At 41.2% G+C, this 288,358-nt stretch overlaps 5 protein-coding genes and 1 long non-coding RNA gene across 24 annotated transcripts; 3 read left to right on the forward strand and 3 right to left on the reverse strand.

The window, feature by feature from the left end:
- The first annotated feature begins 13,549 nt into the window (after positions 1-13,549).
- On the forward strand, positions 13,550-35,294 carry Lipm (lipase, family member M). Of its 4 annotated transcripts, none has more exons than NM_023903.1 (10): positions 13,550-13,623; positions 13,710-13,923; positions 22,164-22,281; positions 24,516-24,714; positions 25,492-25,601; positions 28,733-28,869; positions 29,003-29,149; positions 30,472-30,543; positions 31,323-31,394; positions 33,737-35,294. In NM_023903.1, the coding sequence occupies exons 2-10, from the start codon at positions 13,777-13,779 to the stop codon at positions 34,001-34,003; spliced, it is 1,269 nt and encodes a 422-aa protein (NP_076392.1). In that variant the 5' UTR covers positions 13,550-13,623; positions 13,710-13,776; the 3' UTR covers positions 34,004-35,294. The 4 variants fall into 4 exon arrangements, with proteins under 4 accessions (NP_076392.1, XP_006527529.1, XP_006527530.1 ...); XM_006527466.4 differs by having other exon boundaries at positions 13,580-13,623; positions 13,729-13,923; positions 33,737-35,166; XM_006527467.4 differs by lacking the exons at positions 13,550-13,623; positions 13,710-13,923; positions 22,164-22,281 and having other exon boundaries at positions 24,659-24,714; positions 25,547-25,601; positions 33,737-35,166.
- Ankrd22 (ankyrin repeat domain 22) lies at positions 35,156-78,648 on the reverse strand. The gene is made up of 6 exons (NM_024204.6): positions 78,362-78,648; positions 61,823-62,014; positions 41,357-41,464; positions 38,128-38,205; positions 36,670-36,768; positions 35,156-36,145 (listed from the first exon to the last, which is right to left on the reverse strand). Exons 1-6 carry the CDS (start codon positions 78,380-78,382, stop codon positions 36,068-36,070), a joined length of 576 nt encoding a protein of 191 aa, NP_077166.4. The 5' UTR covers positions 78,383-78,648; the 3' UTR covers positions 35,156-36,067.
- Positions 78,649-102,984: 24,336 nt separating this feature from the next.
- Stambpl1 (STAM binding protein like 1) lies at positions 102,985-152,940 on the forward strand. Of its 8 annotated transcripts, NM_001360717.1 has the most exons (12): positions 105,541-106,078; positions 129,831-130,017; positions 132,794-132,873; positions 139,149-139,366; positions 142,700-142,775; positions 144,038-144,133; positions 146,568-146,925; positions 147,817-147,941; positions 148,883-149,020; positions 151,383-151,495; positions 152,110-152,209; positions 152,624-152,940. In NM_001360717.1, the coding sequence occupies exons 3-12, from the start codon at positions 132,844-132,846 to the stop codon at positions 152,678-152,680; spliced, it is 1,311 nt and encodes a 436-aa protein (NP_001347646.1). In that variant the 5' UTR covers positions 105,541-106,078; positions 129,831-130,017; positions 132,794-132,843; the 3' UTR covers positions 152,681-152,940. The 8 variants fall into 8 exon arrangements, with proteins under 8 accessions (XP_006527515.1, XP_006527514.1, NP_083958.3 ...); XM_006527452.4 differs by lacking the exon at positions 129,831-130,017 and having other exon boundaries at positions 102,985-105,550; XM_006527451.4 differs by lacking the exons at positions 105,541-106,078; positions 129,831-130,017 and adding an exon at positions 102,985-105,526.
- Positions 152,941-152,942: 2 nt separating this feature from the next.
- On the reverse strand, positions 152,943-168,192 carry Acta2 (actin, alpha 2, smooth muscle, aorta). Of its 2 annotated transcripts, NM_007392.3 has the most exons (9): positions 167,897-167,980; positions 165,032-165,183; positions 164,337-164,465; positions 161,031-161,141; positions 159,259-159,343; positions 158,685-158,846; positions 157,519-157,710; positions 155,924-156,105; positions 152,943-154,417 (listed from the first exon to the last, which is right to left on the reverse strand). In NM_007392.3, exons 2-9 carry the CDS (start codon positions 165,158-165,160, stop codon positions 154,274-154,276), a joined length of 1,134 nt encoding a protein of 377 aa, NP_031418.1. In that variant the 5' UTR covers positions 165,161-165,183; positions 167,897-167,980; the 3' UTR covers positions 152,943-154,273. The 2 variants fall into 2 exon arrangements, with proteins under 2 accessions (NP_031418.1, XP_006526669.1); XM_006526606.2 differs by lacking the exons at positions 152,943-154,417; positions 155,924-156,105 and adding an exon at positions 157,346-157,395 and having other exon boundaries at positions 167,897-168,192.
- A 1,050-nt stretch (positions 168,193-169,242) lies between these two features.
- Positions 169,243-190,832, reverse strand: Gm31355. The gene is made up of 4 exons (XR_386664.1): positions 190,704-190,832; positions 185,351-185,499; positions 177,429-177,651; positions 169,243-169,393 (listed from the first exon to the last, which is right to left on the reverse strand). It is a non-coding gene; the product is annotated as a predicted gene, 31355 (long non-coding RNA).
- A 12,421-nt stretch (positions 190,833-203,253) lies between these two features.
- On the forward strand, positions 203,254-240,382 carry Fas (Fas (TNF receptor superfamily member 6)). Of its 8 annotated transcripts, none has more exons than XM_030250746.1 (12): positions 203,257-203,351; positions 209,257-209,448; positions 212,629-212,789; positions 219,732-219,885; positions 222,619-222,776; positions 227,786-227,923; positions 229,176-229,284; positions 231,197-231,258; positions 231,390-231,443; positions 231,917-231,996; positions 233,168-233,192; positions 239,600-240,373. In XM_030250746.1, the coding sequence occupies exons 5-12, from the start codon at positions 222,668-222,670 to the stop codon at positions 239,929-239,931; spliced, it is 909 nt and encodes a 302-aa protein (XP_030106606.1). In that variant the 5' UTR covers positions 203,257-203,351; positions 209,257-209,448; positions 212,629-212,789; positions 219,732-219,885; positions 222,619-222,667; the 3' UTR covers positions 239,932-240,373. The 8 variants fall into 8 exon arrangements, with proteins under 8 accessions (XP_030106608.1, XP_030106611.1, XP_030106606.1 ...); XM_030250749.1 differs by having other exon boundaries at positions 203,258-203,351; positions 209,308-209,448; XM_030250748.1 differs by lacking the exon at positions 209,257-209,448 and having other exon boundaries at positions 203,254-203,351.
- The last annotated feature ends 47,976 nt before the right edge of the window (positions 240,383-288,358 follow it).

Here is a 288,358-nt window from a genome sequence, read left to right on the forward strand (position 1 = left end):
GAGAGAGAAGAAAAGATTAAGTTATGCTTGTCTGAACTATTCAGATAAGCAAACAGGCAGAACTATATGAGCCTATATGGCTTCGGGTCCTTAAGTTTCTCCTCTAGAGTTGGAGATTTGGGGAAGGAAAAGCTCTGTATCTTGCTGAAGAACTAATGATTCTGCCCATCTCTTTATCATGGCATCAGGTGAGCACACATCCCTTGCCACCATGATCCAATACTACTGGAATGTTAGGTCTTCACCAGGACAGAGACCTTATTCTCTTGACCAGGAGGTCCTTCAACCAGCTGACTAACAGAGCCATTGAACATCAGTTAACACGTTTTATAGGAACACGGGGGCAAGGGGCAAAGTTAAGACAGAAATCTGATTAAAGAGAGGTAAGTTTGTTGAATTTCTATTAAAGCAGTACAGTGTATCAGGCAAGCACAAATAGTAACTCCAGACTTGCAGTAACAGAGTTCTTTTTCATGTTTACCTGTCTAACTTGTCTGCTTCTGGATGAAATCATGTAGGTTTTTGGCTCAAAGCCATAGGGTAGGTTCAAGCCTATTCCATACATTCCACCCCCTACCCCTTGCTTAGAAGGAACAACCCTTAGGATTCTTCTTCTTGTAACAGATCCCAAAAAATCTGCACCAGCATATTTAAACCTCTGTCTCCCTTATATGAACTAACATTCCTTTGGATAATACAGGTCATATGACCAAGCCTAATCCCATAATCCCACTCTAGGGAGTCAGAGTCGACCTCATCTAACATGAGAGACTGCAAGTCACAGGGCACAAAAATAAATGAAGAAGCCAGGAATGCACAATTAAGGAAAATAATTTACTCTGCCGCACACAGGTACAAAAGATAAAATTACAAATTTGAACTACACTGTCCCCTGTTTATACAGTTTCCTTCTAAGATAGCAACTTTTAGCAATGTGTTTTTGCATACATTTCCATGATTGTGTTATAAATACCCTTAAAACCTAAGTTAGTCACTTAATTTTACCACCCAGTTGTAGCATTTTATAAAGGCTTTTCTTCATCTTACTTTGATCACTAAATTTATCTCTACTAGCTCATCATCAAAGGCACAATTGTGACTTCCCCAAATTCATTACTAACAGAGATTTAAATGGGTTAGAATCCTTTATAATTATAACCAGACCTTTAAAGATTGTTGTGTATGTGTCCATGGAAATGTCATTTGCATCTACAATGTAAATAAACTCTGCAAATATTACTTATATCGATAGACTAAGAACAATGATATAGAAATGTTGATTTAAAGACTGTGTGAAATTTATAGGTTAAGTTCATGCTATAATCATAAGGAGTTTTTATGATTCAATATGGTGTGCCCTTTTTTTATAGAATTTTATATGTTTGCTATTTTGTAAAAACTGGCTAATGAAGGGCTGGAGAGGTGACTCGGTGGTTAAGAGCACTGACTGCTCTTCCAGAGGTCCTGAGTTCAATTCCCACCAACCACATAGTGGCTCATGACTATCTATAATGGGATCTGATGCCATCTTCTGGTGTGTCTGAAGACAGGGACTGTGTACACACATACATAAATTAATAAATAAATCTTTTTAAAAAAAACTGACAGATGAGAACATAGTGAGAAATTAAGCTGGAGATAGGAACATGTGTCCAATTAAGTTTAAAGGTGTGTGTGTGTGTGTGTGTGTGTGTGTGTGTGTGTGTGTGTGTGTGTGTGTGTAAAGGGTTTTCTGCGTTTACTGGCTATCCTGAAATTCACTCAGTAGACCAAGCTTACCTTGAAACTGGAGATCTGCCCACCTCTGAGCATTGACAGTGCCACTCCTACCTGGCTCTTCCTTCCTCTTAAAAGCAAGGGGGAAGGCACTGAAGGGTGCTCTCCAAAGGGGACCTGTTCATTGTACTGCTTTCAAAAGATCACTCTGGTTGCTGCACAGAAAGTGAATAAAATAGACCAGTGACAGATCATGAGCAAACCTATAAAACTGAGACAAACCATCTCTTCCTGGCACAACCTCCAAAAGAAACACGTCTGGAGAAGCCAGAATCAGTTCCATGACCTGTTGGCAAGTCTACAAGCTGTTGGCTGCCGCAGGCACTCTTCCCTCCAAGTCAGTGTTCCAGTTACATGGTTATGAGCACTGAAGGGTGACAGGGATTGAAATCTCATGATGACATGGAACAATGCCTTTTCTATAATGGACACAATGAGACTATTATTTTAATATATAAATATTAAAATATGAATTGATATAATATATACAACAGAAACTGAAGCAATAGAATTCATTGTCCTATGATAATAAATGATATCTAATATATTTTATAGACAAGGTACAGTTATTTCACAAAAAAGGTAAATCAAATGCTCATTTTTAAGCACACATGAAACCAAATGTGACACATGCGGTTTTCCTAACTAAATTGTACATACAGGTCACTTGTTTATAACTAAAATGCTCTTCGATATTCAAGCTCCATCATCATGCTTGGTAGCAAGTGTATTTACCTTCCAAGCATTCTGATGGGCAAAAGAACAACAAAAACAAAATATAAAAAACAAAACACAAACAAAACCCAAGTTTTTATATATGTTACTGTGGCAAAGAAATACTGGTATCTGACTGCCTGAAAGGATTGTTTTACAATTAAAAAACGATCCTGTAATCTGATTTTTTTAAAAAATACAAGGTAATAGCAACTGGTGATTAAAAGTTGTCAACTTTTGCCAAAACATGCAAATCTTGTCTATTGGATCTGGGATCTGAAAACCTGAAAGATTGAGAGAGACTACAGACTCGTGCCGTAGACAAACTTATTTCAGTCTTGGTATATTTTTATACACAGATGTAACAAAAAATAAACAAAAAAACAATAATCCAAAGAAGGTTGTTTGAGTTTAGAAAAACATGATCAGAAAAACATGAATAAACAGCAGTAAGCACATTCTAAATATTAACAGAGTGGCCCTGTTCCAGATCTTTCTTAGGGCAGACCAATTTAAACATAGTTGCCTGGCACTTGCTGTAGATTCTATGTGGGAAAGCATGAAAGTGAGTCAGGAGGACAGTTAGGGTGAGCTGAGGACAGCAGATTGGATTTTATACCTATGATCTGATATCCAGCAAGAACAAACATGCCATATACATTGGATGTAGATGTTTATCACAGGAGGCACAAAATCATATTCAAGAATAGTCCAGGAAACAAAGCACACCTGAGGTAAAAGGCCTTCTGCCTTTTCAGAAGCCTTTCTCACAGTACCCAAGACATTGGCCACCACATGTCAGTCTTCTAACCATTCTTACAAAAGTTAAGTATATACTATGGCTCAAAGGAGAGGTGAGTGTTCTGTCCATAAAATGGTGCGTCTCCATTTTTAAAGGCTGCATATGCTCTTTACCTCATGCCATATGCAAAAATTTAAAGTCTAAATTTGAATATTAAATCAGCACTTCAAAATACAACATGAAAATTATTTCATAACTTGGTAATAAAAATGTCTTATGATTAAAGATCAATTAATTTAATTAACCTGAATCTGTATGCCATCTTCCACCTTGCTCTCATGTTTCCCAAGATGTAATCTATAGCAAGTCTCAGGCATTGTGTCAGGCATTTGAACATCTGTATGTCTGCTTTTTGTTTCTGTCCTTGGATCAGATATGATCAAGGAAATTCAGTTTGCCACATAGTTTTCTAAGCCTATCATTTCCTCTGCCATTGTGTTCTTTCTATGGTTTGATGCTCACATTACTTCTGATGATTGCTGGCATGCAACTATGCAGTCATGTGCTTGTTAGTTTCTAGTGTGTGCTTTCAGCTTTCCTTGTATTTTAGCTTGTTCACCTTCTTTCTCTCCCATGCCATGGCCTTTTTAAAATTACCATTAAATAATTCAAACCTACAAAGCTGTATAGAGAACACTATAACAAATACCTTTGCTAATTATCCTGGTAAATAAAAACAGAGTGTTACAACTGGACTTTCTGTCTCATCAGTTTTAAAATATTTTTCTACATCATTTCCATTGAATTTTTTGTGAATGTTCAATCACAAATGTACCTGCATATTATATATGAAGGTGCATATTGTGTTTACATGTAACAATTTACATGTAAAAGGTACCTTTTGGATAGTTATGGGTCCTGAGGTGGTAAACTCACCCTATTTTGGTTGGGTTGGGTTGGGTTGGGTTGGGTTGGGTTGGGTTGGGTTAGGTTGAGTTGGATTGGGTTGGGTTGGGTTGGGTTGGGTTGGGTTGGGTTGGGTTGGGTTAGGTTGAGTTGGATTGGGTTGGGTTGGGTTGGATTGGTTTGGATTGGGTTGGGTTGAGTTGGATTGGGTTGGGTTGAGTTGGATTGGGTTGGGTTGTGTTGGATTGGGTTGGGTTTGAGGTTATATTGACCCAGTGTAATCACAGAAACCTTAAGAGATGGAGACAAGAACATCAAAGTCAGAAACTGAAAGTTACAGAATTAGGGGTTGGATTTGTGGGCTAGGAGTCAGGCAAAGAAAGCTAGGTCTTAGGAGAGGAAACTGGAAAATGGAAGAAAGTAGTTTCTCCCTTAAAGTTACCACATCCCTCTGACATGTTGATCTTGGAATCACCACCTTCACCATGTAGATGTATGCACATTGAAGCCACATTTGTGGTAATTTGTTATAACAGCAAGAAAAAGTAAGTGCAGAGAAAAATTGTCATGCCATGTGATTTGGTACTGTATAATACCATGCCTATGTTGCAATTTAAATCTTGAATGTCCCATCTTTAACACAGAAGTTCTCTGTGTTAAAGGCTTCGTTACCAGCCTTTGACAGTATAGAGGAAGAACCTTTAAGAGTGGGACCCGACAGAAGGAAGTTAAGTTTTAGAAGCTGTACCTCTGAAGGAGACACTGGATAGCTAGCACCTTCTTCTCTCTGTTTCCCAGATGTGTGAGATAAGAGAATCCTTTACACATTCCTACCATAATATAATTCACAATTCCTACCATAATATAATTCACAATTCCAGAGCCATGAAGTCAACCAATGCTGAAAGTTCCAAAACCTGAGCTTTTATCTTTTTGAAAGTTGATTACCTCGGGCATTTTGTCACAGTATAGGAAAGCTGAGTAATCAGATATCAGTGCAGCCTCGGTGGAACACCCTATACACAAAAATTGAACACTGCTCAGTGAACCCTCTTGGCAGCCACAAATAATAGTACCCATAGATCAAAGCCTGTGGGTAGGAATTTTAGCTTGAGGAAGTGAAGCTGGTTGCTACGGCATGGATGACTAAAAGGAAGCTCTGCACACCCAATGTCCGGCTTCCTCTTCACCTCTCCTTCTGTACTACAGAAGACTCCATTCCTGAGCCAGGCCTTCAGGAGCAGATGGACTCTGTATCAAGGTAGGTTGTGCCTGTACTTCCTCCAGCTCCTAGACCGTACCATCTCTGTGTAACCATTTTCTTCAATTTGGCTATTCGTGAGGTTTTTCAGTTTCTTGCCATTTTCCTTTGACAGTTTTCTGCTAACCATAATGGCTTCTGCAATATGTTTCTTGACTACAAATATGGAAATTTTGTGAGCATATTCCTGAATTAACCATTACAGTTGTAAAATTATATTACAGTGGATATTTTTGATATGAATGAATTACATATATAAGTGGAGGATGTAGTAAAGAAATGGTGGCCTGTTTTAGAAAACTAGAAAAACTATATTTAATTGTTTTTCTATGTGAGATAGGTAGGAAAGACTTCTCATCTCCATCTTGAACTGACTGTGCACCAGAGGGAGAAGAGGGAAGGAACTGGGGCTCTTGAGCTGGCAAAAATTCCTTAAGGGGATGTAAGAGTGATGAATCATTTTTCTAGGGATATTTACATCCATTTAAGGAATTCTTCCATCAGAATGTTCTGGTGTGAGAAAGCTACAGTAGGTAGACATTCCTCAGTAAAGCAAAATATAGCAGGTCTCTTCGGAAACCTTTGCCTTTTCAGAAAGCTGTTTCAGAACACAGCCAACACTGGTCTGGGTGATTTCAACACATACAAGTGATCTGAGAAACCAGCCTTAACTGTCCATATAGATTTTCAACGTGGAGAAACCAGATGCTCGATAGACCAGGCAGCTTTAACTACACCTAACCTAGCAAATACAATTCCTCGGGACCATGCTCTGCTGTTGGGGTCACCTGACCAGGCTGCTTCTTTTTTTTTTTTTTAAATACTTTTTATTAGGTATTTTTCTCATTTACATTTCCAATGCTATCTCAAAAGTCCCCCATACCCTCTCACCCACTCCCCTACCCACCCACTCCCACTTTTTGGCCCTGGCGTTCCCCTGTACTGAGGCATATAAAGTTTACAAGTCCAATGGGCCTCTCTTTCCAGTGATGGCCGACTAGGCCATCTTTTGATACATATGCAGCTAGAGTCAAAAGCTCCGGGGTACTGGTTAGTTCATAATGTTTTTCCACCTATAGGGTTGCAGATCTCTTTAGCTCCTTGGATACTTTCTCTAGCTCCTCCATTGGGGGCCCTGTGATCCATCCAATAGCTGACTGTGAGCATCCACTTCTATGTTTGCTAGGCCCTGGCATAGTCTCACAAGAGACAGCTTTATCTGGGTCCTTTCAGCAAAATCTTGCTAGTGTATGCAATGGTGTGAGCATTTGGAAGCTGATTATGGGATGGATCCCTGGATATGGCAGGCTCTAGATGGTCCATCCTTTCGACACAGCTCCAAACTTTGTCTCTGTAATTCCTCCCATGGGTGTTTTGTTCCCAATTCTAAGAAGGGGCAAAGTGTCCACACTTTGGTCTTCGTTCTTCTTGAGTTTCATGCGTTTAGCAAATTGTATCTTGTATCTTGGGTATCCTAAGTTTCTGGGCTAATATCCACTTATCAGTGAGTACATATTGTGCGAGTTCCTTTGTGAATGTGTTACCTCACTGAGGATGATGCCCTCCAAGTCCATCCATTTGCGAAGGAATTTCATAAATTCATTCTTTTTAATAGCTGAGTAGTACTCCATTGTATAAATGTACCACATTTTCTGTATCCATTCCTCTGTTGACGGGCATAACCAGGCTTCTTATCATAGCTGATCTGAAATGTAAAATAGACTTTCAAGGAAGTAGGTTTTCCCACAAACTGATATTTCTCCTAATGATAATAACAATGAATGGTAACATATTAACCAGCTTCTGTGAGCCAATAACAATGCTATACAACATATATATATATATATATATATATATATATATATATATATATATATATTTTTACAACCATGCTGTAAAGCTGTAGTTATTACCAGTTTATGGGTAAGCACACTGAAAATCAGTATGTTGTCCAAAGAGCCAGAGCTGGGAGAAAGTGTTTCACCCCAGGTTTATTAAATCCCACTGTCCTCTGCTCTCTCTTCCGGGAAGGTTTCTTTGGGGAATCCTGTAGCTTTTGGATTCACTGAGTATTAATATTCCATACCAAACATATACATGCCCCTGCATTTATCCTCATAATGGCCATTTGATTTTTTAAAAGAAATCCAGTGATGAGGTTAGAGCAATAACTCAGTAGGTAAGGTACATGGTGTATAACTACAAAGTCTTTAGCTTGAGAACTGCCATCCACATAAAATACCAGTGATTATAATTCTGGGGGATATTGGTATAGGTGAAATCTCTGGGACTGGCTGCTCACTCAAATCAGTAAGGTCCAGGCCAAAATAGATCCTGTGTCCAAGACAACCCGTTGACATTCTAGAAGTGGGCATACCAGGGCATCAGCTCAAAACTCAGAGCGTGCAGGAAGAAAGGGGCATTCTCTGAAGATACACACATTGCTTAGAGCTCCCAGTGTGAGAAAATGAACTTCGTTTAGAAGTCTCTGGACCCTACTGAGATAAAAGAGCCTCTGATTGCTTCCTATCCATCCTTCTCCTCTTTCTTTCCCTCCTCCTCCTTGCTCACCTCAGTTTTTCTGAAGCTCAAGCTCATCATAAATATTTGGGCAAATGATTTCCCTTTTCTTTGCCCGAGGCTCCTGGCCTGTAAAATAAACAAGCTGCCTGCCAGGTCTTTACCCAGCTCCCACAATTACTGTCCTATAACTTAATCTCTTGCGAAATCTGGGTACGGTGAAGACAGAGCTGAAGAGCATGCACTTCTGCCAGCGAGGAAGATTACAGTGCCAGGTACTTTAGCAATGCCCCCAGCACTTGGCCTTCTTATAAGAGTTTCTGTGCCCTGGTCCACTCTTAAAGTGCTCCTCTGTAGCAACTTTGGAAGCCACCTGAGGCTGGCTCTCTGCCCTCAACTCCAGGAGTAAAATGATTGCCAAACATTTGATGCCCTACCTCAAAATGTCCGAAAGAGCCAAAGTGCCACAAAGAAACCAACGTTTTCTAATTTATCAAAGCACTTAGATATATCAGAGCAGTGGGTTATAGAAACCATATTTCCCATGTCAAACATATTACAAAGCAAATTTTTCAGATAAAAATATTTCACATCTTCCAGCATGCACAGGAAAAATGAGTTGAAAGCAGCTAGTATAAATAAATGTGCCATATGATATTCAAATATGTAACAGCTGCACATTAGGAAATGTAGTGATAGAGAAAAGACTATTTTAGTGGTCTCTACAATTGGAGGTGGGGTTACAAATCACAGCATGCTGATGTAAACCTCCAGGCATAGATATCGACATGACACCATCTGCACATAAGTAGTTGTAGTCACGGTTCTTGTTTTTTCAATATTTATTTTATTTTCAATTTGTGGCATGGGCTGAGCATGGGAGTTAAGTGACAAGTCTTTAAGTATAATTTTGAGTGAGATTATAGGATTTTTTTGTAGATCTGTATACATACACTGAATGCCATGTCTCTGTAACTTCTTAACTTGTTTGACAAAATTAACATGTGGAAGTGAGGGTGGACATACTTGCTGTGCACTTTAAGGTGTTTAGTGGCATCTCTGACCTCTACCACTAGATGCCAGTAACACTCCCCTAATAATGACAGCCAAAATTTTACAGACCTTGCCAAATGTACTCCCTCTGGCAAACAGCTACAGTTGAGAAACACTGTTTCAGGAATCAATCGAGAGATCTTGGCTGAGCTGCAGATCTCTGTTACAGAAAATGAGGACACCCAGGTGACTTCCATCCCAGAGAAATAAATTAAGGCCTAGAATATAATCTCTTTAAAATTAATGCCCAGACAAAAAAAAATAAAATTCAGATTCAACAGCATTCTATATTGAAAAATAAGTGTCAATTGGTCTAGATTCAGATGAAAATGAATGTATCAAAACATTAAAAATTATCAAGAATATAACTCAACCTTCAGATGAAAAAGATAAGTGTGACTAAAACAGAGAACCCTAGAAGGGAGAATTTAACTATGAAACACCTATAATAAAACTCTTATAAAATAACTACGCAGCATAAGTACTCAGCATAAGCCAAAGGTTTGAATGTGCTAACTTGTAACAATATGACGATCAATAACCATGGTAAAGGAAAAGTTCAACCTGATCATTCTTTGAAACATGAAGATGAAACAGGCCAGTCACTCAAAAGGCAATCCACAAAGGCAAACGTTAAAATAAATTACAACATCATAGTCTGACTGTAATTTCATGAGAATGAACACAAAATCACCATGAGCTATCATCACCTTGATCCCATGAGACTGGCAAAAGTCAAAGAATTTTTCAAAATGTTAAGCTATGGAGGGAAGGTGGGTCATGGTCATGGTTCTACCACAGTCTCTTAGGATTTGACAGGCTCCTGCAGGATATAAACTGTGCATACTTTTTGTCCACTGTTCTGCATCTATAAAGCTGTCCTCTGACGATATCCTTACATACACACACACACACACACAATATATATATATATATTGTGTGTATATATATATATATATTGTGTGTGTGTGTGTATATTTATATGTATATATATATATATATATATATATATATATATATACATATCTCCTTGAAAATATACATCAAATTGTTAATGGAAATTAACTTCAGAGGGCAACTGTGAATTTCAATCTATGCACATCATGGTGGTCAAAGTTTTACACAAATAAGTATTGTATAACTTTTACTAAATTACATAAATTCACAGTATATATAAGTAGAGAAATAAAAGCAGGATGCTAAAGGGAAGGACTTCTGAAACCTGTGACTGTGACTTCAGTTCTAAGATACCGTGACTTAGGTCTAGTCTACAAATAAATTGGAAAGGTGACTCACTACCTCCATCTCCATACTGCAGGTTCTTTTAAGGAAAAAGTAGGGAGGGCAAGCCGTCATTCCAGTGCTGCAGGAACTGAGAAAAGAAAATGGGTAGCTCAAGGTCAACCCAGTCCACATGAGACCCTGTGTCAAAACAATAACAATGGCAGAAAAGCTAAAACAAAGAGAGGAGATAGAGAAAGGCAGTCTGTAAATCCTTCTGGATGTGGACTCCTGACTTAGCTGGTCACACTGATCCCATGGCATCTTTTACTGTCAGATGCTCTTTGTTTGGCTATGAAAGGTTGACCAAGTGGTTTGACCAAGATCACTGGCCTAAGACACAGGTCAGGGTAGGCAGTGGGAGCAGAAATCACAATTTAATCAACATATGGGGAAAAACATAATTGCTATTTCTTCATCAGAGATGTGCTAGTATCCCAGGCTGGTGGAGAAATACCGCTTTATCTTAGAAGCATTGGAACGAACAGCAAGAAAACAACCACTTGGCAACACAACCCTTAAAACCTGCATGAAGCAAAAAAAGATCGTTCTAAATCAGGCTCTACACAGGCTGTCCGATGAAACCATCACTGTAGCCCTAGGTGTTGGTACTATTACTGTTGCATCTTGCAAATGAGGACACTGAGGCTCAGGGGTCGTGGGAACATGTCCCAAAGCCACCTAGGTAGTAATCAATGACATTTGCTATATGACTTCATAACCTGTCTTAATTACTGTATGCTCAACAGTGTTTAAATAATAGTGTTTTTAAAAAGCTGGCCTATTAGAAGGAAGAGCTAAGCTAAGGTGCTAGGTACTGAAATGACTCCTGGATAATGCTAGGAGGTAGAGATTAAGCTGCCTGCTTCCTGGTGTGTGAAATGGGTTCTAATACTTCATCACTAGAACAAAGCCTATGAAAAATAATGGCATGCTAATTGATACAGCTGACGGGAGAATGGAGTCTCTTTGGGAACTATGCCTGCGCAGGCATTTCTGACAAAACAGGAGGAAGGTAAGCCGTGCCCGTTTGCCTGAATGCCCCAGAGTCTCCTATGAAATGTCCTGTGTTAACAGGTTGTGAGTGTGAATCAACACAAACACCTTAGTCATTTGATCCTGAAGTCATTCGGATTCAGGTGACACAAGAACACTGACCATGTGTCATTCAAATTCCTTCCATGTCAAAGTCCCAACTAGTTTCAACGTGACTTGTAGCAGCTAAATCACATTACTAAAAGTCAATCCAACACTAACACAAAGGCCTCTCTAGCATGAACTTAAATAGACAGGATGCTGGTTAGAGGACACTTTGAGGACTCACTAAGAAAACCAGAGGGTTGAAGTTTTGTTTTGTTCTGTTTTGTTTTTCAAACACGTATTACCACCATTCATCTCTAAAGAATTTTAGAAACATGTTCATCAAACATAGGAATTGGCCTAGCTGAATATATTGAAGTAAATATGTGTAGCTTGTATGTACTAAACACAATAAATACAAAATACATTGAGCATTATTCTGGAGTTTGAATCCAGAACCTGAAGAAATGACTTATGCTGTCTAACATGCATGAACCCCAGGTTCAATGTCTTCACAGCAGTGAGAAGCACAGCTTGAGTGAGGAAGGAGACATTAAAAGGGCTTTCCACGTGACTGTAATATTAAACAGTGGATTAAGATATTTGCTTTGGTGCTGAAGAGATGGCTCAGCGGTTAAGAGCACTGGCTGATCTTCTAGAGAACCCAGATTCTATTCCCAGCAACCACATGTCAACTTAAAACTGTTTGTCTGTAACTCCAGTTACAGGCTCTGACACCCTTAGACCGCAGACAAAACACCAAATGCACATGAAATTAAAAGTAAATAAATAAAATTGAAAAAAGATAATCTGCTTTTTAAGATTTTTTTATGTTTAAAAGTGTGTGTGTGTGTGTGTGTGTGTGTGTGCGCGCATATGTTCATAGGGACAGGTACTCACTAAGGCCAAAAGATGCCAAATCCCCTAGAGCTGGAGTAGGTGATTATAAGCCACTGGACCTGGGTACTGATAACTTAGCTTAGGGCCTCTATAAGAGCAGTATGTGCTCTTAACCATTGAGGCAAACCCCCAGTCCCAGTAGTTTTATTTCTTGCCTTGCCACAACCTAACTAGGTAATGCTGACAGGATCATTTAATTCTGAAATGAAAATGAAAGCTACCCCCAGCCCTGCTCCCCTCATTTGGGTATTACAGTATTTTAAAATCCTAAACTATCAGCAGTGGGAGGCTCAGTCTCTTCTGAGAGCTCATTTTTGCATAACTTTAGAGTAAAGCTCAGTCTCCCTGAATTCGAAGAGGGGCTTTGTGTAGGTAGTCCTTCCTTCTGGCTTTTTCTAATTGGGTCAATTCACTCCTCTGTAACTCAATAGCAATCAATAATATTGTGAATGAGTGCTCAGCCAAGCCCAGATAAAGACACAGGCTTGCCTCTTCACACCTACCCAGCCAGCAAGGATGGGGATGGCTGAGTCACTCAGGAAGATACATTCCCAGAGACTCACCTTTCCAGCTTTGATTTGGCTTCTTCACCCACCACATTCTCCAAGTCTGCAAGTGGGTGTAGCTGCTGTTAGTGCTGAAGAATTGACGTAGCAGTAGAAAAATTATCTCGTTTTTATTATTATTAACTTGGAAGCACAGTCTTTACTTAAAATAATGAACTTCTTTCTTGCTGATTAACAGGAGGTCAAAGAGCCACTTGCATTGCCTCACTGTCTGCTGAACTGGGACATTTAGTTCATTAAAACAACTAGGCTACCACTCATTATTTGGGTTACTTCTGGTGATTTAATTACTAGGTATCACAGTTAACAATTAACTATTAGCTACAAACCAAATTTAAAATTTGGTATGTACGGATTGAGCTAGAGAAACAAGATAAACCTAGATTGCTTTCTTACAATTTTTTTTTTCTAATCCAGCACTAAGAATGGGGAATTTTCTTAAAACTTTTGACACTCCACATAAAAGTAATTAACACTGAATTTGATCTTCAGCCACAGAACAGAGATGATGGAAGCCATCACATGTAACTATGGAACCGCCAGTGTATTCTGCATGTTCCACCTCTTGCTATTTAATCGAAGAAAGATGAGAACTAAGCATAAGGGGGCTGTGCTTTTTATGGCCTCTACATGGTGACGGGGAACAGGAGTTTGTGGGCTATACTAACATGCATGAAACTCCCATTGCAACAAAGAAAGTTGGACACACCTAGCAGTGGAAGGATTGGTGTTTACAAGATGAATGAGGGAGGAGCAGGAGGAGCTAGGCAGCATTGTGACATTCTAAGCAATGTTTGCAGCCTACACCGTGTTCTTTCATTCCTGTAAGTAAACCTGTTTAATCTGCTTCAGATATATATATATTTTTTTTGCCACTGAAAACCCCACTAAAGATGTTTTAAACCGACAGGTTCTTCTTCTGACTCTAGATGTAGTTGTTACATCCTTAGCAACAAAGCAAATGCCGATGTTGGACCATGTCAGAAATCTTGTCAAGAGTGTGGACTGTTTCGCACAGAGTGGAGATATGGCTTCTGATTCTGGTAGCGTATTTACTCCAAAGAAATGTGAACTCGGGACATTTGCCCACGAAAGCTGCGGATCCAGAAGCATTCATGAATGTTGTAAGTTGGGGATTTCCATGTTTCGGGGAAGTGAGGGCTGTATTAACCTTTGCATTTGTGAAGTGACTGCATGCTGTGTTTTATATACTGAGATGCTTCATGCTAGAACATGCTAGGATAGTATGATGCCAACAACAACACACTGGAGGGAAGCTAAACTGGTTGTCAGTAGATTTCGGGGGGGGGCTGGGGGGACCTCCCCAATCAAATTCAGTTGTTTTGGGTGAATGGCTTAATCTCTTTAGGCTTCAAGAACAATTTAACTCTTCGTTGAACCTTCAGACAAGGAAGTACTTGAAAGCTTTGGGGCCTGTCATAAACCCTGATGATTTTCATTTTGTCTTTTTTATTTTCTTGCTTTGTTCTCTTTGGTAAAAAGCATCACTCCTATGCTCTTGCCATGAGAGCATATACTTCTAGTAGCTCCTGCTCTTATCCTTCTTGGGATGCTGTCAAATAGCAAGGAGAGGTCTGTTTGTGCGAGAGAAGGCGTGTGAGAAAGACTAAGGGTGACACACCTCTTCAGACGTCTTCTGGGGGAATTTTTGTGTTTACTCTCAAACCCCGATTTAAGTTTCAGTTCATGACCACAGTACAGTACCATTTATTCCATAGTAGGCATCGTAATAAAATGTAGTAGAGATACAATTTCCTTTTCGTTGCTCCATCCTGGCGATGTGACTATCTATACTCTTCACATCAAGGCATTGAAATTAAAGAAGCATCTAAACTGGTTAAACAAGCCCCACCACTCTGCTTGGTAGACCTACAATTTAAATTCAGGCCCGCCTAAGCACATGCCTGTAATTATAGCCGCTGTGCAAGAAACCCCACCGGATGACAGGGTGGAGAATCGACTTCCAAATGAGTGACATGATTGTGTTGGACATTCTGCAGTCTCACCTAATATCTCCATCAAAAGAGAAAACAGGTTTTGGTGACTGGAGACCCTTTTTATATTAACTTTTTCCTCTAGGATTTTTTTGCATGGTTTCTAAAACAACAGCTTGTGAAAAATGATTTTTTTTCTGAATCTCTATAGTACTATCAGACTTCCTCTACCATTCTGATGGCTGGCATGGCCTCTAAGACTTTCAGACTGTGGAAATGTCCTGAGTCTACAGAATGCAAATATCTACAGTTTATGGAGGTTTCTTTGACCTGTTCAATGTTTAGTTGATGCTTGTCCTCCTGGTACACTATTGCAGATCCTCAGGAGTCCTGAATGTTCCACACAGATTTCTCAAGTTTTAGGGTACATGAAGTTCGTTTGGCCAAGATTGCTTTCCTAGACCAGTCACAGCACCTGTCCAGCACCTCCAGGCTGTCGGAATTTCTGGAAGGTGCTGGACTCCAGCACTGCAGGTGCCTGAAGTCACTCTATTCACCATGGCCACAGAGAAATCTCAGAAAATCAAAAGCTGGCAACCCAGCACAAAAGACAAACTTTCAATTACTTACCACAGGGCTAAGAGCAAAGGCAAGAAAAACATGAAAAGAGGGGAAACTAATCCAGAATGTAGGAAAATATTTTGTAGCCTGTAGTCAGAAGAATAAATAGGAGGTAGGAAGAGGGTGGTTGACAAAGAGGTCAGCGTGTTGAGGACGTGGGACAGCTGAGAGCATGTCATGTTCAAGATGAAAATAGGTTACAGTTCAGTTGACCTTTAAAAGTTCATACTTGTATTACAATAGCAGTATATAGCCCTTGTAGGAAACCTAAGAACTTCAAATGCCAATAATGTTTATTAATACATTAATACACTGAGCTAACCACCAACATCTTTTTCATGTCCTGCCATTTTCTTCTGAATCTTTCTGTTTTCTAAGAGAAGACTAAGGAGCACCATACACAATTTCCTATTTTCTAATACTTTCTACTAACACGATGTATCACAAAGAATGTCCCAATATTTTAAACAGCTTCCAAGAACATTATTCAACTTTCTGTATCACGTTCTATTTTTTGGTGTGCATGTTTATCCCAGGTTAGACCATCTAGGGAGCAGATATACTTTAAAGCATAATTCATATGCAAGGAGTATATTAAGAATCCTTGTGGCTAGGTATGGAGGTATATACCATATAATCACTATATGTAACATATGTCACATACATACCAATGTTTTCAAAAATGATCAATAACAAAGGGTAAACTTTTATTTCAAAGCAGGGTCCTTTGGCCATCCTAGAACTACTTCTGTAAGATCAGGCTGACCTCAAACTCATAGAGATTACCTGCCTCTGCCTCTGCAGAGCTGGAATTAAAGGTGTGTGCTATCACTGTTGGGCTAACCTTTCTTAAAGTATTGTTTTAATGTACATAACTGATTTTTTTCCTCCAGGTTAAAAAAATTAAATAGATAATCAGGTTGAAAGGTAAATATTAAATATGGTTAGAATTTTTAATTTACACTTAACGATAGCAAAACGTTCCAAGCTCAAGCTCAAGTCCAGTTTGGATGCTACAATGAGGCTCTAACTCAAGAAAAGTGTGTGTGTGTGTGTGTGTGTGTGTGTGTGTGTGTGTGTGGTGTGTTAACATACACATATACGCATATACGTATTTATACAGCGATATATTTGATTATGCAGCTGAGCATGGTGACACATGCTTTTAATCCCAGCATTCAATACGCAGAAGCAGACATGTCTCTGTGAATTCAAGGCTAGCCTAGTCTATATAGCAAGTTCTGATCCAGGACTACATAGGAAAAGAGACCTTGTCTCAAACCACAAGAAAAATAAATGTCTATAAAAACATTTTACTCGATAGAATATGTTAGATCTGTATTTTTATGTAGACAAATCTGTGTCTTAATATTATCCTGTGTGAGCTCTCTTGTCACATATAGCCTGTGAGCACCTGTTGACAATGTTCACTAACATATAATCATTTTCTGAGATACCCGTGCCCCTAACCTCTACCTTCTGTGCTCTGTCAGGTAGTTCCTATTCAGTCTTAGATAGGCTCAAATTTGCCCCCTCCATAAAATTTTTCCTAACTAATCTCGTTCATGGGTCTAGAGCTCCTCTCCTCCTTCCTTCCATCCCACCCTTAAACCATTACTTACACATAACCCCTTGATGACGAATTGCATAAATCTTCTCAGAAGCCCTCTAACATTTCATGTATGTATCTTAGCTATCCAAACTGTCCCTAGCAGTGATTCTTGAAATGATAGTCTCTCTAGAACAGGCAGCTTCAACTATATCTGGAAGCTTATTAGAAACATCAGAGTTTTAGATCCACCCCAGATCTGCCAAAAGTTTGAGAATGGAGTCCAGCAATCTGTGTCTTGATAAATCCTCTAAGTATGCTTGATGCCTGATCAAAACTACCTAAATTAACTGTGTAATGGTGCTAGGTACATGCATGTGCATGCACACACACACATGCACACTAAATTCCATAATATTTTGTTATTTGAGTTTTAATTTTGTACTTATTGAGTTTTAATTGTATATGACGCCTACTGAGTACCCACTGTTGGTGTTAAACACTGTAATTAATGTTCTATGTGTAGTCCTTGCCTTATCCTACCTAGAGTGATCTAGCAGAGGAATAGAAGAAAGAACAGGAGCGAAGGTTTTCAATATTGTAGTGAAAATGTGTGTGTTGGATTAGAGCTCTGAGTGAGACCTTGGCCTTTCTTCTTAGTCACTATGCTTGTTGCTCTGTGTTTAGTGTTTGGCCTTCAGCACGTGATTTCTCTCGTAGTCATTTCTCAGCAGCCCCTGATTGAGATAGTCCATTTCTCTGATGGCAAGCACTGTGAGACAGCTTAGGAGGAAAAGTTTGTGCATGCACTAGTGTCTGAAGTAGAAATGTTTAGCCAGTGATCCAGTGTAGGCAGGAAGGAGTCTGAGACCCTTGAAATTGCATAAAAAAAAAAGTTTATGCATAGCATTTTTATAGTTATCCTCAAATCCACAGAGGGTTTTTCTTTTCAGTCTAATAGCTTAAGAATTATTGTTCTCCCCTTCCACTCCACTCGAGCCCCGGGGTACCTTGCCAGCAGAGTCGCCCGACATCCGCAAGGGCCCACACAGGATTCCCCATGGGACCCTAAGACATCTGGTGAGTGGAACACAGCGCTGGCCCCAATCCAATCGCGCGGAACCTGAGACTGCGGGAAATAGGGAAGCAGACTACCCGGGCCTGACCTGGGGCACAAGCCCCTTCCGCTCCACTCGAGCCCCAGGGTACCTTGCCAGCATAGTCACCTGACACCCGCAAGGGCCCACACAGGATTCCCCACGGGATCCTAAGACCTCTGGTGAGTGGAACACAGTGCCTGCCCCAATCCAATCGCACGGAACCTGAGATTGCGGGAAATAGGGAAGCAGACTACCCGGGCCTGACCTGGGGCACAAGCCCCTTCCGCTCCACTCGAGCCCCGGGGTACCTTGCCAGCAGAGTCACCCGACACCCACAAGGGCTCACACAGGATTCCACACGGGATCCTAAGACCTCTAGCGAGTGGAACACAACTTCTGCCAGGAGGCCTGTTCAAACACCAGATATCTGGGTACCTTCCCTGCAAGAAGAGAGCTTGCCTGCAGAGAATACTCTGCCCACTGAAACTAAGGAGAGAGCTACCTTCCTAGGTCTGCTTATAGAGGCTAACAGAGTCACCTGAAGAACAAGCTCTTAACAGAGACAACTATAAGAGCTAGCTTCAGAGATTACCAGATGGCTAAAGGCAAACGTAAGAATCCTACTAACAGAAATCAAGACCACTCACCATCATCAGAACGCAGCACTCCCACCCCACCTAGTCCTGGGCACCCCAACACAACCGAAAATCTAGACCCAGATTTAAAAGCATTTCTCATGATGATGATAGAGGACATCAAGAAGGACTTTCATAAGTCACTTAAAGAATTACAGGAGAGCACTGCTAAAGAGTTACAGGCCCTTAAAGAAAAGCAGGAAAACAAAACCAAACAGAACTAAAAAGGAAAGTAGACACAATAAAGAAAACCCAAAGTGAGGCAACGCTGGAGATAGAACCCCTGGGAAAGAGATCTGGAACCATAGATGCGAGCATCAGCAACAGAATACAAGAAATGGAAGAGAGAATCTCAGATGCAGAAGATTCCATAGAGAACATCGACACAACAGTCAAAGAAAATACAAAATGCAAAAGGATCCTAACTCAAAACATCCAGGAAATCCAGGACACAATGAGAAGACCAAACCTATGGATAATAGGAATTGATGAGAATGAAGATTTTCAACTTAAAGGGACAGCTAATATCTTCAACAAAATAATAGAAGAAAACTTCCCAAACATAAAGAAAGAGATGCCCATGATCATACAAGAAGCCTACAGAACTCCAAATAGACTGGACCAGAAAAGAAATTCCTCCCGACACATAATAATCAGAACAACAAATGCACTAAATAAAGATAGAATATTAAAAGCAGTAAGGGAGAAAGGTCAAGTAACATATAAAGGAAGGCCTATCAGAATTACACCAGACTTTTCACCAGAGACTATGAAAGCCAGAAGAGCCTGGACAGATGTTATACAGATACTAAGAGAACACAAATGCCAGCCCAGGCTACTATACCCGGCCAAACTCTCAATTACCATAGATGGAGAAACCAAAGTATTCCACGACAAAACCAAATTCACACAATATCTTTCCACGAATCCAGCCCTTCAAAGAATAATAACAGAAAAGAAGCAATACAAGGACAGAAATCACGCCCTAGAACAAACAAGAAAGTAATCCCTCAACAAACCAAAAAGAAGACAGCCACAAGAACAGAATGCCAACTCTAACAACAAAAATAAAAGGAAGCAACAATTACTTTTCCTTAATATCTCTTAATATCAATGGACTCAATTCCCCAATAAAAAGACATAGACTAACAGACTGGCTACACAAACAGGACCCAACATTCTGCTGCTTACAGGAAACCCATCTCAGGGAAAAAGACAGACACTACCTCAGAGTGAAAGGCTGGAAAACAATTTTCCAAGCAAATGGTCTGAAGAAACAAGCTGGAGTAGCCATTCTAATATCGGATAAAATCGACTTCCAACCCAAAGTTATCAAAAAAGACAAGGAGGGACACTTCATACTCATCAAAGGTAAAATCCTCCAAGAGGAACTCTCAATTCTGAATATCTACGCTCCAAATGCAAGGGCAGCCACATTCATTAAAGACACTTTAGTAAAGCTCAAAGCACACATTGCACCTCACACAATAATAGTGGGAGACTTCAACACACCACTTTCATCAATGGACAGATTGTGGAAACAGAAACTAAACAGGGACACAGTGAAACTAACAGAAGTTATGAAACAAATGGACCTGACAGATATCTACAGAACATTTTATCCTAAAACAAAAGGATATACCTTCTTCTCAGCACCTCACGGGACCTTCTCCAAAATTGACCATATAATTGGTCACAAAATAGGCCTCAACAGATACAAAAATATTGAAATTGTCCCATGTATCCTATCAGACCACCATGGACTAAAACTGATCTTCAATAACAACATAAATAATGGAAAGCCAACATTCACGTGGAAACTGAACAACTCTCTTCTCAATGATACCTTGGTCAAGGAAGGAATAAAGAAAGAAATTAAAGACCTTTTAGAGTTTAATGAAAATGAAGCCACAACGTACCCAAACCTATGGGACACAATGAAAGCATTTCTAAGAGGGAAACTCATAGCTCTGAGTGCCTCCAAGAAGAAACGGGAGAGAGCACATACTAGCAGCTTGACAACACATCTAAAAGCTCTAGAAAAAAAGGAAGCAAATTCACCCAAGAGGAGTAGACGGCAGGAAATAATCAAACTCAGGGGTGAAATCAACCAAGTGGAAACAAGAAGAACTATTCAAAGAATTAACCAAACGAGGAGTTGGTTCTTTGAGAAAATCAACAAGATAGATAAACCCTTAGCTAGACTCACTAAAGGGCACAGGGACAAAATCCTAATTAACAAAACCAGAAATGAAAAGGGAGACATAACAACAGATCCTGAAGAAATCCAAAACACCATCAGATCCTTCTACAAAAGGCTATACTCAACAAAACTGGAAAACCTGGACGAAATGGACAAATTTCTGGACAGATACCAGGTACCTAAGTTGAATCAGGATCAAGTTGACCATCTAAACAGTCCCATATCCCCTATAGCTCTCTCTTGTGAGACTATGCCAGGGCCTAGCAAACACAGAAGTGGATGCTCACAGTCAGCTAATGGATGGATCACAGGGCTCCCAATGGAGGAGCTAGAGAAAGTACCCAAGGAGCTAAAGGGATCTGCAACCCTATAGGTTGGACAACATTCTGAACTAACCAGTACCCCGGAGCTCTTGACTCTAGCTGCATATGTATCAAAAGATGGCCTAGTTGGCCATCACTGGAAAGAGAGGCCCACTGGACACGCAAACTTTATATGCCCCAGTACAGGGGAACGCCAGGGCCAAAAAGGGGGAGTAGGTGGGTAGGGGAGTTGGGGTGGGTGGGTATGGGGGACTTTTGGTATAGCATTGGAAATGTAAATGAGCTAAATACCTAATAAAAAGTGGAAAAAAAAGAATTATTGTTCTTCAGGTTTTTAATTTAAAACTAAAGACATCTACAGGACTGTGGGGCTGAAGAAGTCCCAAGTCACCCCAGAACAGGCCCTACAGTACAACAGCCTGGCTTCTTGACCTGACTCCAAGAATTTATATATCTGTTGGTCCTGGATGTCTCTGAGGCACATCTTGGCTTTGGAGTCTGTGTTCTGGCTCGGTGTTTTTCAAGTATCAGAATTCTGTGAAGACCTGAAACACACATTGCTGAGATCTACCTTCAGAGCTCCTAATCCAGTGACTTATTGCCATGCTCTGCCTTCCTAGAAAGTGCCTAGGTAAGGCTGACAGAATTGCCTTCCCAGCTTCTGAAAAACCAGGATCCAGTTTAGTCTCTGTAAGGATAATAAAAAAAGTGAGAGAAATTGGGTATACTTTAGTTGGAGAGCATTTGTTTAACTTGCAAGGCCCCAGGTTTGTTCACCAATACTGCAAAATATAAAAACTAATCACACTTAAATCCAAGGAGAATTAGCTGGTTTGACCTAAGTAGCGTCAGTTAGGGAGAGACCAGGACCTTCTTGCAATGCCAAAGAAGCTACTCCTACCCTTGAGTTGTTGGGATTGTGGCCATGTAGACCTGAAGTCTAAATAAATATTGAGGCTTTTGTTTGTTTTTCCTTAGAGCGAAATCATCAAACACAAGGGTTATCCCAGTGAGGAGTATGAAGTTGCAACGGAAGATGGGTACATCCTTTCTGTGAACAGAATCCCTCGGGGACAGACACGGTTAAAGAAGGAAGGTATGGTTTACTCAGTGTCACTCCAACATGACAGTCTTCTTGCAGCCCAGACTTTCTTGATATTTGGAATTAAGTTTTGGTTCTTAGGACAGACTAAGATCCTTTGGTTAGGGGGAATGATAGAGTCAGTCCCCGAGTAATCCCTATCTACATTGCCAGAGTATATTTCATCCATACTCATAGTAAGCAACTATCTCAGAGGTATGTTTCAAAAATACCTTTGATCTGCTGAAGGATCACAGGGGAAGGACATATAACAAGCATTTTTGGGGACCTGGGTTCAATCACCATCACTACAAACAAAACAAAACATCCATTTTCATGCATTCTGGCACTTCATCCATTTCCAAACCCCTCCTACATAAATACTCTAGAGCATTCCTGGTGATCCCTTGAAAATTCCACAAGGGAGCTTTCGTTCATCATGAGCTCCTATGAACTACCTTTTCGTCAACACTGTACAATGTGTAACCAATCCAAAGAGCACCTTAAATATTCATGATGTTGCCTCATTTTTCGACTAAAGACTAAGAACCAGGCTCTAGGTGCACAAATTTAAATTTTCAGTGTGTTTATGTGGCATTTGCTTAATTTCACTTTTATATGAGGTTCTGGGCTGACACTGTTTTGTAAACATGCATCCTTGTCAACAAAGCTTGCACATACCTGTTTCCACTGTGCTCTCTGCTTTACATATTTGGCTCTGCATATATAACAGCAACTATGTTGTCTGTCATGGGTGCCAAAATGTAACTCCTCGTGTCCTTTCTGAATGCCAGCTATAATGTCAAGTGCTTCACACCCTCAGTTTCACGTAATTTTCTTCTTCACTCTGCCATACACAGCTGTGTGACTAGACCGGAAAGTCCACAGTAATACCTGTTAACATGGCATTCAAATCAAGATATTTATCAGAATATAGTCCATGTTCTTATCTACCACTGGCAAAATGTTACTGGTCTGTGGTATAAAAGTGTCAGAATTCTATTCATCCCAATAGGCACACCTGTAGCCCTTTCAAAATGAATGTGTTTAACTCAGGCTGTGTAGCTGGACCTGCTGTGTGTCTGCTCCATTTCCATGCCAGGGTCTTTTAACTTACACTTTCTTCTTTGAAGTTTTCCCAGACCTTTCTTCTTTCCTGACCACCCTAGGCAGAAGCCAGCCTCGTATTGTCTATTGACACCTGGGGTCACATCTCCTATTTTCCCTTACTATGCCTAAAGACAGATTTTCATGATGGCTTATTGTCTTTTTCTCCTCCACCAGAGTGAAACCTCAATGAGAGCGAGGGCTTCTACCTCTTCATTCATGTGTCTGCAACAGCAAACACTTTGTGGGGAATAGTCATGGGGCTAATAGATGTATCTGTGAGATGAAGGAACGAAGTATGCACATCAATGAGTGCCCTGGGAACAGAGGCTTTTCATTAAGTTCCACAAATCCTACAGGCTTGGGCAAGGTGTCCTTCTTCCTGTCAAGTGTCTGTGCTGATTACTGGGTATAGAGGTAACCAGGGTCAAAAGTTTGTATACACAGGCTGCTGACTGGTCACACGGCATGAGTGTTGACATTTTAAAAAGCCTTTGAGTCCAATTGGTGTGCAATACAGCCCCCATGTGATGATATTCTTACAGCTCTGCTTATTACCTAGTGGGCTGTAATGTATTACCATTACTCATTTATTTAATTTTTATGACCTCTTGCTGTGTAGCCAAGGCTGTTCTCAAACTCATGATCGTCTGAACTAGTCTCCTCAGTTCTAGTGTTATAAGTATGTGCCACCACACCCAGCTTATAACATTTCCCTCAAGTGTGGGTCTTTGCCATTAGACTATTTTTTATATATGTACATATGTATGTGTGTGTTCGTCATTATGGTACCTTCTTCTGAAACAGTTCTAATATTTTCTGAAGACATAATACTAGCAGTTTAATACTAAAAGTTCCTCAAAAACAATAATGGGAACTGAATTCTAGTGCTTTTTTTTTTCCTTTAACAGGCAGTGTGCATCTGTTCCTTGTGTAGTTTGTTTGCAACAAAAATCTTATTTTCTGACGGGGAGGAAATTAAAACTGTAAAACATTAAATAATTGACTATAGAAAATCAAACTAGCAAGCAATAAAAAGAAAGGTTTGCGCGTAGATTTCTCTGGTATGCAAGTCCTTATATTTAGAGAAAGCAAGAAGAGCAGAGAACACTCAACCAGTTGGAATTTTCTCTTGTTTGCAGGATCCAGGCCAGTGGTGTTACTGCAACATGGTCTTCTTGGGGATGCTAGCAACTGGATTTCCAACCTGCCCAACAACAGCCTGGGTTTTATTCTGGCAGATGCAGGTTTTGATGTGTGGATGGGAAACAGCAGAGGAAACACCTGGTCTCGGAAGCACAAGACCCTCTCCATAGATCAAGATGAGTTCTGGGCTTTCAGGTACAAGAACACTTTGAGGGTGGAGGTAGATACCGACATGCCCTGAAGCACTGGGTAAAGAATTGTGACTTGTGGTATTTGGATTGCTGTGTAGTTCCCAACTCAATAACCCCCAAGTTTTCTTATTATCCTGTGCTGATGTGGGTGAGTGTGGGGAAGACTGTGTCTCCCAAGGTCTAGCTAGTGGGTTGAAAACAGTGTCTGGTGTCAGGTGATTGAGAATGGAGTGGGAAAGGTATCCAGTCATTTCCGTGTGAGTGAGTATCTAGGATTAACTCCCTCGTATAGGACAACAGGACTGCCACCCCCAAGACATGAGACCAAGTGTCATTAAATAGGGATTTAACAATCACTGTGTGTCGTCACCTTAAATAATATTTCCCATAGCTTTACTCAAGTTCCTAATGTCCTTACTAACCACTGATGGTCAACCTGTTCTCTATGCATTTGGTCAGATATGAGTTTTGTTACCATTCATCCTGCAAAGAAATCTGCATACCCCTGAGCTGTTTTAGTTGCAGGGTAGGACATGCTTCACATCAGCAGTTGGCTTGTGAGTTTAAAACTTCTCAATAACCATTACTATAGTACAGCATCCAGAGAGAATAGACATTTCTCAGGTTTGAAACAAATCCGTCTCAAGGATTTTGAGGAACACGGTGACAAACTAACAACACTGACACTGGTCGGGAGGACTTGTTAGCAGATCCTGGGGGATTCTGACCATGTTCTGTTTGTTTTATCATTGTCGAATAACTTTGTCTTTTCCCTTTGTAGTTATGATGAAATGGCTAGGTTTGACCTTCCAGCTGTGATAAACTTTATCTTACAGAAAACGGGCCAGAAAAAGGTCTATTATGTCGGCTACTCACAGGGCACCACCATGGGTAGGTTCACAGGAAAGAAGGTTGGTATACACAGAAGTATGAGCCTGTGAGCCTATGACCCAAGCTGTGGCTTGGCACAGTAATTACTCCTCTCACCAGGCCTGCTCCCCTTCAGTGGCTCGAAAAGCTTCAGGGAACAGAGACTGAGGGAAGCCTCGGATGTGGCAGAAAGAAGTGTGGATTCAAACACCATCTCTGCTATTCTTTAGATGATACCCTAAAGCAATTCCTTTATCACACTGGTTTCAGTTTCTTCATCTGCAAAATGTAGATAATAATTCCCTCTTATGGGTATTCTAACTGATTGAACTACATAATACAATCATACATGTTAGCTCTGTAAAGGCAGGTGTTTTGTCTAAAGCACAGTTGAGATAGAAGTTTCTACTCTATGGCATTCCCCCTTCCCCAAATGAATGTGTTCAGCAAATGAAACCTTGGGTTCACAGTTGGCCTCACAGTGAGCAGTAAGAAAGACAGAGAGTATTATTACTGAATGACAAGCAGAAATGGTGGTGCAAACTCAAGTTTTTCTCTTTACCAGTGTCTGGGATCAGGTGCTTACATCCTGCTTTGAGGGAATATTTGAGAGACTTCGATGACAGCCCCTCAAGATAACATCACTTATATGGAAGATGGAAATGGGGCTATTCTGGCCTCATATCAGACCTAAACCAACAGGGAAGCAGTTGCTAGGGTGCAGTAAGATAAAGAACGATCTGTGTAACAGAATGAGGATTCCTGAGACTAATTAGGGCTCTTTGTCTGTGTTTTGAAGCTAAGCCCTGAGTTGAGAGCAGACCAGTTTTCTTAGGAAATCTCTGCACTTTTTAGTAAAGGTAACTTGTCTAGCTCCTAGAACAAGGTTTATACTCATTAGAGAGAGGAAGTTAAGCGGATTCAGTATTGTCTTCGTATCGTTTTTTGCTTTCATAATAACAGCCTTATATGCAGACTTACTAACTACATCATTTTGCTTTATGACAGAAGAAGGACATTTGGAATAAATCTTTATCTCCATTTTACAGATGAATAAAGTGTGACATAATGACTTAAGAAGCCAGTAACTGCACTTGCACATGTCTAATAACCAGTGTAGCATGAGGGAAGCTCATTGCATAGAAATTCTCCAAATACATTCCTCAGCTCCTAAGAGTCTTACTTCCATCTCCACAACCACTGGGGATGAGGAAGCCAAATCTTTCCAAGAGCAACAGACATGGATGCTTCTGACCCTGCTACCATACTGAAGCATTATGACTTCAGGCCAAAACCTTCCATAGGCACTGGGTTAACTCATAGGGTGCTTGCCATTGCCCTAACTCAACAGTACACCACAGTGCCAGCAGACCATGCACTCGCTCTGGCCACGGAGACTCACTCCCCAGGTGGTTTGCTTCTGCAAAAGCTCTCTTTGGTCATTAAACAGTGTCACCAAACTTACCTTTTACTAGCTTTTGTTTCCCGTGGCCATTTACCTCTGTCTGAAATCCCTCCGGTTTAGGCTCTGTCTCAGTCTATTAAAGAAATAAAGGACTTAATGTATTTACTTCGAGAAATTCAAAGGAGGAGGTAGAATGACGAGAAAATCTATTGTATGTGCAAGTGCAACTTTTTATAGGAAAGTTCATGTGTATCAAATCGTCAGCATTTCCCCTCAAATTTACTCATCCCCAGGGGACATGTCATACAGAGTTGCAAAGACTAAACTAGATACACCCAAGCTCTAGACTGCAACTTTTCTCAAGCAGATAGCATAATTTGTACAAAAAAAAAAATTAACCTGACTCTGAAGAACAGCAAGCACAGCAAAGTGACTATTTTTGTCTATCTTTCTCCCTTGCTTTGTATCACTCACAACACAGTCGGGATCTGTGGTTTACTAGGGCTTCTTGGGTTTTACTCATGAAACCAGATAATTTCATATTAAAAAAAAAATTCCAACAATCTCTGAGGATCATTGCTTACATTGTGTGACATCCTGTAAAAATAATGTCATATTGGGAATCAAAAATTCTAATGGCTGCCAGAACTGAGAGCCCAAATTCCATGCACTCATTTTTAAGTGATACTCTAATGAAGGAGAGAAGCCTGGGTTTCCCACTTCCTTATCTGAATTTTGGATAACAGCAATGGGCTGCAGTGTTGCTGGCTCTCATCAAACCACAAATAGAGGAGCTACCGTGTTTCATATCTCTGCAATCCAGAGGGTTTTTTTTTTAATGGTTTTTCTATACTCAATTTGTTCAGCTTAACATCAAGGCAAAGCTGCTGATGGCAGGGCTTGATGCTGTTTTCAGAGGAATGTATGAGTAAGAAATCAAAGATTAGTCTAATGGTAAACCATGGAGCTATTAAAACAAAAACCTTGAACTTGCTTCGCATGAAGAGCAGTCTTCCTGGAAAGGTTACTTATGGTTCTCCAAAATGTGAGTAGAGTTCTAATCTGGTCAGAATTAATCTGGTGAGGACAGGCATGTGTATTCCCATCGTTTCGTACTCACAGTATAGCTGAGAGAGCAAGAGATAGCAAGTCTCCTGTGTGTTTGCCTTTGCATACAACTAGCAAACCCAGTCAGATGCAGAGAACTGTATAGAGGGATTTCGTCTTTTCTTATACCCATTCACCTTCTGAGAATAGAACAGAAGTCATGAGTTGAGGTTTTCTCATCCTTGAACTAGAGATATCATCCTAAACAGAGGATGTGCAAATATGCCTGATTTCAAATGTAAGATCTGTCCTGGCTTCATGGGACAGCTTTTCTCTTCCATAGGTTCTTCTTCACTAAACAAGAGTATATTGGGGAAAATGTTCTCTCTAACCCAGGTGTAAGAGCTGAGCAATTTAACTCAATTTGAACTTCCTACTTGAAAACAAGTGTAAGAGGTAACATATGAAACACAGACATTTTTGCATTGAGTCCCCCACAACACACACACACACACACACACACACACACACACACACACACACACACACACATTATGCCCCTGAAGCCTACAACTGCATTGGAGGAAGGTCAAGACATAATCACACATAATTATTAAGGAATTTTGACAGAAGTAAAATATGCATTTTATAAGTTCTGAACTATTTAGTACCCACGGTGATAAATTTTTCTCTCTTACAGGCTTTATTGCATTTTCCACAATGCCAGAGCTAGCTCATAAAATCAAAATGTATTTTGCCTTAGCTCCTATAGCCACTGTTAAATATGCAAGAAGTCCTGGTACCAAATTTCTGCTGCTGCCAGATATGATGATCAAGGTATGTGATACCCAGGCGCCTCTGTCTGCAAAAAAGTCTTCCAGACCAGTTTCCTATAATAATGCTTTAAATGGAAACCATTTTCTCCCTGAGTATCTTGTCATGGACATTATTTTACCTCTTCTCTTTACAGGTATTATTTGGCAGACAAGAGTTTTTATACCAGACTAGATTTTTCAGACAGCTTTTTATTTACCTTTGTGGCCAGATGATTCTTGACCAAATCTGCAGCAACATCATCTTACTCCTGGGAGGTTTTAACACAAACAATATGAACATGGTGAGTGGGCACATCATCTCCTAAGCAAAGCTGAGAGTTTTGCATCTCAGTACTTGAAAATGAGCTGACACCAGCCAAGGGTCAGAGAAAACGGTGTGCAACCTGTAATTTGCAATTTCCAAATTGTAAGAAAATGTTGGGCAAGCTGCAGGAGGAGATAATGCAACGTTAATGTAAAAGCATTGCCAGACCCTTACTTGACAGATTGTAGGTGAAGTTGGAAACCTACAGGGAAAAAAATAACCAGAAAAATGAACGTCAATCAACCATCACCCATCTCTGTACTCCACGAGGGAACTTTTGATTTGTACTTGATGTTCCTTGATAGAAATGGGTATGTTAGCTTGTTTGGGGTATCGCTACTGATTGCATTACTGGGTGAGTTCCCTAGTATGTATGGGCTGAAGATTAGTGTACAAAATGATGTGGCTGGAGATAATTCCTAGAGAAGGGATGAAATTGGAGTTGGTGAATAAAACGTGGGACTGGGAAACAAACTTCAAAACAAGCTGAATCTGATCCTCTGCCTGGTGGTTCTCAACCTGTGGGTCATGACCCAACCGGGGTAACATGTACTCAGCATATCAGATATTGGGGTCACCACAGCATGAGGAACTGCATGAAAGGGTCACAGCATGAGGAAGGTTGAGAATCGCTGCTCTAGAATTTGTGAAGGTAGACTAACCCAGCAGGGATATTAATGAGGGAGACTTTGGCCAAGGCATGAATTTTCAGACAGGGGTTCATTGAGGACTGACAATGGAGGGCTTCCTGCCTGGACCATTCTCACTGACCAGAGAAATGTCTTTCATTCCCAAGAATTTTTCTTTTTAAAGGAAAAAAATTAATTTATAGCCACCATTTAACAGATATCTGTACTGTACCAGGATAAATTGCTCCTGACAACAAACCCATTAAACAAGTATTATTAATATCTCTACTGCACATGTTAGCATACTGAATTTAAGGGTTAATTAACTTGCCCAGATCTACCCTAAGATTAAGTAATAGAGCTAGGACCAGGACTGGAGTCTTTGTCCTAAATATCTCTGGTAAAGTTACTTATTTATTATTACTTTATCTATTTTTTTTCAGTGTTAGGGTTGAAACTAGCCATTTCTTTTTAATGAGAACCTATTCTTAGATGAGCAATGTTGTTTCAGAGGAAGGCAGTGGTAGTTGATTGGCATGCACATATCCTTTACCATGTAAGATTATGGCTGCTGATTTAATGATGTTTCCATTTCTTAGTCTGGCAACATAGAGGTCTGGTTTTGACAAGTCTGGTGTCTGGTCTCATACGTCATTATGCTTTGTTACAGAGCAGAGCAAATGTGTATGTCGCCCATACACCTGCTGGAACGTCTGTGCAGAACATTCTCCACTGGAGCCAGGTCAGAATGCCCAGCTTGAAGCCCCAGATAAGGATCCTTGCACATTTTGACTGTAACAGTCATGAAGCCTGATGGTTTCTGTTTACCCTGGGTTAAAATCTGGCCACTGATTATTGGATATGAGCTTAGTTGAACTATCCAGAGTGAGGAGGCAAGGGCACAATGGGCCTTAAGTCTGTCTTTGTTGCATCTTGAAAGTAGGATGATTCAAAGAAGATGGTTCTCTGTCTGGAGTCACTGATGAAGCAAAGAAATTATGCTTCAAATTGTCCTTTTCTACTTGTTGAGCATTATGGTCAAGCCAGACTAAAAATGCAAAGATGGGCCAAAGTACAGAAAGGAATCTTCACAGGAGTTCTTGGTGCAAGCTTTGCAGTCTCAGAGAAGTGTGTGTGTGTGTGTGTGTGTGTGTGTGTGTGAGTGAGTGTGTTTGTGTGTGGGTGTGTGTAAAAGAAGGGGTAGGGTCACGGGGAGAGACAGAGGGGTCCAATAGAACAGTTCTTGGCATTGTCTCTGGAATTGTACCAAACACCCACCCACAATGATGCACCAGAGATGCACTTCCTGCAATAGATGGGCATGGTAGAGCTCTGCTGTGCTCCACGGTTTTTTTGCCAAAAGAACCAGATTCACGCTTTGCAGATCTCTAAAGGGACTCCCAGTGTGGAGTGGGAGAATAGCCCAGTGTGATTTGCTCTCTGATGTTTTCACAACTGAAGATGAGTTGAGCATTTAGATAACCCATGTCTCTCTTTCAATATCTTGTTTTCTTTTTCTAGGCCGTGAATTCTGGGGAACTTCGTGCCTTTGACTGGGGAAGTGAGACCAAAAATCAGGAGAAATGTAATCAGGTAAAAGTGTCAACTTACTTTCCCACCCACTAAAAACCCACCAACCTTTGGAAATGGGTGGCAACTTATTCCAGAGATAGGAATAAATTACAGAAATTCAAGCAGGAAAGATGATACTTCAACTTTAACTGCGTCTAAAAATGGGAAAATATACAGCTTAGCCAGCAGACCCTTCATTTCAGCAGGGCATGGGAGGCCTGTTTTACTGACCTTGTCCCAGGAGCAAGACACCGGGGATTCTTGCAAGCAAAGAACAAAACAAGCATACACATAGAAATGCTGTGGTGCTATGACACAGGAAAAAGAGCCAGAAGCAGTCAATGGGGATTACTATGCACCTCAAGCCTGTGGGATTGTAGATTGGCTGCCATGATTCAGGATGTACTGTCTGTAAAATATGAATCATTATATCATGTAACCCTTAAGATGTCTTTGGGGCTGGGGAGATGTCCCATGGGTAAGAGCACTTGCTGTGCAAACATGAGGACCTGAATTCCTCCAGCACTTATGTAACAAGCCAGGCATGACCAAGCATGTCTATGGAGTCAGTGCTGGGGATTGGGTGTGGGAGATAGAAAGATTACTGGGGCTTAGTGACCAGCCAGTTTAGCCAGAAAAACCATAGACTCTAGATTCTATGAGAACCCTGTCTCAAGGGAACAGGGAAAACGATGAGAGATAAGTTGTTCCATTTTCTCCTTTGACCTCCATCCATACACAGACTGCCTCATAGTATATGTACTTGTACACACATATGCACACATAAACCACACCCTACACACACACACACACACACACAGAGAGAGAGAGAGAGAGAGAGAGAGAGAGAGAGAGAGAGAGAGAGAGATGAGTTCTCTCTCTCTGGTCATACTCTTAATGAATATAATTTTCAAGCTAATATCCAAAACAAACCCATGCAAACATTATTACATCATCGAGAGTGTGAAATAGAAACACAGAGAAACAAAACTGAAAAACTGAGTGTGTATGCTCTTTTGAGTATAAAACTCTCACTGAAGATTTTCAGTTGCCATGAAAGTAGATATAGAGATTACTCATAAAATGCAAAGTAGAGGGGAGCCGAATACACACCACCTAATCTTTCTTTGAGGTCTCATATTACACTTAGCGGTCAGTGCAGGAATCCACCTCGGTACAACATGTTGGAACTGTGTGGCTCCCTTACATCTCAAACTCAGTCACCTTTTCTGACTCCTTTGAGATCACCCTTGACCTTCTTCAAAATCATGCCTTTAGAGAAAACATATCAGACTCTAAGACTAGGTGTGAGAAAAATGGTAACGAAGAGAAGAGCAAACAAATGTGTGGGAAGATGCCATTCAATAGTGTCAGCTGGAGCTGGGTGGAGTTTAGCTCAGACTTTTCGTCCAGAAGATGAGAAAGGGCAAGTGTTACTCACACCACAGAGTGTTCTGGCTCTGCATCTAAATTAGGCAAGCACTTTAGTGCTTAGGGAGCCAGGAAGTCAGAGAAGCTATCTGGGTTTGAATCTGTGACTTGTGGTTGATTTTCTGCTAAGAAACTGGTCTCCCTGGTTCTATGGAAATTTCTGAGTGTTGAATGATATCAAAGACTCAGACTGCCAGGAAAATCTAGCAGCATTGCCTGGACAAGTGAAGTCCCCTGGATAAAGAAGACTCCTTTGGATGATGTGGGGGCTGCTAAGTCTGGCTAAGTCTGGCTTCGGGACAAGTATCTAACTTTATCCCCCTTAGTTTAGAGTAGCTCAGTGCCTGAGGCTGACTTGTGGTTCCTCCCAGTTTGGGAAGTGCAGTGAAGCTCAACCTGCATTGTGTATGTGGTGGATACACAGGCTTTCGTAATAGCTTCCCTGTCTTTTCTGTGGAGTGTCTGTAACTAGCAAGAAAATTATTTTAAAAGGATATTTATTTATAAAATGGTTAATAAGAACAATTACAAGTTAATTCAATGTCTAAAATACAAGGTAGGGAGGGACTCAGTAGAGCATAAAGAACATATGTTCAGCATGCATAAGTTAAATCCCTGTCAACACATACAAGCACATATACAAATACACAAACACACACATGCACACACACATACGCCCTAATTTATATGCCTTCTCAAACAACATAGTAAAGATTTAGAGATATTATCTCTATTTCCCAGTAAAGAAACTAAAGTTGAACCCTGTTAAGTTTTCCTTAAATCATGACCTGGACTATAAACTCTTAACAGAGGTCTACATGACTAAAGCCTACAAACCTTTCAATGCATGTACATTATGTTTACTTGAAAGAGAAGTTGGAAATTTGTATATAAAAATATTATGTGAAGTTCAAACTATTCTTTTTACCTAGCCAACTCCTATAAGGTACAAAGTTCGAGATATGATGGTCCCAACAGCAATGTGGACTGGAGGTCAAGACTGGCTTTCAAATCCAGATGATGTGAAAACATTACTTTCTGAAGTAACCAACCTCATCTACCACAAGAACATTCCTGAGTGGGCTCATGTGGATTTCATCTGGGGGCTGGATGCCCCTCAGCGTGTTTACAATGAAATTATACATCTGATGAAGCAGGAGCCCAACCTTCCCCAGGGAACCTGCAGGGTCAAATTGTGAAGCTCCTGCAAGTCTTAGAACAACCCCATGCGGAATGGGCAGGGCCATGGGAGGATGGATGCTCAAAGAAATGTACAGACTTGGAAACCTGCTATATCAGTTAGTCAGAAGGACAGAGGAGATACCCAGATGCCAGAAGACCTCCTGGTCCAAATTAAAGCTTCATTTGTTTCTTCATTTGACACGAAAGCTGATACTTACACTTTTTCCAGTTGGTTAAACTCAGTTGGTGAACACAGGTTTTCTGTGCTTTCTATCTTTGTCATGGTGCAATGTAGTTTTTACTTACCCACAAGATGTATCTAGACTGTTATCATTGCATCATTCAACCTTTCCAACATAATTTTTGTTTTTGAAAGTCGAATTTTTAGAGCATTAAAAGCAATAATTGGGGCAGGGATCAAAATTGTAAATCTTTGGATTGTTGACTTGGATAAAATGAAGTGGACCTTGCCATCACATTGCCATAAAGACAAGACACTTCTTTAAGAAGCCAGGCTATTTGGTCATCAACTGAAAACTGAAATCATTGTGGGTAGGTGGAGTCTAACTAAACAATCAAGTTTTAAAGTTGGATCTCAAAGCTTATTTTGTAGGATATTTATGAGTTTTCCAATAAATTAATTATGTAGCTCCCATGTCATGTCTGTGTATCAGTACTAAGATTTTCATCTGCTATTAGACCAGCTGCTCCAAATGAGTAAAATGAAATAAACTGTTGTGTATTTTATCCTTTAATCAATGCCGAATCACTCTTAGATAATCTCCAAACTCTTGCATAGATCTAGATTTATGTCCTTGGAAAACTCTTTAATTTTCACACAATTTCAAATATGACAGTAGTAAATTATGAGTATTATTTGGCATTCTACTCTGAAGACAAATAAAAGCTCTCCTGTGCCTGTTGGAGTTCCAGTTGAGAATATACAGTTGTTTGTTAAACATACATTAGACTGTGAAGTTCTTTTTTTCCCCCAGAGTTGCCTGGTAAGTTAGTCCAATGTTACCAAATCTTAGGTAAATTACTTAGTAATATTTAGGGACTTCAGGACCCCATGTGTACCCTTAGGGTCTATATATAGCTTAGTATACATGTCCAGATTTGATTTTTGTTGAACCTCTTGTAAAAAATGACTGTTATTATAAATGTATCAGTAAATTAATACGTCAGTTGTTTTTATTTATCCTACCTTGTTCTCCAATAATGTCACAGACAGACCAAAATTAGATTACCAGAGGATAATGCCTAGCTATTGTACGTTAAGTTGAAAATAAATCACAAAGGAGTCTTTATTTTTGGTGTTGGGGGTGACCCCGGGGATTTATGTATAGCAAGCATGTGTTCTACCCATGAACTACAGTTCCAGTCTTATAAGGATTTAGAACAGACATTTTTAATGTTTATATAACTTACAAACTAAAAAGACACTTAGTTATAAACTTCTGGTAAAACACATGCTGGTACACATATCTAGCCCCTCCCCGCCCCGCCCCACCCCCCAGGGGAACAATGACAAAAACCAGTTCTGCGGTGGGGCATGTGCCAGTTTCTATGGTTTTGGCAAACTCACCACTGACAACCAACATATGTTTTTATTGAAGATTTTCCATCAAAGGAATATTTACTCTGGGATCTCTAACTCCCCATACATGCAAGCCATGCTGTACAAGTGCACACACACTTTGATTTTTGGGCTTAGTATGTAAAGGGGCCTGACATGAACCATTTATCTCCCAAGACAGGTTGTAGGGCCAAGTCTTCAGAGGGATGACATCACTAGAACGAGAGACTGTGACCTCAGGTAACTCTGACTTGTTTTTAGAAGACACTGGATTGTACATTCTTTAAAAATCAGTTTTGACAACTGAGATTCCAACGTGAGCAATGGGTCCTTTGGAGAGATGAAGGCCTTGGTGACCTCCACTGTAAAAAACCATCCTAAGTCCAGTGCTTGTCACAAAGTGGATGCATCCAGCTTGAGTGCCCATAGGGCAATAATCCATGATTTGGACAACATCCAGTCCTTCGGCTGTGTCTTTATCACCACATGAGAAGTCACAGGTCTAGGAGGCTCTCTTTAGCATTAGTGCAATCTGGGAAAATTTTAGTCTCTGTGCGATATCCAGTGAACTCTCACCATGCTGCAGAGAAAAGGAAATCATTTACTTCGAGGAAAGACGAGTGTCAGTGAGGAGTAGGCAACACTTTAGACAGACTGCTGACTCTCAGATGTCATGGAGGCTTTAAAAAGCCTCTGTCCTAAATAAAATTAAATTATATATATATATATATATATATATATATATATATATATATATATATATATATATATACATACTTTAAAACAATGCTTAAAAAAGACTGGAAAGTGATCATGAGGCCTACCTGGGCAAGTGAGTGAGAGAGACCTTGTCTCAAAATGTAAAAAGCAAAACGGGACTGAGATATAGCCTGGCTCTAGAGTACTTGCCCAGCATATTGAACATGCCGTATTTAACCACAAATCTGAAAAAAAATATTTTTAAAATTCAAAAATGAAAGTAGTGAGATCCTTCCTTAATAAGAACAATTAAATTCATCATGACTCCCATGAGAGGCAATGAACGTACTTAAAAAGAAACAGAAAATCTTGCTAGTGGGAAAACCAGAGTTCCCGGGCTCTTACCTTGTTCTTTATCATGGGGTCTGCATGGGCTTCCAGAAGCAGAGGGATGAGAGTCTGGTTTTTCATCTGGCAAGCATAGTGCAGGGCAGTGTAGCCGTCCTGAAACACAGAGGACCAACCTTGTAGTTCATCAGTCAGATCAGCCAGCTGTGCACACCCACCGCGTTCATCACCTCAGCACAAGAACCGCTCATGCTTCATAGGAGACAACTAACCAAAGCCAATCTGCAAGCCATTTATGGGCAGTTGTATTTCTTATACTGTGAATAGTTTCTTTTCTTCCTTACTATACACATGAAAAATCCAGTAACTCATTGATATCTTCCCCTTTCATATTCTCCATTCTAAATTTAGATGTACAACTTATAAAAACATATTAAACTCATCATCAAATATAACATTAAATAATGCAATCAATGGAAACAAGAAGGAGGTAGTCACTCATCACTGAACAATGGGAATACCCGTATAATAAATTAGGCATCAAAAAATAGAAGTGCAATTCTTTTGAAATCAAATTTCAACATGCTCTCTTTGGTAAGATATTGGAAACCTAAAGTTTTACCAAAAAAAATGAGAAAATAAAAAAAAGAATAATAAAAGGTCAGCCTACCCAAAGAGTACTAACAAAGAACTAAATCTGGAGTGTAGGGTAACAGGTAAAAATTAACTTTCTTATGGGGAGGAGAGAGGCAGGGACAATTCAATTACTATGGCTGCTACCACAACTGGGGTATTTCTCTGAACTTTGACCTTATCTACCTCTCTTCTAGTTGCAACAGTTCTTAACATACAGTATTAATTACATTCTAATCACTCCTCTGAGGACTTTGCAGGAACCTATCCTATAAGGTCAGTACTAATTTCCAATTTACAACCAGGCACTTTGGGCGGGTTTGTAATCTCAGATACTCAGAGTTCTGAAGCTGAAGGATCACAGACCACGGCCAGGCTGAGTAACTCGGGGTTGCTTTATTAAATTTAAAAAAAAAAAAAAGGAGTGCAGGCATAGCTCAGTAGTAGAATATTTACTTAGCATGTATAATGATTTGAGTTCAGTCTTTAGCACAATTTGTTTTAATTTCCATTTGATGGGTAAGAAAATTGAGTCAGATAGGTTTATAATGTTTCCAGCTCACTTAACTAGAAATAAACAAGATTAAATGTATGCACAGGCATTCTAATTCCAGCTGCCAAACTAAGGATAGTATTTTGATATCATTGTTCTTAATTTAACACTACAGACAAACACAAATCCTCTCAAATTTTTCATATATTCAACAAATACTTTATTCTCGTGAGTTTAGTAAAAGCGTATAACTCCAAAGTTACCTGATGACAAGAGAAAAGAGAGGAAAACTATACTCAAGACATCTAGAGAAACAAAGCATTCATCTTTGCTACCAAGTATACGGCCCAGGTGTATCATGTGAATATTATTTCAGAATACAAACTTACGCAGTCAGTAGCATTAACTTCTACGCCAGCATTAAGGAGCATCCGGACAAGAGTCTCATTCTGCTTTGTCTTTGATACCTGTTACAAACAACACACACAAGAAATTGTTTCATAAACATTTTGTACACCTTGTTTGGGGCTGTGCCCATCAGCTGGTGGAATTCCTACTGGAGCTTGTGTTAATGGGAATAACTACTGTCCATCATCTGGTAGCTACATAAAAGAGGTAACACTGCACACTTCTGTTTTTATAAGCTTTGACTTCCATACATTACATATGCATAATGTATATGTAACATATATGTTAACCCAGATACTGCAGTCAGCATGGAGACAGCTGAACACTAGTCCCATCTTCAAACTTTAGAAGATGACTTTTCTTTCCAGCAAAACCTGCAAAGATTCTAAATACAAGGCACTGCGAACATCTGCAGGCAAACAAGAACAATGAATTTATATGTAAAACTGAGATGTGTAACAAAACACAGGGCATACTATGTAGAGCAGCCATTAGTAAATGGAATCGTACATGCCATCCGTGAAGTTCGTTTTCACCGTGGAACACTGTTTAAAAGGATTGCAACTAGAGGAGATCCAGTCTCAAAAACCTGTAGTATTTCACCTTATAGGTTATTTAGCCCAATATAATTACACAAAACCGACTGATAATGAAACAAACTATTTTAAAGAACTCTGGGGTTTAGGAGCATTGTGGAAAACACTACAATGCAAGCAACCACACTACATGAATAGTCAAAAAATCACTTCAAATGCAGAGCAATACCATGGAAGGAATTTGAGGAATTTGTGCATATGATCTGGTCTCATCCAAAACATGCTAGCTTAGGAAAAGAAACTGTGGCTCTTACCAATAGCAATCCACGGAATGCCCCCGGAAACAGTGGCAAAAAATGTGATGACAGGTGTGGTCTTTAGGTAAGCAACTTTTAAAAAGGGTACTGAATGTCACAAAGTATAAAACTGCTATGAAAGAAAACAAAACAAAAAAAAAAGCACACCCATTAAGTTGTCTTACTTCCTGGCAAGCCCATGGAGGTAGGTTTTAGAGGAATATGGAGGAAAATTGGTTAGCAGAAAAAAAAAAAAAGACCACAATCTGGAATGGCTACCCAGAGAATTCCTAAATAGGAAAAGATGAATTTGAAAGGACCTTCAAAGTTTCAATGAATGGTAAGTCATTTGAACATGTATACAGAAGAGTTTAAATAAACCAAGTAAAAACTCTATTTGGGTTTCACAGACTGAAAATTGGGTAACCTTGTGACTAGTGCTGAAGATTACTCAAGTTAACCTTCCTAAAAACCAAAGGTGTACATTTTGACACTGCCTCCCTTCCTCCAAAAACTGGATAAAACCCAGGAGAGTGCAACTAGACAGCAAAGTCTCTCAAATTCTCAAGAGGTTGACAAACGTGTCTAAGATCTAAAATGTTCTAACTCTATCAATACTAGTAAAAAATGATAACAGCCCAAACATTGTCATCAAGAAAGGTTAAAGGCAACTTAAATAATATCATCTTCGGGTGTACTATTTTACTGCAGGACAGTATGTATCCTACACCTCTTACAGAACCCTGTAAAGCCAGTGGTGTATGCAGAAGTCTCAAAAACTACAAACCCTAGTGTGTCAAGTCCATTTCCCTTTAGAAGAATAGATTCAAATGTCAATCGGGGACCTTGATAACTATCATGTGAATGGGCCCACAGCAGTAACCAGGTCAAAGTGATTTTCCACTGAGATGGTTGAAAGAATGCACAGATCCACAGCTGTGATTCTGGGAGGTTCTCTGTGAAGTAAAACACCACGGACTGTTAAAAAGCTGAAGGTCAGGTGAGAAGGCGAGGGGAAGACTGTGCTCTGAAGGGGCGATGCATGGGAATACACACGGCACCCTTCTGGCTTTTTTACATCATGTCTCTTTTCACCATAACTTAAGATTTAAGGTTGATATTTGTATTCTAGACCCTTCAGCAGGTAGAGTGGACACAGTGACTGGTCAGAAAGTGCAGTTGCAGGTCTGTCATGCTCAATCACTTAACACTATAATGTGTTTCCTGCGAATATCAAGCATGTAGACTAAGTGCAGCACGGGAGCCACTCGGGAATTTTATGCAACTAAGCATCCATGAAATACGTAGATTTCAGCCAACTCTTAATACTTAACATTCAGGTATATATGTGAACTCTCCTTTCTTAATTCGGGAATGTAGCATTATATAGAATGCTGTTAAATTTAATTTTAACCCTTTTTAACTTTTTTTTTTTTTGGGTAAGCCAAGTGATCTACCTTTCAGCAGTTGTCTGGTTTTGATTTATGGAAACTGTGATTTTTATTTTAATTGTTACCCAAGTGTTGTTAAATATTTCGTTTCCTGGAATTTTTTTTTAAATAAAAATAAAGGCTGTGTTAAATGAGTATGTCATCTTATTAAAATTCTCTCATATTTACTGCAAAATAAATAAATAAATAAATAAATAAAAGATGTAACAGCCAGTTAACATAGGGAAGGGACATACTGTTTCAGTCATCTGTCAAAGGAAGAATTGGTCACAGTGGGACCAGGAGGAGTAAAAGGTGGGAAAAAAAAATCAGTGTAGAACAGTCATTTTATTTGAAGAAAACAAAAAGCATACAAAATAACCACATTCAACCTTCAACTAAATAGGATTCCTGCACTAATTAACTCCTTATTTATTCAAGAAAATTATCCTGCCAAAGCCCCATGCAATCATGATTCAATTTCTTAGGTCAGAACCTCCCAAAAATGAGTTTCTGTGTTTGTCAGCCTTTAGGGGCAGGGGAGTTAGGGTTTTCACTCCATCTCACTTGTGGTGTAAATCTTTAAAATTCAGAGATGTAGAGAGTTATGGTTTGAGATAAAGACCTTAGCCAGTGATTCTGAGATACCTACGGTGCTTCAGTTCCCAGTGTGATCAGCAGCTGGTCAGCACTGTGTATTTACTCTAGACTGCACCACGGTCCTAATCTGTGGCAGTTGATAGGTTGGGTAAAGTAAATGCATTTCTGCCTAAAACCTTCTCATTTGTGCAAGGGTTGTGGAAATAGGACTCCGCTGTAAGTCAAGAAACAGCTGTACTAAACAAGGCCTATTTTCTTGCCATTTCTTTACATCACACAGTCGGGAGGACTTGAGTCATTCCATGGCTCTGCTACACATCTGGCCTTTGCCCTAACAACAGTACTTACCATGAGGAAATATCCAATTAGCAAGACAGGCATTAAAAGGATAATGAGTAGATAATCAAAGAAGGTAAATCTCTTCTTCACAGCATAGTGCAAGCAGGTTCTCTCCTTCTGCAATTAAGGAAAGGAATCGTTAATTCAAATTCCATAGTTTTTAGAACTTCACAACTAAAGGTTTAATTCATGCATTTTTTTTCCTTTCATTTTCACTCACTATCACACAGTACAGAGTTGATTATGACATTATGCCATATTCTCTTAGGCCTCTTCCATAAGCATATATAGAATTTTTAAATGTAGTGCTATACTACCTATTCAAAACCATATACTCCATATACATATTCAGCCTAGGTACCTTCTTTATGATACACATCTGTTTAATTAACTCAGGGTTTTGTTTACCAGAATATTGAATTTGCAGTCTGATTAACTCAGGGTTTTGTTTACCAGAATATTGAATTTGCAGTCTGTGAAGGAAACACTGGGAAAAGGCACAAAAATTAGCAACAGAGATGGATACACATACAAACCATTACAGGATGGCTGTTTATGCTTTAGTTTTTGAGTTAAAAATATAATATAATGAGATATAACTGTAGGAATAAAGTTAGCATGAGAAGGCAAATAGACACAGACTGTTGATTCCCCGGTGATGGAAATGTATCCATCTTGTGTTTTGTTGTGGAAAGTTTTACTGACTTGGCAATTCTCCCACATTAACTAGCACATAGACAAACAACTTAACTTCTTAAATATGTCAATATTCATTGGTGATAGAGTGTGCACCTTCAGGTCCCAGTACTGGGAGGAAGCCAGAAGCATGCACACATAACTATGAGGCCTACAGGTTGCTATGCTAACTTAAATACCAACTAGTTAGTAGAAAACAAGAGCAAGAGAGTGAGCCCTGGATGAAAGCTCTGTTCTCCGGGTACCTATCTTCTCTGTAAAAACGTTGGAAAACAGTCAAGAGTATAATGGTAGACTTTAAAATTACATTGCTGAGCAGCACAGACTTCATTAATAATATCATACGCTATTGGCTTTGTCTTATTAAATAAACATATGTAGAATTTGAATATTTAGACTTTTCAATATTGCAATGTTGTATATTCAAAACTATGTGTGGCTTTTGTCAGTTTACACATGCATATTTAGAATATATACATCTCCCATTGCATGGGAATGATTATGAATGGGTTTTTAATAGCTGAGGTTTTTTTTTTCATTGAATGAAACTCTTCTAACTTCTATAGACACATCTACCAAGTGGACTTTTCAAGCTGTTAAACCTTAACTTCTACAAATATTACTTAAATACTCTTAGTCACAAAGCCTTGTCAAGAATTCTAAATTTGTACTTTGCACAAATTTCTATAAACTGACTACCTGACATAAAAGATACATAGTTTCACAGGATACTAGCAAGTTATGCTCCAGTGAGGTGATAATTTAAACTTCCTTCCCAGTCTACATTTGACTTTTCTTGTTAATCCTAGCCAGTTATAAGGCAAAAACAATATGGTATGCTGTGTTTTAATTTTATTTCAACTTGCTTCTCATTGAGTCAATGTTTTGATACATATTTCTGAGTTAATAATAGGGCTTGTCATCCAATACTTATCAAGTAATTCCTTCTTTTAACTTTTTTATTAATCATTTCATTCATTTACGTTTCAAATGATATCCCCCTTCCCAGTTACCCCTCCACAATCCTCCCATCCTATCCCCCTTCTGCTCCCTCCATTTTGCCTCTATGAGTGTGTTCCACCACCCACTCACCCACTCCCGCCTCACTGCTGTAGCATCCCCTACACTGGGGCATTAAGCCGCCACAGAACCAAGGGCCTCCCCTCCCATTTATGCCAGATAAGGAAGGCCTCTGCAGCTGGAGCCACCATGGGTCCCTCCATGTGTACTCTTTGGTTGGTGGTTTAGTCCCTGGGAGCTCTGGGAGTGGGGGGGGGGTCCAATTGGTTGATATTGTTGTTCTTCCTTGGGGTTGCAATCCACTTCAGCTTCTTCAGACCTTCCCCTAACTCCTCCATTGGGGACCCAGGGGCTCAGTTCAATGGTTGACTGTAAGTATCTGCATCTGTATTGGTCAGGTGCTGGCAGAGCCTCTCAGGGAACAGCCATACCAGGCTCCTGTCAGCAAGCACTTCTTGGTGTCAACAATAGTGTGGGGGGTTGGTACCTACAGATGGGATGGATCCTTAGGTGGAGCAGTTTCTGTATGGCCTTTCCTTCAGTCCCTCTTCCATTTTTTGTCCCTGTCTTTCCTTTGGACAGGAACAATTCTGAGTTAAAATATTTGAGATTTGTGGGTGGCCCCATCCTTCAACTGGGGGCAATACCTATCAAGTAATTCTTAAATATATTTTTAAATACAAAAAAACTGTTTCCCTGTTGGGAGCCGCCCCCACATTCGCCGTCACAAGATGGCGCTGACATCCTGTGTTCTAAGTGGTAAACAAATAATCTGCGCATGTGCCAAGGGTATTTTACGACTACTTGTACTCTGCCTTTCCCGTGAACGTCAGCTCGGCCATGGGCTGCAGCCAATCAGGGAGTGATGCGTCCTAGGCGAAATATAACTCTCCTAAATAGGAAAGGGGTTTCGGTTTCAATATTAGGGGTGGCTTTCGCTTTTGGGGCTGGGGGTTTGCGCTCCTAGCTCCTGAAGATGTAAGCAATAAAGTTTTGCCGCAGAAGATTCTGGTCTGTTGTGTTCTTCCTGGCCGGGCGTGAGAACGCTATTAAGAATTGGTGCTGAAATCCGGGACGAGAAAAAATCCGGGACGAAAAAATACAAGAAAACTCGGGACCGGCGCAAGGAAGATCCCTCATTCCAGAACCAGAACTGCGGGTCGCGGTAATAAAGGTTCCCGTAAAGCAGACTGTTGAGAAGGATTCAACTGCATGAATTCAGAACTTTTCAGCTGGGGAACGAGAGTACCAGTGAGTACAGCTTTACGAGGTAAGTCTGGTCTTGAACTTTCTAAGGAAATTCAAGACAGTCTATCAGAAGTAAAGTGGAAAATGTTTGGCCTTGAATTTTTTCTAGTGTTAGGAGCCCTTTTGTTCCTTTTCACATGTTATCAGGTGATTAAGATAGGGCTGAAAATTCTGGATGAAATTCAGGGCAATCTATCAGAAGTAAAGCGGGGAGAGAGAGTAGGAGCAAAGAGAAAATATGGTACACAAAATAAGTATACAGGCCTTTCCACGGGTCTTGAACCCGAGGAAAAGTTTAGGTCAGGTAAGAATACCTGGGGAGAGATTAGAAGGAAGGAAAAGAAAAGAAAAAAGATCGATTAGCGGAGGTCTCTAGGAGATACTCGTCACTAGATGAGCTCAGGAAGCCAGCTCTTAGTAGCTCTGAAGCAGATGAAGAATTCTCCTCTGAGGAAACAGACTGGGAGGAAGAAGCAGCCCATTACCAGCCAGCTAATTGGTCAAGAAAAAAGCCAAAAGCGGCTGGCGAAAGCCAGCGTACTGTTCAACCTCCGGGCAGTCGGTTTCAAGGTCCGCCCTATGCGGAGCCCCCGCCCTGCGTAGTGCGTCAGCAATGCGCAGAGAGGCAGTGCGCAGAGAGGCAGTGCGCAGAGAGGCAGTGCGCAGAGAGGCAGTGCGCAGACTCATTCATTCCCAGAGAGGAACAAAGGAAAATACAACAGGCATTTCCAGTCTTTGAAGGAGCCGAGGGTGGGCGTGTCCACGCTCCGGTAGAATACTTACAAATTAAAGAACTTGCCGAGTCGGTCCGTAAATACGGAACCAATGCTAATTTTACCTTGGTGCAGTTAGACAGGCTCGCCGGCATGGCACTAACTCCTGCTGACTGGCAAACGATTGTAAAAGCCGCTCTCCCTAGTATGGGCAAATATATGGAATGGAGAGCGCTTTGGCACGAGGCTGCACAAGCGCAGGCCCGAGCAAACGCAGCTGCTTTGACTCCAGAGCAGAGAGATTGGACTTTTGACTTGTTAACGGGTCAGGGAGCTTATTCTGCTGATCAGACAAACTACCATTGGGGAGCTTATGCCCAAATTTCCTCCACGGCTATTAGGGCCTGGAAGGCGCTCTCCCGAGCAGGTGAAGCCACTGGGCAGTTAACAAAGATAATCCAGGGACCTCAGGAGTCCTTCTCAGATTTTGTGGCCAGAATGACAGAGGCAGCAGAGCGTATTTTTGGAGAGTCAGAGCAAGCTGCGCCTCTGGTAGAACAGCTCATCTATGAGCAAGCCACAAAGGAGTGCCGAGCGGCCATAGCCCCAAGAAAGAACAAAGGCTTACAAGACTGGCTCAGGGTTTGTCGAGAGCTTGGGGGACCTCTCAGCAATGCAGGTTTAGTGGCTGCCATCCTTCAATCCCAAAACCGCTCCATGGGCAGAAATAATCAGAGGACATGTTTTAACTGCGGAAAGCCTGGGCATTTTAAGAAAGATTGCAGAGCTCCAGATAAACAGGGAGGGACTCTCACTCTTTGCTCTAAGTGTGGCAAGGGTTATCATAGAGCCGACCAGTGTCGCTCTGTGAGGGATATAAAGGGCAGAATCCTTCCCCCACCTGATAGTCAATCAGCTTATGTGCCAAAAAACGGGTCATCGGGCCCTCGGTCCCAGGGCCCTCAAAGATATGGGAACCGGTTTGTCAGGACCCAGGAAGCAGTCAGAGAGGCGACCCAGGAAGACCCACAAGGGTGGACCTGCGTGCCGCCTCCGACTTCCTATTAATGCCTCAAATGAGTATTCAGCCGGTGCCAGTGGAGCCTATACCATCCTTGCCCCCGGGAACCATGGGCCTTATTCTCGGCCGGGGTTCACTCACCTTACAGGGCTTAGTAGTCCACCCTGGAGTTATGGATTGTCAACATTCCCCTGAAATACAGGTCCTGTGCTCAAGCCCTAAAGGCGTTTTTTATAGCTCAGCTGCTGCTCCTCCCTGATAATACCAGGGAGAAATTTGCAGGACCTGAGATAAAGAAAATGGGCTCCTCAGGAAATGATTCTGCCTATTTGGTTGTATCTTTGAATGATAGACCTAAGCTCCGCCTTAAGATCAACGGAAAAGAGTTTGAAGGCATCCTTGATACCGGAGCAGATAAAAGTATAATTTCTACACATTGGTGGCCCAAAGCATGGCCCACCACAGAGTCATCTCATTCATTACAGGGCCTAGGTTATCAATCATGTCCCACTATAAGCTCCATTGCCTTGACGTGGGAATCCTCTGAAGGGCAGCAAGGGAAATTCATACCTTATGTGCTCCCACTCCCGGTTAACCTCTGGGGAAGGGATATTATGCAGCATTTGGGCCTTATTTTGTCCAATGAAAACGCCCCATCGGGAGGGTATTCAGCTAAAGCAAAAAATATCATGGCAAAGATGGGTTATAAAGAAAGAAAAGGGTTAGGACATCAAGAACAGGGAAGGATAGAGCCCATCTCACCTAATGGAAACCAAGACAGACAGGGTCTGGGTTTTCCTTAGTGGCCATTGGGGCAGCACGACCCATACCATGGAAAACAGGGGACCCAGTGTGGGTTCCTCAATGGCCCCTATCCTCTGAAAAACTAGAAGCTGTGATTCAACTGGTAGAGGAACAATTAAAACTAGGCCATATTGAACCCTCTACCTCACCTTGGAATACTCCAATTTTTGTAATTAAGAAAAAGTCAGGAAAGTGGAGACTGCTCCATGACCTCAGAGCCATTAATGAGCAAATGAACTTATTTGGCCCAGTACAGAGGGGTCTCCCTGTACTTTCCGCCTTACCACGTGGCTGGAATTTAATTATTATAGATATTAAAGATTGTTTCTTTTCTATACCTTTGTGTCCAAGAGATAGGCCCAGATTTGCCTTTACCATCCCCTCTATTAATCACATGGAACCTGATAAGAGGTATCAATGGAAGGTCTTACCACAGGGAATGTCCAATAGTCCTACTATGTGTCAACTTTATGTACAAGAAGCTCTTTTGCCAGTGAGGGAACAATTCCCCTCTTTAATTTTGCTCCTTTACATGGATGACATCCTCCTGTGCCATAAAGACCTTACCATGCTACAAAAGGCATATCCTTTTCTACTTAAAACTTTAAGTCAGTGGGGTTTACAGATAGCCACAGAAAAGGTCCAAATTTCTGATACAGGACAATTTTTGGGCTCTGTGGTGTCCCCAGATAAGATTGTGCCCCAAAAGGTAGAGATAAGAAGAGATCACCTCCATACCTTAAATGATTTTCAAAAGCTGTTGGGAGATATTAATTGGCTCAGACCTTTTTTAAAGATTCCTTCCGCTGAGTTAAGGCCTTTGTTTGGTATTTTAGAAGGAGATCCTCATATCTCCTCCCCTAGGACTCTTACTCTAGCTGCTAACCAGGCCTTACAAAAGGTGGAAAAAGCCTTACAGAATGCACAATTACAACGTATTGAGGATTCGCAGCCTTTCAGTTTGTGTGTCTTTAAGACAGCACAATTGCCAACCGCAGTTTTGTGGCAGAATGGGCCATTGTTGTGGATCCATCCAAACGTATCCCCAGCTAAAATAATAGATTGGTATCCTGATGCAATTGCACAGCTTGCCCTTAAAGGCCTAAAAGCAGCAATCACCCACTTTGGGCAAAGTCCATATCTTTTAATTGTACCTTATACCGCTGCACAGGTTCAAACCTTGGCAGCCACATCTAATGATTGGGCAGTTTTAGTTACCTCCTTTTCAGGACAAATAGATAACCATTATCCAAAACATCCAATTTTACAGTTTGCCCAAAATCAATCTGTTGTTTTTCCACAAATAACAGTAAGAAACCCACTTAAAAATGGGATTGTGGTATATACTGATGGATCAAAAACTGGCATAGGTGCCTATGTGGCTAATGGTAAAGTGGTATCCAAACAATATAATGAAAATTCACCTCAAGTGGTAGAATGTTTAGTGGTTTTAGAAGTTTTAAAAACCTTTTTAGAACCCCTTAATATTGTGTCAGATTCCTGTTATGTGGTTAATGCAGTAAATCTTTTAGAAGTGGCTGGAGTGATTAAGCCTTCCAGTAGAGTTGCCAATATTTTTCAGCAGATACAATTAGTTTTGTTATCTAGAAGATTTCCTGTTTATATTACTCATGTTAGAGCCCATTCAGGCCTACCTGGCCCCATGGCTCTGGGAAATGATTTGGCAGATAAGGCCACTAAAGTGGTGGCTGCTGCCCTATCATCCCCGGTAGAGGCTGCAAAAAATTTTCATAACAATTTTCATGTGACGGCTGAAACATTACGCAGTCGTTTCTCCTTGACAAGAAAAGAAGCCCGTGACATTGTTACTCAATGTCAAAGCTGCTGTGAGTTCTTGCCAGTTCCTCATGTGGGAATTAACCCACGCGGTATTCGACCTCTACAGGTCTGGCAAATGGATGTTACACATGTTTCTTCCTTTGGAAAACTTCAATATCTCCATGTGTCCATTGACACATGTTCTGGCATCATGTTTGCTTCTCCGTTAACCGGAGAAAAAGCCTCACATGTGATTCAACATTGTCTTGAGGCATGGAGTGCTTGGGGGAAACCCAAACTCCTTAAGACTGATAATGGACCAGCTTATACGTCTCAAAAATTCCAGCAGTTCTGCCGTCAGATGGACGTAACCCACCTGACTGGACTTCCATACAACCCTCAAGGACAGGGTATTGTTGAGCGTGCGCATCGCACCCTCAAAGCCTATCTTATAAAACAGAAGAGGGGAATTGAAGAGATTTTACCCCGAGCACCAAGAGTGTCTGTGTCTATGGCACTCTTTACACTCAATTTTTTAAATATTGATGCTCATGGCCATACTGCGGCTGAACGTCATTGTTCAGAGCCAGATAGGCCCAATGAGATGGTTAAATGGAAAAATGTCCTTGATAATAAATGGTATGGCCCGGATCCTATTTTGATAAGATCCAGGGGAGCGGTCTGTGTTTTCCCACAGAATGAAGACAACCCATTTTGGATACCAGAAAGACTCACCCGAAAAATCCAGACTGACCAAGGGAATACTAATGTCCCTCGTCTTGGTGATGTCCAGGGCGTCAATAATAAAGAGAGAGCAGCGTTGGGGGATAATGTCGACATTTCCACTCCCAATGACGGTGATGTATAATGCTCAAGTATTCCCCTGCTTTTTTACCACTAACTAGGAACTGGGTTTAGCCTTGATTCAGACAGCCTTGGCTCTGTCTGGACAGGTCCAGACGACTGACACCATTAACACTTTGTCAGCCTCAGTGACTACAGTCATAGATAAACAGGCCTCAGCTAATGTCATGATACAGGGAGGTCTCATGCTGGTTAATCAACTCATAGATCTTGTCTAGGAACAACTAGATGTATTATGGCAAATAGCTCAGCTGGGGTGTAAACAAAAGTTTCCGGGATTGTGTGTTACTTCCATTCAGTATGTTAAATTTACTAGGGCAGCTAATTTGTCAAAAAGTCTTTTTCAGTATATGTTACAGAATTGGACGGCTGAATTTGAACAGATCCTTCGGGAATTGAGACTTCAGGTCAACTCCACGCGCTTGGACCTGTCCCTGACCAAAGGATTACCCAATTGGATCTCCTCAGCATTTTCCTTCTTTAAAGAATGGGTGGGATTGATATTATTTGGAGATACACTTTGCTGTGGATTAGTGTTGCTTCTTTGATTGGTCTGTAAGCTTAAGGCCCAAACTAGGAGAGACAAGGTGGTTATTGCCCAGGCGCTTGCAGGACTAGAACATGGAGCTTCCCCTGATATATCTATGCTTAGGCAATAGGTCGCTGGCCACTCAGCTCTTATATCCCATGAGGCTAGTCTCATTGCACGGGATAGAGTGAGTGTGCTTCAGCAGCCTGAGAGAGTTGCACGGCTAAGCACTGCAATAGAAGGGCTCTGCGGCATAAAATGAGCCTATTCTAGGGAGACATGTCATCTTTCAAGAAGGTTGAATGTTCAAGTGTCCTTCCCCCAGGAAAAACAACACGGGACCAGACCAGGACCCCTCTGGGTGATGAGCCTGGGAGGAGGTTATGTGTACGGCTCCTTTACCTACACACTGGGGATTTGACCTCTATCTCCACTCTCATTAATATGGGTGGCCTATTTGCTCTTATTAAAAGAAAAGGGGGAGATGTTGGGAGCCGCCCCCACATTCGCCGTCACAAGATGGCGCTGACATCCTGTGTTCTAAGTGGTAAACAAATAATCTGCGCATGTGCCAAGGGTATTTTACGACTACTTGTACTCTGCCTTTCCCGTGAACGTCAGCTCGGCCATGGGCTGCAGCCAATCAGGGAGTGATGCGTCCTAGGCGAAATATAACTCTCCTAAATAGGAAAGGGGTTTCGGTTTCAATATTAGGGGTGGCTTTCGCTTTTGGGGCTGGGGGTTTGCGCTCCTAGCTCCTGAAGATGTAAGCAATAAAGTTTTGCCGCAGAAGATTCTGGTCTGTTGTGTTCTTCCTGGCCGGGCGTGAGAACGCTATTAAGATTTCCCATTATAATATACAACTAATATCTGCAAAAAGTAAAAATTAAGCATCAAACCACCATTAAAATATATGGAAAGCCAAAATGCAACCCCCCAGTGCCACTGCTAAGCCCACTGCTAGTCTACAGTGCATAAATAAAGCCCTTTCCATGATTTTAATCCCATTTAGAGCATCCTACTAGGATGGTAGAGGTTCACCTCTGCAAAGTGAAACCCAGGAGCAGACAAATATCTCTGTTCCTTAGCTACCCAAAGCATGCCTCCAGAACCCACAGGCCTCTGATTTCTGACAGAGACACTCATCATATCTACTTCTTCAAATGTGACCCAGGAAGGTCCTGTCACTCTGCTGTGCTGTTTCTGTTAGATACAACTCAAATATGACTTGTGTGTGAACTCAACCAGGCTGTAAGCTTGGCTCAGTGGCAGAACATTTAGCTAGCTTGTGCAAAGCTCTGGGTTTCATACTGAAATACTGGGGTCTTTGGAAGACACCCAAGCAAACACTAAGTACAACCAAGAAAATCTAGAAGTGATTTAAAAAAAAATAAGATTTATTTTTATTTTATGTGTATGAGTGTTTTGTCTGCATGTACACAAGTGTACTGCGTGCATCTTCGATGCCCATGGAAGCCAGAAGAGGGTGCCAGATCCTCACGGGGTTAAGTATGTCTGAGTCATGCAGAGCTGAACCTTGGACTGCTGGCAGATCTCTCCAGCCCTCATTAACCTCATAATACATTGTTGCTCAGATTTTTCTGGTCTTTACCTGACTAAAAAGGCAGGAGTCCCCACTCAGTTTTTCTCATTGAAAGCACTCGAGTGGATACACAACATTTGTAACAATTTCAAAAGTTGTTTTGGGTATTTACTTGGTACAGTTTAAATGTTGCTTCTACTAAGGTCAGAAAGGTCACTACAGAAATGTTTAGAAAGACACATTCATGCTATTCTCTCATAGTTCTGAAGCCTCCAAGACAAATTCTAGTGCCTCCTTAAAGGCATCCTTTATGTGTCTGTGTACCTCTGGCTCATCAACTTCTTTGTCTCCAGCAGGTTTTTTAATTACATCCTTAGACTCACCAAGCATGCTATTGGATCTTCGGGAGACCAAGAGATTACAATAGAAAGTATCAGTATCTGAACACTGGAGAATGCACCAGGGAACTCCGGACAACAGCTATCAAAATAGGTAAGTAAGTAGGAGCTACAAAAATCTCTCGTTTCAATAGAAAAGTAAAATAGAAATATTATAAGCAGAATGAGAGTCCAGAGTCCACTGCATAGAGAGAGACTGGCACAATTTTTTCTTATCAACAAGAAGCAATAAAACAGAGCACTGCTGAACCAGAGCTGTAGCATAAGGCAGAGACATGTGGAAAATCTATACTGTACTTTCAATTATAGACATTTCAATCAGGAAGAGAGAGAGAGAGAGAGAGAGAGAGAGAGAGAGAGAGAGAGAGAGAGAGAGAAGACAAAAGTTGGATGCACCAGCAAAAGTGGAGGATGAGGCACTAGGAGAATCATAACTGCTAAGCACTCAGCAAGAGCAAGAGGCCATTTTAGAAAGACTTTTGAGCACGTGTCAGGTTGGCAGCTACAGACTCTTCATAAACTGCACTCTAGGGAAATGACCTTGCCAAAAGAACCAGAACCTCTAGCCCGCTAGGAAGAATGACATCAAAATGCTGCAGCATTCAGCAAGGTAGGATTAGAACCAAAGTCTGAGGGAAACAGAGACAGGGCTTCTTATTCATTTTTTTTTTTTAGTTATTTTCTTTATATACATTTCAAATTTCAAATGCTATCCCAAAAGTTCCTTATATACTTCCCCTGCCCTGCTCCCCTACTCACCCACTCCTGCTTCTTAGCCCTGGCATTCCCCTGTTCTGGGGCATATAAAGTTTGCAAGACCAAGGGGCCTCTTTTCCCAATGATGGCAGACTAGGCCATCTTCTGCTACACATGCAGCTAGACACAAGAGCTCTGGGGGTACTGGTTAGTTCATACTGTTGTTCCACCTATGTTCAGCTCCTTAGGTGCTTTCTCTACCTTCTCCATTGGGGGCCCTGTGTTCCATCTTATAGATGACTGTGAGCATCCACTTCTATATTTGCCAAGCACTAGCATAGCCTCATATGAGACAGCTATACCAGGGTCCCTTCATCAAAATCTTGCTGGCATATGCAATAGTGTCTGGGTTTGGTGGCTGACTATGGGATGGATCCCCAGGTGGGGTAGACTCTGGATGGTCCATCCTTTCATCTTAGCTCCAAACTTTGTCTCTGTAACTCTTTTCATGGGTATTTTGTTCCCTATTCTAAGGAGGAACGAAGTAACCACCCATTGGTCTTCCCTCTTCTTGATTTTTTTGTGTTTTGAAATTTCTATCTTGGGTGTTCTATGTTTCTGGGCTAATATCCACTTATCAGAGAGCATATCTAATGACTTCTTTTGTAATTGGGTTACCTCACTAAAGATGATATCCTCCAGATACATCCATTTGTCCAAGAATTTCATAAGTTGATTGTTTTTAAGAGCTGAGTAGTACTCCATTGTGTAAATGTACCACATTTTCTGTATCCATTCTTCTGTTGAGGGGCATCTGGGTTCTTTCCAGCTTCTGGATTTTATAAATAAGGCTGCTATGAACATAGTGGAGCATGTGTTCTTATTACCAATTGGAACATCTTCTGGATATATGCCCAGGAGAGGTATTGCTGGATCTTCCGGTAGTATCATGTACAATTTTCTGAGGAATCGACAGACTGACTTCCAGAGTGATTGCAAAAGCTTGCAATCCCACCAGCAATGGAGGAGTGTTCCTCTTTCTCCACATCCAGCATCTGCTGTCACCTGAATTTTTGATCTTAGCCACTCTGACTGGTGGGAGGTGGAATCTCAAGGTTGTTTTGATTTGCATTTCCCTGATGATTAAGGATGTTGAACATTTTTTGAGGTGCTTCTCTGCCATTCGGTATTCCTCAGTTGGGAATTCTTTGTTTAGCTCTGAGCCCCATTTTTTAATGGGATTATTTGAATTTCTGGAGTCTAGCTTCTTGAGCTCTTTCTATATATTGGATATTATTCCCCTATCAGATTTAGGATTGGTAAAAATCCTTTCCCAATCTGTCGGTGGCCTTTTTGTCTTATTGACAGTGTTTTTTGCCTTATAGAAGCTTTGCAATTTTATGAGGTCCTACTTGTCAATTCTTGATCTTACAGCACAAGGCATTGCTGTTCTGTTTAGGAATTTTTCCCTTGTGCCCATATCTTCTAGGCTTTTCCCTGCTTTATCCTCTATAAATTTCAGTGTCTCTTGTTTTATGTGGAGGTCTTTGACCCACTTAGACTTGAGCTTTGTGCAAGGAGATAAGAATGGATCAATTCAAATTCTTCTATATGATAACCGCCAGTTATGCTAGCACCATTTGTTGGAAATGCTGTCTTTTTTTCCACTGGATGGTTTTAGCTCCCTTGTCAAAGATCAAGTGACCATAGATATGTAGATTCATTTCTGGGTCTTCAATTCTATTCCACTGATCTATCTGTCTGTCATTGTACCAGTACCATGAAGTTTTTTTTTATCACATTGATCTGTAGTACAGCTTAATCAGGCATGGTGATTCCACTAGAGGTTCTTTTATTGTTGAGAATAGTTTTTGCTATCCTAGGTTTTTTATTATTCCAGATGAATTTGCAAATTGCCCTTTCTATCTCAGTGAAGAATTGAGTTGGAATTTTGATGGGCATTGCATTGAATCTGTACATTGCTTTCAACAGGATAGCCATTTTTACTATATTAATCCTGCCAATCCATGAGCCTGGGAGATCTTTCCATCTTCTGAGATTTTTTTTTTAATTTATTTCTTCAGAGACTTGAAGTTCTTATCGTACAGATCTTTCACTTCCTTACTTAGAGTCACACCAAGGTATTTTATATTATTTGTGACTATTGTGAAGGGTGTTGTTTTCCTAATTTCTTTATCAGTCCGTTTATCCTTTGTGTAGAGAAAGGCCATTGACTTGTTTGAGTTAATTTTATTTCCAGCTACTACACTGAAGCTGTTTATCAAGGTTAGGAGTTCTCTCATGGAATTTTTGGGGTCACTTGTATATACTATTATGTCATCTGCAAATAGTGATATTTTGACTTCTTCCATTCCAATTGGTATACCCTTGATGTCCTTTTGTGTCGAATTGCTCTGGCTAGGACTTCAAGTACTATATTAAATAGGTAGGGAGAAAATGGGCAGCCTTGTCTAGTCTCTGATTTTAGTGGGATTGCTTTGAGTTTTTCTCCATTTAGTTTGATGTTGGTTACTGGTTTGCTGTATATTGCTTTTATTGTGTTTAGGTATGGGCCTTGCATAATTGATCTTTCCAAGACTTTTATCATGAAGGGGTGTTCGATTTTGTAAAATGCTTTCTCAGCATCTAACGAGATATCATGTGTTTTTTTGTCTTTGAGTTTATTTATATAGTGGATTACGTTGATGGATTTCCATATATTAAACCATCCCTGCATCCCTGGGATGAAACCTACTTGGTCATGATGGATGATCGTTTTGATGAGTTATTGAATTCGGTTTTCGAAGATTTTATTGAGTATTTTTGCATCGATATTCATAAGGAAAATTGGTCTGAAGTTCTCTTTCTTTGTTGGATCTTTCTGTGGTTTAGGTATCAGAGTAATTGTGGCTTCATAGAATGAATTGGGTAGAGTATCTTCTGTCTCTATTTTGTGGAATAGTTTGAGAAGAGTTGGAAGTAGGTATTCTTTGAAAGTCTGATAGAACTCTGCATTAAACCCATCTGGTCCTGGGCTTTTTTTGGGGGGGGGGGGGGGTTGGGAGAATATTAATGACTGCTTCTATTTTTTTAGGGGAAATGGGATTGTTTAGATCGTTAATCTGACCCTGATTTAACTTTGGTACCTGGTATCTGTCTAGGGAGTTGTCCATTTCATCCAAGTTTTCTAGTTTTGTTGAGTATAGCCTTTTGTAGTAGGATCCGATAATGTTTTGGATTTCCTCAGGTTCTGTTGTTATGTCTCCTTTTTTCATTTTTGATTTTGTTAATTAGGATACTCTCCCTGTGCCCTCTATTTAGTCTAGCTAAGGGTTTATGTATCTTGTTGATTTTCTCAAAGAACCAGCTCCTGGTTTGGTTGATTCTTTGAATAGTTCTTTTTGTTTCCACTTGGTTGATTTCAGCCCTGAGTTTGATTATTTCCTGCCTTATTGGGTGAATTTGCTTCCTTTAGTTCTAGAGCTTCTAGGTGTGCTTTCAGGCTGCTAGTGTACTCTCTCTCTAGTTTCTTTTTGGAGGCACTCAGTTCTATGAACTTTCCTCTTAGGACTGCCTTCATTGTGTCCCATAAGTTTGGGTATGTTGTGGCTTCATTTTCATTAAACTCTAAAACGTCTTTAATTTCTTTCTTTATTTCATCCTTGACCAAGGAATCATTGAGTAGAGTGTTGTTCAATTTTCATGTGAATGTTGGCTTTGTATTATTTATGGTGTTATTGAAGATCAGCCTTAGTCAGTGGTGATCAGATAGGATGCATGGGATAATTTCAATATTTTTGTATCTGTGGAGGTCTGTTTTGTGACCAATTATATGGTCAATTTTGGAGGTGGCTCTGAGAAGAAGGTATATCCTTTTGTTTTAGGGTAAAATGTTCTGTAGATATCTATTAAATCCACTTGTTTCATAACTTTGGTTAGGGTCCATGTGTCTCTGTTTAGTTTCTGTTTCCAGGATCTTTCCATAGGTGAGAGTGGGGTGTTGAAGTCTCCCACTATTATTGTGTGAGGTGCAATGTGTGCTTTGAGCTTTACTAAAGTTTCTTTAATGAATGTGGCTGCCCTTGTATTTGGAGCATAGATATTCAGAATTGAGAGTTCATCTTGGTAGATTTTACCTTTGGTGAGTATGAAGTGCCCATCCTTGTCTTTTTTGATAACTTTGGGTTGGAAGTCAATTTTATTCGATATTGGAATGGCTACTCCAGCTTTCTTCGGACCATTTGCTTGGAAAACTCTTTTCCAGCCTTTCACTGTGAGGTAGTGTCTGTCCTTTTCCCTGAGGTGGGTTTCCTGTAAGCAACAAAATGTTGGGTCCTATTTGTGTAGCCAGTCTATGTCTTTTTATTGGGGAATTGAGTCCATTGATGTTAAGAGAAATTTTAAAAAAGTAATTGTTGCTTCCTGTTATTTTTGTTGTTAAAGTTGGGATTCTGTTCTTCTATCTTCTTTTAGGCTATCTTCTTTTAGGTTTGTTGAAGGATTACTTTCTTGCTTTTTCTAGGGTATAGTTTCCATCCGTGTGTTGGTGTTTTCCCTTTATTATCCTTTGAAGTGCTGGATTTGTGGAAAGATATTGTGTGAATTTGGTTTTATCTTGGAATACTTTGGTTTCTCGATCTATGGTAATTGAGAGTTTTGCTAAGTATAGTAGCCTGGGCTGGCATTTGTGTTCTCTTAGGGTCTGTATAACATCTGTCCAGGATCTTCTGGCTTTCATAGTCTCTGGTGAGAAGTCTGGTGTAATTCTAATAGACCTGCCTTTATATGTTACTTGACCATTTTCCCTTACTGCTTTTAATATTCTATCTTTATTTAGTGCATTTGTTGTTCTGATTATTATGTGTCGGGAGGAATTTCTTTTCTGGTCCAGTCTATTTGGAGTTCTGTAGGCTTCTTGTATGTTCATGGGCATCTTTTCTTTAGGTTTGGGAAGTTTTCTTCTATAATTTTGTTGAAGGTATTTGCTCCCTCAAAGTCACACTGAGGGGCATGACTGGATCCAAAAGCTCAATAAAAACCACTTAGAGTCCAGAGTGACCTAACAACAAGCACGTGACCACACCCAGAACCCACACATCCTCACACTCTTTCACACAAGCAGGCACAAGACCACACTCAGAACCCACACCCTCAACCCCCACTTTCACTTTTACTCCTTTTTTTTTTTTAATGTCTAGGGTCAATTTAGCTGGCCAGAGAAGTAGAGCAGTCTTCCCATTCTCCTTATTTCTCCTCCCCCTCCCGTCTTCCTCCTTCTCTTCTTCTTTCTTCTGTCTTTTAATTTTGAAAATCAATTTTCTCTCTCTCTCTCTCTCTCTCTCTCTCTCTCTCTCTCTCTCTCTCTCTCTCTCTCTCTCTCTCTCTCCAGTTTCATTTTCCTTCTGATTGGTTTTACCAGGGAGCACAGTCTGGCCCAATGGTGCCTCCCTGCCTCAGCCTTCTGAGAGCTGGTATTATTCTAAGTTATCTAAGGGGATCCCCTTGCCTCTTTCTTTTCCTCCTATCACTACCTAGATCATCCTCATCCACACACCCCTTGTCTCTATTATTGCACCCTTCCACTTACTGCAACTTCTCCCTGTCCTATCATCCCAGTACCAACCACTATGCCTACTATTTTGTTATTTTCCTTCTTGTCTACACCCACACTAAGGAGCATCTTGGTGCACACAATATTGTCGGTGTTCCTTTACTCCCTAAAATTACAAGAGCTCAATAAGTAAACATTTTTTAAGAATTACTGTATTTTAATAATGGGCCTATTGTAGATTCTCAGTGTTTTGGCTAAGACCAAGCATAACACTGGGCCTACTGCAGCAGCTCTTTGTAGGCAATATCCTGCTCACAGAGTAGTGCCAAGGACTGACTCTGGTGCCTGAAACATAAGGCCTACCTACTGAGCTAGAGGCATAGTCGAGTATAGAAAAATAGTAATTCAGCCTATGACAATAGATTTCTTTCTTGAACATTGCAAGCACTTCCAGTAAAAAGATTAAAGATGATTAAAAAAAAACAAAAACACCCAGCAACCTAACTCAGCATGCAAAAATCTCAATTCAAAAACACAAGAAACATGGAGAACCAAAGCAAGATGTCTTTCAAAAGCTTCTAATCCCACAGTAATAGTCTCTATGATAATGAAGTAGATGAAATCTCAGCCAAAGGGAGAAGTGACTCAATGGATTTGTCCTCCAATCTCCACGCCTGATCCCTGACACATAGGTCCCTACACACACACACACACACACATACACACAAATTATATTATTATTATTATTTTAATTAATGAAATAAAAAAGAACAATAGAAAGAACTGATAAAACAAGAATTAATGTTTTGAAAAAATAAACAATATTGACAAACCCTAAGCTTCTCTCAGTGATGTTCTATAATGTAGACCAAATAAACTCTTTCCTTCCCAAGCTCTTTTTGTCAGCGTTTATCACAGCAACAGAAAACCAAACTAAAATAATAAATACTACAATAGATGCCATTGAAATTTGGAAAATCATCAGGATATAAGCATATTGTATTCTACTTATGTGGGAAAATCTAAAAGAAACATGAATTTCTGTATGCATATCAATATAAACCAAGATGAAATAAACAATTGATTTATAATAAGCAATGAGCTTGAAGCAGTAATAAAAATAAAAAAAATCTCTAGACCAAAAAAGACTTGGTCAAAATGGATACACTTCTGAATTCTATCAAACTTTACGAAGAACAAAAGCCAATGCTTTTCAGATTAGTCTCTAAAATACAAAGGAAATGCCAAGATATTTTTAAAGAAACAAGCATTAGAATAGTAATTAGACCAGATAATGACACAAGAAAAAGATAATTATAGATCAATCTTGCCAATGACCATAGATACAGAAGTCCTCAATAAAATATTTTTATTGCCCACACAAGAACACAAGAAGACATCCACCATAATCAACTTGCATTCATTTCAGAGATGGCTCAATATACAAAATTAATAAATAAGCCTAAACTCAGGAATCACATGGCTACCTCAATGGATCAAGAAAAGACTTTTGACAAAATCCAGGATATCTGCATAGTCAAAAATTCAAACAGAACTATAAACAGAAAGACTATTCAACACAATAACGTCTTCAAGCCACAAAACTATGCCCAACATTATCCTAAACTGAAATCAGGTATAGGACAAGGGTGTGTCCACTCTTTCCACTCTTATTCTGTAATGCTTGAAATCTTGGGTAGAGTAGTAAAACAAAAGAGGCAACAAAAGGAATCTAGACAGAAAAGGAACAAGTCAAGGTATCTTATTTGCGAGTGATATGATTCCATTTTGTAAGAGATTCTAAAGACTTCAACATAAAACTCTCATCTCTGAGAAAGACATTCATTTCAGCAACATAGCAGAGTAGAAAAGTAACTTACAAAAGTCAGTAGTCTTCCTATGAATCAATGACAAATGTGAGAAAAATATCAAAAAAATCTCAATTGCCTAATATATATATTTGGATAACCCTCACAAAGACCACCCTGGACAGGTAGTGAAAAATCAAACATATATTCTGTACCACTTGGATAATCATTAGTCCTGCCTTTGTTCTGTGAAATTTATGTAAATAAAGAAACACCTGGTTGCTAGTCAGTCAGTCAGAGCAGCAGATATGGCCAGCAATTCAGCTGCAAGATTCCCCCTGCCTGACCATCACCTCCCTTCCTCCCCTCCACAACTCTGACTCCTTATCTCCTCTGTGAGCCACCCAGTCAACAAAGACTCTAGCTCTCCTCTCTGCCAGGAAAAGACCCTGGAACACAACCATGTTTACTGCAGCACACTGCACCATGCCTAGGTCATACAACCAAATGAAATGCTCATCACCAGAGGAATAGATGAACTAAGTATGGTATACATGTATGATGGACTGTTTTAGGCACAAAGGAAAATAAAGTCACATCATTCATAGGAAAATGGGTACAACTGGAGACAGTCAGTGGAAGTAAACTGTCAGTCACAGAGAAATATCTCATTTTCTCTCCTTTGTGGATCATTTTTTATAAAGATACATGCAATCATGTATAAATATTTGAGTTGGAATTAAAAGTAAAACTGTCTCGGGAAACAGGGGAGACTAACAGGAAAGGAGAGATCGGAGGTGAGGAGGTGTATGGGGTATATAAGGAGAGGGTAAGGATGTATATGGGATATATAAGGAGAATGTAAGGAGGTATATGAGGTATACAGGCAGTAGGTAAGAAGGTATTTGGGATATATAAGGAGAAGGTAAAGAGATATATGGGGTATATAAGGTAAGGAAGTAAGGGAGAATATGTTAGAAGTATACAACAGACTTGGGTGAAAATGCTCTCATGTAACCCAGCACACAGTACATGAACACACACCAGTGAAAAACATTATTAAAAAATGCAACCCTATATCAAAACAACAGGTAAGAATGTAAATAATGGCAAGCACCATGTTTTCTTTCCCCCATTATTTCTGTAATGAAATAATGAAGAGAGAAAGAAGACGGGTTAGAGAAAGCAGAACAGAAAAAGGAGAAGCTGCCTACAGCCAACAGAGTGGACGGTCTTCTTTCTCAGAGGCACAATGATGTCATCACCAAACATCCCTGCTCGTTGAAATGCTATTTTTATGATTTTAGTCTAGCAAAATGCCCTTGGGTTATATAAGGCAAAGCAGGCAAAAAAATTGTCTATATTAGAAGCTATAAGAAAGAAAAGCGACATCAGTTGAGCAATTTAAGGAGATGCTTCACAGTTGCACTCGCTCCCTCTGTTCAGGGCATATTTGGTGTATATTCCCCCATACCTCCTTACATTCTGCTGTTTCTCATCTCCAAGTAGTCATGTCACAGCCTCCCTTTGTTCTGTTTCTTTGATTACTGTGGTATATGTATTAATTCATTCATTTGTCTGTTTAACTTATTTTATTTATTCTTCTTTTGGCAAACATCAGATTATAAGAGAAACTACATAGCTCATTATAGTTGCACATTCTTTTGTTAAACATCACACAAGTTTTGAATGTATCTACGTGAATAAAATTTTTAGCTAAAGGCATATTCCAAGTTAGGCCTGTAGAAATGTCACACTTGAAACAATGCCATTTGCATTAGACCATCATCTCACAGCAAACTCACCAAGTTTTTGAGGTTGACATCAGCATTTCTCCTTAAAAGGAAGGAGACAATTCTCAGGTGGCCCCGCCTGCAGGCACAGATGAGGGGAGTATCGCCATTGAAGCTATCTTGAACATCCACATAATGGTTGCTTTCTTTTGCCCACCGCCACACTTGCCCCAAGTCGTTCTGGTAGGCTGCCTGGCAGATGGGCTGAGTCAAGAGAAGAAGAACAGTTCTTGAAATACAGGCACGAACCATTAAGAAGAAAACATTACCCTAAGTCTATATTTTCCAAAATTGCTTGCAACATGAAATAGGCAAAAGGTCATGTGGATGCATGAGTAATCAAATGGATGAAGTACTATGAACTACATCCACTATGGAAATTTTACATCATGGCAGGGAATTAAGTAGAGATTACCAGAAAGAGTAGAATCTCGGTAGAGTAGAATTGTGCATTAGGGAAGGAAAGACTTTAGGGCAGCCATGGGTAATCAAAAACCCATGTGACTTCCTCTGAGGTGGGTTAAGGCACTTGCCACCAAACTTGATCACCTGAGTTCTAACCTAGGAACCCACAAGGAAGAAGTAGAGGATCAACTTCTGTAAGTTGTCCACTGACCTCCACACCTGCACTATAGCACGGGCACATGTGAGCACGCGCGCGCGCGCGCACACACACACACACACACACACACACACACACACACACACACTGTGATGGTTTGTATATTCTTGGACCAGAGAGTGGCACCATTTGGAGGTGTGGCCTTGTTGGAATAGGTGTGACCAGGTTGGGGTAGGTGTGCCACTGTGGTCTTAAGATCTTCATTCTAGTTGCCTGGAAGTCAGTCTTCCACTAGCAGCCTTTGGATGAAGACAGAAAACTCTCAGCTCTGCCTGCGCCATGCCTGCCTGGATGCTGCCATGCTCCCACCTTGATGATAATGGACTGAACCTCTGAACCTGTAAGCCAGTCCCAATTAAATGTTCTTTTTTATAAGACTTGCCTTGGTCATGGTGTCTGTTCACAGCAGTAAAACCCTGACTAATACACACACACACACACACATGCACATATGCACACGCAAATATAAAAATGCAGATTACCACAGGGTCCCTCCTGGGGACTTCTAGGCCCTGGTTTCATCTTGGGCTGTATCATTGACTCCTCGGGTTTGCTTTTGTTTGCTGGTGTCCAATTCCTTGAACTTAGCTGCCCTTGGTCCTCCAGGCTCTGTAGCCTACACGTTGCCTTGCGGGATTTTCAGCCTCTAACTGTGTAAACTAATCTAATAAAAAAAATTCCTCTTTAAAGTTATGGATGCATTCTCTTTTTTTCTGTGCTTCTAGAAGACTGGGTTTGCTGTGACGAGCCGGGAGTAGGTCATCTTAAAGCTGAATTGAAGGGAATCTGGGAAGCTGTAACATGACATGGCTCTTCTCCCCAATTCCCTCTACCTTGTTAAACCCATTAGATTACAGTCTTAAAGTTAACCATCAAGGTCTATTCCCTTATTTGGCTACTTCTTCCTCCTGAGGTCCAGCTATCATTAAGAATTGAAGTCCAGCAATCAAAAGCCCCTGTTGGCTCACCTAATTAACAAGCCCAATTAAAATTAAACACTTCATCCTAACATGGGGTTTCCCCCTTTACCTTTATAAACTGCTCTTTGCCTATGGGCCACATCTGGCTCCTCTCTATCCTGAGGCAGTCCTTTGACCTCCAGGGACAAATACTTCTTCTCCGTCTCCCTTGTTCCCTTCTCCCTCATCCTCTATCTCCTGGCTCTGTCTCTTATCCCCTGCCCTTTTTCTCTCTGGGTTTAATGAATCTGCTTTGTGTTAAGAACATGGCCTTGGCGTGTCCGGCACTGATACTTTTCCTTTCATATATTCTCTTGTTCAATTTTTAAACCATTTTAATTCGCCTTCTTGCTTCTCTTTGAATTATTATAGATTTCATGATGCTGGACCACGTTCCCTACAGAACACCAGATAACTGGTGATTAGCGGCAGTTGTTTCCAGTTCTCCGTAGCTGTTTGAAAGGATTAGGATTAGGATGTGCAGCCCTTTTGTAGTAGGCATTATGGGAATTTGATAACCAGCCCTAACTTGATGGCACTAGGCTTATTCCCTGCTCCATCTCAGTCTATTAGTGACATTCCCTCCAGAGTACCAAGAGAACTTATATAATTTACTCACAACATTGCTCCCCTGTGAGAGCTAAAGAAACTTAATATGGTACCAGGCATCCCTTAAAGGCTGTTGACCTTGGCCCAGGAGTGCACTTCCCTCCAATCCCAGCTCTTGGGAGGCAGAGGCAGGTGGATCTCTGAGTTCTTGGCCAACCTGGTCTACATAGTGAGTTCCAAGACAGCCAGGGATAAGCAGAGAAACCCTGTCTTGAAAAACAAAGAAGAGGAGGAGGATGAAAAAGAAAAGGAAAAAGAATAAAATAATGAGACAATAGTGTTTCTGCAGTGAGGTATTTAGCAGAGGGGAGGTGGGGAACACATCCCAACTGAGCTCTCTCCATAAATGAGCCTTCCATGGCTGAACTTCCGGTTTCAGCTTGTTTCCCACCAAGCCATAGGCATTTTATACCATGAGATAAACAACAGTATCCTCTGCTGGTCACAAAGTTTCAGCCTTGAGCTTTTTTGACATTCTTCTTTCTTTCATTAACAGAGCCAGCTGGGCCAAACTGTGCCCGGACAAGGGGTCTTGGAAGAACACTTAGAGACAAACAGGATTGTGACTCAAATATGGGAGGGGCAATTCCACTTCCAGGGCCAGCTCCTCAATGAACTTAAATAGCATAGGATAATTTACCAGGATAATGTATGCCACACTCAAGTGGAACCCAAAAGATTTCCTGCTGTTTTGCACTGTTTCCAGTAGGGGGCAGATCAGTGTCAGAAAAGCACACAGGAAGCAGAATTCTACCAGCATGTGAGGGTGGTTACAGCTTTAAGCAACTTGTTATATATTTTATAAATAAGTAGACAATAGGGATTCCAAGGTTCCCCACATAATGAAATGATACATATTTAATAGAAACCTGATTTGGTCACCATACATTGCACACAAGTCAAATTATCCCACTGTACTTCTTAAGTATACAGTTTGCTATGTTAGATAAAAAATTAAAATTACAACGAAAATTGCTGACAAAGTGGAAAGTAACAAGAAGACAGAAGTACCCATTTGAGCAGAAAGAAAAGCTGTTCAATGTTATTAAAGTTCCTGCAACCTCAAGGCATTTTAGCTTAGAGTAACCCCACCTGAAAAAATGACTTCTAAAACTCTAAAATTCCCCTGTATGCCCAGCACCAACTCTCTGCTGTCCTCAGGACTCACACCCCAGTTCATTACTCTCTACAGGTGACTGTGTTATCCCCGTCTCGCCTGTCCAGCCTCCACATCACCCCCCCCCCCCAACACACACACCTAAGCTGCACGTGGAACAATGGAGCCCTCGGTGGATACTGACCCTCAGTCTCAGACCTTTTCCTTTCCAAACAGTGAGCAAATACATTATTAATTATTGATCTGTGATTGTCACAGCACCTAAAAACACAACACCAATTATTGTTGTCTATGCTTTCTTGTCGTATTGCAGCATCTAGCATAGTGTGGGACCCAATAAGCATTCAACATGTTCTTTGTGAGTAAATGAATCAATGAATGAATTCTAAAAAGAACAAACACATATTGGATATCTCAACTATTCCTGAGGTCCTCAAAACAGCCCTATAAGGTAGGGTTTTTCTACTCACTCAGCACAGGTAAAAGGAGGAGAGATTGTCTCCTTATCCAAAGTTGCATAGCTCAGAAGTGATAGGGACATGACCTAAGCTATGAAGCACAGCTGACACACATTCTCTCTCTCTCTCTCTCTCTCTCTCTCTCTCTCTCTCTCTCTCTCTCTCTCTCTCTCTCTCTCCCTCTCTCTCCCCTCTTCCTCCCCCCTCCACTTTCCCTCCCCATCCCCCCTCCTTCTCACCTCTTCCCCTCTCCTCCTCCCCTTCCTTCTCCCCTCCTCTCTCCCTTCTCCTTCTCCCCTCCCTTCTCTCTTCTCCCCTTCTCTTTCCTTCCCCTCTCCCTTCCCCTCTCCCCTTCTCCTCTCCCGCCCCCCATCCCCAGTCTCTCTACCCTCATAACTCTGCTTCCCATCTTGGCTTTCTGCCTCTACGCTTTCCCCAGGTCCTCACTCCTCTCTCTTCCCCTCAATAAACCTCTGTTACACCAGGTTTGTTACATGGTGTAATTTCTGAGGGGTCCATCTTGATTTAGACCCGCTAAAGATACCCCCCCCACACACACACACCAGCTGCATTGAATTTCATAACACTCATTAAACTGTCTTTGAACAACTATCAGGGAGAGGAAGCTTAGCAGGGCAAATATCCAGGAAAAGCTAGAGAGTGTGTAACATATAGGGTCCAGCCAGGATTCTGCACATTTGGGTGGGAAATGGTGCTCTCACGTGACTAGGAATACAAGCTTCAGATGTGAGCTTACCATGCTCTAGGCTTCCCTCTCCCTCCTTGCCAAAGTGTTACTTGTTAATTTATCTAAACACTTTAAATACTTCTGCTGAGTTTCCTCCTCCATCCACTAACTGTTCCTTCTCATAATGTTGTAGAAAGAACTAAACCCGACCGACCATGTGGATGAAGCAGTTTGTTTGGGGCTGAGTCATCCAGAATCTTCAATTAGTGCTAGCCACTTTTCTAATTATTGAAGCATAAGGGTCCAATTAGCATGCACATGAATGGCTATGAAATAGGAGATGGTTGCTGAAAGAGAGTGCAAAAATAACAGGACAGGGCAAAAATGAGTTAGTCTGATGATCCAGAAGGAAAATTTTGGCCCCAAATCAATGGAGAAAAGACAGGTAAAATCAGTAGAGAGAACTGTATATTGGCTAAAGTATTTTTTGACCAGAAAAAAAAAATCCTTCGGTCACCACACTTCATTTTAATAGATGTTTGTCACAAAGTATATGGCTTGGTAGACATGGGTTGATAGAGAAATAGCATTGATGTTTACCTACATGAACGGGTTAATCACACAGGAGGTAGGGTGGAGGACAATATAGAAGAGACTCCCAAAGCATGGGTGGAGGGAATGGTGAATTCCTAATGACTAGTGTCTGGGCTCGATAAAAACACCAAATGGTTTTAATCACCAAGCATGGAGGCAGTCATCACTGACAGCTGCCTGAGCTGGTGCAGGAGTTTCTTCAGCAAGTCTATGGCTGGAGAAGGGTTGTGTGAAGGGGCCCAGAGTAAAAGTTGGGAAACCTGTCTGTCAGCTAGGTGGCTTACTATGCCTCACTGTTAAATTAGCAGGATGGAGAAGGGAGGACCAGAGCAAAGTTAGACACGTGGTCTAGTAGGAAGAGTGGCCCGAGCAAGGTGCTCAAAGCTAGGAAACCATGAAGCCAAATGTAAACTATGGAAAAAATCTGCTCTGTGAGTCTCTTTGAGGCATAGTAAAATTAACACTGCTGGAAGTAGTAAGAGACTATGTATTAGTCAGGGTTCTCTAGAGTCACAGAACTTACGGATAGTCTCTAGTTAGTAAAGGAATTTATTGATAACTTACAGTCGGCAGCCCAATTCCTTACAATTGTTCAGTCGCAGCTGTGAATGGAAATCCAAGGATCTAGCAGTTACTCAGTCTCACACGGCAAGCAGGCGAAGGAGCAAGAGCAAGAGCTAGACTCCCTTCTTCCAATGTCCTTATATTGTCTCCAGCAAAAGGTGTAGCCCAGATTAAAGGTGTGTTCCACCACACCTTTAATCCCAGATGAAAGGCATAGCCCAGATTAAAGGTGTGTTCCTTAACTCGGAGATTCAATCTTCTGGAATCCATAGCCACTATGGCTCAAGATCTTCAAACCAAGATCCAGATAAGGATCTCCAAGCCTCCAGATAAGGGTCACTGGTGAGCCTTCCAATTCCGGATTGTAGTTCATTCCAAATATTGTCAAGTTGACAACCAGGAATAGCCACTACAATCCACCCCTTGTCAACTTGACACAAATAATATCTCATGTTCACATGAAACAATAACAAGGTTGTAAATACGCCTAACATGATATAACTATCCCTCGTACAATCGCAAACGCATTAGTAAATTTACAATGGGCATTCATATTACTTTATAATCCTCGTTTCTGCAACTGGTTACGTGGCCTTAATTGGTATTTATAACTACCTTCCTCTACTACCCATTCTGTATTTCCTTCACCTTCAGCCAGCACCTCAGCAGGTCTTGGCTCTTTTCCTGGAGGATTGACCCATACCTTCATTCCTGATGGGTCTGCGTCCTTTGTCATCCTGCTTGGATTAGGCTGTTGTAGTTTCCCATTGACTTTAATCACAGGACATGGTAGTACTAAGAGACGCCCTAAGGGATCTCCTGCACTCCAGACATAATCTTGCTTACCACCATTGTGAAGAGGTAATCCAATTTCCCCATGGTAATCTGGATCTATCACCCCTCCTAACACTGTTATTCCTTTTTTAGCCTGTTGGTTTAAGGGCATTAGAAGCCCAAAATGACCAGGGGGAAGTCTGAGCTTCCAGTTCAATGAAATGTTTGTTGTAGCTCCTGGTAGGAGCACTCCCCTCTCTGGAGCCAAAACTTCTAAGCCAGCAGAACCTAGAGTTATGGGGACAGGAAGCAAAAATTTTCCTAGAGGGTCACTAGGAGTGATAGTAAGTGGAACTATTCCGTTTTCCACCCCTTGATTCCTGGACCCATGAATCCTGGCTATGGGTGAAACTGTACCATATATCGAGCGCTGATTCAAAGCATATACTGCCTTCTGAAGAACTCTGCCCCAGCCTTCCAAGCTGTTACCACCTAATTGGCGCTGTAACTGCGTCTTCAAAAGGCCATTCCATCTTTCTATCAGCCCAGCTGCTTCAGGATGATGGGGAATGTGGTAAGACCAGTGAATTCCATGATCGTGAGCCCACTGTCGTACTTCTCTGGCTGTGAAATGAGTTCCTTGGTCAGAAGCAATACTGTGTGGAATACCATGACGATAGATGAGGCATTCTGTCAGTCCGTGAATGGTGGTTTTAGCAGAGGCATTACGTGCAGGAAAGGCAAATCCATAACCAGAATAAGTATCTACTCCAGTAAGAACAAAACGCTGTCCTTTCCACGAAGGAAGTGGTCCAATGTAGTCAACCTGCCACCAGGTTGCTGGCTGGTCACCTCGAGGAATGGTGCCATATCTGGGGCTCAGTGTTGTTTTCTGCTGTTGGCAGATCTGGCAATCAGCAGCAGCTGTAGCCAGGTCAGCCTTGGTGAGTGGAAGCCCATGTTGCTGAGCCCAAGCATAACCTCCATCTCGACCACCATGGCCACTTTGTTCATGTGCCCATTGAGCAATGACAGGGATGGCTGGGGAGAGAGGCTGATTGTCCACAGAACGGGTCATCTTATCCACTTGATTATTGAACTCCTCCTCAGCTGAAGTCACCTTTTGGTGAGCATTTACATGGGACACAAATATCTTCACATCCTTTGCCCATTTGGAGAGATCTATCCACATACTTCTTCCCCAGATGTCTTTCTCACCAATTTTCCAATTGTGATCTTTCCAAGTCCCTGACCATCCAGCCAATCCATTGGCTACAGCCCATGAGTCAGTGTATAATCGTACATCTGGCCATTTCTTCTTGCAAACAAACTGTAATACCATGTGTACTGCCCGAAGTTCTGCCCACTGTGAAGATTTCCCTTCACCTGTGTCTTTCAAGGTTGTCCCAGAAAGGGGTTGTAATGCTGCAGCTGTCCACTTCTGGGTGGTGCCTGCATAACGTGCAGAGCCATCAGTAAACCAGGCTCTAGTCTTCTCCTCTTCGGTCAGTTGATCATAGGGAACACCCCATGAGGCTATAGGTGCATGCTTGGCAGCAGATGGCATTGTAACAGGAGTAGAAACCATAGGCATTTGAGCAACTTCTTCATGTAACTTGCTTGTGCCTTCAGGACCTGCTCTGGCCCGATCACGTATATACCACTTCCATTTGATAATAGACTGCTGCTGTGCACGTCCCACTTTATGACTTGCAGGGTCTGATAGTACCCAGCTCATGATGGGTAGTTCAGGTCGCATAGTGACTTGGTGTCCTATTGTCAGACGTTCAGTTTCCACTAAGGCCCAATAGCAGGCCAAGAGCTGTTTTTCAAAGGGAGAATAGTTGTCTGCAGATGATGGTAGAGCTTTGCTCCAAAATCCCAAAGGCCTTTTCTGTGATTCACCTACAGGGGCCTGCCAGAGGCTCCAAACAGCATCTCTATCAGCCACAGACACCTCAAGTACCATCGGATCTGCTGGGTCATATGGTCCAAGTGGTAGAGCAGCCTGCACAGCAGCCTGGACCTGTTGAAGGGCCTTCTCCTGTTCCAGGCCCCACACAAAGCTAGCAGCTTTCCGAGTCACTTGGTAAATAGGCCTAAGTAACACACCCAAGTGAGGGATGTGTTGTCTCCAGAATCCAAATAGACCCACTAAACGTTGTGCTTCTTTCTTGGTTGTAGGAGGGGCCAAGTGCAATAACTTATCTTTCACCTTAGAAGGAATATCTCTGCATGCCCCACACCATTGGACTCCTAAGAATTTCACTGAGGTAGATGGTCCTTGAATTTTGGTTGGATTTATTTCCCATCCTCTGGTACGCATATGTGTTACCAATGAGTCCAAAGTGGTTGCTACTTCCTGCTCACTTGGTCCAATCAGCATAATGTCATCAATATAGTGCACCAATGTGATATTTTGTGGAAGATCCAAACGATCAAGATCCCTTCTAACTAAATTATGACACAGGGCAGGAGAGTTAATATATCCTTGAGGCAAAACTGTGAAGGTATACTGTTGGCCTTGCCAACTGAAAGCAAATTGCTTCTGGTGGTCCTTATGGACAGGTACTGAGAAGAAGGCATTTGCCAGATCAATAGCCGCATACCAGGTGCCAGGAGATGTGTTAATTTGCTCAAGTAACGAAACTACATCTGGTACAGCAGCTGCAATTGGAGTTACTACCTGATTTAGTTTTCGATAATCAACTGTCATTCTCCATGATCCATCTGTTTTCTGCACTGGCCAGATAGGAGAGTTAAACGGAGATGTGGTGGGAACCACCACCCCTGCGTCTTTCAAGTCCTTGATAGTGGCAGTAATTTCTGCAATGCCTCCAGGAATACGATACTGTTTTTGATTCACTATTTTCTTTGGCAAAGGCAACTCTAAAGGCTTCCATTTGGCCTTTCCAACCATAATAGCCCTCACTCTACAGTTCAGGGAACCAATATGAGAATTCTGCCAATTTCTGAGTATATCTATCCCAATTATACATTCTGGAACTGGGGAAATCACCACAGGATGTGTCCGGGGACCTACTGGACCTACTGTGAGTCGGACATCAGTCAAAACTCCATTAATCACCTGCCCTCCATAAGCCCCTACTTTAACTGGAGGGCCACAATGTTTCTTGGGATCCCCTGGGATCAGTGTCAACTCAGAACCAGTATCCAGCAGACCCCGAAAAGTCTGATTATTTCCTTTTCCCCAGTGTACAGTTACCCTTGTAAAAGGCCGTAGGTCCCTCTGGGGAAGAACTGGAGAAAGGGTAACAGCAAAACCTTTGAGTGTCTTATCAAGATCCTTCCTCAGCGGAACCTGGCCACCCCTTCATTCAAGGGGTTCTGGATCTGCAAACTGTCTCAAGTCTGGAAATTGATTCACTGGCCGAGATTGCTGTTTACCACGATCTAATGTAGCCTTTCTTTCATTTGGCTGTTTACCACGATCTAATGTAGCCTTTCTTTCATTTGTTTGAGAATTTTTCTGCTTATACAGATCAAACAAATATGCAGTAGGCTTCCTATGTATTTCATTCCTGGAAACACCATGATTGGTTAGCCAGTACCAAAGGTCCAACCGAGTCATGCCATTATAAATTTCACCTCTCCTGTGCTGACCATTGCTGGGTATGTTATTATAAACATTCTTTTGTCTACGCTGTCCATTATAATAACTAGAATCACCTTGTCTCGGGCGATTCAATGCTGCCACCTGGCCCTTGTTACCTCGGAATCCAACTAAACCCAGTGAATTTAATTCATCTAATTGAGCAGAAGCATCTCCAATGCTAAGATCTGGCACAAGGAAAAGGGAAAGAACAAAACCCTTCAAATGTGCTGGTGCCCCTCTCACCAATTTGCGTCTTATAGAGCTGGTGAAAGGCATATCTTCTGGACCTTCCCATTGTGGACAATTATGCTTTACACAATATATCCACTCTAGCATTGCAATTTCCCTAAGTCTTAAAATCCCTTCATCAACACTAAGCCATGGAATATCAGGCATCTCCAAGTCATTTCCAGTAGGCCATCTTTTGATAAACACCTCAGCCAACCATTCAAACAAACTTTTGACACCTTTTTTAACTATGCGAGCTTCCGTATTAAACCTAGAATCTCTACTCAGAGGACCCATGTCAATAAACTCAGCCTGCTCTAGTTTTATGTTCCTTCCACCCTTATCCCACACCCTTAAAATCCATTCCCACACATATTCACCAGGTTTCTGCTTGAATGAATTAGCAAACTCATTAAGCTCCTTAGTAGTGTAGCGAATTTCCTCATGGACTACACTTTCTACCTCCCCTCTAGGAGCCTGTTTTGCTTTGAGTCTGGTTACAGGTCTAGAAGAAACTATTGGTGGGCCGTGAGCAGACTCTGCAAAATTAATTTCCTCATGTGGGGAAGGCATTATTTCAAGAGGTGGGGCTGAGGGTACTACTTCCTCAGGTGGGGCAAACCCTTGAGAATCTGAGGATTCAAAATTCTCAGCTTCAACATGGTCTTCCCACACATCCCCATCCCATGTTGTAGGATCCCATTCTTTGCCAATTAGAGCCCTTACTTTAACTGTCGACACACTCTGAGGCTGAGACTTGAATTTTCGCTGTAGTTCAGCCAATCTTACAATGAGAGTTTCCGTTTGATTTTCTGCAACTTGAGCTCTATTGCTACAAGAGAGAAGATTCTCCTCAAGGACACACTTAGCAACTTTTAGATTGTTTACTTGTGTCTGGAGCCTTTCGATTTTATCACACAACTCCTTCCTTTCATTCATCATTTTTTTCACAGATACTAAGAGCAGCCAGCCAGTAAAATCATTTTTCGATTTTTTCCCCATCTTGTAGAAAGCTTTGTGCACTGAATCACCTAATTCATTAAGAAAATCAAGGGCATTAGCTTCTTTAAGTTCGGAATATAGTTTCAACCATGGGTCTTCAAAATTCTCTGAGCTCCCAGGAGGGAGAGAATCTGTAGAGGTTTCAATAGTTGAAAGTGCTGGTGGATCAACAAGCCAATTCCAGAATTTTAAAAGATTCATCCTTGTACTTCTGTTACTCTAGAACCACTCCTGGTACCAACTTCTGTATTAGTCAGGGTTCTCTAGAGTCACAGAACTTACGGATAGTCTCTAGTTAGTAAAGGAATTTATTGATAACTTACAGTCGGCAGCCCAATTCCTTACAATTGTTCAGTCGCAGCTGTGAATGGAAATCCAAGGATCTAGCAGTTACTCAGTCTCACACGGCAAGCAGGCGAAGGAGCAAGAGCAAGAGCTAGACTCCCTTCTTCCAATGTCCTTATATTGTCTCCAGCAAAAGGTGTAGCCCAGATTAAAGGTGTGTTCCACCACACCTTTAATCCCAGATGAAAGGCATAGCCCAGATTAAAGGTGTGTTCCTTAACTCGGAGATTCAATCTTCTGGAATCCATAGCCACTATGGCTCAAGATCTTCAAACCAAGATCCAGATAAGGATCTCCAAGCCTCCAGATAAGGGTCACTGGTGAGCCTTCCAATTCCGGATTGTAGTTCATTCCAAATATTGTCAAGTTGACAACCAGGAATAGCCACTACAGACTAGGAGTTAGATTCCCTGGTGGGCAGACAGATAAGGAAAGCCCCACCCCCACTCCACCCCACCCTGTTGCCTAGGTAATAAAGTAAACAAACTTCCAAGATGGCTGACTTCTTCCTCACCTTCCTGATCGAGCTAAAAGCCTGATAGCTTTAGGCAAAGCCTTGAGGGCTTTTGTCCACCCCTGTGACGTGGTCTGGATCAACAAGTTCAAGGCCAGGATCAGGACTTGTTACACAACAGTTGTGGGCCAATTAACTAATCTTCAAACTAACCAATCCTTAAGAGAGGAAAACTCTTCAGAAACTTTCAAATGACAACAACAACAACAAAACCAAAAACAGACATTGAGAAAAGGCTGGAATTTTGGCTTCCCCTTCTGGGTTGGCTTTGTCTATGGTCTTTTTCTCTGTGCATCTGCTATGTGTAACTATATCCTCACCCTGCAGTAAATGCCTTTCTTCACCTTCTGACTCTGGCTGCTGCCGTTTGTGATGAATGAGACTTCTCAGGGGCCACCTGTTCCATGTCTTTTAATTCATTAACAGGCAAAGAAAGGGAACCCTCTCGAGAATCTGAGACTGTGCCAGTATTGCACCTTGCCTTTCTTGAAGCAAACTGCAAAATTCTACCCAGAATAATTCTCATTGAGTGCTTCAAGGATTGTTTAAATTCGATCAGTTTTCATAATGGGGTAAACTATTTACAAAGGGCATGAATACCCTCTGACAATAATTGGACTATTCCAAGACAATGACATTTTAAAAATGTTTTTCTGTTGGAAAGTTTAAAGTTGAAACCCATTCAGGTTTCCCTGGGGCACAGATTAGTTTGTATTTAATTTAAAGAACAGTTAAGGGAAGAGAAATGAAAAGTGTTTTCTGCGTAAGTTTCAAAGAACCACGGGGCTTAGGCTATTCTGGTCTTAGAGGAAGCTCTCGGACTTATTTTTATATATTCTCATTTGAGGGATGAACAAATCACTGAAGGATTGTTGAATTACAGTGATGTGGCCCTGGGACCCTGTGCAAGCTTAGGTCCCATTTCTCACCCGGTGACAGCCTGACCACTTCAGTTTAAAGTCATGCAAAGTTTCCTGGGTGTCATGTTTTTACAAAGAACTAAAAACCTTCCTGTGACAGCAGTTGCTCTTCCTGACATGCGTGCTTAACTGACATTACCTAAACCTGTAATCTGTCCTGTGTGTGCTGCTTTAAATGTCCACAGTATTTTATTTATCATAGTATTTTATTTAAAAGGTTTAAGCACTTTCCAATTTGATAGGTGTGATTTTTTTGTTTCTATTAAAATGGTTTCTGATGATGGGGCTGGAGAGATGAGCTCAAATGCCTTGAAAGCATGAAGAAGTGGATGTCACTTTCAGAACTCACATCAAAAACAAAAACAAACCTAGCTATGATATTACTCATTTACAGTCCCAGTGCAGGGGAGGGGAGGTAGCCAGATCTATGGGTCTGTGGATGGCACCACCTACAGCCAGGCTAAGTACAGCTGAAAGACTAAACTACAGAATTAACAGAACCTGAGCTAGCTTTTCTCTTAAACTCACCCACTACTCCTTTCTTTGTTTACAACATTCGAGCCAGCTGTTCTTGAATATTCTATACTCTTACCTGTTCTCGGGTCTTCGAAGGTCTTGGGATCTAGAAGACTATGTGGTAGTTTCAGCGACACGGGTCAGCCACAAGACAGGTTCCTGGCCACTGCACCTAGAGGACCACTTCCCAGCCCACTTCCTGTCTGTCATATTGGCATGCTTCACTGTTTTGAATTACACTTATGATAGAAAGCAGGTGATTCCTCCAGTTTCCAGGAGAGGAAGTATCCAAGATTGGTTTTCCCCAGAGTTTTCTTGAGCTGGTGTCTCTGGTCAGGCCACCTGTCCCTTCTACTTTCAGGTTACCTCCTCCCCGTTATCCTGCCTTTTGGATGGTACATCCCATTCCTCAGGATTATTTCTCAGAAATCTCTTTAGTGTTTCCTACAGCACAAGTGTCCAGAACCACAAGTGGCTCCCAGGCCCTTTTTCCAAGGGAGATGGTTGAGTCTCCCTAACTAGAGCGCTGCTTCCCTTACACTAGACTTCTGTAAGGGGTGAACACCTAGAACAAGGGCGAAGTCCCCATAGTGACTGACACACAGTGAGGGTTAAGAAAAGGAGCTAAGGTTTAGAAATGAAGTGTGAGAATCAGGTCAGTGTTTGTTTTGTTTTGTTTTGTTTGTTTGTTTGTTTTTGAGACAGGGTTTCTCTGTATAGCCCTGGCTGTCCTCAGATCTAGGACAGGGACTGAGATGCATATTTTACATATCAAAGCAGATTTGACCTCCAGGTTTTCTCAGCATCCCTCAGTCCCTACCCGGCATACCCTGCCTCCAACCCTGAACTTTCCAGTCCAGGTACTGGGCTGCCCTTCCCCCATGCACCCCCCCCCCCAGGTTCTTCCTTATATAAGCCAGACATTTTGGTCTCCCTCCTCCTCCTCCTCCTCCTCCTCCTCCTCCTCCTCTCTATCTATGCAGGCATCCTTTCTCTTTCTCTTCCCCCTCAGCCCCCCTCTTCTATGGCGACTCCCTGGCCTCAATCCTTGGGGCCAGTGAACGTGCCCAGAGCAGTTTCCTAATAGTATATTTTAGTCTGACTTGAATTGGCTCATTTCACCAGTGGAGAAATAACCTATCACACACTGTTTGTGATCAATACTAACCTTGAGCTTTGAAGAATTACCTATGGGATCCTTTAGTGGTGTGTGTATAGGGGTGTACTTTTAAGATTTTATAGAAACGTTCATGTTACTATATGTTGTGCCCCAGTCCTAGGTCCCTTGTAGTGAACTAAATGAATCTTTCGTTTAAAAAACAATGCAACAGAATTAAAAAAAAAAAAAAAAAAAAAAAACCTCCAACTTATTTTGTCATTGACATAGCTGAAAAGTTAAATATTGATGTCACTTTGGGAGCAATTATCAGCTCTTCTTGGAAGTACTTAAACGTGCCTAACCTGGCCTAAACTTGCCTTGCTTGACAAATCAACACCAAACTGACATGTAATTGCACTGCTCGGTTCTCTGGTAGTCACAAAAAACTGCAGCTGTCCCCACAACCTAGGCTAACCATAGTACTGTTTAAGGGACCATCCACATATACAGAGAATTAGGGGGCCACAATGCATGATTTTAATCTACACTTAAACAAGATTGGGCTCATCTCCATGCACATAAAAGTCTAAAAAGAAAGCCACCCTGAGCAGGAGTTCTGACTTTCAGGATGGTGGTGAACAGGTTATGGCTGGAATTCTTGTCAAAACTAGTTTTGTGGACCCTACATGAGGTGAGTCAGAACTCTGGAGTGAGTGTCCTAGAGAATTCACTATGAATGATTTTCTCTCCCTGACACTTAGAAAATTTACCAGAGTAGAATGTTAATTCACATTATATCTTTTAACATCCTCATATGTACGTGACTTCTTGGTGAGATCAAAATCACAGAGCAAGATATTCCCAGGACGGTGAAATAAGCAGACAATGCCTTTAGTAAAGGCACTCACACACTTAAGTGCACACAGTCGCAAATTCATGCTTGCACATGTTCATTGGAAGCAGGCACCAAACAACCACCTTTCATGCTAGCAGATCCAAATCAATGAGGCTCCCTTGAGCTTAGAGAATGGAATGCTGATTAGCAAGTTAATTATGTCAGACAAGGAGTAAGTTATGAATAATAATAATGATAATAATAATAATGAGAGGAGAAGAAGAAGAAGAAGAAGAAGAAGGAGAAGGAGAAGGAGAAGGAGAAGGAGAAGGAGAAGGAGAAGGAGAAGGAGAAGAAGGAGAAGAAGAAGAAGAAGAAGAAGAAGAAGAAGAAGAAGAAGAAGAAGAAGAAGAAGAAGAACCACTACCACAACAACATTACTGTGCCTCTGATACTCTTATTCAAACATCACCCTTTGAAACATTGAAAATGTATTTGATTGTAGTAAGCTATGTTCAATGTAGAAAAATGTCCTGACAGCTATCAAGAGGAAATAGTCCAGATATCAAAGCGGTACTTCCTGTCATTGTGTCTATACGGTGATAACCTATATTAATAATTGCCAAAGGTGAACTTCCTTCCACATAATAAGCTTCAAGGTGTTGTTGTAGTCATGGGTTCCATGAAAAGCTTGCCAATCATTTGGCTTTTTAGAAAATCCAATTAGGTATGAGTTTCTCTTGCCCTCGTGTATTTCACTGAGACACAATATAGCTACAGCCCCGTTTTTCGGTATCACCTCTGCAATTAGGATGTCAGAAAATATGTATCCCATCACTCTCAACTTGAGTCTAGCTAAAACTTATTATTTCAGTCTAACTTGTGTTAAGATACCAAAACAAACAAAGCAAAACAAAAAATAAACCCTAAATATCTTAGGATCACAAGAGATCTTTCCTGACTTAATACTCACAAGGAACACTAAATAGAATTGAAAATAAGTCATGATAACAGGGATAGACAATTAATCGTGGAAAAACAAAAGAAATTTTTAGCCCCTTCGGACTCCTATGTTCAGAATTATGACTTACCTCAGAATATAGGATTCCCATCCCGGTCCTTCCTGGATTCGCACCCTCTCTACAATGCAGTAGTGAATCTTCTAGAGGCGTTTCTAATTAATATTAAATTTCTTCCAGGAAAATAAGGTCCCTGGAAGTCCAAGCTGGTGGCGAGCCCTCTCTTTCCACACCTGGGAATGCCTTTTCAGCAGTCTGTGACAGCAACACACCTTGTAGAGAGACAGGCTATGAAGAGAAGGCATTGGCTTACAGGTAATGATCCCAGCTGTATCACTGTTACAGCCAGGGGAACCGGTTTCTGAGTCATGTACCTCTGCCAGTGGAGGCGGCAGTAAAAAAGGAAGCACAGGTGGGGTGCTGGGAGGAGGAACTTCTTAGGCCAGCAGGAAGAGTTCAAAACAGGACTCTGTACTTACGCAATTTCTGAATTGAAATCCAGCATTCAGTGGCCATCATAGTCAGCCAACTCATTAGTGAGAGTCACGGGATCTAGTTAGGTAAATAATCCTTAAAGTCATGGCTAGCAAGTTACACCTTTCCCCCAGACACTTAAAGGGCCCTGTAAGTTAATAAATTAAACTTAACTTAATAGTTTTTTTAATTATTTTAATTGATGTGTGGTAATTATACACATGTATTCAGTATTATATGATAATTCAAAAAGTATTATATATAATGGTCAAGTGAGAGTAATTAGCATTTCTATATGTTTTAATGTCATTCTTCTGAGAACCTTCAAAGTCCTCTCTCATACTTTTTTTATAAGTAAAAAAGATGCAAAGTAGATCACTCTGAGGTGCTGTGGAGCACCAGGCCTGACTCCTGCTATATCTGTTGTGGTACCTGTGACTCAGCCTCCTCCGCTGCCACTAGCACCTTCTGTGCCTGCAGTCATCGCTACTATAATCTCTTATCGTGGTGCTGTAGGGAACAGCTGAAACCCTGCTCAAAGTTCTTTTGTGTTGTGTGACACTTGTTTTATTCAGACCGTGCCTTGCCCTGACAGATTTCAGTTTACAAGCAACATTTGACTCCATTGTGAGAATGGCGGATGACTGTTCATCTTGCTGGACACAGGAGCAACAGCAGCTGTCTGACATGACCTGAGAGGCCCTAACTGAAAAGTAGTTTACTCCTTAAAGGAGGAAAGGCACATTGGTCGCTGTGAACTGGGATCGCAGAAACACATGGGCATATTATGATCATGATCGGAGGAGTAGGTTGGGGACTTAGCAGACACTCCAAACTGAGGAATGGATGCTACACTCTCACCTGGATGGATGGTGATGCCTCAAAGAGCATCCATCTGACCTCCTGCCCTGTTTATGAAGAGACCAATGGAAACAGAACTCTTGATTGTCCCCAGGACATCACCTTAGCTCACTCCTTATTATTGATGCAGACAACAGCAAATTTCTATCCACTCATCTCCCTATCATTAGTGTGGGCCTACTCCTACCTTTTGCTCTCCCGACTCTGTGGCCTAGGTCCCATGTCTCATCTCTGAAGCTCTACTCCAACCCTATAGCCTATATCTACCACCACCACAGGGTCTTCCTGTATAGACTATCTGATGGCAGTTTTCAAACTTCTAACTCATTGAACAGCCTTTTAAACTATCCATAGTCATTCTGTAAACTACATATACACATATCATATATGTGACATATCATGTGTGATCTGAGGATATTAATAATTAAGATTACTCCAATTTGTGCTTGTCACATGGAAAAAAGAACTTTTCACGGATTGCTTCCAGTAAAGCTGTTATACCTTGTGGATTTGTTATATTAGTAATAAAGGATGATATGAAAATATGCAAGGGTGTTCACCTATATTTCTGGCATAATATGCTTATGACACTTGAAAACTGCTAAATTGTTTTAATTACTCCAATAGTGGTTCTAAAATCAATTCCTGTATTATACCTCTAAAATGGAATTGTCAGTTTATCTGATCAAGCATGTTAATACGCCAGATCCCTTAAGTGTGAATAATCGGTCTGTGCTTTGAGTACTACCAAGTTATTCACATTTTCTCTTAGAAGTACTGCTTCAGAGAGCGTCATAATCTCAAGCTGGTAGATATGGTTTTCAGTCATCTGAGAATGTTCAATGGGTTCGTAGTCAGTAGTCAGGAAACCTCTTTGACCCCAGTGATGGCCATTCTGAAGCCTGAAGAGGGGGGGCTTTTGCTTTGTTGTGGCTTCCTGCAGGGTCAGTGGATCCGAGGCAAGCACTCTAACACTAAGCTCTATTTGTAGCCTCCTGGAGTTACTCTTATGGTTGACCTAAGAAGAATTACACACCTCTGCTACAAAGTTGCCACTGAAGCCTGACTCCCAGGAGTCATAAAGGAAACAGATGTCTGCCATCAATGTTGGCTGAGGTTGCAGCCACTTCTTGCTTCCTGTTCGTTGTGGTTTGATTTTGTATTTCTTTTGTTTCTTAATACTCGTAAACAACCTTGTTCACCCCTTCCCCACTGGGAAGTCTCTCTGAAGCAAGTCTTTTGTAGCCCTGTATTAGCCCCTTTGTAGCTTTCCTTTATTTCCTAATACATTTAAACATCTTACAATCAGCTTAGGGGGAAAAAAAATTCACCCTTTCTCTACTGGGAAATTCATTCTCTGAAGCAAATCTTTTGTAATCCTGTAACAACTCCTTGTAGATTCTGTCAGCTAACTTGTGAAGAAAGAGCTCTTCCTTTCCCCGCCCCACTGCCAAGGCTGGTGCTGGCTCCTTGGCCAAGCCTTCCACCCCGAACGGTAAAGCTTTATTTAAGTGGTTTTCTCTGAAGACCACAATTCATCTCGTTGGAGTCTCCTGCCTTTGTTGATGCCATGTAGTTTTAAAGGAACCATATACAGTTTATAACTGTAAAAAAAAAAAAAAAAATCAACTGTTTCCATGAAGAATTAGCTTTGACAGCAAATCAAAAGGCGATTGACCCCACTGCAACTTGTAAAACGCAGTTAACTCTAGGTCACTGGATCTCAACCACTGAACTACCAGATATGTTGAGTTGAATTTACATTTTGACCGTTTCTGAAACTAAGCATAACACTTTATGCTAAAAGATGCAATGTATGTCACTAAAAACTAAAGACCTTCAGCAATGCCTAACGGTACTTTGATGTCACACCTAGCACCTGGGAGGTTGTTGTATGGCAGGTAGAGACCAGGGACTCTGATGAGCAAACCACAGCACATGGGATAACTCCTTATAGCAAGACCATGTGGTCTCCACAATGGTGGTAAGAAAATAAGTCTAAAGTAATAGGTCAGTTAGACGTGAGAGAAAAGGATTCGAGTGGTGTTGGTGTTAGAATGTGATGTAGAAAAATGCTCTCAGAAGAAAGCCTGATTGCCAAGCTGAACCCACCACTGAAAAGTCCCTTGAGGAAAAAAAAGCTCCAGAATTATTTTCTGTCAAGAAATAATGTCTGAATCAGACACCAAGGTCTCAAAGTTAGAAGCTTCCATCTTGTCCTGTCTATAGATGAGGACAGCCCTGGCTGCCCAGCAACCAAGTCCCTTGGAGGGAAGAAAGGCTCCTGTAAGCTGTATGGCATGCAATTCCCCCAGGAGAGGTTTAGTAGAGTGCTTGTGGACACTCAGGAGGTTCATGAGTTCTCTAGCACCATCTGATGGCTCCCATTAGAAGGGGCTAAGTAAAGGAATATGATGAGATCAGAAATCTGCTTGTATCAGTAAAGCTTATTCTCTTTCTTTTTCTTTTTTTTTTTTTGTTTTGTTTTTTTGTTTGTTTGTTTGGTTAGTTGGGTTTTTTTTCGAGACAGGGTTTCTCTGTGTAGTCCTGGCTGTCCTGGAACTCACTCTGTAGACCAGGCTGACCTCGAACTCAGAATTCTGCCTGCCTCTGCCTCTGCCTCTGCCTACCAAGTGCTGGGATCAAAGGCGTGCACCACCACGCCCAACTTTTTTTCTTTCTTTCTTTCTTTCTTTCTTTTCTTTTCTTTCTTTCTTTCTTTTCTTTTCTTTCTTTCTTTTTTGGTGCTTATTCTCTTTCTTTCATCTTCCTTCCTTCCTTCCTTTCTCCCTTCTTCTCTCCCTCCCTTCTTCCCTGCCCACCCTCTTTCTTTCTTATGAATAACCTGTATTTTGTTTTTTAACTGAAAATTAAGTACAGGATCCAGAGGCCAAATAGCATCAATAAACATTGATTTGCCTCCTTTTAAAAAGCAAACACACTTAAAGACTTTATTTAAACACTGGAACTGGTGTTATATGCATGCAAGCCCAGGTTCTTGGGAGACTGAGACAGAAGAGCAAGTTCAAAGCCAGCCTCAGCTACAGAGCTCAGACTAACCTGTGCAAAGTACTGAGAACTTGTCTCAAAAACATAGGGGGAAAAAAAAAAAGCTAGAGATGTCCCCAGTGTTGTTTGCTACTGTTTAGCACAGACTAGGGCTTACGTTTAAATTTCAGTGTATAGAAGGGAAATCGGGTGGCATTATTTATTGAAAAAGTGCTTCTTAACCTGGGCAGTCACAAATCATAAACAGTTCAAAGAGCCCTTGGAGGGCATGCCAGGGAAAGGTTACTTGTGGCACTCAGAGACAAAATGGTAGCAGTCATTGGTTGCAATCATACTGCTGCCATATTATCTGTCCTGTGAGAAAGCCTTCGTTATGTAAAAGGAATCTGGCAGTTTCCAACAAGGTTGGCTTTCAGTTTTACTTTTTCTTCAAACTTTCCTTACTATAAGAATTTATAATAAATATCCCAATTTAAATGTTTGTGTTTACAAATCAAACAAGCTTATCATTACTTACAAGGCCTGCTAGCTGTTTCTGCTAAAATATTCATTAGAGTGACTGTAACATTTTAATGTAACAGTTTTAGCATTTCCAGATTAAAACAATCTTACCAAATTTTAATTAATTGAAAACTTTCCAGTAAAATAAGAAATTTAGGATACTGAACAGTTAGCTAGTGTCAACAAGCTCCTAAATCAAGAAATATCAAAACTAAAACATTTTAATGTAAAATAGGTCACATCATAGTTTAGCACTTAGGCAAAATCTACTGAATCCTGTGGTGTGTTTTATTCTGTGTCACGTCCACTGTCTTCCGTGGAGTCACATCAATTATGATCATGTGTTCTAAGGGAAAAACAAAGAGAACATGTTATATTCAAAGGTTCCTGGTCACTTGCAGTTTATGACCTATATTTCTTAACTTACGATATGTCAACATATCTCAGGCAAAAATGTTCACTTATGACTCTTGGTTTACAAAGAAAAAGGAGCCAGGCATCCTGGCTCACACCAAGAATCCCAGCATTTGGGAGACTAAGGTAGGAAAATCATGAGCTCAAAGTCAGCCACAAGTACCTTGCAAACTTAAATCCAGCCTGGGTCACCTAAGGCTCTGTCTCAAAAGAACTGAAAATAGCTAATTATTTAAGTAAATTTAAAACTAGGAAGTAACTGTATTGCTGATCAGTTCTTTACTGGTGAGTCTGGTCACACTGGATGGAGGTTTCTGCAGACAGCTACCTACTATATAAACTCCATTCCTCCTCCAGGGGCTCAGGAATTCCTAGATGACTTAACTATAAGCCTGTCAGGAAGTGGCTAGATGACTCAAGACTGTGAGCCTGCTTCGTAGGAAAGCCAGTTTCATAGAGTGAGACAAGTCGTGGCACTTACCAGCTCTGACACAGGGAAGAGCGAGCTGCCCCCTGCACTTGTTAGAAATCAAGTGTCACATAGAATTCCTATGTGCCACAGTTTCATTAGCCTCTTTAAATATTTCATCACACACTTGGCTCCAGTCATAATTGTAGATGAGAAATGAAAGCTACAGGTGAGAAAGAGAGATTAAGGACATCAAAGAAGTCTTCTAGTTAGGGGTAGTATTTCACACTTGCAATCCCAGCATTCAGAAAGGTTGAGACAGGCTACATTTATGAATTCAAGGCTAGCCTGAGCTAGAGGAATCAATCAATTGATCGAGTGATCGATCGATAAAAATGAAAGAAAATTTCTGTAAGTCAGTAGACTAAGCACCTTATACATGGAGGCTATGGACCAAGTATTGGTTTCTGTCCTTCAAATATGCTGTATGCTGCAATGCTCAGCATTGTGAAAGCAGTTTTAAGTTGAACATGATAAAAAGTTTTCTGTGAGTCAGTGAATAGTTGGTTGGTTGAATAGTTTGGTTGAATTAATGAATGATAAAGGAAAATAGATTTGATAGAATCACTCAGGATACCACTTTTTACTGTGTGGTAAGGGGTGGGTTGAAATATCTGGGATTTGCCAAGGGTTGAAAGTAGATCAGCTTCTAGAGAGCAAGGATAGGAATCTGGGCAATTTAGGACCATCATCTCTGACCTTGGCAAGGCACATTTTAAAAATCAATCCTCTTTCTCCCCAAACACCTAAAGTAAAGAATTCTTTCTCAGAAAGAATGGACCCAGTGAACACTGAGCCCCTCCAAGGCCACTGAGTGACATCATCCCCTTTCAAATGTAAATGACATCAGAAGTCATCATTATCAGCAGTTTCCTCATCATTATACAATGTCCCTAAGAATAATCCTAGAGCTTGTAAAATGAAAATCTCTCCACCCACACATCAGAGGGGCTGCATCAGTCTCTCGGAGCTACCACATGGAGACCTGAGACAAAGTTTATGGAACTTTGGGGTGGGATAATCTTTATTTTGCTCTTTCTCAAAGCAAGGCCCAGAAGAAGGTAGTCAATTATTAATCACTCCTAACAGTTTATCTGGCTTTACAAGTAGTTTTGGACTTGTATTTAAATATGCCAGAGTTTAGGAGTCTGAAAATTCTTCAAATAAAACAGACAGAACTGTACAATGAATAATATCTGTTAACTTCTTGCCCAATTCTGAGGAGCTAGCTTTGGCGGGGCATTTTTGAGCCAGAGCTGCCATCTCCTCTGAACCCAGGCATGAAGTCACACAATCCCTTATGATACATAATCTGTGAACTCAGAACGGGTTATGCAACATGGATTTTGACCTATTAAACTTCCTAGACACTACTGTCTTCTTCTTTAGGTTATGTTCTTACTTTGAGTCATGCCTTCCCATTGTGAGTGATTTTGCTCACCCAGGAGGAAAATGGGTAGGAAGAAAAAGAAGACGGTTCATTTACTATGGGACAGAATGCATCTGAGATCTCAGAGACAAGTAACCTGAGGATGGCTGGAATTGGAGACTTTAGAACATTTAGGTAGTAGGAGAGGAGGGCGCTAATGAATATGAATGTCTTTTTGGAAAGATAAGTGGCTATCAACACAATAGATGGAACGTTCGTGAAATATGTTCTCTCTCTTTCATGCCCATAATGCTGCCCTGGAGTAGGGATTTGGGGTGGATGCCTTTTACTGTCTGCAAGCAAATGGATCCTGAAGAACACTCAGAGCTGTTTCCTTCCCCCAAAGCTGGCTCCTTTAGACAGAAGAAGGGGAGATTACAAAGTTCTGCATAGCCACGCCTTCTGAAGCTGTGGATTCTTGAAGATTTTAGCTTCAAATAATCTTCATGTAAATATGGCATGTTCGGAGTGATGTGTTCTGATCTTTTTCACTTACCTAAATTGAAATAGAATATATCTGTACTTCTAAAAGGATTAGGGGTAAAGACAGTTAGGAGCAAGCTTCCTGTGTGGCTGCAGATAGCTCAGTTGGTAAAGCATTTGCCTGGCAGGCACAAGGACCTGAGTTGGAGTCTCTGAATCCACATTAAAACCAAACAAAGCACAGAGGCATGTGCTACACAATTGTAATCTTAGCATTAGGGAGGCAGAGTTGGGTAGATAAATGGGATTAGTGGTCAACTAGCCTACCCTACTTGGTGAACTTCAAAACAATAAGAGATCCTGTGTCAAAAATAAAAGAAGGAAGAAAGGTAGACAGCATATTAGCAACAACTTCTAAAAATATCCTTTGGGACACTTACACACACACAAACACGTGTGCTCATGAACACACACACACACACACACACACACACACACACATGCATAGCAGGATATCAGGCAGCTCACGAAGTCCCACTGAGTAGGGCAATAGTTAAGTTTTACTTGTATTAACACCACTCACATTGGCAACAGTCCTATATATGAAGTACTTAACTATCCTTTTAAAAGATGAGGACTTTAAGATACAGAGACTTGATCCAGCTTGCCTAGGGCTACACAGGAAAAACAAAACAAAGGCTAGGAATTTCAGCATCAGGATCTGTGATTTCAGCCATCCCAGGATGTGGTCTTCTTTCCTCTGTCCATTAACATAGACATAACTAAACTCTAGGCAACATCCAATAGCTGGACTTTTCCATGCTACAAATTAGAGTTCTTCAGTGTCATTTTGAACTACGTAGCACCTCCTTGCTGTAAGTAACAACTTTCATTTTTTTAGCATACCAGAACCTTCCACAAGAAACACAGAACACACATATGGTTATAGTTTAGGTGGGGCAATTCCTTGAGGTGCTAATGAAAACTGATACTATCCATGATGTAGCTTACAAACTTAATCCGCATGGCCCCATTTAATTCTTTTTTACAATAGCCCGGGGAGAGGGTTGCTATTATTATCCCTATCTCAACTAGAAGGGAAGGAAACTGAGCCTCAGAGAGGTAAAGTTATCTTCTCAAGATAACAGTCAGCATGAGGCAAAGCCCAGACCCAAACTCCACTCCACCTTTGTACTTCTATGCATTCCAGCTATCTAGAAGAGAATGCCAATCATTGCATCTCAGTGGGTTTTATTTACTCCTTGGTGGCAAGTAGACTGCAAGCTGCTGTTATAGCTTCATAATTTCTTTTTTTAACGATTTATTTATTTATTTATTTATTATATATAAGTACACTGTAGCTGTCTTCAGACACTTTTTCTTCTTGCTCCAGCCCGGCTCGTTCACTGTAGCTGTCTTCAGACACCCCAGAAGAGGGCATCCGATCTTATTGCAGATGGTTGTGAGCCATCATGTGGTTCTGGGATTTGAACTCATGACCTTCAGAAGAGCAGTCGGGACTCTTAACCACTGAGCCATCTCCCCAGCCCATTTCATAATTTCTTAATCTTGTCTCACTTTCTTCCCCTAAGCACAGCTAGATCACTGATGTTCCATATTTGTACCCCTTATAGCTTGATTGTTTCAAATATAAGTCAATTGGACCAACTTTTGTCCTGTTATAACACAATGCTGGCATTACTAACTTTGGCCATCCAAATGATAGAGCTGATAAATAATCCTTAAAATGCTTCTGTTTTGTGACACTATGCTTGGTGAGAAGAAGAAAGCTGTCTACTCACTGCAGATAGGAAAAAGATGACACAGTGGATACAGCTGCAATCCAACCTCAGTGAAACAATGTGCTTATTGGGATTTATTCTAGGGTGTTTTCCATTGCTGTGGTAATTACCAAGTCCAAAAGCAAATTGGTGCAGGAAAGGGTTTAATTCTTCTTACAACCCCCAGGTCACACTTCGCTGAGGGAAGTAAGGGCAAGAATTCAAGGCAGGAACTGAAGCAGATACCATGGGGAGATATTACTAACTGACTTGTTCTTTATGGCTTGTTTAGTTTGCCTTCTTAAATAGCTCAAGGCTATTTGCTGTGATGTGATATTGCCCATAGTAAGCTAGGCTTTCCCACAGTAATCATCTATCTCGAAAATATTGCGCAGACATACCCACAGGCCAATCAAATGGAGGCCATTCCTCAATTGAGGTTCCTTCTTCCCAGGAGACTCTAATTTGTGTCAAACTGACAAAAAACTCTAAACAAAACCCCCCAAAAAACCCAAAGCCCCCCCCCAAACCATAGGGTTTCTTATAAGAATATGGGGAGGGGTTACTTACAGGAATTGAAGTGTCTCAAGACCAAGAGTGAATTCATGAAATCTGGAAACTTGGAGCCTGCCCCACACCTGCATGCAGCTCAACAGGTGTCTTTCCTGGGCATCTTGTCTGGTCTGGCAGGCAGCTCAGTGGTCAGTCTCTGTGGCTTAACTATGCTGCCAAAGGGAAGGGGCTTGTGAATCTATTTCCGTTTCTGAAAATTCCTGAGGCTATTGAGCTGTTTACTGAGTTTAAATGCTCCCCTGCAGGATATAAAGCGTCACCCCCTCTAAGAAGAGGGGTCCCAAGCACACTTTGGGCAGTTGCTTACCAGATATCCTGCATATTAGATATTTACATTATAATTCATAGCAATAGCAACATTACAGCTATTAAGTAGCAACAAAATAACTTATGATGCTAGGGTTTCTCAGCAGAAGGAAGGATACCTTGGTGGATTGGAACCAAGGGACAAAGGCACAGCATGCAACCATGGAAGGGGAAAAAAAACAGAGAGTGGGCTGTGAAGACGATGTCTTTTTGTAAAAGTGTACAGTGCATGTGCACAGGAAGAATATGCCAACTCGTGGCCACTGTAGAAACATGTCTCAGTTTGTTAGCTGGTGATGATGTGGTTGCTTGTTGATGGCTTACTGAAGGTGGGCTTGGGAGGTGGGGTTTTCCAACAGTTGAGGGTCACAGCATTAGGAAGACTGAGAACTGTCTGCTGTTTCACCTCCCTCTTAACGTCCTGTATATTAACAATCGTCCTGCCACGGCTTTACTCTCAGAGGAAATAGCTGCACAGCTGCCTCTCAGCTGCAAAGCTTCCTTGATATCCACAGACACAAACAGTGGGAGGCAACACTTTTGCCAGTCGTCTAAGAAGGGCAGATAAAGTAGAATCTGATGTCAGATCTTCTGTGAATTGTCCTGGCCCTTCCAGGAGGACTTTGTTTCCCCCGTACGACTCCTGATTGCATAGAATAGACAGAAACTCCACAGTTGTCCACCTTGTCTACCAGCCAGTGACAGAGCATGTGTTCACGGACCAGCACATGGCCAGTTATTATGCTCAGTTGAGTGAGTGGCAAGTCTTGCGGACACAGCTGTGGGTGATGAGCGGTGGTCAGGTGAACAATGGACCAAAATGATTATGTGCCGTGTTCCATATGAGACTTTAGCTCAGTGTTTTAAGGAAAGGTTAGGTCACTGGATTTCAACACCCTGATCTGTCTCCTGTGTGAATTTCCATCTACATCAACTTTACTTTCGTCAATTTTGAACTGATAGGCCCGTGATCTCACACCTGTTTAAACTGACATCACAATCATGTCCAGACCAGACATTACAAACAAAGCCAAAAATATGTTACAGCGTAACTGAAAATAAGGGTCTTCGCTGACTGAGTGGTAATCTTGCCTTTGTCCTTACAAACCTGCTCTTCTCAGGCAAGACCTCGGAGCAGGCTTTCCCTTTTGCTTGTTATTGTCTTTTGTTGCTTTGTTGCTTTGTTTTCTGCATTTTGAGATAGGATCTCCTGATATATCTCAGGCTGGCTTTGAAACATATCTATCATCGTTAATATGCGCCAAATCTAGCAAAACTACCGTCTTGTGCTTTAAAAGCTTAAACCCACCTGCATTAAGTACAGCTGAGTCCTCCAGCTGTTGGAATTCTGCTCTGTTCATTCAATGGCCAGCTTCAAGTAAAGACCATTAAGTGTTGTGGGGCAGGAGGGGGGGCGGGGGAGGGGTGACACTAATTTCCTGATAGAGAACTTTCTTCTGAATGCTCAGACTTCCAGTGCATAAGGATATAACTGCCCCAATTTTCATTGTCTTGCCAGATATAAGGACTCCTGGAAGCAGAGCAAAACCAGTAAGATCAAAGGAATTCTCTGGACTCGGGAACAGGCTAAGCTTGCCTTCATGAAGCAGGGGGTGTCTTAGAAGGGATAATTCTCTGACTCTGGATGCTTCTTGCAAGTCCTAACTCTCTAATACCTTGGGTTTATACCTATATCGGATGTATGATATATCAGGATATTAATGCTAGGCCACATATGCTTGTTAGCATGATTGTCAATTTTCATGGACTATCATAGGCAGAGTCATACCTACCTTTGTCATAAATTCACAGACACATCAGAGATCCAGAGAGTCTGGGAAACAGTTGGATTTCCCTTTGCCTGGATCTTAGCTCCTTCCAGTCTCCATTCACCCATGTCCCAAGAGCACTTGAGGGTTTTTCCTCTTGGTATAATCTCATTATTTTGTGTGGGGGATAAACAGAGTATTTGTCTTTGCTCCAGCATGTGCTCCAGGTTCAGAAAACTGTACCCTTGCCATAGAACCTTGGATACATTACTTTAAATTATAAAATAAATATAAAATATATAATGAATAAATATAAAATAAAATATATGCACACACATATATATTCTACATTCCTAATATTTATCTGAGTTATTAAAATTTTAAAAATAAGTATTTCAATATAAAATGTAATATGTATACAATGAAATTTTTGTATTTTTCAAGATATTAAATAGAAAAACTGGTAACAAATATCTCCTTATTCATCTATAGATAGTCTCATTCTATACCTCTGAGAAGATAACAAGACATTGTTTTTCCACTATTCTATGTCCTATGTAAATTTTGAGTAGAGTTACCCTTGAGCTTTTGAACATGGCTTGAATCTAATCTAATGCTGACCCTTGGTTCATAATTCTGGCTGTTAAAGGGACAACAGTTGAGTTTCAGCAATAAAAGAGCCATAAGTTAGTTGTCGGGAAATTCCACACATCTTCAGAAGCTTGATCCCCCTCGGAGTTCTTCTCAGTGCAAACGGGAGTATAGACATGTAATCACACTGGAAAACTACTTAGAAACATACTCTTCAAATCTTAGGTAAACCCCAATGTTTGCATTATCATGTTCAGAAATATTCAGGCAGTGCTATTTGCTATAGACAAATATTATAACCAATTGCAGAATGAACATAGTACTTAAGATACTGATAAAACTGTATACTGCAGAGCAGTAAGACTGAAAGGTCTATTTTAGCTACAGAAAAACAATATAGACAAGGTGCGCAAACAAGTTATAGAGCAAAGAATCTGGACACAAAATAATGTATGCATATAATTCCACACAAAGTGGCATATGCATATAATCCTCCTTGTATAAATTAACGTCTCAGTGCGAGCCATCAAACCCAGGGCCTCAGGCAATGTGGCCAAGCTCTTCATCACTGAGCTGTACCCTTCGTTTCCCATTTTAAAAATGTTACTCAATTTTTAAAGTGATGAACTAATGATGTTGGACTTTGAGTAGTAAATCTGCAGGTCACCCTTGAAGACTAAAAGAAAAATACTTTCGTTTTAAAGGGGTGACTTTAAAGGGAATTTCTTTGGTGTTGGAAATAACCTCTTTCCTGACTGGATTATGTTTTCCACCATATTCATTCACTTTATGATAATTAACTGAACATATGATCTGTATACATCTGTGTTCTTTATATTACAAATGCTCTCTTTCCTCCCTTCTTGCCCCCTGTCTTCCTTTTTAGAACAAGGGGATTTAAACAATCAGTTCACCAGTGTTTTCTAGAAGCCACTTCCCTGGGTACTATTTCCCAATTCCCACTACCACCCGCTCACCCTCCTCACACAGACTCCCCACCCTCAGTCTTGCCTTCCTCTTGCTTCTCCAGGTAGAGATGACTGTTTCCACCTAAGGTTACGCAAGGCCTTGGCCACATCAGAGCACGCTTCTTCTCAACCCTGAGTCATAGTGCCATTGTGGCATCCACATTACTTGAGAAATAAAACAGGAAAAACTGGGGTCCCTCTCTCTCTCTCAATCAAGTAGGAAAACCCCACAATAACAATAGCTAAGAGTGACTTCTAAGTGGCACGAACAGCTCTGCTAAGAGCCTGGAACTGAAGGTCTGTCCTTGAGAGATATTGTAGATCTCTTTGACAGTGTCCTTAAAATTCATCGTATCCATTTTAGAAACATTAAATGATTACTAATGCAGTAGACATTTTACCTGTTGTTTTGGCTGCACTGCTGAAAAAAAATATGAATTTGGAGACTTCCCCCACTCCCAAACTGTCAAAAAATAAAAATTAAGAATAAGAGCAAAAAAAAACAAAAGAAAGAAAAGTTTCCTCAAATTCCTTTCTGCCTCTGAAGTAGGCACTGGGGCAGAGTCTTTGCCCCCCACCCCCCACCCCGTTCATTCCAGTGTCTACTTACAGTTTCTAAAAGCAGTAGGCATTTTGTTTTTGTTTATGTTTTTGTTTGTTTGTTTTACTGGTTCCAGGCTACTAAGTAGCTAGCTTTAGCAATGTTGGCAGGTAATATAATAACACTTGTGGGTCAAAAGACTATGCCACTCATGAATCTGAGCTTGCATACCTTTTCCCATCTTGGCCATAGCTCTCATGGGAGGAGTGTAGATGGACTTGTAACACAGACAGCTGTGTTACAGAGAAGTCACAGGCATACACACCCTTGCTCTATAGAGAAATACCATCTTTGTCTTCTATTTCTACATATTTGAAAGAAATAATCTTAGAACGAAGGCAACAGTGCTCCAGATCAAAAGAAAGACAGAAATGAAAAGTACAAAGAGAAAATTGTTTTCAAAGGCAGGGTTCAATGTTGGAGATACTAATTGTAGTGACTCAACTTGACAATGGTGCATGTCACTTGGTGTAGTATCTTCCCCAAACCAGTTCAGTTCCAGCCAGGGACTTTGGGAGCTCTATCCATCATTTCTATCTCTCGCAACTATTGATCTTGACTAATCCTCTAAAGAAGTGGTGACTCTTTACTTAAAAATGCCTATCCCAAACCACTTCCTGTCTTCTGTTTTACTTGGCTCATTTAGCCTCTTAAGCATCAGCTGCCTTCCAATCCATTAAAGCCATGTGTCAGATACCTGCTGCCTTCAGTCTTAAGAAAGAGGAAGTCAGTGTATATATCATCCACGGTCTGGACCTGGAGGAAAATGTCTTCATGAATAATTCCTGAAGGTGATAGATCCCAGAATTTTGGGTTTCTAGAACCCTGAGGAGAGTCTGTCATAATCTACATGAAGAAACTCAGCTTCCAAAGGACATAGAGGAATCTGACCATTTGTTGATTGATTATTCAGCAGCAGCGATGCCTCCTATAAAGCCATTTTTCTGTACCTGAAAGATAAATTTTGTTCATGACTTGCACAAGAATGTACATTAATTGAACAGTTACCTATGCATCAATATGCTCTCTATACACTTCAGTACTGAAACTCACAAAAATTTTTATTTGAAGGATTCTCTCTCAAGTTAATATTGGTTTAATAATATTAGTTTTCACCTCTAAAAATATTTCATAACATCCTTACCATAGGTTTTTTTTCTCATAATTTTCCAAGGTGACTTTCATATACTGTCTCCTGGTAACTCTAAGATGAGCTAATTTATCTTTCTATCTCAGTATTGCACATTAATTTAATGTTACACTGCGGTCTCCCCCAACTATTAGAATAAGGAGTCCTACCACCACCTTCTGGTTTGCTGCCCAATTAAAAAAGAGAGAAGGGGACAGGAGACAGATGGCTCAGTGGCTTAGAGCATTTGCTGATTTTGCAGAGGTTCTGGTTTGATCCTCAGAACCCACACTGCGACTCACAATCTCCTGTAACTACAGTTCCAGTGGCTCTCATGCCCTCTCTGGTTTCAGCAGGTACCAAGTACACATGTGGTGCACATACAGACAATGCAGCGAAACTACAACATAAAACAAAGGAATCTTTTTATAAGATGAATGAAAGCAGGATGTCTGCGTGCAGGCACTTACACTACTACTCTTACTGTTTCTCCATAAGACATCCTGTCTCTAGGATTTTAGTTTAAGCAAATGAATAATGCTGGTTTGTTTATTGAAGACACATTTTATGTGTCTGTGTCTGTATGGAAATGTGCAAGTGAGTGCAGTGTCTCCAAAGGACAAAAAAAAAGGTGTTGGATCCCCTGGTGCTGGAGCTACAGATGGCTGTGACCCACTTAAGGTGAGTACAAAGAACTAAACTCAGGTCCTCTGCAAGAGAAGCAAGAGCTCTTAACCATGGAGCCATTTCTCTGGCTTCAATATTTACCATTTTAACTGGAAAATAAAGCACCACTTTTTATCATAGAGAATTTATTGTTTATAGCCATGTGTCATTTCTTGTTTACTTGATTTCTTGTTTTATATTTTTTAAAGTGTATTTTGTTTACATATGTTTTGGAGAATGGGGGAGGCACATTCTAGATATAAGGTTCAGGCAGCTGGCCTTGGACTCAACCTTCCTGCTTCAGCCTCAAAGTGCTGGGATTACAGAATCATGCTGACATATCTAGCTCTTCATTTATACATTGTCTATTTTCTCACTATGAAGCATGTAGCTACCTGTAAGCATGAGAATACCTGTGTCTGGTTGGGAACATAGCCCAACTGAAAGAATGCTTGTTTAGTATACACAAAATCTTGAGTTTCATCTGAAGTAACAGGCTTACTAGTTTCTGCTAAAAATCTTAATTAACATTTTGGGAATAAAATCAAAAGTTCAAAATCATCCTAGCCTGCAATATAAGTACAAAGCCAGTCTAGGATGCAGGAGACCCTGTCCTCTGTGTGTGTGTGTGTGTGTGTGTGTGTGTGTGTGTGTTTTGCCTGTATATGTATATCTGTGTATCTGTGACTCTCAATTCCTATTTCCTGCTGGAGAGAAGCATCCTGACACCAATGCTAGACAGCAATATGCACAGACTGTGTTGCCCTGGGGGACTGGGGGGTCAGAAATGGCCCTCACTTATTTTCAAGCTCGCAGGAAGGGACTTCAGAGAGCTACCTAGAGACTGGGGCTATTTTTTAGTGTGTGGATGATCTGCTTATATCTACAGTCCTACACTGGAGAGTTCCTACAAAATTACCGTAAAGCCCTTAAACCTTCTAGCTTCAGCGAGATGCAGTGTCAAAGGAAAAGGCCCAAATCGTCCCCCCAAACAGTGTATACTCAGTCATATACACACTTTCTGGAACTTTGCCTCCTCAGATGCTAAACAACATCTTACAGGGTCATTTGGCTGAATTGCAGGATTACGTCAGCTTAGTTCCCACACTTTGGCACAATGGCCTTTATAACGTTTCTAGGGACCTGAGGCTGGATTTTTAGAGTGGACCCCTGCTATGTAAGGAGACTTTCAGTCTCTAAATTTAGCCCTAAATCAGACCCCAGCTCTGGTCACACAAAACTTAACAAAACCATTCACTCTCTTAAGTTGTAGAATAACAGAGAATCGATACAGGTGTGTAGACTAAATGGCTGGCCTCTAAGCTTCAGTTTCTTGATGAGGAAATACAATGTAACTGTTATGAAGAACAATTGAAATTATTTCTCTAAAACCTGTTGCACTCTGTCAGAGGATACCAAGGAGAACTTGAGTCTTCCCTGCAAAAGGAGTAGTGTTATCAATGCTGGGCATGGAAAGAATGGAAGAAAACTCACAAAGTGAAATGATGTGTTTCAGGTGAGCGCAGGCATAACACCAGCAGTCCTGAGAAATTAACATCATGGTATAGATTTAGGAGGATATCTTCCCTAATGTGTTAGCAGGTAGAACCCAGACAATGGATGAGATTCCAAAGGAACATGAGTCGGGTAGACTGAGGCATGAAGGATTGAACCTTAACAAATCCCTGCTTGTATCTGGCCTTTCAAGGACAAGGACAGGCTAGAGGAATCTTAGAAAAGAGGCAGAGCCTGTGGATATAGTCCATTTGGTAGAGTGCTTGTACATTTGTTCTGCGTTTGATTCCTAGTATAAAACTGGGTGTAATGGCACAGACTCCTAATTCTAGCACTAAGGGAGTACAAGTAGGAAGATCCAGAGTCCAAAGTCACCCTCAGCTACTTAACAAGTAATGTTATATACATGTATGTATGTATATACACAACATATATACTAAATATATAACATACATATTTGTAGTAATATCCAATTAAATACTTAAATATTTAAACATGGCAGTAGCAGTAGGCAGTGTTCCTCTTTACCTGCCTCAGTTGTCTAGGTTCCTGGATGAAAGACACACACACACACACACACACACACAGCCTTTATATTTTGATATGCCTAAAACAGCTCAATGGCTGGGCCACTTCCTAACCTTCACGTAGCTAACCCACCTCCTTCCGATATCTCCGAATTATTACTTACTGTCTTAATCAGGCTTTCTATTCCTGCACAAACATCATGACCAAGAAGCAGTTGGGGAGGAAAGGGTTTATTCAGCTTACACTTTCCACATTGCTGTTCATCACCAAAGGATGTCAGGCCTAGAACTCAAGCAGGCCAGGAAGCAGGAGCTGATGCAGAGGCCGTGGAGGGATGTTCTTTACTGGCTTGCTCTGTAGATTGACCTTGAACGCAGAGATCAGCATGCCCATCTCCTGAGATTAAAGGGGTGTACCACCATGCCTGGATCTAAATTTCAGTCCATTACCATCAAGGTGGGAGCATGGCAGCATCCAGGCAAGCATGGTGCAAGAGGAGCTGAGAGTTCTATGTCTTCATCCAAAGGCTGCTGCTAGTGGAAGACTGAATATCAGGCAACTAGGGTGAGGGTCTTATGACTACACCCACAGTGACACACCTACTCCAACCAGGTCATACCTATTCCAATAAGGCCACACCTCCAGATGGTGCCACTCCCTGATCCAAGAATATACAAACCACCACACTTACTAAATCCTATAGTCCGTCTTTGTTGCCCTGGACCCAGTCGGGCAGTCCTCTTGGGCTGCTCTTCCCCAGCTCCTATATGGAGGCCATGCTCTCTGTCCTGCACCTTCTCAAGCATGGTGTCTTTCTTTTCCTTCTGGCATTGCAGATCTCCTTCTCCTTCTCCCTCACTCTCTTGCCCAGGAATCCTAAAAGTCCTGCTTCTGTCTGCCCTGTACAGTCATTGGCTGTTGAGATCTTTATTTACCAATCAGAACCAACTGGGGACAGGGTTCTTCATTGTCTTACAAGTGGATGTGCAGATTCTCATGCCAACAGTTTTGAGGACCCAAACTAACATAATATAAGCAGCCACATATATTAAAATGAGAGCCAGGAGCTGGGGAGATACATGGCTCAGCAGGTAAGGGCAGACTGCTCAGGCATTGAGGATGTGAGTTTGGATCCTTGATGCTCACCTACAAGCCAGACCTGTAATTCCTAGAAGTGCTAGAAGGCAGAGACAGTTGACCCCTCAGAGCTTCTTGGCCAGCCTCAAATTATAAGGTGGAGATCCATAGTAGAGCATGCCAAACATCAACAAAAGCACATGAGCATACACACAGGCATGCACATACATATGTACACATGCATAACAGACACACAATATATACACTCTACACACACACACACACACACACACACACCAAACACAAGTCAGTATAATATTTACTATTATTTATTGTAGCTGTTAATCTCCAGCCACCATTACCTTTACCAGTGCTGAATGACTGGCTGTCTTAGGTCTCCACTCTCTTAGGTCCCACCACCTTCTGAGGTAGATCATACTAGCATGCTAGCGGCCTTTACTGTCTGATGTTTTATTCCAGGGCAGGCTCTCTTACTGAACTTGGGGTTCACTGTTTTCATTATTTTCATTAATATTATGGCCTGTAACCCCAGCAATTCTGATTTCAGCACACACACACACACACACACACACACACACACCAGTTCTGAGATACAGGTGACAGCAACTATACCTGGCCTTTTACATAGGTGCTGGAGACTCAGACTCAAGTCTCTGTGCTCACACAGCAAGCCTTTTTATCCACTGAGCCTTTGCCACAGCACACAGTTTGTATCCTGTGATTGCACTCTTCACTCCAGTCACTACTGCTAACAAATTTTACATTTAACCAACACGTTCCCACCTGTTATGTCTAACATGTTTTCTTTCAAAAGTTAAGTTGTTCAAATCTATTAAATAGCTGAAATCCATTTGTTGCAGGATATTTGATCACACTGTGATCAAATTGTGTTATTTACTGAAAAGCCCTGTTACTAGTTGTAGCGTAGCTCATCCCTTAGCACACAATCAATTTTAATTCCTCTGGCTGGAATACAGACTCACTCTTTAGTATACACCTTTAATCATAAACAATGAAGGTAAAATTCGTTTGTAGAAGTTTGAAGTGTAGTTAGTTTGTAGAATGTTTGAAAATTATTTCTAATTGAGTGGCAGACAAAGTGACAAATAAGAGAAAGATTTTTACAGAGTTACGATATGCCTAACTCTCACAAGAAAACAGAGGAAAGGAACGCTACTTAAGAAAAAGAAAAAGAGGTTGGAGACAGACAGTTTTCCTGGGACAGTTACACAGAGACAAGTTGCAGAGAGAGAACAAACTCAACAGAAGTGAAGATAGCATGCACCAAAGAATGAGAAGGACCTAGAAGACTAGAACAGATTGCTAGAGATAAGGTGAGACCAAGCAGAGTAATTCAGGAGAAGCTGAGAGAAGCCAGATTGAATCAGTCATTTTGGAGAGGCGTTTGAGCCAGAACAGCTGAGTTGAATCAGCCAGCCAGAACTCAGAAAGAACTAGAAAGGGTAAGCTTATTCAGCAGCACGCACAGAGGATGAAAACATTCTAGGCCTAGATTAGATTGTACAGAGGCTAGAAGCTTCCAGGACTAGGCCTAGCTTAGCAGACAGAAGCAGTAAGCCTCCAAGATTACAATTACTACAAGAGAATAAAAGTTATTTCCTCATGTATTGATTTGATTATGCTGTTAAATTGCTTTATGTTGCTGGCAATGCTATATAACAATAAAGCTCTGATTTCATTGGAGCAGCCTCAGCTGAGAGAGCAGCAGGGAAAGAACACTTGCTAGAGATGAAGAAATGCCTCTTATCTCTTTTGATGAGTTTTATCTTCTTCCTCACACATTCTTGTATATGTAAATCAGCCTACCTGAAGAGTTAATATTTAAAAAAACAACTCGAGTATGATTAATATGTTAATATCACATGTACCTAGATCTAAGATGTCAAGTAAATATTAGCTAAAGAAGAAATGTCCATTTCCACCAAGGGCCTGCTGCCCTTGAAATATTGAAATGTTTCCTAGAGCAAGCTTTCTTCTTCCTAGACTAAGTTTCAATAGTGAATAGCCTCAAATTTAATTTCCAAGTTCATGATTTGCAATAGAAAAACCAGAGCTCATGGGAATGTGGTCCAGGATAGTTTGTAAATGACAGTGGGGAAGAAGGCTCCAGACATTTGCAAGTCTCAACTGGTACATAGGATACAGAATGTCACAGTTATAAAATTGTCTGAGTTTAAAGACGCAGGAAAAGGACACCCAACTAAAGCTCACATGTGGAGAAATGTCAAATGTGCCCACAGTTTCCGCTCTGAAAGCGTCTTCCTGTGTTGGATGGCTCAGGCTAAACTCTCATAGCTATAACTGAAAATGGAAAATTATTATTTTAGCATAGATCAGGGGCCCTCAAAGTTGTTAATCTCGGAATTTCTTTTGACTTTTATTTTTCTTTACAATGTCAGGGTAGGAACTAGACCAAGTCCTTACAGGAACTAGGTCAGTAAACTACCAACAATCTCTACTCCTAGCCCTGCTTTCTATCTCTTCCCTGGACAGCTTGAGAAATGGTTGGATATTTCTATCTATATCTGCATTCAAGTTGGGTCTACACCACACACACACACACACACACACACACACACACACACACACACATACACAGATCTAGAACTCTCTACTGCAAACTCATGAGAGAACAGGAGCAAAACTGTCAATCACTGCCTTTGTGTTTTCATGAAAATTCTTTTAACCTTGTTGACTAAAAGAATTTCATGAGCCCCCCAGACCCAGCTGAAACTACTGCAAAAACATAACTGTAAGAACACGTGCTTTCTAGAGGATTCTCGTTACTTCCCAGCACCGCTGGGTGTTTTGGTGTTTGTTTTTCTCCTGAGATTTGACATCAGACATAAAAACAGAGCCAGGGCATTCTAAATCTACAACCAAGTTCAAGAACTCCAGCCTGTCTGGAGCAAGAAGTAGGGCTGAGCCAAGAGACAACTGCTCTTTCTGTACATCCCTCACACTACTGGGGTAATGCATAGACAGCTATCTTAGCATCCTAGGTAATGCAAATTCAGCCCTCTATGCTATGTACTGCCAGTTTCAAGAAATAAGATCTCAGAAACAAGGAGATTAGAGACCAATCCAAGTTCTTGGCGTGCAGGTTCTCCAACTAGAGGGCAGATCTCTGTGTTATAACCAGAGGCAAGAAGCAACCTTTTGGGTTTGCGTACCAGCAGTCCCAGGCTGTTCACATCTCAGGACAGAGCATCTCTGATGTTGTGGGACAAGAAAAATCTGCATCTGGCTGTATTGCATGTCCAGTCAGACTCATTTGTCATAAGTTGAGAAATACTGAAACACAGTGTTGCTCAACGAAGCAATTCAGGGTGCAATGCCTTCTTTCTGTAAGTGCCAGCAACTGAGAGATGACAAGGGAGTCGCATCCCTTAATTCATGGCTCTTTGTGATATCATGTGTTTGTTTTCCTTCTTTTTTCCTTTATGCCTCCCCTCATTTCTTTACTTTTTTCCTAAATAATTGTGATCCATTTCATATGAACCATGCATGGTGACAAGCATAATTTCCCCAGGCTTTGAAGGCTAATTTCATTTACTCTTTACCTATTAAATTCTCCTTCCTTTTTTTTCCCCCCAAAGGCAATCTTTTTACTAGATATTTTCTTCATTTACATTTCAAATGCTATCCCAAAATTCTCCTTCCTAAATAAAAGAAAGTCATGATCTTTATAGGAAAATTGAAAGGATAATTCAGTATAAAAAAGGCAATAGCTGTCCTAATGAATATCTAAGAGATAATTTTGATCAATTCTCCTTGGATTTTTCTGTTTTTGCACACTTGATATTACATGGATAGCAATTATATGTCCTTGTTTGATTGTATCTTCAACAATTTCAGTGTCCTTAAAAATCGCCATAAACATTGTGATTCCCACAGTTGGTTATAAATAGCTCACTGGAAAAGTCCTACGTCTCATTTCAGAATCCCTCTGGATACATTCCTTCTTAGAAGTGGAATTACAGGGGAGAAGAACATGTGCATTTCATAGCTTTGTTAACATACAGAAAAATTCCTTTCCCATCAACAGTATCCAAAATTACAACATGAGACAGGGAAGCCCGTCGAATGGCTGACTACAAATAAGCAGTATTGGTTGGGTTTTTTGTTTGTTAGTTTGTTTGGGTTTTTTGTTTTGGTCTTTTAGATTTTGATTGTTTTAATGTACATAGTAGTAGAGGCTGGATATCCTCATACATATTAAACAGCTGCTTTAACACTGAGCTACACCCCCAATTAGTCCTCTATTTATCATTTATTTGAGGAAAGGATCTCTTGAAGTTGCTCAGACTGGCTTTGAACCTACTGTTCTCCAGCCTAGCCTTCAGACTGAGGCCCTCTGCTCCCAGATTCCTGAGTAGCTGGAGTTATAGGTCTGTAGATTCCAACTCCCCTCCCCCATCTCTCTCTCTTCCTTTTCCCCCTCTGTTTCTCCCCAGATTTGTGGATTTTGGTTAACCCTGAGATTAAATCTTTTGAAATGAAAGGAAACTATACCATAGATTAGAATTTGAAATTGAAGAATTAAGAACTCTCAACTCTTGTAATGCCTGTTCATAAAGTACTTAAGTCACCCCCAGATTGTGGCAGACACTGACTGTTTCCACATAGCTTTATCGGTAAGGTACTGGAAAGGCCATCACACTATGCATCAAACAGATGTGGAAGCTGGCCAGTTGGCATTAGAATCGGTTTTATTACCATAACAGCCTATTTAGACATCACTGGCACTGCCTATGTAGGAGAGTATCATTGTTGCCTCTGAAGTTACAGTCCCTAGACACAAAAGCCCCTCAACAGGGAGTAGAACTATTTCTGCACTTCCTTAATAATAAAATCTAGTCTCAAAGCCAGATAGGAGACTCTGAGTGGCTTAATTTATCACATGTAGTATGGACAGTACATACTGAGTCACTTTGATATTTGTGAAAAAAATTTAATTCAACAATTATTTATTCACGAGTGTGTGCTTCTGCTCAAGCATGTAGACATGAGAGGACAGCGTCTAGAAGTCAGTTCTTTCCCTCTAGCATGCGGGAGGGATAAAACTCACGTTGTGAGGCAGAGCTGCAAGCATCTTTACTTTCTGAGCCATCTTGCCCCAAACACTATTTTTGTTTTGAGACAGGTTTTTCTGTGCTGGCTGCACTGATGAAGAACTCTCAAGTCTAGTCAGCTCAGCCTCCAGTTAGTTGGAACTACAAGAATGTGCCACCCTACTCTCCTTGGAAGAGAGACTCTGGATGCTAGATAGATAGTAAAATCTGCAGTTAGTCGCTCTTATAAACACACATATGGAATTAAGAATGCTATTATTTTTTACAAGTATCAGCAGAATGTAGATTGTCTGGTACACAAGGAGACTATCGCATCTAGAACATCAGGCCCAAATGTCCACCAAATCTTCATATGCACACAGGAATGATGGACCTGGGACTGAGGGAAATAGAAGAATATGAAGGATTCACCTCATACTCGGCTATAGTAGGTGGACCGTCCTAAAACTTTTTCTGATAAACATTTAAAAATCTGAATTTCGAAGTGCTGGGGCTGTTGCTCAAGGTTAAAAACTCACCCTTCACACACTTGAACTTTGGGTTTGATCGCTCTGACGGCAGATGAATATAATTTAAAGACTTGAATATTTGTGGAATTTCCTGGTTTTGCAATTTGGAACTAAAAAAAAATAATAATAATTAAAACAAAACAACACCACTGCCTCTTGAAAAATCAAGGCTGCAGACTGCCTTGGCAATGGAAGCTTATTTTCATACCACAGTAGGGTGGTGTCACTTTAGAAGGGACCAAGGGTCAGCGGTTAAGAGCACTACTGACTGCTCTTCCAGAGGTCCTGAGTTCAATTCTCAGCAAAGATACAGTGGCTCACAACCATCTATAATGAGATCTAATGCCCTCTTCTGGTGTGTCTGAAGAGAGTAATGGTGTACTCATATACATAAAATAAATAGATAAATCTTAAAAAAAAAGGAGGGGTGGCACCAAGGGTGAATTAAACAGCTCAGAAAGTGGCAGAGTCTGGGTTGCAAGTTTGGTTTCCAAAGGAAAAACCAACCAAGACAGCCAGTGTGTCTCACCCCACTGTAGTGTTTTCTTCCACTTGGAGCTGGGTTCCCACCGAAGCTGGAAACCCCCAGCTCATCAACAGTGACAGTGTTCTTAAAATGTTGGCGAGTTGGTACTGCTCCCTCGAAGAAGCAGCTTTTGAGGTCTTCTTACTTAAGAGTTTCAATCACTGTGACAAAGCAGCAAGACAAAAATCAACTTAGGGAGGAAAGGGCTTATTTCACTACCACAGTGCAGTCCATTCTTGAAGGATGTCAAGGCAGAAACTCAAGCAGGATTAGAATCTGGAAGCAGGGCCTGATGTAGAAGCCATCGCGGGGAGTTGGGGGAGAAAGAGAAACCCCCCCTGGCCCCCTAGAGTGCTGCTTACTGACTTGCTCCCCTTGGCTTGCTCGGCTTTCTTACAGCACCTAGGATCACCTGTCGAGGAGTGGCACCACCCACAATGTGCTGGTACCCTCCCACACTAATTACTAATTAAGAAGACGCCCTACAGGCTTGCCTAAGGCCCCCCATATTGTGAAGGCATTTTCTCAAATCAGGTTCTCTCTTCTCAGATGGCTCTATCTTGTGTCAAGTTTCTATAAAACTTGCTAGCACGGATGTCAAATCAGAATGGATTCTTCCAGCTCCCTTCATCCTTTCTCCCCTTCCTCCACACTCTCCACGCTAACAGCATGCCTTCCACTACTACGCAGCTGATTTAAAACTCGCAGATAAATAATTTTACTTGTCTCTGTCTTACTCATGGAAAACATATAAGATGCAGCTTTTGTATACGGGACTGTAGTGAATATGAATCGTTGCGTGCACTGTGTCTGGCTCAGGTCTATGGCCATATTAAAGACACTGCATTATAATGGTGACACTATAGTAATGGTAAGGAGCTAACCGTTTGTATTTTCCTAGTTCAAGAAGGTGGGGAGAGGGGGAGTGTTTCACGGCGGCAGCGCTTAGTCACGGTTAAATCTCAAAATGGGATTCCTACATAAGCTGTAATCCTATAGCTAAACCATTACATTGGCAAATTCAGCTTCATGACAGCTTGCGTGCTCTGCAGTTTTTGGAGTCGCCCAGCCATTTTCCCAGCTTCTAGGCCAAGTTGATAATTCACTGGGCTGTCCAGGTGGTCCAACCTAGGGCAACGAGTATGCAGGTAGACCGGGGGTTAAATCACAAGCAGCCATTTCCATCTGGCCATAGGCCCTCCGCAGGGACCCGCCACCCCAGAGGTTTTTTTGCAGCACGTGGGAAGCTGTGGCTACAGAGGGGGCGGAGGCAGAGGCGGAGGCCGCACCCAGGGGCCGGGGAAGGGGGAGGGGGCGGACCATCGCTGTGACAATTTCATTCCCTACGTTGCTGCGGCAGAGATTCAGAGGCCATTGGCCTGTGCGTTGTTTTGCAAGGGAGCTGGGGCTGTCCCGCCAGACAGAAGAGAGAGTCCAAGCCACGGAAGGCATCAGAGCTCGACCGACCAAGAGCAAAGAGAACCCAGAGGCCCGGACTAGACCAGCCTGGGAGCGACTCACAGCCTGGTGCCACCGTCACCAAGCGCCGGTGCCTTGCGGAGCAGCCGCTGCCGCCCGGGCTGCAGAGGCCACACGGATGCCCGAGCCACGCGGCCCGCGCAGGGACAGTCGTCGCAGTCGTCATCCCACACAAGCTCCGGACGCGCACGACTGCTGGTGAGTGGCCCCACACGTGTGCCCGCTGGCCCCGAGGTGAGTGGTGATGACGAGTGGCTTCCTGTCGCCCTGCGGTCCCCGCCCCCACGCGCCCCTATCCCGCTCTAGGGTTAGCTTCTTCTCGCCCAGGAAGGCGGAGGCTGTGGTTCCTGGTCTCTTGGCCCTGGGGCGGTGACCTGGACCCGGCTGCGCGTGCTTTTCTGGTTCATACTTGGAATGCATCCTTGCAGATGATGTCAGGATTCCAAGAGCCCACCTCACTGGTTTTGCGTGGGGCTCCACGTCGGCTGCGCGGGATGTCAAGGAGGGAGGGGCGAGAAACTGGTAAAAGCACCTTCATACTAGAGGGTAAGGGGAGGAAAGGACTTTCTAGATGTTGCATTGATGCCCTTTAGCCTCGTGAGACATATTCTCTTACTGGAATAACTTGATTGCTCGCTGGAAGCCTCAAGGGAAATGCGCAAAAAGATGCAATGCTATTAAAACATAATTTTCCAGAACTCGTCGAAATAACTGCTGACAGTCTAGAGTCCGAAGTGCTGTGGTTAATTGAAATGTAAAAGAAAAAGAAAAAAAAAATGAAGGAGTAATTCAAGAAACAGAATCTAATTTAGAGGATTGGGGAAAAAAAAATCTCTAGGTTGTGTGAGGGGGAGGGGCCTGTCTGTCTTCCCGAAACGAGTGTTTGGTCACTAGTAAGCCCTAGTGAGCACGCTGCTTTCCAGACATCCTGCTAGCCACGAAAATTAAACGAAGTCTTGAGTTTCAAAAGTGTCTCCAGAAATAAGGTTAATCTGAGCTTCTGTCAAGGTCAATACCGACTCCTGAGAGCAGACAAAAATTAACACTTGAATGTTTGACTTCCGGTTTCAATTTGTAAGTAGTACTTGTTTCCAGACCCGTTTCCATGGGCAGTTTTTTTGTATTTCTGACAGACGCTAATTTGATTTTTATAAATGTACTCTGTAACTAGACTCTGCTGGGCATTGTTTAAGTCCACTGTAAATATGTGTTCATTTTAAACACATTAATGTCTGAGCAGTAGACTGATCGTGCTAGACCAGTGGTTCTCAACCTTCCTAATGCTGAGACACTTTAATGTGGTTCCTCATGTTATTGTGACCCTACCCCCAACCATAAAATTTTTTTTGTTGCTACTTCATAGTTGTAATTGTGCTACTGTTGTGAATTGTAGTGCAAATATCAGTGTTTTCTGATGGTCTTAGGTGACCCCTGTGGAAAGGTCAAAATGTCATTAGACCTACAAACGGGTCGCGACCCACAGGTTGAGAACCTCTGGGTCAGAGCCGTTTTATTCCGAGGTGGGGGATGGTTTTGGGATTATCCAGGAAAATTAACTGGATGTAAGTCGTCTGTTCCATTCACCAGTAGCTCATGGAAACCCACTGCTGAGTACATCTCAACCGCAGTGCGTGCATCAGCTGTTTCTTATGAATTTTACGAAGAATTTTCTTTTGTTTCCTTAAGTAAAATATGCATCTATAGAGGCAGATTCTAAGTCCTTTATCCATTTCTAAGACGTAGCGTGGCTTGGAGAGAGTAGTGAGGGGCCTGGTGCTCTGTGGGTGTGCTCAGCCACAGCACGTATGCTGAGTGGTGTCTTTAGGGTTGGTTGCTGAAATGGTTGGTAAAAAGTTAAAGAATTGTGAGTAATTGTCAATAATATCGAACGCTTTCTCCTTTCAGTTGGTTGAGACCCTTACTTTCAGGATTCTTCTCAGGTCTGCTTTTAAAAACAGAACAATCTAGAGAAGAAAATAAGAAAAGACCGATCATGTGCAAACTAACATTTTAATTCACAAAGAAAATCAGCATTTTTGGTACATGTGTATCATTATACTGTTCTTATTAGCTCCCCACACCACCTTTCCCCTCACTCCTGTTCTCCTCCATCCCCATACTTCCCTTTCTGCCTCCAGCCATGTGGATTAGCACCCCTCCCCAGTCCCTCTTCCTCCTTCCTGTTAAATAGACAAATAGACTTTTTTCTCCCTCTTGGGTCTGCTTTTCACTTTCATATCCCCCACACCCCCCCCTCTCTACACACACACACACACACACACACACACACACACTGAACTCTGGAATCTGCACACAAGAGAAAATGTGCTGTTTGTCTTTCTGAGTCTAGCTCATTTCATTTAATACAGCGACCCATTTATTTTATTGTTATAATTTCATATCTATAGCTGAATAAAAATAACACTGTAGGTTCACTTATATAGTTATGCATGGATGGACATCTAGGCTGATAATTATTACTCAAAATGATGAGAGGAAATGACGTAGATGGCCCTGAGTCTATGTCCAGCACTCTCTTAGACATTGTTTTAGACAGGTAGGGATATTTTTCACGTATTTATTTAGTGTGTGTGCCCATTAAGAGGACAGCTTTGGGGGCTGGTTTCCTTCTTCCACCATCTGGATCCTGTGTATTCGACTCAGGACCTCAAGCTTGGTTCAAGTACTTTTACACACATCTCAAGCCATGCCAGCTGACTTTTTCATCAACCTACTGGGTATCTGTGTGTTTCTGTTTAATCCAGTAAATTTTTTTTCTTGACCTCCTTAAGGACTTATAAGTTATTTCTGTTGAAATTATAAGAAATGACTCATAATTACTGTTGAAAATACCAGAGCCAGGTTTCCATCCCTTAGGGCTGATAGGTTTCAGCTGTTCAATAAATACTTGGCAAATGAGTAACAGATTCTAAAATGTCTTTGTCTCACCAACCTAACTTACATCAACTCTTCTGGTATTGATTTTTCTTTTAGACGTAACTTTATATAAACCACTAAGTACTGCACCAAATCAAAGCAGGGTCAATATATTCAACGAAAAAGATCAGCTTCCACAAGGGAAGGACCAATAAGTACTGCTCTCAACCTTCCTAATGACGCAACCCCTTAATACAGTTCCTCATGTTGTGATAACCCCCAACCATAAAGTTATTTCATTGCTACTTTATAACTGTAATTTTGCTACTCTTGTGAATTGTAATATAAACATTTGATATGTAGAATATCTGATATGTGACCCTGGTAAGGATTGTTCAGTCCCAAAGGAGTCAAGATCCATAGGTTTAAAACAACCTAAAACACCATATGGGTACCTGTTGATCTCCCAGCTCCCTGAATGTGTGAACTCTCCTACTGGACTGTGTCCTGTTGAACTATGCCCTATTGGGGGCATATTCAGAAATCCTGAGCTGCATCACAGAGTTCCATTCTTGAATAATCTGGATGGAACTACATCTGGATGTGGCTTTTGTCAGAGATTATTTGCATTTCTAAGCAAATCCTCTGAATGGCTAGAACAGTCCTTCCTCTCTTTAGACCAAGGAGAGTGGCCAGTTTATTTGGCAAGCTGCTCAGTTTCCAAAGCACACATCCTTTTATTCTCTTTCTAATTTTTAAATTGAGTCCATGTTATTTTTGACTATTGAAGCGCTTGACTTAGAGACATTAATTCAGATGGGTGGCTCTTTCATAACCCTTATTTATGAAAAACAGTCCTTTCATCCAAACACCAGCAAGTCCTATGGTTCCCTTTGGTACTCTTTTGGAATGTTAGAAGTTTCTTTTCCTGTTGCTGCAGTTCCCACTTTCCATTAGTAATCACTAACAATTCTCTCTGTGATTCCGGATCTAATTTCAGGATGGAAGTTAGAAAGCTACCAGAATTGACCTAGATAATAATACTGTGTCGTTTAACAATAATGCAAAAAATACTTCCTGTGTTTTCCCTTTATGTATTTCTCTGAAGAGGCTTCTCTCATTCGGGATAAAAATGGACCCCACCCTAAAATCAATATGCAAAAATAAAATAGCTTTTCATAGTTTTGAAGTAACACAGCACTGCTATTCTCTGCATAATGAAATACGGTTTGTTTGTTTGTTTGTTTGTTTGTTTTTATCAGTAGCTCTTTGTTATAAGTAGGCTTCTGCAAACTTCAGTGATTTCTCATGCCCCTTGTAAGCCAGATGCTGGGACTTAAACTTATGGGTTAGACAATGGCAGATTCCTTGACAGAAGTGGTGGAGGCATGTTTCTATAAGTGCATGCGTTCTGGCAATGGCAGGAGTGGGTTAGAAAAAGGAAAGAGGATGTGGTGATCTGGTGTTTGGCAACAACAACCTGGCCCAAGATCCTTGGGACACCAAGAGAAAGACAACTTCAGATGTCAGGATTCCTTATGTGACGTGGCATAAAAATAATCAGGCATCACCAGTCTATCTCAGCCTCCCTTTCTGCTGAGCTTTCTAGTACTTCAGAACCTTGCAAAGCTTGGGAAGTATTTAACAATAGCTATCGGTTGCTGGCCATGATATCTCAAGGATGGTGGGTTGGTTAGAAACATGAGTTCATTTTGCTATTTATTAGTTGTGTCATTGGTAAGTTACTGACTTCTTTGAGGCTTAGTTTCCTCATCTCTCAATGGGGTGTCTAATTTCTATCTTCTAAGAGTTGAATTGGAATACATGAATAAGTAGGTGTGTAAATACACGGGGTCTGTTACAAATGAGGAGCCATGTGTGCTTGCTACTTTTAATATTCATAAAGCACCTGTTTGTAGTAGATACCTTTTTTTTTTTTTTTTTTTTTTTTTTTTTTTTTTTGGTGTTTCGAGACAGGGTTTCTCTGTATAGCCCTGGCTGTCCTGGAGCTCACTTTGTAGACCAGGCTGGCCTCGAACTCAGAAATCCGCCTGCCTCTGACTCCCGAGTGCTGGGATTAAAGGCGTGTGCCACCACCACGCCCGGCTTGGTAGATACCTTTTTTGAATATTTAAAAAGTAAAGTACAGAGGAGCCAAGGTATAGTGTTAAGTGCCATAAACTAGTTGGTGACAGAGCTGGAGTCAATCTGAGACTATCTGCTTCCAACACCTGCTTTCTTTCTGTGTGTGTGTTCCCTGTCCCCCATACTGCATATTGACTATAGAGATACTGACAAATGCAGTGTGTGTGGTTCTGTCCCAGTTCAAACATAGACTCTGAATCTCCCACTTAGAATTGGTACCCAGGTTATTGTACCTTTTGGAGGACAATTTTTCCTTGATGTTTAGTATTTACTAAATGTTGTCTTCATAAAACCGTTGATGGAAACTATGGAATCTATAAGAATAACCATAGTAATGGGGGACATGGGGTCTGAACTAGCCAACTTCTGTGACTAAGCAAGGCCTCAAGTGGAGGGGTTGGAACGCTACTCCAGCCACAAAACCTTTGACCTACAGACCATCGGCCTTCAAAGTGTGGTGGGACAAGAGGCCAAGTCATCATCAAAGACCAGAGAAACTTCATCCAGCAACTAAGGGGAGCAATACGTAAAGTCCCACAGTCAAACATTAGGCAGAGCTGAAGGAGTCCTATGGAGAAGAAAGGAACGATTGGAGGAAGCAGAGGGGCCATGGACACACCAGGGCCCACAGAATCAACTGATCAGGACTCATGGGATCTTGCAGAGATAAGGAAGCCTGTAGGGGGTCTGACCTAGGTCCTCTGCATATATGTTATGGTTGAGTAGCTTTGTGTTCTTGTGGAAATCCTAGTGGGGGCGGAGTCTTTGCCTAACTCTCTTGCTTACTCATGGGATTCCTTTCCTCCTACTGGGTTCCCTTTTCCAGCCTTAATGTGATGGTATGTGCCTGGTCTTACTGTAGTTAGTCAGTTGTGCTGTGTTTGGTTGATGTCCCTGGGAGGCCTGCTTTTCCCTGGGGGTTGGGGGAGTGGATCTGGGAAAGAGAGGAGGTGATGCATGGCAGGAAAGACTGTGGTGAGTGGAGAGGAAACTGGAGGTGGGATATAAAATTTTTAAAGAGAATTATTCTAATACACACACACACACACACACACACACACACACACACATGTATGTGCACATGCTGGCCTTGAGTCCATATGTGGAAATCAGAAAATAACTTTTAGAAGTTGGTTCTCTTTTTCCACCCTCTGGATTTTGGGGATCAAATGTAAGTCAGTAGATGTAGTAGCAAATACTTTTACCAACGGGACCCTCTCACTGGTTCTCATTTGTGTTTTTATGTTTGCTTTAAAATGAGTTCCTTTTTACTTTTCTGCTCAGTGCAGTTGGCATACACAACACATGCCTTCACACTCAGTGGCTATGCCTGAGATAGGGCAGTCGCTCTTGAAAAGTGCAGCTGGTCCTGAGTCCAGTATTTTTGGCTGTCAGTATTCTGAGGACCTCTGTGACATCTACCTCTCTCCGTGGTCCAGAGTCTCAGACGCTTCCAATTCTCCAAGCACAGTGAAGTGATGAATGTATTTCCATTTTTTATTTATTAGCTCATGCGGGCAAAGTAAATTCTAGCTGTTCTTTGGCTTCCTTAAGTAGCTGCATCTAGCTCTCAGAGTCCAGATTTTAATTGTTGGTGGGGAGCTCCTTGGGGTGGTGAGATGTGCGAGCTGTCAGCTCCTTCAGATCTTCTCTAGGTGGGTCTCATCTGCCATCACTGACTTAAGCACTTTCACAACATTGCATCAGACCTTGTAAGTTTTGTTCTTGTAAGTAACTTTGAGAAGTCTTAGCTAACATCCAGTCTTCAGTTTGTTTTTGTTTTAGTTCTGGGATTGAACTCAGGGACTCGTGTATTAAGCACAGACTTGATTGCCTGAGTTCTACACGTCCAGTCTTGATACTGTGTCTCACTAAAGCAGGTGTGAGCTTTTCCTGGTTTTGGATAAAGCTTCTAAATAAATGACAAATTATATTATTGAAGATATTGTAAATATCACCCCTATCCTTGGATTTAGATATTTCTCCCTGTAAGCAGACTTTCATTCCTTCTTAAAGAAACCCTTCAATGTCTTCAGGTTTAGCGTGACTACAGATGACAGAACTCGAACGTTGGTGAACCTTGGTGTTTTGGTTTTTAAACATTTGCCATAACTAATGCTTTAATGGCATCTCAGTTGAGCCAGAGATTTGGCAAAGGTTTCCTATGAGAGGTACCTTTAAGTGAGCCACCACCAATCAGTCACGTTGGTGATTTGTCTTGGTGATTCATTGGGTTAATTTGGAAACAGAAGGTCAGGATGACTTGTTTTGACCCTTTCTGGCTCCATGTGTGCTGACTTCCTGTTTTGCATTTGCCTATGTTCAGAAAGAAGCCCTGGTACAGGTCCCTTTCAGAACACTGAATCTCAAGCTCAAAATGGCTGAACAGTAATCAGCTAGACACCTCTAATTAAAACCAGAAGGAAAACTACATTTAGTAATAGGACTATGGTTGAATTGCTCTAATCTACTGAACCCATGATTTCATGGGCAGGATATTACTCTGTGTCCTACCAGTCCTATCCCTTAACACTATTACTGTTCATTTCTGTGAAATCTAAAGAACTCCTCCTTGTTTAGGGGTTCCTGCTTTGGTATAATTGTGGATTGATTCTAGTTCTTTTTTTTTTTTTTTCTGTCTGTTTTGTCCTCATAGGATTGTTTTTAAATTGTCCCATAAAATTTTTCTGTAGCTATAAAAGTTTGAAGGCAGGAGATAGAATGGAATAGAACAGGCCTGGAAATCACACTGCTTGTATGGGCATTCTGTATAGGAAATCCTGCTCACTGAATTGATACAAAACTCAAGTTTGTAAAGAAAATGAAAGTTAACATGGAATCAGGTTGATACAGAACTTTGCTTTTCCAATTAGCAAAAAAAATTAAGATGTAATTAATTGTCAAAAGGAATACAACTGACTGTCATGTTTTCTAATGACAGATGTAGTCAAGTTTCTTTCATCAGGTATTGAATGACTTAGAAAGGTAAACACCAAGTTAGCCCAAACAATGTCTTCCATCCTACCTACACAGTTTTCTCTGTCAGAGGGTTGGGGTGGACTCTGGCAGCCTCTGTCTAAAAGTCTTTGCAAGAGGTTGGACAGGTGGTTAGTCAGACATGCTTAGAGAAACACAACAAGCAACATAGTCTAATTCCATATCCAGATATTTAGTTTTGTTTTTATTTTTGAGCATGTATTCCTTCTGACCTACAAACACATTTTCATGACATCACAAACCGGAATACTACCCTGAGGGCTGCCATGGCATTCTTAGAATGGAATGGATGATGCCTTTCATGCTCTTGGTGTAATGCCTAATTTGGCAGATTTTATTGCTGTTCTGTTGTATTGTGCTTAGAATCCCTCAGTGTTAGCAGGAGTTTGTAGAGATAATGTCAAATGTCCTTCTGAATGCCCAGAGTTTGGAGATAGGTTTGATCAAAGAAAGGCTGCAGAAAATGTAGTAAGCAGTCTAGTAAATAATGCACATGATAGAAGAGGGTCAGACCAAGAGGGCCCTCAAGAGCTGCTCGAATCTTCTCTGGTCGACACAACTGCACAGTTTTGAACAAGGGTTGGGCATAACATGATGCAAATAAGTATATTCCTCAGCTTGAGCCACATAGTATTTCATTTAGAAACAGAGAAATCAGTTGAGCAAAATATAGGCTTGCCACCATAAAGACAAATGGGTAAGGACTTAGGGATCTGAATTTATTGGCACCATCTGTAAAGGTCTTGCAATAGGGTTCTCTCGCCATCTCTGTGTTCACAAATGTCCACAGCAAGGAAATTGCTCTGTCAGGCAATTGGATGTCATGATACATGATGTGTAACGCTAACATCTCTCTGCTTGCTCATCTTGCACATAGAGAGACTGACTAGCCAAGAAGTCAAGTCTTAAGCAACCCACTCCTATAGGCTTAGAAAATATATAATTTTTCAGTCATAAACTGATGCATACTTATAGTAATTGATACAGAAAATGAACTGAGAAGTCTCCTGCGAACCAATTCCTGAGAAAAAAATTTAGAAAGATTCAGCTGTGTACCAGATATTTTAATTCTCAATGCCAATACAAAGTAAATACAATGCATCCATACTATGAGCGTGACGTCTTGCCTTGAGTGCTTTCCAATAATTGCTATTTTTGCTAGATGCTCTAACTTGGAAAGTTCCATTATTCAGGATGCACGTATTTAAGTCTTTTTAAGGGATCCATCTGTCAAATTCTCTTAAATAATTCTCTTCTGATGATGATTTTTATTTCAAAATTTTAATATGTTTAAAATATGCTGCTGCTGTTTGGTATATATACATATACCATATATATGGGGGTGTGTGTGGTGTGTATATATACGTGTGTGTGTGTGTGTGTGTATATATATGTGTGTGTGTGTGTGTGTGTGTATATACATATACCATATATATGGGGGTGTGGTATGTATATATACATGTGTGTGTGTATATATGTATATATATATTATACATGTGTGTGTGTGAGGTATGGTATATATATGTGTGTGTGTATGATATATATATATATATATACATATACATATATATATGTGTGTGTGTGTGTGTGTGTATGTGTGTTTATGTAGGCAAGGAATCTAAAAGAACCAGATTTTCAAATTAGAAGTGCTTGTTCAACAGTAAAATATGTTCTTTAAAATCATCACTCCTGAGTCTGATCAGTTATGTGAATTTTATCAGTCAAGTAAATGAAATTACCTAGTTTAAATTCGAGATTTTGTTTTGGTTCATTTTTCTGGCGCCAGAGCACACATTCCTTTTGACTTGTGTATCCATTTTCACATAATCACAAGCTGGAATACAACCCTCAGGGCTGCCCTTGGAGTTCTTAGAGTGGAATAGTGTGATACCCTTCACTGCCTTATTAAAAACTGATTTGAGGGAGTTTTATTGTTGTTGCATTGTGTTTAGAAACAAACCCTCAGTGTTAGCAGGAGTTTGTAGAAATAATGTCAAATATCTTTCTGGCTAAACACTTAACTACTCGACTCTAGCCCTGTGTTGAAATTCAGTTGGTTTTGTTTGTTTGTTTTTGTTTTTTAATTACTATGGAGCTTAAGCACTTTTTTCACATCACACACAGCTGTAAATATTTATCTAAAACTTGTTCCTGTCACTTGCTCATCTTCATCCCAGTTTGTCTCTTTTACTACTGATTTGCAAATGTTTCATCTGATGTCGTGGTAATGGATATCTTATAGGGGTTGCAACTAGTGCAAATATTACTTTACTTTGTTAATATTGCTGACATTCAAGGATGCTATTTAAACACTTTAAAAATACTTCATTTTAGTACAAACTGAAACCAGATGAGAAATGGCAGCGTGATGGGCATGGCATCCTAGAACTAACTGAAGAGCCACTGGCCTTTGACAGCTGCTGGGAGAGGGAGAGGCAGCTTTCTTAAATGAAGGGACTCCACCTGCTAGGTCAACCACACTCAGGGCGGCCCCACCCCTAAGAGTAGTAAGTAAGGCAACACAAACCTGGCTCCATGTGAGGGGGTGGGAGGGGCTTGTAACTTAAAAAGTTGTGTGGGGAAAGTGACTAGGTGGTTATGGTAGGAATTTAAGTGGTGAATAAGATCAAAACATATTAGATGAAATTCTCAAAGGATTAATACAAATATTATATAATTGCAAATTTATGTACAAATAGAACATTTCTTTAAAAACCAATGACAGGTTGCCAAATGATTGTAGAAGTAGCATACAAGATTTCTTCTCTTCATTTACAGTGATTCTCTAAATATTAACAGTGATAGAAGTCATGGTCCTGCTGTCTAATCTTTGACTTGTTTCAGATGTTACCCAAGCCCTTCTCCTAGTAGAGGAACCAGTCCAAGACCACACTTAGTTGTCTTATCTCCTCGTGGTCTTCAAATCTTGAATCATTCCTCAATCTTTCCAGCTTTCAAGATTTTTATGGCTTTTAAGAGCATTTGTGAGGGCTTTTGGTTTTTTGGTTTGCTTTGGGTTGGTTGTTTGATTGATTGATTGATTGATTTGTTTGGTTTGGTTTGGTTTGGTTGTTTGATTGATTGATTGATTGATTGATTTGTAAACAATCCCTTGATTCTGGCTTATTTAGTGTTTATTCAGTTCTATGTAATCAAGAGTGTAAACTGGTGGTGGTGAAAGCATCCTGCCTGAAGCAGAGATGCTGACACCGTCCCTGGGAGGGTGGGGAGGAAGGAGAAGTGTAGACTGGTGTCGGGTGGTACATGCGCATTGACTTTGCATGATGAATGTCAGTAACTGAAGATGCTGGCATGTGGAGTGAGGGTGTGAATAAAGACTAGTAAAGAGGCTCCTGGCTCAGAATGACCTTTGCATCGCTAGCTACAGTTTGTCCCTTTTCATTCATGACATTGAGTCCTTGCGTTTCAGATACCAGTGACTGAGAAGAGAGAACATGAGTATAATACAATATTTTGAGAGAGCAATTCCATACTCATGAATCTCTTTTCAATTTATTTTACAGTTCATTATTTGAGAATTTCATACAATGTATGTTGGTTGTATTCACCCCTCCCCAACTCCTCCCAAAGGCACCCTACCCTACTCTATCCTACCAAGTTTGTGTCCTCATTAAATCTGTTATATATTGTTATAATTGTTCTATTTTGTCATTAGTTATTATAAATCTTTTATGTGTCTAACTTATAAGTGATACTGTCTTATATATATTCCTAGGGAGGGAAAATGTTTGTAAAATTTTGTGGTATCTGTGGTTTTAGGTATCCACTGAGGGGATCTTAAAACATAGACTTTGTAAGTAAGATATTATATTTATAAATATGATATTAATAATAGCAATCCACTAAAGAGCTTTAAGCAAAGAAATGGCAATGTCCAAGTCACTATTAACAGACCACAACGTATGTCACATAAGAGTTAATCAGAAGCCGGGCAGTGGTGGCGGACGCCTTTAATCCCAGTACTTGAAAGGCAGAGGCAGGCAGATTTCTGTGTTCGAGGCCAGTCTGGTCTACAGAGTGAGTTCCAGGACAGCCAGGACTACAGAGAAACACTGTCTCGAAAAACCAAACCAAACCAAACCAAACCAAACCAAACCAAACCAAACCAAACCAACCAAACAAACAAAACATTTGAAATGTAAATAAAGAAAATATCTAATAAAAAAATGTGAGAATGAAAGAGTTAATCAGAGTGAAATGAGGTAGGAATATATAGATCTAGTACAAAATCTCTTCTAGCAATATGGACAGACAAAGTGGCAGGTATTAAGGGGCCTCTTGACAAGATACAAGATGCAGGCTTGAGAGACATTTTGGAGAGCAAACCAAATCTACAGATGTAGTTGTTAGGTGGGCTGAGAGTTGGGGCTGGGTGCTGTGTGATTGGTTGGATATTGGTAAGGAACACTTCCAATTACCATCTCTGCTGCCACTTACATCTTTATTTATGTTTTTGCATCTCATTATATTTGGGTTAATTGTGAATTCTATGAGCATTCTTCAGAATGTCCCCCAAAACTATATTTCATTTATTGTCTTTAGTCCAGAACTGGGCTACTTCCTTCCACAGTAATACACTTGTCTCCTGTCTGAGACACCAGATCTTATCTTCTTCTAACTTTATCCATCACAGCCAGATAAGTTCAAGCTTGTAAATATGTACTAAATACCTTATTTGGACAGATCACCTTATTACCAGGATTGAGAATTAAACAAAAAGTTAAATATACCTCAGAAGACTCATTGTTCATTTCCCAATTATAATTTGAGGCAAGGAGAAGGATATTTGCTTATGAAAACAAAATACAACCTATATTTTATGCCTTATGTTACACTAATCTAGACATGGCCAAGAGTTATTTATCCAAAAGTGTCTAACAATAAAGAAGTCAGAGTCTTAAACAAGGGGTAGACATAGGTTTAGGTTATTGGTGAATTTGAAGATCTACCTTTGTCAGCTTTGTTTCCCTGACTGAAATACCCAAAACAGACATAAGGAGTCATCTCCATTACCCTGGAGTCTGTGACAAGACAGAGCCTTGAGATAGAAAGCTAATGGTAGAGAATAGCTACTCAATTCTTAGATGGCAGGAAAAAGAAAAAGGGTACATGGAAAGGAGGAGAGAGAGAGAGAGAGAAAGAGAGATAAAGAAAGAGAAACTGACTCCTTATGGGCATCCATTATCACCATCAAGGGATGGACATACAGACTTCATTTCTTTTCACCAGGCTGCGCCTCTTAGAGATTCCACAAGTTCTCAGAAGGGGTATCATCTATCTGGGAAGCAGTCCTTAACAAGGGACCCTTTGGCTACCATTGGATACCTGTTATGTACCAGCTATCTAATGCTGGCAGCTGAGGGAAAGACTTGGTGCTAGGATGCTTGCCTAGCCGATGAGAGGTCCTGGGCTCATCCTCAGTTATCTCCCCCACCATGGGTACATTCATTAGACAGCCTAACTTTTTAAAACTTTATATAAAAACATAACAACTTTCATTCAAGAAGTTCTGCTAAACTAAGAAATATGCAAGAAATAGAAAACTCACCCTTTTCAAACATTGTGATAACTGTTTCAGGCAAAAGTCATATTTAGTTGCTAAAATTAGCTGGTAGCAGAATGTGTGCATACTCTTAAAACAACTGCTTACAACGTACTTCCTAATTTCATCGAAAAAGAAAAAAGAAAAGAAAACAAAAGGAAAAAAACAAAAGGAAAGGGAAGGGAAGGGAAGGGAAGGGAAGGGAAGGGAAGGGAAGGGAAGGGAAGGGAAGGGAAGGGAAGGGAAGGAAAGGAAAGACAGTCTCCTAGGGGAAAATTTTACAGCACAGCTTAAATCATCAAAGTTCACTTCTCCAATAATCAGACAAACTGATACCATGGTTCTGGATGCAGCAAAGATAAACTGTCACTTCTGCAATTTTTTTTTTTTTTTTTTTTTTTTTTTTTTTTTTTGCTTAAGAAATGCTAAACTCGGGGCTGGTGAGATGGCTCAGTAGGTAAGAGCACCCGACTGCTCTTCCGAAGGTCAGGAGTTCAAATCCCAGCAACCACATGGTGGCTCACAACCATCTGTAACGAGATCTGACTGGAGTGTCTGAGGACAGCTACAGTGTACTTACATATAATAAATAAATAAATCTTAAAAAAAAAAAGAAATGCTAAACTCTAATTGTTTCTTTGTGTCAGCATTTTAGTAGGTGCCACAACCCTCTATTGTGCAATTGTTTAACACCTTACCTTTCTGCCATAGCCCTGGCCACTGGCCCCTGGCATATCATAAGGCAGAAAGCTACCATAGGTCTTTGTTCCCCATTCTTTCAGCCCTTTCTCGTTCATAGTCAGGGCATAAGGAGTCAAGACAAACAAAGGAAAGGAGAAATAAATTTATTTGGAACAGAAGACGGCATTTGTAGATTTAAAGATAGATGTACCCTTGGCTGCTATTGGGTGAGAAGTCACAGTTGGAAATGAAGGGACACAGCTGCAGCCCCAGCTAAATGGCCGCTGTGAGAAACCACTGTATTCTGCAGTATAAAGACACATGGAGTGCAAAGATGGAAAGTTCAGTTTGGGGATGCAGATTGAGGGCTGAGGAAGAGGAGAGACACCTCTTATCTCACAGAAGTGTCAGCTGAGTGAAAGCTGGCATTTTTAAAGAGGGTTTTCTATTACTGTCTTAGAGAAATTTTACTTGATGCGGTGTCTCAAGTTTTGATGTAAACAAATATATCTTGGACTGCTGGATTAAAAAGGAGAGACACCGAGAGAGATGCCAAGGGCATCTTTCCCAGAAATTCTGACTCATTTGGGACCGAAGAATTTGCTTTATTGTTGCCAGCATCTCCCTCTTCATTCATGCTGCTGTGGTCCAGGTAGTCCAGGAACTACACTCAGAAGAAACATTACATCCGCATTAGAGATGCTCCCGACAGGGAGGGGGAGATGGCAGGACTAGGAAATGGTAACCTTCTAAGCACTCCATTGGCATAAGGACTTCTTGAAGAGTAGTGTATTACTAGAGTCCCATGAAAGGGTGTGTGGGTAGCCCTGGGTTCATCCCTAACCCCTGCCTCCCTACAGTTAGATTCATTCCATTCCTTTATTTGTCCACTGCATTGAAGAACTCATCTAGTGTAACACCCAACGTAAACGCTATTGCTCATAGGAGCAACCTGGACAATGCAGAGCTCCAAGGCTGGAGAACCTTAGGGAATCAGTGGAGAGATACCTCAGGATGCCTGGCTTTTGTTTGCTTGCTTGCTTGCTTGCTTGCTTGCTTTCGAATAGTAATATCAGACTAACATCATTTGTTGGAGAACTCTCCTTAGGAAATTTATAAAAATTAAATATAATTAATTAATCATGGTTAAGAGCTGGTCCTCTATCTCGGAGCTTCAGTCAACTCGACAAGCAGAAAAATGATGTCATTTAAAAAATGAGTCTGTTGAACTAAGAACCTTTGAATATTATTTTTTTTAAAAAGCCATTTGGGGTAAATGAAAGCATATTACAGGATATGGTAAAAACGATTGACATATTTGAAGTGAAAATTTCTGGATTTTTTTTTTTTAAGATTCACCAGCAGGACAGCAAAAATTATCCTGAAATTATGATTAGAAAAACACATTTGAGATCTAAGTAGCTTCTTGACCCCTTAAATTTATTTACTAAACAGCTTTATATTGCATATTAATTGACTTATATTTAAAAAGCTCAACATCCGACCTATTCAAGTTAACAATGTTGCTTTTCTGCTAGCAAATTGGTTTATAAGTTTATGGACTGTCTGTTGGATACCACAACATTTAGAATTTTATCTTTAAAGGTAGTGGATACTTTGAATTGAACTGTGTCCTGCTAGAATAACTGTTCATTTAGGTGGCAAGGCACAGACACTGAATCAGTCTGTCTAAGGGGGGAAAATGTGAATAAATGTCCACTTTATGTCTCGGCCACAGAGACTGTGAATTGTATATTTGTGATGCTAGAATGATGTCCCGTTTCTACAGTCAGTTCCGTCCTTCTCTCCTGAGGTTCGTGGATTTGACCTTCCCCTGGATTTTACTGGTAACTTTCTTTTTTTTTTTTCTTTTTTCTTTTTATAATTCCAATTCTGTTTTTGTTTTATTTCATTTTTTATTAGATATTTTCTTCATCTACATTTCAAATGCTATCCCGAAAGTCCCCTATACCCTCCCCCTGCCCTGCTCTGCTCACCAACCTACCTACTCCTGCTTCCTGGCCCCAACATTCTCCTGTACTGGGGCATATGATCTTCCCAAGACCAAGGGCCTCTCCTACCAACTAGGCCATCTTCTGCTACATATGCAACTAGAGACACACAGTTCTGGGGGTACTGGTTAGTTCATATTGTTGATCCTCCTATAGGGTTGCTGACTCCTTTAGATCCTTGAGTATTTTCTCTAGCTCCTTCTTTAGGGGCCCTGTGTTCCATCCAATAGATGACTGTGAGCCTCCACTTCTGTATTTGCCGGGCACTGGCATAGCCTCACAAGAGATAGCTATATCCGGATCCTGTCAGCAAAATCTTGCTGGCATATGCAATAGTGTCTGGGTTTGGTGGTTGTATATGGGATAGACCCCGGATGGGGCAGTCTCTGGATGGTCCATTAATGAATGACTGGTGTCACTGCAGAACTATGCCTGAACTGTAGGCTCCTCCCTTTCCGTCCTTTCTCCATCAAGGTTCAATTTATTGCCTCTTCTAGGAGCTTTTGTTTTCTCATGCATGGAATGGAGGGAAGGGTAGGGAAAGCTGTGCTGTATGTTTGTTAAGCATTACTTCACTCTAAGACAACTTGGAATTTGAACTCCAGTGTTCTGACTGTGGGTTACAAGTCTAGGGTGTGTCTGTTATCTGAGAGGCTGTCTTCACCACAGTCTGAAGTCAAGTGTGTTGATGTGCAATTCCATTAGAGAAGAAAAGTCTATATTAACAGTACCTGTTACCACCGTGGCAGCCATTGTGCAGTTGTTTGATGTGTTAAAGGAGACAAATAGTACTTTATTAGCATTTCCCATGTAAACTCAGCTTGGCTCTTGCCAAGGAGACAAGAGAGCAGTGGGTCTCAGCCTATGGATCACAGTCCCCACAGGGGTTACATATCAGATATCTGCATAGTATTTATTTGCATTGCAATTCCTAACAGTAGTGAAATTACAGTTATGAAGGATCAGCGAAAATAATTCTATAGTCGGAGTCACCCCAACATGAGGAACTATATTAAAGGGTTGTAGCATTAGGAAGGCTGAGAACCACTGTATTAGAGGGAAAGAAGAGAGCACACTGTGTGTTTAAAGTAAAAATGGGATTCATGGGCACATTCAGAATAGTCTTGATATAGTCATAGATGAATACTTGCTACAAATTCATATCCAGGCTGTATTTTGTACTTATTACATAATTCATTAAGTAGTATGAAACAGGTTAAAAGAGAGAAAGGATTGAAATTAGTACTTTCAGTGAGATATTGGAAGGTTTTTTTTGTTTTTTTTTTTAACCCACAACAGGTTAAAAAAGTCGTAAAGAAGGAAGCCTTGCTACTACCAATCAGATACTTAGAAGTGAAAATGAAATATCAAAAAATGGTTGATGTTTTTTCTCAGAAATACTAGATCTTACAAACACCATCGTCATCATCATCATCAGTATTGTGTCAACTCCGTAGTTAAGAACGCTTGCTGCTCTTGCAAAGGACCTGGGTCTGGTTTGTGTTTCCAACTGTCTGTAACTCCAGTTCCCAGGTGACCTGACATGCTCTACTGACCCCCCATCAGGCACTGGGCATGCATGTGGTACACATACGCACACATTCAGGCAAACACTCTCATACACATCAAAATACATAGATCAATAAAACTCTCCCCAAGAGATGTGTATTTAATTCTTCCCTCTGTGGTGCCTCCAGTCTCGATGGCTGGTCACCTTCAGACCCCTCTGCTCTAGACTGTTCATGCAAGACAGACCTGCAGGGAGGAGGCCGAAACCTGACACTCAGTAGGTGTTCACACCCTCAAAGTGGTTAACTGGTAGAGGGAAAAAACCCTCAACAGAAGCCGCTTCTTCATATTCTTGTCTCTTGCTTTCCATTCACATCCTTTTATTTCCCCCCAGAGATTCCTCTTAACTTTGGGGAATGTGTTCGTCAGTAATACTTTCGGAATTTCCTAAGTCTTAGAAACTTTAAAGGGTTTTAAGATTCAATTATTAACTGGCAAGTTTGAGTTGTTCATGTCTTTATATGGCTATATTCTGGCATAGATAAGATGCCATCTGGGCCACAGCACTTTTCTCCTAAGTACTATAGATATGCATTTTAAGTAATCAGAGTATTCTGTTGTTAGAGCCTTTCAAAATGAAGGGAGGTGCTACCCCTAGCTGGTATCCCTCCTTAAACAGGTCTGCAGCTTTAAGAGTATGGCTCAGAGAGGTCCTCCTCTGTGAATCTGTCCTTGAAGGCCTGGGAGTGGCCCTTTGCCTTTATTTGAAGCAGATAAGATTAAGATCTTTGCAGCTCAAGGCCTAGGATACAATAATTTCCTTTCTGCACCTCTAATTAAAGTAAGCTTCACCCTGGTCTTCCTGGAAAATGAACTCTAACACAGTGGGGACAAGAAAGGCTGTTGCTTTGGCCAATAAGAATTAAGCTTGTACCGATGGCATGAGCTGATCTGTTCTCTCACCTGACAGCACCTCACCTGCTTATCCAGGTCACTGTGGCACTCAGGAGAAAAGGACACGACTGAGTAGAGATGTCCCCAGCTCTTTTGTGAGTGTGGAGCCTGTCAGGAGAGTGCTCACTGTCTGATAGATTCTTTTCTGTATTCTAGAAAACACTGCTGTTGTGGATGAAAGTGGGTCAGGATTCTAAGCTTAAGTACTTCTTGAAAAAGAAAAAGTGGGTTTTGTTGTTTGGTTAGTTGATTTTGGTTGGTTGACTTTTCTCTCTCTCTCTCTCTTTCTTTCTTTCTTTCTTTCTTTCTTTCTTTCTTTCTTTCTTTCTTCCTTTCTTTCTTTTGGTTAGTTGGTTTTAGTTGGTTGATTTCTTTCTTTCTTCCTTTCTTCCTTCCTTCTTCCTTCCTTCCTCCCTCCCTCCCTCCCTCCTTCTTCCTTTCTCTCTCTCTCTCTCTTTCTCTCTCTCTCTCTCTCTCTCTCTCTTTCTCTCTCTCTCTCTTTCTTTCTTTCTTTCTTTCTTTCTTTCTGTTGTTGTATTTTCAAGACAGGGTTTCTTGAGACAGGACAGTCTTGGGTGGAATTTGCTTTATAGACTGGGTTGACTTTGAATTTACAGAGATCCACCTGCCTTTGCCTCCCAAGTGCTGGGATTAAAGGCCTGAGCCAAAACTATGCAGCTAAAATATCCATCTTTTTAAGAAAAAAAAAAAGATAAGTAAATTGATACTGAAAGGGGAAAAAAGGGCCTATAAAATTGGTCTGAGTGTGTAGCTTAGTGTGGAGTTCTTGTCCACCATGTGAAGCCCTATATTCTCAACATCCCCTGCCCTTCAGAAAGCGGTGAGGAGATCAGAGGAGAGGGGGATAGAGGAAGAGGGGGAGGGGGAAAAACCTAAGACACAAAGAAGTCACCAAGTACTAGCCAATACTAGATATTGTCTTCTGTTCATTCTCTCCACTATTTGCTCCATATTTTAAAAGAGAATCACACTGTCCTCCAGTCTGTGGGGGTAATTGAGGGTTGACAACAATGAGTTGGGGATCAAACAGAAAGAAGCTGCTGCTCTCAAGGATGAGACCCCTCTTGTCATAGACCCTCTGAGTAGTTGGCTGCTCACTTCCTTCCCTGGGCTGCTTTCAACTGACCCTCTGAGACAGGGTTAGCTTCTTTGTGTTCATTGTGAACATGAGTACTTTGGGCACCCACGTTCCCAAGCCCTGTATGTCAGGATCAGTAGGAAGCTCTCTATACCTCTGTAAAAGGTCAGTTTAAGAGGAAAACAGTTACCTTTTCTAGAGGCTATGTTAGGGAAGTGTTTGGGGATAAACCCCAAAAGGCAGAAGCACCTGAAGGTCTCTCATAGGTTAAGCGGCTGTAATTTAGATCTTGTCAAATCTGAAGAATGTAGCGTGTACTGAGAATGAGGTTAAGGAGCAAGCTAAGACTCAAACGTTACTGATGGATGTTCTCAAACAGCTGTGCGTGTGAGAACAACACAGCTAGGCCACTTGTGAATGAGGCTGCCAACCTGGAGGGGCACACTAAGGACCATTAACAAGATGTTAGAACTAAGTTTACCTCCACCGTGTGTGAGTACGGAGCTATTTGCACTGTGTGCTTGCTGGCACACTGGACCTTCACTTCGAACAGTTAATTATATTTTCTTCTTCCATGGCATGCAGTACTCCTCTGACCTTCTGCTTCAGTATATTTCTGATTCTCCAAATTGCACCGTTTTATCTTTAGCACTTGAAGTCATCTTCAACCGCTCTTCCCTGTTAGCTGCAGAAGTGCAGAGTTAGAACAGAGCCTCAAACCGACTCTCCTACCTAGTTAATGTTACAGGGATGGCTTCCTGCCTTCAAATACCACTTGCTGATCCTCTTAGCACTAAAGTTGTTTGCCTTCTCTCCTGTTGGGCAATAAGTAAATAAAAATGGCTCTGATTTCCTCATCGGAACCTTGCTTCCGTCTCTCTCATTCCAATCCACAGATAAAACAACTAAATATTGTAAGTGCCTAAGTAGAGGGCCTTAGGCTCCATGGTGCCCAAGTCTCTGATAGCTGGCAGTCTGGGACTGGGGAGACAGCTTGGTTGGTAAAGAGTTTGCCACTAAATATAAAGACATGCATCAGTGTCCTCAACACACAGGAGAAGGCCAAGTATGGTGGTGCATGCTTGCTTGCAATTCTAGCAGTAGAGAGCAGAGACAGACACATCCCTGAGGCTGGCTGGCTGGCTGGCAGGCCAGCTGGTCTTACTGAGTTCATGAGCTTCAGGTTCAGTGCAGGACCTTGTCAAAAATCAACTGGAGAGCAAACAAAGAGGACAACCCTCCACTGACCTCTGCTTTCTACACACATGTACAGGTATAGGGACATAGAGTATACACACACACACACACACACACACACACACACACACACACACAAGAAACTGAAAGGAAAGTTAAAAATTAAAGTTTACTGTAAACAACCAAATTAACTATTTATGACAACCAAAAGTAGCTTTCGGGCTGCAGCTCACTCTAGATCTGAGAGACTGTATGAGATTGATTCTGGAGAAGCCAGTTTCAGGGGATGTGGTGCTAAGGGGACATAGAAGAAGGGTAGAGACCAAGCAGACAGGTTCAGAGACTAGGGAAAGAGAGTAATGGCAGGTTGTGTTCTCATATTAACATGGCCATGGTTCCTAGGCTTTGCTTTGGCAATGGATGCTCGTCCAGCTCCCTAAACAGTCAATTAAAGCACTCAGCAGGAGAGAAGTCTGCATCTGTCTAAGTTGTCTGAATGTAAGTAAACTAAGATGCTCTTTTTTTTTTCCTGTTTTGCCATGGCTCATCTTGATGACACATCTCACCTTCATGTGACTTCAGCTGGCCAGAGGGGTTGGGGTGGGTGCAGCGAATCATATGTATCCCTCTGAGTTGGAAGCTCTCTCACCATAGGTAGTAAGGAAAAGGACTCAAGGTAAAACTGCATGTTATCACAAGTGTGAGGATGAGAACAGATGTGCTGAGGGTAAAACAGTTAAGGTGGGGACATTAAAGAGGAGAAACAAGAGCTTGTAGCTGGGCATCAGGTAACCAGCTGGGCCAGAAAGGAGAAAGGGAGGCCTCTGAAGCAGCATTAGCAGGCCAGCTGCCTCCTTTACAGCACCCTTCCTTGAGGAACACGTGAAGGACACTGCTGCATGACACTAATGCTGGCTGCATAAACGTGAGAACAAAGAGCACAGACTATCAACAGCCTGGAACACCTGCAAGGTCAATGGTAATAATACCAGCCAGATCCAACAGCTCCAGACGATGAAGGTCAACAGCTGACAAAGCAGAAGTCAGAGATAGACTAGACGTGGGGGGGAGGGAAGAGTATGTTTGTGGGAGTATATGTGTGAGTGTGTGTGAGTGTGTGTGAGTATATGTGAGTATGTGTGTGTATTGTGTGTGTGAATGTGTGTGTGAAGTGTGTGTGAGCGTGTGTATGTGTGTATTTATGTGAGTGTGTGTGTATGTGTGTATTTATGTGAGTGTGTGTGTGTGTGTGTGTGTGTGTGATGGGTAGCACATGAGCAGAGTGTGACTATCTCCCAACTGGACAAGAACACGGACAGATGTTACCTCTTAATCAGCTAGCCCTGTGATAGGTCCCAAGTGCTAACTGATCTCAGTAGAAATTACCTCAGTCTTTGTCCAGTTTCTACAATGAATCTACAGAGCAGTCTGAACAAAACAATTTAACTATTTTCTCTCTCCTGGGACTCTTTCTCTCTGCCTCGGTTCCTCACTTTTTTTTTTTTAATTTCTCTTAATTAAGAGAATTGATTCTGCTTTGCTTTCTCCTACAAGTCCCACGTCTTTAGTCTTCACCAGAGTGAAACCACCAACATGAACTCCATTGTCTCAGCTTGACTTTTGATGGCCACTGACTTTCTGCTCCCTGAAGTCCCTGAGTCATACAAACCCAGGCCCAAGAAAATTTCCCATGATGCTCAGCCATTGCTGTCATTCTTCAGGATCTAGACCTTGACTGCCTCACTTCTGTCTACATCCTGTAGACTATGACTTGGTAACATGGCCCCAGAGGTGGAAAATGTAGGTCTGAGCAGTGTGCTCTGTATCTTCTGACAATGACATCTTCATATCAGAAAGAGAATGGCATTGTGGGATACTCACCAGCCTGCTGTATATGTACTTGTGGGCCTCAGCTCTATAAAGTCCTGTATCTCTTACTGTTTAAGTTCTCTTCTTATTTCGTGGAGATTCCAGTAACATGAATGAAAGGTGACCTTGGCATTGACGTTCCCTGTGTTAGATTCATATGGCTTGCTATAAGTATGATGCACTTTTATGTTGCTTGTTTGCTTGCTTATCTTATAAAACCAGTGCTTAACCTTTTTGCCCTCTAAAATGTTGCTAAAGATAGTTATGCAATTTTAAGTATGTTGTTTACAGTATTAGATGTTTAAAACAGACATTAAAAGTATTGAAGTGAAGGTTCTATAAATTACTTTACTCCCTTGGAACTCTCTAAAACATAACTATGAGAGATTGATACTACTACTATTACTACTACTACTACGACTACTACTACTACTAGAGCTTAGAAATGATTTGATTGATAAAGAGCTTGACTTGAAAGCTTGAGGATTGGGTTTAGATCCTCTGCACCCACATAAATGCTGGCCCAGAAAGAGCTTGCCTATAATGCCAGCCCTGGGAAGGCGATGGCAGGAGCATCCCTGGGGCTTGCCAACAAGTGAACTTCACATTCAGTGAAGATCCTGTCTCAAAACCATATGGTGGAGAAGTGATTGTGGAAGACAGCTAACCTTGACCTGTGACCTCCACACTCGTTGGCACCTGTGCACATTCATTCAGACACCCACATACATGTTTGACGGGACTCCAGCAAGCCTGAGCATGGCAAACATGGCTCTGGCAGGCCATGCCCTTCTCCTTAGTTCCCTCTGCCTTGCTACAAACCATTAGATAACATTCCTAATACTAGCCACAAAGGTTTATCCCCCTATTTGGCACTTCCTCACCACTGAGGCTAACTACCAGGGTCCAGCTACCAAAGTATTGAAGTTCAACAACAAAAGGCTCCATTTTGGCCACCTTGATTGATATGCCCAATTAAAATTAATCAACTCATCCTAACACAAGAGTTCCCCCTTTACCTTTATAATCTGCTATTTTTCTACATGCAATGTCTCTATCTAGCAGCAGTTCTTTGTCCTCCTAGGACAAATGCTGCCTTCCCCTCTCCCTGTTCCTTTCCCTCTTCTCTCTTGTTCTCCGTCTTCTGTCTTTGTCTCCTATTCCCTACCCTCTGTCCTTCTGAGGCAAATAAATCTCTTTTGTGCTGAGAATTTGGTCTTGGGGTCGTGAGTAAACATCAGTCCCTTCAGTACTCTCCCACATATATGCAAGAAATCAAACACTATAGTAATATCATGGAAATAATACAGTCCTTTAACATTCTGTGAAAGCATCTCGGGATAGCTGGTCTATACTTTGAGAGGCACTGACCTAGAACTGGGAACTTAAAAAATACAAAAATTCATATAGGAACAGGGCCATCAAGCAGTAAACAGTTCAAAAAATAGGTCAACCAATCTGTGAACTTCTTTTGTCTTATATTTGGAAGGGATTCGTTTCTACCACTGAATTATAAACTCATGTGTGAAAGCTCAAAGTGACTATTTTAGCTGCAGTCAAGCTAATTAATTCTGGTATTTAAGATATTTGAACTAAACAATTTATACCAATGGAAATTCATTACAAAGAAGAATTTGTTCATTTGGTTCTGTGTGCTCACTGCTGTGTTCTACCACCCACCCTAAACACACACGTTTCTAAATTGGCATGTCCATTGCCTTCTGTAGAAGTGTGACACACTAAAGGTACATACAGCCAGGCTGCAGGCATGTGACCTAGGCATAACTGATGAACATTTTTATTTCATGATATGGAAACTACAGACATGTAGAAAACCCCCAGGCAGCTGCACATAGTTTCCACGGCAACAATTCGTGGCAGGAGTAGAGGAAGCTGTAGACTCCCTTGTTTGCGTTATTACAGAGACAGCTGGGTAGCATTGTGCTCTCCTGAGACTTCTATGAGATTTGAGGTGGTGTTCCTGGAAATGCAGCCTCTGAGCCCAATGTTGCTGGCCTTCCTGGAAATAAATGATCTCTCCATTGTTCTTCGAACTCAAGAGTTGGGGTCTTTTCCCTGCAACTAAGAATCCCGCATGATACATTGCCAGGTACAGTAAGTGCTGTTTTGGGTTTTTTTTTTTTTTCTTCTTCAAAATATCTCTGGAATCTGCTGTATGGAAAACTCCCTGGGCTGTGTTCTAAGATGTCAGTTCCTGGGCTCAGAATCTTTGTGTATGAGTTCTAGAACTCTGCATTTTTATTAACTAATAAAAAGAGTCCACCATGAGGCTGATCAGAACTTGACGTGTCTCCGAATGGCCTTGTACAGAAATTCTGAGCCTACTGATTCCACCTCTCTATGTATGGTATGATTCTTTTACAATACCAGATGACTGATCAATATTTCTTTGTGCCCATGCATCCTCCTTCACCTATCCATACTGTTCTGGCTCGCTCTTTACCTCTCCCTTTCCCCTCTTCTTTCTAATGCTTGAGACAGGGTCAGGGTCTCACATAGCCTAGGCTGCCCTTCAACTTGCTCTATAGCTAAAACTCAACTGTCTTTGTAGCTAAAGCTAACTTTGAACTCCTGAACACTACAGACTCTACCCTATTGAAGCTGAGGTTTCAGAGAAGTGCAGCTGCATCAGGCAGCGAGTCTCTTAAACTCTTAACTTCTTTTTTCCTTTTTGGTCTGAGAACTGAGAAGGGGCTGTTCCCCTGAGTGTCGTCTGAGTTCCTCATCATCCACAGTATCAGAGCCATCAGCTCACACTGTGACTGTAGCTCTCCAAAGCCGTTTTGGTTTTTTTGGTTTTCCTGCACATCCTTGTAAGTCAGGCATACAGCTCAGCAAGTTACTCCAAGGTTCGATGGGGTCAAGAGGGAAAAGCCAGAAGTTCAAGAGGCAAAGTCATTTTCTTTGAAAGATTTCTGCGGTTGGGGATGAAAAATAACATGGAGAAGAACTGATCGATCAGATTGGATCCATCGCAGTGTTACAACTTACCTTCTCCTGTTTCCAAAGTGAGGAGATTAGAGTCCAAAGTTACCAAAGTGGCTGGTAGGGTGCAAAGAAGGTGACCTGGTTAAAGGTAGAAAAGTAAGAATGTTGCTGTTCGTGGTCATGTGGGATGACCAAAGCAAAAGGATCACTCAAGAATGAGCTAAGGCCTTGCTGGTAACGAGGAGATCCGGCCTCTGTGGATAAACACCAAAGCGCTGTGCAAAGGCATACTTATTGATTGTTCACAAAGGTTTTTTTCTTTCCTTTTCTTTCCGTGGGGGTGGGGGTGTAAAACAAGTTCTTTATACCAATGCCCCTAATCTAATCTCTATGTCTCATGAAGGAAAACATCACACCCTGTAGCTTCAGTCCTTATTGTGTACAGTTTCCACTACTCAATAACGCAAGACACTCCAGGTATGCCGGGACCGTCTTGTGACTAAAGTCATGCAAAGGCTGTAAAGTTCCCCCAGAAAACAACTCTCTAGATCACAGAAATCCCTGTTTTCTACAATGGTTCCTTCAAGACCAGAGGACTTCTGGAAGACAACTCTCTCATTCTAATGTTTACTCTACATATAGTAATTCTATTGGCTTTTCTGCTAGGTAAGGATGGAGAGAAAGGTTGACATCCGCTGTTGTCCAAAGGAAGGGGTAGCAATTATAAAGATTTGAACTTGGGCATGTTTGCTTAAAACTGTTGAAAGTGAGTTTCTTCAACTGCAAAATAAAGATTCTAATAATTTTAATGGTTATAGAATATTGGCTATGGGGTGGGCATTCTTTAGTTTACCTGCTAACCCATTTAATCCTTGTTACAGCAATATCATCAGTACCTTTACTTCTCAGTGTTTCAGATGCCCCAACAGTATAACTTACCTGTAGTCACACAGGTGGCTGATTTTCTATTGCTACCATATTGATTTCCTTGAACTTAATGGCTAAAGACCGTCTATATTCATCTCAGGGTTTTGTGAGACACGTATGTGAGCTTAGCTTACATAAATTCTCTATGGTATCTTAAGGTTGAAATTGAGCTGTTGACCTTGTAAGGACAGATTAGGGATCTGTAATTTGGGTGTTGGTGGGTAGGGGCTCAGCTGTGGCTGTGGTTGTGGCTCCTCTTTGAAGTTCTTGTGGTTTGGGATAGAATTAGCTTTCCTGCAGCTGCAGAACTCCTGGCATCTGACTCTCAAAACAAGCTGTTCAAAGTCCCACTTCCTCTGGTGAAGACCTCATGGCCTTTTAATTAAGACCAACTGCTTAAGTGGCTTTAGTATATCTGCAACATATCTTCATCTGTGATATATAATGGAACATAATTGTGGGAGCAATATTCATTTATCATGTTCCATAGGTAGAAGACCCACTAGGACAGGTCAGTCTTGTGCATTCTCAAGGGGAGGTGACTCCACAAGCCATGGCTCACAATGACTGGACAAACACAACTGTCTGATACGTCTGCCCGATGCAGCTTTAAGGGTGGTTAAACCCAGCCTGGCACCAGGTGAAGAGTCAGTTGCCACAGCATTCTTGCTAGTAACAACTATGTTCTTCTTTTTCTGTTTTTGAAGGAAGTAAGCCTGCTTTGTATATAGCCTTGCATAGGATTCTAAATAAACCAGCACACGGCAGTGCCATACACTCTTCTCATCGAGCCTTTATTCCCTGCATCCCTCTACCTATTAAGATCAATTTCAAGCACGCATAAGCACCCAACATTTTATATTTTCTGGAGAAGACCTCCATAGTCGCTTGAAGCATTCTGGTTGTGTACCTTTCTCAAAGGGTTCACCTTCCTTTGAGCTTGGACCTTGGAAATCGAGACTTATGTTCTCCTAGAGTGACCTCGTCTTTGCTCTGTGTCTTTCAAACAGATGAAGTGACTGAGAAGGAGTGAGCACCTTGCCTTTGCAGACAGGACAGCATGGAGCAGCCATTCACTGTGAATTCACTGGTAAGTCATGCCAAGCCACACGTTGTATATGGTTGAAAAGCTCCTAAAGAAGAGTGGGGCAGGCTGTAGAAAGTCTCACTACTACTTTTAAGACACAGAGCACTTGTAGGTTTGTAGCCTTCTGTGTGGCCCTGTCCTTCGAGGACGTGACTACGAGAGCCATCTTTGCAAGGTTTAAAAATAGAGTTTTACAGTTTTGCTCACAAAAGTGGGAAATGTTAACCTGTGAGGCTAGATTCTAGGAGCATAGATCCTCTGGAAAAAATACCAGAGGCGATTTCAGAGGGTATCATCGCGTTTGAGCTCCTTTACAGATAAAAGTTGGACGCTTGCCGTGTGTGGTAACAACTGAGAAAAGTCCTCCATGTTCAGCACTGAGCTGTTGCTTGGGCACGGTCCTTGTGTGTCTGTGTTCTTAAGCTGCTTGTGTTTCTCACTTTTCCGCTACAGCCTGTCAGAACTGACAGCTTTCCTACCCGTATCCCAGAAGAACAGTGTGTTGGAGAGGAAGAATCAGGACTTTTCCCCCCATTAATATGTTTATTTATTCACTTTACTTCCTGGTCACAGCCCTCCCCTCCCTTCTTTCCTCCCAGTCACACCCTCACAAATCCCTCCCTCCATTTTCCCCTCCTCTTCTCGGCAGAGAAGGGGGAGCCTCCCTTGTGTTCTACCCCACCCAGAGATATCAAGGCCCAACCAGGCAGTTCAGCTAGGGGAAGGGAATCTGATGGCAGGTGACAGAATCCAAAACAGTCCCTGCTCCTGTTGTTGGGGAACCCATATGAAGACCAAGGTGCATATCTGCTACAAATGTGTAGGGGAGCCTAGGTCTCTGCATGCTCTTTGGTGGTTCAGTGACTCTGACCCTCCCCCAACCCTCCACCCATGGGCCCATGTTAGTGGACTCTGTAGGTCTACCTGTGGTGACCTACAGGTAGCTCACCTGCTCCTCCTGGCTCACTCAGTCCTATACCCATCCCCACTTCCACACGAGTCTCCAAGCTCCACCTGATGTATGGGTCTCTGGATCTGTTTCCATCCACTGCTGAATGAAACCTCTCAGGAGAAAGTTATGGTTGGCTTCTGTAACAGGACTTTGGGATCATGTCTATTTGCTTGGTAGCCCAGAGAAGTCCCTAAAAGTGAATATAGGTATACTACATAATCTCTTTGGCCCTCATTTATGTATGTCCTCAGCCTATCATGGCGACCTGATAAATGAAAGCTGTTAATTTTTTCATATTGTACAGCTCTCATGCAGTCAGCCAGACTTGCTGCGAGTTCATGAGTGCATCTGTCATGACCAGTAGACCCTCTTTTGCATTTCTTTGATCTCTGACTCTTATCTCTTCCTGCCTCCTCTTCCACTATGGTTCCTGAACCATGGAGGACACGCCATAGACACTTACTCTCTGCACTTTGCCCACTTGGGAGTTTTGTGCATTAACTGCCATCCACTGCACAAATAAACGTCTTTGTTATGGTCTAAGAGCTGCCCAAGTCTATAGGTATTTAAGGGGCAGATTGATGCTCTGTTTAGCAAAATAATAATCGTAAGTCCTATGAACTCCCAACCATTGGTTCTTGGCCACTACCAGGTTTGCATTTCTTTGTGGAGCAGACCTTAAATTCAATGAGAAAAGTAGTTGGTTACGTCCGTAACATTGATGACACTCTTGTACCCACAGGCATGTCTTGCCATCTTGATCATTACTGTAGCTCACAGGGTTCATAACTGGTAACTCTGTTGATGACCTTTCTCCATCGGCAGCCTGAATAGTACCTTACACAGAAAGGAGGAACTTTTTTTCCCCATGTATTATGAACAGAATATATAGTGTCTCCAGCAATAGGGTCTCACTATCAAGTTCCAGTGGGAAATCAAGAACAAAAGCAATAGACTGGGTTGTATAGGACGTCTCCAGGACATCCCAAACAATGGCAGTAGCCTGTAGTGTATAGGAAGTCTCTGGAGTACCCTAGCAGTAGCCTGTGTTATCTAGGAGGTCTCCAGGACACCACTAATCAACAACTTAAGAGAATGTATGATACACTTGGCACTGGGATATTTATCTGACAACTTCTGCCTTCTGGGAAAAGCATTATTCATTGGATAAGATAACTTTCAAACTTCTTGCTAGTTTTCTCTCCTTACCCTGTTCGCTGCTCCTGCTTCCCCCACCCTCTCTCCTCTCTCATTATTCTCCTCCCTTTATACCCCCTGAGCCATACTATCCTCTGCTGCCTTAAGATCTCTTTTTACCCTTTCCATCTATGGCTCCTTTCTTGTTTACTAGCTTCTACGTGCACCTCAAGTTAAATACAAAAATCTAAAGATTTGATGCGAGGATCCATGTATGACTGAGGACATGCCACATTTGTCTTTCTGGGTCTTGGTTATGTCACTCGTTATGTTTCCCAGTCTCGTTCATTTACCTGAAATTTTCATAATTTATTTTTCCAGATGGATAAAATTCTATTCATCATCCACTCATTGACTGGTGGGACCTAGGCTCTTTCTATATCCTAGCTATTGTGAATAGAACAATGAACAAGCAGTGTCCCTGGAGTAGGAAAGAGAGTAGCTTGGGTATATGCCCAAAGTGATGTGTCTAGGTCATAGAGTTGATCTGTACCGGTTTGTACTGTGACCAACAGTGCGGGAGGCTTCCCTTTTCCCTGCATCGTTCCCAGCATTTGGTTTCTTTTGTGTTTTAAATCTCACCCATTCTGACCAGAGTACAGTGAAATACCAGAGTAGTTTTATCTGTAATTCCCTGATGGCTAAGGATGGTAGGCACTTCCTTCTCCTGAGAACTCTCTGCTCAGTTCCATAGCAGAGTGATTACATGGCATTGTTTTATTGATGTTTAGTTTATTTCTTTTTTTATAGTAGAGACATTAATCCTCTGTCAGGTATATAGCTGGCAAGTGTGTTTCTTTTCTAATGCAATTTCATAGACTGCCTCTTCAGTCAGTTAACAGATTCCTTTGCAGTAGGGAAGTTTTTTAATTGTATAAAGTCCCATTTGTTGACTGTTGATCCTCTTTCCTGGGCAACCAGGATGCTATCCTGAGAGTTCTTACTTAAGCCTCTCCTTCTTTCTTCTAGAAGTTTCCTATCTACTATTAGGATCTTTGATCCACTTGTAATTGATTTGTTTGCAGGGCAAGAAAGAAGGGTCAGGTTTCATTCTTTCTTCCTCATGTACACAGATAAGCACTCTCCTGTTAAAGATATTCTTTTCTCCAGTGTATATTTTTTTCCCAGTCAATCAAGTTGTCTGTTTTTATGCTGTTTTTGCTACTATAGTCTTATAGTAAAGCTTGAAATCAGGAATGGGGACTCCCCCGGAAGTGTTCTCTTGTTTAGGATTGTTTAGGCTACCCAGAGTCCTTGGAGCTTTCGTATGAAGTTTTAAAATTGCTTCTTTCAATTTCTGTGAAGAAGTGCATCAGATTTTTGATGAATATTTCATTGAATCTGATGATGTCTTTTGACTTGCATGACTCTTTTCACAATATGAATCCTACTGCTCCTCATGCATGAGCGTTCTCCCTATCTTCTGTGTCTTCCTTGATTTCTTTTCTTTCTTTCTTTTTTTTAGTGTTTTCAAGTTTACATCCTGTACATTGATTCCAGGTATTTTTAAAGCTACGGCTGTGAATGGGATTGTTTTCCAGGTTTCTGTCCTGTTTCTGTGTGTTGTTGGTATATAGGAAGGCTATTAATTTTAAGGTTAATTTAGTAGCCTGCCACTTTTCTGAAAATTGTCGTCCTCTCTACACGTTTCCTGTGTAGTCCTTGTAGTTTCTCATGAATAAAATCATTTGCAAACAGAGAGACCTGGACTTCTTTTGTTCCTATTTGTATCTCTTATTTCATCCTCCCATCTTACTGTTCTAGGTAGAACATCAAGCATCATGTTTTATAGAAGCGCTAACCCCTGATCTTAGTGGGAAAGCTTCAAGTTTCTCTGTTTATAGTGATGGCTCTTGGTTTCTCATATCCACTTGTCTTAAGCTCAGCTAATTTCTTTCCCTCCAGCTCTGCTCTCTGAAAGACTTTTGTCATGAAGAGATGTTGGAGTTTTGAAAAAAAAATGTCTTTGACAAGTTCCAACAGAATCTTTTAAAAACATATTTATAGGGCAAAGGATGTTAAATCAATATATGTACACAACTTTGCAGTGATTGAAGCAGGGCGGTTGCCATTTCTATCTCTCTCCATTAGAAACTTTAACCTTCTTTTATACATTTTGGGCTAGTGTATTTTTAGAACAAACTGTATTTTGGTTCTGATTATCTGATGAAGGAAATGTGTTTTGCTTTGGCCTGAACTCACTTAGGTAGGAAGCGCATGTTATGCATGGCTGCTCATCTTATCTCTCTAGTCTTGGAATTCTTGACCAAGAGAAAACAGATCAAGAACTATAAGGTGATCAGAATGTTGCATAGGCATTTATGGTGGTCACTTGAACCAGAAACGTCTTTCCTCTGGAAATTCAGGAAACTAAATCTTACTATTTCCTCAACTGTAATTGGACTTGGTGTACCTAGCAGGTCACTGGAAAGGTACCTGGAGACCGTGCAGAGAGGAAGGCCATCCTTGGCACTTCCTTGGGGAGGAAATAATAGGAAGGGACTTTCATGTTCATTGCTACAAGTCCGATCAAAAGTAACAGCCGAGGAAGCATCACTGCCTTCAGCTTAATGGAAACTTTAAAAAAAAAAGTTTTATGGCTTGTGCTATATACTAAACCTTTAGATACAAGAGTCATTTCAGATTAGTAGTGTTCCAGTTGCCATACAATTGGAAGTAATCAGATGAAACAAGAAAAACTCTATGAATCTGATATCCTGCACTCTACCTTTGAGAGTTTTTGGCTCAGTTATCCCAGCCAGAATATAGCTATGTCTGATTTAATGGTTTTTTTTCAGAGCTTTCTACAGACTTTGTTCAAATGTCTCACCTTGGCTGTAGTTGCACTAAGTTTTCTCTGGTGTAGCCCACTCTTGGTGTGTGAGGCAAGGGTCAAGTGATCCAAGGCTGGAGAATGCAGAGCACTCAGGGATCTATCCGTTTCCCAGATGCCGACAGAGATCCTGGTTTTGTAGATCTGCAGTGGAGCCGGTTAGGAATTTGCCTTTTTAAAGAAAGGCCTGGTTGCTGCTGATGCTGCAGGTGCCTGAGACAGGCAAGTCTGAACTAGGGGATAAAACAAGCTATGGTCTGAGTGTGCTATTCATTATGTTGACGAGCAGCCAGACTTGTTTCCACATTATTCAACAGGTGCTTCTACATATGGATGCCTTTACACCCGTCACAATTCAAGTTGTAACAAAGAACATAAAATATTTATTGCTGGGCCCCTAATCAACGGGAAAAATTTTTTTCTGAGTCTTGGATTTCTGAGGCACACTGCCTTCTTCTGAATAGTTAGCCGGAATATGTATGCCCCATGCACTTCCAAGGCTATACATTGTGGCTTCATTAGAAAAACTCAAAGACAGCCTGAGAAGTAACTTTTCTCCATAATTTATTAGGGTTTTCTCAGTCAAGAAGAAATTAATAGAGCAATTACTATTAGATGAAAGCTTAAGAGACTTATTTATTTTTAAAAAATGAACCTAGAAGGTATTCTTTTTCTTGAAAGAGCTTCTCTGGAATTTACCAGGGTTTGTTTGTTTGTTTGTTTGTTTGTCTGTTTGTTTGTTTTTGGGGGGTGTTCTTTTATTTGGTTTGGTTTGGTTTTGGTTTTGGTTGTTTCAGGGGTTGGCATTTTTTTGTTGTTGTTGTTCTGTGACAATGAAGAGAGACCCTAGAAACTCTTAATTAAACTAGATATATTATGGGATAGAATCAAATCCTAACAATAACTTTAATGCAAGCAGCTTTCTGGAGAATTTCAGAATCAATACCATGAGCCCTACTGAGACACAAATGACCTAGGTTGGGCAAGGCCCACAGCTTACATGAGGGTTAATGATGCTTTACCCGAAATACCTGCATACCTAGGAAATGCCACATAATTCTACTTTGAAACTTATGAAGAGTGTTTATACCAACCAGGGTGTATATTTTCCTGGATGTGTGTCTTTTTTTTGGCATGTGCTTACATTGGTCATATCATTAAATCTTATTGGAAGGATTTCCTGAAATGTTAGTATTGGATCTTAGGAAAAGAGAATACATGAATTAAATAGTTTATATATAGTCACACACACATATTCAAAAGATTATAATCAGAAATTTAAATTCTCTATTGCAGAAAAAGTTAGCTGCTATGCCTGACCATACAGATGTTTCTCTAAGTCCAGAGGAGCGGGTCCGCGCCCTAAGCAAACTTGGTTGTAATATCTCCATTAATGAAGATATCACCCCACGCCGTTACTTCAGGTCCGGAGTGGAAATGGAAAGGATGGCATCTGTGTATTTGGAAGAAGGAAACCTGGAAAATGCCTTTGTTCTTTATAACAAATTTATAACGTAAGTCTCCTAACTGAAAGTTTGTTTCCTCTAATGTTATAAAAAGTGTATTATGTAGGTTGGCTATATTTTGCATACATTTGTTTGCATGAGTGCAGGGGCATGCATACCACAGCATACATGTTGAGTTTAGCAAACAACCTCAGGTGCCGGTTCTTGCCTTCTACCTTATTTGAAACAAGGTCTCAGTTTTTTGGTGTTGCTGTTCTGTGGCATTGTTCCTGAGGAGACAGGAATATCTAATCACCCCAGACAAGGAACTGACAACAAACTAAAGTAAGAAAACCACTAAAATCCAACTTGGCAAACCAATGAATTTTATTGGGGTCATTTACAGGAGTACAGGTGAAAGGTTACATACAGGAGCAAAAATGATCCAAAGACAGCTGCAATACTAAAAACCCATCCCGGCATTCCAGCTTATGAAACTGGAAATCTGAAGCACACAGCACAACTTGCTGGCAGCTCAACAGGTTGAAATCTGTCTCTTCCAGGCCATCCAGGTGGTCTAGGCCTCTCCTAGGTAGCTCAGCTTGTCTGAGAGTGTCTCTCAGCAGTTCTGGCTGCTTAAATATGCTTGAGAAAGGAGGGGCCTAATGAATCTGATCAGTTTTAGGGACTTCCGGACTTCCTGAACTCTTCAAGTAGTTTACTTCCTGAGTTTAAGGAGATTCCAGGAAGGACGATAGATTTTACCTCCCCTTAGAATAATAACCTGTGTCTTAGCAAACATCCCTCCAAAACAGAGAGGTTTCACTCAGACGTAATTGCTGTACAACATTACTGATTACTGAAATATGCTTGCTTCCAGATTTTACAAGAATTCAGGAGATTTAAACATAGCTCTTCAATGCTTTACTGTTGGAGCCATCTTTCTAGTATTCACGACACCGCCGCCCCCCCCCCCCCCTTTTGCTTGTTTGGACAAAGGCTTTCATGTAGCCCAGACTGGAAAACACCGTGTATCTGGGGAAGGATGAAGTTAAATCCCTGGTCCTCCTGGCTCTCCAGAATCTTCAGCACTACAAGTGCATGCCAGTGTGTGTGTGGCAAAGCCTTTGACTTTTAAAAATTCCAAATACATGAAATACGTGTTTTTCTGTATTTTTTTATTTTATTTATGATTACAGTAGTTCAGGTGGAGGTGGTTATTCTGAAAACATTCAAATGAAACGAATAAAATATTTTTAAAAACCACTTTTAGTGATTCCATCAAGAACAAAGAAGAAGGATTTACGGGTTATTTAATTTCTAAGGTAATAGCTTGACAGATTAACTTGGAAATCTAGAGAATGGGTGACTGCCTTCATCCTACCTGGGAAAAATCAACTGTTAGCAGGAAGTTGAAAAATAAATAAGGAACTGAGGATTGCCTACTACAGTCTATGACCAAAATGCTCTAACGGCTTTATAGTTTCTTGTTGTGTCTGGCCAGTAGATCACAACCTGGGTTCTAGCCTGGAAAGGCATTTTGGAAACCTGGAAGAGAAGAGGGGCTAGGCAGCGAGAGAAAGAAATGCAGCTAAGACAGGCATTCTGATCAAAGCTAACTTTACTGTTCCACACGCAGTTATAAAGCAGGGGAAGGGGCCCGATTCCCTCCAATTAATCTTGGGGTCCAATAGCAGGGTGACCACGTGCACGGCTACGAACAGCAAAGCGGCAGGTTCCAGCAGTGGGCATGGCAGAATGATTGAGCCGGCATGCTCCACCCCTGAGCAAGCAGGTTTCAGGCTGGGGGAGGGGAGACTACAGTTTCTGAATTATATTTTCAATGGGTCATATATTTTCCACCTTCTGGTCCAGTTTTGTGTAAGTTTCTGGACATCCTCCACATGAAGGCAAAGGGCCATTTCCTCCTTTGGGTCACTGAGTCTTCAGCGGGTTTGAATTCTCTTGTCCTATTAGCTGAGTGCGATTTCTTACTTCACTTACATTCCCAGGGCCTGAAACAACACATGAGGCTTTATGGGAGAAAATCTCTGAGAACACTTCAGTTCTGAGGGTCTGTGATTTTCCTGTTAGGTCTTTGGCAGCTAACTTCTTTTCTTGAGCTTCTGCAAGCCTTAGCTGCCACATGTCAGAAATGGAAGTTGTGCTTGTGTTTAAGTGTGACCTCTAACCCTGTCATCAGGTAAAATAAAATGAATATGTCTGTGTGGTTGAAAGCATCAGAATCAGTAGTTGTAAGCTACTCGTAGGAGATGATCTACACCCCGCCATGATCTAGTAAGAAAATGCTAGTAATTCATTTTGTGAATCTATATTGATCACTTATTCTGGGTTGATATCATTCTTCATACGAGGGATACATTATAGAATAAGGAAGAGAAACGTGTGCCCCTGCAGAATTGCTATCTCCACTTTCCCTGGGAGCACTGCACCTGTTTTGCATGTTAAATGGAAGTCATTTTCCAGCACATCCTAGAGCAAAAAGACTCAGCAGAGGGGAAGAGTGCCGTGGAAAAAGGCGTCCACTTAACACGTCTACTAGTGATTCCATTGCTATGTCTCTTAGCTGTGAATCTTCAGTTACAAGTTTTTATAAACACAGGATAGTGATGCTGACTCATGGGTGGTTGTTTGAGTCTTTTTAGGGATTAAAGGGATTTATACTCATTGTTCCAAAATCTTGCACATAACTAAGACAATGCCCTGGGGAGGAGGATTCAAGTACCCAGGACCCAAGAAAGACTAGAGTATGAAGGGAGTATGTCGTATGTAGAAATGATGACCTTAACCCTTCTCTTAGTTTGCTTTCTGTTTCTGTGATAAAGGCCATAACCAAAAATAACTTGAGGAGGAAAGGGTTATTATTTCAGGAGTCCAATAACAGACAATCATGAAGGGAAGTCAATACAAAAACTGAGGGTAGAATCCTAGATGCAGAAACTGAAGCAGAAGCCATGGAGGAACCTCGCTTACTATGCTTATTCCTCATGGCTTGCTCAGCTTGCTTTCTTATACAATTTAGGACCACCTGCCTAGGAATAGCACCACCCATAGTGGACTAGACCTTCCCACAGGGATCATTAATCAAGTAAAAGTCCCACAGAGTTGCCTACAGGCCAATCCAAAGGAGGCATTTTCTCAATTGAGCTTGTGTCAAATGGACAAAACACTAGCCAGCACAACTAAATGAAGAACACTTTGTTTAGTGAAAGTACTTGTTTACGCAGAATAATAACCATACCCACCTTTAGAGAAAGGGTGGATGTAAAGACCATATTTAAATAGAAAGTTTTGAGTGGATTTTTTTTTAAAGAATGCTTGTTAGAAAGTCACTAAATTTTTGCTCTCACAGAGTGCTAAAGGTCCATTTTCTTTCTCTAGGTTATTTGTAGAAAAACTTCCCAGCCACCGAGATTACCAGCAGTGTGCAGTTCCAGAGAAGCAGGATATTATGAAGGTACACTGAACTGATTTACCACCGTGAGATCAAATGCCCCTAAGTATTCATTACTGATTTGCCCTGACCTCTGGAAAGTATAAGCACAAGAGCCCCATTCCAACAAACAGTACACTTTGATCTCTCCCTAAGATGTTTAATGATTATAACTGTGCATTCAAGGTTTCTAATTGATATTAGAAAAATAAAAAGATGAGAGAGAGAGAGAGAGAGAGAGAGAGAGAGAGAGAGAGAGAGAGAGAGAGAGATAGTGTTCCATCAACCTGTAATGGGCAGAAGGACCTACCTTACGATTCCTCCCAGAGATTGAGAGTCCTGTTGCTTTCCTGAGCTTGCTGAAACCAACCATGTTAGCTGCTTTTGATTACTCTCCACTGGATGAAGTAACTATCTTAAAATCAGTGTGGATTTTTGAGGGAACCCCAAGTTTTAGCTACAGTCACATAGTATGCTCAATGATGCTTCAACTCCTGAACCCTATAGAGGACAGTGGTCCCATTAACGGCTACTGTTTACTGACGTTGTAACCATCTTCATTTGTGCAAGTTTATACTGTGACTTTTCACATGGTAACAAAGTCACTGAAATGTACATTTGCTAGGACCTATCCCTGTTGTTAAGATCTATGTAACCATTTACTTCCAAGAAAGAAATTTTGGTGGGAGAGTTTAGCTAGAGGTGAGATGCTTGGATCCTTGTCCAACTGGATCATTTATCACCAACTTGTATGAGCCAATCTCACTAGACTTCTGCTTCGTTTCCTCTAGAAGGGAGGGTGTGATTGGACTCTATCCAGTTTCTTAGGTTTTCCTGACATTAAGAACCAATGAAGAAGTTGTCTAAGACCCACGCTCCCTCAGCACTTGCTGGAGAAGCGAATTCAGCAGATCTGGGATTAGGACTTAGACTATGAGTTGTTTTAAAAGGTTCCTCAGCTGTTTTTTAACATCCAACACCCCTACCCACCATATACACCTTAATTCCCCTCGTAACACCAACGTTAAGGGACTTACCCATGCAATGTGAAATCCTATTGGTTTTACCTAAAATGCTTATCTAACTAGTGAAATAAATAAAGGTCATTTTTTTATATGAACACACTTTTTTTATATATATATATTTTTCTTCATTCCCAAAAGCTGCATTTTGGAATTCTAGGTTTATTTTTCTGAGCATCCCAGCTGTGTGTCTTTCTCAGCTGATGCTCTGAAGGGGTATACTGAGAAAGCTCTCTAACTGGTATCTTTATATGTTTTTGAAAGAAACTGAAGGAGATTGCGTTCCCAAGGACAGACGAATTGAAAACGGACCTGCTAAGGAAATATAACATAGAATACCAAGAGTATTTGCAAAGTAAAGTAAGTTCAGTCGGCCCATTTATTTCTTCACTGTTTCCTGTAAGAATGCTTTTTTTTAAAAAAGATCGTTTGTGTATGAGTTTTTGAAGTGTACATTTAAATTAAAAATTCAAGATGCGGTGATGTAAAACTGATAAAAAATTCATGTGGGTGTTTGGGTGAAGCACATGCTTGAAGGATGCAGTGGTTTCGTTTCCTAAAACATCTAATGAAACAGCACATTAGGAAGGAGACTTCCCACAGTGATTTAAATAGAGCTTCCGACCGGCTCTTGCCAGTGTAACCTTGAGCCAGATGGCTGATACTTTTTTTTTTCCAGATGAACGGAAGCTGCAGAAAGTAGACAGAACAGAGTGTGATTTTCGATGTATATAATCATGTGGGACTTGGAAATGTGAATCTAGTTCCTAAATAGTACAGTCAACATTCCGTCAAGATAGAAGAGGCATAGTTAGAGTTTCAATGGATTTTTATTTCTGAGTTTTTATTACTTAGAGAAGAGAGACTCGAGGGCATTGAAAGGAGACTTTTAGTAAATCTCTGGCAGTCTCAAACTCAGAATTCAAATCCTTATGTTATATGAGATTATTAGACATGTATTGCTTTAAATGACATTTAATAACTCTATTAGTTCTTAATATGACCCTGCCAGGCCCCTAATAATTTAAGGAAAAATCCTATGGATATTTTTTTATCAGCTTTAGCACAATTACTGGGGGGTGGGGGTGGGGGAATTAGATCTAATCTATTTTTCTATATGCTAGGCTGTTAATTCTCCAGGTGCATTCCCTATGAACTTGCTGTTTGAGTCTCACCCCGGTTATTTCTGCTCCATCAGTTTGTCCTCAGGGAGCATTTAACTCAGCCAAGTGCTCCTGGTCCATCACATCTGATGGTGACCTCCTGTTTTTTCCTCTCTGTCTCTCTCTCTCCTCCTGGTAACCTCTGACCCCCAGCCCAGTAACTGAAGCCCCGCCTACCTCTATTCTCCCCAGTAATTGGCTGTAGCCACTTTTATTTAACCAATAGCTTTCAACTGAGAAGCAAGGATTACACAACAAAGGCCCCTGTACATGAGAATTCTCGCATCTGGGGGCAACCACGTCTTGGGCTACAGAATTTAACATTTGAGTACACAGCAGCACCAAACCAGGTCCCAACGGATTTGCTGCTTTGTCTCTTTGCTTTGAAGGTTGCTGGCTCTACCACCTCTTACTTCACATCGATCTCTCTCTACCTCCGCAAACAGTCTCAGAGCGGGAAGCCTGGCTAGCATGAGGTGTTTTTAACTAATAAGCAGAGGAAATACAGGCGGTACTCCTTCGCAGGGTCTCTCTGGGAAGAGCAGATCAGACAGCTGTGCCATGTTCTACTTGGGGTAACACCAGTGGCCTCACTTATCCCGTGTAGAAATTTCTGGAGTGGAGTAACAGCAGCCAGTCCTAGGGGAGAGTTACAAACGTACCTGTAAGCTCTGACTGTGGGCAGCACCAGCATTCCATGTTGCTTGTTAGAAATGTAGACTACATGTCAAATCAGAGTCCCTAATGCTGTTAACAGGGCCCACAGTGATGCGTGCCTGTGAAGCTCTGCTGTAGGCTGAGTCCCCTGAACTCTTCCCACCTTACAGTACCTTGCCACTAAGTTTTGTTTTGTTTTGTTTTTGTTTTTTTCAGCATCAGTTGGGGAACTTACTACCTTTTTTATCTCTCTACTCTGATAATAGCCAGGTATTTTGTTAGCACTCGGAATGTAATTCTTAATTTTTAACCCAACTTTTGGTTAATTCTCATAGAAGATATGTGAAACAAGTTTGGGATTCTCTGTGATTCCCCTCCACCATAATGTACCCCCTAGAAGAGGCATGCTGTAGACAAATACAGAAAGGCTCTAGGGAGCCCCAAGCAAAAGAACGTCTTTGTATACAGCAGCCGCAGCCCGGAAAACTGCTGGGCAACTCAGAATGTGACTAGTGTGCCTGAGAACCACATTGCTAAACTCATTTAAGCTCAGCTAGTTTGAGTTTCAAATGCAGTATCTGGCAAGCAGCTACCTGACTGTGCAGTGCCATTTAAGGGATGAAATGCCTTGCTCCACGTGGTCTGAGGGGTCAGAAAAACAGGACACTGGTATTCTAGTATGTAGAAGCACTGGGGAATATAGACAGGATATCTGCTATGTAGTTCCTGGTGAAATGTGATTAATTGAGAAGCTGTGTTCTTCATCAAATTAATGAATTTTTTTGCTGTAATGTTTTTCTGTTTAACTAAGAATATCTCTGTGCCTGTCTTTCTGTGCCTCGGTCCCTCTCTCTCTCTCTCTCTCTCCCTCTCTCTCTCTCTCTCTCTCTCTGCCAAAGGACTGAAACTATCTTTCAGTTTGATGTTTTTGGCTCAGAAAACTAACATTTTTTTTCTCCCGTCAACCATCTTAGAACAAATATAAAGCCGAAATTCTCAAAAAGTTGGAACATCAGAGACTGATAGAGGCAGAGCGCCAGCGGATAGCTCAGATGCGCCAGCAGCAACTAGAGTCTGAACAGTTCCTGTTTTTTGAAGACCAACTCAAGAAGCAGGAGTTGGCTCGAGGCCAGATTCGAGGTCAGGACTCTCCGGTGTTGTCTGAGCAGACTGACGGAAGTGCGCTGTCCTGCTTTTCCACCCACCAGAGCAACTCTCTGAGGAACGCATTTGCAGATCACCCTCATAAAAGTGATGGAAGCAATTTCGCTAACTACTCTCCTCCCGTGAACAGGGCCCTAAAGCCAGCAGCCACCCTGAGTGCTGTTCAGAGTAAGTGATGTCGGATGCAGGCACATCTGACCTTCACTATATCTACCTTTAAAATCCAACCCACGTAACTTGCCTGATCGTAGAGCAGTTGTATTTTGATACTGAGTAGAGATTCTGAGTAAGGAGTCATTTATTTTCCTTCGTCGTGTTTTACTCAAGACATGCATACAGCTTGAAGGGAAACACGGGAAAGGGAAGAAGCTACTGAAAACTTGGTTGCTGAGATACTTCAGTGTTTAACATCAGCCTGAGAGGGTAGGGTCTCCTTAGTTCCATCGACAGCTAAGCTGTGAACAGTGGGGCTTTCCACAAGCACTTAGTGATGTCAAGCACTGCCATATCGGCTCCATGAAGTTTCTCAAATCGAGCAGGCAATTCTTTTTCACAGAGGCACCTATTGAAGAAATTCAGTAGGCAGCCATTGCACATGCTACTTTACTAGTAATTGTTCCCCTCCCCCCCAAAAAATAGTGCTTTTGTCTACTTCTGGATCAGAGAATGATAGAAGGTAACACATAGCAGACATGATAAGTTTTCATCCTGTGTTTTACGATGATGTGTCAATTGTGGGCTGTAGGCTCTTTGGCATATTTGCAATGTGCACTGAGAAAACACATATATGTAAGAGTTGTTCCAGAGGTCAATTGTGTCATAGTGCTGACTTTCTATAAACTTTCTTATAAAATAATTTGTATATGATATGTACATGTCAGTTTGCCCTCCTTTTAATCAATGTTTACTTTCAAGAGGTTTGATTTTTAAAAAAAAAAAAAATGGAATGTGAAACACCCAGTAGTTTCAGTGTTGAAATCTGTACTTTCGTTGCTCACTGAAATTCGAAAGGACAAGATCCGAGGCTTGGTTTTAGCGTGTTTCTCTTTTCTGTTTTAGATTTGGTGGTTGAAGGGCTGAGGTGTGTAGTTTTATCAAGAGATCTTTGCCATAAATTTCTGCTGCTGGCTGACTCTAACACAGTGAGAGGAATAGAGACCTGTGGGATCCTCTGTGGAAAACTGGTATGATCTTATTCCATCTCTCAATAGGGTCCATTGAGTAGTACTGGCTTCCCTGTGATAGGAAGAGCAGTGTAGATGGGGGCTGGGCAGGGGTAAATATTATGAAGTTACTATTAACTCTTACATATCCTTAAACTACTGACATTATTCATGGATTTGGTATTCTTAAAAAAAATGAGCTCTAAAATTTCAGAAACATTGTAAAACTCCTTAAACAAACTATTTAGAAAATGGTAAAATAGGAGGCAAGATGTAAAGAATAGTACTCAACACATTAGAGGGCCCTGAGGCTGGAGACAGGATGGTATTTTAGAAGGGTGGGAGGTCCCCAGGTCTGGAAGAGGACAGCAACTCACAACCCAGTGACCTAAATAAATCTCTTTACTTCAAGACCCCTTCTTTTCCATACTTACCTTTTCCCCAAGGAGAGCAATATGTTTCTTCTTACTAGATTCTAAAAGCTGTATCATTTTCATTTTGGAAGACACTGGAGACTCTTAGAGGAAAAGTCCTAATTCTTTCATAATTACATACAATTAATAAAAACAAGACATCAGCCCTGACAACTCATAGGCATACCTTTTAGTAGCATCAGGCATTTGGGAAATTAGTCTGTCTCTCTAAAGAATGCTGGTCTTGCTGTGTGAAGACATTTTCCATTGTAGGTCAAGTACGCAAAGAAATCATTTGTTAACTATGTATCAATTACCCATTGTTCACCCTGATACTAATTCCTTTCTACTTTCTATAGCAGCAATGGGATTCAAGACCCAAATAATGGATGTCCAAAACCTTTTAGTAGAGTCAGTTTTTCTGCTTGGTTTTGGATTGTGAGAGAGTGTAGTGAGATACAAGGGGTGAGGTCTGCTGGCTGATGACATCCTGTCCAGATGTCTCTTCTCTCAGAGGCTTGTTACTTTTTGTTTTGTTTTGTTTTCTAGACACACAATGAATTCACCATTACTCATGTGGTTGTGCCAAAGCAGTCTGCTGGCCCAGACTATTGCGATGTGGAGAACGTCGAAGAATTATTCAATGTTCAGGATCAACATGGTCTCCTCACACTGGGATGGATCCATGTATGTTTGGCCCTTTGTGTTTTGGTTTTATTTTGTATGGTGTGTTGTTTTCTTCATACAGAAATTTGAGTGGATTTAAATAATTTCTTGTTTTTATATTTTCCCAGAGGTAGTAAGTATCATGATATCAAAGCAATTTATTCAATGCCAAGCTGTGTATAAATCTGTCACATTTGGGTTTGAAAGGGGTATTCTACACTTATGTTTTTCACTCAGAATTAAGTAGGTCTTTCTCTGATGGGTTTAGATCATCCAATGGATTAGATTTATCCTTAGCCAAATTCTTTTTTTTTAAGATTTATTTATTTATTATATGTAACTACACTGTAGCTGTCTTCAGACACTCCAGAAGAGGGTGCCACATCTCATTACAGATGGTTGTGAGCCACCATGTGGTCACTGGGATTTGAACTCAGGACCTTCAGAAGAGCAGTCAGTGCTCTTAACCACTGAGCCATCTCTCCAGTCCCCTTAGACAAATTCTTAACTGTGAAATACTCTCCTTTGCTTTGCTGTGAGTCTAAATTAGATTATAAACCTTTTTCTGATGGCATTTCTTTTAAACAATGTTTGTGTGTATCAAAGGGGGTCCACACCTGACAGTGCCACGTCCTGCAGAGCAGAAGTTTGTTCATAAAATGTCTGGGGACTTTCACAAATGGCTAGGGCCAAAATATTGGGTTCTGACATCTTCCAGGTCACTGTAGGGGTGAAACTGGGCTTATACATCAAAGAGACATGAGTTTACTAAGTGTCAGTTCTGCCAAGAGTTCATGATTGGAGCATTGGCAAGCTAGGTTAACTGTGATGGCAGCTTCGCCCTCCACAAAGTGAGAACCATAATTGTGGGGATCCATAACTTCATGTGATGCTCAGGGTTGAACATCTTGGCTTGACTGACTCTTGAGACTTCTAGAAGTCACTGTGCTGTTTGTCTCTGTCATCTCCTTGTCTGTAGAAAGGGGTAGAGATAATGACAGCACAGACCTTAGTGAGAACTCTGTCATAATTCATGGGAGGTCATTCGTTTCTTGCCTAGTACTTTATTCCTTTGTAATAGATGACATTTACTGCTGCTGTCACCACCAGCATCACCACCACCACCATCACCACCACCACCACCACCACCACCACCAGCAGAAGCAGCAGCAGCAGTAGCACCTCACCACTACTACCATCACCACCAGTACCATCACCACCACCATTACCACCATCATCACCACCACCACCACCACCATTTTCCTTGGCAATGGGCATGCCATGCTCCATGGGAGAGATGTTCTCACGAGCATAGAAACAGTTCTTAGATGCAGAAATGAAGGGTTCCGATGCTTGCGTGGGCACATTCAGTCTGAAATAAAGTGATGGACAGGGTAACTTTTCTATTGACAACCTACTTGCTGCCTCCACAGCACTGTGGCTCCTTAGAACATACCTTTCATTCTGCCATGACATAGAAAGCTCTATTTTACTCAGAGAAGGCATCTGTGGCAGAGGAGAGGCTGCCAAGTCCTTTTGTTCATTCCTCTATGAGATCTTTGCATTTTGACAATGAGCCTACTGGGCATATGGCTCTATGGCAAGGCGCATGTTTAGTCTAGACAGGATTTTCTTTAGATTCTCCTCTTTCTCTTTGTGCATTTTCAGTGGCTAAGCCTGATGGGTCTCAAACACCTTTAACAACTTGGAGACCCCCTTCTCCTGTTTATAAGGATGAAGAGCCATAGACAGTCTCAGGAATGTGCTGTGTTTAGTTCTAAAAGAATACAAGGGAGTCCAAGATCCCGGGCTTTCTGATCTCTGCAGCCAAGTTACTTCATTTCCCGAGTCTGAAGATCCTTGAACGTGGTCTGAGATAGTCAGATTCTTCGCTCATTGGATTAATTGGGGATCTATTTAAAGCTTCTCACTAGTGAAGATATCTCACTCTTTTCCACAAGGAAAACACATACACTCCTAGGAACTTTGTCTCTAAGTCAGAGTTATTCCAAACCAACAAGAGTATGGTAGAAAAAGAAATCTATCCACTCCCCCAATTCATTTTTATTTGTGTGTTGTTATTATTAATAATTGATTATTGCCATCATCATCATTGGTGGTGTGATGTGTGCAGGTGCCGAGGCACGCATGTGCAAGTCAGAGGACACATTCCAGGGAATCAGTTCCCTCCCCCCGCCATAGGTTTCAGGGATCTAAGCCAGGCCATTAGATTTCATGGCAAGCGCTTTTGCCCATTGAGCCATCCTGCCAGCTCTCACTGAAACATGTTTTTTTATGTGTATTTGCTTAGTGAGAGTTGCAGGAGAAGTTTTGAGCGAAGTCCAGCCTTCCCTAACAAGACCGTCTTCTTTTCCATTTGCAGACACACCCCACGCAAACGGCATTCCTGTCCAGTGTGGATCTCCACACTCACTGCTCCTACCAGCTTATGTTGCCAGAGGCCATTGCCATTGTGTGTTCCCCAAAGCATAAAGAGTAAGTGGGACAAGAAAGCTCTCCCGTATTTGAATCTGCAACATTCTCACTCTCCCCAATTAACAAGTTCAGCCATTTGCTCTTGTGTTATACATCTTTTAAGACAGCAATAGCTTTTCATTGTCTGGAAGACTTCAGTTTACAAAGTAATTATAATCATAAGAATCAGATGATCATTTACTGAGGCTGAATCTACCTGAACATTGACCACTGTGATCCCAGCCCCTTCCTCCTTCCTCCTTACCTGTCTTGGATTGATGCAAAGAAAGAAGACAGTAGATGATAGTTTCTGTGATGTGTTGATTGTAGTGTCTCACACTGCCACACACCTGGTGGTTGACATAAAGAACACTGAAACTATTACAGGAATTAAAACTGTCTACTCGGGTGGAGGACACAGGTGTGGCCTCCCATATGAGGTCCCAACAGTTCAGCTGCCTGTACCTTCCAGGTCCTCTAGGTACTTGGAGATCAATGTTTCTAACCTTTCTTGTGAGAGCCATGGTGCAGTTCCTAGTGTGTGTCTTCTTCCTCTTTCCTGTTGGAGGGAGGTCCGTGTTTGTGTCTTCCCGGATGGTCCTTAACTTTGTGCTTCTTTTCTACCTCTTATTTAGCACCGGCATTTTCAGGCTCACCAACGCTGGCATGCTTGAGGTTTCTACTTGTAAAAAGAAGGGCTTCCATCCTCACACCAAGGACCCCAAGCTGTTCAGTGTGAGTAGACATCATGGATGATCATTGTTGTATATTATCATCATCATCATCGATTATCATTATTACTGAGACAGGGACTTTCTATGTAGCCTTGAAACTCACTGTACAGACCACACTGCCCTCAAATTCAGAGATACCAACCTGCCTCTGCCTCTGCCTCCTCAGAGCTATGATTAAAGGTGTGCTGCAGCATGCCTGGATCACCAGCAGCGATTATCTCCATGATGTTCAGTGTGACTAGGCAGCACAAATTATTCTCATAGATGTTTATGTTATGTCGACCCTAACCAAATTCAGCAATAGTGATAAAATTCAGGGAAAAAAAGTGAAGCGATGTATATACGTTCCTGAGAGAAAACCACACAGTAAATGTTATTATGTAACACTGTTGTTGTTTTTTGTTTCCTTTTCTAGATATGCAGCCATGTGTTAGTAAAGGACATAAAAACAACTGTGTTGGATCTGAGGTGACATGCCCTAACTGTAAGACCATCTGTGGACGTGTGTGACTGCCGAATTTCTTATGATGTTTTCAGAAGTGACTGATATTTTATATTTATATATTTTAGACCAAAACTTTGATATTTATTGTTCTTGCACATTTTGAAGTTTCCTTTTTTTTTTTTTTTTGGGTTGCTGCGTCTCAAACGAGGCCACGTGGTGTTCAGCCTATACCTATTAATATACCCAAGTGATGCCATCGGAAATAAATTGTGCTGCAAATAACAAGCTGTCCGGTTGTCACATTTTATTCATTTAATTAACTTATTTTATTATTTTTATATGCTTGACTGTTTTACCTGCATGTCTATGTGTGTACCACATGCATGCCTGGTGCCAGCAAAGGTCAGAGAAGGGATCTGGATCCCCTGGGACCTGAGTCACAGCCAAGCAGGTGCAAGCTACCATGAGGGTACTAGGAGTAGAGGCCAGGTCTTCTGCAAGAACAGCCAGTATCCTTAACCACAGATCCAATTCTCCAGCCCTAATATGTCTGGTATTAAAAAACACACAAAAACCCAACCAACCAAACAACCAAAAAAAAAAAAAAAAAAAAAACTCAAATAAACCTCTGTAGTTCCCATTCTGATAGGCAAAGGAACTGTTCAAGTCTTTAGCTGTCTATGGAAGTAACTGCATTTTTGGGGACACCCTTGGCTTCCTCATCTGATGACTGATGATAACACCATCTGCACATAGTAGTGATGACGTGTGAGAGTCTTGTGTACGATGCATGGTATGACAAGTCCTTGGAAGTACTGCCGTTTTCCCCCTTCCTCTTACTGTAACTATATCTACTGCATTTTTTCCTGGATGTTGGCCAAAGGAGGAGGAGGAAGCAATGATCCAGGTGCATAGTGAGACTTTTTAAATAGCTTCTTGGGTTCTAAAAGGTGTGTGCTTTTTAAAAACTAACTAAAAAATTATTTCCTTAAATATGCCAAGTTTGATGAACGTTAAAGTTAAATAATACGCAAGGCTTGATGCAAGTTAAAAGTCACGCATGCATATCCATGCACGTGTGTATGCTTTAATACAAAAGATGTGATTTTAATAAAACCATATTACTTGCCAAATTTTAAATACACGTAAAATTGTTTTTTACCTATCTGGTCACCTGTATGTATAAAGTAAAATAGTCACTCTAGCTGTGAAGTCAGTGTCGATTTTTCCTATTGGTACTAATATATATTATTATATGTAATCTATACAAGTCCTATACGCTCTCAAATACCCCGTTTACATCATTTAAGTGGACCTTCCTCTGTTGAAGTGATTGATGCCATCCATGCCTGGGAATATACTTTTCTAGTTGTGTCACATCTATTCCTGACCACTAGAGGGGGCCACCCTATAATAAATGATTCTCACCTAACAGAAACACAATTGAATCAGTGTTGCTAGGCCAGGGCTACAAGTTAAGGGTAGCACATGTCTGATTTATTTTTAAAAAAACCACGAGTAACAAATCAAAGCTTTGGGCAGGAATGATTTGGAAAGGAACTGGAGGCGCTGATCCACAAAACGTTCACAGTTGTGTGCTAGAGGCAGAGCAGGGGGGACTTAGAAGCATTTGCGGTGGACGATGGAGGGCCCAGCTTCGTCGTATTCCTGTTTGCTGATCCACATCTGCTGGAAGGTAGACAGCGAAGCCAGGATGGAGCCACCGATCCAGACAGAGTACTTGCGTTCTGGAGGGGCAATGATCTGTCAGGGTAAGAAGGGAAGAATATTAGTGCCTAGCAGACGTGCCTTGTGCTGTCCCTTCCTGGAAAACGAGGACATTGTTCTCTATGAGGGGATGGGTTTGTGGAAGTTGGAGTGTTTCCCCAGTGAGCCCATTGATTTTTCTGTTTTTTTCCCCCTATGAAATCTATGCCAAACCATCCCTAATTCCTTTATCCCTTTATTGGGCAAACCCAAACTGGCCCTAGAGCCCACACGGGGCCCCTTTGTAAAAACCCTGACAAAATCTCTTGATTCCAGAGCTGACCTCAGCAGGCGCTGCACGTTCTACAGAAGTCCTACTGTGTGCAAAGACGATTGTTCCTGAACTTTCTGTGCAAGTAATCTTCCACCTGATTAAACTGGCCACTGCTTTCTGATGTCCTGACCATAAGCACCGCCCAACACAGAGGGCTCAGAGTTCCCATTCCGGTGTATCTCCTGTCATGCTGGCCTTATTCAGAGTACAGATCTTACATACCAGATCATGCCCACTTTTTGTTTTGTTTTGTGTTTTGTACGAGTGAATGGCGGAGGCGTTGTGCAGAGTATCAGACAAGGGATTTCTCTGTTGCAGCAACTCAAACATAGAGCCAAGCAACACCAAATTCCACTCTAGTCTTAGTTTCTTGAGTAGCAGAGGATGCTCTAGTAAATAAAGTGTTTGCACATGCTAGCCAGGGGCTTACTTTGTCTCTGTCTGCAAGCTCTGGTTCAACATTTAATCTTTCCTCCTTCACCAAGCTCTCACTGTGCCCTGTGCCAAGGGTTCGACAGGTTCTAGCTTACTTAACTTCTATAATAATTCTGAAGGGTAGGTATCCAGTGATGTTCAAGTTGCAGATGAAGATACTGGCTCAGGGGACTGTCAGTGATGCTCGCTAGTGGCTGTATCAATAGCAGGTTTAATTTCAAAACTGGCCCTCAGAGGAGTTTTGCTTTGAAGGTACACATTTTTGTTTTTCCATAGTGAGGGGGTTTGGTGATAATTTTAGATTTCCAGAACGTTGTACCCAGGCTCATTTTATGAATGTACCATCTTGGTGACCTGAGCTTTTACTGGGTGTCTGTGTTCTCTGACCATACTGGACCCCTGAGTTTCACATTCATTTCCATCTCAGAAGTAAGGTTTGGAGAATTGAGGCTTGCCTAACTCCTACTAGATGCAGCCTGTCTGTTCTCAAACCCCAAGTACATAGAGTTGGCAGCATGCTCAGCTAGGTATGGAAGGAGGGGGACTTGAGCTGCTCTGACATGCACAGGAAGGAGCACAGGCTCTTCAGGAAGCAGTGGCTCACTCCCTATAGACCCAGGACAGGACTCCTCAGGGCCCATTTTAAGTGGTAGTGTTAAAATCTAACCCACTGTCACCTTGGCCTCATTCCCTTTGGAAAGAACAGAGAGCCTGTTAAACTGCCTCTTAGCTTGTGGCTGTTCTAGAAATGCCCCTCCTGCTGCTTTCTGAGTCAGAGGGTCTTAGTGTGGTACCTTGATCTTCATGGTGCTGGGTGCGAGGGCTGTGATCTCCTTCTGCATCCTGTCAGCAATGCCTGGGTACATGGTGGTACCCCCTGACAGGACGTTGTTAGCATAGAGATCCTTCCTGATGTCAATATCACACTTCATGATGCTGTTATAGGTGGTTTCGTGGATGCCCGCTGACTCCATCCCTGGAAAAGAGACACAGGCAGTGATCCTTGGATGCTGGGTAAAACTCAAGCTACACATGGAAAATCAAGTTGGCCCAGCTACGTGGTCATCTCCTGGGTGAGGCTGGCAGGCATCATGAACTAGAAACTACCACATCTCCTGGGTGAGGCTGGCAGGCATCATGAACTAGAAACTACCACTCAAGAGACTAAAGGCCCTTCTTGTGCTCCATACCATCCTCCTGGCTCTTGTCTAAAGGAGGAGGTTCAGCTGCAGCGATTCTGGGGTGAGATTGCAACATGATAACGCCAGTGGCTGGATAGATATTCTGCTATAATTGGCTTGAGTAAGGAGCCAGGCCTTCCGATGCCTGGTAAGAGGTAGGGCCAGGGCCATGGGTCTGAGCAGGTTCATCTCTCTGCCATTGTTCCTTTATGTTCCCAACACCCAAGTTTGAATGGTGCAACTGTCAGTAAAGTGTCTCTCCTACTTGGATAAAGTGTTTTGTTTGTTTTCAGTTTTGGTTTTGTTTTAAACACAGGTCCTTGGCTGGCCTGAACTTGCTATATAGAACAAACTGGCCTCAAACTCATAGAGATTCGCTTGCCTTTGCTTCCCTAGTACTGGAATTAAAGGCATGTACTACCATGCCCAGCTGCCAAAGATGCTTTCTATGCAATCTTTGTACAGCTTTTTTTTTAAGGGGTAGAGGCGAGGGGTGGAGTTTCTTGTTGACTTCTGACATAGACTTTTTAAAATATACCACTAGATGGCGCCCACGGCCTTCTTAACATTGTGATCTAGTTATAATAGCAATGCCACCAGCTAGTTTTACATTGCTGGCAGTAACCAATTGTTGAAAGCTTATTTTGGACAGGCCCTGTGCTGAGGGCACCGCACAACTCTGCTATAAAACTTCCAACTGTCCTGGTATGAAGAAACTGACTCATAGAAAGCTTTAGTGACATTCTCGAGATCATGAAAATAGAACAGAGTTTCAAGCCCAGGCCCCCAGCCTCCAAAGAGGATGCCTCTGCAGACCCAACGTGACCCTGCCGTGCCAGTGTGGAATAGACGCTCTCTACTTGTTCTGTTTTCCTTCTCTCTCAGCAACCCCAAACTCTCAGCACTCAGATCGTCTTCCCCAACCACCCCTGTGTTCCACTATCGTAAACGTAGATAACTTTTAACCTTTGCATTATGTGCGGAGAATGCGTCTGTCTTGACTCTGACATAAGAGAGTTTTCCACGGGAGACAACCCCTGTTTTGGCTCCCTATGTCTTCTCATTTTGGAAATGTGACACCATCCCTACTTTAGAACTGCTTCTGTTTCTGAAGCCCTGGTTCATTTTTACCTGCTAATGGACCCTGATAGCAGAGGCTTGGCTTGTTCTTGGTACAGAACAGGGAGACCCCACTCTCCATTGCCTACCAATGAAAGATGGCTGGAAGAGAGTCTCTGGGCAGCGGAAGCGTTCGTTTCCAATGGTGATCACCTGCCCGTCAGGCAGTTCGTAGCTCTTCTCCAGGGAGGAAGAGGAGGCGGCCGTGGCCATCTCATTTTCAAAGTCCAGAGCTACATAGCACAGCTTCTCCTTGATGTCACGGACAATCTCACGCTCGGCTGTTAAACACATAACGAACATGATACACATTAGGGTTGATACAGGCGCTAAAATCTACCTGTCCCATGTGACTCTTCTACTGAACCAGCTTCTCAGAAGTCTCAGAGTTTTCAAAAATGCCTAAAAGATCTTTGCTGCCCTACCCAGATCGGCAGTAGCTTGATCTTTGACACATTTTTCACTTTTCAAAATGAAGCAGATGCTCTCTGGGAACAGCCCCAGTTCCATTGGTACACACGGAGAGATGGGAAAGGTCCCAGCTATACCTCTCTCTATTGTACACGTTCTCTTCTATTTGTAAATGAAGAAATTAAAAAATTATCCACGTAGTTCTGTGGGGTGTAGCTGGGTGGTAGAGGGCTTGGCTAGCCAATACAAGACCCTGGGTTCGATCTCCAGCAGTATAGACAAAAACGATTTTCCACTTTGACTTGCCGCCTACACTGATGTCTATAGCTACTCTCAAAGAAACTGTAATAGCTTTACAATCACAAAGCAAGGAAAGCTAAGCTTTCTCTGTGCATTGGGGTCAGGCTTTACTGTTGGCTAAGTCTCTGACATACCAACCCTTTTTTATTATTTTATTTTTATTTTTTTAATTTTAGCATGTTAATATTATTATTTGTATGTGTATGCATGTGTGTGCAAATGGGTGTGCATAGGAGTGTGTGCTTGGGTGTGTTTATGTGTGTTTGTGTGTGTGTGTGTGTGTGTGTGTGTGTGTGCATTTCAGGTGTGTATGTGTGGACATCAGAAAGCAAATCTCAGCCGTCAGTCCTTGCCTTTCGCTGTGAGCTCAGGAACTGACCGTAGGTTGTAAGGTTTGCACAGCAAATGGTTTTATCAGCGAAGTCTCCTCTCTGGCTTTATGTCCCCATTCTCATGGGGACAGCCCTCCTTCTGATAGGTTACAGTGAGCAACATAGTGTCTTCCATCCTCTTCCCTCCACCTCCCCCCACCCCCGAGCCTCACCAGTAGTCACGAAGGAATAGCCACGCTCAGTCAGGATCTTCATGAGGTAGTCGGTGAGATCTCGGCCAGCCAAGTCCAGACGCATGATGGCATGAGGCAGGGCATAGCCCTCATAGATAGGCACGTTGTGAGTCACACCATCTCCAGAGTCCAGCACAATACCTGGGGAACAATTAAGTATGCTGTAAGTCACCACGGCAGCAGGTGCTCAGTTACTTTCTGTCTTTCACACGGAGGCTGAGAGGAGTGGTGAGTCCTAAGAGCCTTACATCAAGGGAAGAAAGAATGTGCTCTATGGGATAGGTCAGAGCTAGGGCTTGGGAGAGACAGAAAGAAGAGGGAGAAGCCATTAAAAATTTATTGCTGGAGAAGTAAAGAAGTGTGGTGAGGTCCAGGGCTGGTTTTGAAAAGGCGAGGGCTTTTTCTTTCCTTTTTGCGGGCTCTGGGGGAGGACCACATCTCTGTGTGCTCCAATTCACTTGTCAACCATCACAACCCACAGGTTGTACCCATCAAATATCACACTTTACGATGGATTCATTTGATCAAGGTCCCCACCTCCCCGGCCACCTACCAGTTGTACGTCCAGAGGCATAGAGGGACAGCACAGCCTGAATAGCCACATACATGGCGGGGACATTGAAGGTCTCAAACATAATCTGCAAAGGAATCCAAAGGGTTAGGTAAATGGTGCTATCAGCCTTACATAGAAGACTGAAGAGCATCCCCCATCCCACCCCTGATTCAGACCCTCCAGGGGGAAAAAAAAAAGCCAAGGCAGCTCTGGTCACATGACAAAGAAAGATGAAGGCAGTGGCAATAGTCAGCCATCACACTGGTGACCTGATGGGAGGGGGAGGAGCCAGCGGTTTTGTGCACAGGACCTGATAAGGTGAGAAGCAGCTAAGTCCTAGCCTTGGTCCTGAACTGGATACAACAGTATTCACTATGGTGTTCAGTTTTTCTTTATTTCTCAAATGTAAAGGGAGAAGGGTTTTGGCCTAAGCTCTCAGAGAGAGTCTAAGAGTTATTAACTACATCAAAGACAAAAGAGAAGACCAGATAAAATCCAATACTGAGATTTTTCCGGGAATAACCCTGGTTGAGTGATCTGTCTGCAGTTCAGTTTGATCTTCTCCATGGTTTTATGCAATTTGGGGTCAATGCTATCCATGGAACCAGACTCCACCCTGCAGCTGTAGTGGGTGAGGCTATGATCCTGGCAGATACGACCTATACTATGGAATAGAGGACTACATATAAATGTCGACCCAATAGCCCATGCAATTCAGGGACAAGAGAAAAACTGGAGCTCCCTAGATCCCTCCTACATGAGAACATGTCCGCAGTCTGCATTTAAATAACTCTCTAGTTTACAAACCAGAAGGAATGTCTGATATTTGCTAAAACTCCATAGTTCTCAGTCATTTTTCCACCTTCATGCAATTTACAGGATGCTCCTCACCACCCAGAACAGCTGATGTGCTGGTGAGCACAGCAAATGCTCTTCCCAGGAGGGGGCCCTGGGCTGTGTGCATTTGCTATTCTTCAAGGGGAAAATTCATGGGTCAACTCTAGGCATTGCCACGCCTAGCTATGTGACTTTAGGAAAATCACTTTGTGCATCTGAGCCTTAATTTCATCACTGAGGTAGTTAGGATAATAGTTCCTGCCTTAAATCATTAGGAGTTAGAGTGCACTTGCAACACCCTGTGCTTGACCAGGGCCTGTGAGGAACTGACAGTAGATGCTATCATTTATCGGCTCATCCACATCAGAACTCTCTAGCTGGTTCACTGGACGTTCCCTAGGTGTATGGTCTTAGAATTCACACAGACAGTAGTGACAGTCTTTGTTACTCCTTGTTGGATATTTATCATACCACACCCCATGATACTTGCATATAATTTTGGCATCACTTAGCCTACATATCTATCCCTTGAAAAATAATGGTGTTGATATTCCTAACCAAAAAAAAAAAAAAAAAAAAAAAAAAAAAAAGGAAAAAAGAAAAGAAGCAGGGGTCCTAAGAAAAGAAGTGGCTTTTGGTAACTGATAAGTAACAGATTCAATCCCTACTATATCATCCTGCATTTTCAATGACTTATGAGAAGTTTTTAGCCCTAATCTTAAACCTTTAAGCTTTTCTTCTTGCCCTTTGAGGCAAAATTATGTTGTTTTGTGGAGTAAGGGTGTGAACACTAAGATTCCGGGGCTTTGGGGTTCCTGGGTCAGTCTGTTGGTGAACTGTCAGTTTGGACCTTATGTCTGCCTGTCGTGCTGCAAGTTATCCTGGTTGCCCATGCCCCAAATTCACCAGGGTTAGATCCTGGAGCAAATATTTACCTGGGTCATTTTCTCCCGGTTGGCCTTAGGGTTCAGTGGTGCCTCTGTCAGCAGTGTCGGATGCTCTTCAGGGGCCACACGAAGCTCGTTATAGAAAGAGTGGTGCCAGATCTAGAGAGATGGGTAAAGAGGAGCGTGGTAATCTGTTCTTGTGGGATGCAAAAGGTCCTGGAAAGGGACAGGGATGTTCAGGACAAAACTAGAACCGGATAAAATGCACAAGACCTCATCTGTACAGATGCAGAAGCCCAGAGAGTGAACACCATATACGAGACTGTATGTACATCTATTGAGTGACTCAGCAACTCAATATTGCTCAACTATTGGTGTAGCAGAATGGCGTATTTGTCAAGGACATAGGCTCTGTAGTCAACTTCCTGCTCCTCAGCAGGAACTTTCAAGTTTCTGTCACAACTTCCTGTTGTGAGCTAGCAAATTCATAGTTCTTTCCATCTCTAGTCTCCCCGTTGGTAACAGAAGAGAATAACCAGTATAGATGTCATTTGCTCTTTGTGTGAATTACAAAAAAAAGATACTAGAATAAGTCCTTAGCCCAGTGTCTGGGCTAGAATAGATGCTTTCATTCATTAGTTTCGCCTTCTTCATACATGCCTTCACCTTAGTTTATTCATGGGAAGTTGATTTAGTGTAATACATAAAAGGACAAATGACCATACATATAAATGAATGAGGCTTGCCTGAAAACCTACTTGCCATCTTTAATGCTTCTAGAGAGTGTTCTTGGCTGTTTGTGTTGGTGTGTGTGTGTGTGTGTGTGTGTGTGTGTGTGTGTGTGTGTGTGGTAGATGGGTATATGCAGGTGGGGAGAAGGTTCCCCCAAAAGCCCATGCCCACCTGTGTGTACTGTATGAATGCATTTTGGACAAATGTGTGTTGGCTTTATAGTTGTGCAACCTCTTTAACCCCTTAGTGTCAAAAAGAACCCATTGTTATGGAAGGGGCTGAAATAATTCACCTGCTATGGAAGGGCCGGAAGGGCCATTGTCCACCAGCATCAGGAATATGAGATTGGCCAGAAGTAAACAAGCATAACTAATGACAGGGTATAAACTAATAAAAGTAAAACCAACTGCAAAGGCCTTGTCAAGTTTCTAGTTTCTGGGTTTTGGTTTTGTGGTTTCCAGCAAACTAAGGGGGCACCTACAAATCCTGTCATTTGCGGGGGTGGGTAAGATGAAGAAAGGGCAGGGCTGGCAGTTGGAAAACCATGTTCATAATTCCTCAGTACAGTAAAGAAGAGTGGGGAACTCATCCTTTATCTCTTCATCTTGTTCCACCAAAAGAGATAAATCAGCAGGATAAACACCCTACTCAAGTGTCTGTGATTGGTGGCTGATTATTGGATGGACCCCCGGGTGGGGCAGTCTCTGGATGGTCCATTCTTTCGTCTTAGCTCCAAACTTTGTCTCTGTAACTCCTTCCGTGGGTATTTTATTCCCTATTCTAGGAAGGAATGAAGTATCCACATGTTGGTCTTCCTTCTCCTTGATTTTCTTGTGTTTTGCAAATTGTATCTTGGGTATTCTAGGTTTCTGGGCCAATATCCACTTATCAGTGAGTGTATATCAAGTGACTTCTTTTGTGATTGGGTTACCTTACTCAGGATGATATCCTTACTAGTGCATATGCCAGCAAGATTTTGCTGGAAGAACCCTGACATAGCTCTCCCTTGTGGGGCTATGCCAGTGCTTGGCAAATACAGAAGTGGATGCTCACAGTCATCTATAGGATAAAACACAGGGCCCCCAATGAAGGAGCTAGAGAAAGTACCCAAGGAGCTGAAGGGGTCTGCAACCCTATAGGTGGAACAACAATATGAACTAACCAGTACCCCCAGAACTCGTGTCTCTAGCTGCATATGTAGCAGAAGATGGCCTAGTCAGCTTTCATTGGGAAGAGAGGCCCCTTGGTCTTGCAAACTTTATATGCCCCAGTAGAGGGGAATGACAGGGCCAAAAAGTGGGAGTGAGTGGGTAGGGGAGCAGGGCGGCGGGAGGGTATAGGTGACTTTTGGGATAGTATTTGAAATGTAAATGAAGAAAATATCTAATAAAAAATTAAAAAAAAAACACTATAAAACAAGGAAAAAATAGAGTGCTCACTAGCCCTAGTCAGCCATCTCCTCTACACTCTGGCTACCTCAAACAAGCTTCAAAAGCCCCACTCCCTCCTTCATTGCTTTTCTGCAGAGTTTGCTTTGAATTTAAAAGCTAGAATATAAGAGCATTCTCTCTCTCTCTCTCTCTCTCTCTCTCTCTCTCTCTCACTCTCACTCTCTCTCTCTCTCTCTATCCCCCACCTTGGACCATCCATGCAGAGATGTCATGGGCTCCACAGAGAGACCCTCCCCCCACAATCGCTCCACCCTATGTTGCTGCCATCTCCAGGATTCGAACTAGAGCTGCACCAAACCTACAGTCAGACTAACTAAAGGCAAGGATGGGCAGCCCTTGCAGAGGGAGAAAGGTTTAAACTTAATTACCAATACACTATAGTAGTGATATGTGTTGGTTTTATTTTTAAACGATACGTGGGAGCTTGTGTGGATGAGTGTATGTTTTGGGGAGGATACAAAAACCTAATAAGCAGATAAATAAAAACCAGATGTTGCAGTTATGTTCCACAGCAGTTAAAAAAAAACAAAAAACAACAACAACAAAAAAAAAACCAAACATGTCAGTTTCTAATTGGTTCTTTGCTTTCTTTTCCTATCTCTAGTGTTTCTAAAATGCCTAAAAACAAGCTTCATAATCAATCCTTTGATTTGACTCTTTTTTTCCCCCACTGACTCTTCCACAATGGTCTGGGAAGAAGGGTCTTATTGTGGAAGAGAAAGAGAATTTAAGAGTATTCGTTTAAAGACTTAGTCACAATTGCACTTGAATATGTTCACAGGCATTTGGGAATGTATCAAATACATAGCGATCTCTTTTCAGTTGTGAACATTAAGAAAACTGCTCATGGGAAATAAATAATAATAATAATAATAAACAACTCTCAAGAATGGGCTGGCTAGGTCTTCCCAGATTCCTACCTCTGGACAGCTTGTGCTGACAGAGGTCAGTCCAGTGGGCTTGAAGAGAGACTCTATCCTTCAGTAACAAAGGGCTCTCTCAACTATAGAACTGTCTCCCAACAAGCAGTTTATAAATACCAATTTTACCGTAGCCATCCAAGTTAAATATTAACAACTAGCAATAGCAAGGCACTTGAGCAAGGATAGCTAGCTGTGTTCTGCAGCCTTGCCAGGCTGCAGTGCACAGCTCTGATTCCCTGGGGTGGTACCTTTTCCATGTCGTCCCAGTTGGTGATGATGCCGTGTTCTATCGGATACTTCAGCGTCAGGATCCCTCTCTTGCTCTGGGCTTCATCCCCCACATAGCTGTCTTTTTGGCCCATTCCAACCATTACTCCCTAGAATGATTCAACATACCACAAGTCAGTGCTTTCCCGAAACGTGTGAATTGATGACTTCTGTAACAGCTGACACAATATAAAGTTACATTTAATAAGAGTGATTCCTTTCATCTAAGATCAAACTCTATGAGGGTGAGTAGCCAGCCAGGGCTTTCTTTTGTCTTAGTTTCTTCCCCCAAAGTGGTAATGGTGTACATAGGGACAGTTTATAACAACCACAGCTGCTGCTGCCACTCTAGTGAGAAAAATGACCACAGTGGCTGTGATCATGTAATCTTTCTGCCTGATACTTAAAATTGGCATTTATTCCTCAGTATTAATTATCACCAGTGTGATGTGTGTGATGTGATGTGTATGTGTGTGTGTGTGTGTGTGTGTGCGTGTGTGTGTGTGTGTGCACCTTGAACCACTAGGTTATATCCCAGACTATCACAGATATGTTTTTCATGAGGTTTTGTAAACTCTGGGTAGAAAGCAATACACAGTTGTGGGATACATGTAGACACAGAGGGATCTAGCCTAAAGTCTTGTCCTCTCCGCGTTCAATGTGAATTATGGCTCACCTGATGTCTGGGACGTCCCACGATGGATGGGAAAACAGCCCTGGGAGCATCATCACCAGCGAAGCCGGCCTTACAGAGCCCAGAGCCATTGTCGCACACCAGGGCTGTGCTGTCTTCCTCTTCACACATAGCTGGAGCAGCGTCTCAGGGTTCTGCAGAGACAGCGAGCGAGAAGCTACTGTAGCGCAGAGCATTTGGCTAGAGCCTAGTCACTCCCACCCACAGACAGGGTTCTTGGTCCTGTTGTGTTATTTTAGCTGGAGGCTCTCCACAGTTCTCAACTAACACCCTTTATCTTGAAATGCTTTCACTAGGCTGTAAAGCCTTTGATGATCCGAAACCCTGACTTCCAGGTTAACACCACAAGTCCTCAGCACAAAGAGCGGGAGTGTCACAGGCTCTTATAACACTCTCAAGCTGGTCAGAGCATTAGTGTGTGAATAGATCACAGAGCACAGATGAGAGATGCAGTGTAGAGAGCAGAGTTCTATAGGGACATATATATATAGTCCCCCCCCCCCCCACCAAAGGTAGATTTTCAAGGAATGGGCAGCATGTGAGAATTTGAAAATGTTAAAATGTTTACTCATATTAAATGTTTAAAAGAGAAAACTTTTGGCTCTAAAGACTTGTGAGCCGGTGAGGTATTAAATATGAATCAAGGCTGGGTGTGATGATGTACACCTATGATCCTAGCACTTGGGAGGCTGAGGCAGGAGGATCACAAGTTAAGGAGCTGGTCTAATATGGAAACTTGGATAGAAATTTCCAAATATGGTGTTTGAAATTTTACGAGTTATAACATTTCTTCATTTATTAAAGTCACTGTTAAGCTGAAAACCCAACAGGTTGCTGAGAGCTATTCTTGTTTAAGACTAATAAGTTACAGAAAGAGACAGAATATGACCTTAATAAAATGTGAGTTGTTCCTCTACCCCCAAAGCTTACTTATTCTGTCCAAAATGTTTACTAGGATTCTTTTGAAGTGGCAAGCATCAGCTTTTGTAGATTTTTTTTCTTCCCTGAGCTCTGGTATCTTCTTCTAAGCTTGATTAACTGAGTATATACCCCTTAGGGTTGTTTTAACAACAATTTAAGGAATTGACATTTAAGCTTGGATTTTTGAGAGCTTCAAAGGACATCCAGAGTGTTGTACAAGCATTGCACGTGGATATCATCAAGTAACTATTATCCCTACCCAAAGATTCTGTTTGCGATCTTGGTTTTCTTTCAACCCTGTCCTCAAGATCAGAGTGAAATCTTCAATGTGTTCCCCTTGCAAGAATGGGAAAATGGGTTTCTTCAGCAGTTTGCTCTTTCCTCTTTCCACTATGCCTTTCCTTTCAGACTCTGAATTATACTTAGCTTCCTTTCCAGTGGATGATAAGGACTCAGAAGAAAGTTTCAAACCACAAGGAGGCACAGAAGCCAGGTGACTGGCAGAGGCAGAAACCACCAAAGGACCAGCAGAGAGTCTGTGTGTCCACTAAGCCTGTTTTCCATACTTAGCACCAGGGCTGCAAATGGGATAAGCCACTTGGAATTAGGATACCCTCTGAAAATGGGGAAGGATAACCCACATAAACTTTTTGTTGGGCAGGATGGCTTAAGGTTGTGCCTTAGTATATTCAGAAAAATAAGCTACCTGGTTTTTAAAAAAATGCAGGAAAAAATACTGTCAAATTCCGTAAAGATGTATTTCTATTTCATCAAAAATATCCAGGAAAAAATTGTCTTATTAAGCTCTGAAAGGAGCGTTGTCACTGGAGAAGAAGTCTGTGTGTTTCCAGAGGACGCAGCCGCTGTGGTTTGCAACTCTTATCTAACCTGAATGAGCAGCTCGGTTTGAAGCGGGGAGCATTTCCTAATTAGGTAAAACACACTGGGCTCCAGCCTCTGCTTTTGGAACTGCACCGGGGCGGGGAGTTTGGTGCAGCCCAGTGGAGCTCATCTGGTGCCAAAAATGAATTGTTGGGGGGAGGGGGGAGGGGAGGAAAGGACAGTACCCTTCCCAGCTTATGAGTCTCAAATGCAAACCATATTTAGTCATGAATCACAAAACAGGAGGAAAATCTTATCGAGAAAACTCCATTCCCTGATGAAGCTACCGAGCCCTGAGTTACAATGTGGGGTGGCAAGGCTGGTTCCACAGATACTTAAGCGGCTGAGGGACACGTGAGGCAGAGAAATGCAAATCAGATCTCCCCTGGATGAGACACTTCCTCCTTTCTTTGCAGAAAGTAGAAAAGCTATGCTATGCTGCAAATGACCAATGGCATAGGTCTGACTTGTAAGGGCACCAACACACTCACAAGATACACATTTCCAGCATAGGACACCAGCTCTTAGAGCCCCGGAAACCCAGAAGCAATGCGTCCACTCAGCCAACATCAGAGAGCAGGCAACTACCTCAGTTCATTCCTGATATTCACTTCCAGTTACCTCAGCTGCACTAAATACCTCATGCTACATCATGATACATCCAAAAGTTTCCAACTTTTGCCTAAGTAGAAACAAACGTATAATTTACCACATACAGCTAGACTCCACCCCTACAGTACGCTGCGGGATCAGAGCAGTTGGTTTAGTGTAAACAGGTTTTGCAGATGACACACATGAACAAACTTTAATTTTCTATCCATTTCCTTTTCCAGTAAATCAAGCGTTGTTTCCAGTAAATCAGCCCTATTCGGATGTAAAATCATGCAAGCTAAAAAGCTACAATCATTTTAACAGTATAAATCTTTATTCAAAAATTCAAAACACGTGAGTCATTCAGATTCCCACAGACAATGTCTGGCTACATTGGATGATAAAAGAGCCTGGGAAAACTCGAAGTCATATCCCTGGGCTGGGGCTACTTACCCTGACAGCGACTGGCTGGGCTTCTCCACTCTGGGTGGGTGGTGTCCCGGGAGGCTGAACGCTGAAGGGTTATATAGCCCCTTGCTCTGATCCCCTCCCACTCGCTTCCCAAACAAGGAGCAAAGACGGGCTGAAGCTGGCCGTTCACTCTAACACAACCATATAGGGACCTCAGCACAAAACTCTCTAATCTGGGTGGCCAGAGGCCTGGGTCTCTTCCACTGCATTCCTCTGTTCTGCTCCCGAAACAGGAGGCAGCTCAGCTGCTTATGGGGATAAACATCCTAAGCCCTCAGAACAACTGCTCAAATGCCCAGACACTGGGCTAGTGTCATGGGACAGACGCAGGCACGGTTTGCACATTCCTCAGAAGATGCCAGCCCCTGTCTGGCTAGTCTTTTGGGCCATTAGCTGAGGACTTGGATAAGGAAGGGCCTGTCTCTGACTAGCTGCGATTTTTAAGCAACACTGTTGCAAAAGGTAGCCTAGATCAAAAGATGCTTCGAGTCACCCATAAATATGCAGAGGAGTCATGTTTTTATGGAAGCTACATTGTACTTATACATTGTGTCTTTGTGTTGTAGTAATGAAACCAGGAACTGAAGTATGTAGTGAGGATTAACCAGCCTGTGTTGCCCAAAGAGTAACTTAGAAGTCAGAATCACTGTAACTGCTTTAACCCTTAACATTCCGCATGTTGCTGGCTTTTTACTGACCCTTAACAGCATGATTAAGGACCATCCTTTGCCCACAGAGATCACCAGTCACCCTGTCATAAAAAAATAAAAAAAAAAAACTTTGTAAAAGAAATTTGAAATGTTGAAATGAAGCCTGCTCACTCTCCTCCATGACTATGAGCCCACTGGACAGAAACAGAGATCAAGTGACCTCAAGTGACCCTATCATTCTTCAAAGGCATCAGATCGTTGGCTTTGATGGACAGTCAGTGACTTTACATTTCTGTACTTTCCTCCTGCAAGCCAAGGTTCTGATTCCATTCACGATAGAGATATTTTGGATGGATTCTGGGAGTGCTTCTGAACTGTGCACATGTTAGGGAAACCCCAGGGTGAATGGCAGCAGCTGTCCACTCACGCTCCCACGGCTCATGCACTTGTTTTATGGTGTCCACCTGAGCGCATGCATAGTTTTCTTTGAGAAATTACACTGGTGACTCTTAGGAGAATCTAATAGTTGCTAAACAATGATGTGGTTTCTTTGTGTTGCTCAAGAGTTTTCTACTCTGTATCTGGTTTCTATCGACTAAGAAATACATTGTCTGCTCAAATACAGAGATCGCATAGTATAAGACAGAGTAGGACATTTATGATTAATCCAATGGGTCCTTATCATAGGCATCGTGTAAAGCAAAATTCCATGTTTTGCTTTGGTTTTGGTTTTGGTTTTTACTTTAGTCCCAGGCACGGATCTCTGTGTTGATGTCTTGCTTCAGGAGTGTTAGAGTGTTGTCTTGGTCACTTCACGAGCTGGCAATTCCTTTAAAAGACAAGAAAAGAGCTTTGATAATATTATAACTTTTTTTGTTTATAGTGGTTGTCTTTTTCAGTAATCAGAATATTAATACATGAATAAGGTTTAAGTTTTCTTGTTTTGTTTTTGTTTTTTAAGAATTAGAAAAAGCAATTTGAAGTTACCAAGGAGGATTTGCTCATTTTTTTTCTAAGCAAGTAATTAATGGTCTTGCTGTATGAGTTTGAGATTTTATATCCAACTCACGTCTCTTCCGTGAGAGAAAGCCCCATTGGATAAGTGTGTACAAATATACAAGCAGAGTTCCATCCAGTGCTTAGATAACTCCCAGAGTTGGCAGCCATGAATGCAAGGAGTTATGGACTGATTAGAGGGAGCACATCTGGTCATTTGGTTGCAGTTCAGGGAAACTATAAAATAAATCCAAGCTATAAGCACTCATTCAAGAGTCATCTCCAGTTGCATTGCTCCAAGATATCACAGAATGTCTTGGTAATGTGATTTAGTGATGATTTACAGTACAGCCCTTGAGAATTGGAGACCATTTTAGTCCTCACTGGGACCCAGTCCAGAGCTGACTTAGCATGGTATTGCTGAGTTAGCACTGGTACTTACTGGAATGCCCAGCATCAGCAATGCCTGATGCAGTAGCCACTAGACACATGCAACTACTGACCACTCAAATGTGTAGAGTTGACATTTCTATTTCATTTCATCTTTGCTTTGGTATGTATGTGGGGTGTGCATGCCTTTGTATGTATATTCACATGTGCAGGGGCACATGCTTGTGCATATGTAGGTCTGTGAAAGCCAGGGGGTGATAGGGTTTATACTGCTTGTCTCCATGTGATCTATTAGACAGGATCTCTCACTTGAACCCAGTGCTTACTGATTTGGCTCACCTAGCTAGCCAGTCAGCTCCAGCCAACGCATATCTGCCAGGTTTTTATGTGGATTTGGGGGACCAGAGTTCCAGTCCTGATGTTTGTACAGCATGCATTGTACCCATTGGGACATCTCTCCTCAACCTCATTTCATTTCATCGATATTAAATTTCAGTTCGGATAGACTACCATATTAGAAATCACAGGTATTGTAAGTTTTAAACATGATTACAACTAAATTACCCAAAAGGCTTAACAAATTCCAATGTTCAGACTGCTAGTAGGTCAGCTAAAAGAGAATATTGACCCCAGAACCCATATTATAATTCATTGCCCAGGATGAAAATGTTTACAGTACCCTAAATACCTCTGAGCAAAGCTTATAGCCTGTCTGCATCAGAATCCATAGGACACTGTGTTGGTTATTTATAAAGCTAGAACCATTTACCTTAATAGCCCCCTGAATCATAACTTAAACCTTTCAGTTGAAGATATATTTTTGATTTACAAAAAAAAAAAAATGAAAAAGAAAGTGTTCCTCTCTGTGCTGTACTCAGTCTGCTATGATTGATATCTTCCAGCATTGTTGTACGTTTATCACAATTGATGAACTAACATTGATGCATTATTATTAACTGAAGACCATCCTTTATTAGCATTTCCTTGATTCATGCCTGTGATGGTTAATTGTTTTGTTTGTTTGTTTTGGGGGTTTTGGTTTGTTGTTGTTGTTTTCTGTCAACTTGACAGAAGCAAGGGTCATCTGAGAAGAGGGAACCTCAACTGAGAAAATGTCTCCATCAGATTGGCCTGAAGGCAAGCTTGTGGGTCACCTTCTTCATTAATGACTAATGTGGGAGGAACCAGCCTACTGTGGGCAGTACCATCCCTGGGCATGTAGATCTGGGTTGTATAAAAAGGCAGCTGCTCAAGTCTTGAGTGCTGTGATTAAAGGCATGCCCCCACCACGACCTGGCTCATCAAGCTGTTCATCACAGTACTTTTCGCATGGACTCCATTATAAACAACTATCTTTAAAGAATTGAGAGCTATACTTCACCTCCTTAGGATGGAATATCTGTATAGTTATCCAGCCAGGAATCTGCTTTTAAAAGCGTCTTTAACCTTGAGAATTAGGTCTTCATGCAAATGTCTAAATGTCCAAGAATCACATGAATACTGGAGCTTGTTCCACTTGATTATAATTCTCTTTGTGTGGCTGAAACAGTGGGTAGGTGTGTTCCCTGGCTTCTGATGAGACTAGATAATAGTCAGTTACTTAGTCCAGAAATCAAATTATGGATCCTCTAGACACCAAACAGTGAATAGAAGCAGAATTGCTGATGCTTTCACCAAGGTGTGCTTTGAAATTGAAATCCTAGTATATCCAAGGAGGAAGAAAGCATACCAAGAAGAGAGAGACCGGGCGAGAGACAGAGATACAGAGAAAGACAGAGATAAGTTTGGACCTTGGAAGAAATGTCAAAGAAGAGCAAGTACCATCTGAATAAAAGGGTGTGTGGTCAAGGAAGGATCCAAGAACATCTGTGAATAAAAGGCTGTGTACAGAGCAGCTCCATGTCCATGAGTAGTTCACAGTACATTAGAGCCACTGTTATAATTCACAACAGGCACTCTACACTTAGCATTAAGCACAATGTCAGTAGATCCAGCTTTAGACGTGTGTCTGTACAATTTAGAGGAATCATGGTTAACGAAAAGAAAAAGGCTGGCTGAATTCACAGAAGAATGGTCCGTCGCCAGTGATATCCAAAGGATGCATATTGAATGCTGCAGAAAAGAAGCAACCTACTCATGCTGTGGAAAATAGAAAAAGACACCACTCCTAAGCCATCAACTTCAGAGAACAAGTGTAGGCAAGGCAAGCTGAAAGAGAAGAAAACTATCACCACGAGTCCTGCTTGACCAAGTGTTGAAAGTTTATGGCTCAAAAGTTACTTGTGTGTCACAGTGAGTGACATCCACTGTTTCTGAAGCTATCTTTCCAAAAGGAAAATGTTTTTATTTTTATTATTTTAGTCTGTGTTTGTGTGTGGTATGCATGTGCATGCTTCAAAAAACACAAGAAGGCATTCGATCCCCTGGTGCTAGGATTCCAGATGGGGTGCTGGAACCAAAACTCAGGTCCTCAGAAGACCAGCCTTCATCGCTACTCAGCAACCTCTCTGAACCTTGAACTAGCTTTGACTGTCATTAAAATGCCAGATCAGAGGTTAAAGAAAATGAAATTTGGAGCAAAGGCTCGATAATACCCTCAATGCTATGTTTCTAATAATTCACAAAAGAGGAAAACTTGTGTTTGTTTGATGCCTGGCACATCCCCAGGAAAAGTGCTTACTGTGTGATCTATGTGATGAGTGACAGTTTCTCTCCCTTTGTGATTTAAACACCCACTTGGAAGTACTTGGAAAGTTATGATTAGTACCTCAGAGTTTTAATGTTTTTAGGAACTGGCTTCAGATGACCAAGTGACTTTTGCCCAACTCTAGAAGTCCTGAGAAGTGAAACTATTCAATGATCTTTGTCGTGTTCTCTTCTGGACCCACAGACTAAGACAATAACATTTCTTTTCCTTTATTTTTTTAAACAGATATTTTCTTTATTTACATTTTAAATGTTATCTCCTTTTCTAGTTTCCCCTCCGAAAATTCCCTATCCCCTTCACCCTTCCCCTGCTCCCCAACTCACCCACTCCTGTTCCTGGCCCTGGCATTCCCCTATACTGGAGCATAGAACCTTCACAGGACCTAGGGCCTCTCCTCCTATTGATGACCAACTAGGCCATCCTCTGCTATATATGGAGCTAGAGCCACAAGTCCCACCATATGTTTTCTTTGATTGGTGGTTTAGTCCTAAGGAGCTCTGGGGGTACTAGTTAGTTCATATTGATGTTCCTCCTATGGAGCTGCAAACCCATTCAGCTCCTTGGGTACTTTCTCTAGCTCCTTCATTGGGGACCCTGTGCTCAGTCCAATGGATGATTTGAGCAATCACTTCTGTATTTGCCAGGCACTGGAAAAGCCTCTTAGGAAACAGCTATATCAGGCTCCTATCAGCAACCTCTTGTTGGCATCTGCCATAGTGTCTGGGTTTGGTGGTTGTTTATGGGATGGATCCCCAAGTAGGGCAGTCTCTGGATGGTTGTTCCTTCAGTCTCTGTTCCAAACTTTGTCTCTGTAATTCCTTCCATGGGTATTTTGTTCCCCCTTCTAAGAAAGATTCTGAGCTTCTGAGACAATAGCACTTTTAAAAATTATTTCTTCAGTGTTGACAAATCACCATCTTTAGCTAAACACCATTTTCATCAAAGGCCAGTAAAAAAATGTGACAGGGCACACTTGAATGTTGTATTGGCTGGTTTTGTGTGCCAACTTGACAGAAGCTGAAATTATCACAGAGAAAGGAGCTTCAGTTGGGGAAATGCCTCCATGAGATCCAGCTGTAAGGCATTTTCTCAATTAGTGATCAAGGGGAAAAAGGGCCCATTGTGGGTGGTGCCATCCCTGGGCTGGTAGTCTTTGGTTCCATAAGAGAGCAAGATGAGCAAGCCAGAGCTAGCAAGCCAGTAAGTAACATCCCTCCATGGCCTCTGCATCAGCTCCTGCTTCCTGACCTGCTTAAGTTCCAGTCCTGACTTCCTTTGGTGATAAACAGCAATGTGGAAGAGTAAGCTGAATAAACCCTTTCCTCTCCAACTTGCCTCTAGGTCATGATGTTTGTGCAGGAATAGAAACCCCGACTAAGACAGATATTGGCATATTGGGTCAAAAAGGAAGCTAGTTCTAGAGTATTCAGCCTGATACCCCATGCAGTTTGTAAAGAACCAGGATGTACATCACAGTCTTAACATTTGTGCAAGGCTTGTTTTTGTTTTCTTCTAGCTGGCTTTTTTTTTCTCTTCACTCTCCTCTCCATCCCATCTTCCTCTGCCCATACCTCTCTCTTTTTCTTTCTGAGACCAGCCTGGTGTTTTTTGAGGTATGGGTTGGCGTTAAATTCATAGTGAGTCTCTGGTCTTAGCCTCCAATTAAAGGATTATAAATGTCAGTCCTCACTCCCAGCTTTTTACAGATCTCTCCCCAAATTCTCCCTTCTCTGCCTATCCGTGTTTTATTACAATATCATAATTTATAATTGCTGTCTAGCTCACCCTAAAAGACCCATTTTCAAACTTTTAACTTAACTCCTTATTTCTGATTCTCATTATACTGAACACAGCCTGTCTTGTGGGCTGTATATGATATACACATATAGTTTTGCACTGTAAAACAGAAAAAGAGTCATCTCTCTATTTTTCTGAGAGATTGTCTCAGACCTTTTCAACATAAGAGAGTTGAATAACAGAAATGTTAGTGGAAGTTTATTAAGATACACTTCATATCCAGATTAAAGACACCAAAGGATGAGTACTCTAAATCAAGAAGTGATTTAGATCCTATCTATATAACAGTGTTTGGAGATATGAAAACAGAGGAAATGGCCTTGAGTCCCTATGGGTGTCAAATTTTAGAAAAGTAAAAATCCATAAGAACTAAAAGGCAGATGAATGAAAGTAGTAAATTGTTTCATAAGTACCTCTGTATCCATCTTCAGGCAGGTGCGAGTCTGAGATTCTCTCTAGAAATCAACCTTTGCCCTTCCTGGTACTGAAATATGGCACTTACTGTCCTCACCATCATGACAAAATAGGAAACAGACAACTTAAAGAGGCACAGATTTGAATTCCTCTGGCAATTTCAGAAGTGTGGGTTCACCATGGCAATGTGGGAAGGGTGGGGCTGAGCAGTTACATTACAGAAGTCAGGAAGCAGGGAAGTTCAAAGAGTTGGGCAAGATACAGTCCAGAGGGCACGCCTCCAATGTCCTGCTTCCTTTAACTGGACCCCATGTCCAAGTTCACAACTTCAAATAATGTTCCCATCATTGTAGAGACACATTCAACACAAATTACCTTCCATCAACTTTTATCTTTTCTGTATGTTTTCCCTACTCTTAATCATTGGGTGGCAAACATTTGGAGAGAGCCACTGTATTGGTTAATCCCTTGGGCCAGCCTGCTCAGGAATGCAGTTACACAACTTCCTGTTTTCCACAGCTTTCAGAGAGCCACAGTGAGTGTCTCAGGCACTTAATTTCAGAAACCTTCTAGTTTTAAGAAAAGAACAGATAAGATGTGTAAGATAAGAGGAGCTCTCTGGTTCTGGTCTTTCTTTAGCAATGCCCTGCTTATTACAGCCTGAAAGTATGGCCCTGTTTCCCATAGATAAGGTGTGACAAGTGTTTGCCCAGGATCTTTGCTCGGGGACTGAAACACTTGGATTCATTAGTCTTGTCCAACAACCAAAAGCTCATGCACAAAACAGAGACTGGTTTACATGTGTTTGAGAATATCAGGTCATTAGGCAAAGCAGACAAGGCTGGCTGTCAGGCCTCTTCTGCACCTTTACAAAGTAAAGCCTTCCCAGTACTGCTCAGCTTCAGAGAAACTCCTTCTTTAAGGATCAGAAGACTCACTGGAAGAGCCTCAATTTGGCAATACATGAGATAATTGCCTCTGATTTGCGATTAATCAACTATAATAGCTCATTTAGGGAATAGGCCTAACAAAAAGTAAATTGCTTATTAAATATATTTCCCTATTTTTCCCATGCCAGTCCTTAGAAATAGTGTGATCAAAGTTTCTTTAAAATGTGGACTAAATTTCCAGAACCTTAGTCAACAAATCGCTGGGCTGTGAATTAGACATATAGTCTTAGGCCTCCCCTAAGCCACTCTCTGATGTGGAGTGCACAGGTCTGCATTAAAACAAGAGCCACCCAATAGCCCAGAGACATAGGACAGGAAGAGAGCATGACATCAAGTCATCAAAAGCAAACAAATATAATGATAACATCAGTATTATAACTGTGGAGTATTTTGTCTGCTGTCACCTAGCTTTGGATCCATTCAAGCTTAGGACCAGATGTTGGGTTGTTGAATAATGTAAAAAGAGGAAGACACTGAGGTTTCCACCAGAGGACCTTGATGCTTCATTGAAGGGATTCCAGAAGACCAAAGTGGTCTGAACAATGCAGAGATGCCCTTGAGTCAAGAGCATTCTGGGAGTTTATGCCATGCAGAGCACCAGACATACTTTATGGCCCCAGAAAAGAGAGTGAACAGAAAAGACCCTGGGAGATATCTTTGGATGCTTCAAGAATGTTAGAAGCTGCAACTTGGAATGTGAGACATTCTCTTCCTTTGCCTACAACTTTGAGACCCTATAGGGTAATTTCATACTGTAAAGTTCTCACCGCTTGGGAAAAAAATCTGATTGGAATTTGAGATAACTAGAGCCAGACAATATTTTTATTATCTATGTAAAAAGATATTATGGAATGGTGCCTGAAGTGAGGAGCATGGAATTAGGTTAGAATCAAGCATCATTGTTCCATCAAGTTCTTTCAAACCTCCTGGCATAGTATCTCCTTGGCTCTGTTATCTAAATGTAATGGCACAGCACCTTCTTTTACAGATTCCCATGTAGGCTGACAAAGTGTGCTGGAGTGCTGGATTCTAGTGACAATAGTATGATTCTTAGTACTGTTCCATTCCTGCATGCATTTTATGACAGTCCACATTTGCTACCACAAAAGTGATAACTGTAGCACACCTGAAAACAACCTTCTAATAGCAAGACTCAGCACAATAACTACAATTTCTTAAACTGTCATAGATGAAGAAGGAACATAAAAACCAAGATATTTTGCTTTATGATTTCTTTCTGGGATCTGAATCTTACAAGGGTCAATTAAAATAAAAAAGCAGGCTTAAACTTGTAAGTTCCACCAGGCCAAAAGCAATTCTCGCTCATACACTTGAATTCATTACAGTCACCACTAAATTCGAAGCAGGAGGGTGGAGTTTGTGATCATACTCTTTTGTTCTCTCTGGAAATGCTGGTTGGAATAAGCACAATCTATTATTAATTTTTTTGACCAATTAATGAAACCTCTATTAACATTCTTAACATAGATTCCATTACTGAAACATAATTTGTAAACTTAAATCTGGGCAAATGACTATATATAGTGCAAAGAAATACCATCATTGCCCACTGAGAATGCAAACTGAAGAATTAATTAGTTAATACCCACCCCTCAGATAGGAGTCCAGGTGCAAAGTTGACTCTGGATGTTGTGATTAGAAAACATGTGGCCATGGTCCAGCTGCTTGCCTACAAAGATGACACTCTGCTGGTCTGGGGATTGCCTTTCCTATGCATACTAGCTCTTGGTTTTCATTCTGGATGATATTTCTGGGCTCCACCTCCAGGGTGATCTTTCTGGTCAGGGTCGTCATGAAAGTCTGCATTTTGGTCTGTTAAAAAAAAGTGATGAAATTATAAACTTCCAATCATGATCAAACTTCTAGACATAAAAGCCTCTTGTCACTCACAAATCTAAATCTTTACATGAATAAAATCTCAGAAGAATGTCAGTATAACAGTCATCCTGTAAGATTATATATTTTATCTGGAATTCAAACAATATTATTCAGGTAAAAATGTTTTTGTTATAGCACATATCAGTAATTGGGAGTTTTCTTGTGAGCTTAAGGTTTGTCTTGATTGTGACTTTTTTTTTCAGAAGTAAACCAATTCAGAAATAACTGCAATAATCATTCATATTTAACTTGCATTTTGGTAACTCATGTGTATTTAAGTCCTTGAAATTAGGTATAGCTGCTCTCATTTAACCAGAATAGTTGACCAATCAGAATATGTTTTTCAGTGGTCCTAGCTGTGGATTTAACTCATGCTTTTACTTCACAGCAAAGATATATCTTAAAAATATTCCTTTCAGGGACAAGATCCTGACAAATGGCCGTGCAACTTTTGTTCACCTTGGCTTTAAAACTCATGAGGAACAACTGAAAACTGTTTGTTTCCCTGAATCCATGACAACAGGAACTTAGTCCAAAACTCAGCCATGAATGTTGGTAACGTGGGCACTGCAGCGACCTGAAAGAATTCGGGCCCGGCTTGCATGTTGAACACAGAGTTGCCAGTGGCATACTTTTTTGGTAGAGAGGAATAGAAAACCCTGGCTTCCTCTGAGAATTGAATGCCTCCTCCCAATGCAGTCCAAATTCCACTGAGAACCTTAACCTTATAAGGGAAGGCAGCTTTTGAGTCACAGGCCTTTGCTGTTTCTTTCTCACTGGCTGGCCTGGAATGAGCCTCTGCTAAAAATGTTCCAAGCAGCTATTGACCTAGACATTTCTCTCTTCTTTTCTAGCAACTTATATGTGTGTGCTGAAAGAATGCTGCACGTTCCTGTGACCTCACTCACCCCTCTGAGTGCCTTCTTGGAAAGGAGATGTAGGTGGAGGGTTTCCCAGAGTTGGATGCTCTTGACAGAACTCTGTGAGTTAGTGCTCTGGGTATCAGGAAATCTAGCTTCATTTCTATTTTCCCCCTGCTATTATAAATAGCATTCAGGACAAGAACCTTTATAAATAAGGTATTTATTTGAAGAGCCAAAAAGTATACCCTTAAATAATGGGAGTAGGGGCTTCTTTCCCTATGGTTAGCTTTGGTTCTTGTACTGCTTAGCTTCTATTAATTTCTCAAAAAAAAAAAGTCTTGAGTTATCAGGTGTCAAATCTATGCTTGTAAAACTCAACAGTTACTTAGCTTTTGATGCCTCTTTTGGAAAGATCCTACAAATCTGAGAAAAGGCATGAGTGTCATGGATTACACAAAGACAAGTTTTGGAGCTTTGGTCTCTGATGATCTGTTTTTACTATGTTTTAAAATATTTTATTTTTGTTTGTGTGTGTGTACACATACATATATATATGTATGTGAATGTGTATGAGTATATGTATGTGTGTGTGGTTTATATATGTGTATATGTATGAGTATAATATATATGTGTGTACATGCATGTACATATATATGTGGGAGTGTATATTTACATGCATATATGTATGTAGGTGTGTACTTATATGTGTATATGTATGAGTATATATGTGTGTATGTGTATATGTGTATATGCATATATATGTGTACATGTGTGTAGGTGTGTGTATATATGTAAATGATAGCATGGTGTGTATGTATATGTTTGCACTTGCATATGTATATATGCAAATGTGTGTGTGTGTGTGTGTGTGTGTGTGTGTGTGTGTGTGTACCTTCTGTAGCCAGAAAAGGAAAATCAGATCCCCTGGAGTTGGAGTTACAGGTGGTAGTGAGCCACCTAATGTGAGTGATGGGAATTGACTGTAGGTACTCCAACGAGCACTCTTGCCTTCAAACTATCTCTCCAACTCTTAGAATTTTATCTTTAAAAGCATTTTGATGTTTACAGTACCATCATTTTTTCTCCCAAATCTCTGGATGATCAGTTTTGAAGGGGAAAGTGCTGTCTTAATAACCTTTCCCCTTTGATCAGATCTTTTCACTTTTACTTGATGAGACACAGTCTCATTATGTTGTTGATGCTGGCCTTAAATGCCTGGTCTCAAGGATGTCCTCCTGCCTCAACTCTCAGAATACCCCACCATACGCAGCTTAGGGTAGGTCTTTTTTTGTAGACTTGAATCACGTACTGTATTTTCCTCATATAATCATCGCAGGCTGTAAGAGCCTATAGTGTATGCATGGTGATTCCATTATGTGCACCTTTCCTAGCTGACCCATATCAAGGGCTCTGACAGATACTTCTCCATTGGATCCCAATACCAATTATAGAGTTGCCATAGGAAATCCTCAGTAAATATTACTTACATGGATGCTTTACTTGACCATTTAGGACGAGCACGTAAGTAAGTGAATGTCTATAATTATTCAGCAAACAGGTTGATTTTGGAAAAGTATGCTGATGTTAGCCTCATATACAACTGTACTGATATTAGAAGGGAATGTGAATGTACATGTTTCTAGAAGAGAATACTTTTCAATACACAAGCACTCTATACATCCCATGCTTAATGCTGAAATTCAGGCAATGATGCTATGAAATAACTCAATTTTATGTTCCTACATCAAAGTACCTACCTATTCATTCTTTACTGAAGGGCAAAGTCCTTGCTATGTTTGTATAGCTTTGTCTCTCTAAAGAAATCTCCCCCTAAGGTCAGCTTCCTCTTCTGTCCCCAGGAAAGGCCTAGGAAATCTGACAGAGCCAAGTTTTCCTAACTTTTCCTTTTATTGACTCTCTTCGAGTGCAGCAAGTCCTCAGCCTTCTCCTGACTTCCAGGTTCATTTGCATCTAAGCTTGATGATGCTAATGCACAGCAGTTGAGAGAGCACATGTTGAGAAGTGCTGGGACCAATCAATAATTCTTTGTCTAGTTTAGCACAATTCATATTAGTGCTAGGGAATGGGAGAGACCAGAATATCAACGTTGCATTGGGAAAGTCCAGAAATTAGTCAGCATAACTCTGGAATTCCCAACTTGATATTTAGGCATCTAAAATCTGGCAAAGGGATACATCTTAGCTATTGTCTGACATGAGGGTTTCATTGCTCAGCAACAGTTTGCCTCCTTCTGCCTAACCCATAAGAAATCTGCAGAAGAGACATCTTCCTCGGTAATGGAGTCTGATCTTCAAGCTCTGTTCAGTCAGCTGTGGATTTAGGCTGGAATACATTTTCCCAAACTGGACAAAGTGGGGCATTTTATTGGCTTCACTGTTTTGGATGTTATACATTTCAATTCTTTAATGGGTGTCTCATCTCCAACCAGGTATGATAAGAACTAATGTATCTCTTTTCCATCTTCAAAGATAAAACTTGACCAAGTAAATAAGGACAAAGACAATCACAGAACAGGCAAATCACAGGCTAGGGATGAAACATAGCAATTAAAAGGGCTTCTGTCCACCTGACAACTGGACTTTGATCTCTGGAACCCATCGTGGAAGAGGGGACTTGAGTTCTATGTGTGTGCACAATGTGCATGCCTACACTCATACACACATCACACACATTAATAATAAAAATAATGATAATGATAATAATAAACAATGTATGTAAAATTACTTAATTAAAGTAAGGTTAAATGACCAAATTCTATATATAAGGGGTGACCCTGGGAGGGAGAAAATTGAAACTGTCACATTCTTTATCTACAGGACCACCTTAAATTCAAGTTGGGATCTGAATGATGGATTATATAAAATATACTAAGATTTAAAAGTAGTTTTATTTCTTCAGATACACCTGAAAAAGGTTAGATCCAACAGTACTCATCTAACTCCTTTCTAAATGTTTGAATCTGTTTCCCACCCCCAATCCTTATTGGCTTATCAGAAATAAGTAACAATGATAACCACTAGAGCAGTTGCTTTTTTATTTCCAAGCTAATAGGAAATGATATTTGTGAATGTATAATACAAATGTCCATAGAGTAGTCCCAGCAATGTGTGCAGTAAGTATCTTGCTCCTGATGTGTAATCTCCTGGAGAAATCAGCCAAGAATTGAGCATTACATGGTCTCTGATAGAGAGCTGACATCCACACTTAGTTTCTTGGCAGCTTATCCATGGTGGGGGAGGGGATCTTAACGCTGCCAGCTAGGGGGGGTGGTTTGTTAACTGGCCATTTTGAATAAAATGAAACAACACCTCCTAAGCCTCTCAAATTAAAACAGATCAGCTTAAATTTAGCTGTGGTCTGGGCTTTGGGCAGCCAGAATCTGAGAGCTTAGTTAGTGTTGATACAGTAGTGATACGGCACAAAGGAAGTTCAGGAACATGAATGATATCCTCTCATGATCACTCTACCAACAAGTAATATAATATCTGAAATGGTTCAGTGAGCTCAGTCATTTTCTGACTGGTTCCCACATGCGGCCTGTCATTCTGGCGTCTCCCCTGCCTTCTTATATAGCATTTGAATATTTTTTTCTATATTTACTACTTTGTACATTAGCGTTTCACACTTTCCTTCTTTAATTTTGAAGGAGTTGCTCCAAGGATTACAATATACATGTTTAAACAGTGACTGCCCACTCGGAATCTATACTGACTCACTGATAGAAATACTTAAAACCCTCCGGGAGCCCGTGCGCATGCTCCTTCATGTAGACCCTGCTCATATAATGGCAGAACTTTCCTCCAGTATTTCCTCTGTCTTTCTGATGTTACATATATGCCATCGAAGCAAGCATTTCTGATTTGGTTCCCAAGGTCTGTCTAACTGAGAATCCCAAAGGCAATTCTGCAGCATTCTTAGGTATTTTGAATAACAGACTAAAGATCGTGAGCCTGAATATGTGTATGTTTACATATAAGGCCAAGCTGCTGGGGGAAAAAATCATTGACTGATACAGAAACAAAGTTGAACTGATAGGGAATTTTCAAAACCAAACATGCGATCTTTAGTCTTTCTAAAAGTGCTTTTAATGTCTCTGTTTCATTCCTCAACTTTCATTTCCCCAGCCATTCATGGCATGCCAGTGTGTCTCTCCTCCTTAGGGACCATCACTGGAGTTACAGAAAGTTCTGGGCTGCCACGTGGGTGCTTGGGACTGAAGTCAGAATCTCCACAAGAGCAGCAGGCACTCTTGAGTGCTGAGCCACATCTCCATGTCTGCAGTTTTCAGAGAAGCAGGAAGTGCAACGGTTCTAGTAAAGAAAGTGATTGGGCAATCCCAAAAGTTTCCAGGAGGGGGGCAGTTGTGAAACTCTTCCATGCAGTTCAGAACGAAGAAAACAGTTCATTAGATATGATTCCTTCTGCATCCTCTCTCTAAAGAAAAGCACATTGCTTCATCCCCAACAGCCAATCAGTTTATCAGAGTCAGGCACTGATACCTAGAGTGTGAGGAGTAGGTGCGGCCGCCGCCCCAAGATGGCGCTTGGAAGGCTGCCAGGTCTTATGACCTGCTTCTGACTTCCTCATTACCTCAGACTTAGCTACATCCCAGCCGCCTGCACTGCGCAGATGCCATGCCTCTTCAGCTCGCCTTGCTGTGAACCAATGGACTGCTGTTACGTGATTGGGGGGGGGGGGGGAGTTGGGGGGGTGATTTGGAGGAGTCAGTAGTGTATTTAACGTGTCCGAATTCCCTTTCCTCATTGCAATAAACCTGCTTGAAGACAACGTGGTGTTGCGTCTTTCCTGCTGGTCAGGGTGGATGTGACACTAGAGCATGGTCTTTATCATTTTTGCATCTCATAGCAGAATACCTAGCAGACACAAGCTAAGGGAAGGGGAATATTTTGCTTTACATTTTTAAAAATCAGAAACAGTGAGTTAAGTGTGTGTGTGTGTGTGTGTGTTTGTGTGTGTGTGTCTGTGAGTGTGCACGCGCACGCGCACGCGAGCATGTGCATGCCTGTGGAAATCAGAGGTCAATGTTCCGGAGTCAGTTCTTCTGTTGTAGCTTGTTAGGAAGGCATCTTGTTTCTTCTTTGATACATATTCTAGGCTGCTGGCCATGAGCTTCTGAGACATTGTCCTGTCTCTGCCTCCCATCTCAGCACTCTCGTGCTGAGATCAGATACGTGTTGGTGCATCTGACTTTGTTAGATGGGTCGCAGGGACTGATGGAACCAAGGACCTCAGGCTTGCTAAGCAAGAGCTTTTACCCACTGAGCTGTATTACTAGCCCCAGCGCCTTAGCCAATTACACTTTAAAGTTAGGGTTGAAACACTGACATGACTCATAAATGATAAGAAATAACGATACAAAGTAGCTTGGCTACTTGATAAAGGAGTAAAGTTCTTAAGACTTAATTAGTCACCTGGTTATTCGGTTAGGCTCTCAAGCCATATCTCTAGGATAGCAATGCAAGCAGAGACCACTCTTGGTCTCCCATAAAGAATGTCTGTGGGAGGGGGGAGTTACTTTAAATTAATGACTTAGGTATTAAAAGTAAGATTAAACCTAAAGCCCTATCCATCGTCTTGAAAACTTTGGAAAGAGCAGCCCCGTCATAGAACGCAACTTGTTAAGAACTTAGGTGGGTCAGCTAAAGGTTAGGAAGCAATAAAAAATGTTCCTGCGAATTCCATCTGACCTTGGCAAAGTTGCTTTAGGCTTTGTTTGGTAAAAATAAACTCCGTTCTCCTAATTAGGAAGCAGTTTTTGGAACCTGACAAAAATCCTAATGTTCTGGGGTCAGGACATATGTGGCATGTGGCCGCTGTTTCAGTAAAGCTTGAAGTTACTGAGAGAAGCTGGTGACGGGAATTCTTCTGAAAACAACAACAACAACAACAACAACAACAACAACAACAACAACAAAGCCCCAGAGACTATTATTATTGATTTCTATGGATCTAAAGAGTAGGAAGATATGCTGCTGGTTTTCAAGTTATTTTATTTTATTTATTTACTCTGAGAATTGCGTTTGTCTGTGCAATGTATATTTCTCACATCCCCCTCTCCCTCCAACTTCTCCAAGACTCCTTCATTTGTTTTCTAACTCTTGTCTTCTGCTTTTTCGTTGTAATCCGCTGAGTCCAGTTAGCACTGCCAGGATGCCCAATATAGCATGATCAACACCCTTGAAGAAAACTGAACCTCTGTGCTCAGAAGCCATTATCTGTCAATAACTTTCAATTAGCCTATCCATGGATGCTAGAACACACCACAGACACACACACACACGCACACGCACACGCACACGCACACACCACACACGCACACACGCACGCACTGCCAGAAGAATTTGTGTTATGTTTGCTGTAGAGGAGACAGAAAAAAATAATATCTCTGCCCTTTCTCCATTCTCAGTATTGAGATAAGCCAGAAATCTCAGATGCAGAGAAAAGAGCCCACAATAGCAAGGGCCTAGAGACCAGTGGGGCTTCCTGAAAACACTTCTCTGAACTCTGAAATGAGCAGAATTTAGACCCTGACTGCTTTTCTCCCAAACTAAAAATTTCATGAGGGTAAGAAATTTGAAAACAGCTATCACATTTATTATTTAGCGTGTCTGTGTGTCTGTGTATCTGTATATGTGGGTAGAAATGTGAATTCGAAAAACAGAAGACTACATGCAAAAGTCGATTTTTTTCCACCACCTTGTGAGACCCTGGGATTGAACTCCACTCACCAGCAAGGAAGTGTCATCTGCTGAGCTGTCTGGCAGATACTTTTCTCTGTTTTCTTCATTGTTCCATCTTCACAAGGGACCAACCCGTTTATCAATGGGTTCTTGATCAATAGTCTCAAAGAATGGTCAACACCTGGTGTAATCCTATCCTGCTCAGGTAGGAAGAGACAGCATCAATCCTTGGCAATCCACAACTTTGGAGCCTCGACTGCTTTGGAGTTCTCTCTTCCCTTAGCCTTGAGGTGTGTTTGGAGTAGAATTAGCATATTGGATTAGCTCTGCAGTGCTAACTCACAGAGACACACAACTGGAGTTAGAGGCTTAACCCTGAATGCCAAGGCTGTAGCATGGCCAATGTCATGGTGTAGGCCTCATTAGGGGTTATTTCACTGATTCCCCAACTGACTGCCATCCAAATCCAAACTCTCCCTCAGACTTGAGGCCAAAACCAAATTGCCCCAACACCGAACCTTATGTTCCCTTCCATATGAGCAGTCTACCACAGACTATCATCCTTAATTAGTTATAGCAATTATGTAGTGTATAAGGAAATGTGTTAACAAGTTACACTGTCACACATGGCAGTAAAGGCAAGAGATAATATATAGTCACAGAAACACAGCTTGAATGAAAGACAGTATATTCATTCATCATAAAGATCATGTAAAATGGAGGAAGACAATCATATTTAAATGCCCTTTATATTCTATTTTTGATTTCAGAAGTCTGTAATTTTAACTTCCTTCATCAGTAACCTGACAATGACTAACATTATCAGTCAGTTATGTGTGTTGAATATGGGTAGACCCCTAGTGATAATTACAAATTTGAAAAATGCACTAAGTATTCAGAGTGGTGACACTTTCAACTAATCTGAGGCTGCAAAAGAAAGACAATAGCAAAAAAAATGTGTTGGATTTTTTTTTAATTAAGCAAATCAAAGCATAAATGTATGGATTTAGCTAGAAATGAAGTTTGCAAGTAGAAATCTTTCACTAAATATACTAAACTTGCCTTAGAGGCTTAACACAATATGATGTCTATAGTGGGGTTACACTGGAGTTTCACTTAACTCTGGGTGAGGAGATTTTTGCCTGTGCCCTCCAGATTTCTTTAAGCAATCAGAAAACAAACAAACAAACAAACAAACAAAAAACAAAAAAAAACAAAAACTGTAAACTCTTAGGGAATCTGATAGAAGAAGCTGAGTGATTCATTTGATTGTCCAATTGCTTTTTTAGCAACCAATGAATTATTACTTTCTTTTTTTCCCCATTTTTTATTAGGTATTTAGCTCATTTACATTTCCAATGCTATACCAAAAGTCCCCCATAGCCACCCACCCCCACTCCCCTACCCACCCACTCCCCCTTTTTGGCCCTGGCGTTCCCCTGTACTGGGGCATATAAAGTTTGCATGTCCAATGGGCCTCTCTTTCCAGTGATGGCCGACTAGGCCATCTTTTGATACATATGCAGCTAGAGTCAAGAGCTCCGGGGTACTGGTTAGTTCATAATGTTGTTCCACCTATAGGGTTGCAGATCCCTTTAGCTCCTTGGGTACTTTCTCTAGCTCCTCCATTGGGAGCCTGAATTATTACTTTCATGAAGAGTTTTTGAGTAATTAGGAAAGAAAACTCTCAGGGGACAACACTGAAGCTGATTGATTGATCGATTGATTGCTCCCCCTGGTAACTGATGAATGATTACTTTCATGAAGAATTGTTCATATGTTTTAAAAGTTATGCAAGCTCTTGATAACCTCTTTCACACAAGCATAAAAAAATTAGAAAATGACTCTGCATGTGTTTGTTGGCTTTTGCAATGAGGTGTCAGCTGCACACTGTTGTACCTGCTTTGAACACAAATTTTTATCAAACTTACTGTCCCCTGTCAAAAGGGGGGAGGGGTTAAGAGAGGGAAAATGTTTTGCTCAGTTGGAACCAATGTAAAGAGAAAGAAGAAAGGCCAACTGGGAAGGCCCATGCTAAGATCTGGATACAGGAAGAGAATACTCAATTGCCAGTATGCCATACTGCCAAGGAATGGAGAGAAGATTCTCTATGTGATCACCCTAAGGCAGCCAGTGTGGGTGATTAAATTCAATCTTCTCTGCTACTATACCATGTTAGAATCTTCATCTTCAGCTACATTGCCTTAATTATTTCCTATGATACCTGAGATTATAGGACACTTCCTCCTTTTTAATGTCTAGAATTTTACCTCTTCTTTATCATTATTTTATTCATGATAAGGTGTAAATGAAAGGGTTTGCTTTTAGAATTTGAGTAAGAATTTTAGACAATGAACAGAAAAATAAGTAGAAATTACACATGATGCACTTGAAATACAAAGTTAAAAGGTGGGAGCCTGATAGAGCTGCACATACCAAAGAGGGAGCAGTTGGTGTTTTATATCACCTTAGAACTGAAGGGAAGAGAGGCTGCAGAAGGATGCTATGCTCTATCAGCATCAATGGCAGGAAAGCATCAAGATGAGAAGAGTCTGGTGTCCAACACCCTAAAATGGTGACAGAAGCCAAAAGGCCAGAGATGACTATGAAAGTTGCCTGAATGTGTCATCTATTCTCACATAGCAGGGCTGTGACACTGGGACCACCATCCTTAACCTGCCTACTGTAGTTCTGTGGGGCATCCACTGTACTGTTTGTCCTATTAAGGAGTTGTAGAATCAGGGAAGATCTCTGGGGTCCAAATTTAAGCTTAAAATCTCCATGTAAAAAAACCAAGAATATTGGAGGGAGGAAAGAGAATGGGGGAATGAAATAATTATGATAATCTCAAAAACAAAAGAAATAATTAAGAAAGAAAAAAGGAAAAAACTATCCTCTCAGGTATTTGCAATTCTAACAAGGTACTTGGACAAGGAACAGGTCCCATACCATGTAAGGTCAAGTAGATACTGAACAATAATGTAGTCCCAGATAAATCTAGATTGACTTTAAATATTCATTGAAAAAGACAGGCAGCTACACGCCACAGGCGCTGATGCAACATTTTCACTTGCTCCTTGGTTATGCCAAAGAAGCTCTAAGTTTGGAAAGGTCAGAGTTGGGTAATGTGAGTCAGGAGAGGATACAAGCCTTTAATTTTGCCTTATATGGGAAGTGAGACTCAACGAGGGTCTTCTTAGAGGAGACATTTAGGTGACAGGGTGGGAACAGAGCACCGAGAGGCCAGCTGTAAGGAATTCAGAGCTACGGAATGGTAAGAGAAAAGAAGTGGCTCAGTAGACAATTTGAGCTGAGGAGGCTTCAAACCTCTGCCTACACATATACGTGCTATGTATAAGCATTTCCATTCACCAAACTTCAGTTTCTCAATATGAAAAGCAAGAATGAAAGGAGATACTAAAATAAAGTTAAGCTCAGTGTATGTATGTATATATACATATATATATATGTGTATATATATGTATATATATATATGTGTGTGTGTGTGTGATGTATATATTCAGGTAAAGTATTATATATATATATATATAATTTAAGCTTAATTTTATATTTTAATATTGTATATATTATGTATAATTCTATATATTACATATTACATATACAATTGCATGAATATGCAATTGCATTTGATATAATTAAACTCTTGATAAATATTACTCCCATGTTAATTACTGGGCAGAAGGTCTACTTGAAAGCAAACTGGCAGTTGACTTATACTCCAACTCTGTGGACTGTGCTGTTCACTGTTTTAGCTGTATTCACAACATGAAAATCAGGGAGTAAAGTCTATTTTGAGTGGTCTATACTAGTACTCAATGCAAGGGACGCAACATGAGGAAATCTGACCTTAATACATAAGCAAGAGCCAAGGTTAAGGCCCTTCTGAAGCCCTCCAATATCCACTTTGGATATTGTAATGGTGTTACAAATTGCTGTATCAGCGGATGACATGCTATATAGAGAGAAAGTTGAGAGGGATAGGAAAGTAGAGATGAGAAAAGGGGTGGAGAAGATATTAGGCAATGATCATCCAGAAAAAGTGTCTCAGGCCCAATCCTATGTATGTTCCTCAGCTTGGGATACTGAAAGGTTTAAGACTATATTTTATTAAAATAAAACAAAACATGAGGCAAATAATCTCATTCACAAAAAGACAAGAGATATCATGTTATGGTGCTAACGACAGTTTATTCAGATGTACCTTAATTTCCGTTTCTGAAAAGACATTTAGGTTCAGTGTGACTGCTTATTTAAAAATTCACCATCTTTTTACATAAAAACTTAACTCACTCATATACTGTTTTTGGTTCTCTTAATAATAATAATAATAATAATAATAATAATAATAATAATAATAATAATTTACAGAACTCAGGATGAGCCCTGCAGCATTACAAGGCCTTTATAAAAGATTCTATTTTATGCTCATAGAAGTTCCCATGATACCCTGCTGTAACATGGATTTGATCTATCAGACAAATTTGAGAATTAAATGAGCTAATATATCCAAAAGGGTCCGGCATATTTTGAGTTCTCAATGAACTAAGATATGTAAAAGTGGCACATTGCAGAACTCAGGGAACAATTGTTTTCCTTCCAGTCGCTGCTCTGTAACTTACTAACTGGATGATGAATACGTGATCCTCCCTAGTCAGTGCCTTTCGCTAGTTCCCATCTGTAGCAGGGCATCATTGAAACTTCTATGAGCATAAAATACAACCATATTTATAAAGCCCTTATAATGGTGCAAGGCTCACACTAAGCTCTCTAAATGTGTTATCTACGATTACTAAGAGAACACAAACCAGTGTACGAGTTAGTTTAAGGGCTTTCGTGTAAGAGAGGGTGGATGTTTAGATGCGCAACCACACTGAACTTAAACGTCTTTTCAGAAGTGAAGAAAGTCATAAGTAAAAGGCCATGGATGTGACACAGAACTGTAAGATGCAAGTCCCCAAGACAGAAATAAAAAAGGCAGAGATTCAAAGCGGGGGCAATCCATGGACATTTATGGTCACATTCTCCTGATTGGCTGAGGGACACAGCCGACTTCCAACCACAGAAAAGCAGTGTACTTGAAAAGGAAGTAAGATGCTCTTTCCCCTCTCCCCTCCCCTCCTCTCCCCTCCTCTCCCCTCCTCTCCCCTCCTTTCCCCTCCTCTCCCCTCTCCCCTCCTCTCCCCTCTTTTCCCCTCTCCCCTCCTCTCCCCTCCTCTCCCCTTCTCTCCCCTCCTTTCTCCTCTGCCCTCTTCCCTCTCCCCCAACCTCTCTCGGAAAAATAAGTATTTACTCATTCAAGGCCAGCTTGGTTTTGATCTCTGAAAGTGTGGCTTCCACATTATATTACGAAGCTATCCTAAATAGGAACTCGGTAACAAACCTGCTAGGAGATGACTAGTTTTCCTGCATTTCTCCCCTAACCCAACTGCAAAGATGCGCAAACAATAATCCAACGGACAAAAATGTGAAAGGCAGAGAGCAGGCAGGCTTATTTTCATGTACTGGTGGGGATCCTTTCCAAGAGCTGGCTACATTCTTGCCACCTCTTGGGTCCTTTTAGGTCATAATATCACTGTTGCCCAGGCAACCACAGCCACTTAGCCTTCTCAGACTTTATTGGATTAGACTCCAAACTTAACAGTAGCTTTTGTGGTACTGAAGATGGAATCCAGATTTGAAATACACACTGTACCACTGAGTAAACTCCCCTGCCCTCTTTATCTTTTTGAATTTGAGATGGCATCTCACCAAATTTCCTAAAACAGCCATGAACTTGTAATTCTCCTGCCTTAGCCTCCAGTGTAGGTAGAATTCCAGGCTTGCACCAACAGTATTTGTTGAGTTTAATAATGTTAGTAGTGACTTATTCCATCCTGACATTTGAAAGCCATAAAGTTAGAGTGAGAAGTTATAGCCATACCATCTAATTATTCTGTGTTTGCATCCAGTGTGTGTAGCTATCACCCACATTCAGTTTTTAAGCTATCAGTCTTGAAAAGGAATATGGATGCAAGCAGTCCCTTCTCTATGGATTTACTCAATGCAATGAAGAGGTTTCTAGCTCATTATATTATGATGTTAGTCAATAAAGCCTAGAACTTAAGAAAAGAATATAGTAATGGTGTGTTGTGCAGAAAGCCAAGTATTTGACTGAACAACAACACAAGCAGGTTTTGATCATAAGACCACAAGCACAGTAGGGTTGAAAGGAATTGGGCTTAGTATGGACTTTCCGAGTTTACCTTGAAAGCCCACATAGTCATTGAATGAGCATGGGCAAGAAGCTACTTCCTAAGGAAATGTGAAAACTAGATGGGTTGATATTATGCAAAGCATCCACACACAGCCAATCCAGTGTGAGTGTTATATATGCTATGAATGAATGTAACTCCTTAAACTACCCTTTCTTGACACATAAACAAAAACTACACAAATCCATTGGTTAAAACTTGCCAGGTAGCAGACTACTGTCCTAGTCTTTCCACAGTGTGGAAGCTGCTATAAAAATATCCAGTGCTCCCCAGTTTGCTGCAATGAGAACATCAGGCACATTCATTGTTCTTGCTGCCCGTGTGAAAGAGTCTCAAGGAGTAGGACTGTGTAGGGAGGCCTCCTGTGTGTCTGAGGTGAGGGTGATGTGAATTTACAGTTCTCACCTACCATGCGGGTCCTGTGGCATCTGTTCAAGTTGTTCAGCTTCTGCCTTTACTTGCAAAGCTACCCTGTTACCCAAAAATTGTATAGAACAAGTTTTGTTTTGCTTACAGGTACTGCTCTGCACTCTGAATGTTAGGCAAACCTTTGTCAAACCACAGTAAGTTACTGCATCAAGGAGAACTTCTAAATACTGCAAAGTCCTTCATAAGGGAGTAAACTTCCTTGGAAAATGGAGTTGGGGCGGGGGGAGTAAGTTTTGGAAGGATTTAGGTCAAGAGTGGTACTCAGCTCCCAGGAGCTTAGGGAGGAGAAACAGGTTTGAAATGGTGGGTGTTAATTTCATGATTCCAAGTTCCTCTAGCTGCCACTCTCCCCAGCTTTCTGACTATACAGGTCAGACATTGTCAAGAACAAGTAGGAGAGGCCCAGGCCACAACCATCAAGAAGAGCCTCAAATGATACAGGACACTGGCATGTCAAATGTTAAGTGGAATTGTGACACAGACATAATTCTGAATTTACGTTTTTCAGTGTTAAATGCATCAGTAGGCCACGGGGAAGCAGTAAAGACTTCCCATTTTAATATTTTTATTGACTTTTTTGCTTTAAGATACCAAGAATTTAAAAAGTCTGTTTGGTCTAAGCTCTCTTTGATCCAGCTCTCTCAACCTATGTAAATCTTGTTGTGGAGTTCAGTTGTTCTTGCTTGTGTAAATGAAAAGGCAGTGTGTGTGTGTGTGTGTGTGTGTGTGTGTGTGTGTGTGTGTGTGTGAGAGAGAGAGAGAGAGAGAGAAAGAGAGAGAGAGAGAGACAGAGACAGAGACAGATTGACAGAGACAGTGAGACACAAAAATCGAGATTAAAATTGATTACATTTTCAGATCTAATGAGAGGAAACAACAGACTCTAGTGGGAATAAAAACTCTGACTCAATGATTGTTTTTGGTTCTTGCTATGATTCTCAATGAGACCGCAAAGATGCATTAGAAAGAAATGAAAGTGCAGATTTAAATGTTAATGATTGTTTGGAGTTAGGGTCTTAGGGAAGTATTTAGAGTTAGATGTGATCATGGGGACTGGAGCCTTGGGGACTGAGCTGGTGCTTTAAGAAGAGAAACCAAAGCCTGCATGCCACTGCTTTCTCACCTCCGATGTCTCTGGATGTTAGGAAGCAGGCAGGAGCTGCTCACCAGAAGAAGCCCTTGACCTTAGATGTCCAGCTTTCAGTACTGTATGAAATAAATTTCCTTTGTCTGTGAATGAGTTAGTCTGCTGTATGCTGTAATGGCAATGCAGTAGAGATTAGGACAGCTATTTTCTGAAGCTTAAAAGAGGAATACAAAAGTAAATTAAAATAATAGCAGAACAGCAAAGGCAATCATCTTACGTTCCTGAGCTAGAGAGGGAGATAGCCCAGATAAACACAGTGCACCAATGTTGGTAACTGTATGCAACCTAGAAAAGATGTCGGTGAAGCACACAGTCTTGAGAAAGCCATTTGTGAAATGATAATGAAAGGTCAGCGTACAAGGAAAACCATCTTGGAGCTGAGATGGAAGGAAGGACCATCCAGAGACTGCCCCACCCGGGGATCCATCCCATAAACAGCCACCAAACGCAGACACTATTGTACATGCCAACAAGATTTTGCTGACAGGACCCTGAAATAGCTCTCTCTTGTGAGGCTATGCAAATACAGAAGTGGATGCTCACAGTCATCTATTGGATGGAACACAGGGCCCCCAATGAAGGAACTAGAGAAAGTTCCCAAGGAGCTGAAGGGGTCTGCAACCCTCTAGGAGGAACAAAAATATGAACTAACCAGTACCCCTAGAGCTCATGTCTTTAGCTGCATATGTAGCAGAAGATGGCCTAGTTGGCCATCGTTGGGAGGAGAGGCCCTTGGTCTTGCGAAGATTATATGCCCCCAGTACAGGGGAATGCCAGGGTCAGGAAGCAGGAGTGGGTGGGTTGGGGAGCAGGGCGGGGGAAGGGTATAGGGGACTTTCGGGATAGCATTTGAAATGTAAATGAAGAAAATGCCTAATTAGAAAAAAAGAAAAACCATAATCAAATCATTAGTATTTAACAGGCTTCCATTCACTGAGGGAGAAAACTGGGACTGAGAAGGTTAAATACTATGCTCAGCTAGTGAAATAATTGAATTAGAACACAAGTCCCTTTGGTCTGTCCTCAGAGGAAGAAAACATTCCCATGAACAGGGACACAGGCAGTCTAACAAAGGGAACCTTCCAGCTTCTTTCTCCCTGCTCCTGGTGCACCACCCAGCTATCCCACTCTCTCTGTAAGTGACTAATGCTCCCTTCTACAGAAAACTGTCTGTACACCTGTCTCTGCTTTGACTAAAGTGCCCTACACTCTAACCTAGGCCCGGGCTCTGTTGTCTTCTCTCCCAACTCCAACTCCATGATACCTTTTTAACTCTACAGATCTCACTTCAGTCTTCCCTTCTTGCCCTCCAGTGTCTCCTTCTAGCTTCCCCTCAGCATCTGCTGACAGGGAAAGGCTGTGCAGGCAGAGGGTACCTATCCCCCTCCACGGGAACTGCATGGGCTGTCAGAGATAAACTCCCTCAGTCCCCCTCACCCACTCACACCTCACTGCCCCAGCAATTTCTCTCACATCACCTCTCATCCAGGGCCCTAGACCAGCTTTGGTAGTCTTAGTTTGTCATTTGGGGATAGTCCACAGGCTAATGCTGAGAGTATGGACTATGCCTTATACCAACCATTCCAGAGGGACAGTGTCTTTCTGGTAGGGAGTGATCTGGAAAACAGTTTTAGTGGTATGCAGGCAAGTATTTTACTTCATATTTATTTTTGTAGGTATTTTCTATTTTTTGGTAAGGAATGTTGACTTTTCCATTTTCGACTATCACGTGATGTCTTATTTTAAGAATAAAATGAGTGGGGAAACAAGTAAGTTGATTGTTAAAAATACATTTTACTGGAACATGTCTTTAATATATACTGTGGTCAATTGTGCGATGTACACACATGTGTGGGCAAAACACTCGTGCACATTAAATAAGTAAATCTGAAAGGAAAGAAGAAGAAATAAGTGATGTGAGCTTCACATTTTGTCGTCAGGTGGCCAGTTGTCCTTTTTAGCCAGGCCTCCTGATGATTACAGAAAGATGATGCTTCTATCAGTTGGGCATATGGTATGGATACTTACCCATATGGATGGCTTATGCTGAGTAATTTATAGTCAGCCCGTCAGCCAATCTTTCCCAACAGAGGCGGCACAGGACGATCATGTCTTAAGTAGTGCCTACCTGAGACTAAACCCCATCAACAGCAGGTGAGCGCTCATGAAGACAATGCTTCTCATTCCTCTGCATGCCAGTACATGCATGGAGTCCTGGAATGTCTCTGTGTTTAGTGCAGTCTCATATACAGAAATGGCAGGGGCAGGATGCTCACCTGGGTGTTGAAGTCTGGGGCTGCAGAAAAGCTATTTCCCCCACCTGTCTGCTGCAGCCCCTTCCCGCCACCTCTCTCCCTGCTAGCTGCATCTCAGTTTCTGAATGTTCTTCTCATTATCATTTCCATGTTATTGGATCACAAGGATCTTGGTGTGCTGGTTTTCATGGTAGGAGAATTTGGAAGATTGAATAGCTTCTTTCACATCTCAGGGGCTGGGCATTCAGCCCTCATCTGTCAGGCTCTGGGGAACTTTTCTTTGGGCCGTGCTGTCCCTTCAGGACATGCTTGTACACAAAGAAGCTCAGGAAAGGACACAGAATCCAGCTAATTTATCTTCACATAGTTTGACTTGTAAAGCCATGGTGGGACTAACAATGTGTACTTTGGATCTGGCTTTCAGTTATGCTAAATACATTGCAAGCAAACATAGTCTCTTCATCCTGTGGGAAATATAATCTTCCAAAGGTGAAAATGCCTGTATGATCCTCACTGCAGATTACTTGCAAAGTTAAAGTTCTTCCTTTTCCCTGTCTATGAACATAAATACATTTTTTTCACAACTGAGATTTTATTGAGGAGCAGTGTACACAGACATTTTAATTTTTTTTGTTTGTTTTTTTTTCAAGACAGGGCTTCTCTGTATAGCTCTGGCTGTCTTGGAACTCACTTTGTAGACCAGGCTGGCCTCGAACTCAGAAATCCGCCTGTCTCTGCCTCCCAAGTGCTGGGATCAAAGTTGTGCACCACCACTGGCTGGCTAGACATTCCAATTCTTAACACACATACCCAAACTTTGAAGAGATGTATATTTATTATGTTCACGTACCCTAACTCTGAAGAGTCACATCGTGTTCATGTACACAAATGAAGAGCCATGCCACGTATTGTTTCTCGTTGAACTTATTCCAGTTCCTGCCTCAAACTTGGCAAGTTTCCTTAAGACCTCACATGACACACACACAACATACACAAAATTTCTGTCTTTCACAGCACATTATCACAACTGTTAGGGAAATGAACTCCCACGACCACAGACATTACAGTTCTGACAGGGGAAGGAACAAGGAGTGGTTTCCTTAGGAAACAGTTCTACTAGAGACACGAGACCAGATATTACTGAAAATATTCCAGACATGAATGCATGACTGAGACTCCAAATTGCCATTTAGTATGCTTTGTATTGTAGGATATGAAACTAGACCCTTCTACAGAATGTTATAGTGACCCTGGAGACAGTCATAGCCTCTCCTGATTCAATACCCTGCTATTTTCTGGTTGTACCAAAAAAAAAAAAATTTACACTTTTAAAATGGGATGAGGTGGGATTCCCTCACCTTTTAAAAATGTTTCTAGAGCTACTATAAAATTCGCGTTTACAAAATCGTTGATAAAACGATTCCTCCTGATTGTACAAGAAGGGAGGGGCGAGGACGAATGACAGATGTGATGAATGCTAGATCAGTCTTGGCTTCTTTCTCTTCGTCTGAGGCTGGACTATGGTTTTCTGTCTCTTCCTTTTCTGCAGGCAGATCTATAGTTTGCTGGTCACTTTGCCTCTTGCTCTCCTCTTCCCTTTTGTTGACATTTTTTTTTTTGGCTGATTTGGCAGCCTTTTTAAGCTTCCCGTCCACCTTGGCAGGGGAAAGCTTGGTCTACAGCCACAGAGCAGAGCTTGGGCTTGGCTCTTCATCCTCGCTAACCTTCCTCTTGAGCATCGTGGCGGCGCTGCGTGGAAGATGCGTGCAACGGACAGAGCTACACTGCCTAGCCACCACCACAGGAACTCCTGTGACCCCCGAAATACATTTTTTATTGGTCAATAGAAAATCTGATACGTCCTTTGGTCAGTGTAAGCAATGATGCCCTCTAGTGACAGAAGATTTATTTTGTAGAGACTCTCTGTGTCTTAAAGGTACCATCTAGGCAATTTTCCTTATTTAACTCTGAAAACAAAATAGCAAACATTAAGCAATTACTTTTGGTAAAAAGGGACTTCTTACACTAACCATAAGTTTTAATAGCACACGAAGAAACTTAGAGTTGTAAGAATCTAGCTTTTACAAAAACTGAGAATTTACTGGTTAGGCAGTGTGGGGAGGCCAAGTTTCAATCCTAAAGATAAGTCATTCAGGGGTCAGGTGGAGCCCCAGGCCCCACCTCTCCATGTGACATCCTCTCAGTGTGAGTGAGCTTCAATCTGTCAAACCACGGGGCTTTCTCCACAACCAACTGTACCAACAGTGCATCTCATGAGTATGTTTATCCAATGTCAAATCCAGAGAGAAAGAGTTTGTGTCTCAGTTGCTTCCAGCAAATGATGCCAAGGTTAATTCCAATGGAATGTGATATGTTGTTTTTCTTGGCCAAGCAGAGTCCCTGGTTCTACATTTGGTGTCAACTTTGCTGTTATGGTTAATATTATCTGTCACATTGTCTAGACTGTGGTGCCCGAATATTTAGTCAATCACGGTTCATGTTTCTGTGATACTCTATTTTGTATGAAATTCAAACTAAATCCACAGGCTTTTTGTAAAATTATGGCCCTTAACAATGTGACTAGGTGTCCTCCAAGAAACTCATGAAAAAGCCTGACTATGATTGAGAAAGGGAGGAGTCCTACCAGCCTTTGGATTTGAACTACAACCCTTTCATGAGTCTCTATCTGGTCAATATGCACTATAGGTTCTAGGCACATCACACTAGGCAATCATGTGAACCAATTCCAGAAGATGTATCATCTCTGTATCACTTCTCCAGCCATCCATTTATCCTCTATTCTAGTGATCCTGTTTCTCGTCCCCTGGAAAGCACTGACTTAAAAGAGCCACTCATGGGGGCTAGAGAGATGGAGCAGCAGTTAAGAGCATTGACTGCTCTTCCAGAGGTCCTGAGTTCAATTCCCAGCAACCACATGGTGGCTCACAACCATCTGTAATGGGATCCGACACCGTCTTCTGGTGTGTCTGAAGACAGCTTTAGTGTATTCACATACATAAAATAAATAAATAAATAAATAAATAAATAAATAAATAAATAAATCTTTAAAAAAAAACAACACTCTTATCAGATAGTCAAGGACAGAGGGGTTGAGCAGTTTTTCTAGACCCATCCTGGAAGTCTCATTACTAGGAAGGAGGAGAAAAGATGTAGGGTTAAATAAAAGTCATGGATGTCCTCTACAGTTGGAGACTATTAAATCAACTTATTGCTATTTAGTTAAAGCAGTTTGGCTGGCAGCAATATTTTAAAATATTAGCTCCATTAAGGAAAGAATAGAAATATTGTCTGTAGTGAAAAGTTAAAATGTTTCTACCTATTAAGTTTTTACAGTCACTTATGTATGTGAATAGTATGCAATCTATCCAGAAAGCCGTGCTATCTGTGTACAGTAGAAGGATACTTTAACTCGCATGGTTTGGTTTGAGTAAGCCAGGATGACTATCCAGAGCACTCCTCACCTCCAGTGGCATGCCTGGAGCTATATAAAAGAACACATTTCTAAGAGCTGAGGAGCAAGCTCAGTGGGAAAGATTGCTCGGTGTGCAAGCATGACTGCTCGAGTTCAGATCCCCAGCAACCACTGAAAAAGCCAGGCATGGCCTCCTCTTGTAACTCCAGATCTGTCTGGGGACAGAGATAAGAGGATTTCTCAGACTTTCTGGGCCACCAAGGCAGGTTAGGTGACAGAACATCAAGCTCCAGGTTCAATGACAGAACCTGTCTCAAAGGAATAAGGCAGACAGTAATAGAATGACACTACATGACATTCATGGATGCACATTTGCACACACATACACCATTTGGGTTTGGTTTCGTTTATTGCACTTGAAAGGATGATAACTTTTCAAAATGTATTGTTAGGATAAAAATAACCTATAGAAATACTTACTGCCTTAATTTGCCTTCTGTCATTGTGATAAAACATTTATCCAAAGCGATTTAGGGAGGAAAGAGTTTATTTCATCTTATCTATAACAACTCCCAGGTCACCATCCATCACTGAGAAAAGTCAGGGCAAGAACCCGGAGCAGAAGCCAGGAAAAACCACTGCTCACCTCCTTGCTCTCCTTGGCTTGCTTAGCTTACTGTGTTATACAACTCACAGCCACTTGCCTAGGGGTGGCACCGCTCACCCTCCCATGCCAATCAGCAATCCATAAAATGCCCACAGGCTATCTGATGGAAGCAACTCCTCGGCCGAGAGTCCCTCTTGCCAGGTTACTGTGTTTGTGTCAAGCTGACAAAAACTAACCAGTGAAAATACCCAAAGTGGCCTCCTCAGAGTGTCAACAAGGTTTACTCACTCAATAGATATTCCTCCAAAGGTTCCATCAGAAAGAACTTCAGGGTACGGCATGTGTACTCACCTCCGCTTAGATGATACAGTATATGTTAGCATATTACAGACTATGAGAAATCACAGATTAGGATACTCTAAGCATTTTTTTTTGTTTTATGATTATTGTGTGTGTATGTATAGTGTGTGGCATAGTTAAAAGCTGTGGAGGTCAGAAGACACCCTTTAAGAGTTGGCTTTCACTTTCTGGTGTAGGTCTGGATGATGAATTCAGGCTGTCTGCATTTCCTGTTAAGTGCCTTTAAATAATCCCTCACCCTGCCAAGTTAAAAGGTACAAAGAATGAATTTTATGATTCAGTGAAGTTGCTGACTCAAGTTTATACTCAAGAGCTGTTGATTTTACCTAGAGCTTATGCTCCACACACCCCCAACTCCCCCCTCTTTCTCCTCCTTCCCCCTTTCTCTTCTCTTCTCTTCTCTTCTCTTCTCTTCTCTTCTCTTCTTTTTTCTTCCTTTCCTTTTGCATGGAACTTTTCATTTCAAATTGTTCTTCCTTTCCTTTCAATTTTAGAATAGTTGTATTAGGGGCACAGCCTGAGGCTTCTTCATGGCAGCAACAACCTACAGGAAGATGAAGCAAAGGGGGGTGGGGGAGGGGTAGGGTGGGGGTGGGGTGGGTATAAGTTTAGTGACAGCTGCCAAACAGAATGAACAGAACGCCTACAGGAAGGAGAGGAAGGAGGGTGACAATCTAGATTCAGAGCACTTTTAAAAACACCTGCAGAAGACAATGCTGCAGGATGTCCCCCCACTCTCTCTCTCTCTCTCTCTCTCTCTCTCTCTCTCTCTCTCTCTCTCTCTCCATTCTGTGTGTGTGTGTGTATTTGTATATTCTTAATTAGATAGATCCTCCAGGGAGGAAAAGAAGTAGAAACAGAAGCTGAGCGAGCGATCAGTGGATTTTGCAGACCTTCTGACCCATAGAGGTGGAGTCCAGAAACTGCTTCATGAACAGGAAACTCTTGGTGCTGACCTTGAACAAACTTACTTACCTTCTCGGTGAACAAGCGGTTTTTAACCTACAGGGCTGGACCACCGTAGAGCTCACATATCAGATACCCTGCATAGCAGATATTCACATTACGATTCACAACGGCAGCAAAGTTACAGTTGGGATGTAGCAACGAGATAGCATCATAGTTGAGCGTTGCCATAGCATGAACTGTATTAGAGGGTCCAGCATTAGCGAGGGTGAGTACCACTGCTCTAGAATGTTCGCACGACACTAAAGTGCTACCTACTTTTCCAAAACAAAAGTGACTTTGAGATGCATTCATTAACTAGCAGTAAAGAAGTATAAGAATTTTTTTTAACGAAAATTGGTCAGGAAATAATCCGTAACAAAAGGAGGAAGTAATAATGTCTAACACAGCAGGTGAGGGTTTTCCCTTTTACTGAAAATAGACTTCTCTTTTTGATAGATTTATATCCTGACTATGGTCCCCTAACTCTTTTCACCCCAGCTCTTTTCTACCTTCCATCCTATCCAGATATTCCCTTTCTGTCTTGCTCAAAAACAAACTGGCTTCTAAGGAATAATACAAAAAGAAACAGAACTAACACACCGCAATTGGATGAAACAAACAGAAGAAAAAGAAGCCCAAGAGCTGGCACACAAAACAGAGACAAGCTCATGTGCACACTCAGGGATCCCTTAAAAACACTAAATTTGAAGACATAAATGCATATGCAAAGGACCTGTTGCAGACCCATGCAGGCCTGCACATGCTGCCCCAGTCTCTGTGAGGTCATGTGAGCTTTGATCTTGTTGACTTGGAAGGCCTTGTTTTCTTGGTCTTGTCCATCCCCTCTGGGTCTCAGACTCTTCCTGCCTCCTCCTCTTGGGGTTCCCTGAGCACTGAGGGGAGGGATTTGATGGAGACATCTCATTTAGGGCTGAGTGTTCCAGTATCTTTCTCTCTCTGAATAATATTTGGCTGTGGATCTCCGTATTAGGAGTTATTTTATTATAATGTATGTGTTGTTTGTTTGTTTTTATAACATACATATTTGTTTTTTTCCCTAGGTCCCTGGGCTATCTAGTCTCAGGTTCTTGGGTAGCGTCAGGTTTATGTTCTATCTTGTGGAGTGGGGCTAAAGTCAAATCCAGTATTGATGGGTTGCTCCCACAAACTTTGTGCCACTATATGCACTAGCTCATCTCTCTAGCAGGACACCATCATAGATCAAAGGCTTTGGGGTAGAGGTGAGGTTTACCTTTCTCCTTTAGTAGCATGCAGAATATCTTCCAGTACCAAAGATGTTGGCATGTAGGGATGAAGGCTCTATGTAGGCACTTTCTTCTTGCTCTCAACTTCTCTATATTCAATGAGTTGTGTGGGTCTCAGTTTGTGGGGAGCAATCTATAGTCTTGGCAACAGGCTGCATTGTTTGGGGACTCCCATGCAACTCTTTTTGGCCAACGATTCAATTAGATGCAACCCCATCCAGGAAAGGAAAACTTCATTTGATGACAAGAGATGTTCACTTGTGGCTCTGTCTCCCCCCATTATTTGGCTATAGATCACCTTCATGTATGCTTATACTTTAGGAAGACTCTGCTAGGTTTCCATACCTCTCAAATGCCCTTTAATTTTAGCTGTCTCTCCCTGTATTCCCATTCATCGTCTTCCTTTCCCCTCCCCCACTTGATCTTCCCATCATAACTACCTATTTTATTCCTCTTCCTTAATAAGATCTTTCTGTCCCCTCCCCTAGTCCCTTACTCTATATCTAACCCCCGTGGTTCTAAAGATTCTGGCTTGGTCCCTGAGTTAACTGCTGTGTTATTTGTCATAGTCATTTACCTTCATTCTCCATTTGGGAAACGAAGCCAGGGACATTCCCCTCATCAGGATCCCAAAGCCTATTATCTCTACCTCTGCTGTGGTGATTGTCACTTCATGTATCATATATGAGCTCTGTGGAGGGACCTCCCTCATCAGAATCCTAGGGTGTGTACCTCCTCTGTGGTAATTACCATTCAGAGGCCCCAGAAGCCCCAGCAGACCTGTCACTGACAAAATATTGAAAGTGAAGGCAAAATGGTCTTTGTCTCCAGCAATCAGCCAAAGTCCAATTCAATACAGAGTTCAGAATTCCTTCCAGGGTGAGCAGCAGGCAGAAAAAAAAATCTCACTTGACCTGAGGGTGTGACTGTGGAAGCGCCCAGGATGGGGAATGCCCATTTATGCAATCAAGCCCTGCTTGGGCCCCCTCCTCCCCCGCCCCCCACCCCCACCCCGCTCAGGCCGCCTGTGCAGTGGTGAGTCAGTGGGTTTCCCCGGGAGACCAGCAGAACTTTCTCGCAACCCTTGGGGCTTTACGAAGATTGTGTTTGGTCCCTCAAAAGAAAAAAAGTGACATACACGTGTTCAAAGCGATTTCTGGGAAGACCTGAATAGGAGCGAAGCGGTTTGTGCGTGCCAGGGGGCGGGCCTAGGCAAAGTACATACCCACAGGCAGTCTAGAGCTGGTGGGTGGGGCCGCAGGCTGCCCACACAGGCCGCCCGCTGTTTTCCCTTGCTGCAGACATGCTGTGGATCTGGGCTGTCCTGCCTCTGGTAAGCTTTGGGACGCCTGGGATGTGGGACGCTGCATACTGGGGACCACCACATGAGATTCCAGATGTGGCTGGCATTGGGTGCCACCGGTCCAGATGTTTAGAAACGCAGGGGAGCTGCTTTCGCTCTTGGCTAAGTGCTCAGGGCTGAAGCCCAAGTCCAGCGTTTTTCTGGAAAAAGTTTGGGTCGGGGCGGGGGGCGGGGGCGACGGTCAGAGCTTGGTGCTGGCCAGCTCTTGGATCGATCGCTTTAGTATGGCTGGAGAGGGACTCTGGCTTATAGACTTGCCCAGACACTTTTCTAGTGCCACTTTAGGGCACTAGAAAAGTTCGCTCCGAGGCTCCCTGGCATTTGACACTTCTGACAGTTCGCTCAACCGGGAAGTGAGTTACTCTGGGCTGTATTTACAAGCCAAGCATTAGATCATAAAATTTCTCAAAGTAACTTTGTCTGCGAAGATTTGTTTACTCTCCTGTAACAACACGGGAAACAAAAAAAACCTTCCCTTCCGGGAATTGAGCTGTCAAATTGTGGATGGCTGAACTGGTGGATATTTTTATATTGTTTGTACTGTTTCTTCTGTTACCCTCTTTCTGCTGGCACTCTCACAGCAGATTTGTCCCAGTAACCCTAGGGCTCTGAGTCCCAGCTCCTCCTTGTCTGCTGCAGGCACAGAAGTAAGAACTCTCCAGCATTCGGTCTCTTCAGAAATGCCTGTTAATAAATGCCAGTCCGAGGGATTCGACCCTCCGAGGTTCAATCCAGTTCTGAATTTAGAAAGATTGCTTTATCAGGTCCCTAAAAATTTGCCGGGCACAAGGATCTCAAATCGGTTTTCACAGCAGTGGTAGAAGGGAGGAAGACAACCTCTCCTTACTTTTACAAGGTTAAAAGAGGTTCCGAGAGCTTAAGCATTTAACAGAGGTCACACAGCTAGCAAATGACAGTGCCGGGCTTCAGTTGAGATCTAACTCCAAGGGGCATGTACATACACACACACACACACACACACACACACACACACACACTACTGCCCCATGGTATGGTTAAGAGAAAGGTTTTTATTGTGGATATAAAAGAGAAAATGGCCAGAGGCATCTGGAAGAGCCCAGAACATAGAGAGAAAGAAGTAAACTGAACATGGCCAGCAGACTCGACCAGGGCTATCTGAGAGAGAGAGAGAGAGAGAGAGAGAGAGAGAGAGAGAGAGAGAGAGAGAGAGAGAGAGATGGAGCAGAGGCTAGAGAATAGAGAAAACCGAGCGAGAGAAGCAGGCGCCGAGGTGAGAGAACAGAGTGAGAAGAGCAGAGCAGGTTTTTAGGTTAAATGAGTCGCTAGTGGATGGGAAGCCCAGGAGCTGGAGGGAGCTTGAGTAGGGGTGGCAGTGAGCAGGACTAGGATGCTAGCATGCACTTTGAAATGTGCAACAGGCACTTGTGGTCCAAGTATGTGCTTTGATGTGCTGGTTAATAGGCACTACAGGTAGTCTCCTATGTCCCATCTGCCAGAGGTAAGGGAAATGACTTTCCAATGGATCAGAGGAGGCACATTTAGTCAAATCCTTAATACAAGCAAACCAGATAATCTGACAACATGGTGCAGAGACTGTTTGCTTGGCAGGGCATGTACAAACATGTCATCTTGAAGGGTTTTTTTTTCCTAGCGATTCTTTTCCACAACCTGATTTACTGACCTCCATCCCTACCCTAGATCCATATTGTTCTTCCCCTAGAAGGGACAGCCTGCAGGTGAGGAATATTCTGAATGGGAAGAGCCCATGGTTAGAGATAGGAGCAAGCTCTAAGAGCAAACTGAGAGAGAGAGAGAGAGAGAGAGAGAGAGAGAGAGAGAGAGAGAGAGCAGGCAGGGAGACATCCTTTAGAAGCACAGTCATGGGGAGTGGAAGAGGCTTAGGGAAACACCATCAGAGAGAGGAATCTAATCTCTTAGAGGCCCAGGGGTGCATACAGAAATGCCTGATGTACCTGCAGGTCTCAAAGAGCAGGTTCCAGTGAGACACCAAGAGGGATAGATACAAGCAAGCATCTCCTAGGGGAAGGAGAAGAGAGACAAGCAGTTAGACAGCCTTAGAGACACAGTAAGCTTCAGGAGGGAGCTACCTGAGAGACAGACCTAAGGAGGCAGCTGGAAGCAGAGAGAGGAAATGGACAAGCGAGACAGAGCAAGCTCCAGGGTGGAGCTCAGAACATGGGAGGGAGAACAGGGTGAGAGAGGAAATCAGCAAGTCTCTTGGTGACAAGAATTTCAATTCTGGACATCCGCAAGTGGTCAGGGTGTCCCCAAGTGGGCCAAGACACTTGTCAGAGAGAAATGTCCAAAATCACAAAGGATAGGCATCTCTTTCATGTAATGGGGTCCCAGTAGGGAGAGAGAAGCTGTCTGATAAACCAGCATGACTTCTGTAGCAACAGACAGAGAAGGAGGCTTCAAGGAGGAAATAGGTAGAAGTAAAAAGCCGCTGAAGAAGCGGGGCTCTAAAATTTGGAGTTGGACCTGGTAAGTGTCAGAAACCAGAAGAAACAAGTATTCTATACCTTAGAAGAGTCAAGTCAGAAGCTTGGTTTGCTTAGGAGAAGCTGAGCCCCTTGTTGGGCACCAGCTATATAAACTGTGACATGACTTAACCACTCTACGTGTGGTGAAGGGGGAGGTCTTTATTGTGGATATGAGAGAAAGAAGAGCCAGAGGCATCCGAAAGAGTGAAAACCAGAGAGAAAGAAATAGACTTAACATGGCCAGGAGTCTGGGCCTGGTCATAAATATTTGCTAAAAAGGACAATAGTGGGGGATGGGGACAGAGAAATCAGTGAGAGAAGCAGGGGTGGGGTGGGGCTCAGTGAGAAGAGCTGGGTTAGGAGCCCTATGAGTGACTGATGGGGAGGGAAGCCCATGAGCTGAGGGCAGTTTAGGAGAGGGGAGGTGGTGAGAAGGGCTAGGATGCTGGCTAGCATGAACTTTGAAATGTGTAACAAGTACTTGTGATACCAGCATACACTTTGACATACTGACCCTTCTGCCAGAGATAAGGGCAATGGACTCCTTTGGCTGGCTTTTATCTAATTTCCAGAAATCCTATAGGCCAGGTAGAGCTCATTTCTAGACAGTTGGACAGCTGAACGGTCTTTTGGAGTTTGGGGGGGAATTGGAGTTTCTTTTGGGCACAGCAGTTTGCTGATTTGCATCTGATATCTAGAATATACCAAGAGTTTGGAATGGTAAAGGCTCTTATACTTGGTACCTTATGAAGGGGTGGAAAAAAATTCCTTTTGGTTCTTTAAGAAGCGATTCATAATATTTGTCCTTCAGAAATGTCTTTAGGAAATTTTGAGACTCTCCTCAGTGCAAAGTTCCTAGTCCCCACTCCTTCACTGTAGTATGGGTGGCCTGGAAAAGCTCTCAGCTCTTAGAGTAACATTAATGAAGTAACAGGAGGCAAAAGGCCTGGAGCTATGCTCAGCTTAGGGGTAGCTGTGTCTTTACCACAGGATGTGTGCCTCAAGCACCCAGGAAACAGCCTTTCTAAAAGAAGACACACTCATACATGCATGCACATGTAAAGTTTACACACATACTAGTACATAAATGTTAAAATTAAGTATAATTTGTTATATTTATGATTTATGGCCTAGGAAATTAAAGTTTACTAGACAGTATTATAAAGTCAGACAAGTAAAATTGTAATAATGATCCTGTCACCTCCATAATCCTTGCGGCATGCTATAGTACCTTGCATCCCTCCCATGAGACGCAGACGTGTTCTTACTCAGAACGTGGACTTGCCCAACACCATGCCTCCATTTTTCTAGCATTGTGTTACCTCGAGTCTCTCCTAAAATATGACTCCACATGTAGTATGGCTTCCTCAGTTGTAGCATGTGTGTGTGTGTAGTGTGTCTCTGTGTGTATGTGTGTAGTGTGTGTGTGTGGGTATCTGAGTGTGCAGTGTATGTGTATATGTTTCTGTGTGTGTATGCCTCTGTGTGTGTATTACCAAGTGGTCACTAGAAGGTTTACCCTGCAGTTTTTAGGGATGGCACCCGATCACACACTAGACAGCTGCTTTCCTCATATTTCTTAGAGCAGATGTTAAAAATGGCTGAAGAAGATGAGAGGTGATTTAGAAAGCAAGGAGTAACCCTACAGAAGCATCTCACAACTGTGGGTATTTTGGTTCATTTTGAAAGGTGGGCAAAGACAGCTGTTGATTTTACACTTCAATCATTTTCTTTAAAACAACTCTGGAAACATGAAATGTTTTTTTGATTTTTGAAAGGGCTTTATTTATCCCAGAAGGGACATGAAAGTTTTATGAATACAATAAGGAGATTAAATATAAATTAAAGCACTAACAAGTGTGGAAAATCCAAGTTTTGTGGGTTCTGACGCATTGGATTTGTTTTCTAACTAAGCCATCTTCTCAGCCCAAAACCCAAGTTTTAAAATCATAGCAAGACTGAGAAGCAAGAAATAAGTTGATGTCTGGAGGCCGTCAGCATCCCTCTCCAAATACTACTGCTGTTTACAATAGACAGAATTATTGCCTTTAGAGCCAATGGAGACTTTAATGTACGATTTTTCTTTTTATTCTGACACTGAGATTACAGGAAGGTCAAAGGTGATAAAGAACTGACAACCAGAGCCTGATACTACTTCTTAGTAAGCTCTTGGAGAGCAAATAGTCTCGGGGTGAGAGCTGCCAGTGTATCAGAGGCCGGGGGCTCCAGGATGCTCAATGGAGAAGCCAATCGCCACAATCCGGTTGCTGGCTGGAAAGAATCACTGTTTTTCAGAGATAATTAGAAACTTGAAGAAGGAAATCCCCCTGCAAAAGCCCCTTCTAACTTATGTGCTGTGGGTGAATTCTCTTGGTTCCAAAAGTCCCGTACTAAGCACATGTTTTATACGAGGTGCCAGAGACCACTTACTAAAGAGAAACAAACAGCATGGGATTTAAAGATGCAATGAAATAATGCAATAAAAATTATCTTGGAGCCAGGTTTAAGATAGTGAATCCATCTCTTCTTCTTTTTGAGTAAGTAAATATTTAAAAATTGCCCAAACAGTGTGAAATTAAACATAAATTCTGGAAAATAAAGTCATTTTTTAAAAAATCAGCCTTATGGGAACATCTAAAAATTTTACTTACAGCTTCTGAGCCTTATCCACACAGGTACATAATTGTATGTTTAATCAGTGTGATGTATGCTCTGTTCTCTGACACTCAATATATATGGTAACCGGCTTATGTTTCTTAAGGTAATGATCACCTCATGACATTTTACTTGATATTTTATAGAGAAGGTATTTATTAAATGACCTTGAATTAGCATAATTTCATTTATTAATTTTATATTTTATAAGGAAATGTTTTGGGTGTAAGAAGTACTTTGATGATAGTGTTTACCTAGCATGTACCAGGCCTGAATTTGATCCCAGCACAAACAAGCAAATAAACAAATCAGTCAATTCCACAAAGAAGAAAGCAGTGAATAGAAGTGCTTGCTGGCAAGTCTTCCAACCAGAGCTAGGTCCCTGGGCCCCACATGGTGTAAAAGAGAGCTGTCTTGCAGCTTGGACCTCCACTAATGCAGATACACTCACAGACACACATGCATGCATGCATGCATACAGGCACACATGCACATTCATGTAAGTACCACTGCCTGTAGTCTTGTTTTATTTTTGCTGTGGGAGCACATAAGTGTGTTTGTATAACTCATAAAAGCAGAAAGAAAACCCACTTAGTTACCTACCAGTACCCCACTCCCCAAAATCCTTGCTGTCAAATAGGAGAGGGGGCTTGGGAGCTGGCTCCATCTCAAAAACTGCCGCTATGCAAGTACGGAGTTGATAGTTGTAATAGCAAGCAATCTTTCCTTTTTAGGAAGGAAATGACTGGCCATCTTCTCTAACCACTGCTCCTCCATGTACACAGCTCCATCACCCCACAGTCATGAGAATTTAGAAGCAGCAGCCACAATTTGTTCAAGCAATTGTCCAAGCCCCACTCAGTGCAGATGCTTGGAAGGGGCAGTCTCTGTGACCATCAGGGCTACCAGAGTATGGTCACCAGGAGGTAAGAAGGCAATTCAGTTCAACACAGCTAAGTAGCCAGTGTCGATTCCTACTTTGGGAGTCTGACCCTGAGACGTTTATTTTAGGCACATGGCAAAATTGGGTGAAAACTTTCCTGGTGGTAATTTACTCAGGACTGTGTACACAACAAAGCTTAAGACATGACTACACAGAAAGTTCCTTATACAAAATATGTGACATCTTCCATAACGATGGGTTCTATACTACATGTGACACCTTTCATAAAGATTGGGTTTATAGATTGATTAGCTTACCATAAGGGTCTGGGGGAGAATCCACTGTGGTTCCAGCCATGAGGCATAAAGTACATAAGGCAATGCAGATGTGTGTGTGTGTGTCTGTGTGCAAAATTTTTGTCAAAGAAATAGGCTATACATTGTTTGAAACTATTTTAACACACGTAGTATGCTATGTAAAATACATAGATACGAATTTATTTATACACTGATCTTTATTGTTAGTTGGAACCATTTAAATGGTAGATGTTTTTTTATCTATGTTGGAAAACAGAATAGGGCTAGTGTAGCACACAGGGCTGTTCCCCTATGGCTTAGTCCGATCTGGCCCCTGGTTCCAGGTGTGGCAGCCCAGCTCAACAAAGTCCACTCCCACTTAGCTATCCTGACTCTCTGGATCACTGCTAGAGCTCAAGCATTTTTACCAAACTGTACCATGTATGATTCTGGTATTTGTTAGAGCTTTTGTGTATTACCCAATAATTCTGACATCTATCGGGGTTTCTGAGAGCAGTTTTAGGAAGTTTGCTTTTAAAGTGTCCATAATGCTGTTTTCCATTTGCAGCATACTTTGAAAAGTTCACCTTATTATGTAAGTGTTCTTGCAGCCATAATTTGCGAGTGTAGTAAGATAAAAAAGAATGCTTCTAGCTTATTTAAAATGCATGCTGATGGCATGATCTGGAAGACAGACAACCCAATTTGAAAGGGACACAATTTACCCTAGAACCTATGTTTTCACCCCTCTATTTGAACTTTTGGAGTTAAAAATGTTTACTTTCAAGTTGTAGATTTGAAAGCAAACTTTCTAAAGTGTGAGTGGGGGCAAAAAAAGAATCTTCTCCAATACTTTCCCAGGAGGTAACTAAGAACATTGCATCATTAGATTTGTCTTTTTCCTCCTATTTATTAAAACACACACACACACACTCAAACAAAACAAAGAAACAAACAAAAACCTGATTCACAGAAGACAGTCAATCCACACTTCTCTCCAGGTGTAAAAGCAAACATATTTCTTTATTCCCAGTTCTAGAGAAGTACTGAGTGTCAACTAAGTCACTTTATTTTGCTGTCTCATTGATAACCGGAAGGACTTGTCAGGACATGGGTAAGAAGGCACAGCATATTTTTATAGCAAGTATTGTGTAGAAATGATGTCCAGAGACACATCAGAAAGACCGCTCACCATGAACTGCAGTCGCAAGTTTGTAAAGTTTGTAGTGAATAATGTGACAGAGCTTTCTATTCAGTCAACAGTTCTTTCCCGTATAACTTTAAACGGACCCTGTACTTTTTGTCCAGTTTGCTTAAAGAAGACAGACTTTCCATCACGATGAAGCAAATCTGGTAGGTCCAGAGATGGTAGAGCTGGACTCAGAGCACCAGGGGAAATAGATAGCTCTGACCACACAAAGTCAAGCAGAGAAGAACAACTAAAAAGGGGTTGTATTTATGATCCTTAATTCAGCAAGCTGATAGGACTGCCATCAAAACCAAATGACAAAACAAAACAAAACAAAACAAAACAACAAAACAAAAACAAAAAACCCAAAAATGTTCATGAAAGACCAAGTGGTACTTACTCAAACACAAACTCTTTTCATCTCTGAGACATTAGGTGGTTCCTGTTTCAGATTTACTACTGTTATCTCAAAGCTCCTAATCTTATCCCTGAACACAAACCAGAAACCTTTGCAGAACTTCAGACTTCATACAGTCTTGCAGCCCCCGAAGTTGCCTCTTTTCATTTGTTGTACAGTGAATTCATACTCTGAGCAACCAGCATCATTCACATTTTGATGAATTTTTTTAAAAAGAATTTCTTGTCTTTATTTTGTTTTGTCTTTGTTTTGTTTTCTGTTGTTTCTCCCTCTCCTCTCTTGAGACAGTATCTCTGCATGTAGGAACCAGTCTAGCATCAAACTGGCAATCCTCCTGCTTCAAACTCCCCAGGATCTGAGATCATAAACGTACACTGCTATGGCTGGGTCAGACATATTCTCCTCTCCTCCTCCTCCTCCTCCTCCTCCTCCTCTTCTTCCTCCTCTTTTTCTCCTCCTCCTACTCTTCCTCCTCCTCCTCCTCCTCTTCTTCCTCCTCTTTTTCTCCTCCTCATACTCTTCCTCCTCCTCCTCCCCTTCCTTCTCCTCCTTCTTTCCAAATTCCTCGACTTCTAGACCAATAGCATAGCCGTGTTCTTCTGTAGTAACTGTGCACTATCGTCTTACTGAAGAAGATGCCCTTGTGGCTTTGACTAGGAGTAAGATTTTACTGATTACAATGGAGACAAGGCTTCACTGTGTCACTACAGAGACACTGTGTCACCGCAGTCTGCCTTCAGTCTATGCTGGTGTCAGAACAGTGTGGAAGAGTGTGGCTGAGCCAGGCATCTAGCAACTCATTCTTGCCATTTACAGGGCTGACATTTTCACTACCCAAAACCTTTTTTCCCTTTCCACTTAAAAAAATAAAGTCTTATCTTGTTTGTTTTGAACCTGAAGGGGGGGGAGTAGGTTCTCTCTCTCTCTCTCTCTCTCTCTCTCTCTCTCTCTCTCTCTCTCTCTCTCTCTCTCTCTCTCAAATCTAGTTCAGCCCTTAAGATCCTTTGCCCTACTTAGCCCCAGGCACCAGCCATATTTACAGGAGGTTCAGGTCTTCAAGTAGGTAGCTTATTTCAGTCACCTGTGTGTCACTGGGCTCGTCACTGGCTTCTTACTTCTTGAGTGCTGACATGTCCTGGGAAGATGTGGTGAGCTTGTCCTAGAGGGTGCCATGGCACAGGGGCCAGTCCTCCTGGGTGTGCTCATTCCTCTACCATGTCTTCTGTTTGATAACTTGAGTGGCTCTGAAAAGCACTTCTCCACTAGGCTTCAGGCCAAGAAAATGCCCACTGGTATCTGTTTCTCATAATCTGTTAACAGGTACCCACGATTGTGGGATTCCTTGTGAGAATTCCAGGGGAGAAAATGTGAAGACTCAGGCATCTATGTTCCAGATCCACAACTCTACCAGACACACTGCAATGTAGCCATGGCTGTTCATAAAATGCTGCTCCACCTGGAGAGAGGATCCTCAAACTGAGGTTGGCAGGCAAGCCTCCTATCCCTCCACATCCCAGTCACATCTCTGACTTTCGTGGCTCTCCTACATTTTTCCACCCTAGACTAGGTTCTTGAGCCCAACTTCTGGACCTGAGAGAAATCTTCTCAAAAATCTCCCCTTCCGCCAAGCATGTTTTTGTTTTGAAGGTTCCTCATAAAACTAACATGCTGACATTTGTCCAGAATTGTGGAAAAACAGTTACTAGTGTGCCTAAATGAAGCAAAAGCAATGAAGGAAATCCTTACAAGCATGCATCAGAGCCTAGTGCAGGCTTGGAACAGAAGTGCTGAACTAGAGTCCTTTGTGAAGCACTCTCAAATCTGGGCTTTTGGGAAAGTCATTTCTCAAATGTTGTGTTCACTTTCAACTATAGCTAAGTCAGCAATGATTCCTCGTGAGTACTTTGCTGTAACTGAAGAGGTGGTGCATGTGAATGAACTGAAAGGGCCAGGCAAGTGTCACAGGCAAGATGCAAATAAGGATGGATACTCTCACATCACATGGGCGCAAGAGATTCAGAAAAGGAGAGAGAAAAAACAAATCTTCTGATTTGCAGGAGTGAAGATTAGACTACAGATTAAAATCTGTAGGTAATGAAAGATTCAAAGAGATACTCTTTATAATGATTTATTTATAGTTGTGTGTATGTGTGTGTACATGTATTTGTGAGTGTGGGTGTCCATGGAGGCCAGAGAGGGTTACAGATCTCCTGGTACTGAAGTTACAAGGGGTTGTGAGCTGCCTGGCTTAGCTCCTAGAAACCACACTCTGGTCCTCTGTGAAAATGGTGCATGTACTTTAAATGTGGACCCCTCTCCAGCCTGAAGGAGACCCATTTTTAAAATCTGGCTTGAAGCTGAGCAGATGTCACGATTCCTTTCTAACCCTGATGTTCCAAGGCTATTGTGAGTGCAGCACAGGAGATATAGACGTCCTCTGTGACTGTGAGGGCCAAAGCGCTCATTCCCTTTGTGGGTTGGGAGCCCTAGAAAGCTAGTCCCCAGCATGACTCTCATGCTTCTCCCTTATATAGCATAGGCTCTGTAACTTTTTTTTATGCTTTGAAGTTGTTTTGTTATTTGTCTTATTTTATTAGGTATTTATTTCATTTACATTTCCAATGTTATCCCAAAAGTCCCCCACATGCTCCCCCCACCCACTCCCCCACCCACCCACTCCCACTTCTTGGCCCTGGCGTTCCCCTGTACTGAGGCATATAAAGTTTGCAAGTCCAATGGGCCTCTCTTTCCTAGTAGGCCATCTTCTGCTACATATGCAGCTAGAGACACGAGCTCTGGGGTGGGTACTGGGTAGTTCATATTGTTGTTCCACCTATAGGGTTGCAGATCCCCCCAGCTCCTTGGGCACTTTCTCTAGCTCCTCCATTTGGGGCCCTGTGATCCATCCAATAGCTGACTATGAGCATCCACTTCTGTGTTTGCTAGGCCCCGGCATAGCCTAGCACATAGGATGTGATGAAGACATCCCACTAAGAGTCGAGTGCTCCAAAGTCTCTCACTTCAGACACTGTCCAGTTATGGGACTCTGGGTTACTGTACATCTACTGTAAGATGGGGCTTCTAGGGTGAGGTTGAGAGATACTCCAAGCCATGGGTATAGCAACATGTCATTGGGTCATTTGATTGCTATTTTTCTATAGCACAATATTAATAGGTTTTCCCCTAGCTGAGACCACTTTTTCTTAGTGAAAAACCCCTCACTCAAATTCCCTATGCATCCTAGCTTCCTTTACTTATTTGTAAAGTATGATTTCACCCTGACAAACCCATTACCTTTCTTCTTTTATTTTTATTTAATTAATTTATTTATTTATATTTCTAGAGACAGGCTTCCTTTGTGTAGCTCAGCTGTCCTGGAACTAGCTCTATAGACCAGGTTGGCCTCCAACTCAGAGATCCGTCTGCCTCTGCCTCCCCAGTGCTGGGATTAAAGGCCTATGCCACCATTGCTTGGCTACATTTCTTTCTTTATTAAGCATTTCCTCCCTAGAGAGGGTTCATATTTTATGTCACCCTGCACACAGAGTTTTGGTCAGACACTCTGCAAGTATCCTGAGATGAACAATTAAATTGATATGCTGTGAGTAAAAATGATAATCCTCTATATTATGTATAGATGCACCCCATTCAGTCTGCTGAATGTGTTAATAAACAAACACTAGCCTGCTCATTTCTTCAGTAAGAAAGATTTCCATCCTCAGACTGTCATAGGACTTGAGATTTTGATGCAGATTTTCTGGTTGATGGTCCATACCATCTGATCTGAGGGCTGACACAGCTAATTCTTAAAACACCCTCCACACACAAACACCCGTCTGCATGCCATGCGTGAATGTGTTAACACACACACACACACACACACACACACACACACACACACACACACCTGTGATAAATTTCCATTTCCCTGGTGACAAATACACTCACTTATATATAGACAATGCTACAAGAGAAAATGTATCTTTCCACTGTTTTTCCGAGGCACTTACCAGACCACACCTGACACACAGTAGGTACTCAACAGTACATTTGCTTGTTTGATACTTCGTTTAGTAGACTGTGCACTCAAGACTTTAAAATGGTTTACTTGTCAGACATTTAACTAACTCTTGTATTCCCCTCTTTTCCCTCCTATCCTTGGTCATAGTTTATCTACTTTCTTGCTATGAATTCATTTTCTGCTTATTCTGCTTCTCAAACAAAACAAATCAACAACCACCCACTCAGAACATTTAGCTTTGTGTGGGTTTCCTGCCCTATCATAGTTGAAATGCTCCTGTTTCTGCCTGAATGGTTTCAGGGAAATCACTAAATTCTGCAAAGATGACTGAATGCAAAAAAAAATGTAGTGAAATAATAATAAAAATTCTTTAAATACAAACTGTGTGGAGCATGGCTTACTTTGCCTCTCTTTTTGGCACCTGACACAATTCATTGATGTCGTGTTAAGTAAGGAACATTTTCAGAAGGACTCTGAAGTGTGTGTGAGACCACATCTGAAAGGCAGTTGCTGCTGGATAAAGCCAGCTGGCTGTGTCTCTTCACTCCTCTTGACCTCAGAATTCATATTTCTCGACTCTGGATGCATTTTAGACAATGTTTCCCTGTCCTCAGTGCTGGGGAACTAGGACCCCATGCACTTTTGGCAGTATGACACCCTTGAGCTCCTTTATAAACAACAACAAAAGCAATATTTTTATTTTGAGATGTCCCCCCTATGTCACTAGGCTGGCATGGAACTTGCGTAGAAGACCAGCAGACTTGAACTTGTGGCCTCAGCCTGAGTAACTAGGGCTGTAACACTGCACAACCAGGCTTCCATGGGTGAGGTTTGACTTCCAGTTCAGGACTTTAAAATTAAAGCAGAATGAAGTTGAGGAGAGAGGTATATTTCTTTTAGAAAGCTTCAAAAGATAGAATGTGTGCATACTTTTCTTTTTTTTTCATTTTTATTAGATATTTTCTTTATTTACATTTCAAATTTTATCCTCTTTCCTCATTTCCTCTCCAACCCCCTCCATCCTACCGCCCCACCCCCTGCCCCACCTCCATTCACTAACCTACCCACTCCAGCTTCCTTGTCCTGGCATTCCCCTACACTGGGGCATCGAGCCTTCACAAGGCCAAGGGCCTCTTCTCTCATGTTCCACAAGGCCATCCTCTGCTACATATGCGGCTGAAAAGCTTGAATTCCTCCTGTGTACTCTTTGCTTGGTGGCTTAGTCCCTGGGGATACTGGTTGGTTCATATTATTGTTCCTCCTATGGGGCTGCAAACCCCTTCAGCTCCTTGGGTCATTTCTCTACCTCCTTCATTGGGGACCCTGTGCTCAGTCCAATGGATGGCTGTGAGCCTCCACTTCTGTATTTGTCAGGCACTGGCAGAGCCTCTCAGGAGACAGCTACATTAGGCTCCTGTAAGAAAGCACTTGTTGGCATCCACAATAATGTCTGGGTTTGGGAACTGCTTATGGGATAGATCCCCAGGTGGGACAGTCACTGGATGGCCGTTCCTTCAGTTTCTACTCCAAACTTTGTCTCTTTATGTCCTCCCATAGTTATATAGATCCCTCTTCTAAGAAGGACCGGAAGTATCCATACTGAGAAAGCTACTAGTAGCAACAACCCATAGATGTAAGGTGTCTTTCTGCTCTGTTAACTTGAATATTTATGCACTTGTGAATCCCTCAGCTGTTGCTTAAGATTTTCATACCAAAGACAGGCTACAAATCCACAGGGCACATACAATTGGGCAAAAGCTTCTTAGCTTTGTCATTTTTTGCCCTAGCCTCAACCCTATAAATGCCCTCTCTTTGAATTTCAATGTGTCATTTTCTTGTTTCTATGGAAAACCAGAATTGACAGGAAAGAGAAGCAATTTTTGCTGACACCAGCCTTACTCCTTACCTCAACCAACGTGGCTGTTGCTAGGAATCGTTACTCCTCCTCCACTCAATGGGTTAGACTCAGTTTTGATCATTGTCACCAAAGAATATTGATCGAATGCTCCTAGCCTTTGAGGTATTTCTCTGACTTGAGATTTCTTTTTCTCTCTTACTCAAGTCTCCCTAACCTGCCCACGTGTGTATTTGTGTGTGCATGCCTGTGTGTGTATATGTATAAGTGTGTGTGTGTGTGTGTGTGTGTGTGTGTGTGTGTGTGTGTGTGTGTGTATGTGTGGTGTGAGTGTGTATCTGTCTGTCTGTCTGTGTATGGAGTTTGGAGGTCAACATTAGGCATTTACCTCAATCATTCTTCACCTTATTTTCTTGAAAGAAGTTTTTCACTGTGTCTGGAGCTTGCTGAGTCACTAGGTTGGCCTGACTGCACTCCCAGGAATTTCCCTGTCTCCCTCTTTTTCCCCAGTGCTGGCACATGGCTTCTTATGAGGGTTCTGGAGGATCCAACTCAGGTCTTAATGCTTGCCTCCCAAACACTTCACCAACTGGGCCACCTCCCAGATCTAGTTTATTTCCATGTGTTGCCAATTTCTGGAATGTCAAATGGCTTAGTTCATCTCTCATTGGCCAGCAGGACTTTGACACAGCCATAGAGTACAGAGCCATAAGAATTTAAATAGCTTTTGTGCAAAACCTCTCTTATTTGAACAATTCATGTTGGGCATATTTCCCAATAAATTACTATTCCCTAGTGCCCCCCAGTTCTGTCACCATAGCTGATGGCTATCCAATCTGAAAGAAGACCCAACATCCACTGGACCAGTACCCTATCTATTGCTGCTGAGAAAGCAAGAGACAGAAACTGCCATTCTGAAAAGAGAAGTTGATGATAATAAATATAGTTTATTTAAGCTGCCCTGTTAGAGATGTCTTAAAGGAAGGAGTACAGATTTGAGTGTGTTTTAAAAGCAATAGGTTGTGGGTGTAGCGTGGTGGCTGATAACTTGCTAGATTCCATGAGGTCCTGAGTTCAATTCCCAGCACCACAAAAGGAAAACTAAAAGGACATGCAAATATAAAGTGTGAAACATCCCTGCACATTATCTTGTTATAAAGCACACATTTATGTGCAAGTCTGCCTTTGGGAACTTACCTTTTTCCCATCAGTAATTGATTATATTTATAGTTACCAGAACGTGGCTTAACAAATGTCTATTGGGTTGAGCTGACAATACTTTAGGCACGGTGCTGGCATTCTTAGGCTCAGTTCTTCTCATCTTTGTAGCACTTCTTCTTGTCATTTACACATAATTGCTCAAGTGCAGAAAGTCAGTCTTATTTTACATTATGCTCATTCATCTCTGAGTACAGGGAAAAAACACTATACTGAGAGCTGGAAAACTTTAGAGACATTCTAGCTGTCCCTTTTTCTAGTGAGAAAGTCCAGACAAGTCCAATGTTTCCTGAAATTTTAGTCTCACTTTTCCCTATTTGAAACCTGGATGTCAGAGATGCATCCTAAAATACATCTATCTCAGAAGAAAATGTGGCTACCACAGAGGATCTAAAATGTACTTAGAGAAATCCTAACAAAGGGACCATGCAGCTGTTACCTCTACATGCTTTAGTATTTTTTATTTTTTTTGCTTATTTTCCTAAGCAAAGATAAATTGGAAATAATTTTGTTTGGGATTATGGGTTTATGTCTTCAGGAGAAAAGAATTAGACATAGATTTAAAGATTTGTTCTCCATAAAGAAAAGAAATATTACACACACACAAGGGTAAAGAGATTTCTAAGGATTTAGTGGGAAGTTTATTGTATCTTTGAAACAGTGAGACATTGATTCTGTGACTGGGTAGCAAGAAGGAAGCACAGACATACTCTGCCTAAGAATCAAGTCTGATCTGAGTGACTCCTTATAGCTTCATGATTAACCTGTAAAGACAGAAAATACTCATCTCATTAACAAGTGAAGAAATCAAGGCACAGAAAAGTCAGTCACTCTTGGTAGAAACAAGGTTTCAAACTCTGTTTACTTTGATTTGTTTTCCCCTCTCTTTTGTTGTGGGGACTTAATGTCAGTAGTAACAGTAGAAATACCACTGCTCACAGGAAACATCCTTACTAATTACCATGCATTGTGCTCAGAGCTTTGAATGCATGGTTCTATTTAATTATCACTACAGACCTGTGAGACAGTGGGTATTTCTACTGTTCAGATGATGAGTCGGAGCCTGGGAGGCAGTATGGATTCTCAGACCTCCCCTCCACCACCCATGTATGGAACAATTATGTAGAGTCAACGCTGTGTTTCTAGTGTGGGCTAGAAAAACCTGCGGTTGAACCTGCCAAGCCACAGGGTACTCATCTCCTGGCAACCACCAACATGCCTTGGTTTAGCCTGTACACAGATCTAGTCACTTCCAGGTGTGTGACACGTATTTCCCACGTTGCTTGGTTCAGAAATCACTAACATCCTTATTCTGCTTCTCCTTTACAGGTGCTTGCTGGCTCACAGTTAAGAGTTCATACTCAAGGTACTAATAGCATCTCCGAGAGTTTAAAGCTGAGGAGGCGGGTTCGTGAAACTGATAAAAACTGCTCAGAAGGATTATATCAAGGAGGCCCATTTTGCTGTCAACCATGCCAACCTGGTAGGTCACATGAAGCATTCAGAGATGAGCGTGAGAAGCAGGGTGAGAGATTGAGGTGCCCGATATGGAAGAATGTGTTGGACCATTATGCAGCTATTGGCTGTGCTATAGGGTAGAGCATTACAAAGAAGGGGGAGCAGGACTATAAAATTGTTTTCCAAGCACAATTCTTTCATCTTTATCATATTTGTCTGGGCTGCTTCTAAAAGAACATCATTTACAGATGATGTGCATAGCTGAAGTGAGAAGACGCATTTTTAGTTCTATTTCTCACAACCTAAGGAAAATTCATTTGTGAGGATTAAAAAGCCTAAGGCATCTCAAAGCTCACCATGCTGTGCCTGACTAATTTGGGGGCTCCCTTAACAAGAGATTTGTAACCTCAGGGGTATGTGTTAGAGCTCCTCTCTTCAGTCTGACTCTAACGTTCTCTGGCCTGGCACTGAAGCCTGCAAAAACTACATTTCCATTTTTTCAGCTGAATAACCAGACGAACCAGAAGAGCAGTGAACAGCAGCCAACAGTTTCTCAAACATCAGTGTTTTGAAATGCAAATCAATTTCAGTTTGGAACTCTCTCAAGCATCAGAAAATGAGAGGCTAAGGGGAGCATAATTCTGTAAACTTAGTTTCCACCTTTTGGGTTGACCACAGTCATATAGAATTATCTATCTTGGATGCACTAGGCGGATAAGAAGTTGGCTCAGTGGCATATAGGTTTGTTTGATAGGTCTCAGGCAATAGACTTTCAAAAAGCTTCCGTAAGTTTTATCGTTAGCATCTCAGGCCTGTGGTACTCAAAGTGCAAAGCAGGTTAAGGTCACGCCTATACAAAGACAATTTTACTAAGCCTAGCAGGAAAGTTTTTCTTATAATACAACCCACGTATACCTAAGCTCCTAAACACTTACTCTTTTCCAAACAGGAATTGGAAATCATCAACTGGCTTTTTTTTTTCTTTTAAGTTGTCATAGACAAGCAATTTATGAGTTAAAATCTGTGTTTATACTTTGAAAGTTTGATACAAACTATACTTTACATGCTTAAAATTTAAAAGAACAAACTAAAACAAAGGCAATGCGTTTTGCATATTAAGGTTTCTAAAACTTTTGTCTGTGTGCTTTGTTTTACTCTAATTTTGTCTTGTTTGCATTTAAAAGGGGAATCTTATGCCTGGTGTTTGGATCTGAGGATGCTCTCGTTCCACTGTGGGGTGTAAATGGTGCAAACATTTAAGAAGGAAAAGGGAACATGGGTGGAGAACCCAGCAATGTTTTTTTTGCTAATACAGTAATGGATTAATTGATCTGGAAATGCCTTAAAGATTACAAGTATTGTGTATATGGCATTTCAGTTTGATACCCAACAGTGTAGGGTTTGGCTTGTAAATTCTGGAGTAATAGAAGCCTGGGATAGTTTGTATTAAGCAGATTCTAAGTGCCTCAGCCTTTGTTTTATTTTTCTAACTTAGTCCTTAGTTGTACGATTTCTTTTAGCAATTGCAACCTGGCATTCTGGCTGTGTTAACAGCTTTTCTCTGTCTCTTCACTAATACATCCCAACTGCCATTCCACACGCACTCACAGCTCTCTCCACCTGCCTTCTCCCTGGTTGAATTTCACATTTACCAAGAGTTAAGTTAGTTTCAAGTCTGTTTACAGCATTGATGATAGTAACATAGAATACTTATTACTGATGATAAAAACCCAGTGAATATCAAATATTGGGAAATGACAAGTTTTATTTTTTTTTTTAAAGAAAACTAGGCTGAGCATTTTGGAGACCATCAGAAATTCAGCCCGTTGGAGTGATTCAACTTTCTTTTCATCAAAAAGAAGAGAATTGGGAGAAGGGGGTGGGGTGGGTAAAGAAGCCAAACGGAAATTGCAGGGGGTGATTTGGGTGGATGCAACTTTAATGAAGAGACTATAACTCATCTCTATGTCAAACGATTGACATACTTATGGAGAGACTCTTTAAAATGAAAACACAATATAGACTTTTCCAGTGATTCCATCTGTGAACTGGTGCTTTTGATTGATTAAAATACACTGTATGCTTACAGCAATTTTTAAAATTGGAAATCGATTCTTCTTCTTTACAATCATCCCGACCACAGTGTCCTCTCCTTCCATGCTTCCTGTCTTCCCTCCCCACCACCAGCTGCACCTATACCCTTCAGAAAAGAGCAGGCCTCCAAGAGACAACAACCTAATATGACAACCCAGCAGGAGGAAAGCAGAGTAGGCAAGAAAGTCAGAGATACAACCGCTCCCACTGTTAGGAATCCCATAAAAAGTCCAAGATGACAGCCATTACATATATGCAGACCTGGGGCAGACCCAGGAGGGCTCTGTGCTTGCTTCCTCTGTCTCTGTGAGCTCATATGATCCCTGCTTAGTTGACTCAGTAGGCCATGTTCCCCTGGTATCCTACTCTGCCTCTGCCTCCTACAGTCTTCCTCCCTTCCCCCTTCCATGAGGTTCCCGGAGCTCTGAGGGGAGCAACACAATGGAGACCTCCAATTCAGACTCTTTCTCTGCATAGTATATGGCTGTGAGTCTCCATACCCACTCCCATCTGCAGCTGGGGAGAAGCCTCTCTGATGACAACTGGACAAAGGACCCATCTATGAGTATAGTAGAATATCGTTGGGAATCATTTTATTGATTTTTTTTATTTCTTTTTCTTTTCTTTTTTTTTCTTTTGCCTGTTCTGTTTGGTTCTACCTTAGGTCTCTCAGCTATCCAGTCTGATTCCTGGCCACGTAGGCAGTGTAAAGCATGGGCTCCCTCTCATGGAGTGAGCTTCAAGTTAAACAAGACATTGGCTGGCCACTCCCACAAGTTCTGTGCCACCATTGCCCCAGCACATCTTGCAGGCAGGATACAAGTAAGTTGAGAGCTTTGTAGTGTTGGTGTCCAGTTTCCCTTTCAGTAGTTTGCAGAGTACTTTCCTGCACCACAGAGACTAGCCTGTAAGGATGTAGGGATGAAGGCCCCATGCAGGTACCAGCTTGACGTCTCTATGTTCAAAGAGCTGGGTGGATGTTGTCCTCAGCAATGGTGGCCTCCCCACCACCACCACCCCACACACACACCCGTCAGCTTTTGGAGAGCAACCCTCTGTTCTAGCATCAGTCTGGGTTGTTTAGGAATTCGCACAGGACCCCCTCAGGCAACAATTCAACCAGATGCAACCCAGTTCCACCACTGGAAGCCTTGCCTGGCTAGAAAAGATGGCCAGTTCTGACTCTGTATCCTCCATTACTTGGAGTCCTCACTAAAATCACCCTCATAGATTCCAGGAAGAGTCCATCACACTAGGTTTCCACATCGCCCCAAAATGTCCACCAATTCCAGCTCTCTCTCCCCAAACTCTCTCCCTCCATCCCTCCCCATCTCCAACCTGATACCTCGCACTCCCATCCCCACCCATCCCAGTCCACCTGCAAAATATATTTTGTTTCCCCTTTGCAGAGAGATCCATGAATCTCCCCCAAGAGTCCTCCTCTTTAACTAATTTCTCTGGGTCTGTGAATTGTAGCTTGACTATCATTTAATTAATAGCTAATATTCAATTATAAGTGAATACATAATTGTGTTCGCACAAATACCATATTTGTCTTTCTGGGTCAGGGCTACCTCACTCAGGATGATGTTTTTCTAGTTCCATCCATTTGCTCACAAATTTCAAGCCAGAAATTTTTAACATCTGAGTACTACTCCATTGTGTGCACTACCACATCTTTCTTTTTTCATTTCTCTATTGATAGACATCTAGGTTGTTTACTGGTTATTACAAATAAAGCTGCAGTGAACATAGTGGAGCAAGTGTCCTTGTGATAGCATGGAGCTTTGTTGGGGTAGAGCAAGAGTGGTATAACTGGACCTTGAGGTAGATTGATTTCCTATTTTCTGAAGACCTGCCATATTGATTTCTGTATGGCTGTACAAGTTTGCACTCCGCCAGCAATGGAAAAGTGTTCTTGCTCCTCATCTCACCAGCATGAGCTCTCACTTGTGTTGTTGATCTTAGCCATTCTGACGGATGTAAGATGGAATCGCAAAGTAGTTTTAATTTGTATTCCCCTGATGGCTAAGAATGGTAAACATTTACTTAAGTGTTTCTCAACCATTTGAGATTCCTGTGTTGATAATTCTCTGTTTAGATCTGTGTCCCATTTGAAATTGGATTACTTGGAGATATATATATATATATGGTTTCTTAACTTCTTTATATGTTTTGGATATTAGACTTCTATCTGATGTGGAGTTGGTAAAAATATTTTCCTATTCTGTAAGTTGCTGCTTTGTCTAATTGACAGTGTCCTTTGCCTTACAGAAACTTTTCAGTTTCATGAGGTCCCATTTATGATGTTTCTGATTAAGATGCACTGTATACAAATACAAAACTTTAAAAAATAAATAAAAATTTAATACTTGAAAAGCCTTTATCACATCTTGATATCCAGTAGGATGAATCCAACAGTGCATTTTTTATATTATATACACACATATATACATACTTATTTGTTGCTTCTATATGTGTATGTATTGTGTATGTAAGACATACACACTTATCTGTTGCTTCTATACATGTATGTATATATACACACTTATCTGTTACTTCTATATATGTATGTATGTATATACACACACACTTATCTGGTGCTTCTAAACATGTATTATGCATGTATATGTGTGTGTGTGTATATATATATATATATATATATATATATGATATATTTTGGTTTATTTGTATACATAGAAATGCAACAAAATTAGACCATAAATATATCAAGGCAGTTGCTATGTAGGAGCTTTTAACATTTTCCTAGCTTTTCCAAATTTTCTGCAATAAATATGTGTGTGTTACTATCAGAAAATGATACATTTAGAAACCTTATGTTCAAGGAAATAACCATTTATTTTTTTGTATTTTTGTAAATTTAGATTGTGCACTTTAGAGGAAAGAATCTGAGGCTAATTGTATCCATATAAAGCTAAGCATGCTCTACTACCTAGCTCATGAGATATTTCAGTTCCCTTAAACAGCAGTGCTGTGCCACCTGCAGGAAGCGCAGTGCCTCCTCTGTTCTGCTCCCCCTGCAAAGCACTACTGTGGGGCTGTCTGGCTCTGAGGCGCTATTTTAATTTGCTCCAGACTCTCTTGCTTTACTTTTTAAAAGCAGACTTGCTTCTGTTTACTAAAAGGTTACAAAAGGTCACCCATATTTTCACTTTACTCATTGACTTATCAAGTAAATAATTGTGCTTCGTCAGCAGGAATCCTATGAGGTAATTCACCAAGCCGTGCCCTAGGAAACACAGCATAGATTCCATTTGCTGCTGTGTCCATGTGGAGCAGATTTGACTGCGTTTGTCATTTGTATTCCTGGCTAGAGTTAATTGTTAGTTACACTGTTAATGCCTAGATTTGCTAGTTACTGCATCTTGCTACATTTCCCTGTACATTTGCTGCACTGAGCCCATTACTCACTGACCCTAGCTTCTGGCTGCACCGGCTGATGCTTAGCATCTCTGCCTGAGAAGGTGAAGGCCCTGGAGGCTAATCTCTTGTCTTACTTCTAGTGGGATTTCCTTCAGTTCCTAGAACATCCTTAGCACGAAACAGGCATTTAGTAAACGCTTGTGAAATATGTGACCTTTCCAGGAGGCATTGCTCTATAATGCTTAATCATAGAAAAAGAATGACTTACTTTAATAAATCAAAGCAAAAGATGAATGTGTATTTCAAATTGTTCGTGATAATAACAAACAAATAGTAAACAAAATTTATTAGAGGTTTGTTTTTGTCTACAAAAGAAGTCCTGTGTTCCTGGAAAAGAAACTGAAAGGGGAGAGAAGAAAAACTGTGAATATTTATTCTGTGGCCTGGGCATGGCTCTGACCATAAAGACAGAGAAGTCCTCATTATTTGTGTGACAAAAACTTGGGCTTACAGACATGAAGTGCTCTATCAAAGATTTCACAACTACTTCAATTTTGATCAATATTTCTAGAAACTTCCAGTGCTCTTTTTCTTAAACTGCATTGTCTATGAGCAGGTTTTGTGGACTTTGAAAGACAAAATGAGAATCAGAACACAGTGAGTTTATTCAGTAATCTCAGTGGCCAAGGACAGCCACCTCCATGATCTGGCCTCTCCTTCCTTTCACAGAAGTGCATCTGGTCACTTGAATTGACCCTTTACTCATATGTTCCTGTGGCTAACTATCCTACTATTTTTTTTCTTTTGAGACAGGGTTTATTTGGGTAGCACTGGCTGTCCTGGAACTGGATCTGTAGACCAGGCTGACTTGATTAAAGGCATGAGCCACCACCACCCAGCTTAACTATCTTATTTTTATAAGAATATTGTTTGGCTTTTTATTGAAGACTTCCTGGCTTTTTTTTTTTTCTTTTAACTTTCTATTGGTTCTTTGTGAATTTCCTATCATGCATCCCACTCCCCTCCCCCTTCCTTCATATCTACCCTCCATCCTTCCCTCTCCCTTCCCCCTTCCTTCATATCTACCCTCCACCCTTGTAACCTCCAGGGCCTGAGAGGTAATCTTCTTGTGGAAGCTGTAGTGTCAATGTATCCCACAGTATTCCCTCTTGTCCACATTTCTTTCTTTGCAAAAGTTCGTTCCAATGACATATTGGTGTGGCACGAGGCCTTTGGCTTCTCTTACTCTGTCAGTACTGAAATCTCACTGTGACTCCTCAGATATCCTGTTGTTGCCCTGTATCATGGAGATACTGTAGTTTGGAGTCTGTAAGATTAGCCCCTTCATGTATTCTAACAGTTCATCCGTGGGATGGATGTGGAGGTGGGCCAATGCAAAGGCCCTGATCTGGGTCCGAGAGGTATCTGAGCTGGTCAGCCTGACAGCTCCCATGTTCTCACACCCTCAGGCCTGGCTCAGCTATACTCTGCTAGCCAGGTGAGGTGCGTGGCCTGCTCTCCCAAGAGTTGCTGTTAGTGAGGGATATGGCCAGTTCTGCTCTCACAATCCTGGGCGAGGTCTCATGTCTGCCTTAGATGGTGATGGACAAGGGAAGGGAAGAGGGTGTCTTTCCCTCATCCGTGCCACCACTCAGCAGACAGGAGGTAGAACTGGCTCTCCTCCACTCATGCCCTCAGGGCCAGGAGGCTCACCTGCATCTTCCACACCCAGGGCCAGCTCTCTTGTGTTGCCCAGGCAAGGTGCAGGGCTGGCTCTCCCAAGGGCGGCAGCAGATAAAGGGCAGGGACAGATCTTCTCTTGTGATCCTGTTGGGGTCCAGCTCTTCAGCCTGCCACCAGAGGCCGGGCAAAAGGGAGGTGAGGGGATCTCTCCTTTGTTGAAGCCACCACACAGCAGACAAGAGACAGAACTGGGTCTCCCACATGCACACTCTCCCTCACCCGTAACCCCAACATGGTGGGTCAGCTCTACTGTGCTGCCCAGGAGAGATGCAGTGAGTGCACTGCTGAGTGCCACAGGTGGTGAGGGGCAAGTGAGTATCTCTTCCTGCTGGCTCTGGATGTGATTCTTTCCCCAAATAGCTGTCTGTCTTTTACATTGCATTTGCATATAATCAGCCTAACACAGCATCTCCTGATGTTAAGATTCTTTATTATCATCCTTACATACTTTGCCTAATGTTAACTTGGAGACTGCCCTGACTCCAGAAATTCAATTTATTCCTTCCTTCCTTCTTCCCTTCCTTCCTTCCTTCTTCCCTTCCTTCCTTCCTTCCTTCCTTCCTTCCTTCCTTCCTTCCTTCCTTCCTTCCTTCCTTCCTTCTTCCCTCCATCTCTCCTTCCTCTCTTTCTTCCTAATTTCCTCTCTTTCTTTCTTTCTTTCTTTCTTTCTCTCTTTCTTTACTTCTTTATTTTTTTCATGACAGGTAAAAAAAAAGTTGAGGACTGCAAAATGAATGGGGGTACACCAACCTGCGCCCCATGCACAGAAGGGAAGGAGTACATGGACAAGAACCATTATGCTGATAAATGCAGAAGATGCACACTCTGCGATGAAGAGCATGGTATGTATCTACAATGCAATTTAGAGAGGCCAATCCTGAGCCTCCATATAGAACCATGCAGTTTGAGATTGGCACTTACCCTGGTCCATGCCAGCATACAGGAAGGAGCGGAATGAGGCTAGCTGGGTAATGTGGAGCTATCTTGTAAGGTGGTAATAGATTCTAAAGGCCTTCACAGTGATTCTTCCAAATGGAAGCAAAGGACTAAATAACTCGATGAAAACAGATACTCCAGCCACAATCCAAGCCACCCATAGAAATCTTTCCCCTCTATTTCTATTAAAACTTGTCTGTAGTTCTTGTTCATGGCCTAACAAAGAAACCCAAGGTGTGGGAATGATGTCCCTTCATCTTTGGGGATCCCATCTATCATCATTCTATTTGGGGACCTGACTTTTTGTAGCTATTTCAATCTCTTCTCAAGGCCAGGATGGATTTTAAGAAATGACAGAAGCAGTTGTACTTAGGTTTGACATCAAGAAAACTCTGGGTATCAAATTTTAAAGCTCTTTTTCTCTCTTCTCTCTCTTTTTTTTTAAAGGCATAGGGCTTTTACATTAGTCTATAAAGAAGCGATGCAGAACCCTGGCTATACATTAAACCTGCATCAGGAGCTGTTGAAATACTAATGCTTAGGTCTCAGCTCACAATTAAGTCAGAATCTCCAAGTGTGGCTTGGACATTTGTCTGATAAAGCCTAGTTTAGGCTTATCATGAAGCAGCATGATGGTGATAATGATGATGATGATGGCGGCAATGGTTTCCAGGCCATGTATTTAAGTTGCAAGGCTTTCTATTAAAGGCATGGCGTTGCCATCTAAGCAATGGTAGGTAGTATCTGGCCTTCTGGATTATCTACTCACCAAAGGCTCTTTTTCATGTTGGTATTTCCTTTTGGTTAGTAAACATTGTTACTAAAGGTGTGATAGTGTAATAGCTATATCTAAACAAAAACCAAAAAACTATGCCATCCCTGGCCATTTTTCATCACTTATTGTTTTTATTATTATTATTATTTTTAGATTTATTTACTATTATACATAAGTACACTGCAGCTGTCTTCAGATGTGCCAGAAGAGGGCATCAGATCTCATTATGGGCGGTTGTGAGCCACCATGTGGTTGCTGGGATTTGAAATCAGGACCTTCGGAAGAGCAGTCAAGTGCTTCTATCCGCTGAGCCATCTCACCAGCCCTCATCACTTATTGTTAACTAGCTACTACAATTAAAACTTTTTAAACTGGCTTTCCAGGTTTAGAGGTGGAAACAAACTGCACCCTGACCCAGAATACCAAGTGCAAGTGCAAACCAGACTTCTACTGCGATTCTCCTGGCTGTGAACACTGTGTTCGCTGCGCCTCGTAAGTTTTAGCATTCAGTGCTTAAGACACTAGCTATGAGATGGAACATCCTGCCTTCTGAGAGTAGAACCACACTGAATGAGAGTTCGGGGCTGAGTTCTGTTCTTGTCTGTCCTCCTTTTGCTCAGTTGGCACCAAACGCCACTGAGCTCTTTTACCAAAGCCATCCGGTTCAAGGGATGTTGCTAGCCACTTACGGTTGTGATGGGAGACACGTGACTGTCATCAAGGTTTTGGTTCTAGGGCAAAGACATCCAAGTTGGGGGGGTGTGGGTGGGTGAAGTAATCAATGCTTATTGCATGTCAGCTCCTTATGGTGTCTGGCACACATAAGACATTTTTGCTCGGATTGGTGCAAGTTATGCAGGAAGTCCTTTTGACTGTCTGAAAGGTGAGAGTATGGAAGAGGCAGGAAAATGCACCAGCAGCTACAAGTGGGTAGGAAGTGTGTTCAGGCAGAGAACCGCAGCTTTAAAAAGGCATAAGAAACTCCCATATCTGCTGGAGGGTAGAAAAGCCTTGGAGGGAGCTGGATAAGGACTTTGCCTTGATGCACAGGGGTTCGCTTTTGACTCCAATCTGGAAAGTCTGGATGTCCAGCCCACTTGCTGATTAATTGAGCTAGTTTGAGCAGATCACTTACTCTGTCTGGACTTCAGTTTTCTCACTCACGAAATGCAAAGAATCTTTAATGAACTCCGCGCACCTGCCACATTTCTCTGGAGACCCACACTAGGTAATATATTTTGCAAACACAGCTTTTGCTAACGGGTAGGTACATGGTAATGGTAGATCACTTGTCCGGCATGCTCCAGGAGTCTCGGGTTCGATTCCCAGCACTGGAAGAAAAGTAGCTTTTGTTTTGTAAGAGGCTGACATTGTACAAAATGTTTATAACGGCTATTTCCTTGGCATTCCTTAAACCTGTAACTCACCTTCAGAGCCTTCTGGCTGTTCATCTAATACTAAATCTATTAATGCTAGCTGTATTAGAGACATGCTGCTTTATATTTTACTATTAGGAAAAGCATTTGTGTTGCCTCCCTCTCCCGCCCCAAGTGTCTGAGAGTGATGAGAGGCAAGGTATACATTGTGGGGAAGTAGCTAACTGCGTTCAGCAATAACACAATATTAGCTCCATATACTTTATAATCACGATTTAATTTTCTTCTCACTGGCACTCTTTGGGGTAGATAGCATAATTATCTCTGTGCTGTTGGTGAGATTTCAGATTCAGGCTCCTGCAGGTCAACTGCTTTCCCACCCTTGCCTGTTTAGGTTTCAGGAAAAGGTAGGCTGTGAACCTGCAGAGGTTAGCTAGCTGAAGAAAGTCCCCCAAGTGCCTCTTCACTGTCCTGAGCACTGCCTGCTGGGGCCCTGGGCAGCATCTTAGGTGGTGGCTACCAGCAGGCAGTTTTAAGGGTTTTTTAAACATTTTTTTGGAAATTGTTCTTGATAAGTTATTTTTTTAAAATAGCTTATTTTTAGCTCTTATATCTTAAGAACTCAATGTGTCACCAATTTAGTTTTTAAATATGGGGCCCAGCGATATGCATGTGACTGTGGTGCTGAGGAGGGCCAGAAGATGCTGCTGGATGGGACTTACAGAAGGCTGTGGGCTGTTAGGTGTGGGTTCTGGGAGCTACACCTTCTTCTTCATGGGCAGCCAACGCCCTAACCATTGAGCCAGTTCTCTAGCCCCTATGTCTTAAACTAGATTTAAGATTTTCAACCACTCAGTCGCACTCCTTAGTTTGTGTGAATTTTAGATGGCGATCTAGAAATATCTGAAAAGACACAAATGGCGGGAATGAGAGGACAGATAAAAGTATCCCTAATCTGTAATGTACATTGGAAAAATGGAGAAGGAATCTACGCAGGCCTTCTGAGTTCTTCTGCCTTCTCCCCCTAGGTGTGAACATGGAACCCTTGAGCCGTGCACAGCAACCAGCAATACAAACTGCAGGAAACAAAGTAATCCTTTCCCACTTCCTTCCTCACATGTCAGAATAAAAAGATCATTGGCTTATTATTGATTGAGAGAACAGAGATCTGCCTTGTCTAAAAAATTACTCAATTTCATACAAAATATCCAATATTCGCAGGTCCCAGAAATCGCCTATGGTTGTTGACCATCCTTGTTTTGTTAATTCCACTTGGTAAGTCCTAAGTTTGTTCAAAATGTAGATTAAAGTGACCTGAGAAGTAGCCACTGTGCCCATTGAGAAATCCCAGAAAGCCAGGCTGCGTGTTATAATGACACCCAGTAAACCTGGCCTTCTCTGTGCCTGTCCTCACTCTACAACCTGTTTACTTTAAGTTATTATTTTAAAAAATCACTCCTCCTTATTTTGTGTCTTTAATTTAAAATGTATGACAACGTGTTTCCTTCAAAGATTACTTAATAATATCAGTAGTTAAGGGAAAGCTGGGTATCATCGGGGTTATTCTGAAAAACCATCTCGCTCGAAGCACAGCAATGATAAGATACACCAACTTTCAGTGACTCAGAATCTTCTAGTCTCTCCTGTGTTGCTGGAACAAGAAGCTGTCTTGTCACCCCAGTTCTCTTAGTGTGAGGATTTCCTAAGAATGGCATTTGAGTCTGACAGAAATCTCTTCGATCTTTCAGTATTTATATATCGAAAGTACCGGAAAAGAAAGTGCTGGAAAAGGAGACAGGATGACCCTGAATCTAGAACCTCCAGTCGTGTGAGTATGCAAATGCATACAACAACCAATTAGCACTTTCTTTAAAACAAATGCAATTAGCACTTTCTTTAAAACAAATTCAAGTCCCTCCATGCCCATTTTAGAAGAACATTTGAATTAACACACCAAAGCTAATTTATTACTAAGTTTTGTGGGGTGCTACACAAAAAAAGGTCTGCCTCCTATAGCCATTTGGGTCTAGATGGAACTGGATCTGACCTGTACACTTCTTTCTCAAATAGAAGACCATCCCCGCTCTCTACTGAGCTGCACAATAAAGCATGGTATTGGAAAAGATACTGGAACTTGTTAAAGACTCTTACCAGAGTTTAATAAGGGAAGCAGTTGTTTTCTGACCCCTGCTGACCCAGAAGAGCACTCAGAGTCACCAGCAGATTTAATCAACCAGTATTCATATGTTGCCGTCAGCATTTACAATGACTTATTTACCAGGGAGCTGTCAGCCTACCGGCTGCTTCCAGGGAATGATGTTAGACTGAATTATCACAGCACCCATGCACACACGTGTCATCACGGGTGGGGGACATGATTAAGGAGCACAGTTTAAGATTAAAGCCGCGCATTAAAGTTTATGATTGTGCGTGAATCCCAGGTATAGTTGGGTTGTTTGCATTGTTTTCTCAAAACAGGGGGGTGGGCTTCTGAAGGCAAGCTTACAAGAGATACTTACTAAAATGAAATAAATCCTTATAAGGTTTTACATAAATACTGTAGGGAGAAATGAAGGAACATGTGCCTACCAGTGTGAGCTGGGTAGGGATGTGTAATGTTCCCTGTTTTGTGGAAATGCAATTGGCTAAAGCACGGGACTCAGATTTCCAAACCCCCGCAAAGATTTTGCTCTTAAAATCCAGCACGTGGGAGACAGAGACAGGCGGATTTCTGAGTTCAAGGCCAGCCTGGTCTATCTAAACCAGGAGGGTGGAACCTTTCAGAATCAAAACTGAATGACTGAAAGAGCTCATCTTAACCACAAAGGCTAGTTTCTTTTGTGTGTGTGTGTGTGTGTGTGTGTGTGTGTGTGTGTGTGTGTGTGTGTGTATAGTCATAATCTCTGGCAATTGTATATATTTCCTTCTGAATTTAGAAAAAGTTAAATGACATGCATGTATGTTTTTTCTCTCTTTGCCTCTGCTTTTTTTCTTCCCAGGAAACCATACCAATGAATGCCTCAAGTAAGTCTTTCTATTATTTTATTTCACAGAAGTAGCTTTCTTTATGGGAATAGGCATAAGTCGGAACAGGCTCTAAGATTTTAGAGTGAAATAATGTTTGAATTGCAGTGACACTTTAGGCTTTACCGTTATGTGAACTGTCAGTTCTAGCCAAAGCTTAAATTGATAGCAGTCTCAATTTAAAATATACGAAGAAGCGATAAAACAGAATATTATGAGAGGTTCAAGAAAAACATTTTCATAATCAGTTAGCTGTATCACGGGACCCTTTGGAATCCGATCAAATGGAACCATGAACTCTATACATGTCCTCATCTCTGCAACAACATGTCCAATTCTGTCCTGTCCTGTCCCTTGACCTGTGACTCAGCCATAGGGGTGAACTGACCTTTAAGGTTTGTGGGTTTGCTCATCAAGTCTCTAGGGGGCATTAGAGGTGATCTTTTTTTTAAGCTTCTGATTTCATTTCTTTTTTTTTTTTTTAGAATGAACACATTTTTTATTTAATTAAGGAAAGCCTGTTCCAAACATCAGAAGTCTCTCTATAATCCTCTGTATATAAAATTAGGTCATTTAACGTGTTCTCCACATTGAAAGTATATAGATAGTTCCACAATTAAGAGCATTTGCTACTCTTGTAGGGGACCTGGATTTGATTCCCAACATCCTCATAGTGTCTCACTGCCATTTGTAATTTCAGTTCTAAGGGATGTGACTCCTTGTTTTGATTCTATGGGCACCATGCACACATATGGCACATGCATACATTCAGACAAAACACAAGCATGCACACACATACACACACAGTGGGGGGGGAAGGGAGGGAGAAATAAAGAGGTGATGAAAGGAGGGGAGGAAGGAGAGAGAGGGAGAGAACTAAAATAAAAATCCTGTTAACAATTGCCCAAATTAATTTAACTGTGACGTAATAGAAGCAAAAGAACAAGGTTCCAATCCATGGTACAATGTGTTAGTCTGTTCATTTCTATTTTACAACTCACTTTTATTCCTTATTTAAAATAGAAAATACATGTTCAGTATACAAACTTCAAAAGATGCACTAGTATAATGTGACATGAAATTTCACTTCTTACTATAATTAGTGACTGTGCACACTGTCAGTACTAAACTTTAAACACATCTGCATATATCTGCTTTTGTAGTTATGTGTGCATGTATGCCTGGACCTATGTTATGCTTGCATTTGAATTCAGATTTGGGGAAAGTTTAGTTTTACATGAATTTGTGTAAATTTTTTTAAATGAGATATAATGGAAACTATTTAAATGTGCAATATAATGGCTTTTTAAGTCATCAAAGTAATTTAAAATAGTTAAATGCCTCTTAAATATACATGATAACTTCTGAAACTAAAAGTAATATGTACTCAACCAATTTTCAAAATCTATTTGGAACATTAAACACGATAGAAATAGAAAAAAATTCTTATGAAGTCCTCTATGAAAGGAAACTGTGACAAGATCCTAATTATACAGAAACCATTCCATCTCCAAGGGAGAATATGCAGTATAACTGTGGTTTCATAGAATGAATTGGGTAGTGTTCCTTCTGTTTCTATTTTGTGGAATAGTTTGAAGAGTACTGGTATTAGGTCTTCTTTGAAGTTCTGATACAATTCTATACTAAACCCATCTGTATTTTTTTAAAGTTATTTTTAAGTTTGTGTGGTTATCTTCTTTTGGGTTTGTTTAAAGAAGATTACTTCTTGCTTTTTCTTGGGTACAGTTTCCTTCCTTGTGTTGAAGTTTTCCATCTACTATCCTTTGTAGGGCTGGATTTGTGGAAAGATATTGTGTGAATTTGGTTGTGTCATGGAATATCTTGGTTTCTCCATCTATGGTAATTGTGAGTTTTGCTAGGTATAGTAGCCTGGGCTGGCATTTGTGTTCTCTTAGGGTCTATATGACATCTGCCCAGCATCTTCTAGCTTTCATACTCTCTGGTGAGAAATCTGGTGTAATTCTGATAGGTCTGCCTTTATATGTTAATGACCATGTCACCTTACTGCTTTTAATATTCTTTCTTTGTTTTATACATTTGGTGTTTTGACTATTATGTGATGGGAGGAATATCTTTTCTGGTCCAATCTAATTGGAGTTCTGTAGGTCTCTTGCATGTTTATGTGCATCCTTTTCTTTTTTTATTAGATATTTTCTTTATTTACATTCAAAATGCTATCCCAAAAGTTTCCTATACCCTCCCACCGCCCTGCTCCCCTACCCACCCACTCCCATTTCTTGGCCCTGGCATTCCCCTGTACTGGAGCATATAAAGTTTGCAAGACCAAGGGGCCTCTCTTCCCAATGATGGCCAACTAGGCCATCTTCTGCTACATATGCAGCTAGGGACAAGAGCTCTGGGGGTACTGGTTATTTCATATTGTTGTTGCACCTATAGGGTTGCAGACCCCTTCAGCTCCTTGGGTACTCTCTCTAGCTCCTCCATTGGGGGCCCTGTGTTGCATCCTATAGATGACTGTGAGCATCCACTTCTGTATTTGCCAGGCACCGGCATAGCATCACTCAAGATAGCTATCTCAGGGTCCTTCAGCAAAATCTTGCTGGCAAATGCAATAGTGTCTGGGTTTGGTGGCTGATTATGGGATGGATCCCCAGGTGGGGTAGTCTCGGGATGGTCCATCCTTTTGTCTTATCGCCAAACTTTTTCTCTGTAACTCCTTCCATGGGTGTTTTGTTCCCTATTCTAAGGAGGAGTGAAGTATCCACACTTTGGCCTTCATTCTTCTTGATTTTCTTGTGTTTTGCAAATTGTATCTTCGGTATTCTAGGTTTCTGGGCTAATAACCACTTATCAGTGAGTGCATATCTAATGACTTCTTTTGTGATTGGGTTACCCCACTAAGGATGATATCCTCCAGATGCATCCATTTGCCCAAGAATTTCATAAATTCTTTGTAATACGTGAGTAGTACTCCATTGTGTAAATGTATCACATTTTCTGTATCCATTCCTCTGTTGAGGTACATCTGGGTTCTTTCCAGCTTCTAGCTATTATAAATAAGGCTGTTATGAACATAGTGCAGCATGTGTCCTTATTACTAGTTGGAACATAGTCTCAGTATAAGCCCAGAAAAGGTATTTCTGGATCTTCGGTAGTACTATGTCCAATTTTCTGAGGAACCACAGGACTGATTTCCAGAGTGGTTGTACAAGCTTGCAATCCCACCAGCAATAGAGGAGTGTTCCTCTTTCTCCACATCCTTACCAGCATCTGCTGTCACCTGAATTTTTGATCTTAGCCATTCTGACTGGAGTGAGGTGGGATCTCAAGGTTGTTTTGATTTGCATTTCCCTGATGATTAAGGATGTTGAACATTTTTTAGATGCTTCTCAGCCCTTTGGTATTCCTCATTTGAGAATTCTTTCTTTAGCTCGGTACCCCATTTTTAATGGGGTTATTTGAATTTCTGGAGTCCAGCTTCTTGAGCTCTTTGTATATAGTGGATATTATTCCCCTATCAGATTTAGGATTGGTAAAAAAAATCCTTTTCAAATCTTTTGGTGGCCTTTTTGTCTTATTGACAGTGTCCTTTGCCTTACAGAAGCTTTGCAATTTCTTGAGGTCTCATTTGTCAATTCTTGATCTTACAGCACAAGCCATTGCTATTCTGTTTAGGAATTTTTCCCCAGTGCTCATATCTTCAAGGCTTTTCCCCACTTTCTCCTCTATAAATTTCAGTGTCTCTGGTTTTATGTGGAGTTCTTTGATCCACTTAGACTTGAGGTTTGTACAAGGAGATAAGAATGGATCAATTCCCATTCTTCTACATGATAACTGCCACTTGTGCCAGCACCATTTGTTGAAAATGCTGCCTTTTTTTCCACTGGATGGTTTTAGTTCCCTTGTCAAAGATCAAGGAACCATAGGTGTGTGGATTCATTTCTGGGTCTTCAATTCTATTCCATTGATCTACTTGTCTTTCACTATACCAGTACCATGCAGTTTTTATTCCAATTGCTCTGTAGTACAGCTTGAGGTCAGGCATGGTGATTCGACCAGAGGTTCTTTTATTGCTGAGAATAGTTTTGCTATCCTAGGTTTTTTATTATTCCAGATGAATTTGCAAATTGCCCTTTCTATCCCAGTGAAGAATTGAGTTGGAGTTTTGATGGGGATTGCATTGAATCTGTATATTGCTTTTGGCAGGATAGCCATTTTGACTATATTAATTCTGTCAATCCATGAGCATGGGAAATCTTTCCATCTTCTGAGATCTTCTTAGATTTCTTTTTTCAGAGACTTGAAGTTCTTATCATACATATCTTTCACTTCCTGAGCTAGAGTCACACCAAGGTATTTTATATTACTTGTGACTATTGTGAAGGGTGTTGTTTCCCTAATTTCTTTCTCAGCCTGTTTATCCTTTGTGTAGAGAAAGGCCATTGATTTGTTTGAGTTAATTTTTTTTCTTTGAATATTTTTTCTTTTTTATTTTTTTTCCATTTTATTAGGTATTTAGCTCATTTACTTTTCCAATGCTATACCAAAAGTCCCCCATACCCACCCCCCCCCACTCCCCTACCCACCGACTCCCCCTTTTTGGTCCTGGTGTTCCCCTGTACTGGGACATATAAAGTTTGCAAGTCCAATGGGCCTCTCTTTCAAGTGATGGCCTATTAGGCCATCTTTTGATAAATATGCAGCTAGAGACAAGAGCTCTGGGGTACTGGTTAGTTCATATTGTTGTTCCACCTATAGGGTTGCAGTTCCCTTTAGTTCCTTGGGTGCTTTCTCTAGCTCCTCCATTGGGGGCCCTGTGATCCATTCAATAGCTGACTGTGATCATCCACTTCTGTGTTTGCTAGGCCCTGGCATAGTCTCACAAGAGACAGCTCTATCTGGGTCCTTTCAGCAAAATCTTGCTAGTGTATGCAATGGTGTCAGCGTTTGGAAGCTGATCATGGGATGGATCTCTGGATATGGCAATCACTAAATGGTCCATCCTTTCGCCACACTTCCAAATTTTGTCCCTGTAACTCCTTCCATGGGTGTTTTGTTTCCTATTCTAAGAAGGGGTAAAGTTTCCACACTTTGGTCTTCGTTCTCTTGAGTTTAATGTGTTTAGCAAATTGTATCTTATATCTTGGGTATGCTAAGTTTCTGGGCTAATATCCACTTATCAGTGAGTACATATTGGAGTTAATTTTATATGTGCATCTCTTTCTTAATGTTAGGGAAGTTTTCTTCTATAAATTTGTTGACGATATTTACTGGCCCTTTAATCTGGGAATCTTTGCTCTCTTCTATACCTGTTTTCATTAGGTTTGGTCTTCTAATTGTGTCCTGGATTTCCTGGATTTTGGGGGTTACTAGCTTTTTGTTTTTTCATTTTCTTTTACTGTTGTGTCAATGTTTTCTATGGTATCTTCTGCAGCTGAGATTCTCTCTTCTATCTTTTGTATTCTGTTGGTGATGCTTGCATCTATGACTCCTATTCTTTTCCTAGGTATTTTTATCTCCAGGGTTATCTCCCATTTGGAATTTCTTTATTGCTTCTGTTTCCATTGTTAGATCCTGCATGGTTTTATTCAATTCCTTCACCTGTTTGGTTCTGTTTTCCTGTAGCACTTTAAAGGATTTTTATGTTTCCTCTTTAAGGGCTTCTAGCTGTTTTTAAAGGAGTTATTTATGTCCTTCTGAAAGTCCTCTATTATCCTCATCATGAGATGTGATTTTAAATCAGAGTTTTGCTTTTCTTCTGTGTTGGGATATCCAGGCCTTGCTGTGGTGGGAGAACTGGATTCAGAAGATGCCAAGTAACCTTGGTTTTCCTTGCTTATGTTCTTGCTGTTTGCCTCTCTCCATCTGGTTATCTCTGGTATTAGCTGGTCGTGCTGTCTCTGACTGTGGCTTGTCTCTTCTGCAAGCCTGTGTGTCAGTACTCCTTGGAGACCAATTCTTTTTGGGAGGAATTTGGGTATGGAGAGCTGTGGCACAGGGTCAGTTATGGTGCACAGACAGAAACCAAAAGGATCCCCAGCTATTCCTTTATTCCTGTGTCCTGATGGCTCTGGGTAGGTCCCTCTTGGGCCAGGGATTTGAGAAGAAATGGTGGTCTTACCTGTGCTCACAGGTGTGTCAGCACTGAGAAACCAGATCTTGATGGTATTTGGGTATGGATCACTGTGGCACAGGATCAGCTCCTGGAACAGACCAAGCTTCCGATTTCATAAATGAAATAAGAAGATATAAAGATGTCATGCATCATGTCTGGCTCAGAGAGTAAATTATAAAATACTTTAGCAAGTTTGGGAGGACAACTCAAGCTTACCCTAGGGGTCTCACCTAGCGCAGATGTGAACCCGGCTTCTGTAAGGGGGTTTCTCCTAGACAGACATTTTCAGAAACTATTTTCTGTTTTTCAGATCTTAGCTTGAGTAAATACATCCCGAGAATTGCTGAAGACATGACAATCCAGGAAGCTAAAAAATTTGCTCGAGAAAATAACATCAAGGAGGGCAAGATAGATGAGATCATGCATGACAGCATCCAAGACACAGCTGAGCAGAAAGTCCAGCTGCTCCTGTGCTGGTACCAATCTCATGGGAAGAGTGATGCATATCAAGATTTAATCAAGGGTCTCAAAAAAGCCGAATGTCGCAGAACCTTAGATAAATTTCAGGACATGGTCCAGAAGGACCTTGGAAAATCAACCCCAGACACTGGAAATGAAAATGAAGGACAATGTCTGGAGTGAAAACTACCTCAGTTCCAGCCATGAAGAGAGGAGAGAGCCTGCCACCCATGATGGAAACAAAATGAATGCCAACTGTATTGACATTGGCAACTCCTGGTGTGTTCTCTTTGCCAGCAAATGGTAGTTGATACTCAGTGAGGGTCAAATGACTAGCAGGTTCCAGGGACTGCTTCTGTTATTCTCTGCAGTTGCTGAGATGAACCATTTTCTCTGTCTACTGCAATTTTTACATTCAAATGTCCATGAAATTTGTATTAAATGTGAAGTGGAATCTGCAGTGTTTGTGTTTATATTCATATACTATGAACTGAGGAGAATTATAAACTGAAACAAATACTCGCAGTTAATTGAAGACCTTCCATTGATGGACAGTTCTTTTCCTCTCTATGTGGAAATGTATAATAGAAGAAATAATTTTTAAATTAAAGTATCTCTTTTTGCATTTCTATTGCTCTGTTGTCTTGCTTGTTATTCCATTTTTCTTTACTCTAGATGACGACTTAAATGCTACCTGTGCAATGAATGAATCTTTAAAGCTTGAGTTGACCTCTTAGGAGGAAATTCCTTTCCAAAGCCTTTTAATAATTAAATGGTTCATTCTATGGCTGTTACTGTCAAGAATACTTTAGCTTGGCAGATGTCTGATATTCTTGAGGAATCTGATGACCGTGGTCTCAAAAGTGCATTTAAGCAGAAAGATTGCACAGCTTGGGGGATTTGCCTATAGTTTTCTCTGAGGTATGACAGTTTTCTCTGAGGTATGTCCTGTCCAGCTTTCTAGTTGGACAGAGCAGAAGGACAAACCCAGTAGAGTTCAGATATGAAACTCCCACGTTTTAAGGTGAGATTAAGCATAAGAACATCCTGTGCCTTCTTTAATGAGTTTGAACTTGAACCAAGAACTCTGAGTCCCTTTGAAAAGGCTTTGTATTGGAGGATGTGAGTCTCTTCCCCTTGGCTTCACCCAGAGGCTCCGGGAATGACCACTCCCACATCAATAACCATGGCTGTGTTCTGGACTTAAAGTGACCTTTTGCTCCAAAGTTACCTTGCTTCAGTGATTGAATCTTTTTTTTTGTGGTACACATCATGAGAAGGAATACTTATGTCACGTATGGGCTGCAGGAAAAAGGACTATGTACAAAAGGAGGTCAGGGACCCCCATGGGCCTTGCATACTTAAACTTCTAAGCATTCTTCATTAGTAACCACAGAGTCCTCTGGTATTTGACCAGGCCCTATGCAGTACTACATTGTTAGTTTCCATATAGTGATCTCGATATGGCATACAGCACAACATTATTTGCAATTATTTCCCGTGCTCTCATCTGAATGGAAGTTTTCCTGCTTGGATTTTATACCAGGGGCTGGAAGATAACTCAGTAGTAGACCACCTTCTTAGCACCCTTAAGGTTCTTGAATCAATCCTTACTACCCAGGTAAATAAGTAGATAGATAGATAGATAGATAGATAGATAGATAGATAGATGGATAGGCAGGCAGACAGATAATTAGGAACGGAAAGGGGAAGTCTACATAATGCACAGTATTTGTAGTTTCTCCCTAGCTTTTAGAACATCAGTCCACTGTATTCTTGTGTTCATTGTTAATGATATGCCCACTTCTGGTCTAAATATTCCTTTCTAGGCAACTCCTCTCTTTTCCTCTAATAGACTCTGAAGGTTCCTTTACCACACTTTCTTGGTGTTCAGCAATTTAACTTAAAAGAGTTCCAATGTGGATTTATTAATCTCTTTCTCCTCCCCCATTTCCCCTCCCTCTTCTCCCCTTTCTGCTGCTTCTTTCCCTATCCTTCATTATCCCTGTTTTCTTGAGATCTTCCTCTGTGGTCTAGGCTGGCCTGAAATTTGTAGTAATCCTCCTGCTTCACCCTCCTAATTGTTGAGATTATAGTAAACTTAGTTTTAACTCATTTGCTAAGCAGTATGACTTTTATTTTATTTTTTATTTATTTATTTTTATTTATTTATTTATTTGAGATAGGGCTTCTCTGTATAGCCCTGGCTGCCCTGGAACTCACTTTGTAGACCAGACTGGCCTCGAACTCAGAAATTCACCTGCCTCTGCCTCCCAAGTGCTGGGATTAAAGGCATGCTCCACCACTGCCCAGCTATATTTACCTTTATCCCTTGAGATTATAATTATACCATCTCGCCTTCCCTTTCCTCTCTCTAACACCTTCATTTCCCTCTTTCAAACTCATGTCCTTATTTTTCTTTAATGATGCTACATGTGTATATGTTTATGTATATGTATACGTATATGTATATATGAGTGTACACGCACACACACGCACACACACGCATGCATATACCATGTCCTTGCTGTTCTGAAGACTTGGATCTTTTCTCTTTGAATAACTCCTGTATGAGTCCCTCAATTCTTTCCTCCCAGAGTAGAGCATCACCTCCTGTAGCTTTTTGAACTTCTCTCTGCTCTGATTGTTTGAAATTATAGTTTTATATGAAGATCGTATGTAGGGAGATGTTTCATTACTCTCCTCAAATTAACCATTCCCATTTTTTATCGTTTTGTCCACTGTTCGTGACATTTCTAATTATCTGTGAATGCTCACTTATACATATGTTTCTGCTTCCTATTCATGGATATTTTAAGGTTACGTGGAAAGCTGTGTCTATCAGTCTCTTTTCTTGTTGTAAACAAATATCTGGCAAGAAGCAACCAAAGGAAGAAGGCTTGCCTTGTGCTTTGAATGTTCAGTCAGTCTATCATGACAAGGAGGCCAGGGCTGGGGGACCATGGCAACTGGTCAAGCTGTGTCTGTAGCAGGAAGGAGAGACCTTGGAGGGCTGGTGCTCCACCAGCCTTCTTCATTTCCATTTTATTCACACTCGGATCCTGGTTCATGGGATGGGATGGTGTGCAGACTCTCAGTGTGGGTCTTCCCTCTTCTATTAAGCCTATCTGGAGCATACCCACAGGCCTACCTAGAGGTGGGTCTCTTAGGTGATTTTAAATCCAGCCAAGGCTACAGTCACAATCTTATTCCATCATCCTACTTTAAGGAGTCTACAGCTCTTCATGAGTCCTTCCTAAAAATACTTTTAAAATTAAATTTTACTTGTGATCTCATGCTGCCAATCATAAACTCACTGTCCTCACATGGCTCCCAAGAACTTATGCATGTGCACTGTATACACATTTGTGTGCACATGTATATGTCTATGTGCACGTACTGAGATGCCATAGAATAAGAGGTATCCTGATTTAGCATCCTCCACCTTATTCTGTTGAGACAGACTCTTACTGAGCCTGGACCTAGACTGGCAGCCAGTCCACCATCTCTGCCTACTTCCCATTACCAAGCTTACAGATACATATGTGCCATAACTGCCTTTTACAGGAGTTCTAGGAATTTGTACTAAGGTTACCTGTTGAGCCACATCACTAGCCATACTCATGTGACCTTCTTGGTGTATTTTTGAATTTGAATTGTAGATCTGAATGACAAGTCTTGTATTTATGTGTACTAACTTCATGCATAGAAGATTTATTATTTATTATTTATTATTTATTTACCAACTCCTCCAGAGACTCCTGTTCTGAGCCAGGATTTCTTAGTATGTTGGGACTTATATCTTTCAATAATTTCCGGGTTCAAATAGATTTGTGCACCAGAAGAAGGAAGTTTGGCTCCCATATTGGTCCAACTTTCTTATGCCATGCGGTGTTTAGATGGAACTTAGTTTAAGCTGTCCTTTGGCACCAACTCTGATAGTTTGTTAGCAAAGGGATTTGACTAAGGCTTTAACTCTGTCATACCTCTGGCTTGTCTTTCTGTTTCCAGTGATCTGAGAATAGATCACACAGACAGAAATTTGTGTGAGGTCATGTGTCACACTTATAAGCTAGCATACATTTTTCTTTTCTTTTTTTTTTAATTAGATATTTTCTTTATTTTCATTTCAAATGCTATCCTGAAGTTCCCTATACCCTCCCCCCACCCTGCTTCCCTACCCACCCACTCTCATTTCTTGACCCTGGTGTTCCCCTGTACTGGGGCATATAAAGTTTGCAAGACCAAGGGGTCTCTCTTCCCAGTGATGGTCGACTAGGCCATCTTCTGCTACATATGCAGCTAGAGACACGAGCTCTGGGGGTACTGGTTATTTCATATTGTTGTTCCACCTATAGGGTTGCAGACCCCTTCAGCTCCTTGGGTGCTTTCTCTAGCTTCTCCATTGGGGACTTTGTGTTCCATCCTATAGATGACTGTTAGCATCCACTTCTGTGTTTGCCAGGTACTTGCATAGCCTCATATGAGACAGCTATATCGGGGTATCTTCAGCAAAATCTTACTGGCATATGCAATAGTGTCAGGGTTTGGTGGCTGATTATGGGATGGATCCCCAGGTTGGGTAGTCTCTGGATAGTCCATCTTTTTGTCTTAGCTCCAAACTTTGTCTCTGTAACTCCTTTCATGGGTATTTTGTTCCCTATTCTAAGGGGGAATAAATATCCACACGTTGGTCTTCCCTCTTCTTGATTTTCTTATGTTTTGCAAATTGTATCTTGGGTATTCTAAGTTTCTGAGCTAAAATCCATTTATCAGTGAGTGCATATCTAATGACTTCTTTTGTGTTTGAGTTTCCTCACTAAGGATGATATCCTCCAGATCCATCCATTTGTCCAAGAATTTCATAAATTCATTGTTTTTAATAGCTGAGTAGTACTCCATTGTGTAAATGTATCACGTTTTCTGTATCCTTTCCTCTGTTCAGGGACATCTGGGTTCTTTCCAGATTCTGGCTATCATAAATAAGGCTAGCATACATTTTCATTGGTTTAAATGCTTACTTAGACCTCTTAGCAGTTCAGTGCTTGGATGAATACCTTGGTTCTAGGCAGAAAGAAGATAATAAACTGTAGTGAGCTGATTTGCTGTATTATATAAAGTGCTGATCCTATGAAGTAGTTCTGTTGGGGTATGACAAACCCCTTCCAGATACCCTCCAGTGGAAGGCTCCAAAGATGGAAACATACTGACGGAGGTTGTGCTGTCACCTGAAACACCTTGGAGATCTGTGATGTAGATGTTATGTATATTTATAAGCTTTTGGGACAGAAGGGTTTTCCTTCAGATATAGTCAACTTTGTATTTTAAAGTAGAAACTGGGATGGGGCGAGGGCAGGTAGCTCAGAGCGTAAAGCATTTGGTGCGTGTGCTTTCCAGCCTGAATTTGCATCCCCAGCCCTAAAAGAAACCAGTCACTGTAATGGTGGCACATCCTTGTAACCCCATTGTTGGAAAGCAGAGACAGGTAATGCCAGAAGCTCCTGACCAGCTAGTCTACCAGAACCGTGGGAGTAAGATGTGTTCTCAAACCAAAGCGGTGGAAAGCGATAGAGGGGGACATCCTAAGTAAGAATGGCTACATGTGCATGTGCACCTGCGAATGTGCACGCATCACAGACACGATAATTAAATATGTTAGAAGGGAAGATGTTAGTTAACCAAGTGACTGCAAGGAGACATGCTGATTGTGTGTGTGTGTGTGTGTGTGTGTGTGTGTGTGTGTGTGTGTGTGTGTGTGAATATGATGTATATGATGTATTCAGCTTTTATATCACCTGTTTACTTTCTAGTCAGAAAGACAAGATCTTCATTCTAGACACTTCACCATCAGTAAAATAACGGTCAATCTCTAACTTTGTTTCTAATATAATACTGCTTTAGGGGGAAGATTTTTTAGTGAGAGGAGACACGTCCTTGATACTTTGAGCTTCATTAGAAGATGCCTCCAGTTACAGGGTAGAAGGATCTACCTGAGCCACAAGTCCAGAATCATACAAGTGGACAAAATGGTCCTACACCCCAGTAAATAAAGTGAGAAAAAATATGAATCACTTGACTGTTGGTTACTATCACATGACTTAATTACCTTGTTTTTGATGAGTAAATCCATGAAATGTAGGATAAAAATGTCTCAGCTCCAGATATATCCATTTGCCTAAGAATTTCATAAATTCATTGTTTTTAATAGCTGAATAGTACTCCATTATGTAAATGTACCACATTTTCTGTATCAATTTCTCTGTTGAGGGACATCTGGGTTCTTACCAGCTTCTGGCTATTATAAATAGGGCTGCTATGAACATAGTGGAGCATGTGTCCTGAGTGAGGTAACCCAATCACAAAAAAAGTCACTTGATATGCACTCACTGATAAGTGGATATTAGCCCAGAAACCTAGAATACCCAAGATACAATTTGCAAAACACAAGAAAATCAAGAAGAAGGAAGATCAATGCATGGATACTTCATTCCTCTCTAGAATAGGGAATAAAATACCCATGGAAGGAGTTACAGAGACAAAGTTTGGATCTAAGACAAAAGAATGGACCATCCAGAGAATGCCCTACCCAGGGGTCCATCCCATAATCAGCCACCAAATGCAGGCAATAGTGCATATGCCAGCAAGATTTTGCTGAAAGGACCCTGAGATAGCTATCTCGAGTGATGCTATGCCGGTGCCTGGCAAATACAGAAGTGGATGCTCACAGTCATCTATAGCATGGAACACAGGGCTCCCAATGGAGGAGCTAGAGAAAGTACCCAAGGAGCTGAAGGGGTCTGCAACCCTATAGGTGGAACAACAATATGAACTAACCAGTACCCCCAGAGCTCTTGTCGCTAGCTGCATATATAGCAGAAGATGGCCTAGTTGGCCATCATTGGGAAGAGAGGTTCCTTGGTCTTGCAAACTTTATATGCTCCAGTACAGGGGAATGCCAGGGCCAAGAAGTGGGAGTGAGTGGGTAGGGGAGCAGGGAGGGGGAGGGTATAGGGTACTTTTGGGATGGCATTTGAAATGTAAATGAAGAAAATATCTAATAAAAATTTTTAAAAATATGTCTTAATATATCCTGAATGTGCTATGGTAAATGATTTCTTTACATTTATTTTAAAAGCCATGCATTACTAGTCCTTTATTCCTAAAAGACAGATAAAAATGGAAATCCCTGTGTTTGTTTTCCCTCTTACTAAATGTAAAAAAAAAAAAAAAAAAAAAAAAAAAAAAAGGTCTCAGCTATAAAATAAAAGGCCCAAGGATCTGTCAATAAAATATAACAGTGGGCTCCAAACAAATGGGAAGGAAAGCGGGGCTGTGGTTCCACACGGCCACAAGATGGCACTGTTTCTCCAGCACTGACTCAGGTCCTGGTTGAAAGTTTCTCCAAAGTATGTCACAGTTTAATTCTCATATTCAACTTGCCAACAAAAGAGCAAAACAAAGCAGATATTACAAGAGTTTTATCTAAAATAAGGCAATGTCTGATTCTAAGTCAACCCCTTTTTATGGCCTAGCTGTATAATTTTAGATTTAACATCTTGGATGTTCTTTATCCATATCTGTAAATTAAAGTCACAGTCCATCAGTTGTTCCTATAACTGTAATGCACAGGAATGAGACACCCATGAGAGGATGTGATAAACTGTAATAGAGTATGACATTGGTTCTTAAGATTAACGTTCATAGAAACCACCTGAGGATGTTTGGAAATGTGTCCTGCAGATGATGTGGCTTTGGGAAGGGGGGGGGAAGCACTTGTCTCATACCCATGAGTCCCTGGGTTTCATGAACAGCACTCTAAAATTCATATCCCCAGGTCCAGACATGCTTCAGAAGGTTTGAGACTGGAAATATTCATGTGCTGCATAATTAATCAGCAATTATGAAAATGTGCAAAGTCTCGGGTCACAGCCTGAAAGGCTTCAGTATGCCAACACCCATGGAAAGAAATATTTCCAACTTAGAGATTAATTCACTATTTAACTAAAAGTTGAACAAGCACTCCACCATTTTTAGACTAACTAAAGGTACGTGTATATTATATTATAATACAAATATATCAAGTGTAAGTGCCCATTCTCTTAAGTTAATAGAATGGACTTGAGAAGGAAGTGTTTGCTGGGTGACAGTCAGATAACAGGACCAGGTGCAGAACATCTGGAAGTCAGCTGATAGACAGGTATGCTCATGTTGTAGGACCCAGACAGAGTTGATGGAGTCCCCCTGTGCTCTGCCTTGTGACCCCTATACACTCTTATTTGTCTATAAACAAGTGACTTGGTGTCTTCTATTAAAGACTGAAGCAAGCTCTACTGTACTGAAAGAGAGTGAGAAAATTTAGCAACAAAGTTCCATGAACCTCTTAGAATTCTTTGTCACACAACTGCCAAGGTTTGTTGGCTAAAGCCAATGGAACTTTTTCTAATCTCTTCTCTTCCTTCTCCGTCTGCAAGGGGTCTCAGTCTGGTTCCCAGAAAACATGGTGGGAAAGATTGAAGGTCTAGCTCTAGGCCAGAGGCCAGTGTGTTATCCTCAGAACCTGGGTGTGCATGCTCAAATCCCATCTTAGGTATCAAGAGTGCACAACAACAAAGTCTTTACAAATTGCAGCAAAACCGGCTTCATTTGGAAATATATTCAATACTCATCAATAAAGAGAGACAGCAGTTTATGTTGAACCACTAGGACTCTTGATCTTTCTACAACTATCTATCAAATAGTTCTTACTTTTTACAGCTAGGCACTATTCTAGGATAACATGCTAATAACATGCTAATAACATACAAAAAGACCACCAATCTGGAGCTGGATCTCTCATAACAGGACGGACAAGAATTTGTGTAATGATTGTGCAGAATACTATGTTATGAGATTATAAATGCTCCGATCCGTTTATCAGGACAGGGAGAATTGAGGCAAAGGTAGGGAGAGAGAGAAAAAAAAAGCAAGGTGTGTTACTACTATATAGAGTGGTCAGGAGAGGCCTCAGTGAGATGGAGCAAAGATTTGCAGCAGGGTGGCCTAAATCTGAGGGAGGACTGGAACAAACGCCAGGACAAGCCAAACACGCGTGAGGGTCTGCAACGGGGTCAGTATGGCTGCAGTGTACAAAAGGAGAAGCATGACAAAGAGAGGTGACAGTGTCCAGATGCCTGGAGCTGGTCTTGTTGAGGGACAAAGACCTTGCCAATGCATCTTCCTATTTCCACAGCTAATGCAAAGATAAATTGCATGGACCAGATACTTCTATTGTGTAGCTTTATTATTTAAACAAAATTTCTGGGGCTGGGGGAAATACAACAAAGTTGCGGGTCTTCAGGAAATGAACGTTCCTTTGGAAATGAGAGGTTATGAGACATGGTTCCCGATGAGATTTAGGACCTAAGGGTGGATTGGAGGGTGTGCAGAGAGTGCTGCTTGAATCAGCAGGACTCTGAAGAAGCTGTTGAGAGAGTCCCACTGCAGCACTTTCTCCAGTTCTGCTGAATTCTGGTCCAGGGCATACTCTGCCCTGGTGCTTCTCCATCCTCTCCCATGGCCTAGCACTTGACTGACGGACACATCACACCTTACTCATTCCTTCAGGAGAAAGGGCTTTCTCAAGAACTTGGAAATCGGAAAGTCCCTTTCTTCCCTTTTGTTTTTAATCTAGGCAAAAGTCACATAACATAAAAACCAACCATCATAAAGTATACAATTCAGTGGTATTTAGTATTTCACAACATTGTGCAACTTTTTTTTTTTACTTCCATCTGGTTCCAAAAGCTTTTATTGCTTCGAAGGAAAGCTAGTGTGTACTAAGCATTTACACACACACTCCCACACCCCCGCTGTCCCCTAGCCCCAACGCCCCATCCGCAATCATCAGTAAGAAGATTTCTGTCTTTAGGTTTAGCTATTCTGAGGATGTCAAAACATAATCATGCTTTGCACAGCCTTATATGTGGTGCATCTTTCAAGAGAGACCATTTCTTAGCAGTAAAAATGCTCAAGTGAAGACTGCAGAGTTTAGTTGCTCCACAGTCGTGCAATGGCATCTAGTTCTATCGTGTACTAGCTGAGTCAAAGAGGTCAGATCTCTTCAACTTTACAAAGTGACATGCTAGAAATAAAATGCTCCTTATGCAACTCAAATGCATGTATGTATACATGTCAAGTCCAAGTATGTCACATGTGTGTGTGTTGTGTGGCGTGGTGTGTGTGTGTGTGTGTCTGTGTCTGTGTGTGTGTGTGTGTGTGTGTGTGTGTGTGTGTGTGTGTGTAGGGGTGTAATAAGAGCCCTTCTGCCTCCCAAGGTGTCTAATTATGCTTGGACAATTAAGAAAAATGTGTGACATTGGAGATGGCACAGATACATCATCTCAAAGCTGCCGTAACTTGCTTTTTGCCCTGTCAAAACCACCACAGGCTAGAATGAGGCAGTTCACTGTGCTTGTATTCCCAGGGCGTTATTAATGGAGAGTGCAGATGTGGTCTTGTTCTTCAGTTTATGGTATAACACAAGCAAAAATGAAAACAAAACAAAAAAAAAAACTCTTTTCATTGCTAAGTAGCCTCTCTGGTACATCACATCCATGGGTCCCTCGGTATTGGGAATTCAGAGACAGCAATCTGGGACATATGACATAAGTGGAAGGCCATCTGTGGGCTTTTGTGACGATCTTGTTTCTCTGAATGTTTTCAGGACCCACCTAACTGTATCGTATCAATACTTCTTTTCTTTTACTGGGCAAATACTATCCCACTGGTAGCAGAGGCTGGCATGAGGATGGGAGGTCTGTCTCCTTGGTAACAAATGAATGAAGACTTAGAAGAGGTAATGGTGACAGCATTCTAGATAGATCTGGTGCAGGCTGCAGGATCTGTTGAACTATGTATTTTAATCAGGTGTAATGAAGACGTTTCCCAGCTTCCTGTTTTCATTTCTTCTCTTACCCAGGAATGGTCACTCAACTTGAGTTAAGCTTTATTTATTTATTTATTTATTTATTTATTTATTATTTATTTATTTAGTCTCCACATCTCAACTTCAAACTTAGGCTTATTGAGTCATGAGTGGGTTCTCTCCATGACCTCATTAATGCTCTGCAGCCAAACTAAAATGCAGAACGAGAGAACAAAACTGGGTAGTCGTTTTTGGTTTTAATGTGTTTCTAACAGCCCTGTCAACTCCCTCACCTGATTTTGTGTCATCCTTCCAAACACATTTCTCAACTCTAAGCCATGAGCAACAACAATGGACTCTTGTAGTGAAATGCACATGTGTATCTATGTACATGTGGACCGGCCATGAAAAAGACAAAGGCTGACAGCAAATCAAGTATTGCTCCCAGGCCATTCCTCATTATCTGGCAGGTGAGTGTATTTTACATAATTTTTAAAAATTTTAATCTTTCATTTAGTTTTGTGATTACTTCCATCTTCATTTCATTATAAAAGTAACTTACTTATCAAACGTCCTGATAGCAGCTCCAATATTCAATCAAAATAAATGCTTCAGAGAAAGTACAGTTTTATCTTACTGATTTTCATAATCTCTGTGGCTATAAATTTGATTTCAGTTGTGTTAAGATGCCTTCCTTGATTTTGTAGCTAATGTGTAAGTACTAGATGTGGAGTTTCCTGTGCTGGTTTGAATGAGATTGGTCCCAATAGGCTCTTTTGTCTTAGTTTTGGTCTCCAGTTGATAGAGTTGTTTGACTTAGAGGGTGTGGCCCTGTTAAAGGAGTTATACCATGGGGATGGATTTTGAGGTTTCCAGAGCCTACCCCATTCCCAGTTAGCCTGTTTCTTTCTGCCTCATTGTTGTCATCTCCACATGGAAGCTCTCAACTACTGTTCCATGCCATCACTTCCTATTTTCCTGATTCCACCATGACAGTCATGAACCTTGTTTCTAAAAATCTAGACCCAATAAATTCTCTTTTCTCAAAAAAAAAGATGTCTTCCTTGAACTTCCCTTCCTTCCTTGAACATCTTCCTCATGTGATTTTTGTCTAAGTGGAAGCAGGCAATACCAAGAAGTGGCCAGAAATTACATACTAAGAGAAAAAGAACTATATAATATATACATACATATACATGGGTATATATTTCATATATATGGTGTGTGTATGTGTGCTTATGTATATATGTATGTGTATATATATACATACATATATATATATATATACATATATATATATATACACACACACACAAGTATATATTTTGTGTGCATGTAGTTGTTTATGTGTGTGTGTCTACATAGTTCTTAGAAGGAGAAAGGGAACATAAAGATGCATAAGTCAAGTATTATGGTAAATGTGTGGATTCACAAAGAGGAGAGTATTTTTATATAGCCCAAATTGTTCTTTACAGGAAATAATCTGATACTCTGTGATGACTGACTTCGGAGACTTAAAGGATGCTCGGCAGATGGATGCTAAGCACCTTGTGAATCAGCCACTAGGATTCAAGGCAGACTCAGAGCACTCTCTTCAGAAGGGACAAAACCTTTGAAGAAACAGATAACAATTGTAGTGGTATGTAAATTGAAATCAAGTAATCACTGAAATTTATTTCTCAAATGAGGTCTTCTCTTTGAAGATTTTTATTCATTCATTTAACCAATCCACAGACTCCTTTCTATTCTTAGAAACTCGATGTCTATTCAGTCCAGCTAGAGAAGGTAATGGCTGAAAAGATTGATCCAGTCTTTCTTGGTAAACCAGAGAAGGTTAATCACAACGAGAAGAAATCCCCTGTGCAGCTTCCTGGCAACTCTGACACAGAAAGCCTTCTCCTCCAGTGACTGTTTACTGCTCCTGTCCCCCAGGAGAAAAGGGACATCTTGAGCCTCACTGCATCCTCCACCTGGAGATGTTAAGAGGCTCAATCTTTTGAGGACCTAGGCTATGTGGACCACAGTTGCTCTGATGAAGACAATAATCATGTATACCAGAAGGGAAACAGCCACTTGCCACCATCCATCAGTCTCTCAACAGATACTGGCTACCACATACATTTTGCACAAACAACAGGAATAAAGTTGATAACTTTTTACTCTCTCTGTACTTAGCCTGAGTATGTTGGTTGTTCATTGTTGTCTAATGAGATTCTCCTTAAACTTAGCAACTTGAAATAACAAATGTGTTTGTTCTCTTACACAATGAGGGTCCAGGGCCTCAGAGCTACTTAAGGAGACAGTGGTCTCCCCTGGCTTGTATTCTAGATATGGGTCAGTGTTACAAACCTGTGTGGAAGCTCGTGTGTATGTGTGTGTGTGTGTAAAAGCTTCAGTTACTCAGATTAGTGAAAATTTTCAGATCCGTTCTCTATGGGAATTTCCGCTGGGCTTCCTGAATGCCTGCACAGCATGGCAGATAGCTTTCCTCAGATTGAGTAATCCAAGGGAAAAGGGGAAGTAATGGAGTCACAATTTATAGCCTTTTTGCAACCTTGCTATGTGGAATTACATTATTCCTTTGCCAAGTTCAACTGAGCATACAAGGACCTTGGTACAATGTGTCAAGAAAGTCATGAGAGGATGAATATTAATAGACAGGAATCGCTGATGAACCTCAGTGGGACCTGAACTCAGTGATATATTAACAAACAGTATTGCCAAATAAATGACCAGATGAGAGAATGAAAGTCTATGCTGTTTGCTACAGGACAGAAATTCCATGCTGATTTGCAGTTGTATCATTAGGTACCATAATGGGACTATATCCTGAAATGTTCTTTGGGACAGGGCACAGAAATCACTGTCAGAGAGTTAAGTATAATAAAACTAAAGTATGGTTAAGAATGCTAGTCAATTGATAGGAAAAAAAATTAAAAGTGTTTTCCACAATCACCTGAAGTCAAATATATCACTTAAATACTTTATACTTTTTACTACTAGGTTGTATGCTTTAAAATAAATTTTGTTTTTTAAATGACTAAAAATTGTAGAAGCCAAGAATCATTTTGTTTGAACAGGAACTCTTTCACTTGTATTATGTAGTTTCCAAATTTAATTCATGAGAAAATATGAAGATATGTAAGAGGTTTGTAAGATATGAAAAGATATGTAATCAGGTATTCTGAAATCTTAAATTTTATGGTAGGAATCATGTCTTAAAATAGCCTAAAAAATGAAAACAAATATTTCAGCTTCATAAACAGGTTTCAAGTAGGTCAGCATAGACTGATAGAAGAATCCTAGGTCCTAGCGCTGGTGAGACTTAGATGTGTTTAGTCTTCAGTGTTGAGCTTTTGCGCCCGATGTCATGATGTCAGTACTTGGTGCCTTTAGAAGACAATTAAGTCACCTACAGGAGTTAATGCTTCTCGCTGAGTTGGCTCTCTGAAGGCTGAGAGTGGGTTGTTGTCACACACGTCTGGTTTCTTTGGCATTCTCTCCCTTGCTTTTGTTTTGCACCACCCCAGCGTCTGCCATATTGTGAAGCTGCACACTCCTCCACCACAAACTAGCTCCATGCTCTTTGGACTTTCTAGCTGCTGGATGCAAAGCAATGACATGCTTTATCATGAAAAGCCTGGTGAAATGTTAAGCATTCTGTGATAACAACACAAGACAGACTACAACAGGGGGGCAAACAAATTTCAATGTAAATCCTAGCTTCAAAACTTACTAGCCAGCCGGGTGTGGTGGTATACACCTTTAATCCCAGCACTTGGGAGGCAGAGGCAGGTGGATTTCTGAGTTCTAGACCAGCCTGGTCTACAGACTGAGTTCCAGGACAGCCAGGGCTATACAGAGAAACCCTGTCTTGAAAAACCAAAAAAACAAAAACAAAAAACAAAAAAAACTTACTAGCCTTCTAGCCTTGATCAACATACATAAAATCTCTGAGGTTTGATCTCTTCAAAGGTAAAATGGTCTGTAATGCGGTACTTACAGGAATAACAGAAAAGGAAGGGTTGTTCGCTGTACCAAAAGCTCTACATTGCCTTAATTGTTCTTCCTGAGTGTCCAAGGTATGTGTCCTGGGTGTACTGGGTCTTTAGCCTGACCATGTGCAGTTAGAGCTGATAATCCTGGACTCTTGGTTTCAATAAAGTACCACTCAGCAAGGTTTGAGGTTAAGTAGATACTTAGATGCCACTGAAGGGATTGGACTGAATCAGGCAGAAGTATGCCAGCCTTATCTTGTGTGGGAAAGTGTGATCAGGAAATGGCCTGTGGGGAGGAATTTCAGCGGGTAAGTCCTCTCTTCTCTTTCTATAAAGGGTAGTCTAACCTTGCCACCCACATGCAGATGACCCAGAAAGAATTGCCTTCCAAGTCATCTCTGTCAAACTATTTTTAATGGTTTCTCATGGAACAGCAGGCAGCTACATGTCAATCACAGCATCAACCCTGCACTTTGCCAGGAATTCTCAGATATTCGGGCAAAGCTTAAGTTGAGCAGATACTATTATCATTTCCTGATTTGGTCTCATGTTTTTCCTCATGTAGATTGTGGGTAAGAAATCAGAATCTGGGGCTCATGACGGATGTACTGATAACAGAGTAATAAAAACTTCTTGGGTTGCGATTGTGCCAATGCTTTGGGCTCCTGGTTAGCAGAAGGTTGGGTTTTCTGTAAAGTTGGGACAAGAAACACACAAAGGAAGATATACTAGCTCTTTATTCCCCTTACTGGGCAATGATTTAAACTCAACCACCACCTTAACCTTCATATTTTTAAGTTCTAGGTCTTATTCATTACCCAGGGTGGTCAACATCACTTTTCTAACCATTTCCCTGCTCTTTGTCGCATTATCAACATGGTTCAAATACTTGAATCCTTTGGACGAGAATCTCAGAACTGCTGTTTGACAGCATCCAGCCTCACCCTGCTTGAACCCATTTTCTAGATCATCACCAGATCTGTCTTTCTCAAATATAAGGCTGATTATTTTTTCTCTCTTCTCATAACTGCTCAGTAATCCCTTTTAGAGAAAACCTGCACTCATTCTAGGGCCATGCCCCACCCTATACCTAGCCATTAAGTAGCAATTATAAATTGTATGGTAAAGAGTGGAGAGGAAACGGTATCAAAGGCTGTGAGAGCAGGAACTTACTCTTTCTCACTCCAGGAGAGACACTGGGCAATAATGTAAACCAGGCAAAGATTTGCTTTTGTTTCGTTTTCTGAAACTACGAAGTATCCAAGCCTGCTGCCGCTCTTTCTTATACGAGGTTGTTACACTCTGGCTAATCACATATCTCAAGGATGCGGGAGAATTGTGCACCCACACTAACTTAACATGGTTTGTCCTTTAGTTTTCTAAACCCCTTGCAGGTGGATTGTATGATGATAGTGTTACTAAATGAATGTCAACCTTGGCTCCATGGATACTTTATCTACTGAAAGGTGCATAGAATTATGTCTGTTCTAAACAGAAGCCTTAGGAGTCATGGTCCGTGGTGTAGTGTGCTCCCCCTGGGAACAGGACCGAGGATGGGAGGGTGAGAGGCAGCACAGTCATGTGACAAATCCCGGAATCGGACTCCAGAGACCAGCATCAGGATGCAGATCTGAGTTTACTGCACAGCACAAAGCTAATTTACAATGTTTGAGCCAATCCGAAGCTCCTAAATCCTCAGCCAATTGTATCTCGCCACACCACCGCCTTGGCCCAATGAAAGCCAAGAAGAGGTTATTCAGAAGGTGAAGGAGGGCGTGGAAGATGGGGAATAGGGAGTATGGTTGTAGGAGAGTCGGGGGGATGGAAAGTAGGGGGTGAGGGGTGGGGCAAGTGGGCTTCATCACCTGTTAAGACCTTCCATGAAGATGGGAATGCAGCCACTGACCTGCCGTGTATGGCACATCAGGACTCTTAGTGGAGTTGCAGGAGCCTATGGCCCCTCGCTTTTCCATCTCATATTTTCCTCCACAAGGTTGACCTCCACATGCCCCATATGCTCCCCTCCCTCCACTCCTTTTTCTTCTTTCCTTGCGTTTAGGTTATCGAGTTACAGAAAGAGACTGCTTGAGCTGACCCATGATGGATAAGCAATATATGTGGGAAATTAGCATTGACATGTTATGTTATGTTATGTTATGTTATGTATGTCTCATGACATATTAGTATTGGTTACTCCAGTGGTCCTGTATCCTGATCTAAGGCGATCTATATGTTCCCTTCCATGGTCTTTCAGTCATCTACTACTGTTTACATCCACCCCAAATCACTGACTTATACTAACAATGGTTCTTTAGTATGCCTAAGAAATACAATGCAGACAGTGCCCAGGCCCAGGTAGAATGAAGACAGCTTTTCTCTGCTCTGTACAACAAACCGATGCAGTTAAGAAATGAGTAACATTTGAAATGTAAATGAAGAAAATATCTAATAAAAAGAAGAAGAAATAATAAAATAAAATAAAATTGAGAGGAAAAAAAAAGAACTGACTGCTTACGTTGTCTCGCTTGCTTGAACATGTCTAATTGCTGTCACGTGGAATCTCAACTGAACTGGGGCCACTTTTCTCACAATACAGCTCAGAGTCTCAACAAGACAAGCCCCTCCCAGGAAGTTGAGCAGAAGCCCCATTACCTTATATGACCATCGGGTTCCTTTCTGTATCTTGGTCACTCCACATACAGAAGAATAACAATAACCAAACTAACATCTAATTTCTGCTTCTCTACAAAGCAACAGAACCAATAAGGTGTATGTGTGTGTGTGTGTGTGTAAAGAGAATGGGGGATATTTTTAAGTAATTGGCTCATGTTCTTTTGGAGCAGGCATGCCGAACATATGCAGAGCAGATGGGCTAAAGGTATCTGGATGGGGTAGAATTACTTTCAGATTTAGGTCACATATTATGAGTTTACTGGAAGAAAGTCCTAAACTCATAACAAGTCTCTCTCTCTCTCTCTCTCTCTCTCTCTCTCTCTCTCTCTCTCAATCTGTGTGTGTGTGTGTGTGTGTGTGTGTGTGTGTGTGTGTGTGTGTGTGTGTGTTATGAGAAGTGGCTGCTTTACAAAAGTATGCATAGGGCAGGAATGGGAAAGATGGAACCGGGAAGTTTGTAATATCCACTCAGCTTAAAAATACTTTAATCACAATGAAGAATACAAACCAACATCATGAAAAAGAAAATTTAATATTCCCACAATGTAATATTAAAGGAAAATGAGTTAGTAGAGTTAAAAAGAAAAAAAATGTATGATACTTTAAAAATGCCTTTAGAAATATGGATAATATATGCTATGGATTATAGATAATGCATAGTATCGATAATACATTAAGGAGATGTGTTTAAACTAGTCAGTTAATGAAACAAAGTAATAATTATCGAGTGCCTTCTAGCTACACCATGCAGCAAATGTCAAAGAAATTCAGAAAGACATGAGTCCAGGATTTAAAACTGAGTCCCGTGTTCCAAACACTGGCTTGGGCTCTCCCGTTGTCTTCACAATTACAGGAAAAGGGTGGGCAAGACCTAGTATATCCAGTCACACTGTGGGCAGCTTTCAGAGAACCTGTCTACCCATTTTGGGCCTTTTAGGACGGTTACCACAAACACAGTTGTGTAAGTGTAGGCTGTTGCCCTTGGTCGCTTGTGTGAGCCAATCCCAGGACAAGAAGCTAGAGTTTCCGCTGCCAACCCAGCCCTAAAGGACATAAAGGGAGTCAGTTCTCCTTCCCTCTGAGAGAGTGTCGGATGACACTGACAGGAAAGGGTGGGAAATCCCTGGAAAATACATATGTTCCTTACCAATGTTTATTAACTCCTTCAGCACAAAAGGGTTTCTTCCTTAAGGAGGAAGTCAAAATGCCTAAATGTGCAACAAAATCTAAGTACATAAAAATCACAAGCAGATTGCGTTAAAAATCCAGATTTCTCTGGCTTCGTTTACAGAGAATTTAATCTCCTTGATGTAGTGCCCAGAAAAATTGCATTTGGCAGTCACATCTCAAATGATTTTCTGGCCCCAGCTCAGGAAGGATTGGCAGATCTCCAACAATTATTCCCTGCACAACACCTTCCTTAGCTGATTGTTTCTAAATTCCAAGTAACACATTTAGTGAAGATTGGTAACGAAATTAGTTCGGGTCCTGCTTTGCTCCTTCTTGCATGTTGAGTAAGTCAGTGAACATTTGTAAGCTGAAAGAAGGCACTGAAGCAGAAGAGGAGTTGTTTCAGGTACAAATAAGCACTGATAAGTCATGTTGCATTGATTTAATCGATTTGGAGTTCTTCCCTCTGGGTGCATTTGCTGGCAGGAAACTCAAGAAGGAATGTCGGGACTGAAAAGGAAAGTCCACTGAGGAAAGCATATACCTGGGGCTGGGAAAAAGGCCTCTCAGAAGATAAAAATAAAAATAAGACTCCTAAAAGAGAGTCTGCCAATGTCCAATTAAGATTCTTCTACTAATCTTTTCCGAATTGTACCCTACTTATTTCCTAATGACTCTCATCGGTTTCTTAAACCTTCCCTAATTACCCATAAGCAAGGAAAACATCCAATGCAGAATGAGGCATGTGCTTGCTCTGGTGCACACACATATCACAACCCCTGGCTAGCCTGTGCTAGCATTTGCTTCTCATGAAACAGAACCAGTAACCAACCATAATCTCGAGCTACCATTAAAAGGATCCACGATGGAGCAAATCAATACACTATTTCAGACAAACCCCTTGGAAGCAATCTCTTTTAAAAATGTGATGCAAGCAGATTATTAATCCACCCCCAAATAAACTTCACCTTGGTCCTGAAGAAGTGCAATCGAATGGCTTTTATAACCAAGAATACAACTCACATAGAGGTAAGCACCATTTTCCATAATAAGTACAGATGTTCTTGACCTTGAAAACCTCCATCTCTGGCTTGCTCCCCCACTTTGACTTCTTGACTGCTTGACCTCCATCACAGAGAAAGGCGAGGCTGAGAGGAGAATGAGGAAGAGAGGGGTCTTGCTCTATCCACTTCCTGTCAAAGAACTAAGCCAAAGGTCTTGGGACCCAACTAGCTCTCTGTCGAATGCTCATCTTCTAGTTTTGAGTTGCCAACAATATGCTCAGCATCATGCTGGCACGTGATGCCTACACCTCTCTTCATGCTTCTCCAGGCTCCCTCAACACAATCTGTGGCCTGCTGCCCACTCTTATCTGTCAGGTTATCTGTGCCTTCAATAACATTAATCTAATGAATTCACCCACAGTCCTGGGGACTCACTCTTTTTAAAGACTATAGGAGGACTTTACCATCATCTGTCTCCCAGACATAAGGCAAGCAGGTCGTTTTGTCCTCCTGAGGAGAACAGTCTTCAGGGGCAAGCCCAGTACAGGCAACCTTGTCTGTGATTTTTTACAGAAAACTCACTGAATGGGGAAGAACATTGAAAACCCCTCCAGGAAGACCCCTCAAATTTGTATTTGCCACTTATGAGCTGTGACTCCAGCAAGTCATTTACTGCTACAAGTTTCCTTTTGTGCAGGATGGGAATGATATTAGCACCTAGTGAGTGGAATCCTGCATTGGAATTGACAGAGCTCTTGGTACAGAGTTAGCATTTGACAAACATGTACTGTTTTATTCACATTATTGTTCATGTTACCTCTCATCCACATCATAGGAATAACTGCAGGTCTAATCACAAACCTATCCACAAAGACCTTTTATACAGGAAGTCTCTACCCTTCTATGTTTTTGCTGGTTCCTGGAAGTCAAGGATACTGCCATTTTATTTACTCCTCATGAGTATCTATTCTATCTATCTATCTATCTATCTATCTATCTATCTATCTATCTATCTATCTATCTATCTATCATTTATATGTCTGTCTCTCTATCTAAAAATATTTCTTTGGTGGATACTACAAAATATTTGGATGATGGATTTGGTATTTTCCTATACTTTGATATTGTTCTAATCATCTTTGAGCTACATGAGAGACATTTGCATACATTTTACTTCACTGACTGGGAAAACTATGATGTCACACTACAAATGACTTTAGGTTACAAATCCACCCCCACCCCTACCCCCAACATGGTCTCACAGTATACCTCCATCTGTATTGGAACTTCCTATGTATACCAGGCTGGCCTTGAACACCCAGAAACGTGCCTGTCTCTGCCTCCATGGTGTTAGGATTAAAGTCCAGGCCTTATCTCATTCTTTGAATCAGGATGCTGACTTAGTATCTGAATTTAGAATCCCAGTAACCTTTAAAGAGTTGTATCCTTATTTGTATGTTTATTTGGGATAGAACATGGCTCCATACCATGACATTTGTGTAGAGGTTAGAGGACAACTTGAGGAAGTCAGTTTTCTCCTTCCACTATGTAGGTCTCAAGGGTCAAACTCAGGTAGTAGACCTTGGTGGCACATACTTATACTGAGAGTGTCATCTTGCCAGCCCTTGAGTAATATTTTTTAAAGTATTATTAATTTAACCATTTTACAGTCCAGTCATTACCCCCCTCCAGGTCTGTCCTCCCAAGTTCCTCATCCCACTCCTCCTCCCCCAATCTCCAAAAGGATGTCCCCACCCCCACCCCACCCCCTGTTAGGATTCCATACTCTCTGGAGCCTCAAGTCTCCTAAGGTTAGGAGTATTTTCTATCACTGAGGCCAGACCACACAGTTCTCTGTTATATACATGTCAGGGGCCCTCAGACCAGCTTGTGTATGTTGCCTGGCTGGTGGCTCAGTATCAGAGCTCTCAGGGGTCCGGGTTAGTTGAGACTGTTGGCCTTCCTATGGGGCCTCCCTCCCTCCTCCTCCTCCTCTTCCTCCACTTCTTCCAGCCTTTCCCTAATTCAAACACAGGGGTCCCCAACTTCAGTCCATTGGTTGGATTTAAGTATCTCTTTCTATCTCAGTCAGCTGCTTATTGGACAGTTGCAATTAGGACATTTTCTTTTCTTACTGCCAGGTATTTGAATTTCATTCAAAGAACCTGTGCACCTAATTCCAAAATGACTTTCCAAACATTGCTGTAATGGAGTGGTAGTTTTGTAATAAATTTCTAACTAATTAGACAACAGTTATACTTGGTTAAAGGCTTCTATATATTTCTGCATTCTAATATACATGTCATCTCTCTCAGTTTGGGTTTTATTGCTGTGAAGAGACTAACCTGGGAGGGGAAGACCTGGGTTGATTGCAAAGTGCCTGGGTTGGTCATTAAGAGCCTTAACTTTAAAAGTCTTTTATGAAGATGAATTATTTTGTATGTGTCTCATGATGTTATGCAGAAATTAAACCAGTCTACATAGATCTCTAGAACACTGAGTCTATGTTTATTGATATCCCATTGGTCTTCATTTTTCTTTTGACTCTTCACCCACAGATATCTCCTTCAGAACAGCAGTCAAGACTTCTCCATCTTGAACTTACTGTGGCATTTTATTGAATAGTTTTCCCTGGGCAAATGTAAAAAGAAGAGGGAGGGAGAGGGGGCAAAAGCAAAACAAAAGTGTTTCTGCTTATCCAATGCAAAGAAGAAATCAAGGTATCACTATTTGGAGAAGATATGATAGATTCCTTCTAAATTGTGTTATGAAAATAAAGTTTCAGTCTATGATGAATTTTATTCACAACATTAAGCAGTATAATTCATCTTTTTATTCTTTATAAGTCTCACATTTCAGTCTTTCCTTCTTGGCCTTTGATGTTAAAAGCAAAGACTGACATGTCTAAGACACCCACCCTGTCATGAGACTGATGATATGATATGGTAATGATATGATATAATATGATATGATATGAGAATGATATGATATGGAGAAAAACTCACTGTAAAGCATTGCCACTGGCTGCTTTGTTGGTTCTGGCACTCATTGCCTTAAGACTTAGCTTCTCCAAGAAAACCCACCAAATGTGAATGACTAGCATGTGGTGCTGATGAGACAGAGAACCAGGCTTGTCTTATGATGCTGCGGTTTGCATTACTCCAGCTTCACATTTTGCAAGAATTATTTGGAAATATGAGTCAAAATCTAAAAGCCTATCTACTATATCTCAATCATTTAAATAGTTTTATAGTATTAATTATCACGTTTATATAAAATTTTTAAAAATCTGGAAAAATCCAAATTACCAATACTAGAATGTTATCAAATAGTTTATTTGGTTATTTAAAAAATACCTTTGAAAGCCGGGCGTGGTGGAGCACGCCTTTAATCCCAGCACTTTGGAGGCAGAGGCAGGCAGATTTCTAAGTTCGAGGCCAGCCTGGTCTACAAAGTGAGTTCCAGGACAGCCAGGGCTATACAGAGAAACCCTGACTCGGAACACCCCCCCCCCAAAAAAAGAAAGAAAATCTCATCCTGAGTGAGGTAAACCAGGCCCAAAAGAACATACATGGTATGTACTCACTGATAAGTGGAGATTAACCAAAAAGTTCAGAATACCCATAATACAATTCATAGTCCATAAGAAGAATGAATTCTTATTAGCACAAAGTGTTAAAATGTATGTTTTTGCAAGATCATAATAGCCTCAAATTTAAGAAAACTCAAACATCCATCATGAGCAGAATCAATACTCAAGTTAGACATTTTTATACAGCAATTATTAAGATGGAGCTGCATGCAACGCGTATGATAATTTTCTTCAATGCACTAAATAAAGAAAGTGGTGAATGCTGCATTAATCAATTTTATAAGGTTAAAATATTGTCATATTTAGGAGTTCTTGGAAGGAGGTAAGTGGATGTAATGTTAATGTTTTCTTTATTTAAGGGGTAGATTATGACATGTTCACTTATTTTAAAAACTAACTCATGCTGGACAGTGGTGGTGCATGCCTTTAATCTCAGCACTTGAGAGGCAGAGGCAAGCGGATTTCTGAGTTCAAGGCCAGCCTGGTCTACAGAGTGAGTTCAGGACAGCCAGGGCTACATAGAGAAACCTTGTCTCGAAAAATAACAACAACAATAAAAAAAAATTAATTCATTAAGTCAAATACTTGTATGTGTGTTATATGTTAATGGAATTTACATGTTAAGAAAAATGGTAAATAAATCATTGTACATGCATACAGTTAACTTGGTAGAAGAATGAATTAGAATCTCATAATGTTTTTCCAGTGTGAAGTAAATGAAAACTTTATGTGGTTTCAAACACGTACATATGGAGCCTGAGACCCTCAATGGGAGAACTGGGTTTTGATTTGAGATTCCTGATCTCTGATCATGGCTCTTTCAGTAAGAATTTGAACTACCCCAGCCTGAGTGGGGCCCAAGTCCTCAGCTTCCTGCCACACCCCAGCTTACCTCAAGCACACAGTGTCAACCCAGGTGCCTGGGCTAACCACCTTTCAAAGGGTTCTGTAATTTCAAGATTTCAAGTTCTTGGTCCAGATGAGTGGTCTTGGATAAGCTCACAGCCTGGGTAGATGAAACAAATCACCAATAGGAAAAAAATATAGAAGCATTTGTTTTATAAACAGCAATCGATTTTTTTATCTCCATTTTGGATTTTATAAAATGACCAGAAAAACAACCAAGAACTATGTCTACCACAGGCGGTAAACACAGCACTGTAAAACTGAGGTCAGGAAGTTTCCAAAAGATTGGCTTTTACACACACACACACAAGTATTAGAGAATTTTTTTTTGAACTACACAGCTCTTGGCCTAAATTTGAGACCCAGAGAAATAGTTTTTTATACCTACATGGGAAAAAACAATGCAAATGAACTTACTCGCTGCATTTTTTTTTCTTTTTTTAAGAATAAGCATGAGCCAGGCGGTGGTGGCACACGCCTTTAATTCCAGCACTTGGGAGGCAGAGGCAGGAGGATTTCGAAGCCAGCCTGGTCTACAAAGTGAGTTCTAGGACAGCCAGGGCTACACAGAGAAACCCTGTCTCGAAAAAAGAACCAACCAAACAAACAAACAAAAACCCAAAACAAACCAACCAAAACAAAAAACAAAAAAAAGAAGACGAAGAAGGAGGAGGAGGAGGAGGAGGAAGAGGAGGAGAAAAGAAGAAGAAGAAGAAGAAGAAGAAGAAGAAGAAGAAGAAGAAGAAGAAGAAGAAGAAGAAGAAGAAGAAGAAGAAGAAGAAGAAGAAGAAGAAGAAGAAGCATGGACCATTGTGAAGTGCACTGTCAGACCTTCATCCGGGGCAGGTGGTTACTGTCTTGAGTTATACTGCAGAAAAGTGCAGACTTTTTATAAGAAGATTTAGGTCTTATATATTTAGACAGAACTTAGATATTTGGGCAGCATTTCCTTGCTTTAAAATTCTTTACATAAAACAATTTTAAAGTTTGTGGAAGTCAGAAAGGCCATATTCCTAGCATGATTTGGATTGGATACCATTCATTTGTATCTTCTTCTAAGTGGCATATCTCATTATACATGGGAGGGAGGGAGGGAGAGAGAGAGGGAGAGAGAGAGAGGGAGAGAGGGAGGGAGAGAGAGAGAGAGAGAGAGAGAGAGAGAGAGAGAGAGAGAGAGAGAGAGAACTGCAAAGGCTCTTTCTTAATGGAAATAACTTTCAAGCCCAGGGAGATGCATGAGTCTAGGATCAACCAGGATGCTAACTAGTTTTCTCAGTTTAGATAGCAGGTTTTGAGAGACATACCATAAGAAGCATTTACTAAAGAGCTGGCTGCCAAGTGTATTTCATTGTGGTTCCATGCAAATGATTCTTTTTTGGTAGCTCGGCAAAGGTATTAGAACTCAAAGTCAGAGAGGTTTTTTTTTTTTTTTTTTTTTTTGTGATCACAGCCCTTCTGGATTTAAGACTCAGAGATCTGTGGCCCTGGTCTGGGAAGCATTTTGGCAACTGTTTTAACGGGAGCTATTTGAGGGTTAGTTGTGGGATCCGGAGGGAAATTAAAAGTCTGTGAAGGTTGAACTTTAAACTAAGGTCTTGTCATTACTTAATTCAGATTTAAGACTGTGAATCATAAGGGAGGAAACAAAACCTCATCAGACAAAGGAGTTAAATAAAGCAAATAACGCAGACTGATATTCAGAAGTAAAAACAGAAGCTAGGACTGTGATTCCAAGTAACAAAGACCTCTGTTTTTCTTCCAAGTTTGTTTCTGTCTTAAAGGGAAGCAGCATTAAGAATAAAATATAAATCACCCCAACATCCATAATAAATAATAATCATTTGAGCATTCTTCTTTTCCTATTGCTCATTTTGTTGCTGTCGTTGCCATCTCTGCGTTTCTAGTTTTCCCTCGAGTAAACAGACCCAGCTTTAACAAATATTTTCCTCCTCCCAGAATCACTCAGATCACTCAGGAACCCAAACATTAATTGTTTTTAATGACAGTAATTACCCTTTTGTACAAGCAGCTCTCCAAAGCTACTCAGGGGCTTCCCAGAGAATCTGAAGCTGCCAGCTCAAGCCGAGTTGGATAAAGAGCCAGGCAGTGTGGATCCTTTCCTGGAACCACACTTTGCCTTTCTGAACTCTGTTTACAGAATTCAACTTCTATTCCCTTCAGTTCCAGCAGAGCTGGTGACAAAGAAAAATGAACACATTCTTTAGAAATCTAAAGGTCAAGATCACAGGACAAAAGGGCTGGGTAGTTTATTCCATCTTATCAACATTTTGTACAGAAGTAAAAAGACTGCTAAATTTCCCTGAAGTTAGGTAGTCGGGTTGTGACTAACTCTGGGGGTAGTCAGACTTGTACTGGGCTTTATTTGTGTAGCCCTCATTCTTATTGGACAGGAAAGGACACACGGGGACATGCGTTCCCCTACGCTTCTGGAACTTCCCAGCTCCGTTTCTTTTCCCTGTAGTGCCTTATCTGGCTCCACACCTGCAGAAGTGTATGCATAAAATGATGGTTTAGGGAGAACAGCATGTGGAGCCCTGCTGCCTCGATTTCTCAGCTCTGACCATCTCTATAAGATGACCATCTCTGAAAGCAACCAGAATTATGAAAAGACTTTGGACTGTTCATGAGATTTTTTTAGCTGGATAAATCCAACCAATAGTAGCATCCAATAATTTTCTTGTCTCTGGAATGAGGATAAATATCCATATCGTATAGCTGTAACAAGGATTAAATTTTGTGAGGGAAAGAAATGGAATGTTATATAAAAGAAATTCTAATCAATGAAGAATTAATTTGAATTCTTATGACAAATAGCATCATGAATTGATTACAAACTTGCTTGCAAAACTTTGAGACATGGAGAAACAGAATTACTAGCAAATGTGTCTATTCTGAGACTGAAAAGGATAGAACACTAGAAAATGTTTTTATTATTTCTAAAACATACACAATCTTGTCAGTAGGGATGCCACCAAGGGAGAAGCTATACACACCTTTATCCCCAAAAGGAATGCAAAAAAGAAAACATTTCAAATTAAATTATACATGGAGTTAAGGCAAACTAAAACCAAACAATTTTCCAATTGAAAACAGTGTTGGTTTTTAAAAATCCAAACATTTGGAATTGAAAAATAGGTAAATTGTAGTTTCCCTACAGGTTGTGTGTGTGTGTGGCTCTCAACCTGTGGGTCACGACCCCTTTGGGGGTTGAATGACCCTTCTACAGGGGTCACAAGTTATATATATTGGATATCTGACATTTGCATTATGATTCATAATGGTAGCAGAATTACAACTCTGAAGTAGCAATGAAAATGACTTTATGGTTGGTGTCACCACATCATGAGGAATTGTATTAAAGGGTGGCAGCATTAGGAAGGGTGAGAACCACTGCCTTAAAAGACAAATATGACATCACCATCTCAGAGACCTCATATACCCCTTCCTGTCACTGCCTGATTATTCAGTGGGGTTTATTAGAGTAGCTTACAGGGTGTGGTCCAGTTACTCCTATAATGGCTGTCTTCTAACAAGAGATTCAAGAATTCAGTAGCTGTTCAGTCCACAAGGCTGGATGTTTCAGCCAGTCTTCAGTATATGTTAGAATCCCAAAGCAGTAGGCTTGAGCAAGAAGGCAAAGAAAGAGCAAGCTTCTTTCTTCTCCATCCTTTATATAAGCTGTCAGCAGAAGCCCGTGTTAAAGGAGGATCTTCTCATCTCAAAATAGTTGGATTATAACTGTATCTTCCCACTTCAAACATCTAGATCAGAAATGTATCTTTCCACTTGAAATGATTTAATAAGAAAAAAGAATATCCCTTACAGCTGTGCTTAGCCTTTTGGATTTTAGTTAATTCCAGATGTAATCACGTTAACAACAAGAATAGCCATCACAAGTCCACTTGACACATAATCATGTCACCTCATGTCATGCTTAATTTCCAAATGAAAGCAATAACCAGGCCATAATTATGCTTAATGTGATATAACTATCCCTAGTCTTGCTATAAACATATTACAAATTTTAGAATAAATAACAATATCACCTTCAGCGGTATTTATAATATCTTAAACATAAATATTATAACAGTTGATATTCTCTTTTTGTAATTTTTAATATTTTTTATTACGTATTTTCCTCAATTACATTTCCAATGCTATCCCAAAAGTCCCCCATACCCTCCCCCACACTTCCCTACCCACCCATTCCCATTTTTTTGACCCTGGCGTTCCCCTGTACTGGGGCATATAAAGTTTGTGTGTCCAATGGGCCTCTCTTTCCAGTAATGGCCGACTAGGCCATCTTTTGATACATATGCAACTAGGGTCAAGAGCTCTGGGGTACTGGTTAGTTTATAATGTTGTTCCACCTATAGGGTTGCAGATCCCTTTAGCTCCTTGGGTACTTTCACTAGTACCCAAGCTACTAGCTCCTCCATTGGGAGCCCTGTGATCCATCCAATAGCTGACTGTGAGCATCCACTTCTGTGTTTGCTAGGCCCTGGCATAGTCTCACAAGAGACAGCTATTTCTGGGTCCTTACAGCAAAATCTTGCTAGTGTATGCAATGGTGTCAGCATTTGGAGGCTGATTATGGGACGGATCCCCGGATATGGCAATCACTAGATGGTCCATCCTTTCGTCACAGCTCCAAACTTTATCTCTGTAACTCTTTCCATGGGTGTTTTGTTCCCAATTCTAAGAAGGGGCACAGTGTCCACACTTTGGTCTTCATTCTTCTTGAGTTTCATGCGTTTAGTAAATTGTATCTTATATCTTGGGTATCCTAAGTTTTGGGCTAATATCCACTTATCAGTGAGTACATATTGTGTGAGTTCCTTTGTGATTGTGTTACCTCAATCAGGATGATGCCCTCCAGGTCCATCCACTTGCCTAGGAATTTCATAAATTCATTCTTTTTGATAGCTGAGTAGTACTCCATTGTGTAAATGTACCACATTTTCTGTATCCATTCCTCTGTTGAGGGGCATCTGGGTTCTTTCCAGCTTCTGGCTATTATAAATAAGGCTGCTATGAACATAGTGGAGCATGTGTCCTTCTTACCGGTTGGGACATCTTCTGGATATATGCCCAGGAGAGGCATTGCTGGATCCTCCGGTAGTACTATGTCCAATTTTCTGAGGAACCGCCAGACTGATTTCCAGAGTGGTTGTACAAGCTTGCAATCCCACCAACAATGGAGGAGTGTTCCTCTTTCTCCACATCCTCGCCAGTATCTGCTGTCACCTGAATTTTTGATCTTAGCCATTCTGACTGGTGTAAGGTGGAATCTCAGGGTTGTTTTGATTTGCATTTCCCTGATGATTAAGGATGTTGAACATTTTTTCAGGTGCTTCTCTGCCATTCGGTATTCCTCAGGTGAGAATTCTTTGTTCAGTTCTGAGCCCCATTTTTTAATGGGGTTATTTGATTTTCTGGAGTCCACCTTCTTGAGTTCTTTATATATATTGGATTAGTCCCCTATCTGATTTAGGATAGGTAAAGATCCTTTCCCAATCTGTTGGTGGTCTTTTTGTCTTATTGACGGTGTGTTTTGCCTTGCAGAAGCTTTGCAGTTTCATGAGGTCCCATTTGTCAATTCTCGATCTTACAGCACAAGCCATTGCTGTTCTATTCAGGAATTTTTCCCCTGTGCCCATATCTTCAAGGCTTTTCCCCACTTTCTCCTCTATAAGTTTCAGTGACTCTGGTTTTATGTGAAGTTCCTTGATCCACTTAGATTTGACCTTAGTACAAGGAGATAGGAATGGATCAATTCGCATTCTTCTACATGATAACAGCCAGTTGTGCCAGCACCATTTGTTGAAAATGCTGTCTTTCTTCCACTGGATGGTTTTTGCTCCCTTGTCAAAGATCAAGTGACCATAGGTGTGTGGGTTCATTTCTGGGTCTTCAATTCTGTTCCATTGGTCTACTTGTCTGTCACTATACCAGTACCATTCAGTTTTCATCACAGTTGCTCTGTAGTACAGCTTTAGGTCAGGCATGGTGATTCCACCAGAGGTTCTTTTATCCTTGAGAAGAGTTTTTGCTATCCTAGGTTTTTTATTATTCCAGATGAATTTGCAGATTGCGCTTTCTAATTCGTTGAAGAATTGAGTTGGAATTTTGATGGGGATTGCATTGAATCTCTAGATTGCTTTTGGCAAGATAGCCATTTTTACAGTGTTGATCCTGCCAATCCATGAGCATGGGAGATCTTTCCACCTTCTAAGATCTTCTTTAATTTCTTTCTTCAGAGACTTGAAGTTCTTATCATACAGATCTTTCACTTCCTTAGTTAGAGTCACGCCAAGATATTTTATATTATTTGTGAGTATTGAGAAGGGTGTTGTTTCCCTAATTTCTTTCTCAGCCTGTTTATTCTTTGTGTAGAGAAAGGCCATTGACTTGTTTGAGTTAATTTTATATCCAGCTACTTCACTGAAGCTGTTTATCAGGTTTAGGAGTTTTGATGTTGTATTACATGAAAAAGAAATTGATGAAAGAAAATACAAATATTGGTATAAACATTCTTAACAAACAACAGAAATACTTATGTCAATTGTAATTCTTATATCTGCAACTGGTCATGTAGCCTTAGCTGGTATTTATAACTATCTTATTCTCCCACTTCTTTCCCTCTGAAATTTCACAATCCAGGCTTCTGTCATCTGCACTACTCTCAACATTCCTATTTTTCAACTTCCTGCAGAAGCATTGAGATCTCAATGCTCAATAACTTCTAGCCTGCAGCCTGATCATATGGAGGTATTTTCTTAGTTGAAGCCCTATTTCCTCAGATGACTGTAGCTCTTATCAAGTTGACATAAAACTAGTCAGCACAACTTACTCCTTGTTAACTTGACAAATACCTCACTGTTGCGCCCCAGCCTTTCCTTTCTTTTCCATCTCTAAGATCACATATTAGTATTGACATTACAATATAAAACATATTACAAACTTAAAAAGTCCCAAGGTCTTTAAAAATTCAATCACTTAAACATTTGGTCTCTCTAAAATATTCATTTTTTTAAAATTCAATGTCTCTAAGTTGTAGGTTACTATAAAAAAATAAATGAATTACTTCCTTACTTCAAGAGGGAAGAACCAGGGCAGAGTCTCAATCTAAGCAAAGCAGAACCAGACTCCAACTGTAAATAACTCAGTGTCCGGTATCTGGGATCCACTCACAGTCTTCAGTGCTCCTCCATATCGCTTGGTCCACTTTTTGGACTCTGCAGAACACAAAGCTTCCTTCTAGTTTTTTACTCCACTGCTGCTGCTGTTCTTGATAGTCATTGCATGGAACTAGCATCTCCAAAATCTCTTGCTGTAACTGAGCAAAATATTCATCAATAGCATCTCATAGATTCTTTTCATGGTACCAAGCCTCAACTTCTTTTCATGTACCTTTCCATCCTGGAACTTCAATTGCTACTCTGGCTCTATCTTCCCAATGACCTCTCCCAGCTTTACACAGTACCAAGCTTCAGTTTCTCTCTCAATGACTCCCTCATGCCTTCAAAACAAGTATGGCCTGAGAGACTCTCACACAGTATCAATCTAGATGCCAGCACATAGTACAACATAGGCCACTTCTAGAACACAGCTTCTGTTTGCTACCTCTCAGGAACCACTTCTTAAAAGGTGTCACCTCAGGGATGGTACTCTATTCCTAATCATGGATGATTCTTCATCCCCATCTGGTCAGTGCCCAGGGTTCCAGCCAAACAAAGGTTCTACTTTAGTGGTTCTGGTCTATTGTTAATCATAGCCAAATCTTTGGTTCTAGCTGAGCAGACACCACAGATTATTTACACAAAATTTGTGGTAGAGTTTTTAATTTCCTCTGAAACTTTACAAGCTAGGCCTCCATCAACTGATCTTCTCTAAACACTTTTGTCTTCCAAGATCCTACATAACATCCCACTAAACTATCAATACTCAATAACCTTTCTCGTCCAAAATTCCAAAGTCCTCTGCAGTTCTAGCCAGAACAACATGGTTAGTTCTGTTGCAGCAGTACCCCACTCCTGGTACCAAATCGGTGTTTAATAGGATTTCTATTGCTTTGATGAAGACACCATGACCAACATCAAGCTGGGGAAGAATGAGTGTATTTAGCTTATACTTCCACATCACAGTTCATTGTTGAAGGAAGTCAGAGCAAGAACTCAAATAGGAAAGGAATCTGGAGGCAGGAGCTGATGTAGAGGCTAAATGAGGGTGCTGATTATTTGCTTGCTCCCTTAGCTTGATCAGCCTGTTTTCTTATAAAACCCGGGACTGACAGTCTAGAGGTAGCACTCCCCACAATGGAACAGGCCCTCTTATATCAACAATTATTAATTAATAAAATACCCTACAGGATTGTTTGCAGCCCAATCTTATGGAGTCATTTTATCAATTGAGGCTTCCTCTCAGATGACTGTAGCTTGGGTCAAGTAGATAAAAACTACCCAGCACACTGTCCATACATGGGGAAATCTAATATCAATCAATCCTGCTAGAATTTGTAACTCAAATTTTGTTCTGGCTTCATTTACTCAACACTAATGAAACTAATCCATATTTTCAATTTATGTGCATATCAATTGAATTGAAATAACACATTTTATTCACTAATTGTATTGTGTTTGAAGCCTATATAAATGCTGCTACCATAAACATTCTAGTGACTATCTTTTGGCGACATACATGCACTTGTGTTTACTGTATACCAACCAATGGAATTTCCCAATTAGCAAATAAGAACTTATTCATAGACAATGCCTAGTAGTTGTTCAAAGATTCTGTGTCAAAGCATAAACCTATCTGCAATATGAGAATTCTGTTTAATTCATGTATTCATTAGTACTTGGTATTATCAGGTTTTTTTTTCCCCACATTGGTCATTTGTAATAAGTATGTAGCATTATTACATAGAAACCACATGTATGTTTATTTTTTCATATGATCATAGCTTAATGCTTCTGAGACCAAGGCTTGGATGTTTTGAAGCTACAAATAAGCTGTCCAGATTCCTCTTCTCCAGAAGTGGCATGCTGCTGTTTGCTAGCAACCTTGTAAATAGAGGTTGGCTCTCCCCAATGGCTGTGGATTAGAACTGGGTAATCAGATCACTGCAATACCATCAAAAAAGACAATAAAACCTCACGATTATGGACCCTGTAATTATGGTGCTTCTAAGGAATTTGCCATTATATATTTAGTATAGGAAATCCTTGCTATACTAATGTGTGTGTTTAGCATAAAGTTTGTAAAGGACTGCCAGAGTTTAGCATTTGCTATATGTCTGATCTTGTCCATGTTTCTTAGCTACTGTGCCTCAGTTTCCTGATATGTAATAGTATCTACTGTCATGAATAATAAATGTGAGTTAAACAAGTTATATATATTTTAAACCAGTAACCAGCTTATTGTAGTTATTATATAAACATTTATCATTATTTCCTATCATTATGCCATAAAACTAGATTACATTATTAACAATTACTTCCAGTTCTCAAAAATCTGGTATCATACGTAGATGCCACCTTTCTGGGAATTCCATGGGCAGAGGAGGAGAGTTAGCAGGCTCAAGATAGAGGAATTACCAAGTTGACTGCGCTGAAAAATCTGGGATCTCTTACATCAATGGGAGTTTCAAAACATTGAGAGGGAGCCAGGAATCTGATATTAGAATAAATAATACAGTTTACCTGGGATTGCCAAATTTTTAACCTTGCAATTCTATATCTGTTTCAAAGTTTAAAGATAAAGTAGCCCACAAGATAGGCTCCTAGGGGAACTTACCAGGGAGACAATCTAGAAATAAAGGTTGGTATAGCCAACCAGTCCTGTGTATGGTAATACACTGCTAAAATAACTTTGTTGAAATAATAATAAAAAAACCACAGTTCAGGATATCTTAAATGATAAAGAAGCATTAACCCTCAGTGAGTAATAAAGTTGTAGAAAGATTTTGATCAGTCTTTAAACTCTATTTCTCTGAAAACTATTTCAGTGAGATCCCCTTGTATGTCGTGAGATGGCTGAGTAGAGCCACAACAATGTGTTTCCGAGTCATTTCTAAAGACAGAAAAAAAAAGCAACATTTCCTGCATCCATTAACCAAAGGCCTAGACAAGTTTGGTGGTAAAGAAGATCAGCCTGATGTAGTCATATGAGGTACAGCTGGAATGAGGGTTGGAGAGATGCACACCCAGGTCTTGATGGTGCTGCTGTTGCCACACTGTAAAGATAAGTGGGCGGGGCAAAACTGACGTCCATTAGAGGAAGTCATACCAAAGGGTGTGGGAGTAGAGCAGGAAAGGATAGAACTACCAAGGAAACTTTTCTTTGGAAGAAAAGTTAGGCAGACAAAGGATCCTGTAAAGACCACACATGCAAGCACTTCTTTAACCCTCTCTGAAGATGATTTGGAGAGAACCAGAGTTAGAAGTTGGGGAAACCTGCCCTTCTGGTGATCATGTTAGCTTATCACTGTGCAAAACATGTAGGTTTTGGATAAACTACATGCAGAAATGTTGTTACATTGATGAGCTAGGTGAACAATAATAGATTTGTTTCCAAGTGGGCTATGTGGCTTTTAGAGTAGAATACTCTTGGATCCGATTTTCATGAAAATAGCACACAGCTCAAGTGACCACAGAGCTCCTGGCTCTCTGAATCCCCTGCCTCCTCGTCTTCCCTCTCAGAAAACTCCAACTAGTCGCTCAGCACTCAGTGTAAATGCAATCATTTATATAAACGGCTCCCTGATTTTTCCAAAGAGGGGTATACTTTTTGTCTCTGCATTAATATTACTGAGTAGTTTACACTGTTAATACTAAGCATGCACCAGACACTACCATAAGCACTTTACAAAAGTCAACCAAATACACATAACAGCCACAGTTACCATAGCTGGTAATTAATAGTTCTTATTTCATAGATAAGCAAACATGCTATCTTTAAAGAATTATAAAAATGATCTAAAAAGTATATATTTTTGTGAAACCCTTTTATTTTTATTTGTTATATTTTCTATGTATGAATATTTTGCATGTCTGTATGTGTGTGCATCATGTGCGTACTCGTGGAAGCAAGAAGAAGCCATTAGATCCCCTGGATCTGGAGTTATAGACACATGTGAACCCAGTGTAGTTGCCAGAAACCAAGCCTAGGTCAACTGCAAAGACAAGTCCTCTTAACTACTGAGCCAACTCTCCAGCTCCAATATACATTTTAGTTGAGAAAGATAAATCCTGGTGGTAGTATACCCTAGGTTCATCTTGACCACACAAAAAAAGAATATCTATGTGAAGAGAACAGATTTTCCTAAATAGATCTTCATATATAATCCCTGAGAAGTGTGTATCCTTGTCAGAAGTTGGAGGTACCAGTTACAGATAATACTATGCATAAAAATGCCAGATGAAAATTACGGATGACTCAGTTAAAACTAACCACATAGGAAAAATCACTCAAAGCCTTTTCAAAGAGGCCCATTGAGCATAAATGAGTCACCTGGAACAAGAACAAAAATAAAAATAAAATAAAATAAAATAAAATAAAATAAAATAAAATAAAATAAAATAAAACAATGTTATGATATGTCCTAAGTTCACTATGCCCAAAGGGATAACTCATGATCAATGAAGTAATAAGCAACCAGATTTGAAAGACTACTGCCATTCAAAATAATTTAAGGTAACTGGAAAGTCCATGGAATATCCCATTTCTTAATATCTGGTCTACATTCAGGGCTGGATGACTCTGTGCCCTGAAGCCATCCGTCTTGGCTTTTCTTCACTAGCTATCATGCCTGCAACATGACGGCTGTAACACCTTCTTCACAGGGCTATGTGGTTTAAACATGAGTATTGATACTGCAGGTGATTGCGTTAACACGTTCTCCAGCTTTGTAGGCAATGCAGAAATCTATGGCATGTATACATTGCCATAGATATATGTATTAAATGTCTTTTTGATTGCACAAGAAATAAGACAGCTAAGAGCCATTGAATTTAAGTCAAAGAGACAACTCAAATCATTCTATGAGGTCAGAAATTTTTAACAAAATAACTTTTAATAATTTGTGGGACTCTAGCCATCTCTAACTCTGTATTTTGTCAGTTGTATCAATCGTGATAAAAGTAATATACAGGTCCATGGCTGTGACAGATAATTCAAAAATTAAAATTCTAGAGTTGTCTGTTCTTGATGTTAGAATTGATAAACAAAACCAGACAAGTGAAATAAGAAGAAAACTTTTCATTTATGAAATAAACCTCTCATGTACTATTCAAGAAAAAGGCTGCTGTTAATTACTGGGGCTTTTAAAGTTCCAGTGGATAAACAGCTCAACTGAAAAAGATACATTGTTTCCTTAATAGGCACCAAGAGTGTTTGCTGCTTTAAATTGAGTTCCTTGTTAGCTGTTTTAGCAGAACACATTTTTCCGGAGAAAGTGAGTTAAGACATAATGAGTCACTTTTACACGGACTGCTTTGTACTATTTCTGATGCCTTTCGGCATGTTCTCATATACTACTACTAGTAGTAATATACCTTAAGTACAATTATGTACATTTTTGATTAACAAGGAAAAGGACACTCAGTTGTTCTAACTTCTGCTGTGATAAAATTCCAAAGCGGAAATCAATTTGGGGGCGGGGGATGGATTTTTTTTCACCTCACAATTCTAGGTTGTAGTCTAACATTGTGGGGAACTCAAGGCAGGACTTGAAGTAGATACATTCTCAGTCAAGAGCTGACAGAATGAATGTACATGCCTAGTGCTCAGCTGCCTTTTTCTATGTTGATGCATTTCAGGGCCTAGGGCATGATGCTGTCCACTTTTAAACTGGCTCTTTCTACATCAACTAACATAATCCAAACAATCCCTTACAGATGTCCCTACAAGCAAAGCGTATTTGGATAGTCCTCCCAAGGGACTCTCTCAAGGTGATTGTAGCTTCTGTCACATTGACAATTAAAACTAACCATCAAGTCGATATTGACAGCCTATCTTCCCATCTTCCAGCCATTAGGAACCTAATAGCCTCTAGTTATGTGATATTCTCTCTTCCTGTTTTCTAAGGCAGGTCCTAGGGCTTTCTGTGAGCCTTGAGGCATATACTTGATATAGGGGCGGTCATTGACAAACACATCTGAAGACTTCTGAGGTTCAAAGAATGCTAAATATTTTGCTCTTGAATAGAAGGGGGATGAGACCTCTCTAAAGAAGGAAAAATAAGAGGAGACTTTAACAACATAATTATTAGAATATCATTGAAGAAGGCCAGTTCTGGAAAATGCTTGGAGAATATTTGATGTTGAGAGTTCTCAGTGAAGGAAACCCTGAGGACTTCAGAGAAGGTTACAGATCATAAAATTATTTCCAAATAGAGTATTTAAAAATACTTTAAGACGTGTTTGTTGGCTCAGGCTACAAACGATCTCTTCCTCTGAATGTTTTTTTGAGAGCCTTCCATTGCTACTTTAGATAGTTGACCACATTTCTCCACAGAAATTAGATTTTGAAAAAAAGTAAAAACTAACTTCATTGAATTGTGTACTTCTGTGTGAGGAACCTAGAATGATACAATAAAGTAGGGTGTTCTTCTACATCCACTCCAGTAGTGACTCGCATTACAGGTTTAGAAACCTGGAAGCAGCCCTGAGGCAGAGTTTCAAGGAAACTTAGCCTCCTGGAACCTTGGCATTTCCATAGCTAGAATGCCCCAGATTGTCCCTGCAATACTGTGGAAGGTCTTTCATGCTTTCTTACAGTATTTTACTAGATAAGAGTTAGAAGTTTCAGGGCAGGCTTAGCAAAAGTCTACCTAGAATCTTCATTACAGTCAGGTATTGCAAACTACATTGCATATTAGAAACAAGTTGGTGAATTCTTTTGACAAATGGAGATTCCCTACAGATACTTAAAAGAACGGCCAAGTTACTCTCATATGCAAGTATTTATCAAGGCCTAGGAAAAAGGGGGGTTTGTGGTATTGCACTATTCATGCTATAGCAGACCCCCCCACCCCCCGGCTCTAGCTTTCACAAGGCTCAAAGGAGTAGCATAAATTGTGACTAGACTGTGAAATCCTTACCTGTCATTAGCTGACTCTAGCATTTTATCTTTACTGTAAACATTATCTGGTTCCTGTCAGTCCTTTGTAGGCATTCCTCTGTTTTGTGTCTGATACTTCAATGTACTTTGCCTAAAGAGAAAAGTTTTTGTTTGTCTGCTTGCCCTACCCTTGCTTGCTCATCCACTCCTTCACTGGTATTGGAGCCTACTTCTTTAAGATCCCAGCATATACAAAATACCTGCTGAAATATCAAGCCCTGTAGAATGAGCAACTACTCGATTCTTGGACTTTCCATTTACAGCTAGCCATTATTGAATTAGTTGGACTGCAGCCTGTAAGTCATGCCAATAAATCCTGTATGTATATACATATAAACATATAAATGGGTGATAATTTATGGATTAATTTCATAAATTCTTTAACTCTACAGAACCCTGACTAATACACATTCTAAAGCAAAATTAATATTAAAGCCAGGACTAAGTCACAATGACAATGTATCTCTTTCTGTGTTGCCTTTTTTTTTTTTTTTTAGTAGTTTTGGAGGTAGAACAATAGAGTTTGGCACAGTCATAAGTATCTGATATATCTTTATTGAGTCAAAATACACATTTTTTTGTGAAAGTATCTTTTTCCATGTTAAGAGCTCCTTACCTGCATTAGTAGATGTGTACGCTTTTAAGTCACAGGAGCCCTCTGGACTCCTGCTCCCTCTTTCCTTTCTCTTCACTTCCAACCTACTACCTGAATGTCATACCCCACCAAGCATTGGCTATCTTAATTTTTCAACATGTGAAACTGCATTCTCAACAATGAAAGAAATGTATCCACATTCCAGGCAAAACACTAAATCATGAATGCCTCATCCTCAAAGACGGTGATCAGAAAAAGAGACGTGAACTAAAGTGGATTTTTCTTTTTTTTTTTATGATTTTTTTCCATTTTTTATTAGGTATTTAGCTCATTTACATTTCCAATGCTATACCAAAAGTCCCCCATAGCCACCCACCCCCACTCCCCTACCCACCCACTCCCCTTTTTTGGCCCTGGCGTTCCCCTGTACTGGGGCATATAAAGTTTGCGTGTCCAATGGGCCTCTCTTTCCAGTGATGGCCGCCTAGGCCATCTTTTGATACATATGCAGCTAGAGTCAAGAGCTCCGGGGTACTGGTTAGTTCATAATGTTGTTCCACTTATAGGGTTGCAGATCCCTTTAGCTTCTTGGGTACTTGAAGGAGGTACAGAGACAAAGTGGATTTTTCATTGTGTTCGTTTTTCTTAATGAATGTCAAGGCTGAGACTATAGCCAGAAAACAAGTTCTATGTCACAAGCATTTCATATTTTTCAGTAAATATTCAAATATGGCATATTATGGATTCTAGTGACTGCTTAGAGTAGATGTTACATTTATCAATGCTAATATGTGTTCTATAACTTGTATTATAGAGTCACAATTCACTTCAGAAACAACTCCAGTATAAGGCTGTGGGCCTGGCATAGAGAAAGAAAGGAAAGCTTTCTGGGGTATTGTAGTCAACTTAAATTGAGCAAATGTCTTCACATTCCTGGAAAATATGAAACAACCAGGAAGGAGGTGATGCAAATGCATTAGAGAAAGCTGTAACTGCATATTCTAAGCTCCAGGAGATGAGCCACTCAAGTTCATGTGACAAGTGCAACAGGCTTGGGGACCAGGATGCTCAGTGAATTGTTATTCGGGGAGATGTTTGAGGAGGGTTGTTTACAGATGAGCACTCAAGCAAATAAACTAAGAAGGTGAGCTGTGTTCTTCAGTGTGGGTGGGCAGCATTCTGTTTGTTATTAAGTAGAACAAAGAAGCGAAGAAAGCGAGTTCATTGCTGACAGTTTGAGCTGCGATGTGACACGCTTACCTATTTCACATCAGGGTGCACATCATGGGCTATCTTGCTTCTGGAGCTTCCACCCTTAGACTGAGCTCTACCGTAAGGTCTCCATCTTGCTGACTGCAGATCACAGGACTTCTCGTGAAGTCCTCGTCACGTGGGAGGGGGGGGGGCTTGTATCTGTATGGTGCTCTTCTTATAGAAAATTCTAATACACTGGGTGAGGGAGGAGACTGGGGACGGACATAAAAACCAGGAGCAGTAAGGAGACAGAAAGGACGGGGAGAAGACCATGAGTTCTTCATGAAAGACTCCCTAAAATTGGCTTTCCTTCACCCTCTAACTCAAGGAACTCTCGCTTTTCACAGTTCCAATTGACCTTAGTCCTTCCATAATATTTACATCAGCTGTAGCACATATCATAATCTGAAGTTATTTTCCAGTCTTTTACTTGGAGCTTATTTTCAATGTTCACTAAAAGTCTCATAGTAGGTGTCATGGCTGGTGACACTTTTGAAAGGTGATTGGTTTATGAGTGCACAAACCTTATCCAAGGTCTAATCCATTGATTAATTCATAGTGAGTGGGCTGTAGTTTATGAGTGCACAAACCTTATCCAAGGTCTAATCCATTGATTAATTCATAGTGAGTGGGCTGTTAGGAGTTGGAACCTCATTAGAAGAAATAGGCTGTAGATTACAGGACATGTGCTTTTAACGACCCTGTCTTGCCGTCAGCTCCCTCCTTCCGGTGTCGCTTCCTGATCACCATGAGTGAGTAGCTCTCCTTGGGCATATCCTGCCGAGGAGTAGGGAGGCTTCCATGTTTCTGCCTTGTGATAAGCCCGAGCTTAACTGAACCAGCCTGCCACAGAATGAAACCTCAGAAACCACGAGTCATAATAAGCCTTTCTTCACTTGATCTGGTTACCAGGGCAGAAGGATGACTAACAGGGAATCACAGTCAGCTAGGAACTGTTTGAGACACCTTGGTTGTGTTCACCTTCACCAATGTCATCCTAAGAGTAGTTCCTGAGGCATTGTTAGATGATGGTTTGGGTAATTGGATGAATGAGTGAAAGCACAAAGAAATTAATTGTGTTCATATTTGACTTTCCACTTACTAGGTAGGTGCAGTCAAATGATTCCCACAATTCTCCACTTTACCTATAAACTGAAGACTATTCCTTACTCGGATTGTAGAGATAAGGAAATAAAGGACAAAGTCTCTTCCAAGAGCCTCATGTATGAGGACATAATTTCCCTTCCTTTGCCTTGTAGTTTCTTGTTTTGGTTTAGTTTTGTTTGCTTTTTGTTTTTGTTTTTTGTTGTTGTTGTTTTGTTTTTGTTTGTTTGTTTGTTTGGTTGGTTGGTTTTGCTTGTTTGTTTGTTTTTTCACTTTTATTTAAAATAGATTCTTTTCTCATAGAATATATCCCGATTGTAGTTTTCTCTCCCTCTACTCCTCCCAGATCATCTCCACTTCCCCTCCCTTCCAGATCCACTCCCTTTTGCTCTCATTAGAAAAGAACAGACTTCTAAGAGCAAAAACAAAACTTGACAAAATAGAATAGAATGAGATAAAGCAAAAGTATGTTGGCAAAGGCAACCCATTGGAGGAAAAGAGTCCTGAGGCATAAGAGTCAGACACCTATTTATTCTCACACTCAGAAGTTCCATAAAAATACTAAGTTAAAAGCTATGATATATAGTTGGATGGCCTAGTGCAGACCTTTATAGGCCCTGTGCTTTCTGCTGCAGCCTCTGTGAGTTCATATGGACCTTGCTTAGTTGATTCAGAGGGCCTTGCTCTCCTGGAGCCCTCCATCCCCTCTGGCTCTTACACTCTTTCTGCCTCCTCTTCCGTCGGGTTCCCTGAGTACATGACTTTGGATGCAAACAGTATTAAGAAGTGGAGCTTCAGGGAAAGTGGTTAATTAGACCATGCAGGCACTGCCTTCATCAACGGATGAATAGATTGAGAGATTCAAACTTGAATTGATGGCTTAAAAATATGTTATTACACTTATTGTATGTGTACCTGCATGTGTCCTAGGACATGCATGTGGAGGTCAGGGCTCAACTGGAAGGAATCAGTTCTTTTCTTCTACCATGTAGGAGTCAGCGACTGACTTCAAGCTTTCAGGGTTAGCAGTGCCTTTCCCCTCCAAGCCGTTGCCGAGGCTTGAACAGACTTTTGGAAGGTGTGAGGGCTGTGGAAGATGCAACCTCATTGTGAAGAAGTGGGTGGTGTGGGCTGAGAGGATGTCTTATGCCTGGCTCCTTCCTGTGACTCTTCTTTGCCCTCTGACTGCTGAACGAGTTTCTCTGCCACACCCTATCAGCATATTTCTGCCTGGCTACAGGCCTCAAAGCAGTAAAACCAGTTGGTGACAGGCTGAAAGCTCTGAACTAAATAGTGGACTGAAATAAATCTTCCCCTTAAATTGTTCATGTCAGTGGTTTTGTCACAGGGAAAATAAAAGGTCTGAGTAATACATTTCCCACAGCCCTGTGTGGATGTAGAATTACTAGTTCCATAAAAATGAATGGAGATCCTGAGATGAAGAGAGTTTAACTAATCTGAAGGACTAATAACTTTTTTTGAGACTGAGTCTCACTGTGAGCTCCTGTTTGTTCCAAAACGTGCTATGGAAAGCAGGATGGCCTTTAACTTCTGAAATTAAGGATAAAGCTCTAAGCCACCAAGGCCAGCTTCAGTAAATTTTGCATACCCTTCTCCAATTTCAGAATCTATGATCCTCTGACCCAAGACACCATGATCTTGACATCCGTGCTAAATTTTCTCAGATAATGTACTTATTATGTAAATGGTGTATGTTATTATTAAATACAAGGACAATTGCTATGACCAAGAAAATTCAAAGAACAGACTAGTGGAGCAGGAATCCTGAAGATAGAGTTAAAAAAAATCAAGATAAGAGAAAATGAGGCAATTTCCTGAAAAATTAAACTACTTAATGAGATAACATTTTACCTTTTTATCTGTTTCCTCACATTTTAAAATATTACTTCAAAAATTATCGGTGACAGAAGGACTAATTTTACATGATACCTGAAAAAGAAAAACAGAAAATAATAGTCCTGTATGTGATTGAAACCTGGATGGGGCTCTGGGGACTCTTTATTGTTATGGCAACGCCCAGCTGTGAAGGGACAGAGCCACAGCCAGTCTGTTCTAAACTAAACGTGTGGTCAGATCACTTAGCCAGAGTGCAGGAAATGGCATGAAAAAGTAATTTAGACTCAGTGCACTGGTGACATCTGGAAATCACAGCTGGTGCTTAGATAATGCATATGGTGCCAGCAAGTTTGTAACAGAAAGCAACAGAAAACTTTCTCTAATTTTTGAAGGAAAGGATAAAATTAATTCTTTCACTGTTGTTTTTTATGAACTTTGATCTCTACTATTTTTTAAAGTGTATATGTGGGGGGTGGCATTGACTGGTATGTGCATGTGAGCAGACGTGCACATGGAGGCCGGAAGAGAGCACCAGTTCTCCTGGAGTTGGAGATGCAGGCCATTGTGAACCACCAGATATGGACACTGGCAACTGAACTAATTCCTGTGTCTAATTGTTTACCAGTTAGAACACCGGATATCAGCGCCATCTTGTAATGGCGATTGCAAGGGCGGCTCCTCACAGATTCCTCTTCAAAAGAAGTATTCACTCTTAACCACGGGGCCTCCTCTCAAACCCCCTTTATAATTCTCAAATTCTGAAGGACAATGTCGAGTGGAGACATGTGAACAGCGTGCAGGCTCTTTTCTTTCCAAGGTATACCTCACTTTAAGAAATGCAGTGTTTAGGGAAATGCAGCATGTTTTGAGAGTAGCTACTTTGCTTTTGTAAGTATTCTTTAGTTTAGGAATAGTATGGCTTCAGAGGTTCCTATTCCTCAAAAGCTTGCTTGGAATCATGACTTTGCAGAAGTTTGAAGTTGGGAGGAAGTCAGCTAATACCCGGGAAATATTGCTTGGGAAAGGGTAACTGAGGAAGCTCCCATTGACCCTTGTTAAGTAAAGTTATACGTAATTGATCGTGTTTCTGACTGGTCAAAAAATAGCTGAGGATGCTGCTCAGTGGGTAAAGGGCTTGCTCTTCAGGTGTGAGCTCCTCTCTTCAGAGTCCTAACACCCATGGGAAAGCCAGCCATGGCTGCATACTTCTGTCAGTCCAGCGCTCCCCAGTTTGGAGACATACCGAGGCTTACCTGCTGGACTATTGGGCTGAAAGAGAGAACTCTGGGTGCAGGGGGAGTTGCTGTTGCTGGCTCCAAGTGGAGAACCAACTGAAGAAGACATCTTGATGTCCTCCTAATGGGATTCCCATTTGTCCACACGAGCAACAATATTCACACACTGTACACAAAGCGTATCATAGTGGGGTTGGAGCAAGGAATAAGCTGAAGACACCCATGTAATTTGAATCTTTTCCTACCCAGTTAACGGTTATACTTTTCTAGAAATAACTATTAAAACACTTTCAGAAGTCCTCTCGTTGTATTTTTTTATTGTTTTATTTTAAACAATTTTTATTAGATATTTTCTTCATTACATTTCAAATGCTGTCCCGAATTATATTTTTGCATTTCCTTTATTCTGATACAATTTGGAGGTGGTCTGGCACACTTGATGAGAAGAACCTGGGCTAAACATCCTAGCAAAGAGGTCAAAAATGTCAGGAACATTGGAAGTCTGTGGTTCTGCAGGAGTACATTTATATCACTATTTCATACTTCTACAACCTCAGCCAGGATACTAGCAAGATTCAGGACTCTCTTTAAAAGGCATCTTCCTCTTATGCATCAATACACATTCTTTTTTTTAAATATTAGATATTTTTTCATTCACATTTCAAATGCTATCCCCTTTCCTAGTTTCCTCTCCGAAAGTCCCCTATACTACCCCAACACAGTCCTGCTCCCCAACCCACCCACTCCCCCTTCCTGGCCCTGGCATTCCCCTGCACTAGAGCATATAAGAAATTATCAATACACATTCTGTTTACACATTACTTATCAGAAATGCATCGGTTGCACTAGTGTGTGTGTGTGTGTGTGTGTGTGTGTGTGTGTGTGTGTGAACACTATTTACTTTTAAAAAACCCACAAATATGTAAACTGTGGATATCTTTCCTACAGGGTGAAAACAATGAGAGAGGTAAGTGATCCTCTAGAATAAACTTGTTTCAGACTTTCTTCCATACTAAGTATCTGCTTTCAGTAGTTTGCCCAGTTCATTCATATCCATTGATACTTTGTTTTCCAGATTAGCTCCTTTGTTGGATAGCTTAGGCAACCTGTCACAGGCCACAGGGTGGAGGTCTCATGCTGGATGTCACTTACCATTCTGGATATGATATCTCCAGACTTTAGATTTATGGTGGTTCTTAGGAAGTTCTGGAGATGGGGTCTGTGCTACAGAGGTAATGCTCAGAGGTTTAAGTTACAGCTCCATGGGCAGGAGCAGTATTTGAACTTTCCACAGTGGCACAGCTATGGCAGATTCTGGAGAAAGCATCCTCTAGCTTGGCTTTCAGCTTGGCTCTAGCGACTGCAGAGAGTTCCAAGGAATGATGAGCCTCGGAGAAGCTCACCCTGATCTCATGTGTCCTTCAAATAGAAACTGGTTGCCACATTTCAAAATGATCACATGCGGATTTCTATGTAAGGGCTTGACTTTTTATTAAAATGCCATCTGGCTTGGGAACACCCAAAATGACTTCATTGGCTGTAAACTTCAGACACTTCCCTGTTTCTCTTTCTCTTGGAAATAGTTATTGAGACTTTCTTCTTCCATATCAGTTACTCCTGCAGGCCGAGTCACCATGCAGGTTTCCCACCTAAGTGTCCCCAGCAGCCAACATTCTGGTTACCATTGTACTTGTTTTTACAGCAGGCTGTATATCTCTAAAAATAGGACAAGCTGGTTTTGTTTGCTTATATTAAGAGAAGGAATTAAAGACAACCAGGAACAACCTATTTTGTCTTTAGGTCAAAATACATATTGATGTACAGATTTGGGAGATGTCTAAACAGTTGGACAATGTTCAGGGAGTGGGAGACTTTGGAGCACTCGGTCATAAACAGGATGTCTTCATCAAACCCCTCTTTTCAAGACACAGGGGAATCTATGAGGAATCTATAGGAGGAACATATAGGAGGCAGGAAGTTTGTCAGAGCCAGAGGTGATGGAGAATTCCAAGGAAACAGTACCTTTCAGACACAATAAGACTGATGAACATATGAACTCACAGAGACTGTGACAGCATGCACAAAATCTGTGCAAGATCATAAGGTCCCATGGCTGAGAGGGGAAGTGGACACGATCTTCCACTCCTAAGAAGCTATCTGCAACTGATACCCACTTACAATGGGAAAATTTTTTCCTCCAAAGGAGTCTCAATGGCTATATTAACCATACTTCATAGATGGCTTCATGACCAAAAGTAGCAGCCAACACAAAAGGAACCCAGTGATAATTTTGTAAGGTTTTGTTTTGCTTTGCTTTGCTTTTGTCTCATAATTGTTTTATTTTGGCATTTTTTTACATCATTGATCATTTGCTTTTATAGTTAGATTTCTGCATATTTTTTTGTATTTGCCATTCTACTGCCTTTTTATGTTTTTTTTTCTTTTTTAAGAGATAGAGAAGGAAAGTGTGTTGGAGTTGGGTGGGGTGGGTGGAAGAATCTAAGAAGAGCTGGGGGAAAGGGAAATCAAGATCAGAATATATCACATGAAAAAAAAAATTCAATTAAAAGGAAAAGATTGGAGGGACTTCTGATGGACATAAAAAGGCTGATCCCGGGACAAAGAGCAAAGGCCAGGGCCAAGGACAAGAAGCCTTCAGTGGGGAGATGCATTTCTCTGGGCAGCTTGCATGCTGCTTGTTTCAGGACAAACATACTTCTCTGCATACCACAGAGAAAGGCAGAGGGGAGAGCAAAGCACTTCAGATAACAAGTAGTGCAGAGGACGCTCTTATTTCACTCATATTATGGCTCAGCTCTGAAGTAGGGGGGTCTCTTGTAATGTTAATGAAAAATTCTGTAATGTTGACAAAACTAAGAGCATTAGAATTTATAGTCCTCCTCTCAAGAGAGAAAGGCACTGCTCAGTTAGCTTCCACAGGCTTCTCTCCTCATTCTACTGTGCATCTGTGTTTCCTGAAAAACAGTTCTCACCAGCAACCAATGGATATTTAGCATTCACTGTCTCTCAACAGTATCAGGCAAGGAGTTCCTTTTTCACTCTCCAACCCTAACACAGACCCTCACAAACATGATTTTTTCATTGTAAATTTAAGCTAAGAAGAAAGGCAAGACTTGCTCACCTTCTGGGGTCTTCCATGTTAGTGGTCTCGCTTCAGCTTCCCCTTAACCTGGAGAAATGTCTAGCACAGGGGACAGTCCGGGAGGAAATTCTTGGATAAATTATGACAAACTCACAAATGCCATCTAAACCTTTGAGATCCTAAATGTAGATTTTCTGCAGTGTCATGTTGCAATTGGAAAGCTTTAGAAGAAACTTCCTTGAGCAATGTCACAAAGAAAGTTAAAGTCACTTTTATCACCGATTATCTCTTGCCTCAGGACTGTTTTCAAGAAAGACCCTTTATGATGTCACAAGAGTTCAATGATGGTAGGAAGCAAGTCAGATTCATTCTTTTTTCTCAGCAAATACTTTCATATCAGACATGATGCACAGTACCAAAGATACAACGAGGGACAAGGCAGTCTGTGAATTCATAGAATTTTTTTTTACTATGTCTATAAGCTGCTCAGATTAGGAAATGAGCCAGATTTTTAACAAGAGCTCCACAATTCTCTCCAGTGTATTACTCAAATCCTGAACTACTACATGCTACTATCTCTGGCTAAAAACTTCGGAAGTCAAGACCAAATGCTAAAGATAAGCTACATGGGCAACTAGCACCTAGGAAGATGGGTGTCTCTTCCTCTAATGTCAGGGAAATATCCTTATCCTGAGAAGGTGCTTTCATGTATATCACAACCTTTTAATTCACAAAAGAACAATTTAGAGCTCAGGACTTGGTCTGCTTTCAAATTTTACAGTATCAGAAACCATACTGATGTGTGTTCAGGGCAGTGCACACCATGAGATAATCTTTTCCAGTGTGGACATAGATTTTCATTATTCATGACACAGTCTTCTGGCCATTTTTTCTCTTTGAATAATAGCTAATATATACAAGTTTGCTTATGGGTATGGTTTGTGGTGTGGAAAATAATGGAATGACTACCCACAAAGGGTGGGCCAGAAATGACTCCCAGGAGTTTGGAACCACCACACAATCAGTTATTGGATTTGGTAAATGATCAGTCTGGTCCATGGAGCTGTCTGT

Source organism: Mus musculus, chromosome 19 (genome assembly GCF_000001635.26).
Source record: "Mus musculus strain C57BL/6J chromosome 19, GRCm38.p6 C57BL/6J".
Lineage (NCBI taxonomy): Eukaryota > Metazoa > Chordata > Mammalia > Rodentia > Muridae > Mus > Mus musculus.

Excerpts from the sequence above, each read along its gene's own strand:
- Lipm (NM_023903.1), top strand. The coding sequence starts at position 13,777 with ATGTCAGAAATCTTGTCAAGAGTGTGGACTGTTTCGCACAGAGTGGAG. Across the intron at positions 13,924-22,163 it reads CAGAAGCATTCATGAATGTT|AGCGAAATCATCAAACACAA; the intron begins GTAAGTTGGGGA and ends GTTTTTCCTTAG. Across the intron at positions 28,870-29,002 it reads TGCCAGATATGATGATCAAG|GTATTATTTGGCAGACAAGA; the intron begins GTATGTGATACC and ends TTCTCTTTACAG.
- Ankrd22 (NM_024204.6), bottom strand. The coding sequence starts at position 78,382 with ATGGGAATCCTATATTCTGAG. Across the intron at positions 41,465-61,822 it reads ATGTCAACCTCAAAAACTTG|AAGGAGAGAACCTGCTTGCA; the intron begins GTGAGTTTGCTG and ends CCTTAATTGCAG. Across the intron at positions 36,769-38,127 it reads AAGTTAATGCTACTGACTGC|GACGGCTACACTGCCCTGCA; the intron begins GTAAGTTTGTAT and ends TCTGTGTTTCAG.
- Stambpl1 (XM_006527452.4), top strand. The coding sequence starts at position 132,844 with ATGGAGCAGCCATTCACTGTGAATTCACTG. Across the intron at positions 146,926-147,816 it reads CACCCTGAGTGCTGTTCAGA|ATTTGGTGGTTGAAGGGCTG; the intron begins GTAAGTGATGTC and ends TTTCTGTTTTAG. Across the intron at positions 152,210-152,623 it reads AGGACCCCAAGCTGTTCAGT|ATATGCAGCCATGTGTTAGT; the intron begins GTGAGTAGACAT and ends TTCCTTTTCTAG.
- Acta2 (NM_007392.3), bottom strand. The coding sequence starts at position 165,160 with ATGTGTGAAGAGGAAGACAGCACAGCCCTGGTGTGCGACAATGGCTCT. Across the intron at positions 159,344-161,030 it reads ACCGGGAGAAAATGACCCAG|ATTATGTTTGAGACCTTCAA; the intron begins GTAAATATTTGC and ends ATTCCTTTGCAG. Across the intron at positions 156,106-157,518 it reads CTTCCAGCCATCTTTCATTG|GGATGGAGTCAGCGGGCATC; the intron begins GTAGGCAATGGA and ends TCTCTTTTCCAG.
- Fas (NM_007987.2), top strand. The coding sequence starts at position 203,322 with ATGCTGTGGATCTGGGCTGTCCTGCCTCTG. Across the intron at positions 229,285-231,196 it reads CACTGTGTTCGCTGCGCCTC|GTGTGAACATGGAACCCTTG; the intron begins GTAAGTTTTAGC and ends TTCTCCCCCTAG. Across the intron at positions 231,259-231,389 it reads TACAAACTGCAGGAAACAAA|GTCCCAGAAATCGCCTATGG; the intron begins GTAATCCTTTCC and ends CAATATTCGCAG.